Source organism: Triturus cristatus, chromosome 7, assembly GCF_964204655.1.
Source record: "Triturus cristatus chromosome 7, aTriCri1.1, whole genome shotgun sequence".
Taxonomy (NCBI): domain Eukaryota; kingdom Metazoa; phylum Chordata; class Amphibia; order Caudata; family Salamandridae; genus Triturus; species Triturus cristatus.
The window spans coordinates 397,372,038-397,660,395 of record NC_140590.1 but is presented as its reverse complement, the minus strand read 5'-3'; the positions used below and the strand labels follow the sequence as shown (position 1 = coordinate 397,660,395).

General features: G+C 43.8%; 1 protein-coding gene and 1 long non-coding RNA gene across 2 annotated transcripts; one reads left to right on the top strand and one right to left on the bottom strand.

Annotated features, from left to right (window-relative positions):
• The first annotated feature begins 35,625 nt into the window (after positions 1 to 35,625).
• LOC146809779 (uncharacterized) lies at positions 35,626 to 45,272 on the top strand. The gene is made up of 3 exons (XR_014965587.1): positions 35,626 to 35,703; positions 40,307 to 40,371; positions 44,680 to 45,272. It is a non-coding gene; the product is annotated as an uncharacterized LOC146809779 (long non-coding RNA).
• Positions 45,273 to 100,334: 55,062 nt separating this feature from the next.
• Positions 100,335 to 191,698, bottom strand: LOC146809778 (extracellular calcium-sensing receptor-like). The gene is made up of 4 exons (XM_085614891.1): positions 190,847 to 191,698; positions 114,381 to 114,608; positions 104,554 to 104,677; positions 100,335 to 101,257 (listed from the first exon to the last, which is right to left on the bottom strand). The coding sequence occupies exons 1-4, from the start codon at positions 191,696 to 191,698 to the stop codon at positions 100,335 to 100,337; spliced, it is 2,127 nt and encodes a 708-aa protein (XP_085471017.1).
• Between the last annotated feature and the right edge of the window lie 96,660 nt (positions 191,699 to 288,358).

Here is a 288,358-nt window from a genome sequence, read left to right as displayed (position 1 = left end):
AAACTTATTGAGCGCACAAATCATCAAAAAGGTCTTGTGGCGCTTGCGGAGACTCTGTTATGGGCAGACGATATAATGTAACAGCATCATTTAATGGTTAAATAACCAGGTCATTAATTCCTTGCGGAAGTGCTTGTGGTTAGAGATGGATAGAAGCTGGGGCGGGAGCTTATTCCAGAGGGCGGGTGCAAGAAAACAGAAAGATCGACCACCATTTCTAGCCGTGTGGATTAGTCGCGGGGTAAAGAGCTGTTTAGTGCTAGATCTTAGTAGTCTGCTTGGATGATATCAATTCAATTGCTTTGCTTAATAGCTGGGTCCGGTTCCATGTAGGCTCTTATGGGCAAGACATAGAATTTTGAAGTGACCTCTGTTTTTTACTGGAAGCCAATGAAGTGTCCTCAGGCTTGGAGCCAAAGGGGATCTAGAAGGAGGATTTAAAATAAGTCAAGCAGCGGTATTTTGCAAGATCTGAAGTTTTGAGTGGAGTCTACAACCACAAACCTTTCTGCAGCACGAACAAGAATATCCTATGTTTAATGAAATAATGCCTCTAGAACGCTATGAATACGTAATTTATACTGATGGTTCTGCCTAGCCTGCCATAGAGAGAAAGCATCAATACTGAGCAGCGTGCGCTATTGTGAAAGACCGCATGCACGGTGGAGAATTCCACCCTGAGAAAACCTACACACAGTCACTTGGTGACTTCATGGCACAGCTGGCCAAACTTAAGGCTCTAATACTGGTTACTGGCACTAGAAAATACAGATCCAGGATTCCCCACACTTATTGTATGTGATTAGTTTTACTGTGTTCAGCCTTATAATGAATGTCTACATTATTGGAGCCAGAATGGAATCGGAGGCTCAAAGAGTTGCACAAACAAGCACAAGCTGCTTTGGGAACCAGTGGAAAAGCTGAAAGATTGCTTTCCACAGACTCATGTAATACTCACATTGAGTCACCAATGTGCTGGCGTATGGGTCGCAGGGAATTACGTGGCTGATGAAACCACAAAAGCAACAGTTAGCTTTGCTGTGATTGCTGTAATAATTTGTTCCTGTTTGAGGACAGACAGAGACATAATGGTGGCTATCAACGCTGTTTGCAATGACACCCACTTGCCGAGCGCCTTTCCACTCGAGTAATTCTACAAGTTAGATGCATAAAACTTTCCATGTGGTCACGTTCCTGGAGTGGGGGATAGAGTAATACCAAACACAGATCGCAGGATGGGTTGAATCCTAACTGATCACATGGGTCTGGCATCTGCACACGCAAGGGTGGCTGCTACAATATAATTATTGCAGCAATGTTATTGGTGGCCCTGTCTCTACAAACAGAACAAGGACTTTGTCCTTTTTTTAAAACTTGTTTTTATTGCAATTTTTCAAAAGAATATACAACAATTCACTGCACATACAATGCGACAGGGAAAAGTCATATATGACGGCAGTCATTTTGTAGACATCAACATCAAAAAAACAATACAGGCTCATACAGTAATGATATTTGTGATAAATCTGATCCATAGGACCAGCCGGCCAACCCAACAATTATGTTACCATGAGTGAAATTTCAGTCAGTGAGTTCAGCATGAAGTATCAAATAAGAACAAAGTGGTTGCCAAATATTTTTAGGGCGGGAAGTGAGAGGTAACAGAGATGCATATACATCACTAATGGTGTCACAATATATTAAATCCCTCAGCCAGGACTTCACCAATGGCGGTGCGGCTCCACCCCAGTTTAGGGAAATCTGCCTCTTGGCTAGTAGTAATGCAATTGCAGTAAAACGCCTGATCCCAGGACCCACAGGGAGTATGTACCCTAGCAATGCTAGTAAGGGTGTATGAGACAGCGCAGTTTCGACCATTAGCTCCAAATGTCTCCCAGAATGCCAGAGCAGAGGGGCAGTTCCATGCCAAGTGAATGAATTCAGCATGCCCCATCGCAAACCTCTGACAGCTATCCGGCCTCGCACGGTCCATTTTTGCAAGCATCATGGGGTGATATAGATTCTAAACCAAGGACTTTGTCCTTAAATGCAACATTTACCAGCAGATGAAGGGGCCTGCTCTAGTGTGTCCACCAGACACTGCTACTGATTTTAAGCAAGCCTTTGGCTTGTGTTTACCTGAACCACTGTGACCCTTGTTCATCAGATTGGGTCTATAAGTGCATCTTGGTAGCATTGAACTCCGTCTCTCTATCCCTATGGGTATGGTCACAGCGGTCGGGTGATGCCAAACTCTTATAAAGGACCTGCAATTCTTCATCAGCACATAGGCACATTACATTCCAACCAGGGTCTGGCGTTTAGTTCTGGTGTTTACAAAGAGGCCATGGGAAGTTTGGGTGTAACCCTGCATTTCTTATCTCTATACCATCCTGAGGAAAATGCAATTGGGAGAGGAAAAACCATGACTTAAAGCAGTCTTTATCAGCGAGGGTACTAGGATCAGGCGGAGGAGGGTCCGACATCCGAATAGGGTCAAGAGGACACTTTATAACCTACATAGAACATCCCTGGGTGGTTGAACTCCCAATAAAGTCCTGTTTGAGGTAAAGATGTGGGTCCCAGACCTCGACAATCACAGCACAGTGGCTGTGAAAATACCATTTGACATCATTGAATGTTTGGCTGTTTTACAGGAACTGAATGATTTCTGGAATGAACATAACAAGGCCAAATAAAATGCGCCTCCACTGGGGAAGTGAAGGAAGTGCTGGCAAGCCCTGCCTGTATCCCAACATTTGGGGACCTGGTCAGGAAAATATTCTAGATAAGAAAGAATTTGGACCCTTTACAGAGTGCCTGTTCCTGTCCTGGCTGTTAAAGATACCAGAACTGTGATTCTTCCGCCCCTTGCTGTCCGCAAAGACAAGAGATTTGTCTCCATTGATCTGATCAAACCTCACTATGTGGTTGATTCTCAACAGTAAGCCACATGGGCTCCTGGGTAGCTACCTGCCTCCTTTCACTATTGTGCAGGAAGATCAGATAGAAGATTTAATAACTAATTAAGTGACCTCTCTCCAATGATAGACAACAATCAACAACAATGAAGTATGTCTTCTACCTGTTGCAGCTTCAACAACAACTGTACAGTCAACTAGTACAGAAACACATATTTCAATTCAGAAACCTGAAAAGAATACGGTCTACATCAATGTATCACAGATTGAGTCTTATCCCACTTCCAAAAAAACGACGGAGGTGCCAAAAATAGATCGCACAGCCTCAGGCTACTTCATTGAGTTTGATAAGTTCTCTTTCAGCACATCAGATTCACCATCTCCACTACCATTCAGGCTGAAGGTGTGCGTTTTCTATCTTCGGCTGACAAAGAAAAGTTTGTTTCTCCTTGGTTGCATCTTTTGATTACAATGGCGTTACTTTTCCTGATCCTTTAGATTGGTTTGGTGACTGTCTTTTTCTTGCTCCTAAATTTACACTATCTCCCAGAACACTCTGCAGTTTAGCTGGTGAACTTGGTTCTCAAACCACATGCATCATCAGACCCTGAACGAAGAGACCTTTTCCGGGTGAACATTTCAGCTGTTCCAGTTCTCGATGGGATTGTCTGGGATAGGGTATTGTATGATGTATATGGCCCCACTAAACGTTTTCAAATTCTATATCTGTTCAAAATAGCTTTGAATGAGGTCATTACCCTTAGTAATGTTTCTGATGATTGAGACTTTGACCCCTTGTAAAGCCCACGCCTTGTATCCCAATGAATGAAGGAAATGCCCTTTTGATTTATGTACCCAACCTGATTGCTTCTTAAGAAATAGCGATGATTTACCCCTAATGAGGGCCACCTGGGTTGGTTTCTAAAGAAACTATGCTGATTATGCATATGTCACATTATGATGTGATCCATCACAAAATGCAAATGTATGATGTTACTGAAATGGGTGCGAAGAAAACTCCGTACTCTGTCGAAGCACACAGCTGAAAGACCCTAAGATTTCAACATAATAATAACTCGCTTGCCCAAAAATTAAACAATGCATATATGACAAGAATCAAATTAGTAAGTTGACATCTCAATATATTTTCAATTGAATCTTGCAAAAACAAATCAGTACATCATTGAAAAATCAAATCAAATTGTTCAATGTTACAAAAATCCAAACATAGTTGAACAAATCAATCATTTTGGGTTACTTGAACCCTTCTTCGGGGGATGACATTAATACAAGCGAATGTTCATAAATTATTTTTGTTAGGATCGTGGCAATCAATTGCATGTTGGTTCTCTTATTTTTAACAGAGGGAGATTGCCCGTCAGGACTGTGGTAGTTCATTTCACGTTGGCTTTTACATTATCACACATAATAGTGAACTTGAAAGCATGTAGCATGGTTTGTCACCCGCTACTTGTGGTACCGTACATCTCTGCAGCAGGATAACAGAGCAGTATTGAACACTGTCTGCAAGTGAGGAACAATAAAGTTTTTCTGGTAGCTCTGGCAGAATGGGCGTAACCCGCAGGTTTATAAGTAAGGCACCATCAGTATGCCGTCTTGATGACGGTATCACGCTAACGCAGAAATACGAGTGGAGAACGGGTGAGTTCACACAGAGAGATTGCTAGTATAGAGCTGGCACTAGGGTCTGTTTAAGTCTAAAAGCAATTTTCCCATTTATTTAACATTTTGAAATGAGGATTTGACCGATACCAACAGAGCACGGGACAGCGGTAAGGCACATAGCCTCTTTGGCACTGTTTATGTTGTAGTTGTGATAGGCTAATGGCAGATCGGGTAGTAACGGTTAATTTCCAACATAACAGGAGCAAGCATTGGAAGGCTTGGAGATTCGGCAGCTTGGCCTGATGCCATATGTGACATAAAAGTTTAAACTAAAATGCTTGAAATTGTAATAAGGAGGTACGTGTTCTGGACATATTGATTAGAGCATCAAATGATTTGGTTCCCTTACAGAAAGGTGAACGCACAGGTGTTGTTTGTTGCATGTACCTTCACAACGTATTGTATCACTAAATGGCTTACTTACAGACATTCGAACATATGGGTGGTGTTGATTTAACGCGCTTTTGTTAATGAAATAAGGCATTATTGTACAGGAAGTGTTCTGTGGGGGTATTATACTCAGGAGAACGGCACACGCAAGCTGTCAGAAGGGTCTTTAAATGCTGGTAATTCCACAGGAGCAGATGCCAGCTTCCCAGATCCTCCCCGCAAGTGCCAACGCAGATTAGAAATTGATAACCTGTCTCTAGCACCCACCAGGGAGAAAGTAGAATGGGATAAAGAGAGACCGCCTCCAGCTTCAGCAACTAGCCTCGGACTTCCCTCAACACCTATTGATGGTCAGGTATCCTGGGAATATGCGGTGGTAGTCTGCAGTTTAAAAACGACAAGAACAGAAGGTTAATACAACCTACCTAACTAACCTATGTCTATTAAACTCTAATATATATAGCTCTCTTCTCTACCTGAAAACCTGGAAAACCTGAATAGGCTAGCCCCTCTCTGGAGATAGTTGAAAACTGTGTAAATATTAATCTCTGTTATCTTCTTAAGGTCAAGTAGATATGGAAGCATGACATGTCTTCACAGGAACAATGAAAAATTCACCATCTGAGAAAATGTCTTAATAAATAATTGGGGGTCAACAAATACTCTTTTGTCTCTTAAACACTATTCTTACTGTCCTTCACAGAGGTGTGAAGTGTCTTCTTCATAGTTTCCTCGGAATGCCACAAAAACGACTTTCTAGGCAACGAACTTCGAGATGCTAGTCTCTTCCGGCAGGCAAAAAACTGGTGTGCACACCACTCCGAATAACGGAGCCTAAAGGGAAGTAAACGCCGCCAATACTGGGCAGGCGCAGCAAAAATACGCCAGGAATTCTCCTCAGAGGAGACGCGCAACTGGATCACTGCTCTCTTTTCAGGATTTCTGTTGAAGTGCAAGGACTTTAACCGCTCGCGCTCAACATAAGCGCTGTCAGGCAAAAACGGATCCAAAGACTAGAGGGCTAACCGCTCTCTACATGGCAGCCACCATGATGAGTGAGTGTTCTTCTCTACAGGGGCCAAATGATGCATAAACCTTTGCAGCAGGAACCAAGCATGAGGGCGTTGCCTTAACTAGTGAGGGTATAGAGCCAGATAGCGCCTTTTCTGTGGGTTTACAATTAAGCATGAAATTGATTTCCTGACACAAGCTTAATATGTTTGGCACATCTCACCCACAGTACTGCATGAGTTTTTTTATCTTGTGTTCCGGCAGGAGGCCTTTGAAAATTAGCTTATGTTAATGTCATCCCCCGAAGAAGGGTTCAAGTAACCCGAAATGCATTGGGAGCGTCTAAAGATGCATGACTGAAAATATCGATTGATTCGTTCAACTATGTTTGGATTTTTCTAACATTGTACAATGTGATATGATTTTTCAGCCATGTACTGATTTGTTTTTGCAAGATTCAATTGCGTCAACTTACCAATTTGATTCTTGTCATATATGTATTGTTTAATTTTTGGCCAAGCGAGTTATTATTATGTTGAAACCTTAGGGGCTTTCAGCTGTGCGCCTCGACAGAGTACGGAGTTTTCTTCACACCCATTTCAGTAACATTTTCTTGAGGGACAGAGGCAGATCCCATACACGTAGCAGCACGCACTGTTTCATTATAACAGTAGATTCATTTGGATATAAGAACAGCATCAAGGTGTGCAGGTTGAGACAATTCATTGACATGTATTATGTTGCCAATCACATGGTGAGGCCCAAAAGTGAAGGAGGAAATGAAATCTTATGCATTTCTAATGTCTTTGAGATGGTTTTCTATTCCCTTCCTTTAGGATTACTGTCTTTTAAATCTACTTCTATCAGCAAAATTCCTTCTGGTAACTGTTTTTACTGTTTTTATATGTCTTATGTTTTATATGTATTAATTGTGTTCTCTACTGCTGTTATGGCTTTGTGTCAAAATAAAGCTTACATGACTTGACTTGATACAGTGCATGAAATGCTAGAAGATCCAGAGCATTCTACTGTTTTTTCATCTGATGAATTGTATGATGGTACATCTAATTATGGTGAAATGTTTTGTTTTCAACATTATGGTAATCATTTTCAGCATAAAGCAAGTAGTCCACGTGCTGTGTACAATTACACTCAATGGGAATATTGCCTGATGCCATCAAGGAGTTGTTAACCCCTTCAGTGCCACGCCCTTTCCCCCTCCTGTGCCGGGCGTTGCACTAGTGGGTGGGGTTCATGACGACATAGTCTCGTCATGGGCACAGCGCAACCGTGCTCCATGACGAGACTATCTCGTCATGGGCACTGAAGAGGTTAAAAAACATTTGCACAGATGTTTGCTTATTTTTCTGGGTATGTTATATCTGACCCTGCCTCATATTATTATAGGCTTGCACCATCGCCTGCAAAGAAAATTATGCTAACTGACACCAAGGTGATATTTTTGCATCTTTTCTTTCACAGCTGTCTGTACAAGGTTTCGACTTTTGAAGGGATATGATAGATGTAAAATCAATTTGGGGGACAAAAGACTGGCAGGTTCAGGGAACTGAGGCCTTGTCTAGAGCAAGCCCAATACCACAATAAATTATTTTCCTTAACAAAACTGTGCAACACACTTGGACTAGCCAAGATAAAAGATTTGAACACACCACTGACAGTTTACAAAATACAGTGTTCATACATCGGAAACAATTCTGTATAATTGTACATACAATTCATCAGACCCAATTGGAGGGCACGGTTAATTTGGCCATCAGACACGAACGGATGTTAGGCACGATTTCTAGATAACATTGAGAGATTCAAAGCCAACAGACCTGACATGCCGTACATGCAGTCTGACCGCTCGGGAGTGGTGACAACTTACAGTGTTTTGAAGTTGTACCTTGATTGGCTAAAAACCTTAACACTGTCCCTGGTAAAACAACACTTGGTCCTTTTATCTGATGCTGTTATCCAACATAGGGATTCTACCATGTATTATGTGAATATATATGCACCCATGTGTGTGCTGCTATTTTTATTTTTATTTGAAGTGTTTAGTCTGATGTGAAAAATGGTGCAAAAGGATCAGAGCTCCTTCTCTCAATTTGTGGGAAGGACAATGTTTCAAAAAATTGTAAAATACCCCTCACACACTGAAACCTGATTCAGTGTCATGCTTCATCATTGGGGTCTTCCCACCCCTCTAAGGGACGGGGCGTGCTACGACTTACGTAGATGCAGGAGCACTTTATTCAGTGATTGGTGAGTATGTGTAGTGCGTGGGATCGTGAAAAGAAAATGTGAGATGGTTAAAAATTCTCTGCCTAGTGGAACGAAAATACTTTATTGTCTTCCCTGGCTGAGAATAGTAAAAGTGGGGAGGTGTAGATGGTGTACTATAATGAGTCATCTCCTACAATGTCGACATGTTTCAGAAGCCATCCCCTTGGCTTTCTTCCTCAGGACCAAAAAAACGATCCCTGTTACACCTCAATGGGTGATAGAATAATTGTACATATGCCTGATAGTCACAAACACTGTCCTTTGTTCCCTGTTATGGGAGTAGAAAAATATACAGAGAAGTTATCTTTCACCATTAAGGAAGTGCCATCCTTGGATTGGATAATTAATGGGTACATCACCCTGCCAGTTCATTTTCAGTACAGTCTGCAAAACCATCAGGTAGGCAGATATGAAGCATTGGAGGAAGGGTTTGTACAGACGTTTTAAGAACTGTCTTTCAAATTTTGTTGTGGAAATAGGAAAACTGATGTTTTTCTCAGCGGTTTAGACTGAGAGAATACTTTGAGTGGGTCCTTATGGTGCAAGGATGTTTCGCTTCAAAGCTCCTGTAACACTTCCGTGGCAAATCTTTCTTGCTACTTGAAAGGTTCCCCAGTGGCCGTGATATGTCCGGCTTTCAGATTGCTATCTAGTGATGGCTTCTTTCATTGTTACTTGTTGACAGAAGTACTGTTTCCACCTGCCCGGACAGTTAGGAAAGATATACTTTGGCCTTCGATTAATCTTACCAATGTGCATTTTGATGCCTTGAGCAAACTGAAAGCCTTACTGTTTCAAAAAGATGTGGCCTTAATTTCTTTTGATCATCGGGACTGTGATTTACATTTTTCCACTCTGCAATGGATGTCCCATTTCGAGAACAAACGGAGCTTGCACTACCACATGTGCTGTGTCCTGAGTGCATGGTGCATTGCTTTGGCATACCCTTGCTTCGAGAACTGAATGAGCATGGTTCTTACAATTTCGGCCTGTGTGTCTTCACTGCATACAGCCCCTGTTCCGCTGTCTGTTGTGCACTTTCAAATGTGCCTTAGATTTATGCCTGGGATCGCAACTGGTTGAGGCTTCAGATATAAATGTACTGATAGATCCCTTAAAGGCTCATACGTATAGCTATGCTTTGCATATCCGTTGCTCCTAGCTGCATTCTACGGGCAATCCTGGGATGCATCTGCTCCTAGTGAATTGAGGGGGTAAAGTAGGATCTTTCCCAAGTGTGCATATTACTGATGTCATTTAAACACGATTGGGCCTAGTACTGCTAGTGATATTTCCAAATGTGATTCTTGCCCAGAAATACATGTTCATGTTGTGTTAATTATTATGTGTGTTGAATCCAAACTTTATTTACATGCACTACATGTGAAGTCTCTTTTGTGACGCTCAGTGTATTTATTGTGTGAGAATGCTGTGTCAATGCTTTACACATAGCCTCTGTGATAAGCCTGGATGCTCTGTGCCAGGCTACCCAAGGGTGAGTGCATGTAATAAAGTGAGTGTAATCACCCACCCCTGACGGGAGTGGTAGGGTGTGTCTGCATGGGCTTCGCCTCAGCCAAACAGAAGGTATCCTTTCGAACAGGTGGTTGCCACTGTGTAGTTCTAGAAATGTCAGAGTTGCCATAGGAAGAACATTGGTGCTTTTTGACAAATTGCAGGAATCTTTTCAAAATAAAGCTAATCCACCACGCACTGATCAGTCCAGCGAATGCCAAGGAAAAAGCCGGTATCAAAAGTTTGATTTCCCATGTAAATTCCCATGAGAAACTTTGCTCTCCAGTTAAAAAAAACGGAATTACCCAGATTTAGCAAAACGTTTGAACTTTATTCAGAAAGTGTGCTTTTTGTGATCTAGTGTAAAACAGTGCAGCTGTTTTCCATAAATTATAGTTTAAAGAGAGGCTCAGGTTGACATTAGGAGGATAACACTCAGAAACAGGTGGATAGATCGGGACAGTTCGTCTTACAGGATTCCCAAGGTACCGAAAAATACATTTGCCATATTTCCAGATTAGAATGAAATTATAAATCTTAACTTATTTTAGAGTTACCTAATGTTAATTATTTTTTAAGAATGTGCATTTTTCAAACAGTATTAATTTAAACTTAAGCCTATAACAAACTTCAGATAAAACACAGCTTGCTTTTTCAAGGCTTAATTTCCGTGACTGTTTATAAAGTCACCACAAATTTACAATATTTCTACAAACAATGGTGGCTTGGTTCCTTGATCTTCATGGTTTTGTTTTTTAGAAAACCAAACTGATATTTTAAGTAAATGATACAATGATCCATGATTATTTCACTATATGGTCCTAATAACGGTTTCCTCCCATGCATTGAACGGACTTAAGGGAAACTCTTGTTAGGAACAGATCATGCATATTTTTTAATATAGGTGAAGCAATGTAGAAGTGCAATTGTTTGGAAGAATTAACATGTCTGGAAAAGGCTTCTAGCCACATTTTCTTTACCTTAGAATATTCTCCAGTGGTCAGTCTGGATCTGTAAAATCTTGAGCAGCCCCTCTGCATGACGGTAGGTGGCACCGACTACACCACTTTGAAGTTATCCGCACTAGCTGTGACGTGCTCAGGTTCTATAGGTGCCCCCCAAGTGCACTAAAGTTAGTTTCTTTCTTAAGGCGCTGTCAGTCGCAGAGCCAGAGAGCTACCTCGGTCCCTTTTTTGGACAACTTTTGTCGAGGTGCTTTTTTTTCTTGTTTTCAGTGTGCTAGGGACATGTTCCTCCGTGCTGCGATACCTCATTGGAGCTGACACTTTGATGGGCACCGTTTTTCTAGGCAGTGACCTTCATGCCGGCCATCGATTCGCAGTTGCCATCAACTGACTGCAATTGGAATGACAGGACAGGTCGGAGGTCACTGCTTAAATAAAGCTTCAGGATTACTGGAGATCCAATGAAAATGGAAATCTGTAGAAGCGTTTTTGAGAATGTCCTGCGGCAAATGCGACGCAGAGAGGCACTGACTACTCCAGAACGCGCTGAAACAGGGACCGGCCGCACTGCCCAGCGGATTGCCGTGAGGGAAACGGCTTCATCCATCAGCTGTCTGCCGTGAGGAGAACGGCCTCGTTGTCCAGCCGCCACTGTGAGGGAAACAGCTCACCTGCTGACCACAACTCCCAGACTGCCTTGGACGGTGCAGTCTGGTGACTCACTGCCCCACTGCACCGCAGCCACATAAGCGTGCCCGCCCTCTTGCAATGCGGGACGCGCTGAAACATTGGAGGGACCGGCCGCACTGCTCAGCGGATTGCCGTGAGGGAAACGGCTTCATCCATCAGCTGTCTGCCGTGAGGGGAACGGCCTCGTTGTCAAGCCGCCACCGTGAGGGAAACGGCTCACCAGCTGACCACAACTCCCAGACTGCCTTGGACGGCGCAGTCTGGTGGCTCACTGCCCCACTGCCCCGCAGCCACATAAGCGCGCCCGCCCTCTCGCAACGCGGGACGCGCGCGGGCCAAGTTCGGGGAAAGGGCAGGCCATCTGTGGCCATCAGGGGCCAGAAGAGGCCGGGCTGGGCCATCCCGCTAACAATGTAGTTTCGCGTTACCTTGGAGCAGTCATCATCTCTAAGTGAGTAGAATCTTGGACTTGGACTCTGCTTATCATTAGGATATTAGGATATTATCTTCAGTATTTGGATTGTAAACTGGTATTGAAGTGGTGTATTAATTTACCCTGAATCAGGGTATCCTTGTGTCAAAAGTAATTTGTAATTTGTATTGGGTTATTTAGAAGTGTCGATATTGTACAATGCCCAGAAGGAAGGATAGAGGAGGCTCGGGGATGCTTGGGACCTTGGATGCTTACTTGACCAGGGCGGAGTTAGCTATTAATAAAGAGATCTCAATGACGGAGCGTAGACCGTCGCTGGACCCTAGTTTGGGTAGGTTACCTACTACCCCAGTACTAATGGATATCACAAATCAAACCACCTTGCCCTTAGCTTCAGAAAGGGTCCCTCAGGCTGAGGGTGATACATATATACCAAACCATAGTAGGCTCTCCGGGACTCCAGAATTGATATCTAGCCCTGTGAAGTACAAATTAAGGGGAAGAGAGCAGAAACAAAAAACTGTATCTACCCGTTCAAAAAAACTAAGTGTCATTTCACAAAAAACCCGAGCAACTAAATTTCAGGGATACGCAGTTGCAGGAAAAAAGTGTTGACAGTGGCAGAAATACATGACACGGAACAGGAGTCTCTAAGAGATTTAACTAACAATGCCCAGAATGATGGAGGAATATCTATTACTGGGCATGTTGAGGAAGATTTCTGGGAAATTAGAGGTTATGGTAAAAACTTTGTTGGAACCAATCTTATTAAAACTGTGTGGGGTGGAATCCAGGTTATTGCACCTGGAGTCCTCTATGTCCAATCTATCGAATATCGTAACTATAGTGGATTCACAGAATGCTGATATTCAGCCAACAAATTTGATTGACAGAGGAGGCGGCAGCAATGATAGGGAGGTCGATCCAGCGCAGACTAATACAGGATCTAGTATTACTAGTGCCTTAAGTAACGCTAGGAGTGCCCCGAAAGAAAAGACACCCGTGGTACAATCCTTAGGTTCTAAAAGGAATCCCCTTATCCCTGTAGTAAATCAGAGGTTAGAGGAGGGAACCAGTGTGCCACGAAGACAAGCGGTCATTGATTTCCCCCCAGAAGCCACCCCTTATGTAACCATATTGGGACAAGTGCCTGCCCTTTCAGCAGGAGAGCATGAAAGCTATGAGCAACTGCTGAATAAAACAGTGTATTGGCTTAGTCAGAATACCTCTGGGGGAGCTAACCTTATTAACAACATAATCATGGTACGCAGGGTCAGCTGGATTGGCAGATCTAATAAAACAGTGTGCGGCGACTGTATTATTATTAATTTCAACAGCCCCTATATTGCGGGTCGCCTTTTATCAAGGGGCGTATGCCCACAGTCAACAGAGGATACCGTAATTAAACTATTACCCTTGGGTTTTTTTTATAGGCCAATACCCTGGAGGGATAGGGCAGGATTTAATCGGGAGGACAATCTTTCTGGGGGTGGCTGGTCTATGGTGGGACCTCATTTACATTCTGCTCCTCCTTTGTTGCCCCAGCCAATATTTAGCAGACTAAATTATATCTGTCATAGACTCCCAATTCAGAATAGATATGAAACCCTGTCTGGTCTGGAAGCCTGTGATTGACTTGGGGAATCTGATATCTCAGGAAGTGAGAGTAAGACTGACTCAGGAGTGGCAGAGGATAGACCACATAGGAAGAGTCGAAATAACTTAATCTCCTGGAATATTGCAGGGTTAGCTGCCAAGATAGTGAACCCCCTATGGATTACTTTTGTCAGACAATTTATGATAATTTGTCTGCAGAAAACTTGGTTGACTGAATGTAATTTTCTTCTAGAGAGATATAAGGCATATTTTGTACCAGCAATTGTATCTAACAGAGAGAGACCAAAGGGGGTATTGGTCATTTACGTTTCTGTAGCGCTGACATGCAAAGTTCGTGTTGTATCTTCCGCCGATTTGGGTATTCTTGCATTAACTCTGCAAAGTGGGAATTGTATGGTTGGTCTGATTAATTTTTATAATTCAGTTTCTACATGCTCCGATCAAAATCACATAACTGCTCTGAATAGTTTTATTAATAACTCTATGAGACATACTCTACATAATCTCATGGTTGTAGGTGATTTTAATGTTCATCCCTGCGGCAATCCCTTAGCCACAAGTATTTCTGAGTTGTGCTGTCCAAGAACTCAAGGCTTCCATTATGAGCATTCAATTGAAGGGGAGTTGTTAAATGATATGATTAATGACCTCGACATGACATCAACCATGGCTCTGACGGACCCAAATATACGTTTTGTGGTGCCTACTTTTAAGGACCATGGGAAGGGGACTTTTATTGACTTTGTGCTGATTACATCTTTTATGCAAAACTTTGTACACTGCTTCCAAATTGTCGAGAGTGAACATAGTGATCATAACCCACTCTTACTTTACTTAACCAGTCCCTGGGTAACGAAGCTAGGATCAAACCCCAAACGGGGGATTCTCAGCATGGCTGATGGGAAGCGAAGACTTAGATGGTCTCAAGTAATCCCGGAACTGTTCTACAATGATATAAAATCTGTATGTGCAGATGAAATAGTCATCTGCACACAGGGGGGACATCAACATACGAAGGTTCTAGTGGCTTTCCAGACTGTTATAGATAAGGTTACTGACTTGTTGACAGTACCAGCCAAGAAACAGATACAAGTGGGCCCAAAATGGTTTGATCAGCAGTGTTTAAAAACAGTAAGAAGTTTGAGGGTTGCTCTTGCTTCTAGACCCAGAGTGCAAGCTGATGTAACAACTTGTCGTAGGGATTATACAATAGCATTAGCTACACGTAAGGAAGTTTTAAGGGCTGAGGCTTGGAATGAGTTATTGGACCCTGAAACACTCAAGGACAGCTCAAAGTTCTGGGGTATATTAAAAAAAACATTTCTTGCCCAGGAGATAGGAGCAGGTCTTGAATGTTATATAACGAAGGAGGAATGGGAGGCCCATTTTGAGCAGATGTAGGCCTGCCCCTATGAAGAGGATGATAGATTTGTATTTGGTTTTAACATTAAGAAGCTCAGGTTTGGGAGGGGTGAAATAATGGAAGGTATTGTAGGCTTAATAGCCGGTAAAGCTCCTGGTCCCGATGGGATCCCTCCCGATCTATTCAAGACTGACCCCTCTTTCTGGGCACCAATTTTGGAATCGGTCTTTAACGCCGCGGTTCAACTAGGTTGCCCTCAGTTTTGGGGGACTTCAACTATAATATCTGTCTTTAAAAAAGGGGATAAAAGCAGTCCACACTGCTACAGACCTAATTCACTTCTAGACTCCATGGTCAAAGTAATGGGTAGGGTCCTCCTGCAAAGGCTCACCTCTTGGGTAGAGGACAATAATATCATGTCCGACTCACAGTATGGGTTTTGTAGAGGCCGATCCACGACCACTCAATGTCTGAACTTATACTTGATTTTAAGTAAATATACAGTGGTTTATAAGGGGAATGTCCACCTAGCCTTCATGGACTTGTCCTCAGCTTTTGACTGTGTGAACAGGAAGAAGCTCTGGCAGTCCATGACGGCAAAGGGGGTTGATGGAGGCATTGTTGATTTTTTAGAAGATCTACATAGATCCACCAGAGCAAATGTTAGATTTTCTCAGGATCTGAGCGTAACAAAGGACTTTAAAATCAAAAGGGGAGTCCGACAAGGTTGTATACTGGCCCCCTTTTTGTTTAATTTTTATATTAATGACTTAGATAGTTTTTTGCAGGAAGAAGGGGCCGATTGTCCCAGAGTGGGGCACCGGGGTATCCCGGTCCTACTATATGCGGACGATGCGGTCCTTATATATAGGACTGAAAGAGGTCTCCAAGCACTCTTAACTGCTTTTTAAATCTTTTATGTCAGACAGGGATCTCACAATAAATAACTCCAAATCATTCATTATGCAGGTAGGCCAAACCCCAAAAAAGAGTTTTCAATTTAATGTGGGCAATGAAAAGATTCCCATTTCTAGCACGTTCTCCTATCTCAGTGTCCTTTTTGACAACAAACTGAATTGGGGCCCGTACATTCTGAAAAAGAAAGGGGACTTTACTAGGGTGAACGCAGCTATCTTTAATTTTGCCTCGAAACTGGGGAAAAAGCCTACTGGTGCAATGTTGCAATTATATAATGCCAAATCAGTGGCTGTGACATCTTTTGGAAGTGAAATTTGGGGGTATAGCTCGAGTGAGCGGTTACAGATTGTGGAGAATACTTTCCTGAAACGCTTACTGTGTCTCCCACAAGGTACATCTAATTTAGCTGTTCATGAGGAGTTGGGGGTACAGTATATCAATGATATTTTTTCCCTGCGACCACTGATTTGCTGGTTAAAACTATGGTTAAACCCAGATATCCCCCTAACGCACATGATCTTAAAAGATTGCTTCTCTATGGATAACTTATCTGCTGTACCCCGGCTGAAATATATCAGGAAAGGTTTTTTAAGCTTAGGGCGAGGTGAGCTATTCGAAACTACCGAATGTATTATTAAGGGGGATGTGGAGGCAACAAAAACAGCCTTCATGATGCTAATCAGCAGAGATGCGCCAGAAGAGTTGCAACGCATCTGCCCACCCATGCGCCACCATTGATGCGCCGCATTTACAATGCGGCGCACCGTGGCACTCGGATGGGCAGATGCGTGACGCATCTCCTGTCGGAAAAGCGCGACGCAGCTCCAGCAAGGCTCGGGGGTGCCCTATCATTACAATGCTGCGTCAATCCTTATGCCTGCTTCAAGCAGGCGCAGGGTTTTGACACAGCATGGGCTCAAAAGTGACTGAGTGAAATCTTGTAGATTTCACTCAGCCACTTTTAGGAGGCGTTCCTGCGATGGAACGCCCCCCCCTGCACAGGTACGCCTACTGCTGGCGCAGGGCTTTACAACGTGACGCATCTCCCAGATGCGTCACGTTGTAAATACCCCGCAGCATGGCGCAGGATTTGCGCCGCCGCTGCGTCACAAAAGTGACGCAACTGCGGCGTAAATGAGGCGCCAGGGGCTCATAAATCTGCCCCATAGTACCTTGCAGTGTGGAAACAGAAGATCCCACATTGCGCCTGGTCTCTAGGGCATTCTTGGTCTCGCAGATTATCTCGAGCCCACTCCCGGAGCTGTTCCTGCGATCAGTCGTCCTCAAGCCAAAGAAGAAGTAGTCAAAGTGTCTATTCACTTTGCCACTCCCCTCCAAGTCCCCAGAAGGGGCGCCGGTACACCTCCATGCCTCTAGGCTTCCGCACTTCACCTGAATCCCTGGCACCAACCACTAATCCACACCTCTCAAAGTTTCCTGGAGCCAGAGCGACTCTTGCCCAACTGAAGGAGCTTTACGACATCATGGCCCACATCTTTGGGAAGCCGACTCCCTCTGGTACATCTCCTGGCCCCAAGAATCAGAGAGGAGCCCCCCTGTGTTATCGTTGGTGGATCCTACCCCAAAGCCATTTGGACCCTCTGGATCCGTTCCTGCACGAAGTTGGTGAACATTTGTCTTGTCCGACTTAGAGATGGTATTGCAATGGCCCTGCTTGAAGTATAGACTTGTGAGGACCGGACCCTGGTAGCCTCCAGGCTCTCATACCATTCCCCTTTCCTTTGGTGGGCCAGAATGTAAAAAGAAAGCAGAGTATGTGGTTCTTTGACCCCACTGATGATATAGCTCTGTCCTCCCTGAGGTGAACTGGTATGAGGAGTTGGGTTACGCCAGGCTATACACCTCTCCAGACTCTGGTTTGGTCTCTCCTCCTGGTCCAGCCACTGAGGAGAGTATGTCCTTTACAATGGTCATGAGGAGGGCAGGTGAGATCCTTGATCTCCAGCTCCGGCCAGTGGAGGTTAAGACAATTTTTTTTAACAGAGATGCTTCAGCCGGAGCAAAGTAATGTGGATCCCCCTGCTCATATTTAATGAAGCCTTCATGTATATCCTCCTGGTGGCCAGTCCCAGACCTTGTTCTGGGGTCCCAGTCAACTGCCAGCACCCCACCCCAAGAGTTTAGTGGTGCAGTCTTCAGCAGCCAAAATCAAACCTAGCGCCTTTCCTACTTTTCCTCCAGATAGGGAGTCCAAAAGTTTAGCGACTTTTGGTAAGAATATCTTCTCTTCCACTATTAATACCGCTTGGTTTTGCACTGTTACTTACATGGTCTGTGGGATTCGGTGACACGGGTGCTGCCCATGGTCCTGGCGGAGGCTGTGATTTTCACACAAGCCATGATTGATGGCTGGGATGCTATGAAGTTCATTATCAGGTGTGGGCTGGATACCTCGGACTCACTCATCAGAGCAATAGGCTCCACGAACACTCTTCGGCATCACGCTTGGTTGCAGTTAGCACCCTTAACTGGGGATGGCCTGGCAAGTCTCATGAGCATGTCCTTTGATGCCTCTCGCCTATTTGGTGACAAGGCTGATACAGCGCTAGAGCACTTTGAAGACAGCAGGATCATGGCTTGCTCTTTGGGCTTATATGCCCGCCAGCTGCATTCATACTTTCTCCATGGTATAGGGCTTCAGTCCCTTCTCCAGTATCAACCATTCCCACAAGCCCAGCAAGTTTCCCAGCCTTTTCATGGCCATGACAGACGTTCCCTCAGACAGCCTGGTCACCATGGACACCATGCCACCCAGTTCTCCACCCCTGTGGCTGCTGCCCTGCCGCAAACTCTTTAGTGCACCCTCCTCGGTGACCTACCATCCAGTGGGAGGCAGAATCCGACACTTTTAACTGGAGTTGCAGGCTTTCACCACAGATGAGTGGGTGTTACAGATTGTTCAGTGGGACTATGCCATTCCATTCCAGGAAAGTTCGCCGCCCATGCCACCATTGGTACAGCAGCTGTTCTGTGGGGCCACTGGTCCTTTTTGCATCAGGAAGTGAAAGCTCTTTTGGCCAAAGGAGTCATCAAGATGGTGCCAAAATCATAAGTAGGTTGTGGTTGCTACGTTTGGTACTTTCTGTTGCCAAAAAAGGACAGGGGCCTCCTCTCTATTCTAGACCGTTGCCCTTTCAATAGCTTACTGAGAAAAGACAGCCTCAAGGTGCTCACTCTTGCCCAGGTCCTTTCTGCCCTAGACCCTGGAAACTGGATGGTAGTGTTGGACCTGCAGGATGCTTACTTTCATATCCTGTCCTGCAGGTCCACACACATCACCTGCGGTTCACTGTGGGCTCGTAGCATTTTCAGTTTGCTGTGCTCCGCTTTGATTTCAACAGTGTACCTCTAGTGTTCACGAAAGAGATGGAAGTGGTTGCTGCTTATCTTCGGAAGTCGGTGTCCTAGCCTTTCCCTACCATGATGACTGGCTGTTAAAGGTATGCTCACCCTAAGCAGTCATCACCCACCTCCAGTGGCAAACCTTCTACATTTGTTGGGGTTCACTATCAACTTGCCGAAGTCCCACCTGACTTATTCTCAAATGCTCCCTTTCATTGAAAAAATTCTGGAAACTGTGATATTTTGCAGCTACCACCCGGCGTGAAGAGTCCAGAACATTCCTCCTGCATTCTGCTGATGAGGCACACCAGATGGCAATGTGGGTTGTGCAGGGGGATCTAAAGTCCCAGTGAGCACATCAGGGGGAATGTCTCTTATTGTGCCAAGATTTCTTAGGAGACTGCAAGAGTTTTGCAGTGGTGGTTACTGAATCTAGATTTGGTCAGCGGCAGACACCTCTCACATTTCTTCCCAGAATTGGTAGTTGTGACTGATGCATCATTTTGTGGCTGCTGTGGCCACCTGGGGGAGGTGGAGGTCAGAGTTATCTGGTCTCTGGCAGAGACCTGGCTCCACATCAACCTGCTGGATCTACGGGGTATCTGCTTGGTTTTTAAAGCCTTCCTACCACCCTTAAAGGGGACACTGGTTCAGGTGTTCATAGACAAAACCACCGCTATGGGGACCTCTGGACATGGTAGGAATTTCAGGTCATCTTCCTGGCCATAGAACACCTGGCAGGATCTCTAAACACCAGGGCAAACAAACTCAGCTGTTGAAGCCTTGTGGACCACGAATGGCATCTACACCTGGAGGTGGTGCAAGGTCTCTTCCGTGAAGTGGGCCAACCTTGGCTCGATCTATGCACCACTAAGGAGAACTCACAGTGTCAGCTCTTCTGCGTTTTGGAGTTTTCAAAGCAGCTCTTTTTCTAAGACTCATTCCGCTTTCATTGGAACTCGGGACTTCTGTAAGCATGATACTGCTCCTGCTCGAGTCCTCAAGAAGATCATGACCAACTAGGTCCAAGTCTCCTAGTGGCTCCGAACTGAGCACCGAAAGTATGGTTTCTTGAGCTCCTGGGCAGGAGCATCCGTCCTTTGATCAGGTTGCCTGTTCAGGAGGATCTTCTGTCACAGCAGCAGGGCAGGATCCTGCACCCGAATCTACCCACGCTCCATATTCCTGCTTGGAGATTGAGCAGCAACAACTTTGTGTTTGATATGTATTCCTATCATTGTTAATCTGACACCCAGACTTCTCTCTGCAAAATCTGTATACGCCTACCACTGGGACAAATTTGTGGCTTGGTGTTCCACCCAGCATGTTAACCTACATCATTCCAAACTGTATGCGGTGGTGGTGGTGTTTGCAGAGTTTTTGGCCCGGCAAGGCCTAGCACTGGGCAGTGTTAAGGGGTATTTCTCTGCTTTTTTTTATGATTACCAGATCAGCTGTCCTTGTTCAAGCCACCTGTCATGATTTGTTTCTTAAAAGATTTTCTGCACGTTTCCACCTCCCCCTTTCATTATATCCTAGTAGGATTTGAATTTGGTCTTGCCCTACTTGATGTTTTCTGTCTTGGAACTCATGCATAGCTGTCCTATTAGACTTCTGTGACCTTTAGGATGGTCTTTTTGGTTGCCATTACATCAGCTTGGAGGGTCAGCGAGCTTCATGCCCTCTATGTTCCCCCACCTTATACTACCTTCCACAGGACAAACTGGTTCTTCCAACGCATACCTCCTTTCTACCTAAGATAGCATCATTTGGATCCAAAGAGAGGACTTCGTTATTATATCAACTGTACCAAAGAATACTGACTGAAAGATCAGCTTTTCATTGCATTCACTCGGGCAAAGTAGGGCAAGAAAGTGCAGAAAAACACCATCTCTCGATGGATTATACTCTGCATAAAAATTTGCCAAGCATTGGTGAGAAAGCAGCCTCCAGAAGGCTTGAGTGTCCACTCCATCAGAGCAAAGGCTGCAACTACTATGTTGGCACGCGAGATGCCTGTCCTTTGCCAGGCGACAGTGTAGGCGTCCCTCCATATATTCACAAAGCACTATTGGTTGGATAGTCAGGTCCATCAAGATGGGCATTTTGCCTACACTGTCCTGCTGGATTTTTTGGTTTCAGCCAGTTTGCAGTCCCTCCTGCGGGGACATTATTACTGTGGTATCTATCCTATGGTTGGAATCTTCTTCCAGAAAAAAAGGTTATTTACCTTTGATAATGGCTTTTTTCTGGTTGAGATGCCATCTAACTGGAGATTGCTTACAGACCCTCCCTCCCTCCCTACTCTGTAAACTTGAGTCCTCCTCCTGAAGGTATTTTAAAGATTCAGCACATTGGTCACAACTATTCTGATGTGGCTCTGCATTTGTGGACGTGGAATATGTCACAAAAGAAACTGGCTTCAGCATGCTGGGGTGGTGCTATAGCAGTCGCTGCCACCTACAAGCTTGCAGAGGTACTGCTCAAGATTTTCAGGATCCAGTCTAATACGTGGGGAATATTTAAGGTAAGGAATCCTCAGAGTCTCTACTAGAAAATACATCACAGAAGGTAATTAACTTGAACATCATTTTTTTCCTAAAAATCAAAACCATGAATATCTAGGTACTAAGCCCTTATTTGTTTTTTAGAAATGTTGTGGCTATTAACTTTGAGGTGAGTTTCTACTGAGCTAAGAAAAATAGGCCTAGCTGAAGCGTGTTCTTTGTTTAAAAAGAATTATGAACTCACATAACATTGTGAAACTCCGCAATAAACGAGTGATAAATTCATTCTAATACACAAATAATTGTAAATCAATTTTTTGTGGAGCCTCATATTTTCTATAAACTATAATATTCAATACTGGCTATTAACACCCTCAAGACTGTCAGAATTAACCATATGTTCTGTACTACTTGGAAACATTGAGGTTTTGCCCTACAACCCACCAATGTTCATTCTTTCATTATATTGCAAGGAATGTGAGATTTTCATGTAACTCTAACATTGCATTAATTTGGAAGTGTCAAGATGAATCTGTCCATGTAATGATTAGGCGAATACTCATGAATACATTTTTTTATGGTGTTATGGCTTATGTTTTTGAGCTGTAATTTATTGGAGAGAATGCTTGTTTGTCAGCATGAAAGCTATCTTAGTAACTGATTTATGTTTTCTGATTTTCATCCAGGAAGAATTGTCCGGCTTTCAAGTTGAAATTGGGTCGACAGAAAGACAGGCTTGTGGTTGCTGAAAGAGCTTCCAGCACAGCCATGATTCTTTAAATACAATTGATTCTCCCTCCCCAAAGAGGAGCAGGCTATCTGCTCATGTTGGCCTGCCAGCATATATTGCAAACAACATCTCCAGGAAGTTTTGGGAGCACGCAGATTTAGAGCAGCTTTTGCGTTTTTGTTCCAGCACTTTTGAGGACCCCACACAAGTCCTCTCTGAATTATAGTCCCTTTTCAATTCAGACCCGAAGGCACGGATCAAGCTAGTGTTTGTGGAAGACAAGTTTCTGGTGAAGAGCATCTTCATAATGACATCTGGCATGTAGGACGTTGCCTGTATCTTTTCTGGTCATCTCTACGTAGACTTTTTCCCTGATTTTAGCCCTGGCTTTGATCTGTACACTGTCTTTTGTGATGGAGACAATTCTGGGTGGAATGTATGCGGCCACTGCATTGCAAAGAAAAACAATTTGGATTTTTTAGGATTTATTATGGTGTCAGTTTTTCAGATAATGCCGTGCATGAGTAGCATGGTGGAACGTGTAACTGTGCATCCAGGGATTCAGGTGCCAGGGTGTCTGGAGGCTCTTCTGCCCCGTGCTGTAATCCATTACTGTGTGCCTTCACTCGTGCAATGTCTTCAACTCAAAATCACCCCTTCCGATGTCACCGTAGAAGACCGGGTTAAAAGCTGCCTTACTGTTCTCACTCACGCAAAGTTGACAGAAGTCTATGAGAAATGCTTGAGTGACCTAAAGGTCCTTTGTCCAGCAGAGTTGATCCAGTATTACACAGACTAAATAAGTGAAGCACACCTTTTTAAGTTTACAATATGTTGGAAAATTAGACTTCCTTTTATACTTTATCCGTGAGCGTGCTACGGTGGGATACGTGCTGCCTGACACGTCTGAATAGTACACCCTACTTCAAGTCTGTTCAACCTGACCACTGTGCACTTTAGCTAATGCTAATGCAGTGTCACATTAGAAAAATACACAATATTCAACAATATTTTCACTTCATTTAAACAAAATTATTCAAAAGATTTCTAAATCATGGCTCAAAAAATCCATTTATTGTTCAGATATTCACATATTCATACTGAACAAACAACATATTAGTAGTCAATTTTTCAATGAATTGTACATTGCCCAATGCGTTTCGGGCTGTTGGCCCTTCTTCGGGGGCTTCAATCTAAAACATACCAAACAAAGATCTTCTGAATCTTCCTCTAAGACCAATCGTTACAGGATGTGGTACAATTTTTGAGCCTTTGGGCCAATATCTTGATTACTTTCTCCAACCATTTGTACAAAACTGGACATCATACGTGAAGGATACTACAGATTTCTTGTTAAAACTACAGCAAGTTAAACTAGATCGCAAGACCTTATTATGTACTTTTGATGTAAAATCATTGTATGCTTCGATTCCTCATTTAGGAGGTGTGGAAGAGGTGTAGTGGGCACTTTTGAGCCAACCCACTGTTAAGGCAGAAAAAGTTTTTCTGTTAGAACTCCTGCACTTTTGTCTACACCACAGCTACTTCCAACGGGAAGAAGGCTTTTACCTTCAACAGATGGGGACTTCGATGGGCTTTGCGGGGACCCCTGCATACGCGAATACTTTTATGGGCAAATTCGAAGCGGATTTTTTGCTGAATAATCAAGATTGCAAAGAACATCTTCTACTGTATTGTAGATTCATCTGTGACATCTTCAGAATGTGGACCAGCAGTCAAGAAGCTTTGGAGAATAGACTAATTCAACTGAACACCTAAAATGATCATATCCAGTTTACGCACAACATCAGTGAAACCTCGATCACATTTCTTGATGTTCAAATTTCAATCAATGGTTCTGATATTCAAACAGAAATTTTTAGGAAAGAAACAGATAGAAACAACGCTTTAATGTTTCACAGTTTTCACCCACAAAACCTCAGACAAAACTTACCATATTCACAATCTTTGCACATCAAATGGATCTGTTCTGACACAGACACAACTAATAAACATTTATTGATCCAACGGCAAAAATATATAACCAGAGGCTACCCAGAGGAGATTTTGGAACAGGCAGATGAAAAAGTGTCCCATAAAACAAGAAGTGAATTATTGAAGAAACAACCTAAAATTTCAGAGACCCGACAAGTATTTGTCTCAAAATTTTCAACTAGCTCCAAAAAAATTAAAACCATCATCAATCGCCATTGGGAACTTCTACAATGTGAACCAGATTTCAATGGAATATTTCAATACAAACCCCTACATGCTTATCAATGATCTAAGAATTTGAAAGAATTATTAATGATGAGTCCCAGAACATCTAATCTCCAGGAATTTCGAGGTACAAGGAAGTGTGCTAACTGTGTACATTGTAATAGTGTCATCCTTGGAAATACGTTGCAACACCCACATACTGGTGAATCCATTAAGCTATTCCACAATTCGGATTGCAACTCTTATAACATCATTTATTGCATTAAATGTCCTTGTGGACTCCTATACATAGGAAAGACTGAAAGAAAGGTCAAAACACGCATGTCTGAGCACAAAAGTACAATAAGAACTCAAAACAAATCAAGTAGTCTTGCTGTTCATTGGGTAGAAGCCAGACACAGCATAGCCCAATTCACACAAGACCCCAGGGGTCTCAATGAAAGAATAGACTATGGATGTTTTCTATGATCAGCATTTTGAGGTTCTAGCCTACGACTTTTCATATATAAAACCGACATGTTGGTTTAACTTTTAATACCATGCCTCCTTAACTCCTCTTTTTGTATATTACAAATTTTTCATTTTTCTTCTTTTTGATATATACTACACATTCTTCATTATTTTTGGTTTGAGTCTTTTATGTGCACGTTTTTTATGATTGAATATTTTTGGACGTGAGTTGATTTTGTCCTTTTGGGATCGCGGAGGTTAAGTTGAAATTGGTTGAACAATCATTTAGGTGTTTTTAGTTTCAGATAGTAAGTGAGACTCTGATCAGCGTAGTGTATTTATTTTGGTTGCTTCAACCCGAAGTTGTACCAGTATTGAAGTCTGTTGTTTATTTTAATGATCACCATGTATACGGCGTTTCATCCACCCGGAAGCTAGTGTCATCAGAGTCGTCCTCTTTTGATGTTTATGACTTCACGCGATTGCGTGATCGAGTTACGTAACACGTGTGTAGATATACAGAGTGTAGTGTGGGAACTTTCAACAGCTTACCGGCAAGGCTCGGATACGCGTTTAAATCCAAGGTGTAGGTAAGCGGATATGCTTCAGATAGGTTGGAGGGTCTTTATTTGATAGCATTCGGAGGTAGTCATACGATTGTTTTTCTTGACTTTTAACAGTTTGTAACCAGTATCCTGGGGTTCTGAGAGGCAGCACTTCATCACAGATTGCAGATTCTGATACAGCAATAGGTGTGTTTATCGTGACGGTTTTCACCTAAAGTTCAATGGCGATAGCTTTTTTTACAACAATGGTCAGTTTTTCTCTACTAATGGTCATGTTTTTACCTACAGTATTCATTGAGAGTCTAAGACATAAGTGAGTAGTAGTTTCTCGTGTTTGGGATGTGGCGAATTGGGCACAAGGGTGCCATGGAAAATATATTGATGGTACTTACAGTGTGTTCACACGGTGGCTGGAAGTGGTTTCTTTCTTTCTCTTTACACATTTTTTTTCTTCTGTTATATGTCTTTCTGCTTCATTTATCATCGTAAAAGACAAAATGATTTGGCTTGGGGAAGTTCAAATCTGGGAGTAGAGCCCTTGATGATTTTCAAGTCATATTGAATTTAATTTCATTTGACAATTATTTAAACAATTTTCTTCTTTTTACAGATAGTGTTTGGTACATTATTCATGTAAAAAATGTTTTTGGGTATGTTTCAGATTGAAGCCCACGAAGAAGGGCCAACAGCCCGAAATGCATTGGGCAATGCACAAATCATTGACAAATTGACTACTAATATGTTGTTTGTTCAGTATGAATATGTGAATATCTGAACATTAAATGGATTTTTTGAGCCATGATTTAGAAATCTTTTGAATAATTTTGGTTAAATGAAGTGAATATATTGTTTTAAATCATTGTTGAATATTGTGTATTTTTCTAATGTGACACTGCATTAGCATTAGCTAAAGTGCACAGTGGTCAGGTCGAACAGACTTGAAGTAGGGTGTGCCAGTATTACACAGAGACATGGCACCGACTCAGAAACCAGTGGCTCCAGCGAGGTGAGATTACTGAGAAGGCAGAGAAATACATCTGTGCCTTTGTGAAGTGCAATCACCAAGCGTTCATAGCACAGATGGGCCCTGTACCCTCACTACGCCAGTGCCTTCACGTTGTCCTGAACTATGAACATAAAATGCAAATGAGCATAAATGACTTTCCCCAGCCAGAGAAGGTGTATACTGTGGATTCTTACTACAGCAAAGCGATGGATACAACTGAGCATGTTGAACATCAAAAGGTGAACATGCATGGTCCTCCTTAGCTTCTTTCTCCCAAGAAACTGTTGAGCCATTTTCCCCAGGTTACCTTCTATCTATGAGTAAATACATATGAATGGAAATCTTGGGATTCCACTGGTACTTGGGCAAAGTAGAACTTAAAATTGGATGGCATGCTATGCACCCGGAGGACTTTGGGCTTTTTTAGAACTACCATTGAGATTGTAGCACTGTTATTATGAATCACGATGGTGCAGTTAGAGATTGGTAGCGCTGTAAAGGATATGTTTTTTAAATTTATTTTAGAGGCCCCTGAGAAAGGGGCGTTGTGTCCCGAAATACATAGGGCTACAAGGATAAAAACAGAGTCACGTTAAAACAATTTTTTTATGTGTACAACTATTCTGTTTTTGTATTTTTATTGTACAGTTTCAAAAATAATGTTAATGGAACGATTTCATGAGGTTTTTCATGTTTTCACAATGTAAATTGAAAAGAATGTAAAAAGTAAGAAATACAAAGTAAGAGCGAATACTTGTTTGTGATTTATGTTATAGAAGTGAAAAGGTTTTATGTAAAATTTGATATATATATATACACAGCTGTGCACACAGTCAATCAGGTACACGGTTACTTGAACATACTCTACCTTATATCTATGCCATTCCTCATTTATTGAATACAGTACAGTGGTTGCAGGTGATATAATGTCTTGCTACAACAGTGCATTTTGAACTGTATTGGACTTTTTTGTAATGCTGAGTGTTAGATCTGGGGGTCTCTAGTTGGCAGAGGTAGGTACCACTGTCCAAATAGGGACCCTTGCTTCTAGTCAGGGTAAGGGGGATACACTCTTTGGATAACCTCTGCTCACCTCCTTGGTAGCTTGGCACGAGCAGACAGGCTTATCAAAGGTAATGTGTAAAGTATTTGTACCAACACTCACAGTAACACAGTGAAAACACCACAAATTTAGAAAAAAAAAGTATTTTTATCTAGACTACACAAGACCAAAATGGCAAAAATCCAACTTACTCTGTTCCAAAATAAAATTTTAAAAAGAGTTCATGGGTTTGCCCCAAAATAATCCACAGTGCGTCACTCTTGGCCCAAATTACCTGTAGATGCGACAAAAGTTCCCAAACAGCAGCTGCAGCGTCAGAAAACAAGCTTATGCGTCACTCCTGAGACCATGGGGAGGCGATGCGACAGCCCCACTGCACGCAGCGGGCGGGTTGCGTCGAATCTGGTCTGTAGGGGGAGCGATGCGATACCTTGTATGGAGTCCGGTTTGCAGGTTCTCCGGTGGGAAGCGGTTTGCACAGGTACGATGCGATGATCTTTGGGGTGGCTGCGATCTTCGGTGCAGCGTCAATGCGCGGCGCACCGTTGATCCTCTTCAGACGCGGCCCCTCAATGCGTCGGCGATGGGCTCTGCACCAATGTTCGCAGCGACGGGTTTCTTCTCTCGCTGTCGATGATGCGTTCCACAGGCAAGCGGTGCGTCGGTTCTCGCAGCGGCGACAGGTTCTGTGACGATGTTCGCAGTGACAGGAATCTTCTCACACCGGGGCGATGTGCTCCGCAAGCGAGCGACGCGTTGGTTTTTGCAGCAGCAACAGGCGCTGCGACGATCTTCGCGGTGACAGGAATCTTCTTGCACTGTCGACGATGCGCTCCGCAAGCAAGTGATGCGTGCCAATTGTAGATTTTCTTCTCTTCTCCTTTACCAGCTCCCCAAACAGCAGGAAACAACCTCCAGAGGCCCCACAACTGGATCAAGCACTCTAGGCAGGTCAGAACCCACACCGCAGAGTTCAGGGGTAAGCTGGGGGTGAAGTTCTTTTGTTCCTGGGATTTCTTAACAGGAGGCCAGCTCTCCTGAGGCCCTTGGAGATCTTTTCAAGCAGGGGACACAGCAACTGCAAAGTCCTTCCCATCTCCTTGGCAGAATAGCAACTGCAGGTCAGTCCACAAACACACAGCAGGTCAGTCCTTCCTCTTCAGTCTTCAAGCTTTTCTCCTTGGCAGAGGTTCCTTCTTGATTCCAGGATGATCTAAAGTTCAGGGGTTTGGGGTCCTATAGTTATACCCCAAAAAGTATTTGATCCCTTTGTGCAGGAGGGCTCTGAGCCCGGTCAAAACCAGTTCTGGGTGTCTCCTGCCAGTGGACACCTTCTTCTTTTGAGAGAGAGGGGCAGGTCATCAGCCGCCCAGCAGGAGGTGGAGCCAGCATTGTGGAAGGCAGGCACAGCCCTATTCAGGCCCAGGTGATATCCTCTCCCACCACTCAAGATGCAGATGGAGCTATTCAGCCCAGTGCTGACTCACCCAGCCTCCTGGAGCCACCCCAGCCCGTCACTCACAAACCAGACAGTCAATTCACAAACAGGCAGAGGCACACAGAAAGATTAGACAAGAAAACAGTCACTTTCTAAATGTGCTGTTTTCAAACACAGGATTTAAAAACCATCCTTCCTAAAAGATGGGTTGTTAAATTCTGAGTTCAGGGATACCAGACTTTAATTTTCCATCATCCTCCTATGGGGAGATATGCAGGTACACATGGGACACAGCATCCCCCATTCTGTCCTATGGGCAAGATGGCCATTCAATAGTGAAAAATGAAATTGGCAGTATTTCGCTATCAGAGCATGTCACCCACACTAGTACATGCTCTACCTTTCACATACACTGCACCCTGCCCAGGGGGTACCTTGGGCCTTCCAGCGGGGTGTCCAATGTGTACAGAAAGGGAAGGGTTAGGCCTGGCCAGTGGGGACACTGGCCAGGTCAGCATGGCAGTTAGCGACTGCGCACAGGCACTGCGGTGGTCAGCCTGAGATACCATTTTAGAGCTACTCATGTGGGTGGCACAATCAGTGCTCCAGGCCCACTAGTAACATTTGAATCACCAGCCCTGGCACACTCAGTGCACTTTACTAGGGACCTATTGATGAAAGAAATCTGCCAATCATGGATAACCAATCACAATAACAATTTACCCAGGGAGCACTTGCACTTTGACACTGGTCAGCAGTGGCAAAGTGCCCAAAGCATCTAAACCAGCAAAAACAAAATCCAGCACAGCGTTAAAAAAATACAGGAGGTGTTGCAGGTATTCTGCTCATGCACAGAACTATGCACAAGAAACCAGGACCTGTGGTGTACCAAAAAACTCACCTCAGTACCCAGAACCCCTATCCGACTAGCATCAGTGTCTCATTCGTTCTCTGTATCATTTCGAAGCTACCAATGATTAGACAACCCAGAACATGAGACTTAGAGTACTTTCAGGAATGGTGGGAATCAGAAACACCTTTTTGTTGTTATTCTCATATCAGTCCACAACAGGAGTAATCAGAGACACGGAAAAGTTTAAAATGTTTATTTTTAACTACGTGCTCTAAGGTGCAGTACTTTGGCTAATACAAGCAGGCAAATGATTAAAAATAAAACCATCAGCATTGTTACAATACCATAGACAATGAAGGGAGAAATCATATTAGAAATGATAGTGGAAAACAAGTCCTATAATACTTTGTGAACCACCCTCCCTTCATTAGTAAACTAGTTTTATAAACTAGTAGAATGTCTCTAGGTTTGAATGGGGAACCCCATACCTCAAAGATCAGCTTAGGTGAATCACATCACAGGATCAGCTCTGCTCTCTGTGTCTGGAAAGGTTTTCTCCAAGTGCCTGAATCATTCATGCAAATGCAGTATTAAAGGCGCACGAGTTTCAGATATTTGCAGCTGTGTGCGTGTTGTGTCTAGAGCGTGGGCCGATCAACCTGAATTCAACAGCATACATTGTTATTTGACTTTGACGGCTTCTGCACACAGAGTTCAGACTAAGGTCGCGGTGCACGTCTAGGGATGTGAACAACAGACCGGTCTCATGTGAAGAAAAAGCAAGCAAGCAGTTTTACTTGTAATAACAGCTACCTGTAGTGTCGTGTGCAAAAGCAGCAAAGTGGCAAGATAGCGTTTAGTTTCTAAAACGCTTATGTTAACATAGCAATGTGTGTACATAAAAACCCATCTCCACTACAGAGGCAAGGGCAAAAAGTCAGGGGAAACCACGCCAAAGATGCCACATCTAACACTGAGGTTGTTTTCATGTTCTGTCCTTCAATTCAAGAATGTGGGAATATTGTGAAACCGTTAACTATTCTAATAATAGTGACCATGTGTGATATGTAGCACAGACTGATTATTTGCAGGCGCCTCACTTATAACTGTCTTATTTACATTTCCTATTAGTACTTCTGCCATTGTTCTCTGTTCAGTGGATGCTTAAGGTATTTCTACCGGGAGTCCATATTGTGACCCATAAGTCTAGATTCAGCGATTAGTCCACAGAGTATTGCTCCTAAAATCTAATTCCATCTGTTGCTAACACTAGGTTGTATTTCATTGTCCATATGCTTAATGAGCAGAGGCATAAGCAAAGACCAAATGTTTTCATTTCATCAAGATTTGATTACTCAAAAACTCAGATTATGATCTGATTAGATGCGCAGCATCTGCACTATATGGTGGTTTTAGTAATTTGAATACATATTTGAAAAGAACATCTCAATTTAAATGCTTTGCCCAATGTTTGTGGATGTTTTAATTGTTGAAATAGTGTGCTGAACTTCAGGTAGGTCAGGATTGGCGTTTGTTGTCAAAATGGCTAGAAACTGGAAAGGGTTTTAGTGAGTGAGGACTCAAATGAAGTATACCATCAGTAATGTTTTAAACTATAATTGCCTTCCGATCACGTTTGCTGCTTCTGAGGTAGTTGTTATCAAGACTTACTTTGTTAGAGTAGGGTTCAGGGGCAGAGATTTGTTATTGAATGTGGAAAAATCGTGACAAATCACTTTTGAACGGGAAGTTAATGTGGTGGTATTTGTGACACTTCTACGGTCCAGGTAAAATGAACTCTGGACCTGTTTGTGAATTGGTTTAGCAGTTAACTGCCTAATCCTGACCCTACTTCAGAAACAGTCAAAGTTATCTTTTCTTTAATCCCAATTCTACCATGCAGGGAGTATATATGACATTTCAGTGATGTACTTTTCTTGCGGAGCCTAACAGAGAAACAGCCATTCTGTTCAGCTCAAAAACCTTTTTCAGAAATATAGGGCCATATGTATCATTCCAAATTGTGATCGCAAACGTCGAAAAATGCAGAAATTCGCAGAGAAATCAAGGAGTTCAAAGATACACAATGTTCCTTATTGTTGAGGGCACTGGTCTATACAAGAACCAGTTTTCATAGGCCTGTCCACAGTCTTTTGTAACCTATTTACATTACTCTTGAGTGCATAGATGCAACATCCAATTTTAGTGGGGAGATAAATTATGGAGCAGGCCTTCGCTGGGGAGATGCGTCGACGTTTCGACCTGTCTTAGGTGAAGAGGGCGATTTTAAGCCTACGAGTGCCGGACAAGGAGGGGAGAGGGGCAACCTAATTTAGATGCCCAGGACGATGTCACCATTGATAGTCCAAAAACAAGGGCATTCCCATAAGTGGAAGGGTCCACAATGAGCGATATGAGTGCGCTAGGGGGACCACTGCTACTGAAGTCCTCGTACATGAATAATTTCGATCTGCTTCACAGGACCTGTTCTGTCAGATGCCTCGGACAGGGGTGTGTATTGCACCTTGAAATTCTGGGATAACAGGGGTATGATATGTAATGTGTAATATGAGAAAATATGGACTATGATATTTCACACTTACAAAAGTAGTATGATTGAGAGCAAGAGAATCAGATCATAGTTTGATCCAGTAGTCACACCTTTACTATTTATCAGTTTTGAATGCCAATCTGTCTCATTATAGTGCAACTTACACCAGACCAAGGAGGCAAATTCAGTATTATTTAAGGGATCAACGAAATGATGCAGGGGCTTTTATAATATGTTCTTCAACTTATATTGCTAAAAAAGCTTTCTTTCATTTCAGTGTATTGTCTCGTATTTCGATTTACTTACTACCCCTGACAAAACGTTGCATTTTACGCAGTAAAAACTAAGGGGCATAATATCAAGCCAGGTGATAAAATTATCGCCGCTTTAGCGGCAGAAAACTGTCGCTAAAACGGCGATAATGGGCTTGATAATATGCTCTATGGAATTCCAATTGAAGCCCATGTTAGATGTCCTTCACATTTAACATGGGCTTCAATTGGAATTCCATAGAGCATATTATCAAGCCCATTATCGCCGTTTTAGCGGCACTTTTCTGCCGCTAAAGCGGCGATAATTGTATCGTCTGTCTTGATAATATGCCCCAAAGATGGTTGCCGTATTTAGGCTTAAAGTGGCTTACCCTGTGAAAACATTTTAAATTGTTTTCAAAACTAGTGAACTCGAAAGGACTTTAAGAGCTGGGAAATCCATATTTCCCCATATCACCATCCTCAGGCCTTGTCTTGGACTGAGAATCTGCCTCTGATTAACCCATCGAGCATGTCCTTAATTTTAGAGTAACTTCTAATTTTCAAAAACAAATGTAGGGAGTTTGAACTTGGTGAGGTAGTCATTAGGTTCATTAGGCATGATAAAGGCCCCCACCAAACAAAATGTGTGGAATTGACACCTGTCAGTACAGATGACTTGTTTTAGATGTAATCTAACAGCCCAAAAGTATTGCTAAAATCTCTGACCGGAAAGTTCTGCAAACACCAGCCAGCTTACTTTTTGATACATGGGTAATTTGCCCCACTAGATAAGATTTAATTTTAGCTTCTAATCACATAAAGAATTCTGAGGGGCGTGGTGTATACTGGAAGTTATTGAAATAAGAAAAACACCTATGGTAAAACAACCTTTTTAATGTAATGATTTCTTTTTTATGTTGGTGCATTATACATTTTGCTAAAGCTAGCTTGCTCACCTTGTTACGTAATTTAATGTAAAGATATCAAAATTTGATATGTTTTCATCTTATAAAATACCACCGTCACCTTTGTTCTGGTTTCTGTGTATTTCAGTGGGTTTCAATATTATGAATCCTGTATCTAAAAGGCCCAAAAGCTCTGCAGTTGTGTAAAACGTGTGTAAGATTCAACCGAATCTGTTACAGTTTGTAGTGATCGTGACAGAGCTGAACCTTTACCATTCCTAGTCCAAGCAGCAGCCATGTTATCCTATTATCCTCCTGCAGGGGTATCAAAGGGCTCCGTCATTAGAGCAAATGATAGAGGAGAGATCCGGCAACCTACTGAAAACATTGATACTGAACAAAGAAAGAAATAGAATTCAGGCTTTCCCATCTTTTTTTACACAGGGGGAATCTCACCCCTATATCTCTCTATCTTCAGCCACCCTCTTCCACCTAATCCCCTTTTTTATCTTCCTGTCTGATTCACTTCTTCCAACCCCATGAAAAGAAATACTCACCGGAGGGTGTAATTCTCTACTCATAAAATATGTCAATGGAAGATTATGCAATAAGAGCAGTCGCAGACATCTGCACAATGACTACCTTCCATCTCCTGAATCTTTCACAAGCCTAATCAATTTTTGTATTGTTCTATAATCCTCTGGAATGTCTGTTTTCACATCCAGCACCATGAAAGCAGGTAGCAAAACACCTTTGCTGTTAAAACCACCATAAGAAAGTGGTGCAGTCGCAATCACCTCTTTGAAACATGGAAACACATTCTATTCCAACATTAAAAAATCTATTTTTTTAGGTGATGTGCGACATCTACTGGCAATTGTAATATATTTTTACTTATTTTACATTTTTGAGGTCTTGTTTAGGCTTACACCCCGAATTCGGGACATTGATATACATTTGATCGTTTTCATTATTATTGTTTTACTTTCAAATCATAATGATTTTTAAGCTTTAAAATATTGGCTGATTACTTAATGGGTTGCATTAAAGTCTTTTGTAGTCTCTTTAACGATTTTTACGGTACCTCCTGTCCTTCTTCATCTCACCATTTCTTATTCATCCATCTTTTTCAAGCGTCACATTTCACACATCTCTATTCCAGTACTTTTCTTACGTGTGCTCTTTTTCTGTGTTCTCTCCCCCTCTGTGTCTCTCTCGTTTCTCTATTTGCATGTATCAGGAGGTGATGACCAGCACGGGGCCAATAAGGGAAATCGTTCTTTTTTTACATCGAGCTGCTGCTGTGGAAATACTCATATCCATGCTTTAATTTCTTGCTGAGGCAGTGTAAAGCAGATGATTTGTGCCTTCCAATTCTATACCTGGAGATGTAGTACTAGTCTTTTATTGTACAAACCCTGCCTTTAGGACAACCATTTCAACCCCTGCACTGCTGGAAAGAAACCTTGGCTTGCAGAACTTATTTTTAGGTCGAGCTAGACAGCCCGTGCGCTGTCTCTGCGAGGCCTGCTGGAATCAGCCTGTGGTCATCAAGTCAATCCCCTTTCTTGGCACTGCTTTTCATTTGTCTATGTCAGTGTACTTAAAAGCCCTTGCCTGCTAGTGGTCAGTTCTGCCTCTCTGTCCCTACTTTTTTAGGTCTCGCATAGGGCAGCGCATGCGCTGCCTCTACGAGGCATCAAATAGTCAGTATTAGGGGTGAAACTCCACCCATTGTGTTTTTATTTGTGTTTTAGCTTGCCATTGGTTAAATCTGGCATTGCTCTTTTTATGTAGCTCAATGATTGGCTGATGGTCCCAAACGTCACTTCCGTTCTGCTTCCGTTTTGCAGGAAGCAGCACCGACCAACTACAGTTTAGTTCCACAGCTGGCTGTTAGCTATTCATTTAGGGACTACTTGTTTTTTAATCCGCTTTCACTTTCAAACCAGGGACAATGGCGGCCGTCGTCATGACTGTGCACTCGCCCTCGCCTACGGTAACTCCCCTTCCTCCATCTGAAACTGCGTTGCTTCATGTGTAGCTTCTCCCCTTCACGCGCTCAGCATGCCATGCCCGCTTTCACTTTCAAACCAGGGACAATGGCGGCCGTCGTCATGACCGTGCACTCGCCCTCGCCTACGGTAACTCCCCTTCCTCCATCTGAAACTGCTTTGCTTCATGTGTAGCTTCTCCCCTTCACGCGCTCAGCATGCCATGCCCGCTTTCACTTTCAAAGCAGAGACAATGGCGGCCGTCGTCATGACTGTGCACTCACCCTCGCCCACGGTAACTCCCCTTCTTCCTTCTGAAACTGCTTCCCGCCCCATTCCGTGCCTTTCATTTGCATTTCTTAACTGCACCACAGTAGCTATAAAGGTTGCTTTTCGTGCGCGCAGTTACTTTCCGTCGTTACTGCTTCTGCCCTCCCAGGTCAAAGGAAGCGTTTCCCTTGTGTATGTTTGTACACTCACTGAACACAGAACATCTGTCATCACAAAACTTATTACAATAGCACTGTTTATACTAATGGTAAATAGCCGCGGTTAATGTACAGCTTGCGGAATCTCTTGTTACAACTTTTGAACAAAATGACTCCCTCGTGCAGGTTCGTGCATGCAATGAACACTGAACTTGTCAAGTGAAAGCAGTTTTGGCATTAATCACTTAACGTGCTATTGGTTTTGTTTTGTTTTAACAAATTATCCTCCTTTTTCATTGACCCTGAAACTAAAATTAATTCCGATCAGACGTTCCGGTACATTTTAATGAAATCCTGACACACGCACTCCCCAGTACGATACACAAAATACACTGTATTTAACAGAGTGCCAACTCAATTACCGTACGCTGCATCAGTTTGGATTCTGGAGTTTGCTTACAGTACATAACCCTCCCCCGGTCTTTGTCCTTGTTTAACGTAACTGGCACTCATGTAAAGCACTTCGAAACCTTCGGGTCGTGTTCGCGCTATATAAAACTGGTTAAAAAAATACCAATACCACCTGCCTATTCCCAGCGCATATCACCAGACACCACATAGCTCCGCCCCTTCCATGCACGCTTTTATAGTACTTACTATAATAGCTCTCTTGATGTCAGTCTTATCTCCTCCCTAATCGTTTCAAAACTTAGCAATGCTGTGTGTGTAAGTAGACTGTTGCCCTGTGTTAACAGAAATGTCAGAGGGGAAGACAATTTTTTGCTTCTGTCAGTGGAGTTTATGGCACTTTCTCGGAGTGTGTAGCTGGCTGCTATACTGATAAACTTTTAATCACAATAACCACAACTGTGAACTACGTAATACTGACCCCCTTCCCTCTTCATGGCGTGCCTTTTATTTGCATTTATTAACCGGGCCGCAGTGATTTTAGGCTTGAGGGTGTCTTTTTCTGTGCTGCTTTAAACCTGCCCTTCCATTTCCTATTTTAGCCAAACCATCCCTTAGTCCGTCCCCGCCTCTGCAGCACACATGGCGTTGCGTCTCCTCCGGTTGCACTCTCCCTTCCACCACCACCATCTCCTGCCTCAGCTCAGATTGGTTGCACCAACAGGGCAGAGTTAAATGGCGCCCCACCCCTCCCTTGGTCGCTTGTACATTGTTTGGGGTGTGTGCTGAATATACTGACCTCAGTCACAATACCTTTTTAGCAGGGCTGCTGGTGTGTGGCAGTCACGGGTGACCATGGCCCCGCAGTGAGGGGAGGTGGGCTGGGTTTGTATTAGATGGCGCCGCAGGCCATGAGTCAGTGTGGAGTGCACGATATACCAAACACTATCTAACTACTGTACGGGGCACTACTTCCTGAACGCTGCTCCCGGGCCTCCGATTTTGCTGCCTGGCTCAGGGTGCGGTGGCACAGCTGTGGAGCTGCAGTCTGTGCTGGCAGCAGCTGGTCTGTTATGTTTTGTTCTTTGTATTCTGCACTGATAGACTGCACAAAAACTTCATAGTTTGGGGAGACTTTTTCATTTAAATTCTCTCTGTTGAAAACTCCATTGTTTTAAATGGTTAGCAGGTTCTACTAGGTTTAGATCATAAGCGTTATCTTCTAGCTTAGCAAAGTCCTGCATTTTAGAGTTACCTACTTATACAAACGTCTGTGTTGCTGTGGCTACTGAGCTCTGCTTCCATGTGCCCATGTTGGAACCATAAATTAAAATGTTGTCAAATGCGTCATTGTGCTTATGTGCATTAGAATATATATGTCACAATCCTTCCCATCCGTCACAACTCCTATGCATCCGTCATCATTCCTTCAATTCCATATGCACACACAGCAGCAATCTTGGAAAGTTGAGAAGGGGCAGTGGGGCGCTCATGTGTGCCTGGTTGTCATGATACGATTTATGGTAAACGAAAGGCATGGGAAAAATAAATATGGAATTTACCAGGTTGCCACTGTTTTCGTGGCAATTGCGCAATAAGTTCCAAACAGCTTGCAAGGGAAAACATTTTTATATTTACAGCAGTGTTTTAACAGATTTATTTCTCTACAGCTTGTGTGAAATGTGTTCAGCGGCATACTTACTGTACTATGCTATAATGTGCACATTTGTTTCGGGAAATCATATTACTTTCTACTAATTTATGGAAACTTTACACATGTTTGTAAACCCTGAGTTCCTACTCTTTTCTCATATGTAGCTACGCTAACAGCGAACGTGTCCCAGTCTTGCACCTTTGAGGACCATAATAAAAGGCCCTAAAACCCAAAGGAATTACCCAAAAAATGCCTACATTAGTTGCCACGAGTCACACATTTACACAACTTTAATGAGCACATTACAAAACTATTAGCTTAGACTACATATATTTATAACATGTTCATATTTTGTTAACTGTGCCACTGCTTGCATGCTGTTATTCATTGCCACAAAACACATCTGTGCAGTGACATTTAAATGTGCTTGAGAAAAAAACACAGTTGTATATTCCAGCACTTTCCCTCACTATGGTGCAGTCAGTCTTTAAAGCGCAGGGTCTAAGCGTGGCCTGATAGACGGGAGGGTGTGATATCACAACGACCATGTTCATCACCGGTGCAGGATCCCCTCTCTTCTTTTTCTTTTCGGGGGCGGGGGGAGAGAGGCGGATCTGTCTTTTCCTTCATGTGTTGCCACTGTTTTGTTCCTTTTGTAGGTAGATGTACCTATGCAATCCAGACATCTCTGCCAGCCTCCGGGTTTAGACATTCAATCTGTGTAACTTTCATTCGTAAATAAATCCCATGCTGACGGCCAGTTTAGTTGTAGGCACACAGCTGTGTCCTGTCGCAGAATTGTCTTTCAAAACAAATAAAAGATTTGTTCCATAAAGTACAGGGGGGCATATTATCAAGCCAGGCGATAAAATTATCGCTGCTTTAGCGGCAGAAAACTGCCGCTAAAACGGCGATAATGGGCTTGATAATATGCTCTATGGAATTCCAGTTGAAGCCCATGTTAGAAGTGAAGGACATCTAACATGGGCTTCAATTGGAATTCCATAGAGCATATTATCAAGCCCATTCTCGCCGTTTTAGCGGCAGTTTTCTGCCGCTAAAACGGCGACAATTTTATCGCCTGGCTTGATAATATGCCCCAGGGTCTCTCACTGGCTTTTGCTCTTTTGCGCACACACACTTTTTTCTATAATGCACATTCTATTATGTCTCCTCTCTCTCATGCACACTTATCTCTCTGTTTATGGCTGTCTCACACACATACAAACAAAATTCATTCCGTACAAACTGCAATACTAAGTTCTTTCTGTCTAGCAAATACAAAACACAATTAAGATCAAGATTAAACAGGCATTTGCAATTCATTAGGTCTCACAATACTGAAAGTTTGACCTATTTTGCATTGCAAATTATGATGCAACCCCAATAGCTCAAACTTTCAGTAATGCGAGGTCTCGCATTTGCGAATGTTTGAGCTATTGGCATTGTAAATGACAATGCCTTTTATTTATGTGTTTTCAAAACCTGTAATATGATGCGTAAACACAAATTCTTTACAGGAAGCAAGGCTGGCAGTATCTGCGTCTCTTTTACCGCCAGCCTTTCTTCTGGTAAGCATAGACTACAAGTACAAAGAGGCACAGTTACTGCCAGCCTTGCTTGTTGTAAGAAACACCTATAAGTACAAAGTGCGTGTTTACACAATACTTGCAGGTTTTCAAAACACATAAACAAAAGGCATCGTCATTTACAATGCCAAAGGCTCAAACACTCGCAAATGCGAGACCTATTGCATTGCAAATGCTTGTCTATTCTGTTCCTCCCACAGAGCAGGGACTAAGTACTGTCTCATTCCGCCATGGTTCTCTATCTGTTCTTTAGGGGCCTATGTTTTTCTGGGTTTCCTGCTCTGATACTGTTTGCCTGTGTGCAGCTTCAGCGCTCTAGCTGCTTACATTCAAATCACGCATTCTTCCTCCCGCCTCCTCCTAATGCCACAGTTGTGTTACTGCTGCCGTCCCCACCGTGGCTCCCGCTCTGTTGCTTGTTTATAATTGCGGACATACTTTATCAGCGATGCAGCCCTTTCATGAGCGCTGCTTTGGTTTTACTTTCATTGTATCTTTTTTGCGCTTCTCCCTCCCAATGAATGAGCAGGTTCCAGCCGAGCCAGATGGTGTTCCACCTCCTCGTGCTGCCAATGACACTAGCCATCTGCCAGGGTAAGTTTGCACTGTGGATTTAGCCTGATATTCCCCGGAAACTTTGTTGTTTGTGAGCTAACACATTTGTATTGCTTTTCCTGTTGGCTAAAAGCAAAGAATGGGTGAACATGGCGCACAGCGACTTGGACCACTTAGCAGACCTGCAGTCTCAAACTCCTCAATGAAACGCACAAGTAAACTCTGTGGCAATAAGGGAGGACACTGAAGTATGCCTCCAGTTACCGAGGGACATATTATTATTATGTCTGAGACATGCAAAGTAGCTTTGACAAAACCCTTCATGGATCTCCCTATCCGTATGCCTGAGGCGGGGTTTCAAATGCACACAGTGCAGGATTCTCAAACACCGTTGCCTCGGAACATTTTAGCCCACATAACACTTAGTAGAGCGAAGCTCTGCTGTGCTTGCAACCAGCAGAAAACCATTGGATACCTTTACCCTATGCGCTCGAACTGCTGCAACAGGGAAGCACTGAGCGCTTGCACCGCTGTGTGTGTGTTGTAATATCTTGCGCCACACTCCGAGCTGAAGCTGGCTCTATCTTTGTAATGTGTCAGTCGTTGTCCCATGACAAACCATTTTTCACGGCCCCGTCTGTAAACATACCTCCCTCTTTCGCCTCCTCCAGTTCAGCCTTGATGGGGCCTGCCACGCTTTGTCAAACTCCTCCCCAGCATGTGTGCGTCCTGTGCCCTCCCCTCTCCTTTCACGGTTTAGGGGAAGAACTCCTAAATACCAACATCAAGCATTTGCACTGCAATAGGTCTCGCATTACTTAAAGTTTGAGCTCTTGGCGTTGCTAATAATAATGCAACACCAATAGCTTAAACTTTTACAAATGCTTGGTTTTAAATAGCTCTCCACAGTAATGCTTTCTACCCACATTGCAGCATGTATGATATCTGACTCCTTGGCTCCCGACTCTCCCAGCTTAATACAGTGAGGAATTTAAGGAGGGAGCTCCCTTGCCAGAAGCCATCTGCTCACACAACATGCTGGCTTGATTCTGATCTAACTAAAAGGAATTGCTCAAGCACTGCATTTCTTTTCTTCTTTTCAGATCGTGTTTTGTGGTGCCCAGCAGGTAAAACAGGAAAATGTCAATGTCTTGTTATGACATCCAGGGCAATGAAGCTGAGGCACCATAACGAGAACCGGCCCCGGGCGCCAATGAAAAACAAGCCATGCTCAGCCGGTCATATTTATCCCCGTTCCCACCTCTCTTTCTCAGGCCCCTGCTGTCCTTGCTGAAGAACTTCTGGAAGAAGGGTCACGAGAAGAGCAGGACTGGCTCTGTTTACTCTTTATGTTTATCAAAACATTCCTTCACTTCCCCAGCTCTGACACATCAAGTTAACATTAATGGTGAATGCCCGCTGCTGAGGTAACATCATTTATTTTCCCACCCACATTGTGCGAGTTGTAGTTCTCCACGTCCTGGCACTAAGCAGGCTGGACAAAAAACAAGGAGACCTGTCCGAGCCCAGACTGCACGTTCTCCAGCGTACACACTGTAGTCTCTCCTACGGGACCCCTGCCCTCCATTGGGGCTCGCTTCAGTCCTTTTCCTGTGGCTGCCTCAGCCTTGTCTACAGACAGCACTTGCCCACTTGGATTCTGGTTACCAGATGACTTTGTGTCGCAAGTGCTCATTGCTTAGAAACGTGTACTTCCAATTAACTAATGCATTATGGGAGTTGTAATCTTGGAACTGTTTAGTTGGACTAGCACATGAGAAAGAGGTGTTTGTTAAAGAAAATAGCTTGAAAGACTGGGCTGTGTTCTGGCGACATGAGCAATGGTAAATCTCCAGCTGAGTACAAAAAAGAACCTTGTCGGCCATGCTGCCACCACAAAAACAAGCATTTGCAATGCAATAGGTCTCGCATTTATGAGAGTTTGAGCTATTGGCATTGTAAATGGCAATGCCTGACAGTATGTCTGCCCAATTGACTTCAACAATCTCTTGGAGTGACATCCTAATCTTTATACCCAAATATCTCGCTTCTGGTGTAACACGAGCTTTGCCAGGACAGAATCCCTCAGTGCATACAACCTGGGTTTTAGAGATGTTTAACTTATACCCGGCAACTGCCCCAAAATGTTGTGTCTGGTTCTCAATCTCCCTTAACACTTGCTCGGGATCAGATGTTATTACCGCTATATCATCAGCGTAAGCAAGGACACGCACTTGGTACTCCCCCACTACCATTGACTGTATGCCATTTGTTGTTTCCAGCAATTGCAGCAGTGGGTTTATATAAATAGCGAAAAGTAAAGGCGCTAGCTATATATACAAAAGATGACTACTTCCCCATTGCACAGATTTTAGCCCGTGGACGTTTATACATAGTTTGTAGCGCTTTCAAAAAATGAGGTCCATACCTCATCTTTTGCATTGTAGCTCAAAGAAACGACCACGATACGCGATCAAACGCTTTCTCAGCGTCTAAGATAATTAGGCCTATGTGCTTTTGCTGTACGGTAGCATAATCTAACAGCGCTGTCACCCTATATAAATGATTAACAGTACTCCTGCCGGGCAAAAAGTCATGCTGATATCTAGATATCTACGGGGGTATAACTTGCACCAGCCGAGTTGCAAGGATTTTTTAATACACCTTGCCATCAGCGTTTATTAGTGATATTGGTCTATACGACCCCGGTAGCCTAGGAGGCTTATCCTTCTTTTTAAAGATCACAATATTGGCATCATCCCAAGATGGTGGATGGTTCCCATGCTGAGCCTCTATAAAAGTAGCCAGCATATCTTCCTTTATAATAGAAAAAATTATGCAATATATCTCCAATGGAAGTTTATCCGGCCCTGCCGCTTTCCCTGGCGCTAGACCATCCAATGCTGTCTGAAGTTCTAACATAGTGATGGGGGCTTCTAGTGCTTCTTGTTCTACTAGCCCAAGCTCAGTTAAGTCAAAATTCTGTAAAAACCGCACTATATTATCGTGCTCGACTGGATCTTGAGTATATAACTCGTTATAATAGGAATGGAATACATCCAGTATTCCTACCGTAGTCTCAACTGTGCCTCCTTTACCATCTTCGAGAATTTCAATTCGCTGGGCAGCTTCTCTACCATGCATTCTCTGAGCTAAACATCTGCCAGTTGCTTCCCCATATTCATACCTTTCTTCCTTGTATGTTTTAAACTGAGCGGCAATTTCCTGACTCCAAACCCCATTGATCTTGGCCTTACAGCATGCAGTCTTAGTTTGTGCTGCTTGGCTATCAGCTTTTGCACTAACCGCTTGTATGAGTTCCTGCTCAGCTTTCTTTAGCTCCTCAAGCAAACCAAGCATTCGTGCCTTCTGTCGTCTCTGCTTAGCCCACCCATAACTGAGTGTTTCCCCCCTTAGACCAGCTTTCAGTGAATCCCAGACCATTGGTAGGGTAGCTGACCCTCGGTTACTCTCCATAAACAGTGTAACCCAAGTTCGAATATGTCGAATAAATTCCTCATCTCATAGAAGTTTTTTATTGAATGTAAAGGAACGCTGTTCCCTTGAGAGGCTAAAGCTAACAAGATCCAATATCACAGGTCCATGATCCGATGTAATACGGGGCCATATCTGCATCTTTGCACCAACGGTCATCGACCAAGGTAAAAAGATATAGTCTAACCGTTCAAATTTATTGTGTGGGGATGAATAATATGTATACCCTTGATCCCTGTGATTCACAGCAGTCCATCCATCAACAAGACCATGATTCTGCAACAGCTGTTGTAGAGCCTTAAATACCTTGGGCTTACGCCCAGTATACTTTACAAAGTAAGGATCCCAAATCTGCCCATCCCCATGTATATTAAAATCCCCAGATAATATCAATGGGGTCCCCCACAGTGACAGCTCAACATTCAAGAATTCCAGATGCTCAGCCTCATCCAGATTTGAGCCATTGCTGGAGCAGAGTTTTCATTTAGAAAATTCAGGGGCTTTTGAAGCTCTAGTATGTCTATGCGTTTTATTAATTATTAATAAATAACAATTAATTATTTGTCTTGTGCAAGTGTGTTTTAATTAATCAATTCGTTTGTCTTAACATAAGAGAAAGTTACACGAGGGTTAGCATGTGTGTGCTGTTTCTGTTTTCTAAAAAATAACGTGCAAGTTTTCATGTTTAAACGTTGCTGTGTGCTGGCTATTTTGAGCACAAAACGCTGTCCGAATTAATGCTTTTTTATGTCGCGAGAGCTAGATAAATGCATACACATAAGGGTATTAGTGGGGTTAACACTGTTTAATCATTATGCTGTAGTAACGTTGTTTTTATTTCTTTTAATTGAGATGGTCTATTGTGGCCTATGGAGGCCTAGTCCATGATGGCTGATTTTGTGAGCCTGGCCTCGAGTGAATATGTGAAAGACGTGACGAGGGAGACCCCTGCTGGAAATGGTCCTGAAGTTGACTGACCATGGTCCTCGAATGAAAATTTTCCATGAGGACGCAGCAGTTTTGGAGGATCTCCAAAAAGAAATGGAACATCATGGGTAGCCTTGGGAGACAAAGAAGTTTTAGAAATGAACAATGAACTGTGGTTCGGCTGCCGAGGGAAGTTAAACAAATCGGATACTTTAATAGTATCTTGGTTCCTGTTCCGTAGTTCCGTCTTGTGACTTTTCCTGAGCGGAGATTTTCAGATGTAGCAATGTTACATTTCTTCCTTCTCGCTCTGCTCAGTGATTCAGTGTATTTTGCAAACTTTATGTGTGTTTCCATTGTAATTTTTACTATAAAAATTGTTAGCCTAGGGAGGGCTTTGCCACTTGCCATTTTGCCTTTGCCGCGTGAATCTGCGTTGCTGAGGATCGATGCTGAGGACTTCGTCTTGAGAGACTTTACTGAGAGACTTGTCCTGACCCGTTCTGACACTTAGTTAGAATAGGTAACTATGAGAAATGATTTATTCTGATTGATTTACTTTGACTAATTTTAGATAAAGCAATATAATTTTAAACATGGTGTTGAATTTTCTTTCTTGTCAATTATTGGGTTTATATTTTTGATCATTATTGTATATGCTGTGTAGATTATGTTATTGATTAGGACAGTCACAAAACCAGATCTGATCGACCTGATATTGATGCAGGGTGTTTAGGTGTTTCCTTCCCACAGGTTTATTGCTGGTAGAGTTTTTGCTGTGTGATAGTGAAATGGGCCCTAGCGTATGATGAATGTATGTGCGTGTAACTGTGTGAATACTCTATCCGTGGTAGTGGGCATATTTTAGATACCCTGATCTCTATCAATTTCCTGGTAGCAGAGGATGGTTAGCTGTGGGTTTACCAGGCTGTCTGAAATCTGTGGCTGCAACATGCAGGAGCCTGGAACAGAGTGAGGGAATCATAATGGGATATCCTGTAAGGGTATTTGTACCTCACAATGTGGCGATTCTTTTGACAAGAAGCAGAACTCAGTACATGTCACATAGTCGATTGACCTAATATGAAAAAGTGATTCTGGGAGCATCAAATGTGACTCTCGAGAGATGTGTGAATGTGAATCCAGCGACACTCTTGCCGGATATTGAAAATGTGGGTATAAAGATGGAAGATGATCATGACTGTTTGGATGTGCTTGAGTACTGTACGAAACCGAGACCAGACATAAGGGATATTCCCTTACCTGAGAATGACCATGTGTTGTTTGTGGATGGATCATGCTTGAGAAATGATGATGGTGTGCTATGTGCAGCATATGCGGTGTGCAAAGTTTCAGAGGTCATGGAAGCATCACCATTGAAAGGAGTGAAATCTGCGCAAGTTGCTGAATTAATAGCATTGACAAAAGCTTGCGAAATTGGGAAAGATTTGAGGACGACTGTGTTGACTGATAGTCAGTATGGATTTGGAGTGGTGCATGATTTTGGCCAACTTTGGCTACAAAGAGGTTTCTTGACATCGAGTGGAACTCCGATAAAGAATGCTGAAATGATTGGAAAATTGCTTGAGGCGATACAGCTGCCTAAGGAGTTAGCAGTTGTAAAGTGTGCTGCCCATGGACAGGGGGAGGATTTCATAACGATTGGAAACAGGTACGCCAATGATGTTGCGCAATATTGCGCCAAGACAAATCAGTCCATTAATAGGGACAGAGAAGGGGAAATGTCTTTTCTTTCTGTGATGTTTACTAATGTCCTAGAGACCTGGGATGAAGTGAAGCAGTTACAAGATGAGGCAGGAGATGAAGAGAAACAAGATTGGATTAAGGCAGGATGTGCTCCAAGAGAAACAGACCATGTTTGGGTCTACAGAGATGGCAGACCAGTGATGCCTAACTCAATCTTGTCGTCAATGGCAAGGATGTATCATGGCCAGGGACATTTGGGGAGAGACGCGATGGTTAGGTCGTTTAAACAAACCTGGTACAATGCAAAATTCAGGACAATTGCAGAGAGCATCTGTCAAAGGTGTTTAGTTTGTCAGCAATTTAACACTGGGAAAAAGACAGTGGTGAGTCTGGGAACAATAGGCAGAGAAGGAGGTCCTTTTACGAGAATGCAGATTGATTTCATTGAGATGCCCCAAGTGAACAGACTGAGGTATGTTCTAGTGGTAGTCTGTTTGTTTTCAAGGTGGGTGGAAGCTTACCCGACTAGAAGAAATGATGGATTGACAGTGGCAAAGTTACTGTTGAGGGAGTTGATTCCTAGGTACGGGTTTCCAGTTACAGTTGAGTCTGATAGAGGTAGACATTTCCAAAATGAACTCATGGGTTTGATTTGTGAGGCATTGAAAATACAGCAGAAGCTACATTGTGCATACCGACCAGAGGCTTCTGGTGTGGTTGAGCAGATTAATGGCACGATCAAGAATAGGATTGGAAAGATGTGCTTAGCCACTGGCATGAAATGGCCAGATGTTTTGCCTCTAGTTCTGATGACAATGAGATCTACTCCAGATAGAACTACTGGTTTGAGCCCGCACGAGATAATCATGGGACGTGCTATGCGCCATGCATTCGTGCCTGTCAATAAGTTGGTGACAATAACTGATGACATGATTTTGGATTACTGTAAAGGCCTGGCTGACGCAGTTCATTCTGTGTTTCACCAGGTTGGAGAAGAAGCTACCACACTTGAGAAGAAGCAAGCCCATGATCTGAGTCCAGGAGACTGGGTGAGGATTAAGGTGCACAGAAGAAGAAATTGCTTGATTCCAAGGTGGGGAAGGCCGAGACAAGTTATTCTGACTACGACGACTGCAGTAAAGTGTGCTGGAGTGAAGCACTGGGTACATGCAAGTCATACTCTGAGAGTTCCAAACCCGAAAGAAGGGACTGGTAAAGAGTATTTTGAAGAGTCAGATTCCAGTGATGGTGAAGATACTGATGATACGGAATCAGTGAGAAAAGAAGCAGAGAGAGCTTCAAGAGAATCACTGCGAGTATCAGAGAGAAGATCAGATTCTGTAAGAGAGCCTGAAGTTTCAAACAGCAGTGAAGGAAAAAGAAAAGAAAAAAGAAATCACACAGAGACTACTCCTGAATCAGAAGAGGAGGAGATTGAAGAACCACTTGAGATTATACTTGAAGAAGTAGGGTCAGAAGAAGATAGAGAGGGACAGTTTGCGGAAGACCCCCGAGGAGGTGTAGGGAACATTCTTGATGAGTCAGGTGAAGGGACAAGTAGACAGCAAGAAGATTGCGTGTCGGAGACCCGAGGAGGGACAGGAGTAGGGAAGTCTCAAACAGTGGTGAAAAAATCTGTGGAGAAGAAGAAAGCTGCTGGAAAACGGAAACAAGAGGCACTTGAAACAGATGATGAGGATGAACAAACAGAGGGTCGAGTTCTGAGAAAGAGAACTTGGATTGGAGAAAGAAGTAATAAAGAAATAAAGCCAAAAAAGGTGTTAAGAGGAGATCGTTGGCCTAACAACAGAGTTAAGAGGCTGAGATACAGAGTAATAAGAGCAAATTCATCGAAAGCTGAACAAGTGAATGAAGTTTCGAGTCAAAGTTCAAAAGCTGAAGGAGAAGAATCAAAGGAATCAAACGAACCAGTGGAAATAAAGAGAGTAAGAAGACCCAACCAAAAGTACAGATCACCGGAATGGTCTTATGTGGCACTGTCTGAAGGAGGAAAAGAAGAAGCAGTGACTCGAGATAATCCGGAAGTGGTCTTGAGAGAAGTGGTTGAGGAAGATACTGGTGAAATTCTGAAAGTACTCTTGACTGACATTGGAGAAGAGTCGAGTACTGAGGATCTTGATGTTGGAGATCTAATACAATTTGATGTTGAAGAAATTGAAGTAAAGGATGACAAGTATCCAAACTGAGTGAAAGAAGGATTCACTTGGATCAAGTGAACGGAGAGATCATTTGGATAAACTGAAAGCTGAAGAATTACAGAAGAATTGAAGAAGTTCAAACAGTAGTGGAGTAGTAGAGGCTAAACTAAAATGGCTAACATAGAGGATAATAGAAATAGATGTGCCTTCTTTAAGAGGTGGTGTAGAATGTGCTGCTGTTGTACTGGATTATTAATGCTTCTATGGGGTGTTTTAGTTTTATTAGTTACTTTTAGAGTAGAGTTTGGAATGCATATAGAGAATGTGACAAATGTAGAGAAGAATTCACAAAAGGTAGTTCCAATTAGAAGTAGTAGTTACATACACAAAGATAGGTCAATTAATAATTTTTCTAGTAATGTTTTTTCGAAACTGTTATATGAATATGTGAAGACAATGGAAGTGAGGGATTGCTACGTCTGTATGCAATTACCTGCATCCGTTTCAGAGGGTGTTACTTATCACCATTTACCAGCTACATATGGTATTTCTTGTAGTATTTTAAGTAGTGTTTTTTATTTGTTAGGGAAAGTAGATTATAAGATGTCTAACAGAGATAGTATTTTTGGGCACTTGCCAATGAACAAAGAGCTGAATCCAGCTAAAGAAGCTAACACGTTTGGTGAGATTTTTATTGAAGAAAAAGGATTAACATTAGATTACATTTTTAAGAATAATTTAACTTGCAGTTTGAAAGAAGAGGAGAGAGCTTTCCTGGATATGGTAGAGGAAAGGAGAGTGAACATGCATGAGAAAGGGGGAAAATATGAAGTGAGTGAGACAATTTGGGACATTGAGATGGGAAAAGAGTTGAAGAATGGGGCTAGTCCAACTTTAGCTCTAGATGCACCGCAGAAGGGTAAACTTTGTATTACCAGAAGGAAATCCCAATATGATACATATTTTGTGGGAACTAGTGAGTGCCATGATACATACTTCATTGCGACAGGTTGGGGTTTCAGAGGTGGAGAAGATACAATTTTTCCAGGAGTGTACTATGTTTGTGGGAACAAGGATTATTACAAGTTGCCTGACCATTGGTATGGCACATGTTATGTGGGCCTGGTTTTTCCTAAGATTTTTCATACAGATAAAATAAGAGATGTAGAAGATATTAACTTATTAACACGTTTTAAGAGAGAAACTTGGTCTGAAATTGTGGGTGATATTTTTGGGGTTTTGATTCCAGCAGTGGGAATTTCTTTAAATGCTTATGGAATTCGGAAGCTGTCCACAGTGGTTGATCGCTTATCGACAAATACCGCAGGAGGGTTTCTTTTGGTAAATACGGAATTAAGTGCCGTACGTGCCATGTCTATGCAAAATCGACTTGCCCTTGATATTCTATTGGCCAAGGAGGGTGGAGATTGTGGAATATTGAAAGTTCAACATTGTTGCACTTACATTCCTGATGAAAGTAAAGACCTAAAGGTCTATATCAGAAATATTACTGATTTGCATGAAGAATTAGTACCACTTGAAGCTGGGAGTTTGTGGACTAAAATAGCTAATAAAATGATAGCTGTTAAGGATTTTATTGCAAAAATAGGTAGTACAATTATAGGTTGAATATTGTTTCCTTTGTCTTGTATAATTGTGGCTTTATTAATAATAAGATTGGTGTGTGTGTGTTGTAAAAACAGGGGAGGGAAAAAGAAATTGAATAAGGAAAAGAAAAATAAGAAGTTGAAAAGAGAACCTCAAGAAATTGAACTAGAAGAATTGAGGGAGAGTGTTTATTTAGAGACAAAGAGAGATGATGAAAGAGTGACTGGTGTTTAATGTTGTGTAAGGGGAAAAGACATTTCTGATTTCTCCTAAGATGGGACTAAATTTTCACTAATTTTTTTTTTTTTTTTTGGGTTTATTTGGTGATAAAATCACCAAAGGGGGGATTGCTGGAGCAGAGTTTTCATTTAGAAAATTCAGGGGCTTTTGAAGCTCTAGTATGTCTATGCGTTTTATTAATTATTAATAAATAACAATTAATTATTTGTCTTGTGCAAGTGTGTTTTAATTAATCAATTCGTTTGTCTTAACATAAGAGAAAGTTACACGAGGGTTAGCATGTGTGTGCTGTTTCTGTTTTCTAAAAAATAACGTGCAAGTTTTCATGTTTAAACGTTGCTGTGTGCTGTTTATTTTGAGCACAAAACGCTGTCCGAATTAATGCTTTTTTATGTCGCGAGAGCTAGATAAATGCATACACATAAGGGTATTAGTGGGGTTAACACTGTTTAATCATTATGCTGTAGTAACGTTGTTTTTATTTCTTTTAATTGAGATGGTCTATTGTGGCCTATGGAGGCCTAGTCCATGATGGCTGATTTTGTGAGCCTGGCCTCGAGTGAATATGTGAAAGACGTGACGAGGGAGACCCCTGCTGGAAATGGTCCTGAAGTTGACTGACCATGGTCCTCGAATGAAAATTTTCCATGAGGACGCAGCAGTTTTGGAGGATCTCCAAAAAGAAATGGAACATCATGGGTAGCCTTGGGAGACAAAGAAGTTTTAGAAATGAACAATGAACTGTGGTTCGGCTGCCGAGGGAAGTTAAACAAATCGGATACTTTAATAGTATCTTGGTTCCTGTTCCGTAGTTCCGTCTTGTGACTTTTCCTGAGCGGAGATTTTCAGATGTAGCAATGTTACATTTCTTCCTTCTCGCTCTGCTCAGTGATTCAGTGTATTTTGCAAACTTTATGTGTGTTTCCATTGTAATTTTTACTATAAAAATTGTTAGCCTAGGGAGGGCTTTGCCACTTGCCATTTTGCCTTTGCCGCGTGAATTTGCGTTGCTGAGGATCGATGCTGAGGACTTCGTCTTGAGAGACTTTACTGAGAGACTTGTCCTGACCCGTTCTGACACTTAGTTAGAATAGGTAACTATGAGAAATGATTTATTCTGATTGATTTACTTTGACTAATTTTAGATAAAGCAATATAATTTTAAACATGGTGTTGAATTTTCTTTCTTGTCAATTATTGGGTTTATATTTTTGATCATTATTGTATATGTTGTGTAGATTATGTTATTGATTAGGACAGTCACAAAACCAGATCTGATCGACCTGATATTGATGCAGGGTGTTTAGGTGTTTCCTTCCCACAGGTTTATTGCTGGTAGAGTTTTTGCTGTGTGATAGTGAAATGGGCCCTAGCGTATGATGAATGTATGTGCGTGTAACTGTGTGAATACTCTATCCGTGGTAGTGGGCATATTTTAGATACCCTGATCTCTATCACCATATTCTGTGCAGAGCACGATCTTAGTCCCCTCTAGAAAGCACTCTGTAATGGCCCACCTCCCCAGATCATCAACCTTCTCTCTAACCAGTACCTACCATCTCACGGGCCAGGATTGCCCAACTCAGATAATATCCTTCGAATAGACCAGGGGACATACGTCTCTTGCAAACAAAGAATATCTGGATTTATGAGCCGCAGGTCGGCTATAACATGTTTCCTCTTGAGGACATTATTCAACCCGCAAACATTAAATGTGCATATACGCAGCCTCCTATCTGCCATTACTATGTAAAAATCTCATAGCCATCAATATATAAGGATATGCCCTATCATTCCTACAACACATATTATGTACTGAGTTTTTCCCCTTTGACAAAAGCCCACCCAACCCCTTACTCCCCAGGAGACCCTCTACACCCCCCCACCACTGCCCCAAAGGTCCCCCCCACCCCCAAAACCCTCCCTCATCATAGAGGCCTTAGGGCCAATCGCCCTTGTGATGCTCGGTGAATTGCCCACCGGTGCTTGCCCTTCCCGTATCCTTTTTGAAATATGCAACAAAGGAAAAAAAGAAATAATTAATGCCACATTAATACATAGTACACCCTGTACATATATATATTTTTCCCCCTTTCTTAAATCACCACAATCTGACTTTGGCTGCCTAGTCAACCGAAATGATGTTCCTCATCACAGGGATTGGAGATATTCTTTAGCCAGGATTTCAGAAGTGAAAAAGCGTATCTGGCCCTTATTGACAGTCTTTAAAGTGGCTGGCTGCAATAGAAACACTTGAAAGCCCTTTACTTGAAAAGGAGTAATCAACTGCTGCAGCTGCCATCTATTTTCCACTGTAAAGTGGCAATAATCAGGTCGCACAAAAAATTGAGTCCCCTTACCAGTTCTCTTCTTATCCGGACTAGCCAAATCGTACAATGCCTGCCGGGCCAAGAAATTATTAAGAGAAATCAAAATAGCCCGCGGCTGCTGCGCTGCTTGCCCATTTCTTGCTGGCCGTTGCCGAAACGGAAATCGATTCGCCCGTTGGATTTCGTGTGCCCATTTACATTCTTTCAACTCAGGGAGCACTTCCTCAAAAATTCAACAAAAATGTTTCAGGCATCTTGCCCCTCAAGTCCTTCCGGCACACCTAAAATGCGCAGATTATTGCGGAGCAAGCAAATTTCCAAATCGTCTAACTTATCCTGCACATCATCCTTATTGGCTTTTATGTCTGCCACAGCATCCCTTTGTGTAGCCTTCTGGTCTTCTAGCAATGATATACGAGTCTCTGCTTCCGCCATAAAATCGTTGCATGTTTTTGCCAACCGTCTCACTGTATTTTGCAACTTCCTACAGGCGGTGTGTGTTTTTAGATTTTCTGCCCGTGTTTCTAGCCTATGCTCAGATATAGATCTATATATCGCTTCCAGTGATACTTGGCCTTGTATTTCTTCCACCGGACCCCCAGTTGACCCTAAATCCAGTCCTTCAAACATCTGCTCCCCACCAACAGACTCGCAATCAGACATCTCTGTTATCGTTGGTCCAGCCCCTCTAGCCTGTGTTTTCTTCCGAACAGTAAGGGTTTCTGTAGGTGCACCCCCCAAGGAAAGTTCCATGCCATGGCTATTATCGATATTTATAGGGGAGGTGCTAGAGACCCCTCTTCCTGCAGTTGGAAATCCTCATCTACATCTGACTCCTCTGAATGTTCGGGTAGTGAGTAAAACTCGCTTTCCTTACTGATGGGCTCATTCCTATCCTCCCTAACAGCGTCATTGCCATCCATTAGAGCAGGTTCAGCAACATTAACATTAACAAAAGGCGACTCAGCATCTTCCACAGACACGTAGCCCTCTCCGCGAGGTGATAAGGTCAGCTCACCCCCTCCTTGCTGAACCTCAGGTATACAAGACTTTGGAGGGGCTAACGAAGGTGTTGTCACCTTTTTACCAGCAGTCTTTTGAAAGATCTGAGGTATCTTGGGTGTCCCGTATACAAGGCCTTTGCCCTGTATGGAAGCATCCTGTTGCTCACTTCCAAGCATTTCTTTGGCGCTCTTAGCTGCTAGTGCTGCTCGCGTTCCAACTACAGCCTCCCCGATAGCTCTTGTCTTCCTGCCACAAGCAACTTTTGGAGCCATACCAGATTGCTACTGTGTCCAAAACGATAAATAATAAGTGAGTGCCAGGGTATTTTAATCTGAAAAAGCCAAATTTTTATAAAAAGTGAATTTTTCCAAACGAGCCAGCCCCTAACCCACACCCCGGGCACTCTGGAAAGAAATGATACAAAACAGTACTCTAACAGTTTTCGCAGCCTCAGTCCAGCTCGGAAACATTGTAGCAAAGGGATGAAAACTAACAAGAAAGTCTCCATTCCATAGCCTCTCCGCAGCCGTAGGGATCAAACAAACCACCTCCTTACACGGTTCGAGCCCTGGCTGTGAGCCTGGATGCGCGGTAACACACACACCGCCCGCACCATGGGGGTCTAACAAGCCGCCTCCTCCGCACACGAAACCAAGAGTCCGAGTACCGCTCATGCGATACGCCGCTTGTAAGCCAAAACTTCGGCGGTTTCGCTAGTTTTGCCAGCCTACACTGTCCAGGTTGGTCTCAGCCCGAAAAAGCTCTGCTGCCACCATTATGGCTAAGTGGTGCACCGTCAAACCACTGGGAAGGACGAGCAAACTGGGAGCTCCTCACACACAAGTCCGTGGCACGGTCTCCATCTTGCCTCTCTCCAGGTTGAGTGTCTTCATTTATCAATGGTTGGGCGCTGTAATGTTCTAAAAATGTGTATTCTCCCTAGGGTAATGTATTATTTTAGGACGGTACCTCTAGAGCTGACACGTTCGCAATTATTACAGCTACAGTCTGGGGCTCGTGGGGGGTGCCGAATTTTACATTTTATTGTTTGGTTTGTTTTTTACAGAATATGCAGTATTTGGTGACCGGGATGGAAGTGCGACCATTTGAAGCTCCCAATATATATCAAATGCTGATGGGGACTCAGGCGAGTGAGGCTTTATTCAAGTTTTATGAACCAGGCTACTTTAAAAGAACGCGATTGAAAATAACCTATGCTGCATGCAAGGCTTGGAAGGCAATACGTAAAATTATATCTATAAGTCGTATAGGTTATTATACGCCTTTCAACTCTATGGAAATATTCCCTTCGGTTTTTTGGGACATAAAGATGGCTACCTGAAGGGATAAGGGGATACGACGCCTAGGGGACATCTATAGTGCAGGGATAATTGTTTCTTTCTCAGATTTAGCAGAACAATATAACCTACCTAAGAATGATTTCTTAAAATTTTTGCAAATTCGCGATTTTATTGTTATACATTGTAGATACATGCCTATGATACCTAACGATTTAATAGAGGCTTTGATCAAACGAGTTAAGATTGGGGTACTCTATGATATATTGTTGGAGACTCAACGGGACGATATTGAGATGCATGAAGCAAAGTGGCGCGAGCGATTTGGGAATACTGGGTCTTATGTGCAACAATCAATAGATATGGCCACTAAAGTCATTTTGATTGCAAATTTACGTACTCAACATTATAAAACTTTGTTTAATTTATATTACACCCCTGTGAAAATGATGAAGTGGGGTGGGCTCCATGATGGGAAATGTTTTAGGTGCTCGGCGGAGAATGCTGATATTGTACATATATTTTTCGATTGTATAGTCTTAAAACAGTTCATAAGGAGCATCTCGGAATTCCTATCACAAATTAAAGGGGTTAACCTGTGCCTCTCTAGAGAGGTAATGTTAGTCGGTGTGGGTGAGGATTCTGAACCCACTCAGAGTTGTTATCCTTTTCGTTATCTTTTATTTATGGCTTCTGCTGTTGCTCGACTATGTGTCGCTTCTATATGGCTCAACATACGAAATGTGGCGTGCAAAGTTTTCCAACGTATTTAATTTGGAATTCAGCTTGTATCGTATAAAATCGTTGAGGAAGAAACAATTTGGGATGAAAATGTGGCAGCCTATGCTGCAACATATGGAGATGTCGATTTAAAATGTCATTGTTTTTTTTTGTTGTCTCTTTGTGTTCCCCCTTTCCGTTTGCTGTTTTTTGCTATCTATGTTTTGGTGTTATCACTTGCAATTGTGTGATATTCCTACATTATTGATTTAAAGGATTGATGTATAAATCTTATATGCTATGTACTGAATAATAAAGTATAACAAAAAAAAAGTAAATGGCAATTCCTTTTAGTGATGTGTAGTTTTTAAAACAGATAATTAACAAGCATTTGCAATGCAAATAGGTATCGCATTTGTGAGTTAGAGCTATTGCTGTTGTAAATGACAATGTTTTTAACTATACATTTTATTTTTGGAGTGAATGGATGTAGTGTGCAAAATCCCTTGTCAAGGTCCTGCACTTTGTAATAAATATATTGAAAGACGCAAAGTGTGCATTGTGTCAATAAGTGCTTGGCACGTATCTCACGGGTGAAGTGTTACCACAAATGCACACCATAGGAGCTTTACTAATGCGAAACTCATTAATAAAAGTAGAGCTTACAGACTAAACAAGGCCTATCGTGTAACAACCGAAGTAAAGGGTCAAGTAGCCATGGGAGGTTACAAATGACGACATGGCCGTACTAAGGAGGGGCTACCAAGCCTATTAAGAAATCAGACGCCAGCATTTACGAAGGACAAAGACACAAGTCAATGAAAAAAATGGGTGGGGCTTCTCCTCCGTACTCCACCTACAACAGATCGCCAGAGCAGCGCTTGCGCGCTGGCTCAGGCTCGACCTAAAAAGGGAGATGCGTGTGGTAGTGGAGTAAAGCATTCCAGGAGTGTAAACATTGCTTCTAAAATCAAAATCTTCACATTGTAGGGAACCTGGTTTCGCTACTGATTATTAAAGAAAATTCCTTTAATGTAAACACTCCTCCCAGTCAATGCACAGCATTAGTACTGCTGGAGGTGTAATAAAATGAACCATTTAAATATTGTGCATATTAACTGTGTCAGCATATCTTGTACATACTTAAAGTAGTTTTTAACACCCTCTAAACAGAACAAAAAAATCAATCACAGGACATACTGCATTTATGGCTGTTAGACTTGGCATGTTTGGCGTGGTTTCCCCTGACTTTTTGCCTCTATCTCCTGTATTTGTGATGCTGTGCTGGGTTTCATTTTTGCCTTCTTAGATGCTTTGGGCACTTTGCCACTGCTGATCAGTGTCAAAGTGCAAGTACTCCCTGTGTAAGTTTGTTATTAGGATTGGTTCTCCCTGATTTGAATATTTGATTTACTGGTCAGTCCCTAGTCAAGTGCACTGAGTGTGCCGGGGCTGGTAAATCAAAAACTACTAGTGGGCCTGCAGCACTGATTGTGCCACCCACATGAGTAGTTCTGAAACGGTAACTCAGACCTGCCACTGCAGTGTCTGTGCGCAGTTGTTAACTGCCGTGTCGACTTGGCAAGTGCACCCAGTTGCCAGGACCCAACCTTCCCTTTTCTTACATATCAGTCACCCCTAAGGTAGACCCAAGGTACCCCTGTGGGCAGGATGCAATGTATGTGAAAGGTAGACCATGCTCTGATGTGTGTGGCATGTCATGATAATGAATTACTGCCAATTTTGTTTTTTACTATTGCAATGCTACCTGTTCCCATAGGACAGAATGGGGAGTTTGATTATAACATATTATAAACATAACTGCCCCAGGGAACGAGGTAGGAAAATAAAGTTTAGTATGCCTGGACTCAGAATGTCAAAATGCATATTTTCATGTTTAGCCATCCACTGTGCCTCTGCTAGGATGTGAATTGACTGTCTGGGTTTGGAGTGTCAGGGGCTGGGGGGGAGCAGTGGCTCTAGAGAGCATGATGAGTCAGGGCTGGGCTGGATAGACCTGGGCTGCATTTAGAGTAGGGGGAGGAGATTTCCTTTCAGCTGAATGGGCCTGGTCTGCTTTCAACAATGCTGTCTCCACCCCCTGCCAGGAAGCTGCACCAGAGAGGACAGAACTGGTTTTGACTAGGCACAGGGCTTCTCTGGACAAGGAGACCAAAGACATTCTGGGGGATAAATATTAGACCTAAACCCCTGAACTTTAGACTACTTCTGGAATCAAGCGGAACCTTTGCCAAGGAGAAGACCTGGAGAAACTGATGAGAAGTACTGCCCTTGCTGTGTGTTTGGGGTTGGCCTGAAGTCGCTGTTTATGCCAAGGAAAGGAGAAGGACTTTGCTGTGTGCTGTGTCCCCTGCTTGAGGAAAGTCTCCGAGGGCCTGAGTAGAGCTTGCCTCCTGTTTTGAAGTCTCAGGAACACAAAGACTTCACCCCCAGCTCCCCTGAACTTCCTTGCTGGGAGTTCTGACCTGCCAGGAGTGTCTGTACCGCGCGAGGCCTCTGGAGGTTGTTTCTGCTGCTGGGAGCTGGAAAGCAACACAACAACAAGAATATTGACGCATCGCTCTTCTTGCGACAGTTTTTCCAACGCAACCCCATGGTGCGAGAAGAATCTCCCCGCACCGCCGCTGCTAAAACCGACGCAGCACCTGTTGCCGCTGCAAGAATTGACGCATCGTGGCTGAAGAAACTGATGCAGTGCAGCTCGATGCCGCCGCATCGTTCACCGCCGCATCCCGGATTTCCACACATCGTTCCCCAACGCATCACCCGCGGATTGGAGTCGTCTCAGAATCGACACATCACTTCCCCTTACAGACCGTACCCGATGCACCGCTCCCCTTTGTCCAGCATCCACGAAGGTCTCAGGAATCTATGCATCTCTTGGTTTTTTGACGCTGCTCATCGCTGCGGCTGTTTTGCTTGGTGAATTTTGTCGCAACGACAGGTACTTTGCAATAAATCATGCATCCATAGTTTTCTATGGACTCAGTTGCTAAAACCTTTTGAAAGTCATTTTTCTTAATACTTGTTTTTTTATTTTTTTATTTTTTATTGTCAAAAAGAAGTACAGTCATAAAGAAAACACAATAAAATAGAAGTTGGGAATTCTACTAAGGTGTAACAACCAAATATACATATACAAGTCAGTAAAATATATACATACATTTAGAAATGGCTATAAGCGAACAAATATCTAAGGGATCACAAAGAGACAACAGCTACAGCTCTTCTAAGCAGGCCCATATGGACCTGTATTTTTGCAGGGATTGGCCTCCCCTTGCTTTAGCTAGCGCTTTCTCCCTTTCCCCCGTTTCCTTAACAATTAGCCACCATTCCATCACAGTGGGGGATTTGGGAGAGATCCAAGCTCTAGCAACCGCCAGCCGGGCAGCAACTAACATGATTGCCGTTATATGCCTATACCGACCACAATCTTCCTTATGTCCTAACATCTTTTCAGTTTGATTTTTGCTGATATCTTATCCCAAAAAAGACTTACAGCAGGACATGTTACAAACATGTGGGTAATAATGGCTGCATATAACCCACATTTGGGACAATTACAGCGCTTCACTCCATAACCCCTCCCTGTCCAGCCCTCCCTTGAGACCATTTGACAATCCTCTCCGGGGTATAATACAGTATACAGAGTGTCCGGAATTGCTGCAGTCGTAAATTAACTGAATGTACAGAACGGGCAATAGTGTCAAAGGCTATCTTCACATCTTCAATAGCAATATTTTCCCTTAAGATCTCGCTCCAACTGGAAGCTACTTTCTCATAACCCTCTGCTCTAGACTGGCAGAGAGTTTGATACGCATTACTAATGATAGCCCGCCGGTTCTGGGCATACAAACACTCCCACATATCTGAACCAAAAACACTCCGAATAGCTAAATTTCTAACAAAATAGTCCCAAACCTGAATATGTATAAAAAACAACGGTTGAGGAATATCAAATATTAACGGGAGATTCTCAAATGACTGAAAGCCATTTCAATCATATAATTGCCCGAGGCAGTATACCCCATACCTAGCCCATTGACGGGCCATAGCATCCTGAAATATTCCGGGCAACATTGGATTACCCCAAAGAGGAAGTTTCTTGTGTATAAGAGATAAAGAAGATCTGGTTTTAATGCCCTGACAAAATATGCACAGTCTCTAATGATCTTAAACCGTACGCGTTTAAAATAATTAGGATCATTGATTTGGTAAAAAAACATCTGGCTCTCTGAACCAAGAACCAGCCAATGCCAGAAATCCGTTTGCTCTGGATTCAAGAGGCTGCGCAGATGGCCAACAAAAGCGGCCCAAAAATAAAGTTTGAAGTCAGGGAGTTCTAAACCACCCTGATTATATGGAAGCTTCATTAGTCCAATGGCACGTCGTGATTTTTTATAGCCCCTGATAAAGCTGCTCAAGACCCCATCCAGTCTACTAAAAAATGAGTTAGGAATTCGTAGCGGGATCGACCTAAATAGATATAAAAACTTAGGAAGTATCTTCAGCTTTATGATGTTGCATCTACCCAAGATGCTTATTGGGAGCTTGTGCCACAACTTCAGTTGCTTAGCAATAGCAGCTAGTAGAGAATCGTAGTTTAATGAATGGATGAGTTCGATTTTAGGCGAAATACGTACCCCAAATAGGTAGCAGTCGGGCAAGGCCCTTCAAGCGGAAGGTCCGGCTGGAAATTAAGAATATCTTGGGTTTTATTACTATTCAATTTATAGCCAGAGAAGAGGCCAAACCTCTTAGCCTCCTTATTAATGCTCTCTATAGCCTCTTTTGGCTCCTCAGAAAAAATAGCAATGTCGTCGGCATATGCCGTGAGTTTCAAGGGGCGCTGCCCGATATTCAGCGGGCAAATCTTATTGTTAGCCAGTAATGCCAGAATGAATGGCTCTATATAGAGAGCAAAAAGAAGGGGGGAAAGGGGACAGCCCTGTCTTTTGTCACAATGAATAGAAAAGGGAGTTGTTTGAATATTAGAGTATCGTAATCTAGCCATAGGATTGTAATACATAGCCTGTACCAGCTTCTGGAATTTTTCCTTGACCCCAAATGCAGTAAGTGTTACCCAAAGATATTCCCAGGCCACCTGGTCGAATGCTATTTCTGCATCCAATAAGACCATGCCCATGTTAGTTTTTAACTTCCCCGCAGCATCGAAAGCCGCCACTGCCGTTTTGACACGGGTAGTCGTGTCCCTCCCATGAGTAAACCCATGTTGCTGGGGAGAAACATGGCTGGCCATCATTGGAGCTAACCGGGTGGCCAATATCTTAGCAAACACCTTAGCATCTGCGTTTATTAAAGAAATTGGGTGACACGATGCCCGTTCCTCTGGAGCTTTATCCTTTTTTTGTTTTTTTCATTATATTGGCCATATTCCATGAATTTGGGACCCGACCAGTAATCCCCACTTGAGCAATTACATCTCTGAGCACTGGAGCCAGGAGGCTTTTACAGCACTTATAAAACTCAGCCGGGATAGCATCCTCGCCAGCCGCCTTCCCTAACAGAAGCCCCCCGATTGCTTCCATAATTTCCTCCACAGTGATCTCCTGCTCTAATAAAGAAGAATCCTCTTCTGTCAGAGTCGGTAACTTACTCGCTTGCAAGTAGCTCTGCATACCAGTCAAGTCTTGTGTTGGATCGGGAGAATATAGTTGCTGGTAGAAGATGGAAAACTGATCCGCAATCTCCTGGGGGCATGTGTATAAAATTCCACCCTCGCCTTTAATAGTTTTAATCTTAGTTTTAAGGCGGCAGTCCATGAGCTGATGTGCTAAGACCTTCCCTATTCTATCACCATACTCATATTGCAGTGTCTTATGCTTAGTAAAGCAAGCCGCTACTTTCTCTTTTAGCACCGTATTGATCGTTGCTCTGTGTTCCACAAGGGAGACATACAGAGAATCTTGATCTGCCCTTCGCAGTCAGACATCCTCAGCATGTTGAAGCTCGCAAGTAGTAAGGCTTCCTTAGTTAATTTCTCCCGTTCTCTATTTTGTTGCCAAACAAACTGTTGAGTGACTCCCCGAATATATGTTTTCATAGCAACCCATACCACACATGGCGAGGCAGACCCAATATTATCTGTAAGACATTCTGATATTTGTTTAGAGATAAAGGCCAAGTATTCAGGGTCTGTAACCAAATAGCGTGGAAAAGAAAAGGAACGGGCTATTTTGGGAATAGGGTTGGCCAGAAGAGATAATATTATGGGGTTATGGTCGGATGTAATCCTAGGACAAATCTCCATGTCTGACCCCAGCAAGATGCTATCTGAAATCTAAGCCTTGTCAATCCTGGAGTATTGCCGATACGGCAAAGAGTAGTACGTGTGCCCTGGTGTTGTTGGAAATAGAAAGCGCCACGCATCTTGCAGCGAGAGCAATTGCCCTAGTTCTAGAATGGAAGCCCTCACCTTCGTCATTCTGGAAGTAAGTGGCCGGCTAGTAGAATCCATACCATAGTTGATAACGCAAATAAAATCTCCCATTACAACAATCACACCCTGCCACCCCACTAATTCTAAGCAAATATCATCAAATAATGTTGGATCGTCAATATTAGGGCCGTATAATACACAGAACACATATTTCAGACTATTGATCTGAATTTGAGCTATGGCCCACCTCCCTCTTTGATCCGCTAATACCTTATGGATTTGGCAATCCAGTGTTTTAGACACTAAGACAGCAGTCCCCCTGATTGACGCATTTTGTGAAGTGCATATTATATTCAGAAAGCCCAGTTGATTAAGAAGGCCACGATCTTTGTCCGCTAAGTGCGTTTCCGTTAAAAGTACTATGTGAGGTTTATAAGTCCTGAGCTCTTCCCGTACTAATTGTCTTTTAGATGCTCTATTCAGTGCAGACACATTCCAAGATAGACACCTAATCATTGCCAGAGCCATTGATATAATCGCCAAACCTCAAAGCAAAAAAAAGGTAATAGTCCCCAAATTCCCACCACCAAAACAAAAGAACTGTAAACCTTCTTTTCGACTTTTTTTTTTTTAATGCCCCTCTCCCTCCCAGGAGTGCCCATCCGCACCCCTCTCAAAAACTACTTGCCCCCCTCCCAGTTTCCTAAAGAAGGAATCACCCTCCCCAAACAGCTGCAGCTGAAAATGGCAGCTTAAGTCTCAGCGCACCGCAAAGCCAGCCCCATCTAGCCCCCCGCAGCCGCAAAGAGAAAAAAAAGAGTGAAATATGAACAAACAGCACCCATAGCCGCCACAGAGGCCACCCAAACCCCATCTCTATCCTTCTGGACCGCTCCTCCCTATCCCCCTTGCCAAAACACAAAATATAAAGCATTGTCAGCTTTATCAATTCTTATTAGATTAATCAGTCCTGACAAGTATTCATGCCGTTTAACATTTACTTATTGCTTGCCATTTTTCTTAATACTTGTATGTTGGATTTTTGTTGTTTTTGGTCTTGTTAAGTTTAGATAAAGATACTCTATTTTTCTAAACTGGTGTGGTGTCCCTTTTTGGTGCTATCACTGTGTTACTGTGAGTTTTGGTACAAATACTTTACACATTGCCTTTGGGATAAGCCTATCTGCTCGTGCCAAGCTACCAAGAGGGTGAGCAGGGGTTATCTAGAGTGTGTATCCTCCTTACCTGACTAGAAGCAAGGGTCCCTATTTCGACATAGGTACCTACCTCTGCCAACTAGAGACCTCCATTTCTAACAATGGCTAACTGGCTTTTACAAACCTTTAAAACAACACTATCTGAATTTAAGTAACAGGCACTTTTGAGCTTTTATAACATGTAGTGTAGTTCAATCAAGCCCCGGTCCATGAATCCATTATCGAAGCTATATTTAGTTGTATTGTTTCATTGATTGAGCAGCAAACACGCTCGCTCCCCTATTACCAAATAAATATACACTATTAAACAGTTAGTGCCACACAACAATGCTAGTATAACAGCAGTGCAGAAAAAACTTTTATAGAGCTTACACGTTGCCTTTATCCTACTGTCCTAGAGATGCTGTACACAGAGTGTATCTGCTATAGCGACTCGGTGGGTTAAGCAGCTAAGTTTGTAACATAAACTAAAGTGCGAGCAAGTAAAAGATGTTTTACGAAAAGCATGTGCACTACACTGGCTCGGCGGGTTGACCACGTTGCCTTTATCCTACTGTCCTAGAGATGCTGTACACAGAGTGTATCTGCTATAGCGACTCGGTGGGTTAAGCAGCTAAGTTTGTAACATAAACTAAAGTGCGAGCAAGTAAAAGATGTTTTACGAAACGTATGTGCACTACACTGGCTCGGCGGGTTGAGCGACTGCTGTGCAAGTCCGTGTGCAACTGTTAAAGCACAGAATGATGGTCCAGCAGAGCAGGACTACCTCCTTCATTCATCGTTCTAATAGTTAAAACAACAAAGAAATAACACAACCAATTGTTTCTTTAAAAAACTAATAAACATAAAAACACGCATAACTGCGCACACATCACCACTTGTGAACAATTAGCAAGTGTCTGCTACAGCAGATTAGTGGGTTGAGCGCCGGCTGCACAGCTCTCTGTGCAACGTGCGCCAAACTGGAAATGGAAGCACATTCAAGGTGCTTTACGAAGAGTTTGTCTTCTAAGGCAGATTAGTGGGTTGAGCGCCTGCTGCACAGCTCTCTGTGCAACGTGAGCCAAACTGGAAGCAAGTGCAAGGTGGTTTACGAAGAGTTTGTCTGCTAAGGCAGGTTGGTGGGTTGAGCACCTGTGCAATGTGAACCAGCGGACTGGCACAGTCACTCTTCTTAGTTGGAAGGCAATGCTTGTTAGCCTAAAACAGATTTCAGAGATTAAAGGACCAAAAAGAAGACCAGCGAAAACAACACACTTTGCTGCCTGCAGGTTCTACCTAAAAACGGACCTCAATTTTGGGGAGAAACAAACTGGTTAGCCCGCTGTTAGTCGGGAGGGTTAGTTTAAGAGGCCTCTATCTTTCCTCATTAGGAGCAAAATATTTCCTGACAGCTTGCAGATTCTAAGCTCTCTTTCACTCCAAGTAGAGGAAGTGGTGAGAAAACAGCGACCAGTTTTCCTCTTCTCCGCATAGGTTGCAGTTCCCTTTGGGGACTAGGGGGGAAATCTACCCAGTGTGCCCCACTCCGAGAAATGTGGGTTATTGATGACATGATGTCCAAGGCAGGAGACCCTAAGGACTCCGGACCCGAAGGTTCTAGGTAAATCTACGCTGAGTGCCCCACCCCCGAGGAATGTGGGTTATTCATGACCCTAAGGACTCAGGCCCCGGAGGTTCTAGGTAAATCTACCCTGAGTGCCTCACCCCCGAGGAATGTGGGTTATTCATGACATGATGTCCAAGGCAGGAGACCCTAAGGACTCAGGACCCGAAGGTTCTAGGTAAATCTACCCTGAGTGCCCCACCCCCGAGGAATGTGGGTTATTCATGACCCTAAGACCCTAAGGACTCAGGCCCCGGAGGTTCTAGTTAAATCTACCCTGAGTACCCCACCCCCGAGGAATGTGGGTTATTCATGACATGATGTCCAAGGCAGGAGACCCTAAGGACTCAGGACCCGAAGGTTCTTCGGACTCTTCTATGTGAGAAACACTGCTTGATGCCAATGTTTTGAAACGCAAGTGTTACAGCAGGGGTGGGCGCCATCGTGCTAGGAGTGCACATAGTATGTGCATCATTATGCAAGCACAATCTTTATGCACAAATGAGCACCAAGGTGTCACGAATGTCCACAAGATTTCAAGAATTATCACCATTTGGCATGTTCAGATTTGCCCCATCATTAAGTGATCTGCAGAATAGGAGTGATTTACAAATGGACAGACTGGGGCAGGAGAGCTCACACCGATCACATATAGTGAATTTAGTTACACTGATGTGTGCTCTGATCAGGAAGAAAAGTCTCCTAATTTTCCTTACAGGGGTATTCTCATTAATGGAATTAAACAAGAGTGACCAACACACACAATTGTTCTTCCATGTCCATATAGTATAACATGTATTACAACGTGGGCTGAACAAAATTCATCTCCAAACTCCTTGTTTCATTAGAACACTTCTTTATTAAAATCTTCATAGAATTAAAATTATCAAAATAATTGACATTTTATGAAGATTTGAATAAATAAATATTTTATATGTAAATGTCAAATAGTGTATTTCATTAACATGCAGAACTGTTTCAACTTAGTACATCAGATTAAATCAGTGCATTGAGGGAGAAGGCACGGACAACAGGAGTGCGGGTGGGGGGAGAAGGCACGGACAACGGGAGTGTGGCAGGCATGGGGGGAAGGCATGGGCAACGGGAGTGCGGGCGGGGGAGGGGGTAAGGCGGTGAGAAGGCATCGACAACGGAAGTGCGGACGGGGGTGAGGAGGCACAGTAAAAAATAATGTTCACAGTATAAATAACACATACCGTACTGTGTAACACTCGGAGTAAAGGTGCCAGTAGCCATTGGAGGGTACAAATGACAACATGGCCATAATAGGGAGGGAGTAACGAGCCTCATAATCAATCAGACACAGCATTTACGAAGGACAAAGACACAAGCCAATGAAAAAATGGGCGGGACTTCCCTCACGTAGTAGTGAACCACCACAGATCTTCCCTAGAGCAGCGCTTGCGCGCTGGCTCTAGGCTCAACCTAAAAAGCATTACAATGCCAATAGCTTAAACTCTCACAAATGCAAGACCTATTGCATTGCATGCATGCTATAAAAAAAAGTTAAAAGCGTTAGGCGAGAGCGTGTCCGCCCATTCCAACCCATCTTTTCAATTGGCTCCTGCTACTGTCCTTTCGAAATCATTGCTTTTGATTGAGGAGCAGGCTTAGTAGTCCCTCCTTGGTACCACCTTGCCTGCATTTGGACTGGACTTTTCACTTGTGTTGTTACACGGTCTGCTTTATGTGCTCTGTGAGTATTATTTTCTTTAATGATCTTCCACTATTCCACCCACGATGTGCTTTTATATTTTTAATAGTAAGGTCTGCTTTAACCCCTTCTATGCTCATTACGGAGAGGTTCCGTCTTTAGCCAATGTGGGTTTGTGCTCATGACTGAACCGCACCATCATGGCACCCACCCATGGATCTAGCCCCCACAAACACGGATGGCAACGGAAGAGTTTCCGCTGCCACCCTGGACCCCTTATGGGAATCCCATGACGTCAGCGCACACAACGTGCATCGACGTCATCAGGAAGCCCAGGACGCCTTGGAAGCCATTTGCTTCCATGCATCCGACGGAGAAGTTAGGTTTCCTTGCTCCTTGGGGGGGGGGGGGGTTCCTACATGCATCGAGGCATCGGGGGAGAGGAAAGAGTTTTCCCTCTCCCCTGATGTCTCTTTGCAGGGCATTTCTGCACAGGGTCGCGATCGTGCAGTAGAAATGCCCCCACAAGGCACCAGGGATTCATTTTTTAAAATGGAGGTGACCCCTTGGGGAAGGGTTGCTTCCAAAAAGGGCTCATATGTTTGGCATGTCTTTTCTGTCCACCCTGGGGACAGATAGGGCCGTTTATTTTGGCATTTCTGCTGCCAGGGGTACAGAAAACCCCACTTGGCACCAGGGATTGTATTTTTTTTAAATGGAAGCGACCATTTGGGCAAGGGTCGCTTCCAAAGGGGGTCATAATTTGTGGATATATTTTCGGCCCCACCCCTCAGGGGCAGATCGGCCAGTTTTTTTGGTTTTTCTGCCCGGGCGGGGGAGGGGGAGGGAAAGCAGGCAGAAAACCCCACTAGACCCCAGGAATTGTGTTTTTTAGTGTATGGAAGTGACCCCTTGGGCAGGAGTCTCTTCCAAGGGGGATACATTTACTGGATGTTTTTTCTGGCCTCCTCAACCCCCTGGGGGCAGATCAGCCCTTTTTTTGGCTTTTCTGCCCCAAGGGGAGAGGGCAGAAAACCCCACTAGACACCAGGGACTTTATTTATTATGTAATGGAAGTGACCCCTTGGTCATGGGTCTCTTCCAAGGGGGATAAATTATGTTTATGTATTTTCTGCCCCCCTGGGGACAGATCTGCCCCTTTTTTTTGCCTTTCTGCCCTAGGCAGGAAGGGGGAGGTAGAAAACCCTACTAGGCACCAGGGATCTATTTCTTTTGCAACGGGGCACATTTCTGACTGCTATTTTCTGCCCCACCTGGGGAACAGATCGGCCTGGCAGAAAACCCCACTGATCCCTTGGGCAAGATCACCCCCCATTTTTCTTGGCCCTATTTGAAGGCCCATCTGGCAGATTGACCATTTGGGTAGTGACATAGCATATTATAATGTTAATTGTTTTATTTCTTGTGAATTGCAATTGTAATGTTTTATTTCTTCTTTTTATTTTCTTACTCTTTAGACTGTTCCAGGTTGTGGATTTGTTACTGGTGGTTCTGCAGTTTGTGTAGTTGCATGTGTTTGGTAAGAGAATTTTTTTGTACTATTTACTCTAACTGAGTTTTATTTCCCTGCATGAATGTGTTTTTTACAAATGGTGTAATAATTGCAGTATGTTTGGCTTCTGTTTTTTGAGTGTCAAAATCTTTTTGCATTAGTGCTCGATGTGTATTTTGTTTTCTTGTGAGTAATTGGTTTTGTTTTTTCTTTCTAGTGGGATATCATTTCTTTTTGCTGTGTCTCTGCAGAGTAGGTGCTGGTGAGTGTAGCTATCTTTGGCAAGTAAATCATATTGTTTTTGAGTATATAGATCTTTGTGTTAAAGCCACACTTTGTTCATTACTTATTTTGCACAGTGTTTGTTTTATTTTTTTATTGATTTTATTTCGAGATATTGCATTATAAAAATACAGAGGCAAGCATCTCACTTGCAATCAACAATGACATAGCATACATTTGACTAAAGTCTTGCCATCATATTCCAGCAAATATGTCCCGCACCCACCCACCATATCCCAAAAATAACGAAAACGAAGAGAAGAACTATTCTCCCCAACTCACTTAGTTATGTAAGAGTTACATTACATTTTAGGATGTATTTCAAAGGCAGCTTGCCAATGATTTCGTACATATTTCTGTTGCTCTTTATCAGGTGTTTTTGCTTAGTTTATAACATATCAGGGTTTACCAGGAGATAAGCAGTTAGCTGTCCCGTCTGAAACTCCAACAGAGAGACGAACGCCCCATTCTGATATAAATCTCCCATAGTGGTAATGCAAGCGTCTTGCATAATACCTAGCGTCCCACTCTCCTGCACCGCTGAAATGGCTGGGTGCGCAGCAATAGGCATACTAGGTGAATACATCCATTCCCGGCCCACACGGTGTGCAAATGTACGCCACACTCAGGCCGCACAGTTAACATAATTTGATCTCCTTCCAAAAGCAGCCTTCCTCTTTATGAAGTATCCTAGCTGTCAGCGGCACAGGGTGCGCAGCATCTGTCCCCACCACCAGATGCCTGGTCCAATGTGCAATTTGATCTGTAATCTTAGTTATAGGACAACCATAATTCATACTCACAACAGTATCGAAATCTCTATGTATCCATATCCCAAGATACTTCGCAGGGTCAGCTGACCATGCAAGCGGATACCCAAGGTCCATCTCCTGTGTACAGTCCATCAGCTGGAACACTGTAGACTTTTCCCAGTTTATCCCCAACCATGAATGCCTTGCAAACTGCACATATTCACACAATATAGGTTCCAGATACCTGTCCGGCTCACGCACATATAACATCATATCGTCCGCGTGTAGTGAGACTACTAACGGCCGTTGTTGGAACCTCAAGGCCACCTCAGCATGTTTCTGCCGCAGTTTACAGGCCAATGGCTCCAGTGCCGGAGAAAATAACACTTGCAGCCGAAACCCATCCATTGACACGCAGCTGAGCCACAGGGTTAGTATACAGGAGACACACCCATTTCAGGTTAAATGGAGGCATACCCATCCTTTGCAAGACGACAAACATATACCCCCATTGTAGGGAATCAAAGACTTTCGCCGCGTCCAAGAGCACAGCAACAGCAGGCAACGTAGGTTCCAAATAGTGTAGCACTGCAAAAATAGCGCGCAGATTATGCATGGTTGATCTTTTTCAGACGAATCCTGACTGGTCAGGCAAAATCAGATTGGGTATCAGGGGCTGCATTCGGGTGTCAATTAGCTTCTCTAAGGGAGAGAAGTCTATAAGATTTGCCTTGTCGGGCTTTAATAATGTGACAATCAACGCCTCCCTGAGCAAGGGGGGCAGGACGCCCTTTTCATACGCTTCGGCAAAAACCTTAAGTAATTGCGGAGCTAGGGCATCGCAGTACGCCTTGTAAAATTCACTAGGCAGGCCGTCCAGCCCAGCCGCCTTACAGGTCGGGAGTGCCACAATAGCTTCCTTGACATCCTCAACATCAAAGGGCTGAGTCAGATATTAGCGCTGACCTTGAGAAAGCCAACCCAGAGATATATCCTCCATATACCCATCTATTTCGTCATCACTAGCACCCGGCTTTGCACCATAGAGTTTGGTATAGAAGTCCTCTAACATCCCGCTAATCTCTGGTGGAATGATGCACATTAGACTACTCATCCAGCAACTCGCCTATTTACTCCTGCCCCTTGTGGGCCAGCGAGTGACCAGACCTTCCTCCCTCCCTGTAATAGCGCGCTTTGCACCTCCGAGATTTATGTAGAATCTCCTGATCTGCTGTACTATTGTACTCGGATACCAGGTCCCTGATTTGCTCTAGAATTGGAGCAAAGGGGCTATATTCATACTAACACTCTAATTGGCTAATCTTAGTCGCTAAGCCACTTAATCTGTTCCTAACATCCTTCAAAACACCAGCCTGGACTCCAATGCATTCCCCCCAATTGTTACTTTAAAAGCCTCCCAAGGTGTGCCAGCACTTTCAACTGAGCCCTCATTCTCTGGGAAAAAATGTGTAATGGCAGTACCAATTTTAACATGAAACACTTGATCCATGAGTGATGACTGCTGTAGCCGCCATTGGAAAGGGGGACGTGCACAAGTCAGCAGCGCTGGCTCAGGAGGACTGGACAGTGATTAGAAGGTGTCTTGGCGAGATGTCGTACAGACACAATCCATGCGCTCACTTCCCTGAAGACCAGCCAATAGTCCAACCTGGACCACGAACTGTGCACAGTGGACACAAATGTGCCCTCTGTACCTACTGGATTTCTGACTCTCCAAATATCAATGAAATCTTCAACTTTCATTAGCTCTAATATTACGTGCCCAGCCTGCTTTCCACGCACCACTACCTCAGACAATCGGTCCAGACCAGGGTCCAGACATACATTAAAGCACCCCCAAATAATCATAGCTGGAAGGAAAAGAGAAATGCGCCTCCATACATCATTAAAAAGGCCCTGGTCATCAACGTTTGGCCCATAGATATTCACAAACAAAATCAATTGTTCACCTAGTTTTCCCTGCGCAAGCAGCACTCTACCCTGCTCATCTATGTCGGACTTAATCAATAAAAATGGCGTCCCCCTTTTTAACCAGAAACATGACCCCATGAGAATAAGAGAATAATGCTGTAGCCCGGACACTAGCCCACTTAGTTCCCACATTAGTTTCCTTATGTTTAGTGAAGTGCGTCTCCTGGAGCATCGCAATTTGCACATCCTACTTGTCGAGGTAGGCCAACACACTCCTGATTTTCTTAGGCTTGTTCAGCCCCCTAACATTCTAGGTAATTAATTTTATGGTACCACCCATACTTTCAGAGCAATATGCACATGAACATTCATGTAACTAGGGCTGCCTGCCTTAAAACACCCCGCCAAATCCTACATTGCAACTACATTCGACCACACCTGCCTGTTAACAACCCCCCAGCCCTTCCCCCCACCCACTTCAGCACCCCCAACTCGCTAAAGACAACCCCAATAAACAGTTAACCCCACCCCAACCCCCATTTCCCCCAAGAATTCGACGGGGTATACCCATTGGTGGCACAAGAGTGCAGGACAGCCTCCCATCAAGTCAGGGAGGTGGCCAACTCACATATGTTCAGACGTGATTAGTTTATCATACCATTCCATGTCTTTGACTCACCCAGGTCATCATTATCAAGGCCAGTTATGTTGCGTGTGCTCTGGAAATCAATACTGATATCAACTTAGAGTCATCACAAACAGCGTTCCAGAGGTGGAACGAGGCCCCCGCCACAGGGACCTGCAGCTCACAGCCCCCACCTCACCGCCAGCAGCTACAGCGGGCAGCAATTCGGACACAGTTCCGCCACAGCCCTGCACACCAGTCGAGCCTCCGCAGCAGGCTACAATGCTCCGGCCCTCATGGCCCCAGGCGTGCAGCCACAGCTCAGCCCTACAACTCCGTGGCCGCGGCAGAATCAGCACAGGGCAGCACCGTCACCGTGCCCACATCTTGTATATCCTCCAGCTGCCAGATGCCCCAGTGCAGACCAAGCAATGCGGCTGACACAATCGGCGAGCGCCGGCGCGGACCTCAGTGACAGGCCCTGCCCACCATTTTGTTCTCCAGGGCGCTCCTACGCTACTCACTCCGCAGCCCAGCCAGGTCGGCAGTCTTTCCCTGGCTCAGTATTCTTCCTGCACGGTCCCTCCACCTGCGATGCTCAGATCCGCCGGCAGCCACACCACACAATGCTGTCTGGGAGATGCGGCCAGATCGAACAGTGGATATTGGTGCGATCCTCAGCGATAGGCCCGGCCTGCCATCTTGTTCATAAGGCCGCTCCTTCCTCGCTCCCTCTGCTGTCCTGCGAGGTCAATCGCTGGCCCCAAGACCCACACAGGTGTTCCCCGGGGTATTACCAAGCCGATGCCTGTCAGAGGCTTCTCTCTGACACGTCGATGCACAGGATATTAGACGGATATTAGAGTGGCCGGTGGAGTTGCACTAAAATGCAGCCATCTTGCCATGCACCCTCTAGTGCCCCCTTGCACAGAGTTTGTTGTTGTTGACTTGTTTGTGAAGCCTCCTTTCTTTGTAAGGACTATGGCTAGCTGCAGACTTACTGCTCAGCAGGTTGTTGGTATGCTTTTTGAGTCTTCCTGTGACCATGGTTCAGAGTAACCCTGGGCGGACAACTACGCTACACTCGCGTAGTTTGCGTAGTTTGTGCTACTTCGCGCTACGCGAATTGCACGTAGCACAGTGCAAAAACGCGTAGCGTAGTTGGCATTTTTTGCTCGCTCGCGGTCCTCAACGTCAAGTTGGCGACCGCGAGCGAGCAAAATGACAACCCGGCGAGACTTTTTCATCGTTCGCGATCAGCAACATCAAGTAGCCAATTGCGAGCGTGGAAAATAAACCTCTTGGCGAGATTGTCAACGCGGGGAGGTCAGGTTTCTAATTGAGAGTGGTCGCGTATGCTCGCGACCGTTCGCGATGAGAAACTACCAGTCTGCGTTGAGAAAGCTGCCGCTCGAGTAAAAATCTACTCGAGCGGCAGAAAACGACAGCTCGCACTGTGAAAGATGCCGTTTTCAATGATTGCACAGTGCGGGCAAGCATCCGGCACTGTGCAATCATCGCAAACAGTGCACTACGCAGTTCGCGTAGTGCTATGGGTATTTCGCGAAGTACATTTTGCGTAGCTATGCGTAGCACTACTACGCGAACTACGCCCAGGTTTAGTTCAGAGACTGACTGCATCTAAGGCAGAGGAGGCAGTGGAAGATTCTGGCAGTGAGTTTTCTGTCCACGAGGAATCATCAGATGATGAAGTCACTCTTAGTGCAGATGAAGTTCCTGTCTTATAGGAGGACATTGTACCAATAGTGCAGCAAGAGGCATCTGGGTTGCACCCTGGACTGCAAGGCCACCCATTGGAGGTGCTGACCGCTGAGTTGCCCCAGGCATGGAGCAGCTGACACTGCCAGACTTTACGGGTGTTCCAGGGTGTAAAGTGGATACTGAAAACTTTTTGCCTATACATTTTATTCAGTTGTTTATGGACGATGTATTTTTGTTAGAGATTGTTGAGCAGACTAATTTGTATGCTGAACAGTTTTTGAGGGACAACAGTGCCAGCCTTAGGCCCCACCTGAGAGCTACCCGGTGTACTCACACAAATCAGGAAGAGAAAAAGTCGTTCTTGGGTTTAACTTTTTTGATGGGCTTGCTAAGAAAGCCAACAATGTCTTCATATTGGTCTACTAGTCCCTGATGGCAATGGCTATAATTCCGGCAGTCATGAGTCGTGATAGGTATCTGCTTCTGCTTCAGGTGCTGCATTTTGTCTATAATGGTTTAGCGTTGCCATAAGATCACCCTGATTTTGACCGTCTTTTTAAGATTCGGCCTGTCATTGATCACTTTGTAGATTGATTTTCTGAGAACTACACTCCAGGGAAACAAATAGCTGTGGATGAGTCTTTGGTCTTGTTCAAGGGCTGCTTGGTTTCTAGTTAATACATTCCTAGCAAGAGGGCACACTATGGATTTAAGATGTATATGCTGTGTGACAGTAGGACTGGATATTTCTCTAATTTCAGGGTGTACACCGGTAGGGATTCCAGGATTGACCCCCCCTGGTTGTCCGTCCACTTTTGGAGTGACTAAAAAAATTGTGTGGGAACTTGGTACAGGACTTTTTAACAAAGGTCACCATTTATATGTAGATAGCGTTTACACTGGTGTGCAGTTTTTCAGGGAATTGGCCAAAGTGGACACTGTTGCTTGTGGCACAATCCACTCTAACGGTAAAGGTTTCCCAAAAGAACTTGAATGTGAAAAGCTTGTGCAGGGACTGTGCAGTGTGTTGCTTAACGAGGGACTTCTAGCTGTGAAGTTTGCAGACAGGAGAGATGTCTGCATGCTGACTACCATCCATGTTGAAAGCCCTTCACCTGTGACTGTTTGGGGTCAGGTTGCTGAAGTGCACAAACCTGGGTGCATTTTAGACTATAAGAGGCACATGGGTGGTGTTGATAGAGTAGATCAGAGGTTGGAACCTTACACTGCTCTTCGTATGGCTTACATTTGGTATAAGAAGTTGGCTATCTTTCTTTTCAACTTGGCAACCTTTAATGCTTTTGTTGTATTTAAGGATTGTTGTCCTGAGTCACAGATGACATTTGCTAAGTTTCAAGAGTCTGTAATAGGCAGCCTAGTTGGAGTGGAACAGGCAAGTGTTCCTAGAGTTGGAATGGTGGAGGATGTGGCTAGAGTGAAAGATCGCCACTTTCCTGATCACATTCTTCCCACGCCCTCAAAAGACTTTCCCAGTAGGAGATGTAGAGTGTGTTGGCAAAGAGGTACGTGGAAGTATACTCATATGTACTGCCCTAAGCGTCCTTCTAACCCTGTGCTGTGTGTGCCTGCATGTTTTAGAATGTACCACATGCACAATTATTTTTGGGAGCATCCATCAGTGGTAAAGTGAACTGCCTGGTCTGTATTGTTTAACATTTGTGGTTCAGTTTCAAGGTTGGCATTAGTGCACTGTATTTAGTTTCAGATTTTGTGTTAGTAGATTTGTATCTATTTACAATTTGTTTGTGTTCTCTTTTTTGTATAAAAAACCCTAAATGTGATGGCGGTGTGTGTAGGCTTGTGCTTGGCTGGCAGTGTGCGTAGGCTGGTGCTTAGCTGGTGGTGTGCGTGGACTGGCGCTTAGCTGGCAGTGTGCGTGTGCTGGTGCTTGGCTGGCGGTGTGCATGGACTGATGCTTAGCAGGCAGTGTGCTTGGACTGGCTCTTGGCTGGGTGTGTGCATGTACTGGCGCTCGGCTGGCAGTGTGCATAGACTGATGCTTGGCAGGTGGTGTGCGTGGACTGGCGCTTGGCAGGCAGTGTGCATGGACTGGTGCTTATCTGGCAGTGTGCGTGGACTGGCACTTGACTGGGTGTGTATGTGGACTGGTGCTTGGCAGGTGGCGTGCGTGGACTGGTGTTTGGTTGGTGGTGCGCGTGGGCTGGTGCTTGACAGGCGGTGTGCGTGGGCTGGCGCTTGGCTGGGGGTGTGTGAGTAGTGACTTGCTGCTGGTCACTACACACAGTGGTAGCCAAACACCAGTCCATGCAATCTGTCAGCTGGTGTGTTTGCTGTGTCAGGCATGTGGGCATGTGAAGTGATGGACCCTTGAATGGCGCTGTCTGCTGATGTGAGTGTTGTAATGTGATGGGCCTGTGGCTGGCAGTGTGAATGGTTTTGTATGTGTCACACAAATGAAAGGTGTATGAATGGCCTCTAAAGAGGTTGGTGCCTTGTCGTTGCTTTACAGCTCACCAGCTGTGAGTCACTGGTTCAGTTTTTTGTCCTTTCAATTATTGACAGTGCATTTTATTTTTGTGAAATCTCTTTTTAATAACATTTTATACACTGAACCATCACTCACCCTTGTGCCAAATCCAACCAGTATGTGTGTGTGCTTGAGGAAAAGATGGTTGTGCAGTAATATTTGTGTTTTCTGTCTTTCTCTGCCCAGGTGTACATTCCATCTAAGATAAACCTACCAACTCTACATATTCTCATAAACTAAACACCCAGGGGAGTACATGGTGATGTCTCTCTTGTGGATTCCAACATGTTATCTTACCCACAATGTCCTGCAAACCTCAATGTGATTGTCACATTTTCCTTTCATTACTGGGCCATAATTTTCACGTTTCAGAGAGAAACAACAAATGTCCTACCACCCAGAATTTGCCCAAGTCTCACGATAAAAATGGTACCTCACTTGTGTGGGTGGGCCAAGTATCCGCGGCAGAGAAGGGCCCATAACGTATTGTGGAGACAAAATTACCTATCATAAATCAACTTGTTTTTGCGTGGGGGGGGGGGGGGGGTGCTCAGCGGCCATTTAGGGAAACCTACCAAACCCATACATTTCTGAAAACTAGACACCCTGGGGAGTCCAGTGAGGTATGGCTTGCGTGGATCCCCCAACGTTTTCCTACCCAGAATCCTCTGCAAACCTCAAATTTATCTGAAAGAATCAATTTTTCCACATATTTCTGTGTGGGGTCACCGTGCTGGCACAAATTTCCTACCACCCAGCGTTCCCCTTGTTCTCCCGAGTAAAATGATACCTCACTTGCGTGGGTGGGCTAAAGGCCTGTGACTGGGAAGGGCAAAAAACATAGGAATTAAGGGTATAGCAGCGCAAATTCTAAGCGCTAAATTTTTTATACGTTTTTAGCTGATTCTGCATTGGACAGTCACACAAGTGAGGTATCATTTTACTTGGGAGACCAAGGGGATTGATAGGTGGAAGGACATTTGTGCCAGCACAGTGATCCCACACAAAAATGTGTGGAAAAAGTGTTTTTTAAATGTAAGATTTGCAGGCGTTTCTGGGTAGGCAAACGTTTGGAGATCCACACAAGCCATACCTCACTGGACTCCCCTGAGTGTCTAGTTTTCAGAAATGTGTGGGTTTGCTAGGTTTCTCTAGATGGCTGCAAGCCTGGGCCCAAAAAACCAGTTGCCCCCCTGCAAAACCAGGTCCTTTCATGATAGGTAATTTTGGAGTCTCCACAGTATGATTTGGTCCATTTCCTGTTACGGCCACTATGCCTACTCACACGAGTGAGGTACCATTTTTATAGAGAGCCCTGGGTGAATTCTGGGTGGTAGGAAATGTGTGTAACCCCTTGTCATCCTACAACTTTCCTACACAAAAATGTGCAAAACATTTGATTTTTTCAGCAAAATGTAAGGTTTGCAGGGGATTCTGGGTTGGGAAACGTTGGGGGAGCCACGCAAGCCATACGTCACTGGACTCCCCGGGGTGTCTAGTGTTCTGAAATGTGTGAGTTTTGTAGGTTTCCCTAGATGGTCGCTGAGCCCGGGGCCAAAAACCCATGTCCCCCCCCTGCAAAACCAGGTCGTTTTATGATAGGCCATTTTGAAGTCTACACAATACGTTTAGGGCCCTTGCCTGCTGGGGCAAACTTGACCCACCCACATGAGTAAGGTAACATTTGTCTCGGAAGACTTTGGGAAATGTGGGTTGGGTGGAATTTTGTGACTCCACGCTGATTCCAGAACTTTTCATCACGGAAATGTTAGGAAAATGTGCTTTTTTTGACTAAGTTTGAGGTTTGCAAGAAATTCTGGGTAACAGAACCTTGTGAGAGACAGACAAGTCACCCCATCCTGAATTCCCCTGGGTGTCTAGTTTTTAAAAAGTAGAGGTTTTCTAGGTTGCCTTAGGTGCCGGCAGAACTAAGGTTCAAAATCTACAGCTAGGCACTTTGCAAAAAAGAGTCCACATTGCCTTTTGGGCCATTTCCTGTTGTGGGCACTAGACCTACCCACACAAGTGAGGTACCATTTACTTGGAAGACTTTGGGGAATGCGGGATGAGTGGAATTTTGTGGATCCATGCAGATTCCAAAACTTTCCATCACAGAAATGTGTGTAGAAAAGAAGTCACTTTGAAAAATTTCCTATAATTCACAAGCTAGTATGGGTACCCTCAATTTTGGAGATGTGCAAATAGCTTCTGTTTCTAAATCTATATTTTGTTCCCATTTCGGTAATACATAGGTGCCTTTCATACCGATTTTTCTTGGAAGACTTTTGGGAATGCGGGGTTGGTAGATTTTTGTGTGTTCACGCAGATTCCAGAACTTTCCATCAAAGAAATGTGAGGAAAATGTGTTTTTTAAAAACAATTGTTGAGGTTTGCAAGGGATTCTGGGTAACATAACCCGGTGGGAGCCAGACAAGTCACTCCATCCCGCATTCCCCTAGGTGTCTAGTGCTAAAACATTTATAGGTTTACTTGGTTTCCCTAGGTGCCGGCAGAGCTAAGATTCATAATCTACAGCAAGGCACTTTGCAAAAAAAGGGTCATTTTTCACTGTAAAAATGTGGTGTGTTCACAATGCGGTTTGGGTCGTTTCCTGTTGCGGGCATTTGACCTAAACACACAAGTGAGGTTCCATTTTTCTTGGAAGACTTTGGGAAATGTGGGATGGGTGTAATTTTGTGGATCAACGCAAATTCCAGAACTTTCCATCACTGAAGTGTGAAGAAAATGTGTTTTTTTGACAAAATTTGAGGTCTGCAGGGGATTCTGGGTAACAGAACCTGGTGAAAGCCAGACAAGTGACCCCCATCCTGGATTTCCCTGGGTGTCTAGTTTTAAAAAATGTATAGGTTTGCTAGGTTTCCCTTGGTGCTGGTAGAGCTAGGGTTTAAAATCTACAGCTAGACACTTTGCAAAAAAGGGTCAGTTTTCACTGTAAACATGTGGTGTGTCTACGTTGCGTTTTGGGACGTTTCCTGTTGTGGGCACCAGACCTACCCACACAAGTGAGGTACCATTTTTCTCGGTAGACTTAGGGGAACACAGAATTGTAGAGCAACGTTTATTACCTATTGACTTTTTATGCATTTATGCCTTCTAAATGTAACACAATGTGTAAAAAGGAAATCACTTTGAAAAATTTCCTATAATTCACATGCTAGTATGGGTCCCCACAATTTTGGAGATGTGCAAATAGCTACTAAACTCTATATTTTGTTCCCATTTCAGAAATACATAAGTGTCTTTCATTCCGAATTTTCTCGGAAGACTTTGGGGAAAGTGGGGTGGGTGGAATTTTGTGGATCCATGCAGATTCCAGAACTTTCCATCACAGAAATGTGAGGAAAATGTGTTTTTGTGTTACACAGTTTGAGGTTTGCAAGAGTGTCTGGGTAACATAACCTGGTGAGAGCCAGACAAGTCACCCCATCCTGGATTACCCTGGGTGTCTAGTTTTCAAAAATGTACAAGTTTGCTAGGTTTCCGCTGGTGTCGGTAGAGCTAGGGTTCAAAATCGACAGCAAGGTACTTTGCAAAAAAGGGCCAGTATTCACTGTAAAAATGTGATGTGCCCATGTTGCGTTTTGGGTCATTTCCTGTTGTGGGCACTAGACCTACTCTCACAAGTGAGGTACAATTTTTCTCGGTGGACTTAGGGGAACACAGAATTGTAGAGCAACTGTTATTACCTATTGACTTTTTATGCATTTCTGCCTTCTAAATGTAAGACAGTGAGTAAAGAGGAAGTCACTTTGAAAAATGTCCTATAATTCACATGCTAGTATGGGTACCCACAATTTTGAAGTTGTGCAAACATCTACTGTTTCTAAACTCATTATTTTGTTTCCATTTCAGAAATACATAACTGTCTTTCATTCCGATTTTTCTCAGAAGACTTTGGGGGAATGCGGGGTGGGTGGAATTTTGTGGACCCACGCAGATTCCAGAGCTTTCCATCACAGAAATGTGAGGAAAATGTATTTTTGTTTTACAAAGTTTGAGGTTTGCAAGGGATTCTGGTTAACATAACCTGGTGAGAGCGAGACAAGTCACCCCATCCTGGATTACCCTGGGTATCTAGTTTTCAAAAATGGATAGGTTTGCTAGGGTTCCCTAGGTGCTGGCAGAGCTAGGGTTTAAAATCTACAGCTAGGCACTTTGCAAAAAAAGGGTCAGTTTTCACTGTAAAAATGTGCTGTGTCCACGTTGCGTTTTGGGCCGTTTCCTGTTGCAGGCACTAGACCTACCCACACAAGTGAGGTACCATTTTTATCTGAAGACTTTATGGAATGCGGTTTGGGTGGAACTTTGTGGATCCACACAGATTCCAGAACTTTCCATCACAGAAATGTGAGGAAAATGTTTTTTTTTTACAATGTCTGATGTTTGCAGGGATTTCTGGGTCACAGAACCTGTTGAGAGCCAGACAAGTCACCCCATCCTGGATTCCCCAGGGTGTCTAGATTTAAAAAATGTCTAGGTTTGCTAGGTTTCTTTAGGTGCTGGCAGAGCTAGGGTTCAAAATTTTCAGCTAGGCACTTTGCAAAAAAAGGGTCAGTTTTCACTGTAAAAATGTGCTGTGTCCACGTTGTGTTTTGGTCCGTTTCCTGTCGCGGGCACTAGACCTACCCACACAAGTAAGGTACCATTTTTCTCTGTAGACTTAGGGGAACACAGAATTGTAGAGCAACTGTTATTACCTATTGACTTTTTATGCATTTCTGCCTTCTAAATGTAAGACAATGTGTAAAAAAGAAGTCACTTTGAAAAACTTCCTATAATTCAAATGCTAGTATGGGTCCCCACAATGTTGGAGATATGCAAATAGCTACTGTTACTAAACTCTATATTTTGTTCCCATTTCAGAACAACATAAGTGTCTTTAATTCTGATTTTTCTCGGAAGACTTTGGGGAAAGTGGGGTGGGTGGAATTTTGTGGATCAATGCAGATTCAAGTACTTTCTATCACAGAAATGTGAGGACATTTTTGTTTTTTTTACAAAGTCTGAGGTTTGCAAGGGAGTCTGGGTAACATAACCTGGTGAGAGCCAGACAAGTCGCCCCATCCTGGATTTCCATGGGTGTCTAGTTTTCAAAAGTGGATAGGTTTGCTAGGTTTCCTTAGGTGCCGGCAGAGCTAGGGTTCAAAATCTTCAGCTAGGCACTTTGCAAAAATAGGGTCAGTTTTCACTGTAAAAATGTGCTGTGTCCACGTTGCGTTTTGGCCATTTCCTGTCACGCGTACTAGACCTACCCACACAAGTGAGGAATCCTTTTTTTTGGTAAACTTAGGGGAACACAGAATTGTAGAGTAACTGTTATTACTTGTTGACTTTTTATGCATTTCTGCCTTCTAAATGTAAGACAGTGAGTAAAGAGGAAGTCACTTTGAAAAATGTCCTATAATTCACATGCTAGTATGGGTACCCACAATTTTGAAGTTGTGCAAACATCTACTGTTTCTAAACTCATTATTTTGTTTCCATTTCAGAAATACATAACTGTCTTTCATTCCGATTTTTCTCAGAAGACTTTGGGGGAATGCGGGGTGGGTGGAATTTTGTGGACCCACGCAGATTCCAGAGCTTTCCATCACAGAAATGTGAGGAAAATGTATTTTTGTTTTACAAAGTTTGAGGTTTGCAAGGGATTCTGGTTAACATAACCTGGTGAGAGCGAGACAAGTCACCCCATCCTGGATTACCCTGGGTATCTAGTTTTCAAAAATGGATAGGTTTGCTAGGGTTCCCTAGGTGCTGGCAGAGCTAGGGTTTAAAATCTACAGCTAGGCACTTTGCAAAAAAAGGGTCAGTTTTCACTGTAAAAATGTGCTGTGTCCACGTTGCGTTTTGGGCCGTTTCCTGTTGCAGGCACTAGACCTACCCACACAAGTGAGGTACCATTTTTATCTGAAGACTTTATGGAATGCGGTTTGGGTGGAACTTTGTGGATCCACACAGATTCCAGAACTTTCCATCACAGAAATGTGAGGAAAATGTTTTTTTTTTACAATGTCTGATGTTTGCAGGGATTTCTGGGTCACAGAACCTGTTGAGAGCCAGACAAGTCACCCCATCCTGGATTCCCCAGGGTGTCTAGATTTAAAAAATGTCTAGGTTTGCTAGGTTTCTTTAGGTGCTGGCAGAGCTAGGGTTCAAAATTTTCAGCTAGGCACTTTGCAAAAAAAGGGTCAGTTTTCACTGTAAAAATGTGCTGTGTCCACGTTGTGTTTTGGTCCGTTTCCTGTCGCGGGCACTAGACCTACCCACACAAGTAAGGTACCATTTTTCTCTGTAGACTTAGGGGAACACAGAATTGTAGAGCAACTGTTATTACCTATTGACTTTTTATGCATTTCTGCCTTCTAAATGTAAGACAATGTGTAAAAAAGAAGTCACTTTGAAAAACTTCCTATAATTCAAATGCTAGTATGGGTCCCCACAATGTTGGAGATATGCAAATAGCTACTGTTACTAAACTCTATATTTTGTTCCCATTTCAGAACAACATAAGTGTCTTTAATTCTGATTTTTCTCGGAAGACTTTGGGGAAAGTGGGGTGGGTGGAATTTTGTGGATCAATGCAGATTCAAGTACTTTCTATCACAGAAATGTGAGGACATTTTTGTTTTTTTTACAAAGTCTGAGGTTTGCAAGGGAGTCTGGGTAACATAACCTGGTGAGAGCCAGACAAGTCGCCCCATCCTGGATTTCCATGGGTGTCTAGTTTTCAAAAGTGGATAGGTTTGCTAGGTTTCCTTAGGTGCCGGCAGAGCTAGGGTTCAAAATCTTCAGCTAGGCACTTTGCAAAAATAGGGTCAGTTTTCACTGTAAAAATGTGCTGTGTCCACGTTGCGTTTTGGCCATTTCCTGTCACGCGTACTAGACCTACCCACACAAGTGAGGAATCCTTTTTTTTGGTAAACTTAGGGGAACACAGAATTGTAGAGTAACTGTTATTACTTGTTGACTTTTTATGCATTTCTGCCTTCTAAATGTAAGACAGTGAGTAAAGAGGAAGTCACTTTGAAAAATGTCCTATAATTCACATGCTAGTATGGGTACCCACAATTTTGAAGTTGTGCAAACATCTACTGTTTCTAAACTCATTATTTTGTTTCCATTTCAGAAATACATAACTGTCTTTCATTCCGATTTTTCTCAGAAGACTTTGGGGGAATGCGGGGTGGGTGGAATTTTGTGGACCCACGCAGATTCCAGAGCTTTCCATCACAGAAATGTGAGGAAAATGTATTTTTGTTTTACAAAGTTTGAGGTTTGCAAGGGATTCTGGTTAACATAACCTGGTGAGAGCGAGACAAGTCACCCCATCCTGGATTACCCTGGGTATCTAGTTTTCAAAAATGGATAGGTTTGCTAGGGTTCCCTAGGTGCTGGCAGAGCTAGGGTTTAAAATCTACAGCTAGGCACTTTGCAAAAAAAGGGTCAGTTTTCACTGTAAAAATGTGCTGTGTCCACGTTGCGTTTTGGGCCGTTTCCTGTTGCAGGCACTAGACCTACCCACACAAGTGAGGTACCATTTTTATCTGAAGACTTTATGGAATGCGGTTTGGGTGGAACTTTGTGGATCCACACAGATTCCAGAACTTTCCATCACAGAAATGTGAGGAAAATGTTTTTTTTTACAATGTCTGATGTTTGCAGGGATTTCTGGGTCACAGAACCTGTTGAGAGCCAGACAAGTCACCCCATCCTGGATTCCCCAGGGTGTCTAGATTTAAAAAATGTCTAGGTTTGCTAGGTTTCCTTAGGTGCTGGCAGAGCTAGGGTTCAAAATTTTCAGCTAGGCACTTTGCAAAAAAAGGGTCAGTTTTCACTGTAAAAATGTGCTGTGTCCACGTTGTGTTTTGGTCCGTTTCCTGTCGCGGGCACTAGACCTACCCACACAAGTAAGGTACCATTTTTCTCTGTAGACTTAGGGGAACACAGAATTGTAGAGCAACTGTTATTACCTATTGACTTTTTATGCATTTCTGCCTTCTAAATGTAAGACAATGTGTAAAAAAGAAGTCACTTTGAAAAACTTCCTATAATTCAAATGCTAGTATGGGTCCCCACAATGTTGGAGATATGCAAATAGCTACTGTTACTAAACTCTATATTTTGTTCCCATTTCAGAACAACATAAGTGTCTTTAATTCTGATTTTTCTCGGAAGACTTTGGGGAAAGTGGGGTGGGTGGAATTTTGTGGATCAATGCAGATTCAAGTACTTTCTATCACAGAAATGTGAGGACATTTTTTTTTTTTACAAAGTCTGAGGTTTGCAAGGGAGTCTGGGTAACATAACCTGGTGAGAGCCAGACAAGTCGCCCCATCCTGGATTTCCATGGGTGTCTAGTTTTCAAAAGTGGATAGGTTTGCTAGGTTTCCTTAGGTGCCGGCAGAGCTAGGGTTCAAAATCTTCAGCTAGGCACTTTGCAAAAATAGGGTCAGTTTTCACTGTAAAAATGTGCTGTGTCCACGTTGCGTTTTGGCCATTTCCTGTCACGCGTACTAGACCTACCCACACAAGTGAGGAATCCTTTTTTTGGGTAAACTTAGGGGAACACAGAATTGTAGAGTAACTGTTATTACTTGTTGACTTTTTATGCATTTCTGCCTTCTAAATGTAAGACAATGTGTAAAAACGAAGTCACTTTGAACAATGTCCTATAGTTCACATGCTAGTATGGGTCCCCACAATTTTGGAGATGTGCCAATAGCTACTGTTTCTAAACTCTATATTTTGTTCCCATTTCAGAAATACATAAGTGTCTTTCATTCTGATTTTTCTCGGATGACTTTGGGGAATGCGGGGAGGGTGGAATTTTGTGGATCCACGCAGATTCTAGAACCTTCCATCACAGAAATGTGAGGAAAATGTGTTTTTGTTTTACAAAGTTTGAGGTTTGCAAGAGATTCTGGGTAACATAACCTGGTGAGAGCCAGATAAGTCACCCCATCCTGGATTCCCCTGGGTGCCTAGCTTTAAAAAATGTATAGGTTTGCTAGGTTTCCCCTGGTGCCGGTAGAGCAAGGGTTCAAAATCTACAGCAAGGCACTTTAAAAAAAAGGGTCAGTATTCACTGTAAAAATGTGGTGTGTCCATGTTGCATTTTGGGTCAGTTCCTGTTGTGGGCACTAGACCTACTCACACAAGTGAGGTACAATTTTTCTCGGTAGACTTAGGGGAACACAGAACTGTAGAGCAACTGTTATTACCTATTGACCTTTTATGCATTTCTGCCTTCTAAAAGTAAGACATTGTGTAAAGAAGAAGTCACTTTGATAAATGTCCTATAATTCACATGCTAGTATGTGTACCCACGATTTTGGAGATGTGCAAACATCTACTGTTTCTAAACTCTATATTTTGTTTCCATTTCAGAAATACATAACTGTCTTTCATTCTGATTTTTCTCAGAAGACTTTGGGGGATGCAGGGTGGGTGGAATTTTGTGGATCCACGCAGATTCCAGAATTTTCCATCACAGAAATGTGAGGAAAATGTGTTTTTGTTTTACAAAGTTTGAGGTTTGCAAAGGATTCTGGTTAACATAACCTAGTGAGAGCCAGACAAGTCACCCCATCCTGGATTGCCCTGAGTGTCTAAGTTTAAAAAAAGGATAGGTTTGCTAGGGCACCCTAGGTGCTGGCAGAGCTAGAGTTTAAAATCTACAGCTAGGCACTTTGCAAAAAAAGGGTCAGTTTTCACTGTAAAAATGTGCTGTGTCCACGTTGCGTTTTAGGCCGTTTCCTGTTGGAGGCACTAGACCTACCCACATAAGTGAGGTACCATTTTTTATCTGAAGACTTTAGGGAATGCGGTGTTGGTGGAATTTTGTGGATCCACACAGATTCCAGAACTTTCAATCACAGAAAAGTGAGGAAAATGTTTTTTTTTACAATGTTTTAATGTTTGCAGGGAAATCTGGGTCACAGAACCTGTTGAGAGCCAGACAAGTCATCCCATCCTGGATTCCCCTGGGTGACTAGATTTAAAAAATGTCTAGGTTTGCTAGGTTTCCTTAGGTGCCGGCAGAATTAGGGTTCAAAATCTTCAGTGTGGCACTTTGCAAAAATAGGTTCAGTTTTCACTGTAAAAATGTACTGTGTCCATGTTGCGTTTTGGGTCGTTTCCACTCGCAGGCACTAGACCTACCCACACAAGTGAGATACCATTTTTCTCGGTAGACTTAGGGGAACACAGAATTGTAGAGCAACTGTTATTACCTATTGACTTTTTATGCATTTCTGCCTTCTAAATGTATGACAACGTGTAAAAAAGAAGTCACTTTGAAAAATGTCCTATAATTCACATGCTAGTATGGGTCCCCACAATTTTGGAGATGTCCAAATAGCTACTGTTACTAAACTCTATATTTTGTTCCCATTTCAGAAATACATAAGTGTCTTTCATTCCGAATTTTCTCTGAAGACTTTGGGGAAAGTGGGGTGGGTGTAAGTTTGTGGATCTATGCAGATTCCAGAACTTTCCATCACAGAAATGTGAGGAAAATGTGTTTTTGTTTTACAAAGTTTGAGGTTTGCAAGGTAGTCTGGGTCACATAACCTGGTGAGAGCCAGAGAAGTCACCCCATCCTTGATTCCCCAGGGTGTCTAGTTTTCAAAAGTGGATAGGTTTGCTAGGTTTCCCTAGGCGCCGGTAGAACTAGGGTTCAAAATCCACAGCTAGGCACTTAGCAAAAAAAGGGTCAGTTTTCACTGTAAAAATCGGGTGTGTCCTCGTTGCGTTTTGGGCCGTTTCCTGTTGCGGGCACTAGAACTACCCACACAAGTGAGGTACCATTTTTCTTGGAAGACTTTGTGGAATGTAGGGTGGGTGGAATTTTGTGGATCCACGCAGGTTCCAGAACTTTCCATCCCAGAACTGTGAGTAAATTGTGTGTTTTTTACAAGGTTTGTGGTTTGCAAGGGATTCTGGGTCACAGAACCTGGTGAGAGCCAGACAAGTCACCCCATCTTGGATTTCCCTGGGTGTCTAGTTTTCAAAAATGTATATTTTTGCTAGGTTTCCCTAGGTGACGGCAGAGTTAGGCTTCAAAATCTACAGCTAGGCACTTTGCAAAAAAAGGATCAGTTTTCATTGTAAAGTGTGGTATGTCCACGTTGCGTTTTGGGCCGTTTCCTGTTGCGGGCACTAGACACACCCACACAAGTGAGGTACCATTTTTATTGGTAGACTTAGGGGAACACAGAATTGTAGAGCAACTATTACCTATTGACTTCGATGCATTTCTGCCTTCCAAATGTAAGACAATGTGTAAAAAAGGAGTCACTTTGAAAAATGTCATATAATTCAAATGCTAGTATGGGTACCCACAATTTTGGAGATGTGCAAATAGCTACTGTTTCTAAACTCTATGTTTTGTTCCCATTTCAGAAATACATAGGTGTCTTTCATTCCGATTTTTCACTATTTATATTTTCCCAAATCAATTGTTATATACCCGGTACACAATAGAAAAAACATTGCAAGACTCTGCTCAGTTATTGTCTTTTGGTTCCTCGTTTCTTGGTGAACCTACAAGTCCTATATATACCCACAACCAGAAGGGTCCTGCGGATGTAAGGGTACATTGCTTTAATAATCTGTCATACTTAGAAGAAGTTACAGGTGAAAACGTTGGCACAAATGGCTGTTTGTTTCACCTCATTTTCAATTTTTCCTATTTTCAACTGTTAGTTTCTATAAGAAAACCATGAATAATCTACACAAATGACCTCTTGCTGAATTCAAAATTGTGTCTACTTTTCAGAAATGTATAGCTTCCCAGGATCCATTATTGCTTTCATACCCATTTTTACCATTAACTGGAAGAAGGTTGAAAGCACAACAAATAGCAAAAATAGGCTATGTCCCAGTAAAATGCCAAAACGGTGCAAAACGTTTTGGTTTTCTGACAAAAGTTTGTCAGTCCCTGAAAGCTGGGAAGATGGTGATTTCAGCACCAGAAACCCTTTGTTGATACCATTTGCAGGGAGAAAACCAGATACTTTCATCTGCTGCACTTTTTTCCTATTTTTCCCAAAACCCCCAAATTTAGCTGTATTTTGGCTAATTTCAGGGTCCCCTCCAGGAGAATCAACAAACCCAGGGTACTTTTAAAATCCCCATGATGTTGGAAGAAAAGGACGCAAATTTGGCGCGGATACCTTATGTGGTCAAAAAGTTACAGGGGCCTAAGCGTGAACTACTCCACATAGCCAAAAAAAGGTTTAGCACGGGGGATGGGGGAAAGCCTAACAGCAAAGGGGTTATCTATAGGGCCGCTCTTATTTATTTATTTATTTTGCAGCACCGGCCGCTTTAAGTGGCCACGCTATTTTTTTAAATTTAATTTGGAGCGTGGACCGCTTTAAGTCCAGCGGCCGCGCTTTTTAAAATGTATTTATTTAATTTTCTAGCCTGCTGGGCTTTCACTTTAGAGGCCATGCTACAGAACCTTTATTTATTTATTTATTTTGGGTACTTTATTTATAAATTTATTTTGACTGAAAGCGCCCCATACCGCGCTTTTACTTTAATGTTGGTGACGTCCCTTTCTTTAGAAGCTGCTCACTGTAAGCTGAATACGGCTGCTCACTGTAACCTGAATATGGTGAGCAGTATCTAAAGAAAGGGGCACGGCCACCATTAAAGTGGTCTCACGTCTGCGAGAGTTTGAGCTATTGGCATTATAAATAACAATGCATTTTATATGTGTGTTGGTTTTAAAGAAACATAAATAAAAGGCAATGTCATTTACAATGCCAATAGTTTAAACTCTCGCAAATTCGAGACCAATTGCATTGATAATGCTTGTTTGACTGTTGTCATGCTGTAGCTGTAATCAGAGGGCATGAACGATGGTAAACCCACTTTATTGATGATCATTCCCTTCCTTCAGTAAGTTCCAAGATCTGGTGATCCGCTCATAAGTCTGGTTTAGTTTCAGCTTCAACCACTTTTGTTCTCCAAATGACCATCTCAGTTGAGCGCTCCGGCTGAGAGCTACAGCCACAGAAACCCTAAGGAAAGTTCTCTATTTACTAAAGATGCTTTTATAAATGCTTTGGGATGAATTTATCAGGAAGCCTAGACATATAACATCTAAAGCAGCAAAACATACTTTGGCTTTCCATATCGATCATCATAGCCTATAGATGTGACAACGTCTACGTCCTGTCATCAGGTCGGGGGCATACAAGAAGGAAGAGAAGCCTTCGAGCAGTCTACCACAGCCCTGTGAGGAGCCTTAGACCCTGAGACTAAAGCTGTACCCAAAATCATTCTTAGTTGTCCTTAGAATCCTTATAAATGGCTCTTAGAAAGTCCTAAAGCGGACCAATGGGGGCAATCTATAAGAAACCGGTGTGCTTGAGCCACTACCCCAGCTGGATGGGAACTTCTTTGCAAAAGTATTGCTGAAACCGGGGAGGCTGGAGCTTGGTTGTCAGTAGCGGTATGCTAATCAACATGCAGTCCAATGTTCTAAAGTACCATCCCCAGGCGAGACCTTTGGAGGGTCAGTGAGCCGTACCTTTTTGAAGGTGAGGAGTGACCTAGGATTACAATCATGGTAAGATCACACCCATCCACCTCCCCTGTTGACCCACAACTCATGGATGTTGATAAATTTACCGAAAATATGAGTGTTAAGATACTCCTGAAATCACTTTTTTTCATCACGTAGCTTGCACTTGAAAACAGTTGTCTGTTGTAAGACAGCGCTCTTGTGTGCCATGTGAGTAACCACGGGGTCGCTACAATTAAAATGCAAGATGGCTGCGTTTGTGCCTTATAGCCTTACATGTATTTATAGAATTTTGCAATCCGAATCGATAAAAGGTGAGGAGTCCCCAAAGATGCATGCATAACTAGCACAAAATATATCTTTGCCCCCTCAAACATAAAAAATAGAATAACTTAATAATTTAACAAAAGGCATTCTTTTTCTGTTTACCAGTACTTTGACATCAAAGATCATTCAAGAATCTCTATCAATGGTAAACCAATATGAGATGTGTTCAATATAGGACTGCAACCTTTCTAAGTGTCTTTTCTTGGGAAAATGTACCTTTAGTTATCCGGGCAGTTACCCTGGTTTCTTCGAAGCCAGCTAGTAAAGAACCTGCGACTGACTAAGCTATACAGTAGATTTTAGTAGATTTTAGAATCACATCATAATATTACAACTATTGCAGAATACAGGTGGCAAATTAATCCTGGAAGCAAAACAAACACCTCTGTTTCCAAGGCATAATAAGCATTAGAGCCTATTGACCTTTAAAAACCTTTCATCGACCGCAATGCAAAAGAAGTAGTCCTGTAACCTATGACATTTCAAAGCTCAGTTGACAAATGCAAATACATATTAGCTCAAACATGACTCCATTGTAAGGGAACTGAAGTATTCTGCCCTCTATGCACTTATTTTTTAGTTACATGTACACATAATGCTGCACAATGAAATGACCAGGAAAAATGTCTTATAAATCATCAAATAAAATCCACTGTATAAATTTACTCACTTCTAAGACCTCTGAAATCCAGTAAGAGTTGGTGCAAAGCCTGAATCAAACGATTACCTGGCTTTAGTATAATGGTATCCCTTTCTTCTTCTAATTAGGCAAAAGATAAGGTTGATGGTATGAGCCGGGTTTTTCTGGTTCATGGCCAAAATTTGAGAGCATTGTTGTGTTTTAATTGTCTGGTGTGTTGACATTGGCTTGATTGTGTTGCTCTCATTGACACCACTAGGCCCTGCAGTGGTGAAATGCTTCAGAATAAAAACAAGCATTAGAAATGCAATAGGTCTCGCATTTTTTTGAGTTAGAGCTATTGGCATAGCTGAATAGCTACCGAACAGAAATTGCCACTTTGCAGGTGCCGAACAGAGCATTGCTCCCTGAAACGGCCTGAAAGCCTAAAACGATGTTGATAGCCTACAACGGCCATATGAAAATGGTCCCAAGGTGCTTGTTTCCAGTCCAGGGAAGACCTGGCTTGGCAGTTCGGGCTGGGCTGTTCCCATGAGGCACAGGGTCAAAACTGATTTGCATATAGCTGGGTCTGAACTGAGGTGGCGAAGTGAGCTTAAGAACGAAGATAGATTCAACCCAGATCTGTGACTGGGGGTGAGTGTCTGAAAAGTTTCAGCGCTCTGTCCATCATTGCCTTGTGATTGCCTTAACAGTAACTCTTGTCATTTCCCTATGAAAAGGGCATAAAAAAGTGCAGAGAAAGTGCAGAGAAACTGCAGCCAAAAAACATGCCAAAAAAGCATAACGGGCAATACAAAGGACAAAATTGGATAGAAAATAAAATACACGTTATTGGCAGAGCTTCTATCTTAGTGTTTTACGTTTATTGACAAAGCACTTGCAGAATCATGGGCACGGCAACCATTTTGCATAATGCTCTAAGTCTCTTCAATGTCACTGCAGGCTGACCACTGTTCTGGCCACTATTTCAGCTCTAGGACTTTCCCCTGCAGTACACGAGTCTTGTGCTGATCTCATTTACAATATTTTCAATTTCAGCAGGTCAGCTTATTTTGCTCCTGGTAAAAAGTTTACAAGTTGTTTTAAAAATAGATGTGAAATGAATGCAACACGAAATCTAAAGGCAACTAACTGAAAATTCAAGAGCAAGGGTTTATAGCTTAAAACGGGTGGGGCCAATAATAAATAGTTAGTGTTGGGAATATCCTTAATTCTCAGCTATTACTTATGTGACGTGTAATGCAATTTGGTAAATTTACATAAAGAGAAAAAGGACCACCACATACTCTTGATCGAGGGTTTCTGTGTCTCCTAAGAGTATTCCCAACAAAATAAAAAAAGTGGCGGAAGCCATTTTAGGATGTACTGAATTGACATTCTCTGGCCACCGGAGAGCAAAGTCTTTCCTTCCTAGCATCTGAGATTGTCTATGTATCACCAAGTTTTCGAATGGAGGTCTTGTGAATTCCCACTTGACACGTCATGGCCCTGTTGCACCAGGCTGGCACGGGACTAAAATCGAACTTTTAGCCTAGCACAAAGTCAACTTCAGAGGACCCAAAAAGAATTCATGCTTAGCATATCTGTGCAACTAGGTTTCAATGAAGTGGCCACACCACCCCAACCCATTACTCTCTTCTGTGGGTTTGTAGAGGACTGGAAACAAATGATGGTCTGCAGTGCGGGTTTGAGGGATTCAGGGTACAGTATGATACAGGATGGGGAAAAAAATAGACCAACGGGCATATTAAAGCACAATCAATCCAGGGTTGGAGGAAATCCAGCAAAATACCCAGATTTGTGTGACATACCTCAACGTTTGTCACTAATATACAGTCAATGTTCAACAACCTTACACTCTTTGCCAAAGACCCAGAAATTGCTTCGCCTTGGCCTTTTGTGCCAACTCACTTCCTATCTCTGCATCCAACCAAGTGCCGTGGACCTAGCGGCATATGGTGGGTGGGGGTGGGGTTGAGGGCACATGGGGGGCAAAATGTGCAGCCTATGATGGTTGATGGTGTTTCTCTAAGTGGAATTAGCAACAGTGTATGATATAAAGTGAATGGTGAAGTGCTTTGCCGCAGTAAATGCTAACCTACCAGCCTGACATAGATACAGTACAGCATATCAGTCTCAACGCTGAACAATGAACACAATCCTTTACTCCGAGGCACATCGTTTTCTAGGGCTGGTATCCTCAGCACAATCACCACATCCTCTGCGTGGCTGGAAGCCCATAGCCATGTGACCTACCAAACGGCACCAGAGCCGGCCTCCCCTGAAATAAGTGGAAATGGTTATGGGGAAGGTGTGAGGGCACTTTATTGCCCTCTCCATACCAATAAGCATTCTGTAAGCTTTCTTTTTAAGTCTTTAATTTGAACGAAAACTGATCAAAAGAAAAATTGTAGAACCAGGCAAGAAGACCACTGCACGCGATCATTCAGAAACAATGACTGAGGAAAAAAGACTGTAGCGCAATAGAAAGGCGAGGTCGGAGTGTAGTTAGGCAGTGCATGTGCACGAAGCTTCTGTTTTTTTTTTAACCAACATGATTTTTGGTGTCCATTACGGATCCCCACTCCAGCTGCCTTGTGTGAGACCACAACTCCCGTTCCTTTGACTCCTGCCAAAGCATGCACCCGAAGGTCATCAAAGAGCGGGAGGCAAAACTCTTTATGGCCCGACCCGGAGATTAGAATTATAGTTGATGGCGTTCAAGACCTTGCTCCAGGTCGCCATCCTCGCAGTATTCAGCTGGGAAGAAAAAGAGGTGCAAGAAACATAAAAATGTATGAAAGGGAGGTCATTGACGCCCACAGACTCCCAAAGGATCTTCGTCTTCAGAACCAGAGTTGGTTGTTATGTAGCTAGCTAATGCTTCTCAGAACTGTCCGTTCTAGGGCCTCCACTCCATCCTTTCCTGATTTTCTGACTCCAAGCTCTGATCTGGCTGCATTTCTGAATGGCATGTATTCATTGTTCTTGAGAGCAGAATGCCTTCTGGCCCCAAGAAGCCAAAGGACATTCAGATGTTTATTCCTATGTCTCGGATGCCACTCAGCACTGTCCTCCCAGTTCTATTGCAACTCAAAACCCATTTGATCCACTGCCTACAGTTTGGACGGCTCCACCAGCACCACTTCCAGTGCCAACTCAGGTCCTTGAAGTCGTGCCACAAAAAAGATCCCTTAGGGTGGATTAAAGGCTAATAGAAGAGGAAGAGTATAGCAACAGGATACATGACCTATTTAGAACCAATTCACATGCTCTTAATCTGTGAGGGTGAGGATAGTGATCAAAGGTAGGAACTGAAAGACCTGCCGTCAGCTAGTGGCCTCAGCACTTTTTCGGAATTAGACATGAAATTTCTCACTGGACAACCCAAACCGGAAGTGGTAATTTCATACGGTGGTGAAAAAAGGCTGTTTAGGTGCTAGAATTACAACTGCCAATGGTTGGGGTCAAATTCTCACTGAGTTCCTCCTGCTGACAGCATCTATTGCGCGACCCCTGCTGCCCTTCAATTATGCCCTTTTGAACCCAGTCCTTGCAGCCTGAGGGAAAAAAAATTCCACTCCTGAAGCTCACCGGTGTTGTCCTGCTCTAGGTGGCCTCCCCTTTTCTATCAACCCACCCTTCACCTGAGAGCCTAGCCATCTTGTTTATCGGGGCAATCAACAGGAACCTTCCCAAACTGCCCTGTCAGATCAAAACGCTTGGAGGCCTTGGAAAAGAAGACGCTCTTGTTAGAAAGTATGGCTTTGAAGTCCATCAATGGCAACTGTCGTCTTGTCCGCTACACCCACACCTTATAGTATATGGAGCAGATGGTGGTGCCTCATACGCTCAACAACATAATGGGCAAGTTCCAAGAGGTGAACCAGGATGGGAAGAATATCTCACGCCATATTCAAGACAGGACACTGCTGACTTGGTGGCCCCTGCTAAGGGCACTTCAGTCACCATCCAGAGGCATGCCTGGCTCCATTTTCCCCTGATGTCCATGCAAATGTGATAGTCTTTCTGTTTAACGAAACGCACTTGTTCGGCTGACTCTGCGTGGGAGTGGTTAGGCCTAGCAAGACTACAGTCTTCTCCTTGGGACTTCATCTGTCATTCCCTTTGCGAGATGATCACCAGTTTCTGCATTTTGTTTGTTTCTTAAGGAGATTCTCCTTAAATAAATAAAACGAATTACATTGCGTGCGCTGCATTGCCACATGCAATGCAGAGCGCGCAACAAAATTTTTTTATTTATTTATTTAGTTACTTAACGCTGTTCAGCCGTATGCCGTAGTTTACTACCCCCACCCTGCCCCTCCCCCACCTCACCCCACCGCCCCACAGCACTCCCTCCACGAGCCGCTACTATTACTTCCTGGTGCCCAAGAAGGATGGTGGTCGGGGTCTGATCCTGGGCCTCAGAAATCTGGACTTCAGGATGCTGACCCTTGCTCAAGTGTTGCTGCCATTTGAAATTGGAGACTGGATGTTGTCACTTGACCTGCAGAATGCATCCTTCAACATTCTGCAGTTGTACCGGAAGTATTTAAATTTTGTAGTGGTTCCTACGCACTTCCAATTTGTGATGCTCCCTTTTGGCTAAACATCAGCACCTTGAGTCTTAACGAAGGTAGTGGGATGGTTGCAGTACACCTCAGAAGGTCATGCATCCCAATTTACCAATACCTGGACAACTAGTTGTTCAAAGCTGAGTCGCAATAGATGGTATCACGCCATCTTCAGTCAGCAGTGTCCCTGCTGTTCAACTTGGACTTTTTGATAAACAAGCTCAAGTTTCACCTGTGACCTTCCCAATGAATCCATTTCATAGAGTCGGTACTGAACACCACTGTGCTCCGTGACTTTTCTACCTCTCAGAGGAGTGCCACCAATAAGGAGAGGTTCTATCCTTCCAACAAGGCGTGTGAGTTCTAGTTCTGAAGGTCCTGAAGCTTCTAGGTCTGCTTGCTTCCTGTATTCTCCTAGTCACGCATGAATGATAGCACATGACCGCCGGCAGTGTCTACAGCATAGGAGGAGACCTGTTGGACTCCATTGTGATCTCACCCACTGCTGTAGCGGAAGTGGTTTGGTGGAGGAACAAGGCAAATCTAAGAAGCAGAATGACCTTCACTTCCCCTCCAACTGCAGCTGCTGTAGTGACGGATGCCTCCACCTTAGGCTCTGGAGCTCACTTGGACGATCTGGAGATCAGGGGTGTCTGGTCTCAGGAGGAAGAACAGGTTCTTCACATAAACCTGCTGGCTATCCAGCCATTCCTCTCCTCCATCCAAGGCCATTCCTTCCATATCGTAATGACATGACGACAGCAATGTGGTACGTCAACAAAGAAGGGGGGAGTAGGTTCTCACCTCCTTTGTCTAGAGGCTTTGAAACTGTGGTCTTGGGCACAGTGCCAAGCCAGTTAACTGTCATCACCTAGCGGGGTCCTTTGAATGTGCGGGGGTACTTATGCTGATCCTGAGTGCCATCTTCTAGTGGAAACAACTTTGCCCATGGAGGCATTCCTCAGGTGGACTTGTTCGCTTCCTCAGAGAATGCTCAGTGCCAGCAGTTCTGTGCCCTCCAGTATCATTTGAAGGGAGTCTTGGGGGACATGTTTCAGTTGAGGTGAAACTTTCAGCTGCATTATGATCTATTGCCCCATACCCATGATTCCATGGGTTCTGAGGAAGATTTGCCAGACCAGGGCCAAGTCATTCTCCTAGCCCTGGATTGGCCAAGGAGGGTGTGGTATGCAGAACCTCTACCCTTTCCACTTGTCCCATGCTCAAGCTGCCATTCAGGCCTACCTTCTTTCTCAGTCAGGGGGCTGTTTCTACACCCCAATCTCTGCAGCCTCCACCTACATGCCTGGAGATTGAGCAGGGACATTTAAGTTTTTTTCAGCTTCCACTATAGGTGGTTGAAGTCATTCTACCTGCGCGTTGACCCTCCACCAAAATAGCTCACTTAGGCAGATGGAGCATCTTTGATGGTGCACGGACAACAATGTAGAACCCTTGCAGGCCAAATTGCCACAGGTCCTTCAATGTGTGCTTTCCTTTGCCCAGAGCGGTTTTGTGATTGGCACTGTCAAGGGGTATTTGGGTGATTTATCAGCATTCCTCTGTCTGCCAGACAAGCCGACCCTTTTAAATTCCCCATTGTAATATATGTCTTGAAAGAATTTACGAACATGCATCTTGCAACCCACTTTGTTGTACCCCAATGGGATCTTAATGTAGTTTTAACTTTTCTAATGGGGACTGTGTTTGAGCCCATGTCCCTTAAGGGTACTAACCCCAAAAGCAGTATTTTTAATGGCTAACAATTCTGCAAGATGGGTCGGCAAATTGCAAGCCCCTTGGTTCCTGTCCACCCTTTACTTCCTTTTTCCCTGACAAGCTGGTGTTGCGAACTATGGATGTTTTCCTGCCAAACGTTGTTGACATCCTTCCACTTCGGGCAGTCCATAACCCTTTTAACTTTTAACCCGCATCCGCATCCCAGCAAGGAGGAGGAGCAGTTGTATAGGTTGGATCCTAGGTGGGTGGTCAGTTACTACCTGGACCACACTAAGAACATACAACTAGATGGCTAACTTCATTAGATGCTGTGGTGTCAAGGAGTCCCAAATATGCCACTTCAGCGCTAGCCAGAGGCTTCCCCTTAGCAAATGGGAAATGTCACTTTTGACGAAGGCTTACCAACGAAAAGCCTTTCTAAAGAAAGCGACACCAGGACTAGTGCACTACCACTCCAGGCATTACAACGACAGTGGTTATGCCAATTGGCATCACCGCGCCAGGCGTTACAGCGACGATGTTGCAATGCCAGGCAGTACCACTCCAGACATTACGACGACGTCGTTGTAACGACAGTGGTTATGCCGATTGACGTTACAGCAAATTGTATTTAAAGCACCTGCGGCAATTAAAAAGCATCAATAAAAATATGAAGAAAACTCCGGTGATTCATTTTTTTCTTGGAGAGAGTCCAGAGCTTTGTATACTCGTGGAAGTTTCGAATTATCATAGTGTAGAGGGTTAATATGCCTGCTGCAATGAAGTGCATATACTGTAATAGGTCAATATGTTATCACTTTTGTCAGAGAGATCATTTTGCTGTTTGTAGTTAATAAACTAAAATCTTTATACAGAGCAGTGAGCTATTACCGGTCTCAAAGAGCTGCATGCTAACTGCAAGGAATATTTTAGAGATGTGTATATTTTTTGAATAGTCCTTACTTAATCTAATTTTGCAAAAAGGGTTCATTTGGGTTTAAATCCATTTGTTTTAATAAAGAAAACCGATTACAATGGTATTGCATTTTAAAATTCTGAATTTGTGCTTTTCAGGACCAAGGACCCTTCAACTATACTACCTACCAGTACGGATGACATGTGACTCATACACATTTTAGGCCTCTGTCTTATTTGACGTTTCTAATATACTGTTTTACACACGTATGATGGTCTCCATGCAATATATGTGTCATGTAAAGTGTTCTGGCACCTTAAACTGGTATGAGTGGTGCTATAAAACTAAGGGGCATATTATCAAGAAACGGCGTTAAAAATAATTGCCGCTTTAGCGGCTGAAAACTGCCGCTAAAGCGGCGATAATGGGCTTGATAATATGCCCTTGAGAATTCCCATAGAAGCCCATGTTTTGGTGTCAACATGGGCTTCTATTGGAATTCTCAAGGGCATATTATCAAGCCCATTATCGCCGCTTTAGCGGCAGTTTTCTGCGCTAAAGCGGAGATAATTTTAACGCCGTGCTTGATAATATGCCCCTAAATGAATCTAAGAGACAGTGGTTTTGAGACTAGGGGCCTTTGTCAAATGTGGGTAGTTAGGGAATCAAAGGCGAGGTGGTCATTGGGGGGGGGGGGTGCCTATAAACATTGTCACTCAGTGTGCCACCAGTACTGAAGCAGGCCCTGTTAATGCATATAGCTTTAACTAACTTTTCGGAGATCACCAATTAGTGTAGATATTCTTGTGGAGGGGGAGATTCTAGACCTTTAGTGATTGTGAAACTTATTTAGCCCAAAGTAAAAGTGCCCTTACAGTCCCTCTGGAGTGCTACCAATTTGTTTGTGAAAATACTCTTGAAAAATGCCCCGTTTTTTCCAGGTTTTCAAATATTCTCATAGCAGAACTGTCCCTGCCTCAACCGTTTACAATTAGTTCATGTTCACTCACTCCACTTGCTTACTTGTCAAAGAAGGGGGGTTTATGACTCACCACTTTGAAAGTTCACCAGCCACCACTGCACGCAGACCCTAGCATACTCAGGAAATTCTACGAAAGTTATCTTGTTTTCCCAGCAGCCCAGCCTGTCTCGTAGACCCCATCCCTCATGGACCCACCCTTCCGGTCTCACTGCACATCAGTGGCGGCTCCTCCGCTAAGGCGATTAATGTTAGAGACACTTTGTGAGATGGTTAAGTGTTTGGGGGGTTTATTGATTCTTTGCTAGTAATATGAATACCTGTTTCTGACTCAGATTTTTGAAGAAAAAAAATGTAGGTGATAATTATTTTATAAGTATTAAAGAGGGACACTTACGTTTGGGGTGGGATGTCTGAGGTAAAGGAAGTTTTGACTAGGGAGGAGCATGAATACTCAGGTAGTAGTTTTAATACCTGAGTATTAATCTTTACATATTTATTTTTAAAGGTGGCAGTAGAGCTAATGGAAGCAGTGAGAAGTCAGCCTACCTGAGGTAGCTGTGCTGTTCAAGTTGAGGATAAATCCATTGAATCTGGCCTGCACTGTCAGTTAAGGTGTGAAGCAGAAGGGATTATGTCTTCATAAGGTTTAGCATCATGTTATCTAAATGACAGCAGTTTTTAGTTAGGTAATAAATAACATGCCTAGAAAGTTTGCAAAGTCTAGGCTTACAAATAAGTAACTTTTCAACATATTACATGCTGTTGTGATTCAGCCCTCCCAGATTCCCTGCACATTTCTGGGGTCATTCCCTTTGTGTTGTCTTCTTGTCTTCATGTGGGGTTTAGAACACCTGCGATTATTCTCTTCATAGGCCTGTTCATGGATTTGATAATCGCGCAGTGCAGCCACAAGCTACATTTTAGCAACTTGTATAAATCATTAGTCGACTCCTGATCTTGAGATGAAGTGACTTGCTTTGGAATAAGCACTACCTGGAACCAGATGTGTGGGCCCAATGGACTGATGCATCCACTATATGGATCTTTATTTACCCCCTGTTCACATGTATGAACCCAGGTAGTTCCTCTCAGCCATTATCCTTCCCACATCTATAAAATGAGTCTCACTGATTTGAGTAAAGTTCTATTATTTGGCAATAGTTCAAAGAACCCACTTTGGGGGTAAACGTGTGCTCTGCAGATACTCCTGCCTTGTTTCTGTTACTTCACCCAGATAAAGACACCCAATAATTGTATATTAAGTGCAATAGTCTCTAAATACTGTTTACACCTCCAAAAGACCTAATGATCCTTCAATTTAATACACCCTATTGGTCGTCATAAACATCCTGCTGTGCATAAGTTAATAAGGGATGTGTTATGTGCAGTTATACAGCTTCAAACAACACCTCAGTTGGGTAAACCAGAGCTGTGAGCTTGTAGCCTTTATTTTCATCTGATCTGTTTTACAATCGATGCAATTTTCTATGAGAAATTATATCAGCCTGAAGGGCCACTTTATCCATCTGTCATTAACTTATTTCAGCTTTTTGGTGTTAAATTTTCCTCGTCCCAAAAGAAAATCTTTAGTATTCATATCTGGCCTCAGGAGAATGATGTAACACTTGGGGATAAAGATACAGGACATTAGGCCACAGCTGGAAGACAAAATGGCAAAAATCTCCACGGCCACCATGTATTTCCCTCGCGTGCTGAGGTAGGTCGGGATGAAGGACAGCCAAACACTGATAAAGACCAACATGCTGAAGGTGATAAACCTGGCCTCGTTGAAGCAGTCGGGAAGTTTCCTGGATATGAAAGCAACGACAAAGCTTACCATTGCTAGTAGACCCATGTATCCCAGCATGCACCAGAAAGCAACAGGGGAGCCTTTGTTGCATTCCACAATGATAGTCCCTATCTTGTAGGACGTGATCCTTTCGACAGAAGGAGGCGATAAAATAAGCCACAGTGCACAAAGAATTGCCTGGAATGACATTGCCATGATGACGATGGATTTGGCGAGTTGAGGTCCAACCCATCGCTTTATTTTGCTGTCTGAATTGGTGGCTTTGAAGGCTATGACTACTATGACTGTCTTGGCCAAAATACAAGATAAGCAAAGAGCAAAGGTGATTCCAAAAGCTACTTGTCTGACAATGCAGGAGGCAGTCACAGGGCGCCCAATAAAGACCAGCGAACAGAGGGCACAGAGGCAGAGGGAGACCAGCAGCACATAACTGAGCTCTCGGTTGTTAGCTTTGACAAGAGGAGTATTTTGACGCTGAATAAAGATGATCAGAATGGCAGCTGGAAGGACAGCTACACCCAGGGATGCTGCTGCCAACACTTTGCCTAAAGGCTCTTCATAGGACAGGAACTCCATGGGTTTCTTAACACATTCGTCCTTCTGTTGATTGGGCCAGTCATCGTCAAAGCACTTCATGCATTCTGTCGAATCTGTAATCAATGAAAAATGGATGTAATAATAAGGCATATCTGGATTAGAATATTTATTTTACTTGTTTCCCAAAAACAAGAGGACACTGTTATTATTAATTACATATTTGTATTGTTTTAGAGGGCGTACCGTTTCAACAGATGGGATGGTTAGTATAGCAAAATGTAAGCACTTATGTGTGAATAGTAGTCTTGGTTGTGAAAAAAGGTAACACCAAAAACGGTAACCTGGAGCTGGTTATTAGGCTAAATGGGCAAATGAAGTGTGGAAGCTCCAGGCCCCTGCCTGGCCCTATTCTGTTTAAGAACTGCATGCATGTAAAAGCGGTCTTCCCATCAGTGTGCCAATGATAATCCACTGATCTTGTGAGTGGACTGCTATCTTCCCTGCACAGCTCGGCCTGGAAGCTGCTCCCTGCGTATCTGCTGGGGCTGACCCTATGGTCAGTGGTTTGAGGCACCCACCTGCGCCTCATCCCTGGTGGTCCCATGGGAAGCTTCTCTGCTCTGCTGCTCCTCTGCCATCTGTCTGCCTTCTGCCTTTCTTTTTCCTTCCTTCCTTTCTCTGGCTTTCTTTTTTCTCACTGTTTTTACTTTCTCCTCTCTCCTTTTTGCGCCTTTTCCCTGCCACTGCTAGTCCCCCGTAGCCCCGCCCCCCGCAATGATTCCCACTTTCCGTTTTCATGCTTCACAGCTGCCAAGCCTCCCCCTCACACTACTTATGGCGGCCGCTGTGTGGCCACGCCGCTGGCACGCAAAAGGCATGCCCTCCGCGCCCGTCAGATGGACATCCAAGGCCAGTTTTACTGGCGGAACTGCAGCTGCACCTTCGCCTTCCACTGAACACCAGTCCCTCCCACCGCATGACCGACAAACACCGAACCTGACTACCTCATCTGCTTCTTGCTCACCTGTAGTGAAAGAGGCGCTCTTGTAGTTTGGCACCCTATGATGACCTTCAACTACCACTATTTTAACTGACTTTAGTGTGTTATTTTACCCTAGCCTTAATGTAGGACAGTCCTGGATATGCCTGCTTCTCTTCATTCTTGTAATCTTGCTGTCTTTCAGTGGGAGCTGTCACAGAGTAGAAATAGTCTTACCAAGAATAGAAGGTGTGGGATGTGCATTTGAAAGCAGGAGAGGGAGAGAGAGGTGTGGAAGGTACTCTTTGGCTTCGAAGTGCAGTGTTGTGGGCAGTGATGCACACTTGACATGGCCTCATGTCAATTTGTTTACTGACTTTGACTATTGGCTTTGACATGGCCTCATGTCATCTTGTTTTCTGACTTTGAGTATTGGCTTTGGCATGGCCTCATGTCTGACTTTGCCTTACTCCTGCATGCACAGCAGTGCTTGCAAGTTGTTTGGGTTATGAGAATTATGAGCCCTTACTACTGGCTTTGACATGGCCTCATGTCATCTTGTTTTCTGACTTTGCCTTGCTTTTGAGTGCACAGAATTATAAGTGCTTACTATTTGCTTTGACATGGCCTCATGTCTGGCTTTGCCTTGCTGCCCGCACGTAGCTGCAAAGTGGGGAGGGCAGGTATTTGCTCTTCACTTGTTTTTTGCTCCTCACTGACCAGAGTGAACTGGATATTATTGTGGAATGGCCAACTCTGCCTCGAAGTCAAAATACGGGAGCTTGGCCAGCCTCCGTCTTGGCCTTGACGCAGACTGGTACAGCCAGCTCGGTTCTTTCTCATGAGAAGGGGGCGAGGTTTTCTAGAAGCTTCGCCTCACGTTGAGTAATGGTATTAAAGCTGGGAGCCTTCGGGGGCCAGTTGGAAGTTCACCATAGAATAGATGTATTGCTGTGGAGGTGAGAGAACTTGAGTCCTGACTGAACTCCTTCCTGGGCTATTGAAGGGCTTCCCTAGCTTGAGTTGGCAAGGATGATGCAAATTCAGTCAGTGAGGTGTTCCTAACCATTATACATATATATATATATATTCTAATCTTTGCTATTTGTATATATACTACATGGTATTCTAATTGTTTATTGTAGTTAATTGGCATTTGGGAATCTGTATTTACTGATATATTTGGCCTACCTTTTAAAATATTGCATGAATAAACTTGTGTTAAATGCACCTGAATTTGTTTTCTTGCCTCGCCTAAAGGGAGTGATGCCTCCTTTCCTCGTCTTTAGGGGGGCTGCTTAAAGTGTATTATTTAAATGTGCAGTGATATGTTTGCCTCCAAAGTGGGAGTGCAGGGTTTGGGTGTGTCCTTTTAGTGAAAAGCACATTCATTACATCACCACACGCTCCCTCCACAAGCACGCCGTGGAGATCTTAGACTTGCTCAACTCCATCGGCCAGACACACCTTCCTCACGGTAACCTGGATGAACTCCACCTCAGCCACAGACATCGCCACCACCATCCTGGACAGCTACAAGAGCATCCACAAGGACTGCGTCAACAAACCAAGGATAAAAACATGCCCAACAGGCTTGTCTGCTATTCCTGCACTACGTACTTTATAGGATCTGTACATTCCTGTGGTCAGTAAAAACGTTGAAGAGTTCCATTAAAAACATCAGAAGATGTCATTATTCAAAGCAAGCAAGTTTTAGGTCAAAAGGTTTTGTTCCAGGGCTGAATACTTGATCTCACAGGAATTCCGGGCAAACCCAACAAGTGAGTCAATTTGTCTCCCTCCACTCGTAATCTTTGGTTTGACCACCTCAACCCTTCCTGAGTGGAATTGATGTCTTGCTTGTCCTAGAAGTTTCCTACACCTAGGGCCCCCTTATGAATTTTCTAGAGGAGAGGATGTTACTTATCACACCTGATCCGACACAAGGCTGGTTCAGGTGTAATATTTATCACCTGCTACAAGTTGGCCTATGAAACACAGCATAAGATTCACTTTTTGTAGCATACAACAATAAAATCTGCATAGTTATTAACTGGCAGTGTCCTCTGTTAAATTCAGGAAGGATTGACCCTCTTAAATTCATCTGGGGGATGCAATTATCATACCCAGTAATTAACACCTCTGTACTATTTACTAAATTTCTGGATGTGATAACGACTGCATATTATAATTCTGACCCCTTCGCAAACAGAGGTTTGGGCAGGGATTGGTATTTTCAGGCCCATTCTTAAAGCAATTCCTAGTCTTGGTAGTTACATGCAAACGTTGAAAACACCTCCTAGGTGATCTCATGAAGTTGGAAAGACAGCAGGTACTTATGTCAGAGGTGAGTATTCTGGGCCTGCACAATTCAATGCCACTCCCAAATAAGGAAAGTAAAAATAATATTATAACTGTACCAGAATTTACCAGTTTTGTTGGAGATTTCACCTTCAGAGCAGAAAATACAGTCAAAGCAGCAGGCAGGTTTCCCTGGTTGGGCTATCTTCCTGTATCCAAGAGGGCAACTTTCACTGCACACAGAACGAGGAATCTTGGATGCAAGAACAAAGATAAAAGAAAGACCGTAAAGTTATGGTTTTACTTTCTGTAAATTTAAAACTGTTTCCAACATGAAAGAGAAATATACATATCTAACTAAATATTTTACATGATTTAGGATAGCTCCGAGGAAATTACCCTAAAGTCAGGTAGGTGATTGTCAGTTTTCTGAAGCTCTGTATAATGCGTTATACATAGGCGCCTAAAGATTTTTCTGAGGAATGATTGGTTAAGAAGTTGAAAGCCTTTGGTATTCAGAATTGATCTTCCTCCAAACCTTTTGCCTTACTCCTTCTGCTGTTGCTGAGTTCGTTTTGTTGGCCTTAGAACTCTGCACACTTTACCATTGCTCACCACTGCTAAAGTGCTTGTGCTCTCCTTTACACATGGTGAAATTAGTTTTCAACCAATTGGCTCATTTATTGTACCTGTAAGTACCTAGTAAAGTGGTACTACATGATCCTAGGGCCTGTAAATTAAATGCTACTAGTGGACCGGCAGCACTGATTGTACCACCCACTTAAGTGGAACACTAAACATGTCTCAGGTCTGCCATTGCAGCCTACGTGTGCAGTTTTAGATTGCTATTTCGACCTGGCAAAAAAACCTTTTGCCAGGCCTAAACCTTCCCTTTTAATACATACAAGTCAGCCCGTGGGTAGACCCAAAACAGCCCATAGGGTAGGGTGCTGTATATCTAAATAGTTGAAAATATACTCTTAACCGTTACATGTCATGGTAGTAAAAAACACTCTTAAATTAATTTTTCACTACTGCAAAGCCTACAGTATTCTGAAAGAATATTGGAAAAAAATATTGTCCTACAAAGATATAGAATATCGTGATATAGAAATATTGTACGCAAGAATATCTTTATTGATTTTAGGTAAGTAATACTGATGTTAAAAATATTGCAGTCATTATTATACTCTATAGAAATATTGAAAACATTAATATTTTTTAATAAAACATAGTTGTTAATATCGTTTTTGATTATTTTGATGTATTTTACTATACATTTTATTTGTATATAATTTAAAGTGTATTTATAAGTATTAATGTGTTTTAAAATATTGATATTTAATTATTAGTAGTTTGGAAATTAAATGTTATACTTTATTTTTCATTTTTATTACTGTAGTGGGTTGTGGGGTTTATAGGGGTACAGGGTCGGAAGCAATTTAATTATACTTAATTAATAGCTTATTTGTAATTAATATTTTGTAGTTAATTGATTATTAGTTATGTTAATTGTATAATGATTTTTTTAAATTAAGTTATAGTTTTGGGTTGTTTGTTTTTTAGGGGTACAGAGTGGGAAGTTAATTAACTAAAATTAATGAATAATTATTTTTTCATTACTATTATTGAATTGGCAATTAATTATTTTAATTGTATGAGTATTTTTTTCCAATTAAGTTTCAGGGGTCGGTAATGTGTTTTGTAGGGGTTTATGGTGGGGGTAAATTAATTATAAATCATTATTATATAAAGTTTAATAACTTTTCATTATTTAAATGATAATTATTTGTTTATTTTGATTAAGTTTAAGTGCATGTTGTGTGTATTGTAGGGGTTGACGGTGGAAAGGAAATTAATTAATTATTAATTGTTAATAATTCTTTTCTTGATAATGAATTATGTTAATTGTATAATTGTTATTTTTTATTTAGTTTAGCTTTGAGTTGTGTGTTTTGTAAGGGAATAGGTTGGGAAGTAAATCATTTTTAATTAATTAAGAATTATTATTCATTGTTCAATATATAATTAATTATGGTAATTGTATAATTATTTTTTTGAAATTAGGTTTCAGGTGTGAATAGTGTGTTTTGTTGGGATGCAGAGTGGGTAGTAAGTAAATTAGATTTATTTTATAATTGTTGTGTAGTTAATAATTTAGGGGCGATTACGATGTCGGTCGGAAAGAGTCTGACTGCTAGTCGGAAGCTTTCCGACCGCGGTCGGAGGCTTTCCGACCCACTTGGTCGGTTTGCGGTCTGACTGCCCGATTACAATGTCAGCAGTCAGGTTACCCGGCCATTCATTCTGACACATTTCTGACCGGTTCTCGGAGTATTCCTGTCAGTTGGAACCACACCGCAATCCCCTAAGGACGGTGTTTCTGTGGTCGGGATTACGATGTCGGTTTCTGACAGCCTTTCCGTGCCGGCTTTTCCAACATGGAAAGCAACTTTTGAGGTCCCTAGCAGGGCCCCATGCCTCCGCGGCCCACGGTTGGTGGTCGAGGGAGTACCTAGGGTACCCCCTTGTAGAACCCTGCATTGTGTGGCAGGCAGTGGGTGCAGGGTTTTACACACACCCCATGGTGCGTGTCACACAGTGCATAGATTTACAGGGGGCACCATAGGTGCGCCCTCTGACACCATCCATAGGCCAAAGTCATTTTCCGACAGCCTTTCCATGTCGAAAAGTCCAGCACGGAAAGGCTGTGGGAAACCGACATCATAATCCCAACGGCAGAAATTCCATCCATAGGGTTTACAGTGCAGTTCCAACCGGCTGGAAGACTCCAGGACCGGTCGGCACCATGTCGGAATGACCAGCCTGTTCACGTTCTGACCACCGACATTGTAATTCGGCAGTCAGACCGCAAACCAACTGTGTCGGTCGGAAAGCCTCTAACGGTGGTCGGAAAGCTTCTGACTAGCGGTTGCTGCTTTCCGACCGATATCATAATCGGCCCCTTTATGTTATTGGGTATTTGTATATGTATATATATATATATATATTTTTATATTTTGAAAATAGTAAAAAAGTTATTATAATAGAAATTAAAATGAATAGTTTCTTAATAGTTTTTTAACTAGATATATGTATATATATATATATATATATATATATATATAGTATATGTGTTGAACCTTTTTTAAATTAATTTAATGTTACATTTTTTAACTAAATATTAAATATATTTTATTTGTATTATAATAATATTATTTAATATATTTTAGATTTACTATTTACATTTATATATATTTGAAAAATAATATTTTATACTACATATTAGTGACAATATTTTTTTCAATATTTTTGTATTTACCATTATAAGTATAGGGTACAATATTTTTGACATTGTTATCTATGTCACAATATTTTTGTATCTCAATATTTCCAGAGGCAATATTTTGTCAGTGAACCAAGGCCTACCATAGGATAACATTAGATTACCTTATTACATTTAATAACTGATAGCTTTTGATTGGAGCAGGTTAGAATGTCATGTTTGGTGTCTGAAGAATTGTCATTAAATTAAATGGTAAAGTCGCATTAAGTCACAATATGAATGCCACTTTTAGAAAGTTGACATTCCTTGTCCTAACCATTTGGTGCTTGCAGCCTGTTCCTGGGTCACATGACTAGGTGTAACTGCCAGTTGGCCTTTGTATATTCCTCCCAGTCAACATCACAATAGAGGGTCTGGCTGTTGGCAGGATGGACCATCTATGGCAGGATCAGGGGCTGGAGCTGTCACCTACCATACTTGAAACTCAAAGGCAGTACTCCAGCACACTCACAAAGTATTTCACTCTAGTCTATTGTGACACCAGATAATCTGGGGTCAGGGAATGGAGGAAGGAAATTCCAGGCACCTCTCTAGGGGGAGGGCTCTATAAATTGTGCCCTCTTCAAAGTGGGCTCCCAGTATAAATAGTGGACCGTGAGACCCCAGTCTTCAGATCACTTCTGGACCTGTGGACTCTGCCAAGAAGAATGACAGTTTTGCTGACACTTCTGCTGCTATGACATGCCCTGCTGGATCCAGCCTGCCTGTGTGGACCCAGGACTCCAGGTAATCCTCATGGGTCAATTGACTGGCCCCCTGTTCAAGCCATAGGGACATAACAGGCTTCTTTGACTCCACCACTGCGCAACACATTTTGATGCCTGACTTTGCCTAGCAGCTCCTCCTCGATGACTCCTTGACCCCAGCCTTCGTAGCTCTACACAATTACTCTGCATCATGATAGTCGGACCAAAAGATACTTTGTCAAGCGAACTGAACTTGTACCTGTACCCGGCCTGCGTTCTATCGCAACCAGCCTGAACTTATGACCTGGACCCGGTCCACCGTGACCAGATAACCGCGGTTGGAGCTTTTTGCTTTTTTCTGCTTGATTTTTTCAAAACCTTCAAAATTGCATATCTCCATTTTTTTCTTTGTTTTGGTGTCAAATAATTTATTAAAATATACTTTATGCTTTCTAAATTTGTGTGGAATTTTTTTGAGTTGTCGTCTCACTTTATTACTGTTTGCGTGCTGCAAAAATACTTTACACATTGTCTCTAAGTTAAGCCTGACTGCTTTTGCGCCAAGCTACTAGAGGGTTAAACACAGGTTAATTTTATGACTTTTTGTGGTTCACCCTGATAAGGATTGTTGACTGTTGCTTGAGTAGCCTTTCACCCACTCAACCAACAACCCAATTTACCACAGTGGTATTCAGTGGTGGGATTCAGTACTTCTATTTGTGCATTGCCATGAATTGGTCTTCTGTAACACTAAAATCCCATATCAATAATTTGATACAAATTTGAGTTTTCAAAATTCTCCTTGATTGGATCTTTTTGATTTCTCCAAATTCACTCTCATTCTACCTGATTGTCTGTGCCTCTGACCATACCTTCATGAATGGAATTAGAACTCATCAAACAGGAGAGGGGCACTGTGGCTGAGCTCAAGGAGTTCTGTAGGTAAAAGGACTTTCAACCAAGAAGAGCACCAGGAAGCTAGAGCTCCAGAAGGCTCTGGGGGCATGGGTGGAGACTCATCAGTTGTTGGTAATAACAGAGGACCAGGATGAGGAGGAGGGTATTGAGAAGTAAGAGGAGGACCTGGGCACGGGCCCTGAGCTGCAGTACTTGGGGGTGAGGAGGACAACTCAACCCCAGGAAGGGAGCCCATTGTCAGGGCAGAGAGTAGTGTGTCTTCCTGTGGTTTTTCCCTAGAGGAGCTAGATGGCAGAAAGGCTGAGAGGGAGCTCAAACTGCAGCTGCTCACATTAAACGTAGAAGCAGAGGAGAGAAAGACTGAGGCTGAGAGGGCTTTGGCTGCAAAGAAACTGGACTTTGCGGAAAGGAGAATGGCCCATGAGCTAAGTCTCAAAGAGCTGGACATCAGAACCAAACAAGTGGAGTCCAGCAACAATGGTGACAGCATAACTACAGTGTCCACTGAAGACAAAATGGTCCACAGTTCACAAGGATCTGGTGCCTATTTTTATTCGTTGGGGATGACATAAATATGTGGTTTGAAGCTTATGAGCTTGCCCCAGAGATTCATAGGATCCCTGAAGAGGATTTGGGGGCCAGTCTCTGGACACACATTCTTAATGAGGGAGGGATGCCTTGCTGGCCTTAGGAAAGGGGGACAGATGACGTTCCCCCTCCCTCTACAGAAGGACACCCTTATCCGAAAGTACAGGCACAATGTAGGGACAGCCATCAGCTACCCTAGCAGTTCTGGGTGGATTTTGTGGATTACTTTTGCAAGGCACTGAATGGTTGGGTGAAGGCCAGTGATGTGAATGACTACAATGGGCTGTACAATCTGCAAGACAGCACATGTTCAGTAATTGTTTCTCATAGTTACACCAACACCTTGTAGCTAGTAAGCTTACTGACCCCAGGAAGCTTGCTAAGGAGGCCGACTGCTGGCTCAGCACCAGGGTCACAAGAAGGTATCTGGGAGGACTCCCTAAATGGTGGTCAGGGTTCCCACCAGAGAAAGAGGGGGAGAAAAACGTAAAAATAAGAAGTTCTCTAAAGGCCCCCCAAATAATTCCCAAGGGAACAGTAACCAGCCCCAATCTGAACAAATAAAAGAGTGTCTATGACAAGCAGACCTTTGTTCATATGTGAAATGAGTGTTACAAATAGGGGCACAACAAGAGAGACACCAAATAGCTGAATAGGGCACAGCCCCCCACTAGTGGACAGATACCAGGGTTGGCCAGTGTAGCACTTGTGGAGGAGATGGTCCCAGTTAGCTTGGGGGGGAAAGCAGAGGTTATTTTAGTGTCCCTGGGAGATAGAGAGATGATGCCAAAAGTCCACATGCCTTCAAGTACTTTCAAATATAGGCAGTGTGTCACCATCAATGAGGAATTAGGGGCTCTTAGAGACACAGGAGCCAATATGACTTCTGCGAGGTGTCATTTGGTGTCCTCAGAGCAGGTAATCATTAATAGATTCCACCAGGTAATGATCACAGACAACCGTGACAGCCACTACCCAGTGGCTCTGGTTGCCTTTGAATGGGGGGTCTCAGATTCCCTAAAGGTAGCTGTGAGCCCTGACATGCCTGTAGATTGTCTGTTGGTCAGTGACATGGAGATCACTGTCTAGAAGGTAGTGGAGCTCAAGTCACACCTGGAGATATTAGGATTGCCTGAGTGGGTCTGTATGACCACACGGTCCAAGGCTGCCCAACAGGGGAGTCAAGGAAGCCTGGAGGAATGGCCCAGGCAGCTGCCAAGAAGGGGAAGGGCAGGGAGTTTGAAAAATCAGCCCCTGCCCCTCCCACAGTACTGGTTAATGGGGCGTCTGACGAAGCTGCCCCAGATCCTACTGGGGTACATTGTGACCTCAGACCTCTCAAAGTGTGGCTTTAGATGATTGATATGGAGCACCCTTAGTTGTTATGTGTTTGAAATATACCAGGTTGGTGTCTCCCCCTTCTTTCACCTCATTGGGCCGTGACCCATGGTCTTGAAGGACTCTGAGATCGACCGACTCCATCACCCACAATTTCTGGCCAGGTTGAAACTCTACCAAGTGACCTTCTGGTCATACCAGAGTTTCATCACCTCCAAATTCTCATATGACTTCTTACAGAATCTCTAAGTCTAGTGTCTAAGGGCCAGAATGCAGCTAACCAAATCCTGGCATGGTTTCTTGGGAGCTTGCTCCCACCCCTCCTTTATCTGACTGAGACACCTACTCACTGGGTGACCATAGAGGAGTTCAAATAGTCTAAGCCTTGCTCCTTTCTGTGGTATTTCCCTGTAGGCAAAGAATAGGCATGGCAAAATGATGTTGCACATCCCCTTATGGGCTCAGGTAGGCCCATAATCATGCCTTTGAGGGTTATGTTGAAACACTTAAGCTCATTTGTTATGGGGTGATAGGGTGTGGAGAACTTATAGGTTACCCAACATTCATTCCACATGGACTTCATGTATGCAGACATAAAATTGGTGCCTCTGTCAGATACCACTTCTTTGGGAACACCACTCGGATAAAAATCCCCATTAGAGCCTTGGCCACTGCAGGTGCAGTCACAGACCTCAGAGGTATGGCCTCGGGGTACCTAGTGTCATGGTCAACCAAAACCAAGATAAACCTATTGCCCAGGGCAGGTTTGGCATCCAGGGCCCCTACAATGGCGATGTCCATGCTTTCAAAGGGGGAGCCAATGACATGCAAAGAAACCAGGTGAGCCTTTAGCTTTTTCCCTGCTTTCCCGCTGGCCTGGCAGGTGGGACAAGACCTACAACATGTATCTGAGGTTGTCCTCATCCAAGACCACTAGAAGTAGGGGAGAAGCCTGGCAAAGTTCTGGTCCTGTCCGAAATGTCCTTCCAGGGATATATCATGAGCCAGTCTCAGTAAGTAGGACTTATAACTACTCACACACTGTTTGTCCCCTGTCCAGGAACCTCAGGCTCACAATACAGGAGGTCATTCCCATTAGATAAGGTGATCACCAGAGGTGTCACCTGCTTCCTGGGCTTCAGCATGCCGCCTCTAGCCCTCTAAGGTGGGGCACTCCTTCAGTGCCATACAGAATTCCTCCTTGGTGGGCCCACCCTCAACTTGCCATCTAGCAAGCTCAGGCAGGCCTCCTATGAGGTGAAGGAAAGGAAGGGGAAGACCACCTATCTGGTGGATTTCAAAACACCTATAAACCCCTTAAGGGTACTCCAGGTTCTTGGTAGAATGCAGTGAAAAAGTAGAGCAGTGAGGAAACAATTAATCATTAATAATGTAGGGCTTTGCTATTTACCACCTCATGGACACTGGTCAGTGTTTGGAAGATTATTTTGGAATAGATAGTAGCCATAGGATGGACCTCAAGACAGCAGTTATGTGGGCAGATCTTCGGGTGTCACTGAAAACCAGACTGCTGCCTTTGGGACCAGTTTGAGGCAGCAGAGATATGTTTCTGGAGCGGATAGATAAATTGAGTTTGCATAGTGCAGGAGCAATGCCTGCTCCTGCACTATGTGAGGAGCCGACTGGGAATGTGAGGGCCCTGGGGCTCCCCCTGCTGCTCCCAAATTGAGGTTTGTTGATGCCACTTCTGGGCACTGGAACATCGACCTATGGCCCCTGGTGATGGGGTTTCCAGGGTCCAGGAAGTGTCAGGGAGGGTGGTGCCACATGCTCCCCCCCTTAATTATAGAATGTGACCCAGGGGATGCTTTCCTCAGTTACTAACTAGGCTCGGGGTGCGTGCCCCAGGGAGTACTCAGATGTAGCGAGAGACATGCAGATTTTGGCAAGAAGCTTTTAAATGTCAAGCTGAGTAACAGTAACCTGCACACACAGGCCCCACCATGGCAAACCTGTGGTACATTTGAAGAGGTACCTTCGTGGGAGGCATAACCAGTGCTGCATGCCCACGGAGTAGCATTAGTTACATGCCCTAGGTACGTGTCTTACCACTCGACAAGGGACTTACAGCTAACTCAAGTCAGCAAATCACGTGTACACCAATCACCAGCATATATATAACAAGCACAGTGCTTTGACACTGAATGGCAGTGTCAAAGCGCTCAAAGTTCCAAGGCTAGCACAAAGATCAGCAGAAAACCAGAAAGGACAAAAGGTCGAGGGAAAGCACCCTTAAAAGGGCCATTTCCAACAATCTTCACTAAGGAGATCTCATGCATATTAGGAAGGAAGAATTCTCATTGTTAATCCTAACAGATTTCTGTGACTTAATTTGAATTCACAAAATGCCAAAATTACAGCACTTGCCTCTTAAAGAGATAGGGGCTGCAATTGAAATTCATGATTACCCAAATGACATTGGGGGAACATTCAGCAATCATCTGTCCTGCTGAGTACTCCTCACAATGTCCAGATAGCCCACATTCACAAAGACAAAGCTTTTCTTCAGGGACAGCTTTCACTTTGCAAAAGGATACTACAGTCTTTCCGGTATTGATATTAAATCAATGGTTTGCCACTACAAACAAGATCTCAAACCTTTGATATATCTCACTGCGAATCACTGGGAAGGATGGAGGACTTGCTGGCTTTGATACAGTAAAACTCTTTACCAAATCAGTCCATGATTTAACACACCAGCCCTTGCGTTTTTACACATTTGGTCACTCTGGAAATGCGAAATGTACTATTCTGCGGCTTGACTGGACCAGAACTTATTAAGACAAATCCTGTCAGTTAAAAAGGTGGGACTCTTTTCTGTCAAATTATTTTATTCTATTTTAGCTGAATAGACCACGCCTTTTACCTTTTATCTTTTATCATTGTGTCAAAAGAAACCAACATTGTCAGCCATCTGAGATAATGATTCTGTGCCGAACCATAAAAGATAAATCCAAACCAGTTGAGGCAAGACTTTAAAAATTAACATCAAGATAGAATAGTCCACGCTTTCCTATAGGTTCACTTACTGTGGAATAGTTTGACATGGCAATAACTACCTGTTTCCCAACTCCATTCCACACAATTGTGCTCTGATTGATTGTGAGCTCCAGCCCTGAGGAAGCTCTAGAGTCGAAACGACCAACTGTTACAAACTTGAAGGTTTGTTTGGGTGTGACTTGCCAATTAAGAATGTCATAAACTCCTGGCGGATTTCCATTGACATCAAAAAACACCTCCTCTCCATTGGAATTTGTGAAATGAACATTCCGAATGTAATATAGGAGCTGGAGACAGATAAAAAGAGAAGTTAAAAATGTAGAGTTTTCACAACACAAATAACAATTGTTTTTTTGTATTATTTATTAAAAGCTTTATTGCAGTGTAATACAGATGTACAAAATGTATATTTGTATAAAATGAAAATCCAAGGTTATGCAATAGAATTATTACAAGAAATAATATTAAATTAAAAGATGTGCTAAAGTGTACAATTAACTTATTAAGATCATAATTCTGCACTGAAAGAAATGCATTTTTATGTTTTATAATGTATTAAAAAGGAAAAAGGAAAAGGAAGAGAAACAAAAGAAAAAGAGAAGAAACAAAAAAGGAAGAGAAAGAAAGAAAGAAAGAAAAGAATGTAAAAAATATGTGATACATGTCCTATAAATGTATCATAAAAATACATTTATGTCATAAAATAACTCATTTCATATAATAACATTGGTTGAATAAACTATGTATGCTAATAAAAAGGAAAGGGAAAAACAGTCTTGGGGGCTGGAAAATCATAGTAGAATCCTTGGAAAGTTTATGACTTTTGTTTAAGTAACCACTGAGTGGAAACTAAAAAGGGTCCTTCATTAATCATCTGTAGTGTAGATGTAGCCGATGTTGTATCAAGTCTATGGTGAGAACATAGAAGATTCCACCAACTAGTTCCATTGACATTATTGGCACATTGCCAGTTGGATGTAATAACTTGAAAAGCAATGGCAAGTGACAGGTCCACAAATGTACCTAATTTATAATGAACTGGCCAAAGGGGAAACAATAATTGTTTTCATCTTGATTTTACCTGCTTCAAGCGTTTATGGAATCACTTTGACCAAAGCAATATACAGAAAGTTCTTAGGTATATGTCTCACATGAAATAAAGAAAGCAAATGAAGAACAAACTGTGCATCAGAAAAGAGTTAAGTGGAGGAGTAAGAGCAGGCAAGATGGAAGATCTGGGAAAAACAGGACTTTACCAGGGCATAAAGTAAGGAAAATGTTTCAGTAAATACGTGGAGAGGTAAGGTAAATATATTCAATGTAAGTGGAAGCAGACCTGCCTCAGCCTTATCCTTCCTGCTGAACTAATTCTTTGCCTCTGGACTGGCAAAACACTCTTTCAAGACTCATCTTTTCTTGTTTCTATGGTATCTCTCATATTTTAACCCCTTTACTACATGATCACATTTTCATCCTAACTTTTCTGCTTGTATGTCTCACATATGTTATGTTAAGGCAGATAAAGTGTTTTTGTTAGAACTCTGCACTTTTGTCTTCACCATATCTAATTTCAATGGGAAGAACATTTTTACTTCAACAGATGGGGACTTCCATGGGTTTTGCGGGGGCCCCCGTGTACGCAAATACATTCATGGCCAAATTAGAAGCTGGTTTTCTATTGAACAACCAAGATTGGAAAGAACATCTTCTACTGTTTGTAGATTCATTGATGATATATTGGTATTATGGACCAGCAGTCAAGAAAATTTGGAAAACAGAATAATTCAACTGAACACCTACAATGACCAGATACAGTTTACACACAACATCAGTGAAACTTCAATTACATTTCTCGATGTTCAGATTTCTATAAATGGTCTGGATATTGTCACAGAGATCTTCAGGAAAGAAACAGATAGAAACAACGCTTTACAGTTTCATAGTTTCCATCCACAAAATCTGATTCGAAACTTACCATATTCGCAATTTCTGCGTATAAAACGGATTTGTTCTGAGAATGCTTCAACCAAAAAACACTTAGCAGTTCAATGACAAAAATATATTGCCAGAGGTTATCCAGAGGAGATTTTGGATCAGGCAATTGGAAAAGTGTCTCGTAAAACAAGAAATGAACTACTGATGAAACAATCAAAAAATTTAGAGGCATCAACAAGTTTTTGTGTCGAAATTTTCCACAAGCTCTAAAAAAATCAAAACCATCATTAATCGCCTTTGGGATCTTCTGCAATGTGAAATTGAGTTTAATGGAATATTCAAGCATAAACCTTTACATGCCTATTAAAGATCCAAGAGCCGGAAAGAACTACTTATGATGAGACCACGGGCATCTAGCGCCAGTGAATTTCGAGGTACCAGGAAATGTACCAATTGTGTACATTGCAACAAGGTCATCCTAGGGAATATGTTGCAACATCCACATACTGGTAAATCGATAAAATTATTTAACAACTTGGATAGTAATTCCAATAATATTATCTACAGTATCAAATGTCCATGTGGACTTTTATACATAGGTAAAACTGAACGGAAGATAAAAATACGCATGTCTGAACATAAAAGCACAATAAGGACTCAAAATAAATCAAGCAGTCTAGCTATCCATTAGGCAGAAGCCAAACACAGTATAGCTCAATTTAAATTTCAAATAATCGAGAAAGTCGAACAACATTCAGGGAAGGATCTGACCAGATCCTTATTACAAAGAGAAGTGTACTGGATCAGGTGTCTGGATACGCAGGACCCCAGGGGTCTCAATGAGAGAGTAGACTATGGATGTTTTCTATAGTCAGTTTTTGGGTGTTAAAAAAAAGTTGTTTGTGATTTTTTTCAGGCTTATTATGCATGTAGATAGTATTCCTTGGAATGCCACGCCTCCTTAAACTACTGCATAGTTTGTCTTTTTCCTTATTCTTTACACTTTCTTTCACTTTGATCACTTCATGAGGAATATTTAAAAGGTACACTGTTTAAAAGTTGAATCTCTGTAATTAATGATTATTGTTTCATGTTCTGGTTCGGGAAGATGAGATGTTTTTATGTTAGACCACTGCGTTGCGGTTTAAAAGCATGACTTAAGTCAGTAGAGGCGAGTAAATAATTTTTTGGTTGTTCTAATTAACAGGTTTTTTTGGCAGGTCACTTTTGTTTGGGTACTCTGAGCTTTATTTACTAGATAGTTTTTACCATTAAGGTATCCACTTTTTATGTTCATGATCTCGTGATAGAATGACGTAAGCGTGCGTGCACTTATGGAGTAGACGTGAGGAAGATTATCGGGTTGCACATTTTTAATTCTAACCGAAGGTAAGAACCAGGGTCGCTGAGAGCGTGGCATGATTCAAAAGTGAGACACTTCAGAATTGATAGATTGCATATTTTTTATTCATAGTTTGACACCGGCATCTTGGGGTGCGTGAGGAGGAGTGAAACACAGTGCATGTATGGACCACAGTGCATTGGCGCGACTCGTTGATGCTTACTGAACACGGGTTCTAAAAACTGATGTGGAGGTAAGCCTCCATGTAGAGACAGGCTGGTAGTTTTTCTCATTGCTTGTAGATTTTAAAGGTAGTTCGTGTGAACGATTATCCTTTGATTTCAACACTTTGCAATCGGTTTCCTGGTATATTGAGAGACAGCACCTTTACACAGCGTGTGGAGTTTACAACAGCAACAAGGTGTGTTTATAATGATAATACTTGACACCTTAATTTATACGGTGACAGTTCTTCGCAGTACGTCTTTTTACTGAGTGATGTGTTTTATCATTTACAGTATTCATTGAGTGTTCTAATATTTCAGTGAGTACAAGTTACAGTGCATTTTGGACTCAGTGTATCTGGCACTAGGGTGCTGTAGTGAAAAATGAGTAGCAATAATTCACAGATTGTTCTCACGGTGGTTGGAACTTCTTTTTCTGTTTCACATTTTTTTCTTTTAGTTTTATTTCGTTTTTGGAAAAGACAATAGACTTCAAAATTGGGTATAATCAATGTGGGAGTATATTCGTTGATGATTTAGCAATTGACAATGAATTGGATTTTTTTCTGACAAATCATGTAATTGTATTTCTTCTTTGTCTGAAAAAGTGTTTTACTGAAACTTCTTTGGTATGTTTCAGATTGAAGCCCCCGAAGAAGGGTGAATAGCCCAAAATGCATTGGGCAATGTATAACTCAATGCAGTATTGTGTATTAAGTTGTGAATTGTTCAGTACGAACCAGTGAATCTCTGAACAATAAATAAATCATTGAGTTATGATTTACATGTTTTTTGAATGATTTTGGTCGAAATGAAGTAATATATTGTTTCAAAATTCTGAAGAAAATTGTATATATATTTTTGCAGCAGCTATAGCAAAAAGTGCACAGTGGTCAGGTCGAACAGACTTGAAGTAGAGTGTTTCAGTTCAGGCGTGTCCAGGCAGCAAGTAACCCACTGTAGCACGCTTCAGAGAGAAAGGACTTAAAAGTGTAGTAATCTAATATTTTATTAAGTTGGTGTGCTTCACTTATCAAACAGTGTATAGTCAGCCCTAACAAGGCAATATTATGGAACAAGGTCTACAATATCTTCAGGCCCTGCCAGCTCTTTGTGTCCTGATGGTACCACCAGGGCCACAGGCCTGGTGACCAAAGCTGGGCATGTATCTGTTCATGTCTATATACCCGGCGCAGCGGTGTGACCCCCCTCCCTTGCAAAGATTACACTGAGAAAAATACAACAAGTAATCAGGTCCAGCCTGTGGGGGAAACCTTTAGGACATTGTGTGGGCCTGCCCACAGCTGAAGGATGAAGGTCAGGGTATTGCTATTGCTCGAGGAATTGTAGGTACTACATGGTTGGGTAAGGACAAGTTGCCACGCCTTAGCCTTCCTCCTGACTTTGGTCCTTACGTGGCAGTAATGACAAAGGTGCATGCCCTGCCTTTGGACACAGAGGAAACATTTACTCAACTTCAGAACAAGGTATGACACTGGCTTGGTAAAAACTCAAATTTTAACATCAAAGAGTATAACTACATTATCTTCATCAGCAGGATAGGGTGGATCAGCCCCACACCAAAGAAACTGTAACAAGACTGCATTGTTATTAACTGTAAACATTTGAACCTAGCTCGCCGTCTAATCCCAAGTCAGAATTGCAATCATTTGGGGCCTGATGTCCTCCCGTTAGGGTACTTTAATAGATTTTTATAACCTAGGTCACAGCTTGGTCCCTTGTGTCCCCCTTCGGTAGCTGGCAGGCTTGTGAGATCTCCAATACTAACTTCCAAATTATAGATTTTAATTATAGACGTGATTTAGATTTTATTTTACCTAAGGAGCCCTCTAAGCCACCAAGGGTTGGTTGTAATGCTGTTAGCTCCTCCTTTGAGGACTGGGTTTCACCTGAAGGGCCAGTTACTAAGCAGATCTGTTGGAACATTGCTGGTATCTGTGTCAAACAGCAGGACCCATCTTGGTTGGACTTTGTTACAAAATTTGATATTAATATATTACAAGAGACCTAGGCCGCAGATTAAACTGTGTGAATGGTTGAGGTGTGGTGCAGCGGCCAGGGCAGCTGACTTCGGAGCACAGGGTTCACGGTTCAATCCCCGGCTCCGGGGGCAGCTCAGCACCATATGACTCTGGGCAATAGCTCACTTAATTTCCACAACGGCCCCCAGCTCCTTGAGACCCGTAAGGGTGAGTAGTTTGCGCTTTACAAATACAGATTTTACATTGTTACAATGGTTTTGAGAGATTCTCAGTTTCTGCTGTTGCTTTTACAGGTCAGAGAGCATGGGGTGGTTTAATTACTCTGATCAGAATAGAATTGTTTCAATTGTATGTAAACATGGGGATACAGATCTTGTGTCTTGTTCTGACCAACAAGTTTAACTTTTTCCTCATGAATTTTTACAACACAGTCATATAGCAAGACAAATTGTTTAAGAAACTCTTATTTTTAAAGTCGAGGTCACTAAGTCTTTATACATTTTGTATCTATTTATAGGGCCAGGGCTGATCGAGGGGTTTGAAGCTGCACAATAACCTACACAACTTTGGGCTACTTAACATGGCAAAAATTATGGGAGATCTCCAAAATCAGCCCCCTATGTTTGTTGGCTGCTGAAAAAGGCTCGGCTCAGTTATCGATTACATCTTTATCTCTAAGAACATGGAACCATATGCCAGCTAAGGGAGGGTTATTGAGAACACCTTCAGTGACCATAACCCAGTAAATATATCCTCAACATGCCTGCCTGCACCCAGCCTTCAGACCCTTTAGGTGTAACTGGTTTGTCCCAAACGAATGATGGCCCAAGGTTAAGCTGAAGAGATATTTACATCCCTACACTGCTGAGCTCGCTGTTTTGGTCTAATCCTGTGCTACTCAACTGTCTGTTAACCTCGACCCCACCACTACTCAATTTTTTGGATGCATTTAGTTCCCTAAACCAGCCTACAAGAAATCTTTTTCAGGGGAAATCAAAGAATAAAGGGGCACCAAAACAAGGGTGGTTTGATAACGATTGTAGAACCGCTAACCGCAGCCTGCATAAAGCCCTAACTACTAAGCCCAGGAATTAACAGCGCATTGCTGAGGCTCGGACACTCTATAAACTTGCTATCAATAAAAGGAGACCATACTCAAAGAGGGAACCTGGTAACAATTAATTTATACATTTAAAGTCAGGGGCTCCAAGGGATTTTGGGAATTAGCTAATAGTACAAAACCCCATCAGCATTGTCAGAGAGATTTGGATCTAATATTAACCCTGAGAAATGGTTAGAGAATTTCATATTGATTTATTCATATGGGGATGTCAAATACTTGGGGACACAGTTGGCGTTCCACAGTTCCCATTGGAAATCAGTTTCAGCATGGATGAGACCACTGTTAATATTTCGGACAGCCGGTCAAATAAAGCCCCTGATCTAGTTGATGTAATCATGGACTTTTAAAAGGATAACATACAGATGTGGGACCTTATAACTACTAATGTTATAAATGATGCTGCTTCCTCTGGTATCCCTTCTTCTTGGTAGATGGATACTATTGTGCCTGTTTAAAAAAAAAAGGCAATTGGCAGGATCCCAGCTGCTATAGGCGTATCTAGCTTCTGGATTCTGTGGTAAAGATTAGTTGATGTAATCATGGACTTTTAAAAGGATAACATACAGTTGTGGGCCCCCATAACTGCTAATGTTATAAATGATGCTGCTTCCTCTGGTATCCCTTTTTCTTGGTAGACGCATACTATTGTGCCCGTTTAAAAAAAATAGGCAATTGGCAGGATCCCAGCTGCTAAAGGAGTATCTAGCTTCTGGATTCTGTGGTAAAGATTGTGGGGCCTGTTATCCTCCATAGAATTGAGGACTGGGGGGTACAAAGTCTCTCGCTTTGTGCTGTACAATAGGGTTTTAGGGAAGGAATTGAGACCGTAGAACAGAATTGGAATCTGCATCTCATTGCATGTTAATATGTAACTGCTAAGAAGGGCACTATTTATTTAGCTTTTATGGACCTCAGGAGTGCTTTTGATTGTGTTAATCGGTCCAAGCTGTGGGATATCTTATTCAATATAGCCTCTACCCTTCGTGATCTTCCTCCATGCTTAATATAATGTGGTCAGTGCCTCCGTAAGATATGAAATGGAGGGTGAATGTACAGAACCCTTGAACCTTTCCCGGGAAGTTTGCCTGGGTTGTTTCCTGGCCCCTATTTTATTTCCTTCACATATTTATGGGTTACGTTTGTTTTTAGTATCACGGGGAGTAGAAATACCTAAGGTAAACTCAACTTTATCCCAGTCTTACTATATGCCAATGATGCAGTTCTGCTTTACCGCACACCAAATGGTCTTTGGAGTCTCATCGATGAGTTTGTCCTCTTCACGGGCAATCTTGATCTAGAAACCAACATAGCTAATGATAGGATCATAGGGAAGCAAAATGCCAAAATGAAGTAAATTTCAATTAAGGGCAAAACTGTCACGAGGTTCAGCGAGTTTCCATTACTAGGTATAACCTTTGATTCTAGGATTTGCTGGTTGCCATATCTTTCAACCCACTGCCTACATTTTAACCAATCTGTAGGGATCTTTTTCGGGCAAGCGGCAAGAGTGGGAAGTAAACCCATACTGCTTTTTTTGGAAGTTCACAGAATCAATAATGTGATAACGGGGTAAAGATCCCTTGGTTGGGTTATATAAAGAGAACCACCGAAGCCCTGGTTAGGCCTGATTTATTTTCCGCCCCCCCACAGGTTGGGCCAGAATGAGAGGGGTAAGATAAAGGAATTGTATATGATCTCTGCCTCAGATGTGAGGGAGCTCAGTGTTTTGGCCAGACTGGCGATGAGAGAACACTTAGCCATCAAAGTCTGTGACGGCCCTGAGCTTTGCCCGAACAGATGATTTTAATGTGTATGGTTAATTAAAACCTTTACAGTTTTACCTTAAAATCGTCAGTTTAACGAAACATTCATACTTACATTCCCAATAACAAAAAAGGGTAAAAGACATAAAACATCTAAAATCCCAGAGGCATATAAGCTATTATACTAATTGATGCCAAATACTAGACCTCCACCAATTCATGTTTTGAATTTAAGTGCAAAAGTTGCAAATTTGCGTACCGCTGTAAACATAGGACTATCTAAAATCAGCCTAACACTAACAAAATTTTGACATTGAGAGAAATGCACTGCAAGCTTGTTAATACCAAGTGCAAAGTTATTTTTCTACGCTGAGGCCTTTATGGTGGCCGCAGGAATAAAGATTTGTGCAAAATCTACAGGCATTGTGGTGGCCATATAATAGTACACACTAAAATGAGCATTATGTGATTGTTTTTTGTAATATTGTCCTGACTAGTTGCAAAACTTTAGCTGCCCAACAGGAAAACTGCAAAGTCTGGCTGTTTAGTAATGCCATAACGGCTGGTCGGCATGATCTCACTTGAAGTAAACGGAAAGCATGGAGTAAAAGGTGCAGTCTCAAATTGCTCACAGCTGGGAAATACACAAAAGGTGTACTAGTGTCTCTTCCGCTTGTTCACAAAGTCTACACTGAGTGGTCGGCCATGTTTGTTTCCACGCTGGAACCAGATCTTTTGAGTAAAAGGCTCTCAGCCGGGTCAGAAGTAGACAGTGCTGAACGGATGAGCTATGTGTTGGACGAGATATGGCTGTGGGGTGCCCATCTTATATGAGGATAAAACCATCCAGCCATGTTTTTTCTTTGCTAGTTCAGCTTTATCCATTAACCAAGCTTTTTGTTTTGCTGCCTTGTTAGCTATTTTTTGAAAGCAGAGAAGCTGTAGTTTGTTTCCAAAGCTTCATGCAAATTTAACATAGATCATGTTCCAGTGCTGTTGGCCAGTCTTTCTTGCCTTTTGGCTGGTTCTTCAGTTCTATCCAACAATGCCCGAGCAAACACTCTTCGTGGGCAGCTCTTAGTTTCCAGCACAGTTTTGTTATCGCAGCTTGCCTTACTTGGACTTGATTAGACAACCCAAATTCCAAGCGCACTTGTGCTTCTGATGTAAATTGCGGAATTCGAAAGACTGATTTAAAAAGGCTTGATTGTAGGAGATTCAGCTGCTTTTCGTCTTGTCCTTGAAGTAACTCGGAGCCGTAAGTGAGAGATGGAAGGAACTTGGCTGCGATTACTTTTAATAAGTGGGAGTTTGAAGGACACTTTAGTTTCTACTTTAGAGTGTTTAGTCCGAAACATATTTTATTTGCCTGCGATCTTCTTTTGATTAGGTGTTCTTTTAATGTGAATCTTGAATCAACCACTACTCCCTGGTATTTGTAGGTGCCGCATTGCTCTATGCTATTCCCTGCTGCATACCACTTGTATTTTCTTCTGTTTGGCGGGTGTTTGCTGAACAACAGATGACCTTGGTTTTGTTGTAATTTAGTAGCAGACCGTGCTCCTCTGTGTATTTCAATAGCTTTGTGATCAGGCATTGTAGCCCTGCTGGGGTCTGGCTACATAAAACAATATCATCTGCGTACTGCAGACTTCTGACTTGGCGGTGTGCTAGCTTAGGTGGATCGCTTTGGACTTCTGTAATCCTTTTGTCTAGGTCTGCGGTGAATATGTTGAAGAGGCTGGGTGCTAGCACGCATCCTTGTTTTAAACCGATGTATGTTGGTATCCTCGCTGTGTTTCTTTTGCCATTTCTTAACTTTATCTGGACCCAAGTCGCTGAATACAGGTTAACTATGGCCCATAGTAGATGTGGTGGGATACCCTATGTTAGACCTGTCAGCCCTTTGGGTGGTCCCTCCTCATCATTATTTATTTTGTCCCACTTTTGCCTCAAACCCTGTTAGTATTTTTCCTTTTTGGGAACCACCAGACTTTTTAGTATTGATGCAGATTCAGGGAGCCATTTTATCTACCCCTGGAACTTCTGTCTGAGGGCCTGAAGCACAAAATGGTGGCCACCTGTGACATCATCAGAACCCACTGGAACCTACTAGAACCTTCTGCAACATTCTGGGACCCTGTGACAGTTGGAGGCGGTTTGGAATGTTGAGAAGCTAAGCCAGAGTTGACAGTTGGAGTTGGCAGTTGGCACCTGACTGGTGAAGAGAGAGCAGCAGAAACCTGAAGGAGGAAGGAATGAGGCAGCAGGGGTGGAAACTTGTGCCTGGAGTGGGGTCCATAAACCCACCCTTGATACTAGTCCCTACTGACTGAGCCCAGCCTGGAGCCCTGTGTGGGAGAAAGCAAGAAAAACCATCTTAAGGACCTGGACAGCAGGAACAGGCCTTAAAAGTAAAGAACAGCAAGTACCTGACCTAGTTACTGGTAACTACCTGAAGTCCGACGTCGAGAAGCCTAGAGACCTGGAGCCCGAGGTGGAGAAGCGGCGCTGACTGGAAATCAGACGTCGTACCCGGAGCCGCCAGAGGTCGAGAGGGGGTGCCGACGGAGGTCGTGGAGAGTACCAGAGGTCGTGGAGGAAGTCACCCGAGGTCGAGTGAGCGGCGTCGACGGGGGAGTGAAGTCCGCCCTCCGGTTTCGCCGGAGACCGAGGTGAAGCGTGCCGGAGGTCGGGAGTGGAGATCGCACTCCGGAGTCGCCGGAACCTGTAGAGAATCGTGCCGGAGGTCGGGAGTGGAGGACGCACTCCGGAGTCGCCGGAACCTGAGGAAAGGAGCACCGGAGGTCGGGAGTGGAGATCGCACTCCGGAGCCGTCGGAAGTCGACATCGAGCCAAGATTGCCCGACGTCATCGAACCGGAGGTCGACATCGAGCCGAGGCCTCCGACACCGAACCGGAACCGCCTATCGACGTCGTCAAGAACTGACATAGCGCCGAGGCCGCCGACATCGAACCGGAACCGCCTCACGGCGTCGACACGACTCCAGCGGCGTCGGAGCTTCATAAAAAGGGCAGTAAGTGGAATAGAGGGCGCCTAAGGCCCTGTGGAGCCCTGAGGGACTATCCTAGGGGCTAGAGAGGTGCTGGAACCAGCTTGATTGTGCCAGGGGTGAGCTGAGACTAATACAGAGGGGTTGTGTAGTGTGGGAGAGCCAGATCTCTAGATTCCCCCTTGACCTACCTCAGTTTAGGCCTCAGCCTTGTCCAAGCCAGGGAGTATACCCCTCAGGCCATCCACCTAACCACAAGCTGTGACTGGGCCAAATCAGCCCATAGTATTTTAAATGTAATCTGATTTTACAAATGTCATTGTTGGCTGATATTATTTATTGAGGGTACTGTATTTATTGTATTTATCTAAGTTATTCCGGTGATGTATTTATTGTCCTGAGCTAACTTATTCCTGCACAGTATTTATTGCCTCACAGTATTTATTTGACCTGATCCTATTCATTGCACCTGTAAAGTGTTACTATTTATTTGACCTGCACTTTTTAAGAAAAAGCCTTGTGTACTGTGATTGTATTATTATTTATTTAATCAGCAACTAAGAAAAAAAGAAGATAAAGAGATATATTTTCAGTATAATTTTTAAGGTGTAGTGTCGTTTTTGGAACGGATGCACACATGGTTATTGTGTGGGCATGACGTATGCTTAGCACGGTGCCTGACCCCTGACCACTCGAGCCAAGCTACCACAGTGTATGTCTGGGAAGACCCCATTACCACCCTTCCGGAGTGGGAGTGGGGTTTTTCTAACATAATTGGTGTTCAGTGGTGGGATTGAGCTGCGCCTACGTATACTCGACAATAACTGTGGGTAGTCCATAGGCCTACACCTGGAGTTTTCTCAAAGCGGCCTTCCTAATTGTGAGTTTTTGTTTTTCCAAATTTACTCTGGTGGTGGGAGGAGGTATTATAAAAGGTACCCCCCTGCATTGCTTCTGTAAAAACCTGTCTTCTGTTCTGAGTGGGCAAAATGGAATTTGTTTTAGAAGACCTGGAAACCTATACTGTGGCCCAACTCAGGGAGTTTTGTCAGCGGGAGGGGGTGTATTGTCCCCCAGGAGCAAAGAAGGGTGCACTCCAAACCAGCTTAAGGGCTTGGGGGGAGGCACGACGAGAAAGCAAGGCTGAGGAGGAGGACAGGGATAGAGAGCCCGACAGTGAGGGAGCTGGTTTGTACCAACCTGAGGTGGGGAACCTAGTAGCGGGGCCCAGAACCATTTCCAGGAAGGGCAGCAGTGCCTCTAGCGGTGGCTTGTCTGAAGTGGAGTTAACAGACCGGAGGGAGAAAAGACAGCTCACATGGGACTTAGCAAGGCTGGAGAAAGAGAAGGAGGAACAGAGGATGGCTCACGAGTTAAGGCTGAAAGAGATAGATCTTCAGATCCTAAGAGCTAGGGCACACCCTGTTCCTAATGGTGGCAGCAAAGACCAAGAGTTCACTAGGGAACCCAAACCCTACTTGCCAAAGGACATAGTAGCTAGCTATGGAGCGGGTGACGATATCGCCAAGTGGCTAGCGGCCTATGAGGTCTCGTTAAGGGCCCATGGGGATCCAGAGAAGTACTGGGGAGGGGGATTGTACAAGTAAATGCCTCCAGCTGGTAGGGATGCATTATTGGCCCTAGAGGAGGATGAGCAGACCCACTACCCCACCATGAAGGTGGCGCTCATAAGAAAGTTTGGACTAACACCCGAAAAGTACAGACAGAAGTTCTGGGGTAGTCACAAACTGGGCACACAGAATTGGGTGGACTTCCTGGACTATGCAAAGAAGGCACTAGAGGGTTGGATTCAGGGCAGTGAAGTGAGGAACTACGAGGGGTTGTTTGATTTAGTACTGAAGGAACACCTGCTCGAAAAATGTTTCCCTGAACTGCGTCAACACCTGGTGGATAGCAAGCTGACCAATCCCCGGAAGCTTGCTGAGGAGGCGGACATTTGGGCTAGTACCCGGGTGTCCACAAGGGGGACTGGAGGGGATACTCAAAAGGCCGGACAGGGCGCCCCCCAGAAGAAAGAGGGAGGGGAAAAGAAAAAGGAGTTCTCCAAAGGCCCCCAAAATAACTTCCAAGGAAAGGGAACAGGATTCACCCCTAGGGCTAACCCACCCAGAAACCCTAATCCTGGCCAGAGTCAGCAGCCAAGGGTTGTCCATTGCTACGAGTGCGGTGGCGTTGGACACTACAAGGGAGATGCGAAGTGCCCGAAACGACCACCCCCTCCTATTGGAGGAAAGACCCCCGGAGTAGCTAGTGCAGTGCTCGGGGAGGAGATGCCCTTAACTAAGGGAAGGGAGTGGGCGGGTGTCACTTTAGTGTCCCTGGGAGAACGGGAGATGGTTCCTAAGATCCAGGTGCCCGCAAATACCGTAAAGTATGGGCAGTGGGTCACCATCAACGGCCAAAGAGGGGAGGCTCTGAGAGACACAGGAGCCAGTATGACTATGGTACGTAGCCAACTGGTGTCTCCAGAACAGGTAATTCCCGATGTACTCCACCCAGCCGCGATGGCTGACGGCAGAACAGGCCACTATCTGGTGGCCGAGGTTCCCTTTGAATGGGAGGGGGTTGCAGGTTCACTTCGAGTTGCCGTAAGCCCTGCCGTGCCAGTCGATTGTCTGCTGGGGAATGACATGGAGCACAATGCTTGGAAGGAGGTGGAATACCGGACTCATACTGAGATGCTGGGTACACCTGACTGGGCCTGTGTGAGCACAAGGTCCGCGACTCCCCGGAGAGGGAGTTCGTTCAGGCTGGAGCCTGGAACAAAGGCCCAGCCAGCTGCCAGTCAAGGGAAGAACCGAGGACAGGAGGAGCCTGCCTCGGCGTCCACACCCCGTAGGACAGATAGGCCACCGGAGGTGGTGGACCAGGAGTCTTCGGTGGGGGATGTCACCGAACTGGAGGACCTACCCATCCCGGCCGAGTGGCACGTGGAGGGAGGCCCGTCCAGGGAGGAATTCTGCCAGGGCAAGAAGGAGTGCCCTACCCTTGAGGGACTGAGGCGACAGGCCGAAGCCCAGGCAGCAGGGAACGTTGAAGGGAACTACAGTGTTTACTGGGAGGATGGCCTCCTCTACAGTGAACCCAAGGCACCCCTACATGGATCGTCACGAGCCTTGGTAGTCCCTCAACGTTATCGAGCCTTCCTTCTGGAGTTGGCTCACGAGATCCCCTTGGCAGGACACCTGGGGCAAGACAAGACCTTCGCCCGTCTTGTCCCACACTTTTATTGTCCTCAAATGAAAGTGTCGTCCGATACCTACTGCCGGACATGTGTGTCTTGCCAAGCCAGTGGGAAAACAGGGGTGAAGCTTAAAGCTCCCCTGGAACCACTTCCTGTCGTTAGCACCCCCTTTGAAAGGGTGGGCATCGACATTGTGGGTCCGTTAGATCCACCTACTACAGCTGGTCACAGGTTTATCCTGGTTCTGGTGGATCATGCCACACGGTACCCGGAGGCAATACCTCTGAGGACCATAACAGCACCTGTTGTGGCTAGGGCCCTGATGGGAATCTTTACCCGAGTGGGTTTTCCCAAGGAAGTTGTGTCCGACAGGGGGACCAACTTCATGTCAGCGTACATGCGGGCCATGTGGAAGGAGTGTGGAGTGACCTACCGGTTCACAACTCCTTACCACCCCCAGACCAATGGTCTGGTGGAGAGGTTTAACAAAACCTTGAAAGGCATGATCAGAAGTCTGCCTGAAAGCCTGCGGAGGAAATGGGACGTCCTCCTACCCTGTCTATTGTTTTCCTACAGGGAAGTGCCACAGAAGGGAGTGGGCTTCAGCCCCTTCGAGCTTTTGTATGGGCACCCTGTGCGTGGACCTCTCAACCTGGTGAGAGATGGATGGGAAAGAACTCCCAGGAAGCTTCCCCAGGACGTGGTGAGCTACATGCTGGCCTTCCGAAGTCAAATGGCTAAGTTGTGGAAGCAAGCTTCTGACAACTTGGAGGCCAGCCAAGCAGTAATGAAGGCGTGGTATGACCACAACGCTCACCCGGTGGAGTTGGAGCCTGGCCAGAAGGTGTGGGTGATCGAACCGGGAGAGCTTAGCGCCCTCCAGGATCGCTGGTCAGGACCCTTTGAGGTGTTGGAGAAGAAGGGTAAGGCTACCTACTTGGTGGATCTTAAAACCCCTCGTCAGCCCCTACGGGTGCTGCATGCCAACCGCCTCAAACCCCACCACGAGAGGCCCGAAGTCATTTTGATGATGGTGACTGACGGAGCAGAGGACGCGGAAAGCGAGCCTCTCCCCGATATGTTTGCGTCTCAAGAGAAGGATGGGTCGGTGGAGGGAGTGATTCTCTCCCCATCTCTAACTCCTGAACAGCAGGAGGACTGCCGCCAGGTCCTGGGACAGTACTCTTCGTTGTTCTCCCTTGTTCCGGGTAGGACTCACCTGTGCGTCCATGATGTGGACACAGGAGACAGCCCACCTGTGAAGTCCAAGATCTACCGGATGTCAGACAAGGTGAAGGCCAGCATTCACAGTGAAGTCACTAAGATGCTGGAGCTAGGAGTGATCGAACCTTCTAGCAGCCCCTGGTCCAGTCCGGTGGTACTAGTACCAAAAGCTGCACCACCGGGTGCCCAACCGGAACTGAGGTTCTGTGTGGACTACCGGGGACTGAATTCAGTAACCAAAACTGATGCTCATCCGATCCCTAGGGCGGATGAATTGATTGACCGGCTGGGAGCTGCCCAATATCTAAGTACCTTTGACCTTACTTCTGGGTACTGGCAGATCTCTTTGACTGATGGAGCAAGGGAAAGGTCAGCCTTCTCCATGCCCAATGGCCACTACCAGTTCTGTGTGATGCCCTTTGGGCTCAAGAACGCACCTGCCACGTTTCAGCGCCTGGTAAACCAGATCCTCACCGGAATGGAGAGTTTCTCTGCTGCTTATCTGGATGACATAGCCGTCTTCAGTAACAGCTGGGAGGATCACTTGCGTCACCTGCAAGCTGTTCTCCAGGCCCTGAGACAAGCTGGATTGACGATCAAGGCCAGCAAGTGCCAGATCGGGCAGGGGTCGGTAGTGTACCTTGGACACTTGGTGGGTAGGGGAGCGGTGCAACCCCTCCAGGCAAAGATCGAGGCCATCATGGCCTGGGAACCCCCCAAGACACAGACTGAGGTCCGAGCTTTTCTGGGCCTCACGGGATACTACCGCCGCTTCGTGAAGGGGTACGGAACCATTGTAGCCCCCCTCACGGAGCTCACGTCCAAGAAACAACCTCGACGGGTAGTCTGGACGGAGGCTTGTCAGCAGGCCTTTGTGAAGCTGAAGGAAGCCATGTGCGAGGCCCCGGTCTTAAGGGCCCCAGACTTTTCCAAGAAGTTCATTGTCCAGACAGATGCATCGGAACATGGCATTGGGGCAGTGTTATCGCAACTCAATGAAGAGGGTCTGGATCAACCCGTGGTCTTCCTATCCCGGAGACTACTTCCCAGGGAACAGAAGTGGAGTGCAATAGAGCGTGAAGCCTTTGCAGTGGTATGGGCTCTGAAGAAGTTGTGGCCATACCTGTTTGGCTCGCACTTCCTAGTTCAGACCGACCACAGACCCCTTCGTTGGCTGATGCAGATGAAGGGGGAGAATCCCAAGTTGTTGAGGTGGTCTATTTCCCTACAGGGAATGGACTTTCAGGTGGAACATCGGCCTGGAGTGGACCACGCCAATGCAGGCGGTCTCTCAAGGTATTTCCGCCTTAGTGATGAGAACTCCCAAGGGGTGGGTAGCTCTCCCCACTTTCAGCTGGGGGGGACGCGTGTTAGACCTGTCAGCCCTTTGGGTGGTCCCTCCTCATCATTATTTATTTTGTCCCACTTTTGCCTCAAACCCTGTTAGTATTTTTCCTTTTTGGGAACCACCAGACTTTTTAGTATTGATGCAGATTCAGGGAGCCATTTTATCTACCCCTGGAACTTCTGTCTGAGGGCCTGAAAAACAAAATGGTGGCCACCTGTGACATCATCAGAACCCACTGGAACCTACTAGAACCTTCTGCAACATTCTGGGACCCTGTGACAGTTGGAGGCGGTTTGGAATGTTGAGAAGCTAAGCCAGAGTTGACAGTTGGAGTTGGCAGTTGGCACCTGACTGGTGAAGAGAGAGCAGCAGAAACCTGAAGGAGGAAGGAGTGAGGCAGCAGGGGTGGAAACTTGTGCCTGGAGTGGGGTCCATAAACCCACCCTTGATACTAGTCCCTACTGACTGAGCCCAGGCCTGGAGCCCTGTGTGGGAGAAAGCAAGAAAAACCATCTTAAGGACCTGGACAGCAGGAACAGGCCTTAAAAGTAAAGAACAGCAAGTACCTGACCTGGTTACTGGTAACTACCTGAAGTCCGACGTCGAGAAGCCTAGAGACCTGGAGCCCGAGGTGGAGAAGCGGCGCTGACTGGAAAGCAGACGTCGTACCCGGAGCCGCCAGAGGTCGAGAGGGGGCGCCGACGGAGATCGTGGAGAGTACCAGAGGTCGTGGAGGAAGTCACCCGAGGTCGAGTGAGCGGCGTCGACGGGGGAGTGAAGTCCGCCCTCCGGAGTCGCCGGAGACCGAGGTGAAGCGTGCCGGAGGTCGGGAGTGGAGATCGCACTCCGGAGTGTGGAAATATGGATTTTTCTGATCAGTTATGTCCCCTATCTTGGACCCCAACGGTTTCATGTATGAATCACAAGTACATGTATGTTCCCTCCAGTTCCAGTTATGAAGACGCAAACACATGTGCGTCCACCGTCAACATGTCCTCTTTCAGATCCGCCATGAATAGGCCGGATATTCCATTCCTAAGTATGAAAGGCCACCGGCTTTGTATGGTTCACTTATGCCATTTTACAGTCCAGGCAAGTAGGCCCTGATTCTGTCATCAAACTTTTCTTGTCTTCTGCCTCTGAAAGCTCCAGTCTGAGCCTGCATCTGTGACCATGAACTTTGTCTCATTCCCTGCGCGGCTCACGAAGCCTGACATCAGCCTGTTGCCTGCCAAAAACTGTATTTCACCTTCGAAATTATCTGCTCCGTTCCCTGCCCAATGCATTCCTGTCTAGTAGTTTAAGTAAACATTCTTCCAGCTACCGAGCAAAGGCCCGGCTTCTCTGTCTTTATGCAAGTAATTCATAGCCCTATTACTATGGAAGATTCCCGCCCTCGCATCTAGTGTAGACACTTAGACGCTTGTACACGCACTAACAGTCAGTATAGTCAGTATAGAATAAGATTCTACTCTAAGAAGACCTCTCTTTTGGATAACATAGTTCTTTAAACATAGGATGTTAGATATGATTTGGGATTAGGTTGACTTGACCCTCCAGACTTCTGTCGCCACATGTAGAGCTAAATGTCAAGTCCCCTTCACCCCCTAGTTGCACGTCAATCACACGTCATGCTGCTGCGCACGCATTTCTGCCAAGTATTTCTGCTGACATTGCGAAATTCTTTCATGGAACCACCCTATTATGACATCACATCTGATGACGTTCTTTAATCACACCCAGTTACGCCTATTTTTTTCTACGCATGAATATATTATCCACACTATCAATTGTTACGCCTCTTGTATTTGCTTCACTGTAATGCCTATTGTATAAAAGTGATTGATTATCAATAATGTGTGTACTTCACTTCCTGAACCTTCGTGGTGATGGAACTTGGAGCAACCGATTCGAATCGACCATTGGAATAAAGCCCATTCCGAACCTCTAATACCACGGATTCTGCCTCTTATTTACTGAGCTATTTTTTATTATGTTTCTGTATCAAATTAAGTCCCGGTAATTAAATTATTTACCACATGAATGGCGCCCGAACAGGGACACTTTCTCATCTCACGCGCCGGCGGTGCGTTGCAGGCCCGGTCTCCTGCCACAGCTGGACGGACAACAACGCGTACCAGCAGGATTTCCTGTATCTCCCTCCGGTCAAGCGGGGGCGACTGAGGCTGCGATCAACACCCAGACGAGGCGGTGAGAAGTGCGAAGTATCCCGACCAGAGCCTAGCTGAGAGAGCAAGATCCGAGGTATACAGAGGCCCACCAAGTGTCCCGAAGTGTCCGAAGTTTTCGAGTCGAGTCCAGTCCAGTCCGGTCCAGTTCAGTTCCGTTCCGAGGCCTTCCGTTTCCGAGCTACCCGGTGAGTACCATTACTGGGGAGGCGTTCTGACGTGCACATAGGTTGTGCCGGTCAAGACGGGTTTGGGTACACAAATCCGGTCTGCACTGTTTCAGCAGTGTATCTGTACTGTTTAGCAGTATATCTAGTATATCAAGTAATAAATTCAGAATAATTCAGATAATGCCGAGTATTATGTTTAGTGATTAAGTTTTCCTTAGATCGTCATCATCATTGTTGCTCAGTTAAATGTTAGATGTTAAATGTTTTAAATACGTTCTGCATATTGTTGTATGAATGATTGTTCATTATTGTGTTTATTTGTATTAAGTTTGTTCAAGATCAAGTATCAGATCAGTTCTCAAATATGCCGCTCTTTTCGAAATTAAGACAGATCACAACAAGAAAAGGGGTACTCGAAGAAGCTGTTCCTATTCCTCCTAGGGACACTCCAGGGTACTTCATGTATCATAAACATGGCTTAGACGCTATATTATTTCTTGATTTATGGGTAGACTACACCAAGGAATTACCAGAAAGTCAGAGGTGGCCCGCAGCTGGGACCTGGGATGCAGAGTGCATCATGAAAGTAGAGGAAGAGTTATGGAAAAGGAAAGTCAGACAGTCACAGAAAGACGCCGTTGAGTTATGGCGTAAAGAATCTCATAGACGTACAGAAAAAGCACTCCGACAGGAAGAGAAAAATAAAGAGAGTTCAAATAAAGTCCGAGAAAATTTATTAATTGAAGAAGGTACACGAGTGAAGTCAGAACAAATAGACAGACAAAGAAATGCCCTTATGAATGGTATGTATCCCCTCCTGGCCGAGGGATTACCTAAGGCTACTCCGGAAATACAAAAAGACTTGCCACCCCCATTATTTCCAATAAAAGTACATCCTAAGGGGCATCCTAGAACCGCAGAAGATGTTTTTCTTTCCTCATATTTAGATGACGCAGCTCCCGAGTATGCTAACCCCGCCCCACATAGACCGCCCGCCAGGGAGGTGCAACGCCAAGATCCAGTATCTGTATCTCTACAGCAACAAATCCTGACACAAGTTCCGGCAAGCACATCTGTTTCTACATCTGTTCCTACAGCTACTTCTATAGCTGTGTCCACACCTATAGTTGCTGTGTCGCGTTCAACGAATCCTTTCACGCCCGATACCCCAGATGGGGCTACGGGAGGTGCTACCAACATTTTTTCTACGCCACCCAGAGTAAATAAACTTACTTTTCAAGAATCAGCACATTCACGTACCCCCAAACTTATCAATGCCCGCACGCTTAAGGAACTTCTTATAGATTGTAGATATGACCCTGTGCCCGGCAAAGAGGATGAAATGATCATGGCATCATTACGTATCAGGCGAGCCGCGGTGTATCTAGGGAAGTTACCCGGAATGACTGCGCATCTAGATAATATATATCATTTTGTCCAAACAGGGCGAGATTCTGAATGTATTAACAGAGCTATGGAATACCAGAAAGTGGAGATACAGGGGGAACTGTTACGTTTCCTTATAAATTGTGTGATCAGAAATCAAGACCGACCGGGGGTAGACCCGGAAGCAATGCAAACTCTTACCAGATGGAGCCAGAATATATCAGAAGGGAGACATGATAAGCAAAATTGTATAATAGCCATGTGCCGAAAGATCCGTAAAGAAATAGAACGCCTACACGAAGAGAGATTAGTGGTAGACCAGTTCGAACAAAGCGAGGAGGAAGGATCAGGACTGCCCACAGGACAGTCAGAAACCATAGCATATGTAGGTAGAGGAAGATCTTGTAATAGTACTAGATGTTTTATTGACCCGATACGTCCGATATGTCCAGATAATAACAGGAATTTCCAAACACCTATAATAAATATAAGGTCTCACGAACATTCGTTCCAAGCCGCTGACAAATTACTCCGAGAACGAAGGGGTTATCATTTTCTCGATTCTATGGATGAACAAGAATTAGCCAGGTCAGCCGTTCATTGGGTTGACAGTCCCGGAAAATATGGTGATGATACAGTAGCACACACATTTTTGAATCTCACCCCAGATGAACAGCGTTTAGCTGGGATTTATATGATTCAACAACTCCTTATATTATATCAGAATCAGCATTCAGATCCTGGTCCTTTACCTGAAATACTGACTGAATTACTCACGAATAGATGGAGAGGTTCAGGTACTAAGTTAATTAAAGAAATACTAGAATCAAGAAAGCAGTACATTCTCTTTGTATGCCCAGAACATGTCTCACTGCCTATTAAGGAAAGAACCACGTATTACATGGACAGACAGAATCCCTTACGAGAAGTACACCCAATAAAAGGCGAGGACAATGAGTTTAAACATGTATTTGTATATACGCCTATATCAAAAATAGAACTGTTACAAATGAAGAAAGTGGTACCCAGTCATGACAAAGACCCAGCGGGTTTCCACCGAGAAATTAAAGACATGTTACTCATGGGAGAGTATACCTATCCCGACATTATGACAATATTAAAGGTATTAATGCCTGCTGGCATTTATGAAAAACTCAAGGAAAAAGAGTGGGAGGTGGGAGACCAAAAGATAGAATGGTCAGCATTAGAAGCAGAAGAAAAGGCCCGAACTGCAGGAGCAGGACTTGGGGATAAAACTAAAGCACTACCAGGTTTACTAGTACAGGTACTGCCACGTTTATTAACTACGAAAAAGGAAGACTGGGGTACAATTTCAGCCTGTAAACAAAAGCAAGATGAAGACACAAGTGATTTCTATGCCCGATTTGAAAAATGTTTTGGTATAAATAGTGGCATAAAAGCAAGTAGCGAATCATACCCACATCTGTTTGTGACAAAATTAGTAGAAAATTCCTTGCCTCAAGTGAAGAATAGAGTATTAAAATTCGAGAGTACCTGGCAAGGTAACACTCCATCACAAATGTTACAAATGTTACAGTATCATCACAATAGAATTAGAGAGGAACAAGAACATGAACAAAGACGCATGAAAGACACGAAAATGAAAATGCTAGTCTCCCAGACAGTTCCAGCTGAAGGACATAAAAAGGGTACAACACATTCCGGTGATTCAGCAGGTCCTGTAAAAGGGACATGCAACTATTGTAAACAGCCAGGACATTACATACACGATTGCCCAGTCCTGAAGCGTAATATCGCCACAGGTAAAACACAGGAAAGACCACGGCCACTTAGACAGGATCAGAATGAACAAGGAGCCCCGCAGCATGCACAGTCCATGCCAGCTCCACCACAGTCTATACAGTTTGTGCCAGCTGCACCAGCGCTGCCTGTTGCTGCCACACAAACCACGACACGACAGCTGTACCAGACCGCACAGTACGACTATCCTGATTATCAGCGATACGCATGAACCAGCCTAGAGAGGGAAGTTGACTTACCCCTTATCGAGGTCCCTGTAGACCAAGAAGGACCTTATGTACATAGTGAACTATTAGGCCAAGACAGAAAATTTTTACTCGATACAGGGGCAAGTCGAACAACCATAAAACGTAGTGAAGTTCCAGGGGCACCCCTCTCAGGCTCACAGAATATTTCCCTTGGTTTTTCAGGAAAACCTATTGTTAATGAAGTGTCACAGCCTCTTCCACTTACGATAGGACCTTTGACCCGAACTACAGATTTATTGCTTACTAAATCATGTCCAGAAAACTTGTTAGGTATAAAAACACTGAAAGCTCTAGGAGCTATAATATGTTGTTCTCCGGAAGGAGTAAGATTGTTTTTACGTGATTTTAAAGGTCACTATGTGTCTAGAGACATGGATCCCCGACTGCAGACTTTACCTACACATCTATGGGCGCAAGGCCCTACTGATGTCGGTTGCATGAATATTACACCATATCGAGTTACACTAAAGGCAGGAGTAGTACTACCACGAATGCGACAATACAAGTTACCACCAGATGCTGTAGTGGCTTTACTGCAAATCATTGACGAGCTCATTGCCCAAGGAGTGGTTGTGGAAACAGACTCCAATGTATGTAATTCACCGATAATTCCGATTCTTAAACGAACAGATCCAAAGGCCCCGCCAGTATATCGATTGGTTATTGATCTGCGCGAATTGAACAAATGCATTGTGCCACAATTCCCTGTGGTCCCAGATATCTCGTCATTACTGACAGCTATTGATTCCGAAGCAACATTCTTTACTGTAATTGATCTCAAGAATGCCTTTTTCAGCGTCCCAATAGATCCGGAAAGCCAATACTTGTTTGGATTTAGTTTAAATGGACGTAGCTTTAAATTCTCACGCGCACCTCAAGGATTTACAGAAAGCCCCAGCATCTATAGCCAAGCACTGAAACGAGAACTCGACAGTATCCACATGCCAGTTAACACTGCCTTGCTTCAATATGTCGATGATCTGCTGATCACCGCGAGAAGCGAACCAGAATGTGAGAAAGCATCACTGACAGTTTTACAATTTCTAGCCGAAAAGGGGCACAAGGTGTCCCCTTCTAAGCTGCAATTATGTGTCCAGCGAGTTGTTTATCTTGGACACTCGCTGTCCAAGGAGGGAAGGCAGCTTACACCCGACCGCATTCAGTTAATAGCTAACATGCCAATACCCAAGACACAAAAGGAGGTACGGGCTTTCATAGGCCTCACTTCATATTGTAGGCAGTGGATCCCTCAGTATGCATTTCTAGCAAAACCACTCATTCAGTTGACAACGCAGGAGGCAGCCACATCGACTGTTCTCCCTTGGACTCAGGAACATACACAAGCTTTTGAAAGCTTAAAGACAGCCTTATGTCAAGCACCTGTTTTAGCAACACCATGTTACCATAAGCAGTTTACACTCTTTGTTACAGAACGCGAAGGTACTGCCTTGTCAGTACTCACACAGGAACAAGCAGGAGCACACAAACCGTGTGCTTATTTTTCTAGTACATTAGATCCCGTAGCTCAGGCTTTGCCTGCATGCCTAAAATCAGTGGCAGCAACAGCTTTAGCAATCAGACAAAGCGATGCCATAGTGTTAGGACATCCATTGACAGTTCAAGTACCACATGCAGTAGAGGTTCTTGTGAATCGAACGCAAACACAACACTTGACTATAGCGCGACTTACAGGGTATGAATTAACATTGTTTCAGCCACATATAGAAATCAGACGTTGTAACACATTGAATTCTGCCACACTTTTACCTGTGATCGGAACAGACCCACTAGCCCATGACTGTATTGAAGTTATTACAATCACGACGAAACCCAGACAAGACTTAACCGATGTCCCATTGTCAGACCCAGACCTGACGTTGTATGTAGATGGTTCATGTATGAGAACAAGTACAGGAGAGTTAGTGGCCGCTTACGCAGTCACAACAGATACTGAAATCATTGAAACAAATTGCATAAATACCTTGTCAGCTCAAGCCGCAGAGCTCATCGCTCTGACACAAGCCTGTATTCAAGCCACAAATAAAAAAGTCAACATATACACTGATTCACGTTATGCATTCGGAGTTGTACATGACTTCGGCGTGCTGTGGCGAGAGAGAGGTTATTTAACTTCTCACGGTGCCCACATTCAGCACGGACCCCTCATTCATGCCTTATTAGATGCAATACATCTACCCACTGCAATATCAATTATGAAATGTAAAGCTCATACGAAAGTTACTGATATCATTTCTCAAGGCAATGATCTAGCTGACAGAACAGCTAAACAGACTGCTCAAACTCAAACATCCGACATGACAAAGACAATAGTCCCGACGCCAACACATTGTATGACGATTAAAGATCCTACTCTTGACGTAATTGATATACAGACACATGCTACACCAGACGAAATAAAGAAATGGACTGAATTAGGAGGGATCCAAACGGATCAAGGATGGATGATGAAGGAAAAGTCTGTGTGGTTCCTTCCTGATTCAATGGTCCAAGTCGTTATTAACACTGTACATAGTCCAGCACATCTAGGAGAAAAAGCTATGCTAGATAGCATTCAACACATTTGGTTCAATAAACATTTACGAGCAGCAGCTAAACAAAAAGTTCGTACCTGTGTGATCTGTTGTCAGTTCAACCCAGGAAAAAGCGTTCCCGTAGAACAGGGTGGATTTCAGCCTCCTGATCACCCTTTTGAAGTCCTCCAGACGGATTATATCCAGATGGAACGATGTAGAGGATTCAAATATGTTCTCGTAGTTGTCTGTGCTCTTTCCCGTTGGACGGAGGCATACCCGGTTTCAGATTACACTGCCCCGACTACTGCCAAACAGTTGGTTCGAGAATTCTTCCCACGATACGGTTTGCCACGTGTTGTCTACTCAGATAACGGCCAGCCGTTCTCATCCGAATTAATGAAACACGTTTCACTTTTGTTAGGCTATCAGTGGAAATTCCACTGTGTCCGACACCCCGAGGCAGCAGGTCTCGTAGAAAGACATAATCAGATCCTGAAAATTAGATTGTCCAAAATATGCAGAGAGAAAGGTGTCGACTGGGTAGTAGCGTTACCAGTTGCACTCTTTTACATGAGAATGGTAGCACACTCTCGAACAGGGCTATCCCCGTATGAGGTGATCTTTGGCAGACCACCAAATATGTGGGGGACGCCAATACCACGCAAAATAACTGATATTGACTGTAATATGCTGACAGATTACTTGGCTTCCTTGATGTCTGCACTACAATCTTGTCGTTCACAGGTAGCTGCAGCTTTTCCTGACAACACTGAGGTGAAACCCCATGACGTAGTTCCGGGAGACCTGGTCCTGGTGAGGAACTTTGATCGAAAGACTCAGCTGGAACCTAGGTGGAAGTCACCGCAGCTGGTCTTGCTCACCACAAGGACAGCCGTGAAGACCGAGGGCAGGAAAGGCTGGGTACATTCAAGTCATATCAAGAAATTTCATGGACTACCATCGGATGTGAATACCACACCTCGTGTGTCTTCACCCATTGACTCAAAACTTCCTTTGGTTGAACCAAGTGATTACGAACTTTATAAACTAAAACTCAGGTCTAATCAGTCAAGCAATTTGATTGTTTAAGTCCTCTCCAAGGTGAAGCGGTTGAATTGTCTCTGACATGTATCCCTTAGACCTGAATAGAGGAAAAACCCGAAAAATGTTGAAACGACATGCGTACTGTAAATCACTGCGTAGTCATTGCGCAGTGACGTTATTAAGTTTGTTTTTCTTAAGTCTTTTAATAATTACTGCAAGTATATTGTTGCATATATATTATCCTATTTCTAGACACGTTTATAATGTTACTGCTGAACATTCTTTTAGTGAATTACCTCCGCTTGAGTTGTCTTATAGATTTGCGCTGCGCAATAACACGTTTATTAGTATGTTACATCATTCCCATCAGGTTAGCAATGCTACAAATTGTTGGATATGTGGCCGACTCCCTCCCTATCAGAATTATAAAGGAATTCTATCTCTCTTTCCATACCCGTTCACACACAACGGCTCCTGTGGAGCATGGTTTAGTTTAATTAATTCCCTAGATTCGAATTCTGCAGTTTATCAAGATAATTGGGTATGGGGAAATTTGAACTTAGTTTTACTTAAGGTCTGCTACCCTAACAAGGAGGGACTTCCCCAGAGAACAGGAACTGATCTAGAAAATGAAGTGTATGGATTAGGTAATTTTACGCTTAATCTTATGATCCTAAATGTCGAATCCGAAGCTACTCCAATTTTGCCCGCTATGCCAATATTTCCAGTAAAAGGTGAATTATGTGTAAGAAAGAATGGTTCCATACATATGGGCCATAGTAGATGCACCACTGTAGTAGAATTTAGTGATCAAGGCAAGTCTACATTTAGAGCTTCCCGCCATTCCTATTTCATATGTGGTCAGACGGCCTATGTACGTTTGCCTCTAGATTGGGATGGTACTTGCTACATTGGATTCCTTTTGCCACCCGTTTTCCTAGCTCCTCCTGATTATCACAGAAATACTCATTTAGTATATAATAGAGTAAGGAGAGATCTCCCAATAGTCGATTACACTGAAACAGCATGGGAAAAATACACAGATTTCAATAAAGGTCTCTTTCCCTATATAGGTACAGTTACTAATAGTAAGCTGATACGTAGATTAACTAGAACCCTTGAAGCAGTAGTGAACGAAACTATTTCCGCCTTAGGCAATTTAACAGAAGAGCAGTCTGCTATGCGGATTGTTGTGCTTCAAAATCGTCTTGTCCTTGACGTCATCCTGGCCGATAGGGGCGGAGCTTGTAGGGTCATCGGATCAAGCTGTTGCATTTTCATACCAGAAAATTCGCCATCTGTATATAAAGCCATAACTCGCCTTCATAAGATTGTAAGCCAGATACACCAGAACCCAGGCACCTGGACTTGGTCCGGTTGGTTTTGGAGTGTATTATCTACCTTTGGATGGAAGGTCCTATCCTTCCTAGGTATTGGCCTTCTCATACTATTCAGTTGCTGTCTATGTCTACAATGTGGACCAGCGATCTGTGGTCTGTGTGCCACATCGTGTATTCCACCACCAAGATTTCATTCATCCCGGAAGAAGAAAGAAGAACAAATGATGCTATATGAACAGATCAACGGATTGATGAAGATTGATATCTCTTAACGGGCAAGTAGGGGACAAGGAGGGAATGTGGAAATATGGATTTTTCTGATCAGTTATGTCCCCTATCTTGGACCCCAACGGTTTCATGTATGAATCACAAGTACATGTATGTTCCCTCCAGTTCCAGTTATGAAGACGCAAACACATGTGCGTCCACCGTCAACATGTCCTCTTTCAGATCCGCCATGAATAGGCCGGATATTCCATTACTAAGTATGAAAGGCCACCGGCTTTGTATGGTTCACTTATGCCATTTTACAGTCCAGGCAAGTAGGCCCTGATTCTGTCATCAAACTTTTCTTGTCTTCTGCCTCTGAAAGCTCCAGTCTGAGCCTGCATCTGTGACCATGAACTTTGTCTCATTCCCTGCGCGGCTCACGAAGCCTGACATCAGCCTGTTGCCTGCCAAAAACTGTATTTCACCTTCGAAATTATCTGCTCCGTTCCCTGCCCAATACATTCCTGTCTAGTAGTTTAAGTAAACATTCTTCCAGCTACCGAGCAAAGGCCCGGCTTCTCTGTCTTTATGCAAGTAATTCATAGCCCTATTACTATGGAAGATTCCCGCCCTCGCATCTAGTGTAGACACTTAGACGCTTGTACACGCACTAACAGTCAGTATAGTCAGTATAGAATAAGATTCTACTCTAAGAAGACCTCTCTTTTGGATAACATAGTTCTTTAAACATAGGATGTTAGATATGATTTGGGATTAGGTTGACTTGACCCTCCAGACTTCTGTCGCCACATGTAGAGCTAAATGTCAAGTCCCCTTCACCCCCTAGTTGCACGTCAATCACACGTCATGCTGCTGCGCACGCATTTCTGCCAAGTATTTCTGCTGACATTGCGAAATTCTTTCATGGAACCACCCTATTATGACATCACATCTGATGACGTTCTTTAATCACACCCAGTTACGCCTATTTTTTTCTACGCATGAATATATTATCCACACTATCAATTGTTACGCCTCTTGTATTTGCTTCACTGTAATGCCTATTGTATAAAAGTGATTGATTATCAATAATGTGTGTACTTCACTTCCTGAACCTTCGTGGTGATGGAACTTGGAGCAACCGATTCGAATCGACCATTGGAATAAAGCCCATTCCGAACCTCTAATACCACGGATTCTGCCTCTTATTTACTGAGCTATTTTTTATTATGTTTCTGTATCAAATTAAGTCCCGGTAATTAAATTATTTACCACAGGAGTCGCCGGAACCTGAAGAGAATCGTGCCGTAGGTCGGGAGTGGAGGTCGCACTCCGGAGTCGCCGGAACCTGAGGAAAGGAGCACCGGAGGTCGGGAGTGGAGATCGCACTCCGGAGCCGTCGGAAGTCGACATCGAGCCAAGATTGCCCGACGTCATCGAACCGGAGGTCGACATCGAGCCGAGGCCGCCGACACCGAACCGGAACCGCCTATCGACGTCGTCAAGAACTGACATAGCGCCGAGGCCGCCGACATCGAACCGGAACCGCCTCACGGCGTCGACACGACTCCAGCGGCGTCGGAGCTTCATAAAAAGGGCAGTAAGTGGAATAGAGGGCGCCTAAGGCCCTGTGGAGCCCTGAGGGACTATCCTAGGGGCTAGAGAGGTGCTGGAACCAGCTTGATTGTGCCAGGGGTGAGCTGAGACTAATACAGAGGGGTTGTGTAGTGTGGGAGAGCCAGATCTCTAGATTCCCCCTTGACCTACCTCAGGTTAGGCCTCAGCCTTGTCCAAGCCAGGGAGTATACCCCTCAGGCCATCCACCTAACCACAAGCTGTGACTGGGCCAAATCAGCCCATAGTATTTTAAATGTAATCTGATTTTACAAATGTCATTGTTGGCTGATATTATTTATTGAGGGTACTGTATTTATTGTATTTATCTAAGTTATTCCGGTGATGTATTTATTGTCCTGAGCTAACTTATTCCTGCACAGTATTTATTGCCTCACAGTATTTATTTGGCCTGATCCTATTCATTGCACCTGTAAAGTGTTACTATTTATTTGACCTGCACTTTTTAAGAAAAAGCCTTGTGTACTGTGATTGTATTATTATTTATTTAATCAGCAACTAAGAAAAAAAGAAGATAAAGAGATATATTTTCAGTATAATTTTTAAGGTGTAGTGTCATTTTTGGAACGGATGCACGCATGGTTATTGTGTGGGTATGACGTATGCTTAGCACGGTGCCTGACCCCTGACCACTCGAGCCAAGCTACCACAGTGTATGTCTGGGAAGACCCCATTACCACCCTTCCGGAGTGGGAGTGGGGTTTTTCTAACACCCCATTTTACCATCTTTTGCCACAGGAGATCCCTGAGCTGTTCCTTTCACAGGTTAGAAATGTTTGGAGTGTTCTTTGCTAAGCATATTTGGGGTTGACTAAAAAAAAGATTAAACAGGGTAGGGGACAGGGAGGAACCCTGAGGAACCCGGCAAGGCAAGGAGTATAGATCACAATTAAATAAACCAAGAGACCACTTGTCGGCCCCCCGAAGGCTGAGTCTCCAATCCCCACGTCCAGCAAGCGGTCAACAGTATCTTGTGTTTGACGGTATCGAAAGCCGCTGTAGGGTCCAGCAGGATCAGAATTGCATTACCCCCTTCCATCAAGGGAGGTCTCTTTCGTGGCTGTGACCAGTGCGGTTTCAGTACTATGATTTTCTCTAAAACCGAACTGCGTATCATTTTGAAGATCATTAGCCTCAATAAAAGTGGAAATTTGGAGATTCATGTTTTTTTTCTACTAACTTATTTGGGTAGAGAAGTCGAGCTGTGGGTTGATAATTGTTGGGATCTAGTATGCTAAGATTAGGTTTCTTTAAGACAGAAAGCACTGAGGCTGCTTTCCATGTGGTAATAAAAATCCCCATGTTGAACATGGTGGAGAAGATAGCAGATAGATGACATGCTATGATTTTTGGACAATATGAACAATCTTAGGAGGACATGGGTCATGGGGAGATCCTGCTGTAATCTTTGGGATAAGTTCAGCAATCTGTGCCACTAGGGGAATTGTAAAATGTCAGAAGCTAACTGACTTGGAGCTTGATTTTATAGATGTGTTTGTGGAGCAATTGCTGATGAAAGTTTTAGAAATATTCAAGACTTTTTCCTGAAAAGGAACAGGCTAGGGAATCACAGAATTCTTGATTATTGATTGGTAAATCAGAACCCTTTGGAGTAATCAATTTTTCTTATAGTTTGGAAAAGAGTTTTTGGAACATCAGTAGCTGTTTTTATTTGTAATGTGTAATATTAAGATTTAGCAGCAAAAATTAATTTCCTATAGTTACCTAGACAGGAATTATACTTATCACTCTCCTGTCTCTTATAATCTGAGCGCCATTTGCGCTCTTGTCTTTGACATTCCAGTTTGATGGTTTTAAGAGAGTCATCAAACCAGGGTTGAGACATCTTTGTATTATTCATTTTCGGACCACTGGAAGGAGCAACCTCATTAAGGATTGAGTAAATCCAGTTATGGTAACCCTCTGTCATCTGATCGAGATTGGTCTCATAAATAACAAGTGTTTGTGATAACCGAGTGTCCAGGTCAGAAGTCTGAATTTTGTGCCATGCACGTTCCGCCTGATGTAGTTTATAAACCCTAGAAAGAGAGATACTTTGGGATTTTAAATTCCACATTACTGCATAGTGATCTGTCCAAATTAAAGGCAGAGCATAGGTGACTTTGATGTTGTGGTTATTAGTGAAAATCCCATCTAGCAGGTGGCCCGCAAGATGAGTGGGTCCTTCCACAATCTGGGCTACACGAAGACCGGACAGTGTTTCTAAAAGGTGTTCTGTTTCTGTATCTGAGCAAATTTCCAGGTGGAAATTAAAGTCCCCAATGACCATAAAGTTAGTATTTAAAAGTAGGACTTACTGTAGTTGGCTGATTTTTCCTACAAATGTTGCTTTTGGCCCAGGAGGGCGATATGCTATTAAGTGATTGGATCTTTGTAACTTCAACATTAAAAATTGCTGCCTCGATGCTTTCAACAGAGACAGGGTTAAACACAGCTTGTAAGTGTTCTTTATAAAAAACTGCCACCCTCCCTCCCGTTTTAAAGGCTCTTTCAAGACGAAACACCATATATCCGTCAGATGTCACCACTGTGATCTCAGGGCCTGAATAATCATCTGCCCACGTTTCTGTCACAAATACCAAATCTAAATGCTGGTTAAGGATTGAACCAGAGACCTCCATATGGTGTTTTACCAGCGATCTAGATCTGATAAGGGCACAAAGGATGGCTGGATGATTAGCTGAAGGCTCTAGACTATTAGCCAGGGTTTTACAGATAGAGTACTTGGCAAATGGGTGCAACTTTAAAATGGTTCTGTTGCAGGTAGTGCAGGAATTAGATAAGGATCATGTCATATCTGTTAGACTCAATGGAGGACATGGAACTGACATACTCTGGTATTTAAGTTGATCAAGGTTTCTCACATATAACTGAGCTGTCAAAGAGAGTCTGAAAGTGGACAGCCAGGGGGAGCAGCACTGGGCACGTTCCAGGCGCGGATGGGCGGAGACAGGCTTGCCTTTGCCACGCCTGCTGCACGCCCTCTGCACATCAGCGCCATCCTCTGGTTTTTCACCTGGAGGAAGTGGGTCAGGCGAGCTACTAGAATACCGCCCTCGCAAAATGGTGTCTATGGGCGGGAGTACAGAAGAAAGCAAGGCTAGTGCCCCTCTGAGGAATTGGACATCCAGAAACAAGGTAAGACCAATGAAGAAAAGATTGCAGGTTCTTTATTGTAGAAGGTATCCAAGAGACCCCATCCTTCAACTCCCAAGAGCAACTGACACAGTGTTCAAGGAGTAACATTCTCACAAGTACATTCCATACTAGAATACAATAACCCAGCATGACATAGCCAGGTGACATATACCCACTCTAGAATGTTACATCACCTCCCTCTTTTAACCTAGAACACTACATCACCTCCCTCTTTACCAACACAACAAACCCAAAACACAAAATAAAAAATGCACAGCAACAAATAATAAGCCTTAATCCTGAAATCTTTGAGGAACACTCCTCAACCTGACTGGCCTTGACGACACAGGAGGCGAAGGAAGAGAAGGAACTGGTAAAGCATAAGACAAGCTTTCCTCCACACATTTAGAAGAACATTTTGCAACCCTGTTAAGATTCCAAACTCTATGATCTTGGGTTCTGACAGCATTACCTAGAAGTCTGATTACTTTAATTGGTTGACCGAATTTTGACCTACCAAATTTCCTTTCAGGCAGCTTTACCCTGACCCAATCACCAACCTGAATAACCGTTTTTTTAACACCCTTTCTAGCGTCATACAACTCCTTTCTCTTTATCATTTTATCCATTTCACGATCCTTCCAACCTTCAGTTTTGTCAATAGCACCACCCACTTCCAACCTTCTGGATGTCACCCAAAGAGGATTCACCTGCGTGCTAGGCATCCTTCCTCTAAACAGAGTAAAAGGAGATACACCAGTAGAGGAATGAGGCGTGACCCTATACTCATATACTTTTTTATTGACTGCTTCCTCCCAGTCATATTCAGATATTAATGCCAACTGCATGGCCTCTTTGAGCACCCTCACAAACCTCTCAACAACACCATTACACTCGGGATGGTACAAAGCAGCCCGTTTATGTGTAATCCCTCTTTCACTGAAAAATTCCTCCACAATCCTGGACACAAACTGCACACCATTGTCTGTCAACACAGATGCTGGCAAACCCTCACCAGCAAATAGATCATCAAGAAACTTAATAACTGCAGCCGAATCAACACTGTTTACTATTTTAATGACTGGCCACCTCGAGAACATGTCCACACAGACCAAAACATACTGATCACGAGACTTCACCTTAACCGGCCCAAGAATATCAACGGCTATATCTGTCCAAGGACCATTTGCTTGCTTCCTGATAACCATGGGTTGAGTCCTACATTTAAGAACCTTGTCACTCACCGCACACTGAGGACACGAGCGCACCAATCTTTCAACCATAGTGTCCATTGCAGGCCACCAATAAACTTCCCTCAATCTTTCCTTCGTCTTCGCAATGCCCATATGACTGGAGTGTGCATTCTCAACTAACTTTTGGCGCACAGCACCAGGAACTACCAGTCTACTACCTCTAAAGAGAAGCCCATTAGAAAAAGACAACTCTTCTCTAACATTCCAAAAACCCTTAATCTCCTCATCACACAAACGTTTCTCACACCACCCATCACGGACAAAACTTACAACACGTTGAAGAACAGCATCAACCCTCATTTCAGCACTCCATTCTTCCTCACTAACCACCCCCTGGGTGACTAAACACACACTCCATTCTTCTCCAGAATATTCACCAAGAAAATAATCTTCCTCATCATCACCTTCATCAGAAACTGTGGAGCCACCAAGCCTTGACAAACAATCTGCGAGAATATTGTTAGCCCCTGGCAAATAATGAACATCAAATTCAAAATCCTGCAACGCTACAACCCATCTCCTTATCCTATGTGACACACGGTCAATACCTTTATTACCGAAAACCTCCTTCAATGGTTTGTGGTCAGAGACTACAACAAACTCTTTACCCCACAAAAATTTCCTCAGTTTACGAACCGCCCAATACACAGCTAGGGCCTCTTTCTCAACCACCGAGTAGTTACACTCTGCCCCTCTAAGAGGCCTAGATATAAACAAAATGGTATTGTCCCCTACTTCACCAGGCTGTAGCAACACCGCACCCAGTCCTTTGGAGCTAGCATCAGTCATAACATAGGAATCTTTAGTAGGATCAAAACTGGAAAGATTAGGAGCTCTATTCAGACAACCCTTAATCAAGTCAAATTCTTCACTACAAGATTCATCCCATATGAATTCACAACCTTTCTTTAGTAACGCCCTGATCTTTTCAGTATTTTGAGCAAAACCAGGGACAAATTTGTTATAGAACTCTGCCATCCCTAAGAATTTTGTGAGTTCATCTCTACTTGTAGGATAATTCAACTTACAAATGGCCTCTACCAGAGAGGGCTTTGGCTTGATCCCTGATCCAGAAATTACATGCCCCAGATACTCAATCTGTTTTACATCAAATTTGCACTTATCCAACCTGAGGGTGAGACCAGAATCTTCCAACCTAGAGAGAACTTGATTTACCCTTTCATTATGTTCTCCCAAACTTGACCCATAAACAAGGATATCATCCTGATAGATTTTGACTCCAGCAACATCCCGTAAAGTATTCTCCATCACCCTTTGAAACACTGATGCAGCCGATATTAAACCAAAGGGCATTCTAAGAAATTTGAAAGTGCCAAACGGCGTGATGAAGGCCGTCAAATCTTGGCACGAGGGATGGAGTCTGACCTGATGGTAGGCCGAAGATAGGTCTAGTGTAGAAAAGTGTGTGGCACCACCTAACGAGGATAACATTTCCGTAATGTTTGGAAGAGGATAATGATCTACAACCACAGCTTTATTTAGTTCTCTCAAATCAATACATAGCCTGGCCTCTCCGTTGGCCTTCTGGGCCATAACAACCGGAGAAACCCACTCCGTAGCTTCAATTTCTTCAATGACCCCACTATCCAGCAATTTTTTTAGCTCGTCCTTCATTTTGCCTCTTACTAATAAAGGAACATTCCTGACCTTAGCCACCACAGGATTAGAATCCTTTTTTAGTTTAATGAGATGTACATACTTTCCAAGGCACCCCAGTTTCTTTTCAAAGACTTTAGGAAACTTACTTATCCATACACTGTTATCAGAAATGGAAGCAACAGTGGATAGATCCCTCAAACACACCGAAGGAGATTCATTGGGATCTAAATAAACCCCAAGATCACGTTGGTGTAACCAACTGATTAAAGAGTCCCCTTTCATTGAGACATAAATCTTCCCTGCTGTGATCCTCCCTTTAAAATCTATTGTTCCCATAAAATATCCCAAAAGATTTATAACTTGACCACCATAACCTCTAGGGATAATATCTGGTTTAAACAGTTTCACTTTGGTGGTTAGATATTTTTCATAGAAAGTTTTTGGCACCAAAGTGATCTTGGCCCCAGAATCGAACAACATATCTACAGGATTGTCATTAATCAACACCTTCTCTATAGGTCCATCTGTTGCCTGATCGCATACTTGAGATACGATCAGATCACCCTCATCTTGCTCATAGATGTCTACCTCTCTCACATTTTTTGTATTTTTGCTAGACCTACAGCACTTAGAAAAATGACCCTTTCTTTTACAAATGGAACATGTTGCTTTCCATCCAGGACAGTCTTTGAAATTAGCTACATGTCCTGCATTTCCACACCGAAAGCACTTCACTGAAAATTTAGGATTCCAGTTTTGAGGTACGACTTTAGAGGAACCTGAACCAGATTGTAAAGATGACTTGACCAATTTGTCGGAATTCTCAGAAGACTTTGTTTTGATCTCTTTGACATCAGTGTTAGCATTTTTGTCAGTGTCCGAACCCTTTTTTATGGCTTCCGAACATGCTTTAGAATGTTCGTGCATTTTCAATGTGGTGATAACTTCTTCCAAAGGTGGATTATCTTTCTGCCAAAGAGCATCTTTCGCCTTCTCAATCGAAGAACCCAACATAAGTTGATCTCTAAGTCTTTCCTCCAAACTACCAGCGAACGAGCAAGTGGAAGCCAACTTGCGCAATGATGTAACATACTGCTCAACAGTTTCATCATGCCTTTGAACTCTCTTGCCAAAATGATATCTTTCTAAAACCATGCTCATTTTTGGTAGATAATGTAAGTCCATTTTCTTAATACAAATTTCATACTCATTGAGGGAGTCTCCATCAGGTAGGTCTGGAAGGTGTTCAAAGACTTCTTGGCCCTCTGAGCCTAGGCAATGTAAGAAAAGAGCTGACTTTCTCTCTGCACTCAGAGATGTACCACAAACCCTGGCATAATTGGCAAAAACCTTTTTCCATTTTATCCATGGTATGGTCGGATCACCAGGAGAAGATAGAAAGAAAGGAGGAGCAGTGACGTTTTGCATGGTCGCAAGAAGAAATGAAAAGCAAATAACCAAAACAAAATATAAAATGGGTAGTCACACAACACTACCTCTCTTTCATACACCACAAGCAATAGTGAATGTCTCCATCCATGTATAATAAGGTAATTGTAAAAAAACACCTCGTGACCTGAGCCACTAATAAGGAAAAGACCCAACACACATACAACAGAAAATGATCTGCAAATGAAGAAGTAAAAACAATCAGCTGAGCAGATCAGCGTTGGGAAAGACAACCATGCTGTGCAGATCAGCGTTGCTGACAAATATCACGAAACAGATCTGCAGTGAAAGACTGTAAAGCTGTGCAGATCAGCGTCACCAAAGCAAATAAAAGGCTCAACAGTACCTTGAGATTATTCCTGGCATCATAGGAAGGTGAGCACAATGCAAGAAGTTGTGGAGAATGCTCACTCGGTTGTCAGGAAACCGGAAGAAGCGAAGACACCACGCTGGACTTTAGGCGAAATGGGTTGCCAGGCAACCATGTAGAAGGCCGTGGAGACTGCGCACTCACTTGAAAATGACGTTGCAGCAGAGCGTAAAGGAACGTGAGTAGCTCGTTGGTTGCTAGGCAACAGTGCAAAGGCCGTGGAGACTGCGCACTCGCTTGAAAATGACGTTGCAGGAGAGCGTAGAGGAACGTGAGCAGCTCGTTGGTTGCTAGGCAACAGTGCGAAGGCTTCAGAAGAAACGAAAAAAAAAATAAAAAAAATAAAACTTTACTCGTGCCTTCGGTCGTCGGGAAAGCCAGGCGCCACCAGAAGAAAAGCGTTGAATGGCTGTAACACACGCAGCGGTGATGAGAAGCGATCCAAGCTTGAACAGGATCAGACACTTTGAAAAGATCGTCTGGGTACTGGAAACACAGCGGAAGCGAGTTGGGGTCACTTGTTGATTTCCACTCGTCGCCAAAATGAGGAATTGGACATCCAGAAACAAGGTAAGACCAATGAAGAAAAGATTGCAGGTTCTTTATTGTAGAAGGTATCCAAGAGACCCCATCCTTCAACTCCCAAGAGCAACTGACACAGTGTTCAAGGAGTAACATTCTCACAAGTACATTCCATACTAGAATACAATAACCCAGCATGACATAGCCAGGTGACATATACCCACTCTAGAATGTTACATCACCTCCCTCTTTTAACCTAGAACACTACACCCTCCCTCCACTCAAACAGTGAGAAAGTGCTGCGGTGGACCGGGGAGGAGCGAAGAAAGACTGATTGCCCTAAACAGCCGGAAAAACAGCAAACAAAGCCATAAAATATTAATAGCATCATTATTGAATACAATTGAGATTAAAACAATTGCTAAACATTAAATTGATTAGGGCCATTTAATAATTAAATACATTCATCAATCAATTAACAATTAATTGAGAATCAATAAATAATTAGAATAACAGTTACATCGATTAATTAACATAATTAACTACCAATTAGAAAAGTAAATCAATAATTCTAAATTTAAATAAATAATTAACATTTTGAAAAATATCTCACCATAATCCCCTACAAAGATAATAACCTACTTCTTAATTAACAATTTCTAATTGATTTTAAAAACATTCAAACTATGCTAAAAATACATGCATGTGTAGGTATGTGATGGGGAAGTGGTGGGTGAGGAGAACGTATTTTTTCCGATGATACATTCAAGCACCATAGGGTTGGGGCGGAGGTGGTAAACTTGCAGAGTTCAAAAGTGATCTCATGTGAGGTGACAGTGATTCATCCATTAAATCCTTCTTTTATCTTTGGACTGGCCCCTCTTTGCATTATGAATATAGAATTCCAAGTATAAGGCTGCAAAGTATATGGCACTAGCCCAGTCACACTTCTAATATTATGGCCCTGTGCTGAAGACCTACAGCAGGGTGCTATTATTGGGGAAGTGTAAGAAATTGTATTATTATTTGGGGTGGGAGACTGCCTACCTCAAGGGATAAATACAGCTCCTATCAGAGTGAACCCTAAAGTCACTAAATTAACCTGTGCTGAGCTACCCTGTAGCTGTGGCTCAGAGCAGACAAAATTATTATACAGCAATGTGTAAAGTATTTATGAAGTACCAAAACAGTAATAAAGTCACACACTAAGCAATCGAAAATCCCTAATCCAGTTAATAGAATTTAATAAACAAAATATGATACCAAAACAACAAAAATTCAAGAAAGGGAACAGACGATATGAGCTTTTAAAGTTTTAAGTAGCAATAGAACCAAAAAAGCACAAAGTGCCAATGTTAGTCAATGGTCATTGTAGACTGGAACTTAGGCGTGATTTGAGGCCAACCGTGATGGAGCCCTGGTTGGATACAAAAAGTGGATTGGCTCAGTTGAAAAGTATGGAAGTGCAGGTTTGAAAAAAAATCCTGCTTCAAAAAGGAACTTAGTCAATTTTTTTGAGTCATAAATCTTCTCCGTACGGGTTGAAGCTGAAAGTGTAGCAGCTGCCATGGAACCTCATGCCAGTTACTGGAAGCCAGTTGGTCCTGCTACCTCTCTGGAGCTTTTAAATGTTTGGTTGAGAAATCTTCAAAGTCCCAGTGCAGAAAGGGACTTTGGGCCCGATTCACAGAACTAATTTAGGACAAAATCCTAAACTTACTACCATTTTGGTATTCACAGAAGGCCCTTACTCATTTTGGTATTCACAGAAGGCACTTAGGGGCATATGTATCAACATCACCATTTGCGATTCTCAAATAGCGATTTTTAAAGAATCGCTATTTGAGAATTGCAAAACGGGATGTATTTAAAAAATTGCAAACTTTTTGCGATTTCTTAAAATTCCTTAATTGCGATTAGCAAATTGCGAAATCGCAATTAAGGAATACCTGCCCATTCATTTCTATGGGCCAGGAGACCCATAGGAATGAATGGGAAGTAATTCTCAAATAGCGAATCGCAATTTGCTAATCGCTATTTGAGAATAATTTCTAAGGTGCAAGGGTGTCATGATGACACCCTGATGCACCCCTGAAATGAGCATGTGTGTGCATATGGCGCACATACATGCCCTAAGGGCATGTATGAGCGTCACGTGGCACTTTGCAAAATTCAAAAAAGTGCATTTTGAAAGGAAATTGCAAATTACCACCAACTGGAAGTTGGTGGTAATTTGCGATTTCTTAAGGATAATTCGCACAACTTGGGTGCTTTTTACATATCATTTAAGAAATCGCAATTTGCGATTTCTTAAATGCTTACGCAAAATTAAGAAATCGCTAAATTAGCAATTCCTTAATTTTGCGATGGGATTTGGCTCATACATCCCGATTACCGATTTTTTAATCGCAAACGCTGTTATTTTGTGAATCGCAGCGTTTGCGATTAAGAAATCGTTTGATACATATGCCCCTTACTCATTTCGGTATTCACAGAAGTTAGGACTCCTAACTTTAGGACTCCTAAATGCCTTCTGTGAATACCGAAAGTCTTAAGGTTCCTATCCATATCTGTATATTTTGTACACGTCTCACATGTGCACAATTTTAGTCTGTCTTCCTTCTTGGAGCTAAGCAAGGGTTTGAGTCCTTTTCGCATTATCTTATGGGTCCCTACCCATATCTGATTTTATCATATGGTTCCTACCCATATCTGTTTTTTGACATCACTCAACCTCTCTTAGTTTTCAAGATGTCAACATTTCAAGGACTATTGTTTCTATGGATCTTAGTCCCATCTGTTACTTCTATAATCCCTTGTCTTTTTAAGGGTTGCTGTTGGGCTACAGTCCTCCCAATCTTATGTTATTATTATATTGAATATTATATCTACATTGTTGTCTTTACATTATATTTTTCATTTTGTATTGATGATAGTGTTCCTCTTGGGTGAGGATTATCCCTATACTTTTCCTCATCTTTCTTGTTTTCTTTTCTCATTTCTGTTCTATTGGTGATGTTTTCTCATGGCGTCTCGTGTGGATTCTGAGCTTTCCTCTGCTTTTCTGTCGTGTTTTCTTGCTCTGTTGGTTTTTCATTTTTCAGCCTCCTTACATTCCTGTTCTGGCCAGTGGGTGTGTTCTGGGGCAGTCATTTGTGCTGTTTCTCCTCTTCTCTGACTATGTTGTTTTCTTGTCTTTTCTTTTGTGTATAGAAGGGAGGATGGTTCTTATGTTTCCGTTTTCCTCTCTTCTTTACTTTACTCATCCTTTTCGGTTGCTCTTCTTTCTTTGGTTCGTGGTTCTTATTTCCTTGCTGTTTCTCCTCTTAATCTTTCTTTTTCTCTCATTGTTGTTCTTTTGTATATTTGGGAGAAAGGGGGATATGTTATATCCTTAGTTGTTGTTCTTTTGTATATTTGGGAGAAAGGGGGGATATGTTACAACCTGAGTTGTTGTTCTTTTGTATATTTGGGAGAAAGGGGGATATGTTATATCCTGAGTTAGTTCAATGCTATTCATGCCCTGCCTGTAGAATCTTACTGTGATGGCATGTTATAGAATGTTTTGGATCAAATAGTCTCAGTTAGCTGGGCTGGGCAGAGCAGCATGGTGGCTGCTCCTGGTGGGGTCTTGATCTGGTCTATTTTACCATCTTGAATAAAGCTACCTGAAACTCATCACTTGTACCTGACTCAATCACTACAAGTGCAGAGATCTGAAATTCAATACAACGGTGTGGAACTGCCAGCTAGATATTTTGCACTGCCGATTACTCTGATGGTCGGGAACAAATATTTTTCAAAATTTCCAAACTTTGCTCTGGTTCCCAAACAACCACTTAAGTACATGCTAAAGGCCTCCTGGACCTCAGGAGATAACACTTAGAGACTGTCAGGCTAATCAGCCAAATATAGTTGCCACAGGTCAGCTTAGGTAAAAACCTCTTGAAACTTGTTGTATCAATGTAGCCACACAAGAGGCCAACCACCTGATGCTTGCAGTCCACTTCCTTCTCCTGGGCACAAGGCGGAGCAGGTCAAGTCCTTCACAGTTCTTCTCAGGTCCCTGTCGTGACAAATTTATTGCATGTCAGTAGCTAGTTGGTGGGCATGATTCCTGGGCACTTCCTAACCAATGGGGTAAGAGTTCTTGGGGCACTCGTATCCTCTTTTCAGAAGTTAATGTTTGCCTTATTTAACACTAAACTTAGGCTCTTAAGGTTGTGGGTGTGTAGCGGGTGCACTATGGTAATCACTAGTGTCCTCTCATGTCATGTAGTTCCTATAAACCTATATAGGATCTGCATGTTTAGACAACATACAATGTAGGAATGGTGTCCAGACTGATTCAAGAAACCCCCACCGGGTATGTTAGCCTGTATGCCAGCTAGCTCACAGTGTCACTAGAAGCTCCTCTTACTAAGGAGAGAATAGTTCTTGGCAACTATTGAACATGACAACCCTAATCTCTCAGGATCATGGAAACAGTGTGATACTTTTCGCTCAGTCAGTCGTGCTCACTTTGTCTCAGAGAGATACACAGAATAAACGGGGGATGTTTTTCAATAAGCATTTATCTGAACCAGCGTCATTCTAGTGTAAAAGGTGTGCTGAAAAAACCATTAGACAGTAACAGATATAAATGATTATAAGCACTAACAGAGTAAAAGGATGGTAGATTTCTACCATCGTGCTAAAACAATGAATACAGGCAAGTATATAAAATACATGACAGTAGTAAATGCGTACTCCTACGATGCGACCCTAACTACATGTCACGTCCCGGCGCAGTTAGGGGCGGGAACCACACTGGAGGTGAGCGTGTGCGAGTGAATGCCGGGGCATTGGTGTGAGGGACTACATCTCCCAGAATCCTGTGAGGGGCGTCACCTGCCTTCCCTCGGACTTCCTTCATAAGCTCCGCCCTGGGACTGCTCGGGGGTTGTCAATCCCGTTACTTTTGCAACTGCGTTTGACCTGCCGTCCTCGTGTCAAGCTCCTCTTGTCCCGCTGGCACCCTGCAGAAACCGATCACATCCCGGAGCAGCCCCGCTGAGATCAGAACCAGAGTACTTCTCACACGCGCTGAGCCGCGCGTCCAGAGACCGTTACGGGGATCGGGTCCTCGCGACTCCAACTACGTTGCTGCCAAAGGTCTACCTCGGTATTACCCGAAGGGGCGTGCTGATTTCGAACCCCCCCCGCGCATTGGCGCGCAACCTTGTATCTTTGCATCCTGATTCGACAGGGTGTTCCTCGGCGAGCCGTTTGAAAGGCTCGGATCCCGTTTTTGTTGTTTGCTCGCCAAACCCCCAGAGGGGGACTCCAAGAGCCGTTTTTTCAGGCTCGTTTTTGATTTATAAATACTTTCACTCGCCACAGTAACAGGAACTTCTCCAATGGGAATCGCTATTGGGTGAGACGGCTGTCTCTATCACTTCTGGGTTCCTGTCTAATTCGACACGTAAGCGGACCTCTATCCTTGATGTTCCTGCTCTAGCGAACCACAGTCCATCAGAGCTAAGTACTTTTTCTTAAATGTATTTCAGAAGGAGTTTAGTTCGCATGCCATGAGAAGGGTGACACGCTTCTTGAGGTGGTTAGATAAACCCTGGACTAAGAGAAACCTGTATCCGGCATTGTAAGTGTGTGGTTGTTGTCAGTACCCTTATACCCCATCCTTCCTGACTGCTGGTGGTTCATAGAGTGTGTTCTGCTTATTTCTCACTGCAGGGAACACGGGGTGTATACAGTTGGAGTCCCAGAGCCTGACAGAAGTCTGTTACCTGTCCACTGCGAGTGAATTGCTGCTTTGCCTTTCTTGTTTCTTTTGTCCCTTTTTTCCCTTTCCCCTGATGGGGAGTGGTCCGGCGAGGGTACTATATATATACTCCCGGGCGGCTCCGCAGTGGGGGCAGGGTTCCCTGTCATCTTTCATCGCTCCCGCTGTATCCGGCTTGAAGGTTAGTGGTAATCTGCTTACAGTCTGACAGATTGACAAGCCCACGGTTACTTACAGCCTGAGCGATGGAGACCTCTACCATCCTTACTTCAGTTTTAGAAACTATGACCGCCTTACGTCTAGAAGTAGACGCATTCAGGGGCGAGAACCTTCTGTTACGGAACGAGTTGGGTTCCCTAAGACAGGAGGTAACAGGGCTTTCGAGAGCTCAACCTACGGGGGGAAGGGGGGGAGGTTCCTATATTAGAGATTGGACACTGCCCCCACCTGCTGCTTCTCACACTTCTACCAGGGTTAACCCCCCAGCCCAGAATAGGGGAGTCCTGGGGGCAGATTCCCCTACAGTACATGTTCTTCAACCAAGCCATCTACCCCTTGCTCCACCAGAGCGATTCACGGGAGACCCTAAGAAATTCGGCATCTTCCTGGGCCAATGTAAGTTGCACTTTATGTGCAAACCCGCAGTGTTCCCCTCTGACCAGGCCAAAACTGCATTTATAATGTCCTACCTGGGAGGTAATGCTGCCAGCTGGTCTCTGCCCTTGATAGAGAGAGATGACCCGGTCCTGTACAATTACAATGAATTTTGCTCGGAGATGAGTAAGTTGTTCGACAGGAAGGCGCATCACTTATCTCTGGATCGAGAGTTCCTCACTCTTATGCAAGGGCTCAGGACCTCCTCACCTATATCACTAGCTTCAACAGACTCCTCGTTGAGACCAATTGGCCAGTGGAAAAAAGGACCTCCATGTCTTACCAAGGACTCAAGGGAGAACTTAAAGACGTCCTAGCACAAGTTGTGCACATGCCAGACACCGGTGAAGAACTATTCGACCTTACCGTTCAATTAGACCATCGACTCCAAGAACGCAAAGGAGACCGGTACCGACCTGAGACACGGGCTTATTTACCTCGTCCTAGGCCTGTGGTAGAAGACCGCTCGTCTGCCCCAGATGGACCAGAACCCATGTAAGTGGGGGGAATAAGAGGACCTCTTAGCCTAGAAGAGCGAGACAAACGAAGAAAACAGCGGTTGTGCATGTACTGCGGTAAACCTGGACATTTCATTAAGGAATGCAAGACCCGGGCTCGACTTGTGACCAAAGGCACTCCGGGGAGCCAAGCCCTACCGGTTGTCGACTACACGGCAGGGGATGCGGGAAACTAAACCTCTCAAACAAGACCGAGACCCCTTGTTTGAGACCCTGGGAGGAAGCGGTCTCTTCGACTGTGGCTAATACCACTCTCACCGTGGTGGCTCACATAAACCTGTGTGTATCACTGGAATTGCCCTCTGGAGAGGCTGTTATGGTACATGCCTTGTTGGATTGTGGGGCTACCGGCAATTTCATTGACCAACAGTTCGCCCACAGCATTGGTATCCCGTGTGAAAAGAAACAGAATCCGGAACACGTTAAGGCTGTGGATGGTTCTGCTCTAACATCTGGGTTGATACGGTTCCATACGCAGAAGGTCCTGATGCAAGTAGGGAGTCATCACTATGAGTTCATCCAATTTGATCTGATTGATGCCCCCCACTTCAATCTCATTCTAGGGATGCCATGGCTAACTTATCATGATCCCTTAGTACAGTGGGCGGCTCGTACAGTATCCATGAATTCCGTTTTCTGCAAACAGCATTGTACCAAGGACCTGATTAAACCAACGGAAGATGTCCGAACTCCTGCGGGGTTACTCATTAAGGGAGTGAGCAGTAAGACTGTATGCTGTGCCTCTACATTGCCGGAAGAGTACCGACAATTCCAGTCCGTTTTCAGCCAGAAAGAGGCAGGGAAGCTACCCCCGCATAGAAGCTACGACTGCGTGATAGACCTCGAACCAGGAGCCCTTATACCATGCAGTCGAGTGTATGCCCTGACAGAAGCAGAAACCCAGTATTTGCGACAATATCTTGACGACTTGTTGGCCTCTGGTTTCATTCGCCCTTCTACCTCCCCAGCCTCATCACCGCTTTTTTTATCCCTAAAAAGGAAGGAGGATTAAGGGCTTGTATAGACTATAGAGCCCTCAACAGAGTAACCATCAAAAACAGGTACCCCTTACCCCTGATACCTGTCCTATTGGATCAACTGAAAGGAGCCAAATTCTACACGAAACTAGACTTAAGGGGGGCATACCATCTCGTACGGGTGCGTAGCGGGGATGAATGGAAGACGGCCTTCCGGACAAAGTTTGGGCTTTATGAGTACCAGGTCATGCCCTTCGGTCTCTGCAACGCACCCGCCGCCTTCCAGTACTTCATGGACGAGGTACTACGAGGACTATTGGACGTCTCCTGTATCGTCTACATAGATGATATTCTCATTTACTCCTCATCTATGGAAGAACACATACGCCACGTTTCGGAGGTGTTGAATCGTCTACAACGCTTTGCCCTATACGCCAAGTTGGAGAAATGTCTCTTTCATGCCACTGAGGTGGAATTTTTAGGATACATTATAGGCCCCAACGGGTTGTGTATGGACAGCAAAAAGATCCAAGCTATAGTCCAGTGGGAATCTCCTCCCAACGTAAAAGCCCTCCAGAGCTTTCTAGGGTTTGCTAACTTTTACCGGAGGTTCATTAAGGAGTTTTCCCGTGTCATCCAGCCATTAACTCACTTACTGAAGAAGGGAGTTAAATTTCTGTGGACCGAAGCAACAGAACAAGCCTTCCAGACCCTCAAGAAAAGCTTTACTCAGGCTCCTGTACTAAGGCATCCTGACACATCGTTGCCTTTCGTTCTAGAGACGGATGCCTCCCATTATGCCATCGGGGGTATTCTCTCCCAACGCCATCCTAGCACAGGACAATTGCATCCTGTAGCGTATTTTTCAAAAAAGCTAACCTCATGCGAGGTCAACTACAGTATCATGGACAAAGAACTTTTGGCTATAAAAAGAGCATGCGAAGAGTGGAGACACTATCTCCTGGGAGCCAAGCATACCGTAGAAATATTTACAGACCATCGTAATTTACTATTTCTGAAAACGGCAAGGGCGCTAACACCTAGACAACTCCGTTGGTCGCTGTTCTTTTCAGATTTTGACTTCATCATCAAATACCGTCCAGGACCTCAAAACGGCAAGGCTGATGCCTTATCGAGACCTGCCTCTGTACCTGAAACCAATCTTATAGATCGAGACCCGCCTGCGATCCTGCAAGGAGCCTCTTTCCCTGATTCTCTCTTGGCCTCCGTCACCACCCTCGAGTTTTTGGACAAGGTGAAGGAGCAACTAGAAGATATGGACATCCAAGCATGGATCAAAGAAGACCCCGAACACCGTAAAAGCAGTAACGACCTTCTGTATCATGATGATCAGTTGTACATACCAAATAGCCCTTTGCAACTGCAAACCCTCCAATGGATTCATGATTCCACACTGGGAGGACATCTAGGTATACAAAAAACTATACAAGCCATGAAAAGATATTTCTGGTGGGAAACCTTGCCCGCAGATACAACCACCTATGTCTCTGAGTGCGCCATTTGTACACAAGGGAAAGCACAACATCAAAAACCAAGTGGGTTGCTACAAATCATTCCCGTACCTCCAACACCCTGGCATACGCTGTCCATGGACTTCATAGTGGACATGCCTACCAGTATGGGACATAACACTATACTGGTCGTGATAGATCACTTGACCAAAATGGGACATTTTATAGCACTATCTAAATTACCCTCCTCCGCAGAACTGGCCCAGGTATTTTTGCAACACATCGTTCGTGCTCATGGAATCCCGGCGGTGCTCATTACGGACAGAGGGACCCAGTTCACTTCAAGATTCTGGAAGGCTTTATGTGACATCATGAAGGTAGACGCTCGCCACTCGTCTAGCTACCATCCGCAGACAGACGGAAAAACAGAGAGACTGAATCAAACACTCGAGCAATATCTTAGATGTTTTACATTACAACATGAAGAAGAGTGGACCAGGCTTCTGTGGATGGCCGAATTCGCTTACAATAATGCCGAACACTCCTTCCTAGGGTGTTCCCCTTTCTTTTGCCTAAATGGTTACCACCCTAATATGTTGCCCTTTGAGGGACCTGCACAGTCCAAACACCCTACCATACACGAGCACCATGCACATCTCCGTAGCGTGTTACAGGAGGCAAAAACACAGCTTAGTAAGGCCCAACTCCGAGACAAGCAATATGCTGACAAAAGACGCACCCCAGAACCTTCTTATGTGGTGGGAGACAAGGTATGGCTTAACACCAGGCACTTGAGAATGAAAGGGAATTCGAGACTAAAACCAAAGTTCGTAGGACCATATGTGGTAGATAGATTAATAAACCCTGTGGCTGTTAAGTTGCGACTCCCTTCTTCCTGGCATATCCATCCAGTCTTTCATGTGTCCTTGCTGTGACCCTGTCTTCCTCAAACCAGATTGCTACAAAAACCCCAACCACTAACCATTGAAGGGGAGGAGGAATAAGAAGTGAAGCGTATCCTTGACTCCAAGGTCATTCGGGGAAGGGTTCATTACTTGATTGATTGGAAGGGATACGGACCTGAAGATCGGTCCAGGGAACCCAAGACCAATCTTCACTGTCCAGACCTGCTCACACGCTTTCACAGGCGATTTCCGTCTAAACCTGGTGGCCCATCGAGACGCCGGTCATTGAGAGGGGGTCCTGTCACGTCCCGGCGCAGTTAGGGGCGGGAACCACACTGGAGGTGAGCGTGTGCGAGTGAATGCCGGGGCATTGGTGTGAGGGACTACATCTCCCAGAATCCTGTGAGGGGCGTCACCTGCCTTCCCTCGGACTTCCTTCATAAGCTCCGCCCTGGGACTGCTCGGGGCTTGTCAATCCCGTTACTTTTGCAACTGCGTTTGACCTGCCGTCCTCGTGTCAAGCTCCTCTTGTCCCGCTGGCACCCTGCAGAAACCGATCACATCCCGGAGCAGCCCCGCTGAGATCAGAACCAGAGTACTTCTCACACGCGCTGAGCCGCGCGTCCAGAGACCGTTACGGGGATCGGGTCCTCGCGACTCCAACTACGTTGCTGCCAAAGGTCTACCTCGGTACTTACCCGAAGGGGCGTGCTGATTTCGAACCCCCCCGCGCATTGGCGCGCAACCTTGTATCTTTGCATCCTGATTCGACAGAGTGTTCCTCGGCGAGCCGTTTGAAAGGCTCGGATCCCGTTTTTGTTGTTTGCTCGCCAAACCCCCAGAGGGGGACTCCAAGAGCCGTTTTTTCAGGCTCGTTTTTGATTTATAAATACTTTCACTCGCCACAGTAACAGGAACTTCTCCAATGGGAATCGCTATTGGGTGAGACGGCTGTCTCTATCACTTCTGGGTTCCTGTCTAATTCGACACGTAAGCGGACCTCTATCCTTGATGTTCCTGCTCTAGCGAACCACAGTCCATCAGAGCTAAGTACTTTTTCTTAAATGTATTTCAGAAGGAGTTTAGTTCGCATGCCATGAGAAGGGTGACACGCTTCTTGAGGTGGTTAGATAATCCCTGGACTAAGAGAAACCTGTATCCGGCATTGTAAGTGTGTGGTTGTTGTCAGTACCCTTATACCCCATCCTTCCTGACTGCTGGTGGTTCATAGAGTGTGTTCTGCTTATTTCTCACTGCAGGGAACACGGGGTGTATACAGTTGGAGTCCCAGAGCCTGACAGAAGTCTGTTACCTGTCCACTGCGAGTGAATTGCTGCTTTGCCTTTCTTGTTTCTTTTGTCCCTTTTTTCCCTTTCCCCTGATGGGGAGTGGTCCGGCGAGGGTACTATATATATACTCCCGGGCGGCTCCGCAGTGGGGGCAGGGTTCCCTGTCATCTTTCATCGCTCCCGCTGTATCCGGCTTGAAGGTTAGTGGTAATCTGCTTACAGTCTGACACTACATGTACCTAGTGTACCTAGCATGTATGTGGGTGTAAAGCCAAGAATCCCTCTAGGATGAAATCAAACCGATTACCTGAAGTGAGAGACTGTGGGACTCCGTCTTGGTCTCGAGATGGACACCCCGCAAGGGATGTCAGACGACTGCCAGCTGGAGTGTCTGCGTGCAGGAACCTCAGTGTCTCGCGTCAGTTTGTCAGCATGTAAGTCCTTTTCTCCTCTGACTACCTCAGCAAGATTTGGTGCATATATACCCAAAGTGGTACCCTCAGGGGATATACCTTGCTGTGCATGTCGGACTAGGATGACGGAAGGAATGACCCTTGTACATAGTTATTATGCAGGAGAAGGTAGTCCTGCTGAGTTTCCAAGAATCCCCATGCATAATGGATGAGGCTAGTTCTCAGGAAAAACACTACTTCCTCTAAGCAGTGCTGTAACTGGGTAAAAGGTCAGTCCCAAGAACCGTTATGTAGTGTGATGGTAGGGGAGAATATAGGTGAAAGGTTTGGTGACTACCTGAGCTTATATTGGGGTACCTACATGGCACATAACACCCACTCCTCATCCGACTCGACGACATACAAAAAATTATAACATACAGCGAGGTGTTGTATGCAAACACTTTATAAGTCCATAAAAATAGTACTTGTACTGTAAAAGTCTAAAAAACGCTAAAAAAACATATATTGCAGCCGATAGAAGTCTGTTCTAAACTATGTTCGTATATGTAGTGTGAACAATGAGTGACTGAAAGCCATGCAGCCTAAAAAAAGTGACTATTGTTTAAAATTCCAAATTTGGTTGTTTTTGAAAAAGCTGAATTTTCCCAGCACAGGATGAGCCAAATGTTTATGTGTCCTAACTGGGAGACGCAACATCACTGTTGCCTGCAATCGCAGATGACGGTCCCTGCAACACCTCGCAGATCAGGTAAGTCGAGCACAGATGTTCATCCAAATTCTCCACAGATGCTGCTGGGGATGCCTGTATGACAACCAAGGCCTGAGTGTTTGTTAAGGAGCCGGTATACTTACTGACAGGAGCTGAAGCATCCTGTGATGGCTCTAAGAATGCAGATATCAACACTGGAATACGCTGGAACACTGCAGAATATGGGCTGTTATCAGGCACAGTTAAGCATCAACATCCAGTGGCACAATTGATGGAAGTGTTAGAAGAGGTCCAACACGCATTCTTGTCCTCAGAACAGGCATCGGAGGACAGGCAGAATACAGTTGATCCAGACTGGTCTAAATGACAAGAACAAAGACTCGCTCAGGTCTCGAAGACGAGGTGTGCCCAGATGGATTACCATGCGATCACTGTATCGGCGCTCCAAGAATATTTTTTCCATCTCCTTTGTGACTGGGACATCCATTGCATAGCAGAAAAATGACAATCAGGATAACTGCTATTAGGAACAGGATCAGTGGAAGCCCTCCAAAAATGCTCCTGAATATAGAGTGTATGAAGTAGGGAATAACTCCGAGGATTGTCCGAAAGGTGCTTAACAGCCCTGAACCTATGGTCTTAAATAGGTGTACTATACCTGTCATATAAGACATGTTAAAGATATGTTGTACCATTTCTGTGAAATGGAAAGGGCAATTTGTCCGTACTAGTGCCTGTATCTCAGCCGAAGACCCTTGCAACCTGGAGATCATAAGTTTCTCGGGTGGAGGTTAAGGGCATGGTTTGCTGTAAAAGCATGGTTTTCATTCGGCTCAGAGTATCAAACCGTATAAAGGACACATTCAACGAAGGCCTAACGGCACCTCCCTGACTGTATGAGTTGGTGGAAACAATACTTGCATACAGCAAGTAACCCTGGAGCTTACAGTAACAAGATACGTGATGCCCGGGAGCATCCCACAACACCCTTGATCATTCAGCATCAAGTATCTCCCATTTGAAAGCAAATTGAATACCGCTTTAATCACGGTAGCTGGAGACCCTTTCAAGTGACAGGATAAGTTAGCACTTAGACTTCCATGTCCCCATTAGTGTATCGAAATCTGTAAGGTAATTCCCAAGATTCCTTGATGAATTCCCTACCCATCGCTTCACATGTGCCCACCTGTTGTTGTTCTAGCCAATACTGAAACTGGAAAGTTGTGACTAGTAGTAGTATATGGCCATGGATTAACCATTCTGTGGATGGTGACTCTGCCACTGTAAAAGGTAATTTGTCTAGTTTTTCAATAAGCAGCATTATATATTTTGCTCCCCTTTGTGCCATTGTTATCTGCTTTTCAGTTAGATTGTATGCAGAAAATAGGGACGTGCTGCTAATAAATCGGCACATAACCAGCGCACAATGATTGCAGCGTCCAGCTTAATAACATAATAGAACGTAGCTCAGATTGTCCATGTTCTAGTATGAACACGTCCGGTTCTAGTATATCTATAGCCGAAGATACGATGTTGCGCAGTGAATAAATCCTGGATGTTAATGTAGTCATACCATTGTCAACTACAGCTAACGCCTGTTCTTGGTTAATTCTATCTATTTGACTAAATCTCCCTGCAGCTTCTTGTTGAGAGATTTTCCAGGTTTCATTATAGACAGCATAATAGAAACGTTTCTGATGTGGCTTTCAGGGACCTAATAAAAAATACTCTAGATTCACCTCATTTGAGAGTAAGGATGCGTGCTGTTTCACCTGGGACGGTGTTGAGGTTTTCATCCAATGGAGGCACAACTTCCCAACACTGTATGATGTCATTACCCCCGGATGTTCTCTTCGTACATAGCGTTGGGCTGGCCTATGGATATGGAACTAACTATCCCTTCCAATTGGGGTCTGATGTATTGTACTGCATGATGTCATGTATTGTATCCTCTCCATGTGATGTACAATTGTTGTGAGAAGGTGTGGGAACACGAGGTGAGTTCAAATCCTTGTTCTTATCTAGTCCAAGAAAGGAAGTCTGTTGCACAATTTCATTCAGAACTGTTATCTGCTGTGGAAAGAGGCATGCTCTAAATAGTGCTTCTGTTCCCTGAACTTGCCATTCCTTAGAACCCCAGACTGATTTTGTGTCTATAGTGTCCTTCCATAAGTCAATACCCTGTTCAGACAGTTGTGAAATAAAGGATGCAGAATAAATCTGTTTGGTGTTAGTCGCAATTAAGGAAAGCCGTCCCATTCATTCCTATAGGCCTCCAGGCCCATAGGAATGAATTGGAGATTGCATGAGCAATTTGCGAGTACCAGTAGGTACTCGTAAATTGCTCATGCAAATTCAAGGGTGCAAGGTTGTCAAAATGACACCCTATTGCACCCCTGAAATTGATCTGTGCACATATGTTGCACACACACATGCCCTGAGGGCATGTGTGTGCGCAACATGAAACTTTTGAAAAATGCACAAAAGTGCATTTTTCAAAGTATTTGCAAATTACCATGAAGTTCAACTTCATGGTAATTTGCTCCCCCTATTAGCGAAATCGCTAATTTTTTTACTTTAATGTATTGCATTTAAGGAATCTCAATTTGGGATTCCTTAAATGCAATCGCAATTTAAGTAATCACAATTTAGAGATTCCATAAATTGCGATTTTTGCATTTGGGATGATGCATTCCAAATGCAAAAATACCGGTTGCAAAGGGGCAGTTTCTGAGAAACTGCCCGTTTGCGACCGTTTTTTCCTTTGATGCATGTGCTTGTTTATTCTTTATTGTGCTGCCTTTAGAGTCCCGAAAATCATTCTGAGAACAAAGGCATAAGTTGTCATTAAAAGACTGGACACAGTAGTAAGAATCGCACACAATAAGAGTATTCACATTAGGATCTGCAAACTCGAGAGCTAGAGCAAGAGCACGCTGCTCCACCAATTGTGCCGTACCTGTGTATGCACAATGGAAGACTTAAATTCGCCACTTACAATTGAACTAGCCACAATAGTGCAAGCTGCTGAATAAGCATTTTTGGACTGTAAAAACTCCTGTGTATGAAGAGCAGGATCAAAAATAAACGTGACATCAGCCAATGTCACAGAAGTATCCCATTGAATCCAACGGGGATGTAAAGCTTTAGAGTTCGGCACACTCGCCTTAGTCACTGCTTCTAAAGCAGAGATAGGCGAAACCATAAGAATGTGTTTCCCCTGTGCCATCAAGTGTTCTTTCAGAATCGCCATTTGGACATTGCATTTCCGCTGCTGTGCACAAATGTGGGTCGTTTGGAGTAACAAAACGTATAATTTTACATCTCCGCAGGAAGTAGACACATTTTTGTCTGATATTAGGAAGACTCCACACTAATATAAAAAAATAAAAAAAATAAAAATTTAAACGAGAGAAGTAAGAGATGTGACTGCTTCCTTTTCTCCATCCTCTCTTCTCTTTACTTTTCTATTAGGTTTACCCGAATTTTGTGATCCCCTATAATATCTCCCCAAAAAAAAAATTTAAGAGAGGGGTGTAGTGTAAAGGAGAAAAATTAGAGGAAAAAAAAAAGGAAAATAATAAAGAGTAAAGGGAAAACGGCATGCCACTCGATTATGATCTTACTATCCCGAGTTGGGTTCATCGACTGCCGATAGGCGACAGGATCACCAAAGACCATAAGGGGGGGTTCCTCAAGGGGGGAGGGGAGATGTAGGGGGAAGGGGGAGTAGAGGGAGTAAAAAAGAAAAATTTGTTCCTCACATAATCTTGGAAATGAAAGTAGGGAATGAAATTGGGGCGAGAATAGATTTAGGAGGAAAAATGATCCACCTTAGGAGAAACTTAGAAAAAACCCCTGATGAATAATATGCCCAATAGAATTAAAATTATTAGCTGGAATGTCAATGGACTGAGAGATAATAGGAAAATGGCTAGAGTCTGTGAATTTTTAAATAAATGAGAGGCCCATATCTGTTTACTGGAAGAGACCCACCTGGAGGCATATGAATGTGAGGCAGCGTTTGGTAAGCATAGGTGGATTCAAGAGCTTTGCTGTTTCAAACAGATAGGAAACACAAGGGGAGTGGCAATTATAATTCGATCTAATGAGGGGATTAGAGTAGAAAAGTTTGAGACGGACCATTCAGGGAGATGGCTAGTTGCATCTCTTCTAATTGAAAGCTCTCCATTAGCATGTGCAGTATATTATGGGCCCAATCAGGATACACCCGGAGCTCTATCATGTTTAAAAACCAGCCTCTCAGCTTTGACAATACCAGTTGTAATGGGAGGAGATTTTAATCTGGTTTTGAATGAGAATCTAGATCGTACATCTAGGGTTAAATATACCCCCCCGTAAGTCGTTAGTAGAGCTGTAAAATATTATTAAAGACTTAAACCTAATAGACATCTGGAGGGTGAAAAACGGCAACAGGAGGGATTTTTCCTACTATACCCGTAAGTATAGGCACCACTCGAGGATTGATTACTTCCTGTTGGACCAAGTCTTTTACCCTGAGGTAGATTCCATAGCATATATTCCAGCTATACTCTCTGATCACTCTATGGTGGAATTGACCATAAACCTGAAGAAAGAAAATCAGCAGAGAAGGTGGACATTAGATAGGTCTATACTATCGCAGGAGGAGGTTATAGGAAATTTAAAATCGAGTATAGAGGAATACTTCAGGCTCAACTCTGGAACAGCAAATGATCAGACTATATGGGAAGCATTTAAGGCGTACATTAGAGGAACCAAAGGCGCATGGACGATCAGGAGAAATAAGGTTAGGAGGCGGATTGAAAAAGAGAGCCTTGTGAAGATCAAGAAAAAAGAAGAGCAGCTTCAGCAGGCCTCTGTAGATCCTCAAAAAAATATACTATCTATCCAAAGTGAATTAGATGATTTGTGGACAGAATACCAGGCAAGTCTAGATAAAATTTTAAAAGATAGGTGGGATTCAAGTAAGCTTCAGAATTTCTCCTATGGGGAAAAATGTGGCCGACTTCTTGCCTGGAAAGCCAGAACGGATAGAGTTCGAAACCAGATTAAATGTATTCTGCTTCAAAATACAGGAGTCATCACTCATGATGACGTCCTAATTCGAGAGGAAGCCAGATCATTCATGCAAAACCTATACAAAGAAGATATATATCCTTCTACCCGGAATATAGAAGAGTGGTTAAACCAGATAGAGATCCCTCGGCTAACGGAAACAGATTGCACCTTTTTGGCTTCGCATATAAGAGAAGAGGAAGTCCTCGCCCAGATAAAAAAAATGGCCAGGGGCAAGGCAGCTGGCCCAGACGGACTCCCAATTGAACTTTATCAGATAGAGTCAGGGGAAGTTGTCTCCGCCTTGACGATTTTGTTCAATAGAATATACCTATTGGGTGATATTACTCCAGATACTTGGTCTGAAGCCACAGTCACTCTGATCCTGAAGCCTAATAAAGATCCCCTAAAAATTGAGTCTTACAGACCAATTTCATTGTTGAACACTAATTCTAAAATCTTCGCAGTGGTCCTAGCAACAAGGTTGGCCAAAGTCATTAAAACGATTGTGCATCAGGATCAGAGAGGTTTTATTCCTGATAGACAGTTAAATGAGCTAACCTTTCAAGCAATTGCAGCAGTAGATGTTGCAGTGGCAAAGAAGCTCCCGCTGACCCTTCTGGCCATCGACGCCGCTAAGGCTTTTGATCAAGTAAACTGGTCCTATTTGTGGTCGGCTCTGTCTAGGTTTGGACTTCCTCATAATTTTGTTTCAGCTGTTCGGTCCTTATATAAGAGCCCTCGAGCAAAAGTCTTGGTAAACGGAGTCCTCTCAGACTGGTTCATAATCTCAGGGGTGTCCTTTATCACCTCTGTTGTTTAATCTCTATATTGAACCTTTTGTCTGTCAGCTTAGGTCTGATCCTATGATTCATCCTTTTAGAATTGCAGACCTAGAGCTAAAATTTGCTCTATATGCCGACGATCTCCTTATGTTTACCTCCAATCCAGCTGAGGCTACCCCAAGATTGTTTGAGCAAGCAGAATTGTTTGGAGTCATCGAGGGGTATAAGGTAAATAAGGAAAAAACTGAGACTATGCACTGGAACCAAGCAGGAGGGGCAGTTGGAGCTAAGACACATATGAGGTATTTGGGTATAATTTTGGCCCAAAATATTTCGGAAATAGCTCAAATAAACCTGATGAGAGTTTATAAGGACGTTTGTGGCCTATTGCAACGATGGTCTGGCCTCTCCTTGAGTTTTTTTGGCAGAGTAAATTTAATTAAAATGATTATTCTGCCGAAGATTACTTTTTTATTTGGCTCTATTCCATTGACATTTCCAGCATCTGACATTGCTAAAATACAGGGGAAAATAGGCTCCTTTATTTGGAACACTAAGACATCAAGGATCTCCTGGAAACAATTAAGGAGAAGCCTTAAAATGGGAGGGTTGACTCTACCAGACTTATTTGCCTACTGTCACTCGTTTCATTTTAAAAATTTCAGAATGTTAGCTGGAAAGACAGATGCCTCCTCTCTGGGTTTATTGTTTCAAGCCTTATTACATGGAATACCTCAGGGGCAAGAATACTTTTTATTTAAGTATGGTGACCCAAGGTTTTTTAAGAGGGTCAGACTAAAGATTCTGGATACTGCTCTTAAGAACTGGCTGTACGTTAGAAAGAGTCTAAAAATCCCATATTATGCGCCTCAGGCTCCGATTTGGGACTCCCCAGGTATACCAGACTGCCTTAATGACCAACTATCTCGTCCTCTTAAAGTGGCAGGCTTGTTTTACTGGCAGGATCTGCAGAAAGACTCGCAGCTTTTGAATTGGCAGTCCCTATCCTGCCTGACAGGTGGAACCCTATCAAGATACAAGTACTATCAGCTGTCAGGATGGTGGGCAACTAAATCTTGGGAATTTGATTCATTGAACCCTAAGTTTGACTATGTATCAAGGAGGGGTGGACGGAAGCAAGAGGTATCTTTTTGGTACTGGGCCATCCTAGAGGCAGAAGCTATAACAGAACCCGAACTTCACAAACTTTGGGGCAATGTTATTAGCTCAGATTCCAATAACCTCATGGAATTATGGGGAGATTCTTTTACCATGCTACATGCTGTGGTTAAATCAGCTCCACTCAAAAGAAACCATCTATATACCGCATACAGAGCATATATATCTCCAAAAAAGCTAACAAAGATAACAGGCTTAGATCCTCATTGTCCAAGATGTAAACTGCCTGCAGCCGTTGATTATCATATGTTTATAGATTGTCCTGAGATAGTAAGTTATTGGGTCACGGTGCAAGACTTTTTAGTTGAGGTGTTACATAAACAAATCGAAGTCACTCCAAGAATGATTATGTTCGGATTGCATACAGACTATCATCTTAATGAACCGGCATCCAAATTTATTTTTTATGTGATTATTCTGGCAAGACGAGAGATATGTAGAGCCTGGAAAAACATAAATGCTCCAACTTTTATAGAGTGCCTGAAATATATATTTATACTAGTGAATCCGATATGGCATGTGACAGTAACAGTTATAGAAAAGTCTGGGCAGCCCTGGTTGCATGGCGGAATAGATAAAGTATATTCCAATGACTTCACCTGGGCACTGCTTGTTTGGTCCCTTCAAAATAGCGATGGGTTATCTGGTAGCGCGAAAAGGAGTGAAAGCAGTGGTTGCTTGAGGGTTTGAGCCTCTCTCTCTCCGCACCGGTCTTGAATATCAGGGCTGGGTTAGGTCGATCGGTGAGGAGAGGTTGTGGCCTCCCATCAGGAATGCCCATCTCGGTATATGAGGAATAAAAAAATAAAAATAAAAAAAAAGAATGTGTTTCCCCTGTGCCATCAAGTGTTCTTTCAGAATCGCCATTTGGACAGCAGTAAAAAAAAAATCAACATTCGAAAATTGCATTTCCGCTGCTGTGCACAAATGTGATTTGTATGCAGTAAGTACTGTGTCACCTTCATTGAACGTCAAGTAAGTCAAACTCACCGTCCCCGGTACAATACGTATGACCAAGTTCGTAGAATTATCCCGCGTCACCAAGTAGTTAGTCGCAAGCAGATCCGACTGCAAATATTATAGAATAGAGGTATATTCCGAAAGCCAGCAGGCAGAAGAATATGTAGGTTGTATTAACGCATAGAGCGTTTTGATATGCTAGTCATAATCGGGGATGTATGTCCTCTCGAAATTTAAGAATCCCAGCAAATACTGAAGCTTCTTCAGTGTAGACGGAGGTTGCAATTGTGCACATTTCTCAAAAAAGTGGGGGGCTAACACCCTACCTTCATTATTGAGCGCGTAGCCTAAAAAGAGCACCCCAAAACAAGTGATGTGGGTTTTAGCAAAATTACATTTGTATCCATAGTCAGCAAACTACAGAATAATTGGGTCGACTCGGACGAGATGGGGTGTCAGTTCGACGTCTGTCAGATAAATGTCATCAACGTACAATTAGGCATCTGGGTCTATGTTGTGTAACAAAGACACAACACATGCAGCAAAAGGCCCTAGGCTGTTCTTACACCCCATAGGCAAACGTGTAAACGTTTTCTGGTTGCTGACCGCAGTAAATGTGGTCAAGTCAGGGCTCTCAGGAGACAAGTTGTGACTGTAGAAACCATTGGATATATCCAGTGTCATTTTGTATTTTTTACGAACAATGCTGTTCAATAGTGCAGAGCTGTGTGTGTTCTGTACCGCAAATGTACAACAATGACTATTCAAATTTTGATAATCGAATACTATGCGATATAAACCGTCCGGTTTCGACACCGGAAAAAGATTTCCCCTTGATATTCCAATTGAGTCAGAATGTCACAACGGGAGTTTTAGCCTCTCGTTGGATTGGATATTGTGGTTGTGGCTGTGGTATAGACCGCAATGGAATCCCGTGTGCCGGTGATTCTCTATCCCAGCCCGGCTGATTACGGTACACTGCCGGGCCAAAGGCCAATGTCCACTCCGATGCGTAAGCCAGTTTTGCTTCCTCAGGGACATAACGTGAAAATCTCTGAAGTATAAAATGTAAATGTAAATGTAAAAAAAAGTATCACGACCTCCCCTCTAGAAGGAGCCAGAACAAATGGTGGAGGCCTATATGCTTCCACCAACAAAATGTCATGAGGAAGTAAGATTTTCCCAGAAAACCGCCGTAATTGTACGCTGTATATCACCCTCAATTTGGAAGACTATTTCATAGACCCTATTCGGGGGAGCAACTCGAGTATCTGCTGTTTCTACTGTAATAAATGTATCAGTTGCTCTCACCTCCATACAGGGACGCAGTGCTTCCCGCACTATGGTAATCTCCGCCGCCCTGTCAAGCAAAGTCACTGCCCATGTCCAGTCTAGGAGTAGCGTTCTCATCGTCTGAAGCATACTTTGCTGTTAAAGTGGCAACTTTCTTCTTTTGATACGGGGGTTAAAAACGAGGCAGTCCCTCTTGTTTGGCTTTTACGTCAAACTGCCGATGTTGATTCCGTCCCTGTTAAGTGGTCGCACCTTTGCGGCAATCCTGGCACTCCCCACCACTGACTTGAGAGTCCAATGTGTTCTGTAAAGAACGAGGAGAATGTTGATCAGGGACTTGAAATCTATCTGTCGCGCAAATCATAAGGTTGCTCAGAAGAATCAGGTGTCGGTGAACCAGCACGTGAACCTTGCTTCTGTTGTTGCTGCCCCTGTTTTTTATTTCTCCAGTTTTTTATAGGAAAGAACGGACACACATCCTTATCAGTCTAGGCTTTTTGTTGAGTTTGAGTAAAAGGCTTAATTCCCAGACTATTGCACCCAAAGGTTTTATAAGCTTTAGCAATAATCTTTGGCAATGTGCGCTGTTTGTCTGCATCAGCAACAGCCTCCAAGCGTTGTGCCACTTGCAAGCTAACAGCTTCACCCTTCACATTAGCAAGGATCATATCGCAAACAATATCGAACACCCCAACCAGTCTCATTCCCAGCTCCAGGGCCGCTTTGGCCCCATGTTCATTCTGAACACATTTTATCACTGAAGGGAGAACGGTCATTGAGGGAGTGCCAAAACACATCGAATATACAGCTGCAAACACTCTACCCCATGTATTACAACAGGTAACTCGGGCCTTTGGGTAGGCTCATGGTCAGAATCCTGTGCTTCTCCACAGGTGTGGTAATAGGAAAAACCGCTTCGAGTTGCCCACATTTTTCAGCAAGCCAATAAAGAAGCTCATTCCTATTATCTGGGCACTTGCCCATCACTGAATTAATCATGACTTGACTAATACAGAGACTACCGTGTTCCGGTGGTTGTGCAGCAACTCCAAGTGATCCCACCTGTATGTTGCGCAACATGAACTGTATAACAGCCCTATGCACACATATTAATGATGTATGTAATACAATTAACCACCCTCCCCTTGGTAAGCAGAAGTTTTATTATATAAAGGAAGATCTCTAGGCTTTGTCAGCAGACCGCATACCTTAGTGTCTAGATGGTATTTTTACATCATAGGAACAGCATAGCTCTTCTTCCTGGAAAGGTTCCTCTCCAAGTGTGTGTTAGAACAACATGCATTCCCATAATCTCAACGCACGTGTTTCCAGCAGTAGCAGCTGTGTTAGCATGTTTTGTCTAGGTGCTTGGGACTGACCAGAACAGAATAACAAGGGGCATTGTTTATCGACCTTGCACACCGTGTTCAGACTAAACTCCTGGAACAGGCAAAGAATGGAGAAAGCAGACGGTTCTCAGGTGAAAGGCACAAATCGAGTCTTGCAAAATAAAGTCATGTAGTAACGTGTTCAAAAGCAGCATCATGGCAGCAGAGCTCATGGTAACTTAGCAATATCGACAATGACCCTGACGGCCACATGACAGTATGAATTGTCAGGTTTCATTACGGGAAACAAAGGATTATTCATTGAGAGTTGCAAGTTTCAACCACACCCTGATATTCAAGTTGATCTAAGATCTCCCTGACCTGTTTTTTCGCTTCTTGTTTTATTGGGTACTGTCTCTGTGGGGTTGGAGTAGTTTTTACTGGGATTACATGGTGTTGTGACTCAGCATCCGACCCATCCTGGTTGCGATAAAGTGCTGGAGCAAGGGCTACCACCCACACCTGCGCGTGTGGTCTTTAGGTCCTTGCATGGACTGGGGCTGGTCTATCTCACTGATAAACTTAAATGGTATCAACCTACACGTCAGTTTAGATCTAGCAATCGTAAGATGCTGTGTGGCCATAGAATTAGGAAGGTAAAGGTGGGGGGCCTCTCCTTTTCTTATCTGGCCCCCAAGTTGTGGAACAGCCTTCCTGAACAAATCCGCCATTGCCCAAATCTGGCCCAATTTAAAAAGCTGCTCAAAACGTGGCTCTTCTAAATGCTTTCCCTCACTGACCGCTAGCCTTTGTTTTTCCAGCGCTGAGAGATCCCCTTGGGGATGATTTGTGGGCGATACAAGTGACTTAAATATGTTTTAAATAAATTGGAACGAGTTCGGAAAAGGACGGTAAGATTACCATTTCTCCCTTTGGGCAATCCATAACAACTTCAGGCGGCCAATCTTTGTCAGCTGAAAGGATGTCATAGCCAAAAGTCAGATTCTCCCAAAAGAGACCTTTTATTTTTCTGGGTTTGTCCCCCTCCATTTGGAATGTTATCTCATGTAACCTATGTGGGACACTTACCCTCGTATCAGGTGTTTCCACTGTGATATGCTCATTCAACTCTGCTGTCACCAGAAATTCCATCAGGTACTGGCAAGTTATTGTTACTTCTGCTACGCTGTCTAGCATTGTCAGAGCCCGTTCCCCTTTCAGAAGTTGAGTCCTCAGAATTCTGGGCATGTCTAACTTTAAGACCTGCTACTTCCTTCTTTTTAAATTGAGGTTATTATTTTGGCTTGTCTTCTTTCTTGGAAGTATATTCTGAAGTGCGTGGCTTGTCTCTGGACTTTATACGCTCTGCTTGTCTGTGTTCTGACCGCCCTTCCCTGTAGGAGTTTCTTCCCTGAAAGGAACGAGTGGAACGTGTATCAGTCTCCTGATACCTGTCAGGTTTTTTAATGTTATCCTAAGGTTGTATCTCCTTTCAGAGGGCTCCTGTTGAGGAGACCTGTCCCTGGACTGAGATCTATTATTTTGTTTTTTATTGTTATTATCCCATTTCTTCTTGGAAGAATAGGGTGCTTGCTTGGTGTTATCCTTTTTAGGACCACCCATGAGTTGAGGTTTAATTGCTCTAGCTCCTAAACTATCTCTACCTAATTCTGCATAGGTGTCTTCAATAATTTTAGGTAATTCACGTCCCTGTTGTAAAGGAGTGAAATCCCTCAGGCGTTGGCATATAGCCACTGCTGCTGCCTCCCCTTTTATATTTGCTAATATTATAGCTGATACTTGGGCAAAATTACTAATAATTTCATCCCTAAGTTCAGAGCAGGTTGTGCTCCATACACAGTTTGTATTTTTCTCAATGGTATTACTGCTAATGACGGGATACCATGAGTTCTGGTATATATGGCAGCGAAAACTGTACCCCAAGTGGTACAATCCTCTATCTTGGGAGCTAGCCCCATTGGCAAGCAGATTGTTAACATTCTGTGTTTTTCTTGAGGACTTGTGTATGGAAATACTACCTCTAGCTGTGTTATTTTATGGCCTATCTGGAATGGCATTTTCTCACGTTTAGTGGACATTTTACCCATGACATTTTAACTGTGTGTAGCGTTTGTAGTGTTATTTTAGTTGTTGATCCCTGAATTTGTCCTGTTTGGTTAACTCTTGTTGGCTGGAGTGTGTGTTCTCATCACAAACTGTGTCAGGTTTCTGCAAAGTTGTATTATTTCTTTATGTAGTGGACGTAAGTCTGCTACTGGCATTGAGTCAATGTCTTAATGGGGTGTGTAAGCCGCAAGGACTGGCTCCATCTCCTCCGAGCGGACCTAGTCTTACTTTGTCTTTTGTGTGGGGTAGGGCACCTTTCGACCAGTTTGTGTTCCTGGTAGGTGAGCGGAACCTCAATGTCCTCATATAGACAGTATTCATCTGGTGTCTCATCCTCTGTAAGAATGAAATATCTTTGATATTGCATCTGCTGGTGGGAATTTAATCCATGAATAGAATACCTCTGTTCTATATGATTTGTGTGCCTCAATCACAAATGTGACTGTCCCATCTCTAGCTGAGACTCCATAGTCTGCTAGTTTTAAGGTAAGGGCAATTCTAAAATTTTCTGAAATGCTGATTTCCCCTTCTGGTTCTTCCTCAACTACCGCATGTTGTGCTCGCACAGCGGCGTCTTCTTCAGCCATTGTTGAAAAAGTTTCAAGGAAGAGTTGCAAGGAAACTGAGATAAGGTTTTATGTACATTAGGAACTGTTTGTACTTCAGACTTGATAAACCTACAGTCAATACATAGGATATACCTACTCAGCTGTGGCAGATAGTTCCCTTCCCACTCCAGACATCTCTCGGGAAATGTGAGTAGGGGTCTCTGAGAACAGCACAACTTAACTACTCAGATTTGACCGTTAAATAAGTACCAAATCAACGTTGACGGCGCCATGTCATGTAGTTCCTATAAACCTATATAGGATCTGCACGTTTAGACAACATACACTGTAGGACTGGTGTCCAGACTGACTAGACACCCCCACGGGGTATGTTAGCCTGTATGCCAGCTAGCTCACAGTGCCACTTGAAACCCCTCTTACCAAGGAGAGAATAGTTCTTGGCAACTATCGAACATGACAACCCTAATCTCTCAGGACCGTCGAAACAGTGCAATACTTTTCGCTCAGTCACTTGTGCTCACTTTATCTCAGAGAGATACACAGAATAAACGGTGGGGACCTTCTTCAATAAGCATTTATTGAAGCAGCGTCATTCTAGTGTTAAATAGGTGTGCTGAAACAACCATTAGACAGTAACAGATATACATGATTATAAGCACTAACAGAGTAAAAGGATGGTAGATTTCTACCATTGTGCTAAAACAATGATTACAGGCAAGTATATAAAATACCTGACAGTAGTAAATGCACACTCCTACGATGTGCCCCTAACTAGATGTACTAGATGGTCTCGAGATGGACGCTCCGTAAGGGATGTCAGACCACTGCGAGCTGGAGTGTCTACAAGTAGGAACCATAGCGTCTCGCGAAAGTGTGTTGACAACTTGACATGGAAGTCCTTTTCTCCTCTGACTACCTCAGCAAGATATGGTGTATATATACCCAAAGTGGTACTCTCAAGGGATATACCTTGCTGGGTCATGTCGGACTTGGATGACGGAAGGAATGACCCTTGTACATAGTTATTATGCAGGTGATGGTAGTCCTGCTGAGTTTCCAAGAATCCTCATGCATAATGGAAGAGGCTAGTTTTCAGGGAAAACCTTTCGTCCTGTAAGCAGTAGCGTAACTGGGTAAAAGGTCAGTCCCAAAACCGTTAGGTAGTGTATTGGTAGGGGATAATATAGGTGAAAGGTTAGGTGACTACCTGAGCCTATATTGGGGTAACTATATGGAACATAGCACTCACATCCAACACTAAAATTCAGCTTGAAGCAGGCTCTGGACCCCTAAACATCTAGAAGAGGAAGACTGACAGGATAAAGGCAGTGCCCAAAATCACCTAGACTTGGGATACAGACAAATTGTCTTGCCATCCTTTTCTCTCCTTTTCAAGTGTGCCAAGTGTTGCATTTGGCTCCAACAGACCCAACAGGTAGAAGATAACACTGTGGTGTCAATAGGATGTCCACTGCCCACACCCTGAATATTCTGCTGAGCTCAGAGGAGTCCTCCCTGCCTATTCAGGTCAACTTATTGTGTAGCTCCTGGGAGGAATTTCACACCTTGTTTATATCTCAGTCAGGGCTGTGGACACGCTGGGAGTTGGCAGAGGTAAATGTTAATCAGCCTTCTAAAAGTTCAGGAAAGTAAAGGGTATTTTCCTAAACTTTCTTTACCTTAATATTAATTACAAATCCGACTTCCCATTGAATTGGATTTTTAAGAACTATAAAAAATAGTAGTTTCATTACTTTTCTAGCTGGTCTCATTTCAGAGTAAGCACTATTAGTATTTTAATCTTTACTCTGATTTTCTATATTGGACGGCTAGGCCTGCCACAGTGAAACTAGCTTTTTGGACATTGCTACTGTAGGGACATGGTAATATTAATTTTCTGTTATATAAGCAATGTTATGTTGAATGATATTTTTCAGAGTCCAGAGCAGTGGTTTGATTGTCATATTACTTATTTTATAGAAAATTGTTTGATATATTAGTTTTGCATGTAACGAGCAGGCACGGCCCGAGTTTTTGTTGAGATATGGAGTTCACGCACCGGTTCTCTTTATGAAGAATACACAGTGAGTTTTGTGTTAGTTTACTAATGTCAAAGTTTCTTTTTCACTTGAGTTTTTGGTTTAGTGCACATATTGGTCTCTATATATGCACACTCATGGGGCACATTTTCCTTTTTTATGATACATAATTTTTTAGGTTTCTTTGCATAATGATAACATTAGCTTTCACCGTTCTTAAGGTTATTATGCTTACTGAATGTTTTGGTGGAGAATGCACTTATTGACATTTTGTGATGGACGTTACACATGTGACACTCATAGGAGTATTATTGAGCAACATTAACAGTAAAAGTAGTTTATTGCTGGTTTTGATGTGTCCTTTTTCAAACTTTTATTACAGTTACCCCTAACGAAGGGAGCAATCCTGAAATGTAGTGGGTTTATGTCATCATGGATACTTGAAATAAATTATTAACTGCTGCATGCTGCAACAACAATTGTGGAGAGGTATTTTATATGACCATCGAACATTGGAATCATCATGTCTCCAAAAAAGTATCAGTTAAAATATCGAAGAAAAATAAATGAAAATGGACAAAATCCTAAGAAAAAAACTGGATTAACATTATTGACTTTACTGGCTCACGTCAGGTGGTAGTGCATCTTGGGTCTGGTACACAGTGTGGGCACCAGTTAGCGACATATTATTCATTTTCTGTCTGTCCCATTTATCAATACCGTGCACTCTGCCTTTGGGCTACAAGGCCTGAATAAGGCTGACTTTCTTAAATTTGAAAGGGAGGTCTTCACCAGTTGAAAAGAGTTATTTTGACAGGCCCTACTGAAGATTTTACAGTGCAGCAGCTAGGCTAACCAGGATAGGCATGTAGGCATGTCAGCACTGCCACAGTAGTGGATGGCACAATAGGTGCTTCAGTTCACAAATAGCTTTAACTTTCCAGTCCCAGGGTGCACTTCCTACACCACAAACAAGGGACTTACATGCACGAAACATGGGCTGATCGAGCATAAGCCTATTTAATTATATTTAGATGGGGCAAAGGCACTTTACTCATAGTTAGAAGGGATAAAGCGCACAGAGTTCTAAAGCCAGCAAAACAGATAGGGCAAACAATGTGTAGGGGGATGTCACACAAAAGATGCTAATTTCCTACAGCAAGTGTTTATCCAGAGGGGCAAATAAGGAGACTAACGAGTTAGTCGATAGTTGATGTGACGGGGTCAGTGGTGCCAGACCTTGGTGCCAGACCTTGGTGCTATAGTATCCCTCATCATGTGAATGTTGGGATTGTGAATATAATATTATGCCATGTACACATAATATTGTGAATACAAATTTTACACCCTAGAGGTAAAGGAAGGAGTTTTCAAGATTTGGGAATGAAAATGGTGAACAGCTCCTCCAAAATGAGTGTTGCAAGTAAAAAAGGTCTCACCTTTTGGACTTTTGGCTTTGACTATTGCTTTTGGTGGTACGGAATGTATCAGGGTGCTATGCAGTATTGTCAAAATAAAAAATAAAAATAAGGTAAGCTTTGGCATAGCCAATAGGTCTTGCCTTTGGGACCTTATAAGTGTTAAGCCAGAGCTATTGGTTTTGGCAATATTTTTTATGCTATATTACCCAAGCGGACAGATGTGCCTAAGTTGAAAAGAGAGCGTTTGATGTACCCAACGATTGAAAATCTTGTTAGAGGGGGCGTGGCCGAACCGCCCGCAAGATGGCCACAGGTTAGTGAGGCCCTGCAAGGCATCGGAGACTTTTCCCCAATACTGGCAGTGGTGTATGCAAGAAATTCCATTGTACTGAAGGAACCAGTGCGCAAACGCAGGGAGAGATAATACTTTTCTCTTTTGGCTATATTTAATCAATTTACCACGTCGTTGCTCTCCCACATCATGCACCTCAGCATTAGCATTAACAGCTGCCATCTTGTGAGTTGAAGAGCGCGTCTGTGCCGGCTTCCTTTGTTCAGTCACGCTAGTTTGTATATGGCTCCAAATACATATAAAAAACAGAGAAGCTTATGGTAATTGCTTCTAAATGACTATTTGCACGTTTAAGAGTGCCATTCAATGGGAATGCTAACATGCTAGATTCATAATGCACTAATGTCATGGATTTCAAATCCTGTCAGCCATAACTAGGTGTGGCGATACAGAGTGTCAGCAGCCTAACTGATAATTTACTTCATATGAATTCTTTCTTTACTTTTTATTTTTGAGCAGTGGGCCGATATGCTGGGCCATTTTTGTCACTTACTCCTTCCACAATAATTTAGCCTCCTACTATTTGGTGTCACACTTGATAATTTTGAACAACAGACTACCTTCAGATATTTTTCTCTGTTTGGCATCAAGTCTTTTTCACGGCCTCTATTGCAGTATTCTTCTTATGCTTATAGCGTCCTCTTCCCCTTATAGTCTGAAGGCAGTCACCCCATCTACAATCATGCCCACTGCTCACAAAGCCTCAAATGCTTCTACCAAGTGACAGAAAAAAGATCCTGGATCCCCTACACAGCCTCCTTTTCCTTTGACTTTGGAGGACCTTATGAAGGAGATTAAGCATTTGAAACCTTTTGCCATGGAGACTAACGTCACACTTCAATGTTTTGAGGAAAAGTGAGCTACACTGGAATTCAGAGTGTAAGATGTTCAACAATGGATTAGTGAAGTGCCAGGTGCGGCTGCCAAAATTGACGGTATGACTAAGGAGGTAGCACTCTTGATACAACAAACAGAACATTTAGAAAATTGGAATAGGCACAATAATCTCTGAATTTATGGCATTCTTGAAGGAGCGTAGGGGTTAGAAATGCTTGCCTTTCTTGGAGTACACATTCCTGATCTGGTGGGCCTTAAAGAAGCAAAAACCAAAGGAAATGATGGACGGAGTGTTGAACATTGCAAGCACTCACCCCCAGTCAACTGATCTGGGTTTAATCCATCACCGTCCTTTAGCCCACTGTGCCACCCCAGTTCAGACATGGCCATATGCAAATCAGTCTGACCCTGTGCCTCATGGGAACAGTCCAGCCCGAACTGCCAAGCCATGTCTTCCCTGGACCGGAAACAAGCTTCCTAGGACCGGTTTCTGACATTTCAGCCGTCTTCAGCCAGGCTTGCTTGAATCCAGTGACAAAGTGAGCAAGGGACTCACGTCTGAGCATACCCAGCCAACTTATGGCGAACAAAGCAAAAACCAAAGGAAATGATGGACGGAGTGTTGAACATTGCAAGCACTCACCCCCAGTCAACTGATCTGGGTTTAATCCATCACCGTTCTTTAGCCCACTCTGCCACCCCAGTTCAGACATGGCCATATGCAAATCAGTCTGACCCTGTGCCTCATGGGAACAGTCCAGCCCGATCTGCCAAGCCATGTCTTCCCTGGACCGGAAACAAGCTTCCTAGGACCGGTTTCTGGCATTTCAGCCGTCTTCAGCCAGGCTTGCTTGAATCCAGTGGCAAAGTGAGCAAGGGACTCACGTCTGAGCATACCCTGCCAACTTATGGCGAACAAAGAAAAAACCAAAGGAAATGATGGACGGAGTGTTGAACATTGCAAGCACTCGCCCCCAGTCAACTGATCTGGGTTTAATCCATCACCATTCTTTAGCCCACTCTGCCACCCCAGTTCAGACATGGCCATATGCAAATCAGTCTGACCCTGTGCCTCATGGGAACAGTCCAGCCCGAACTGCCAAGCCATGTCTTCTCTGGACCGGAAACAAGCTTCCTAGGACCGGTTTCTGGCATTTCAGCCGTCTTCAGCCAGGCTTGCTTGAATCCAGTGGCAAAGTGAGCAAGGGACTCACGTCTGAGCATACCCTGCCAACTTATGGCGAACAAAGCAAAAACCAAAGGAAATGATGGACGGAGTGTTGAACATTGCAAGCACTCACCCCCAGTCAACTGATCTGGGTTTAATCCATCACCGTTCTTTAGCCCACTCTGCCACCCCAGTTCAGACATGGGTGCCTCATGGAAACAGTCCAGCCCGAACTGCCAAGCCATGTCTTCCCTGGACCGGAAACCAGCTTCCTAGGACCGTTTTCTGGCATTTCAGCCGTCTTCAGCCAGGCTTGCTTGAATCCAGTGGCAAAGTGAGCAAGGGACTCACGTCTGAGCATACCCTGCCAACTTATGTAAAGGAGGAACATATCTCAACCTACAATGCGTTCACCGTGTTGGCCCCAAATCTATCAATACCTCAAGCTTTGGGAGCCCCAGAGGAATAATTGCTCTCTTTTTAGAGTATACTGAGCTGCTTATGGTGTTATTTGCGGCTAGAGCAAAGGAAACAAATGCTATGGTCCGGTTGGAGTGTCTTAATTTCCCAGGATGTAACACTTGCAACTGGCACTCGTCAGACGTAGTTCTTATCCTTTCGTCCAACTCTACGATCTATGAATGCGAGATATGGACTTGTGCACCCATTCTTTTTTAAGGTCACATATAAGGAACAAACTTTCTCATTCAACTGTCTAGAAGACCTGAGGAAATTATTTCTCCAACACAAGGGTGAAGACATGAATCTTGGGAAAGTCTGATCTCTTTATTTAGTGTCGCTTAACCTGTTATAGGTTTATGCTTTTTGACCCTTGTCCTTGAATTGAATATTTTTATTATTTCAAGGAGTTAAATATATCATTATTATTGGTAGCATGTTCATTGTTAATGGTGTTTGTGAAATTGTTGTTGCTTTTAGCTAATTTTCCACTTATTTAACATTGCTATTTATTTATTTATTCCTCTTTGCAGTTGTCTGTTGTCTAGTCCGGATTCCCTCCGCTGATGTATTGTCCCCCAAATACCTCCCTTCCTACACCTACTGTTTCTATATTATCCTCGTGTCTTGGTAAGTTGTATTTATTGGTAATTTATGTGCTATGCACTCCCATTGTTGACTTGTGGTCTGGACAGGTGTGTCTACGTCTATAGACCTAAATCGGGAAGTGATTTTAGATTGTTTGAAACTTATATTAAAACATTTTTTGGTGACCTTGACCACATTGAGTTGTTTGACAATCCTGACTCCATGCTTCATATCTCGAGGTTGGACCTAAAAACATTATGTTTAAATCACCTGGAGATGATCAGGCTGTCTTCTAACATTATGAAACAGACAGTCAGAGCCAATCAATTACTCTTGATTCAAACAGGGATACAACCGTATTTATTATGTACCCCAAGTAATTATGATAGTTTCTTACTGACGTGCCTATGCTTAGGCAACTTTCACAACCTGGTTACATTTCCCCAATTAAATGACTGGTCATGCTCTCTCTGCCCCTGTCCTTGTGACAATGTATCTAATCAGTCGACAATCCACATTATATTTTTTTGTAAATTTTATAATGTACTTAGGAGAAGATGGATTGTGCCTTATTTGAAGATGCTAGGCTTGAGGCAATGTCGACCCACATTTATAAGGCTTCAATCTCTAGCTTATGAAAATGTCACTAGTCACATTGCAAAATATCTGAAAGGGGTGGTCAGAACAAGGTCATCGATGCAAGGTCCAATTCTTGTTGAAACTAACTGATTCACATGATGATTTTTTTACTACCTGAGCATGCGGCTAACACTTTGTAATCTGTCTGTTATTTCATATCTGTGGTAATTGTAGTGGATTTTAATCAGTTTTTAGTTTGATAAATTCTTAAATTATGAATGCTTATTTTTAAATATTGAATGATACTTCTTGTGCTTTTATGATTTAATACTTGAATTGAATAAAGCAAATATAGATTGATTGACTTATTTGTATTGTTGTCTTATTGGCCCTAGTCACATGATTAGCTGATATGCTTTTATTTCTTTTCCCTCTTCTTATTCTCTGTTTCTTTTCTATTATAATGATTGTCTCCGTCGCTATTGTTATCCAATCTAATTCGACTTTTAGCCTGTTGTCCATCTTCAGTTTTGTGCTTCTCTACCCCTCCATCATATTCTTTTCACAATGGATCTGTCTTACTTTCTTCATGACTGAAGCTTCTTGGCTTTTTGTCATTTCTAGTTGTCTTTAGCAGAGTCATTGTTCCTTTCTTTACTTTCATTTCTTCTTTTTCTTTCGTCTCTTGTTTCTTTTCTTTCTTCCTTTTCTTTGGTCTCAATATGCATTATAGATCTTCATGGAATATCATTGTTAGATCATTTCTCAAGTTATATGTATTCAGATGGTTTGTTGCTCTGGTTTCTTTTTATAGATACAAAGGTTTAATATGTATGTTAATGTACTACAATGGTAAATTCCCTTAAGGTTATTTCTTGGAATGTCAAGTGCTTGCATAATCCTATTAAAAACAGCGAGTTCTCGCCCACTTAGCACGGCTTGAATGTAATATTGCTCAATTACAGGAGATGCATTTACTTGACAAAGATTTAAACTCATTGCATAAAAATTGGTTTGGTCAGGTTTTTTGTTCTCCATCCCTTGACCACGAAAACAGGGTCATTATATTGGTTCACAAATCCCTTCCCTTGGTAATAGAAAAAGAAGAAAGAGATATGGAGGGTCGATGGGTTCTAATACAGGCCACCATTCATAACACGCCTATTTCCATTCTCAATATTTATGGTCCTACCAGTATTGATGAGCAATTTTGGGAACAAATTTCAGTTGTGTTTAGCTCATGTTCAAATGCAAATTTAACTGTAAGTGTCGATTTTAATCAGATTGTAGATAATTTTTTAGATAGAAAATATCAAGTTAAATATGCGCAAAACATTTACACGATCTATTCACTCCAGAGGATTAGTTGCTTCCTGGAGGCTATACTCTCCGGATACATTGGAATACACCTTTTATTCACCAACTCATAAATCTCAATCCAGAATCGATTATATATTTATTTCAGCCCCCCACCAGTGGTTACACTTACACATGCTGAAATTGGGTCAATATTAATTTCAGATCATGCACCGGTTATAATAGATTTCGATTTATTACCTGAGACCTCTAAATTTAACAGATGGTGCTTCAACAATAGCTTATATTGTTTGGGATGCCCGAGGACATATAATTAATTATGTCATGGCCAAAAAGAAAAAAGCTAATAAAGAAGCCTAATTACTGCTTCAATCTACTAAGCAATTGGAACATTAATTTTTCACAACCAAGAATGATAGTGTGCTACAACGTTTAATGAATGCTAAATCTGAGTTCAATTAAAGGTCAACAGGGGAAGCTCCTGGATCACTGTTACAAATAAGGCTGGCAAATTACTTGCCAATTACCTGAAGGTTAAATCTTAAAAGTCTAAAAATGTAAAGATTATAGACAAAAGTGGTATTCCTCATGTTACATTTTTTACTGATTATTATACAAATCTTTACACACCAGATCACTTTCCCACAGATGAGGTATTAGATTCCCATTTTCACTTCCCTCCCACCAAGACAGCAACAGACACAGGATCTTTCTCTTCTAGAAGTGCCTATTTCAATTTCTGAAATAAAATCCATGCTTAATGCACTACCCAAAGATAAAGCACCGGGTCCAGACGTGTTTTCTGTTGAGCTTTATTCCTGTTTTTCACATCTTTTTCTCCTGCACCTACTTACCTTGTAGCAGTGATTTCTCTCCACAAAACAATACTAACTTGACTTTTTTAGAAGCTATGATTTGTTTGATTCCTAAAAAGGATAAGGATCTTTCCTCATGTGCCAATTATAGACCCATCTCCCTTATCAACTTAGATTGCAAACTTTTCGCAAAGATCTTATCTATTAGGATTTCCCCTCTAATTCCAGATATGGTTGGATTTGAGTAAACTGGATTTGTGAAAGGAAGACACATGACTGGCAATTCTATGGTGTTTCTGGATATTTTACATATGGCTTCTGTTAACAATACGCCTATGGCTGCTGTAACTTTGGATGCCGAAAAGGCTTCTGACTGTATCAATTGGAAATTTATGATGCGGGCTCTTAAATGGCATGGTTTAAGTCCAACCTTTCTCAAATTTATAGCTATAATATATTCCTCTCCGATGATGTCTGTTTTTTAAATGGCACTCAGTCTTCATATTTTCCTCTTTTACGGGGTACCAGACAGGGATGTCCTTTATCTTCTTTGCTCTTTATTTTATCCCTAGAACCCTTTTTGCACACACTATGAAATTCCTCATCATTTCATGGCTTTCGACATAAAGATACTGGCATTAAGTTCTCTGTGTACGCTGACGATGTGATTCTTTATGTTTCAGAACCGGAATTATCAATGCCAGCTTTTACTAATCTTTTATCTTCCTATTCTAAGTTATCTGGATATAAAATTAACTTTTCAAAATCTGTGGTACTCCCCCTTTTTTTATTTTTTTTATTTCCTTATTGGGTTTTTCCATGGATTTCAACAGTTGCCAATAATGAACATACGTATATATAGATCGCACAATGAATCATGCATCAAGCAATACATGACATTTCAACATATTAGACAGTACTTTGGTGAGGTGCATGTGCGTTATCTAGTATATCAGCATTTATACACATTAGACAGTACTTTTGCGAAATGTATGTGCGTTATCAAGTATTTCAGCATGTTAACTCTTGGGGAATTAACTGAGGTACTCCCCCTCAATAAGTATTGTCGGAAGGATATGTTTGATGGCACAGGGTGTAACTGGTCTCCACACTTTTTCAAGTGTTTTGGAATTAAATTTCTGCTTCCATGACAAAGATAATTCAGATAAATTTAGATGATGTCCATCATAAGATTCTTCAAATGAAGGAGACAAGGTTTACTTTATATTTGTCTTGGTGAGGAAGGTTGGCCACTATAAATATAATGTTTTTACCTGTCATCAACTTTTACTTGTCCATGTTGCCTATTAAATTTCCTTTAACATTTTTTAAGTTATTAAATAAATCGCTTGCTGCATTTTTTTAGAATGGGAAAATATCGGGCATTTCTTTAGCATCTCTCTGTAAACCCAAAGAATTGGGTGGCATAAGTTTTTCAGACTTTCAGCAATACCATAATGCTTTTGTTCTAAAACTAGTTCTACCATATATTAGGGACACTGATTTTCCACCTAATAATATTTGGAGCAGATTGGAGGATTCACTTTGTCACCTTTTCCTTTCCATTCTTTACCATATTTTCCAAAACCTCCTTGAGCCTTTTCCGCTCCATCTATTAAATTATAGTATCATCCCGTATCTGTACACAGCCCAGTACAAGAATTCCTGGAATCCTCTACTTGGCATAATAAACCTCTGAAAATTTCAAATCGTACTATTTTTTGGAAGCAATGGGTTTTTAAAGGCATAAGTCAAGTCAAACAATTACTGTGTGATATGACTCCTCTTCCTTTTTTGGACATTCAAACCACATTTGATCTTCCCTCTGCTTATGCCATCAAATAAGAGTCTATCAGAGGCGCTCTTTTACAGGCTATTTCCATACTCAATCAATCACAATCCCATATACGTTCTTCACCTTATAACCCAATTTCACTTTCGTCATCACATAAAGTATCATATATATATATAAATATTTAAATTACACTACCCCTTCCCGTCCCAAGTCTAAACTGAATTAATGTGTGAGTCTTATCCTCAGCATTTCTTCTCTTTAAGGGTTTGTGGTTCAATTTGGAGGAAGATGCACAAAGACCTCTTCCAATGCCAGCACGACACAAGCCCTTTATTATTTTTATAATAGGTTGTATATTGCTCCACTTTCTTTGCAGGAATATAACCCAAATCTATCATATGTGTGTTGATCTTGTAAAACCCTCCCTGGCATATATCTACATATGTTTTTCCACTGTCTGCCGGCCACTGCTTTTTGCTGCAGGTCTGTAGAACTATTTCCACTATTTGTTCCATTAACTTCCCTTTTGATACCCATTGTATTTTCTGGGAAGTTCCTCACGCTCTTGGCCAGTACGCTCTCAATTAGGTACATTTCTGGACCTGTCACTTGCCATTGCTGTTCAAGTTATTACATCCAACTGGAAGAATTCCAAGAATAATAATGTTACTAGTTGGTGGACCGACTGCATCACAATTGGCATCTCACAACTCAGCCAAGTACTGTGATGCCACAACAACTGCACATTAAGATGGGGATTTACTTCGATCCTTAAGTAACTTAAAGTTACTCAAACTTTGTTGAACTCAAGAGCTTACATGTTTTGACTATTGTCTTCTTTATTGCCCAAAATATCTTTCCAGGTTGATGTAGCTAACATTAATTGAACTGTTTAAATATATTTCTCCATATAATCAATGTGCAGCGTTTTTGGTCAAAACAGTCACAAATCCAACACAGAAAAATGCAAATAAATACAATTGCATGCCATGAGTAGAATCAAGACACTATGCATTCCCTTATCAAAACTAAATAGTGTTACCTGCCATGGTTGAAAGTCTCGCACATCTGCACATGTTCGGTTCACAAAGGGTCCGTCTCCTGGTTGGCAGAGTTTCAGGTTGTGGAGCGCATGAGCCACACTGAACACTGCATTATAGGCATTGTAGCTAGTGCTTAAGTCACTCATATCCAGGAAAGGTAGGTCAAGGGCCTGAAGAGCCTCACTTCCTGTGCACAATGTGGGTACCTCATTTACTATGCCACTTACTGTGTGATTTTGGACTTGGATGGGCCATTTGCATTTAAACGTGTTTTCCCAAAAGGTCGTCAAGAAGATGTCTTCTGGAGTCCTGGAAGGATGGAGACTCTCCAAAAACTCCTTGAACCCAGGCATGTAGCCTCTTCGGACAGAGAAGCCCAGGGTCCCTTCACAGATATTAAGCGACTCAGCAGTGGATAGTGTGGACAATGTTGACCAGCCATCACTGGCTACCCAGATCTTTCCTGTTATCTTTCTGCTGGCGACCCTCTGCATAACTTGGTACACACTATTGCCTGTTGAGAAAACCACAATGACCTTGGCTGTCGATCTTCCCAACACCTCTATCACGTTCTCAGCTATTTTTCCAGAAAACGCCCTGGGAATGGCAAGCAGGAATGCCACACACACACCAGCTTTTTCCAGTTCCTCCTTTAGCAGTTGGCTCCCTTGTTGCCCATAGTCATTGTCTTCAGCCAGAATGCCAATCCAGGTCCAATTAAAGTAGATCACCAACTTTGCAAGGCCGTAGGCCTGGAAGTTGTCACTGGCGGTGGTCCTCAGGAACGAGGGAAACTGTGTCTTGTCACTAAGATCCTGAACAGATGAGGCATAACTGATCTGTAAACACATGTTAATCAATATTATGTTCTGATTTACCTGCGGAGTTTTTAGATTTATGAACTCAAGATGACGATATAAAACGAAAGCAGCTGTCACATTAGGTCCACTGAGGGGTTAAAAGGTGTTAGTCTGTTACATACATAACATTTAGATGCAGAGGCGAACCCCACAATAACATTCTATAATATCTTTATGAGCCAAATGTTCTTATATCAACAATGTACACTTTCTGTGGGTATCTGTACTCTATAAGAGGGTCTGGTGCACAATAAACTTTGCATTCTCAAGGCCAGTGCAAAATGTCAATTTATATGTATTGTGAACTATTGAGAATTACTTGGGGAAAGCGGGAATACTCCGTCGTGTCAGTAGAAGTGAAATGGAAGAGCAGTCAGTTGTGCCGAAGACCTCAGTGCATGCACCCCCTCAGGTTGCGTTCACAATGTTCCACATTTCGTGGAATTGTGCGGGCAGACATGATTTGAACACTGGCATGGAGAGGTCTGCTGTTCATTGGAGGCCTCTATGCCAGCCTGTGTTACATTTAGCAAGATGTTTCAATCTGATTTCTTCCACATTATTATTACTGAGGCAGGAGGATTGTGACTTTGAAACAAGCACTGGCAAAGCCAACAGGCTGTGCTAACATTTGTTAGCTGTGCTGTACAACATCTTGGCTGCTATGCAGCATAGGTAAAAAAGAAGGTGCCATGATGTGGTCACGGTGTCATTTTGTAGGCTCGCGCAGTCATTCAAAACTCATGCACATGCCTACAAAATGTACAGATCGGCGATGGATTGAAGCATAAAAGAACTCTTTTAAAACGTAATGTGAAAGTCCTTTTGAAAAAAAATAAATGGGGCGTGAGATTGGGTTGAGGAGGAGGCGAGGTGGAAGCTACAGGACTGGTGGGTGCAGAAGCAAAACGCAGGGCGGGCGGGGAAATAACAAGAGGGAGACGAAACAGGTGAAAGAGAAAGGGGGCAGAAGCACACATGTGAGAAAGAGAACATGGGCATAGAGAGTGAGTGAGGGGGAGAAATGCCAGGAGCAAGACAGCTGGAAAACAAATGCACTCCCCTTGATTGCTTAAACAAACAGAAGAAAGTAGTTTCCTAAAAGTGAGCACCGGAAGCTTAGAAGGCAGCCTGTAAAATAGGTGTTAAGTATGCTGTGCTCAATGGGAGGGACAAACATAAGATTGAACAAAATAGCTATCAAATAAGAAGCAGCCAAATAAGAGTGACAGAAAGGCCAATCAATGATAAGCAGTCAGAGGACTCTAAGCCCCAGTATGTTCATGATAAGCTTACAGTACCTTTCAGAACTAGACAGTGTTCCCTGTCTGGTAGGTTCAACCTTAAAAGACGAATTAATGTTCAAGAGATTTGAGCATCTCTCACGCTCCAAACGGAAGTCAGGCAGCAGTGCATTGCAACAACCGCACTGCGGTTAGCCTCTTTTCTGTATCAGGCCCAGTTGAGTAAAGTAAGACTCCGGCTTAGCTCTACAAGGTTTGCTTTAACACCCACGGAAGCTTGAACTTAGTTCAGTCCATCAGAGCTTGAATGTAAAAGAACAGGTTATTGTAGTCCCACTCAACACATAATTGATGTGGTGTCCATGCTCTTTGGGTTACTTACAGTACCTTACCAAGAGTTCAGGGATGCAGTGATGATTCAAATCCAATTTTGTACTTTATAATGTCACACACAAACACTGCACTAAAAGAAAGACACTTTATGTCTAAACATGTTTTATTTCAATAGTCTCATCTTGTTGCCTAGCACATGTAAAATAATCACACCAAATATTATTAAAACAGCACTAACACATGTTGGTAACAGTGAAAATAATGTGAACATTACTACCTTGGTGGAAACATCATTTGGCAATCCTAACTCCCTAAAGCCTACTTCTATGCTCTATACTATGAGAGCATGGAGTATCTTGCATCTAGAGTTTCTAAGGTCAAATCAGTGCACTGCGTACCTGGGCACACCAAGAAGTGTTCACTCAAAGGGAAAACAAATTGCCAGGTAGGTTCAGCTCCTCTCGGTTCTGCTCCTCTCCTGTCCAACGTGGCTCTGTGTCAACTCTCCATGTAGGACAGGATGTTGTGGCAGTACGGCAGACTGGCAGTCTCTGTCAGGATCTTCTGGCAGTATCTTGCGTGATAATCTGAGGTGAAGGACCTCTCTCCCTAAGTGGCCACTTGATGATACTTTTATACTTTTCATCACTGACATAACTTGTATGCATCAATATGCTAGTCTTAGATGCATTAGTATAAACAAACAGGGTAAATATACATCAACTCAGACTACATTGTTTATGTTATTGCTGTTAGCTGACCTCTAAGAATAGATAATAAGACGTTTGTCCCACTGATGTTGCATTGGATGTCTTATTAATGTTACTGTTTGGATGACCTGACACCTTCACAGTTCTTGGATTGGTAAGGACAGATGGCATTTATGTCAAAGGTAGACAGCCTGCTCAAAATGGAGTCAGAATTTAGAATCTTTACATCATTTGGTTCATGTATGTCTGAATCTGGCGTAGTTGGGGTGTATATATGCCTAAGAAGTTTTATTTGATTTTATTCAAAAATCTGTACTCTCAGATAAGAAAAATATAAAACTCTATATCTAAAACACTGCCATAAAATTCAGAAAAAAATAGAAAGTAGTGACAAATGCCTTCCTCAGCATTGTCTCTGGTGTGAGTTCAAGGGTTGAAGAACCACTTCCATGTTTAGGAAAGCCACTGGCGCTGCTTCAGATGAAGATCCACAATAATTTTAGTTGGACAGTTCATGTAACAGAAGATAGGTTGAACTGGCATAGTGCCCATTTTACTAAAAGACAACATCTAGTTTTACTGAGTTCAAAAAGCCAAGCATGTCCCAGTTAGGGAGCTAGAGTTTCTTGCACTTTTGCTCAGCTGGATAGGTGTACTCCATGTTGTTGGTTTCTTTGGTGGATCAGGAGAAAGACGACAATACCACAACAGATGGGTGGTGGGAAATCCTCTAAAACAAACTAGAGAATAAGGAATGATGGTATCAGTCCGAACACATCTTTAAATCCAGTCACCGAAACCAGATTCAATGTGTTTAAAAAAGCGTACAATGCCAGTTGTTGTAGATGCATTAAAGATTGTATCAGAGATATCAGCAAAGTGAGTTAGGTATTGTGTCTGTAACAGGCTCTGAATCTCTGAGGCCATTCTATCTGTGTCTATATGACATATAACTATATGTCTCTGTCACAGAAGTCAAATAGACTTCTTTTTGTAATAACACTGCAACTAATTTACTAAGTTAGTCAAAACGCATGACACTCATATCAATACTGAATCAAGGGACACCTTTGATTACATGTTAAGGCAGTGGGTACAGGGTTCTTCCACAACACTGCATTGTTTTAAAAAGCGTAATCACATAAAGTACGCCAGGTTCCAAACCGCAACAACTGATGCTGGGTAACTTTAAATAAGAACTATTACTCAACAGTTTATGGTGTGTGGGAATGGAGGAAATGATAGTAGCAGATAGGACACAATTCAATACAGGCATCAAAACAGCACACATTTCATGCAATTGAATTGAATCACACAGTAGTATACATGTAAGAAAAGGGAAATTTTAATTAATGGATCAGATGTGAATTGTGCATTTCTTCATACCAGCTTAAGGAGGTGAAATTCAATTATTAATTATAATACGAGAGCTTCCAGGAAAAATGCATTTCAGGCCTACAAAATTCAGCTAACATGAGAGAAATGGACCATGAACTTTGCGAAGTTATATAGAAATTGAGTCATATACAGTAATAATTTCACCTACATGTAAAATGACACAATTCATAAGCACATTCAATGGTGAAAAGATTGTCTGTTGCGCAACACAAGCATTTCAGTTAATATTTTATGCTAGTTACATTAATTTTTCCACATTATTTCTTCAGGTATTCTACATTTTGGCTTAAACACATCACGTTCATGTTATCATGCTACAAGATTCTAACACAACAAAAAATTCTATGCAGATGCAGGCTACACATGTGAATATAATGCACCCCTACAATAAAAATTGATTTTTGTGCTACATCAGTCCCCCCTCTGATGACGTGTCATCACAACATCACAATTCCCTGTAGAATAGACTGATCTAAACAGATGTCTTAGCTAGTCTCTCTTATATGAACTCCTCCAAGTGCTTAAGATTCTCACAGTGACTGTCCTGCAGTCTCTTCATTCTTCTATCTCTCTCTCTGGTGGGATTCTAAAATCGTCTAGACTTATGCCACAAGTATGCCCTCACTATGCCCAACAAAACAATGACCCAAACCACAACAAACACTATTGGTTTCAAGATGTATCCAAGAATTGCTCTTCCAAGATTCGCAAACTAACTTTCAACCCTTAGAAAACCTTTCCTAACCTTGTCCCAAATACCTTCAGTTGCCAGATCATGTATTTAATGTTGTATATCAGTGATGTTACTTATATACTTCCTAAGGTCCGTACTATTGTCCAGTATGTGGGTGCAACACTGTTGAACCTTAAACATTTTACAGACTCCAGCCTCCTTTGCTAGTAACACATCTGAAGCAAGACAGTTTTGCGTCACCATAGTTCTTATCGAAACCATCTCTCCATCAACAAGCAGCAACAGCTAAGCTGTATTAACTGACAACTTATCTACTATAGTTGACAACCTCCTAATCTTGACATCATTCAAAACCACTCCCAAACTAGGCATCATCGTTCCTAATATATCTCCCACTATTTCCCCTGCACTTGTTCCTCTTTTCTCTCTATGTCATGACTTCCCATCCACATTCTTCAAATCTTCTACGTGGTATATCTTTGGAAACACAAAAGCCACATAACAGGTACTATACCATTTGTTCGGAAGTCGAACATATACATTTCTCCCACATACAAAGTAAAAACTTGACACCACTTAAAAACCCTCTTGCAAGAATTTCTACGAAGAAGCATCAATCAGAAATGCGTGATCGCATGCACTCTGTCCTACAAAAATGGTGTCAAAACGTTTCTGTACTTGTTGAATGCAAAGCTTGCCTCGTTGTTCCCAGTCTAGAGCTATTGGACCATAACTTCCCTTAGCCGTGTGAGCTAATTCTTCCTTGCTCCGTTGAAAAACGTCCTCCCTACTATCAAGTTTAACCGTTTGTCCCTTATGTCTATCTTCTACTTGGTCTACAAACTTTTTCTCTATCTCTGTTAGTGTAAAAGTTAAGTTGTGTCTATGTGCACAATTCGAAATGCTGCAATCTCCTGAGGCGGTTGCTGGTTTCTGAAGGTTGGAAATTCGAGATCTTACAAGATCAAACTCCGTAAGCCACTCAATCTCGGTGGATATGGCACAGTCAATGACGAAACACCATTAGCCTCGATTCCAGGAACTCTCAAATCGATATCAATTATCAGTATCAACATCCCGAACCTCACTCTCCCTGGCATTTGTAGCAAGGTAAGCCCACTCCATAAAGGCATATTTCTGGCACGGCACTTTGCCCTCCTTAATGTCCTCACGCCCCCCTTAGCTTTTTCTGGCTCACTTTTGATTGGATTCTGATGATTCTGTTATTGGAGCAAGATCCTTCTCAGTTGCAAGTCTCAGGTTTTGCCTTCTCTGTCTCACTGGCCATGATTCCTTTGCAATCAATTTCTTTCTTGGCAGCACATGGCCACTTTCCACACCAGTCTCTTCGGCTGAGTCAAACTCTATACCACGTGCAACGTTACCATCTCCCTCTGGGTCTATACCTGGACCTTGAGTAGCTTGACCCCCCACAGCTTGGCTTGTCCTCACCGGTGATCTTGTGACCACGGCTGGGGTCACTTCTGGGAGAGGAGCTGTTTCTTCTGAGTGTCCTGAGACTCTACAGGTGTGCGAGGCATGTATCTAGTTCGGGAGACCTTCACACTTCACAGCAGTGTTTGTCACTCAGATCACCTGGTACGGACCACGCCACCGTTAATCAAGACAGTTCTTCCAGACATGCTTTCGAACCAGGACCAAATCTCCCAAGCCTAGGTCATGGCAGATGTCTTTCGAGGTCGGTGCAGTCACAGCTCCAACCTGGTGACTCACAGAACGAACCACATCAGCCAATCCTTTGCAGTAATCAAGGACCAAATCATTGGCGATGTTAATTAATATTGTGGATGGCACTGTAGGTAAGCGCATCGCTCTTCCCATGATGATCTCGAGTGGAGATAACCCAGTCCTCCTGTCTGGAATTCTATGCAAACTCAACAAGACCAAAGGCAATGCATCAGGCCATTTCAAAGATGTTGAAGCACACACCTTTGCTATTCTCATCTTTAAAGTTCCATTAATTTCCCCCACAATTCCTGATGCTTGTGGCCTGTAACTACAATGCAGTCTCCGATCAACATTTAAGGCAGTAAACAGCAGCTTCATGATCTCATTATGGAAGTGAGTTCCTCTATCTGACTCCAATGCAGTTGGAAACCCGAAGTGTGGGATAAGCTCTCCCAGCAATAACTTTGCTACTGTGAGGCTATCACACCTTCTACTTGGATAAGCTTCCACCAACAGTGAAAAGATGCACACAACAACCAGAATGCCGCTCAATCCATTGCACACAGGCAATTCAAAAAAGTCCAACTGTATTCGGTTCAAAGGAACTCCCGACCTCCCAATGTGACTCAAAGCAACCACTTTTTTCTTTCCATTCCATTTTAATTTGTCGGCACTTTGACACACTGATGACACACTGCGTCAGCAATCACACATATGTGAGCTGCTCCATGAATCTGTCTCACCATAATACTCATCAAACAATCAGGTAACACTGCTCTACCATCAGTTGAAACACAAATGTCATTTTCCCTCTTTTCACATCCTACTCTGAGCCAACCAGCTTGTTCCTGGTCTGATGCTTCCCCTTATAGGTACTTGACCTCAGCCGATGTTTCTGCAATAGCTAGCATCATGCTGAGTTCAGTCCTCTCTATGCTCTAGCCAGAGTATTCCCCATTAAATATGCATGCATGTGTGGCACAAAAGCGGGCAACTTTGTCTGTTTATCAGTTACCCACTGTTACAAAATCCTACCCCCTCCCATGTGCAGCACATTTCACAACTGTCTTTTGGCAGTTGTCTCACATATTCCCCGTTTCTTATAGGAGATCCTGATGATGTTAGGAAACCTCTCTGTGACCATAGCTGTCCAAAGTAATGAACTACATCAAAATCGTACTGGCTATCAGTATAGATGGTGACTCTGGATTTGTCAGAGACAAGGCATGCACGGGTCAAAGCAATGATTTCGTCCACTTGTGCGGAGTATGCTCCCTGCAGACAAACAGCTTCCACAGCTCCAGAAATGGTGCAGATAGTGAATGCTGCTCTCAAATAACCTTAATTGTCTCTTAAGCATGAACCATCAACAAAAAGGACTTGGTTAGGAGCAGACAATGGTTCATGGACAATGTCGGGTCTCGGTTTGGTAAAAAGTTCAGTAGCATCCAGACAATCATGGTCCTCACAATCTTCCCCATCAACATTTGGAACAGGCATCAAGGTAGAAGGGTTCAACACAGAACATGCGCTTCAATGTAACATTCTCTGCTGCCAGCAAGATTTGTTTGTACCTTGTCAACCTGTTATTTGTCAAATGCTGTGTTTTCGTTCCTGTCATCAGAAGCTCAACTTAGTGTGGAACATATACAATAAGAGGATGAACCATTACGATGCTTACAAACCTGTTGCAGCAACGGATTTGAGACATCTGGGCAGCGCTGAAGCTACAGGATCTAATGCAGCTGAGAAATAGGCCACTGGTCTACGGACACCCCCATGTGTCTGGATGAGTGCAGAAAGAGCACACCCCTACAGCTCACAACAGAATAGCGAAAAAGCTTTGTTGTAATCAGGCATTCCTAAAGCTGGAGCATGACAAAGGCACTCTCTCGGCTCCAAGAAGGCGACCAAGCAATCGTTATCCCAGGGTACCGGATCACTCACATCCTTGTGAGTCAGCTTCTGTAAGGGCTTCGCCTTCAAGGAGAAATTTGGGATACATTGCCGGCAGTAGCCAACCATTCCCAAAAACATCCTGACTTCCTTTTGTGTGGTAGGTGTATTCATTTTCAAGATCGCCTCTATTCGCTCTGGTGACACCTTTCTCTTGCCTTTCTCAATGCGATGACCCAAGTACTGAACTTCAGTTAGGCAGTTCTAAAGCTTGTTCGGTGATGCCTTCTGTCCAGTTTCAGCTAAGTGATTCAGTAGGGCAATGGTATCGTCCTTGCAAGCCTCATGTGTCTCCAATGCATTTAGGAGATCATCTATGTACTGGACTAGTACTGAGGCCATCAAGCTTTCAAAGTTCTTTTTCAAGACTTGATTAAAGATTGATGCACTTTCAGTACACCCTGGAGGGATATGACACCATGTTAAGACACGATTCTCATAAACAGAAAGCAAAACAAAATTGGCTTTCCTCATGCAATGGGATGGAGAAAAATGCTTGGCACAAATCAATTACAGTAAATCAAACAGCTTAGCAAGGGATCTGAAACAGGAGCACATTTATCTTCCTAAGATCCTGAACTATGCAATATTTTCCACTTAGCTTCTGCAATCCCATGATCGGTGAATTGCCCGATTTTGTTTGCAAAGATGTCAATCAGTAGTTTTCTTTAGTGTGGCAATGTCTATTCCTCTCTATCAAGACACCCTTACCTCTTCCCTGCCCAGCTGTTCTCAGAATGTTCTGAACCCCTCCTTGAGCATTCCACTGATTTCAACCCATTGTTTCTCCATTTGTTTGTGTCAGATCTGCTCTCTGCACATTCCTCATTTGGACCAGCATCAACTTGTCCTTTATCCTCCTATGCTTGGAATCCACCTCATAACTGCAATACCTGGCATGCCGTAGAATTTCATCCACTGACATATTTTGCAAGCAGATCAAATGCTGCTGAATCAAGAGGCTACTCTCTGGTCTCAGTAACAAATTTGGAAATAAATTGGTCCATGTGTTTGGGGTCGGATGTGTCTAACCCACTGTATTGCTTGTTGGCCTGCAAAAGCTGTTTGTAAGAGGCATTTACTGATTCTTTTGGTTCCTGGGTTGTTCGGTCTATTTTAACCCCAATCGGTGTCTTGTTGGGCTATATTGGACTGCAACCATGTAATCAATCGTTTGTACTTTTTCATAACCAAGGGTGAAGGACTGTGAGTTACAAGATCCCTCTTTGGCTCAGCAGCAGGCCAATCAATAGCAATTTTGCATGCAGACCATAAGTCCCTAGGAACCACAATTTCAAACAACGTATTCAGATCGATCCACATCACCTTCGACAAAACGATCCACTTGATTGTACCATTCGGCAGGCTTCTCCCTTAATCTAGGAAAATAATTTGTGAATGCTGCTAAATCGCCTCTACTCCACGGAACATGCGCATACCCTCGAATAGGCACCTCTAGCTATGGATAAGCCTCAACTCCTGATGTTCCCCATCCTGGAGGTGGTGTTTCTGCCGTCACCTTCCCAATGCTCTTCTTCTTCGACCACCTTTCCTCCCATTTGTCAAGCATACTCCAAGCGCGTATTGCTATGATCAGCTCTCGAATGTGTGTTTTCAGGCCTGTTACTCTCTTCTCTTCCAGTTCCCGGTCACTGTAGTTCAACCTATGGTTTCCCTGCAGCATCTTCATTCTAGACAGATGTACATCATATTTCTGAGCCAATCCCAGCAATTTCTTATGTGCTTGTGTTGCCTTGCGGGTGACATCCTTTGCTACGAACAATAACTCATCTGGCTCATAGGTCTTTATCCTCTCCACAGCCAAATTCCCTCTGATGATTTCATCCACCTCAGCCTTTAACCTCACCACATCCAACAGCTTTGCCTTTACCGCAGCCTTGCTCGTGCCCTGACTCGACGTGTTCTTCTGTCCTTCCCTATTGTTAGTATCGTCTCTCAGCCAATTCTCTAAATCTGTAGTATCTAGAACATGTTGGTTTCCATATGTTCCCTGACTTGCACTTGCTTCTGGTGTCACACCCATTGGTCCCCTCACTGGGGCTTCCCATATCCTCAAATCTGTGTTCGAGTTTGCTAAGTGTACAGATCACATGGTATTAGAACCAATAAGTATTCTCGAAGGATTTGCAGTCACTGCCAAAGGGGTACTAGATTCCACAGGCATTAAGTCTGGACCATTTCCGTTTGAGATCCTACTTCCCACTAAACTGATTCTCTCCTCCAACCTTGACTGTTGCTCTCTAGGGCTTGCCACTGAGTTCAGGCAGGCTGTACACAGAGACAACAGGTCCGATGGTGACTGGTACTTTAAGGGCTTCCGGTAACCAAGAAGCAGATTTGACTCCACTTGATTCTGCACCTCCTAAAACAGATATTCCTGTCCCTCCTATTCCAGTTGAGATCCTTTCCACTGTCCCTGCACTAGAGCCTGTCTGGGATGTTGACACTCTTTTCATATTCTCTGCATTCACCAATCCTCACCTACTCTCTTCTGAATGTGGGTTGTAAGGTGGAGGATGCCCGGATAACAACCTATCCAACAAGCTGTCGTCTGTATCACTCCCATCATTTCCATTTTCTCCTCCATTCCTATCCTGAGAATTTCCATCTCTCACCAGCATCGGATACACTCTCTCTCCTTCAATGTTTGTCTACCATTCATCTCTCAGTTATGTGCCCCATCGTGCATCCTGATATGCCTTCATTGCCTTCTTCGTCTTCCCTTGAAATATCTCCCTGTTCTTTGAATATGCTGTTCACATCCTAGGGTCTAATGCCTCAAACTCCGTTGGTCTAGGCAAGGCTGCAGCACATACATCACTCCTCTCAACTGATATAACACCTCCAGTTGAAATGAACCATAGCATGGAAATGCCAAATCCCCTTCCTTTTTAGGTCGAGCGTGAGCCAGTGCGCAAGCGCTGCTCTACGAAGAGCTGTGGTTGTTCAGTACGGAGAGAAGCTTCACCCACTTCCCAGCCCTTATTTTTCATTGGCTTGTGTGTTTGTCCTCTGTAAATGCGGTCTTCTGATTCATTATGAGGCTTGTTAGTCTCTCCTTAGTACAACCATGTTGTCATTAGTATCCTCCCATGGCTACTGGCCCCTTTACTTGGTTGTTACATGGGGTGTGCACTATTTTCTTTATTTAGTTTCTCCATTAGGCGAAAAACATTATTTGCTTACATTTAGCGGCCACGCCCGCTTTCACTATTGAAACAGCCTGGATTCTCGTTGTCGTGCCTTCTCCCCCCTCCCTCCCGTTGTCTGTCCCTTCTTTTCACCTCTCCTCTTGTCCGTGCCTTCTCATCTCCTCCACCGTCCCCCTGCCTGCCCTCTCGTTGTCCATGCCTTTTCCCCCCCGGCCCTCCCTCCCTCCATACCGATGTCCATGCCTTCTCCCCCGCCCTCCCTCCCATTGTCTGTGATGCCAAGTTGCCAACCATTTGCAATGCAATAGGTCTCGCGTAAATTGGAGACCTATTGCATTGCAAATGCTTGTTTATCTAGAAGAGACTGTGCCAGGAATGCATGCAGTGAGTTCGGTGCGATTGGCAAGACATTATTTTTTTTTTATGTGTTGACGCCACCTGGAGGTCTCCAAAAACTCCTTGTGCTCTAAGGCTGCGCGGATTTCTAGAGGGGACTCTTTGTGGTGCTGGCAGCCGACCCATGGCATCTTTTTGGTTCGTTGTCGCTCTTCCTGTCGCATAAACGTTTTTGTCACATAAAACGGTAATACTTAATGTACAGAACTCACAGGTGAAAAAAAATGGTATCCCGGTTTGTGTGCATTTTGAAGTTTTTTTTTTATTCCCCAGACCACTTTCAAAGTAACTTATACAGGTGTCTAAAGTAATAAGGCTGAAAGTAGAATTTTTTTTACCGACTGGGAGCCATTACCTAAGTCAAGTGCTTCAAGTAAAAAAGAGAGACTCAAAGAATGACGTTAAAATGATTTAGTATGCTGTAGCTTTACCTCATGCCTCTGCTGTTAGTAACCACTGTAAATATCTTGTTGTCGCAGTACCCAATTCAATGGTACTCATTTTACAGACCTCATGAGGATGCGTGCTGAGTTGGGCTTGTTGGAATTCCTGTCAGATAACAGCAGTTGTCTGTGGTGAGTTTTTAAAGCCCTGGCCCATCCTGCTTCTTAAGGTTTCCCATAAATGTATGTTACATGTTCACATCTTCAGTGGAGGGAGATTTAATTCATCATCTCAAAGTGCGGACTTCTTTTTCACGGAGGTTCCCCACAGTGCGACCAGCCTACACCGGCAGGTTGCGTTCCTTAAGAGCCACACCTTCTTTTAGGTCATGGCCTACTTAAATTACCGGCCTGATAGACGTGTAGCTTGGTGAGCTATACCTTCTGAAGATATGGTGGGACAAAAGAAACCACTTGTAATGCATTTGAAAGACGGGCCCTAAAGTCTTTACATGTGATGGTGAGCACACACTTCCTATGCTTAGGGTTTTGGTTCTGTGGTGAGAGGCAGTCCCTTTCTATGATGCAGCGTGGCTGCTGAGGAGCCCATGGAATCATTCACTCTGAAGGTTTTAAGCAACGCCACAGGGTGGATCGATGACGATTGGGTCTACAGACCAAAAGGAGGCGGACAGTGCCCTCTCTGTGTCAACTGCCACATTCCAGATTATGTGATATATTTGGGAGAGAGAGGGTAAATGTAGATGATGAAGGGGTGGGTGGCAGGAGGCCGTGTATCTTGTTTTCATTTTGGTCAGGTGAGGGGAGGCCGTATTCTATATGGCTAACTCATTACCCCTCTACTTTGCTATGGAATGCAGGTAGATATAATTTGGGGGCGGGTAGTGGGGCATACATAAGATAATATTCTCTCCAGTTGTCTATTTGATGTCACTGAGAGCCAATTGGTGAAAAACATGCCCATTATTCACGGTTACCTAACTATAATTCTACATGTCTTCCACAGAATGCAATTCTCCTGATGTTGTGTCATAGAGTATAATCTAGAGCCTATATCTACGTACTGTAGATTCAAGATTCCATGGCTTGGCATTCCAATGAATGTTCCAAAAAGTGGAATTGAGACACTAGTTTTGAGTGAGTTAGAAGGCATGTCATAGGATTTACCAAAAAAAGCATTTGTCAACTTGACAAACAAATGCTTTTTTGGGTAAAAGCGCTCCATACCGCACTTTCACTTTAATAGCAGCCACGGACCTTTCTTTAAACACGGCTTGTGGCCTCTATTAATGTGGAAGCACGGCATGGGGCGCTTGTAAACCAAAAATATTTGCAGTGCAATAGGTCTCGCATTTGCGAGAATTTAAGTTATTGTCATTTACAATGCCAATAGCTTAAACTCTCGTAAATGCGAGACCTATTTCATTGCAAATGCTTGTTAGTGATCTTATGCCAATTTTGAAGCCAAATTATAGTATGGAGTCCTACTTTCATTGCCATATAATGTGCTGCAGAGCGTGGCCAAGCAGGCTACAATGGCGGTTGTGGTTTGCTGAGGCTCCGCGATCGGACCTGCAAATTACCCGTTTCCAGGCGCTGCTCGCAGCAGCAAAACCGGCTCTGGACACCGGAACCAGCCCTGTGTCCATTGGTGCGCTTACCTGGTGGCCACGAAGGAGACGGACAGCGGCGGCAGTGCGGGTGTCGGACCGTGGCTCCCGGCCGCAAGATGGCGGATGTTCATCCTGAGCGGGGGGACTAGACGGCCTGGGTGAATTCCTCGGAACCAGCACCGACCTCCACCCACAGCAGACCACCCACGAGGGAGGCGCACATGCCGGAACGCAGTCTTGGGGAGATAGAGACCGCCTTGATCCTCGAACGCGCGCTCGCTGCCAGATCCAGGACGACGCGAGGGGAGCAGCCAGCCATCTTGGGTCAGACGCGGACCTTCTCCGGCAGCCGGGGATAGGAGCGGACACCACGCCGGAGTGCCAGCCGAGGACGGCACCCCCCTTTCTGGGGGCCTGAGATCCGAGAGGCAACTTGCCGCCCTCAAATCGGCGGTGAGTCCCAGATGAGCCCCTCTCAGTAGCCGATGCGCCTGACCCCAAGATGGCGCCCGGCATCCGGCAAGACCGATGGGGCACGACATCGGGGACCCGGTAGGTGCATACTGGCAACAACGAGGTGAGCTGCGCCCCATATCTCCACGCAAGCAAAAGCCCCCACAGCTGATCGGCTTGCCGAACAGAGTGCACAGGAATCGACGGCTGCCTGACCTTGATATGGCGGCATAATCCCCGGCACCGCAATAGACAGTGCATTCTTACAAAAGGGGGGCACGTAGCAACGACCCCGCAACCGCCCCTGATCCTTGGACAATACGCGGGGAGAACTGAGGCCATTCTAGAGGTGCCCGACGCCGGCGGTGACGAGTACTTCGACGGAGGGGTCCCCCTCTCACTGGACAGCTGCACCCAGATCTTTGGTGGGCGTGGGCCCGCGTATTGTCGGTCCCAGCAGGGAGCCCCGTATCGGCAGACCACATACCCCGCTCTACACGCCAGCGCTCTCATTGTGCGCCATCGCCCTAGCTGCCACCAGGGGGAAATCGAGGGTGATCCAACACACGTCGGTGCCCGAGACAGCTCCGGAGAACATGCCAAAGACCCGGACGTGGGCAAACACTGAAACGCCACAGGCCGATCCTACAATCTTGGACAAACTGGATCAAGTCCAGGCGGCCATCGAGCTCTCCAGGGTCTCCATGGAGGAGAGGCTCGGGACCCTGGCAACAGATATCAGCCTCATCCGCAATGACCACCGCAAACTAGCGGACAGAGTGAAAGATGGGGAAAAGACAGTGGCCGACCTACAACCCATAATCAAGACGCACCGGAAGACGCTACAAGAGGTCGTACATCACCTAACCATTAAGGAGGAACGCACGGATGACTTAGTAGGACATTTGAGACGCTGTAACATTCGCGTGTTGGGTTTACCAGAAGGAATTGAGGGCTCGAACCCCCTGAACTACATGGAGGCATGGGTGAAATCCTTCACCCCGGAGACGGATCGGTCGGCATTCTTCTCTATGGAACGCGCCCACAGGGTCCCGGCCCGCAAGCCACCGCCAGGAGCTGCTACGAGGCCGATGCTAGCGAAGTACCTACACTTTCGGGACAGGGACGCGGTGCTGCGAGCGGCAAGAGTGGCAGGCCCCCTGCAGGTTGAAAATAAGCGGATCATGGTATTCCCGGATTATGCTCGAGCAGTGCAGCAACGACGGTCTTCATTCTTGGACGTGAAACTTCGACTCCGAGAGAACAATATTCAGTACTCCCTGCTCTTTCCAGCTCGCCTCAAGGTCATCCATAACGGCTCCACTGTCTTTTTTACAACCGCTGAGGAAGCACAGGATTGGGCGGATCATCAAGCCCACAGCAATCCAGAGCCGAAACCACACGGGATCCTAGTCCTAAAATGTCACGACCCAGGAGACGCACCCAGAAGCATCCGCGGGGCGGTGCAAGCAGTATGACCAGAATACGCACCCAAGACTCTCCAGACCTGGAACAAATCGTGAAAGAGCGAAGGGAGGCCCTGCAGGCAGTGATTGATCTTCATGCGTACGACACGACATGAGCAGCGCCCACTGATCCTAAAAAGGCCTGACGCGCGACCAGCCTCGCACATCCACACCGCCACCCCCACTACATATTGTTGCACCCTCCTCACTAGGGAGAGTAGGTTTGGACGCATCGTTCCTGACGATGGGTCCCTGGTATTGGGACTGTTTCCCGACGCCAGTTATACAGTTAGTTCTCCCCGTTCAGCGATGTCCCAGTCCCATTCATGAAATGACATACACCTGGGTGCCTGAAACACATAGACGACCAGTGTCGTGGGTTGCGTGTACCCTCACTCGATCAGGAAGGTCTCGATTAGTATATCCCACCAGACACAGATTCCTGTGGTCACACGCTGATACTGAACCATGGCAATAACTGCACTACACACTGATATCAGCATCCTCACCCTCAACGTCAGAGGGCTCCACACTCCGAGCAAATGGTATGCAGCGTACTCATATGCAAGGCGCCACAATGTTCGGATAGCTTTCTTACAGGAGACACATCTCATCGCGACGGAGGTGGGAAAGCTACAGGCTAAATGGCGTGGTACCATTTGCGCCACGACCTACTCCGCGTTCGCACGCGGGGCATTGATCTGGGTTCGGCCGGGAACCCCTTTTCAGGAACTCCGGAGGGTAGTGGATAAAGACGGCAGATACACGCTGCTAGAGGGACTCCTCGATGGACAAGCAGTACTCCTGGGCAGCATATATGCCCCCAATGTAGAACAAGACAAATTTTGGGATCACCTCACTGGGATCCTGGCCCCTTTTGCCACTATCCCCTGGATTTTAGGTGGAGACTATAATTGCACGCTAGGCTTGGCCCTAGACCGCTCCCACCCCCCACCAGTGCCTTCTACAGCCCCTAGACAAACCGAAAGATTTCGGGCCTGGATCACACAATGGGCGCTCATTGACGCGTGGCGAATGCGACACCCACAGACCCGGCTGTACTCATTCCATTCCATCCCACATAACCTGCGTGTCCGCCTACATGGGCAGGGTCATTTCAGATCATGATGCCCATATCCTACGACTCAACTGGAGGCCCCCACACCCCCAGTCCCCACCTGGCGGCTACCACGGGATTGTCTCTCAGACCAAGTCTTTAGACACGAACAGGAGCGTAGCATCCAAGACTATTTTGCACACAATGCAGGCACGGCTTCCTCCACATTAGTAGAGTGGGACACATTCAAACTAGTGGTCCGAGGAGAATGCAATAAACAAATTACAGGGGTCAAACGTACGCTGGAACAAGCACTCACCAAGGCTGAGCAACAACTTGCCGCAATCCCTAAACGGGACGCCACATCCGCGGAGGGGACGCAGCGATTAGCCAAAGCAAAAACAGACTATCAAGCCGCCTGCGCAGATCTCCGCCGATACAACTTTAGATCGTACGGAACCCGGATGCATAAAGAAAGGGATAAAACAGGCACATTATTGGCGTGGCTGGCCAAACAAGACGCCGACATAAAGCCCATCACAGAAATACTGGACTCCCAGGGCAAACTGGTGCGTTCCCAGGCCGAGATTCTTGTAGCATTTCACTGCTATTATGCGGAGGTCTACAACAACTCGGCCTCAACTACACAGGCCATAGTTGATCGTTTTCTCGATCCCTTGACAATACCTAAAATCAAAGGGACAGATAGGACGGCCCTAGATACGACGATAACATCGACGGACGTTACCCGCGCCCTACACGCCCTAGCCCGCAACAAGGCGCCGGTATTAGATGGGCTCCCACTAGAATATTACACAACTTTCTCCCCACAATTGATCCCTCGATTAGTAGAGATGTTCGCGACCACGTTAGAAAAGGGAGAGCTGCCGAGATCTCTGAGAGAATCCATAATTGTTACCTTTTTAAAGCCACACCGAGACCCGAGGCAAATGGCCTCCTACCGCCCTATCACGCTCCACTCCGCTGACTGTAAACTCCTCGGGAAGATATTAGCGGACAGCTACGCACAAATCATACGTCCCCTGGTCCATCCGGACCAATGTGGATTCATCCCCGGTAGACGCACATCCCAGAACATACGCCGAATAGTTCACGTCCAGGACCAGGTGAGAGGGATATATCCCCGTTCTGCCTGTCTCATCCTCGACCTCGAGAAGGCATTTGATACCCTCACTTGGCAGTACCCTTTCACAGTTCTACAGCGAGCGGACCTTGGTCCCACCCTCATCGCTTACACACAACTTTTATACACCAAACTCACTTCACGTGTCCGCTTGGGACGATATATCTCGGCAGAGTTCGCGGTCTGGAGGGGCACGAGGCAGGGCTGTCCGCTGTCACCCTTACTCTTTGCCCTAGCAGTCGAGCCCCTAGCTATACGATTGCGACAAGAAGGAATACACTGGGGCATTCCCATAGCGGACACCATACATAGTGTCTCCATGTATACCAACGACCTATTAATATACGTGCGAGACATCACAGAAGATTTAACTCCTCTTTGGGTGACACTAACAGAATTTGCAGCAGACTCTGGGTTAAGGGTGAATTGGGATAAATCCACGGTATGCCCACTACATCCGAGCCTGCCCCCTCAGGACATTAGACTGGGCAGCCAGCGGGTAGCTTGGACCGCGGAAGCACCCCGGTACCTCGGAATCCATCTTTATCATTCCCCAACTAATATCTTTGAGAGTAATCATCATAGGGCATTGGCGGGTGTCAGAGCCGCAATCGGATTCTGGAAGAGCCTCCCACTGGCCCCGATCGGCCGGGTGGCTTTAGCCAAAATTATAATGGTTCCGCGATTATTATACTACTTCACCAACTTACCAGTGATTCTACCTAGAACCTTCTTTCGTGACCTAGACTCGCTTCTCAGTACGTTAATCTGGGGTTCTACCAGACATAGAATAGCACTGAAGAAACTACAATTACCCACCACACAAGGTGGACTAGGCGCTCCCTCCTTTGAATCCTACTTCTTAGCGGCACAACTGCAATGGCTCTCCTACTGGACGGCAGATAGGTACACAGTTGAAAAGCATACCATAACGGATCGGGTGCCCATTTCGGAGCTCCGTCGCCTGTTGCTACCTGGCACCAAACCAAAACGTACATATCCCCTACAGGTAGCAGTGGCACGCAAGTGCATGCAAAGAATACATCGCATGTCATCAAAGACACCACTGTATTCCCCTCTATTCTCATTAATCGGGTGGCCCAAGCGCGAACACTATTACACAACCAATATGCTCACCATATGGACGACCTGCGGTATCACCGAGATGGAGTCCCTTTTCGAGGACAGACAGCTGAGACCACTCCAAAGCCTTATGGATGACTACGGTCTCCCCCAGGCCAGTTCCTGCTTCACCGCCAACTTCTTGAAAGCTACCGACCGTACCATGACCTCTCGTTAGGGGAACCTAGTACACATCCAGTCATCCACACGATTTTACATATGGGAATGGGGCGGCACCTAACCACATGGCTCTATAAAGCCATACGAGAGCTTACTAATAAACCATTAGTGACCCTACGAACCACCTGGGAGGATGAAATTGGACGCCCACATCATGAGAAGGAATGGGAGAGGGCCCTGGAATACCCCAAGAAGGTATCTAGAAATGCACGTTTTAAAAATATACAATTTTACATACTCCATAGAGCGTATCTGACACCAGCACGCCTCCAGCGAGTCTACCCAGACACGCAGTTTCTTTGCCCCAGATGCCAATCACAGGACGCAGATTTCCACCACATGTTTTGGAGTTGCCCCACAATCCGATCATTTTGGCAGCACATTCATGCCACTCTAGGGGACCTCACCGGGCTCACATAGATGAATACATGGGAAGCCAGCGCACTAGGTATATTCCGAAAACAAAAACAATACAGGATGCAGACCCGATTTATTTCACTAACCGTGTTGCTGGCCAAACGTAGTGTCGCCATGCACTGGCGTTCCCCCACTGGTCCCCCACTCACGGCTTGGGTGGGAGCTACACACAAATGGGCGGCAGCGGAGGAGGAAACGTTGCGGGAGGAGGAGGTGAGAGGGTTATGCAAGCATCCCATTTCAATGGAATGGGCCCTACTACTACATCGCTTTAAGCAATTGACTCCCGGTGAGGACCCAAGCGGTGACATCCATACACCAACGATCCCGCAATCACAGATTTAGACCCTGACTGACCAGGCTAGTCCCTCCCCGTTGGCACGATCAAACCATCGGCAGCTCTATCGCACACAACGCCACTCTCGGCGATCGAACTTGAGAGTCAGACCGACCGCAATCCACCGACACGTCACACCCACATACCTATTCTGGCGTCCGACAGGGAGGCCCGGGCGTAAAATTCCATGACCATCCCCCAGTTCTTCTTGTGTTATATCCCAGTTCACACGACATAACCACAACAAGAGACTATAGGGTTCACAAATTATCTGTTGATCAACCCTTCTTTCTACGACTAGTGATGTACAGTGACATGAGCTATAATATGCAATTCAATGGATTATAATCTGTATCTGTTGTTCATCACGATAACCTATAAATGTCAATAAAAATATGTTACAAAAAAACAATAATGTGCTGGAGTATCCTCGGGCGGTGCTTTTTTACCCACTCAAGTAACAACTCTCCGAACAAATCCTGCAACTCCCTAAAACATTGCATTATTAGATCAAAACTTACCCTCAATAGACAAGATTTTTCTCAATCACAACTACCTGATGACTACCAACCAATCCCACTGTGCCGCAACACCAACCAACCTGTCGCAGCGCGGCTCACTTTGATGTCACCTACACTCCTCGCAGCGGTTCACCCTTCCTCATAATTTCTCCATCCCCGTTCACTCACACAATCACAACTCTGTAATTGTCTGCCTTTTACAAGATTGATAGAATTCAATCATCCAAGAACATTCATGTACGGCGACCCTCGACCTGCGCTGGTCACCCGAATCTGTATAGTCCAACCCTGTACACAAGGTTTGCCACACGATTCCCACATGTCCCATTCAGACAAAGTTCCCTAACATAGGTGGAACTGCAGATGAAGTCTCACAAAAACTCCTCAAATCTGCGGTCAGACAATCACAATAACTCGATGTCTTCTACACCATTTAATAAATCCGGGGATTTTAGGCCACTTTGGGACCTGAAACTCAAATCTCAATCCTTTGACCACGTCCGGCCCAAAACGACATTCACACGACTCTCACACAAACTCCGCCAGACATCGCACAATCACATCACTCCCACAATCTACCACACAACGCATCCTTATTGATACTTACTCCTCCGCTTGCCGCTGTTCTTGCCACACCGTCAAACTCCGTAGGTCTCCGCCAAAGTCTGTCGCTCTCTGTTCTCGATCATTGGGCTTTATTTCGAGGCTCTAGGGTTCTAGGAATTTTTTCTCCAGATTTTGTGGATTATCCCCCGCTATATGTGGGAACCATCCTACTTTGCTACCAACTGAAGGAGCCGGGTTTCTACATTCTAGATCTGCTCTAGAACCTCAAGTCAATGGTACTTTTTCTCAGCATGAAAGTGTGGGGGGAGAGAGAATTCATTGGTGGGTCAATCATTTCAATTTCAATTAACTATGACTCTTAAGAATCACAGTCTACCAAATGAGGTTAGTTGATTTGTTACAAAGCCAAAAATAACAGAACGTACAGGCACCTCAAGATGAGGGTGTAGAAATACATTGGGACTAATACAGATCCAAATCTACGGATCAGGGTACAAAAGATTAGGGAGCAAATGTCCAAGTACCCCTGCATCGAAGGTTGGTGGGAATAAAGCATTATCTGTGCCTACACGAGCACTAACATGACATCCCTAAATCACATTTTATGGGGCAGGATCAGTTAAGGTGTCAGCGTGTGAAGTCTTCTTTTGAAGTCTCCCTACATCAGTTGGGTCAAGCAGCATGAAGCTACAGAGCTCATTCTAAAATGGTCAAACTCTTAGCGGGTTTTCTGCAGAAACAGCATGTAAGATGAGATGGTCCCAACTTCCCCTTATCCACCTATTGTGCCCAACGTTTTCAAAGCAACAATGGTGGATCGGGGGGAAGAGGAGAAGGGTATATGAGCGAAAGAACAGGTCCAACATTGTCTTCCTAATCAAATGGTGGTTCAGGTAGGCAGGAGTGCTCCTAAAGAAGACAGCAGGGTCGGGGTAAGATATGTGCAAAACAGGTCTCAGTGAGCTCATATAGTGACACTAATCTATAGAGAGAGACATATATTATTGGTTTGTTCTCTACTCCAAGCCAAATGTGATAAAAGACCAAGATAAAGTAGTTACACCCACATGATTAGTGTAAAAGAAATCTGAAAAAAAGGAAAGAAATAACTGAAGAGAAATGCTAACTGGCTGCTAGTATAGGCCTGTACTATGCCTTGAGTATACCTTACTTCAGGAATTTTTAACCAACACAACTTCTTTGTTTTTTTCAAGAACTCAGTGAATTAACTGGATTAGGCAGATATCCAGAAGCGCAGGAAATAGCTCAGGTAAGTATATAGAAATAACTATATTGTCAAGCACTAAACATATGTAAGGACATTACCAAATTAAGAGACCTTATATCTTTTACAGGATTACCAGATACAACATGCCGCAAGGAAGAAAACCACCAACCCACAACCAACAAGGAGTACAGGAAAGCAAGGAAGTAACCTGTACTGCAGTTGCCGAGGAGAACCGGGGCCCTGGAGAATCTCTGTAAACCTACCTCTGCACCGCAACCACAGGGAAACAGGAAGGAAGCCTGGGGAAGTGGAGACCATCAAAGAAGCAGGGATCTGGCCACTGAACAAATCCTGAATGGGAGGGGCCCGGAAGATCGAAGTCACACCAAGGAGGATGCCGATGCCTGGAACAACGAAGTCGCACCAAGTAGGACACCGCCATATGAAGCAGGTGAGTGACCCGGAAGTGGAGCAGGAACTTTGGAAACCCACAAAGCGTTCTAGTGTAGAGTCACCGGATATTTATACTCTCCTGCTGCGGCTCATAGTGAACCGTGACAGGCCTGACAAAGATGCTCTCTCTCTCAAGGCAGAGAAGAAGTGCCAGGGGCAGCACAGGTGGCTTCCCAGGATCCTTCACAGTTCACGCCATCTGGTCAGGCCACATCCTTCTAGGTACTTTTCCATTGGGCAGTGATTTTCCCGAGTGGTAGTTAGATGACCTTGATTTCCAGGTTGTCAACCCTCAATGTATCCCCTTCTCTCCTTGCGTAACTCCTAAATCAAAGACATTATTCTAACTAACAAGCATGATTCTTCCACCTGCAACAGAAACATGAGAAAGAACAGAATCCAACGTGCACATGAAATTCAATAATTAATTCTAACGCGATGACTTCCAGGAAAAATGCATTTCAGGCCAACTAAATTCAGCTAACATAAGAGAAATAGAGGATGCCCTGTGGTGTCTGCTTCCAGCCTGCTGCTCAGCCAGTGATGTGTGCGGAATGTTAGTATTAGTATCAGTGATGATGTCATAGAGTGTTGGATGCGTGGGTGAGAGAGTCAGTTGAGTGTAGGGCTGAGCACCAAAGAGGCTGCTCAAGTTGGGGTTTGTTACTTCATCAACTAATAAACTACTTGAAAATATCACTTGTAGCAGACCTTCTTCAATAACTTCATGCCCTTTGCCAAGTTATATAGAAATTGACACATACACAGTAATAATTTTACCAACATATAAAATGACATGATTAATAAGCACATTCAAAAGTGAAAAGATTGTCTGTTGTTCAACACAAGCTTTTCAGTTAATATTTTCTGCTTGTTACATTCATTTTTCCACGTTATTTCTTCACGTATTCTGCATTTTGGCCTAAACACATCACGTTCATGTTATCATGTTACAAGATTCCAACACTTCGGTTAACAAAACAAAAGAATATATGTGGATGAAGTCTACATATGTGATTATAATGCACCCCTGCAATAAAAAGTGATTTTTGTGCCACATCAGGAGCTATCTAGGGTTGTTTTGTACTAGGTTTGTCATTAAACCTGTGATGTGTGCATTTTGCACTGCATATGTTCCTGTATGATTGTTTAGATTTCTAGAATCTAAAACTATTCTACACAATCCGTCTCGTTTTGAGATGGGACAAAGAGGAGTGATCATTGGGGAAAGATAAGGTGCTATTTTGCCCTGGTAAAGCAATTGATTAAATATTTCTTATATGTTGCTCTTTGGTTCTGTCTTCAAGGGAGGGAATTGAGTCTGTGCTTGGGGCTCACTGCATAAGGGATTTTTTAAAAATTGTATGTATTGCATTTTCAAAACAAAAATATATATAGAACATGTTGAGTCCAAACAAACATAAACATGCAGGGATATGTTGTCCATAGATCGCTGGTAGCATTGGTATGAGCACACAATATTCGATACAGATAGATCATTATTAATAGAGGCACAATTCATTTGTGTTCCAAAGAGGTCATTATCAACTTCAAATATCCATTGGAGGACGTTAATGTACCACACTGATTTAACATTCATTCCGTCTCCTCAGGATGGAAAAGCAGGTAGGATCGGAGTGGCTGTCAAATGTTTTTGGGCCTGGAAGTAGGTGTTTGCATGGAGGCGTATATATCACTAGTGGTGTCACAGTATATTAGGTCCTTCATCCAGGCCATAACCGAAGGAGTCCCAGGACCACACCAGTGTCTAGAGACCTGTAGTTTGGCTAGAAGTAGGGCAATGGCTGAAAAGTGGTGCACGCTAGGTTGGAGCGGCTTCACATCGCCCAGCAGTGCCATTAAAGGGGATGGGGTTAGCGTGGCGTCAGCCATCATAGCAATGCGACAAAATACTTTGTTCCAATATGCCACACTGCATAAGGAAATGACAAGTGAAATAGACTGTTTGTCCCACCCGCTTGGTTTCTGTATGAACCTGGAACCTGTCTAACAGCCCACTCACTGATGTACATTTCCCTGATATTCCCCTAACACGATGGGAGAAGAAGCTACTTGTATTCCTTTCTTTCCTCAGGGTGCTTCTCTAATGAAGACTGGAGGGAATCATCTTCAGCTAGCATGATGCCATATTCTTAAGGTAAATGTTGTCAGAAGACTGATTTAATGGTGCACAATATATCCCCTTCAATCTGTATATCTAGATTATAAATGAGGATTTAAATGTTTATCTGGAGTTTCAACTTTTATGAACTCATCAGTTGGACTCGCCTCCAGAAACCACTGGCGAGCCTGATGCACAATTGTTACTTCTGTTGCACTGTCTAGAAGTGCTCTCGCCCAACTCCTGTTTCTTAGAAATATCTGTAGCTGAAATGGCATGCTTCTTTGAAAGTCCTGCCACTTTCTTCTTTTTGAATTGAGTTTTATAGTCCAAACCTCTTTCTTCCCTCTGATCTGAACCTCTTGTCCTGCTTCACCTTTTTGCTAGCTGTATTCTTATTTTCATCAGTACTTGGTCTGACCCGCTCCCTCTGTACGTTTTTTTTTTTTTTTTTTTTTTTTTTATATAAAGACCTTTATTGTGCAAAAGAATGGTCACACTGCGTCACGCCAACAACCCGGAGGCAGGCCGCAATATCAACAAAGGTTTACAATTGAGGTGTACCAGATTAGGAGACGTAAACAATGTAATATCCTAACATTAATGGCGATACACACCCTCAACCCTGGTGAGGAGTACCAAGGTGTAACCAGTGTAGAGTGGATTGGTCTTACATTTTTGGGTTTCGTGTACTAGAAACGAATCCTAGGCTCACGGTCTCATCCAGGCACTCCGGCGAGTACTAGGACCGCAGCACATGAAAGAGGTACTGAACAGGTAAATCGTCCACTACCACCTTTTCACCCAACCCCCCCGCAACAATCGGAGGGAAACAGCAAACTTCGGTGCAGAGCTATTACAAAAAGACAAAAAAACCAACAGACATCTCATCTCGCATACGCAGGGGCTCACGTACAAGGGCCCGTCCGTCATAGAGGGACGACTACAAGCAGTATCGGTGGCTGCAGGAGGATCGCAAGGCGGCGGCCATGGGGCGGGGGCGGGGGAGGGGGGGGGAGGGAACGCAGCAGGACAAAACGGCAGGGCGCCTGGACGGGAAGGGGGGCAACACGTCAAACCCGATAGGATGCAGCAGGCAGGGGATCCGGCAAGAGCAAGACATTCCACAGCCCTCAAACACATCCACCAAGCATGTATCCATCCATCCCAACACAATGCTCACAGGGCACAAAGGTTCACCCCATGTCGTCCGAAACACCCGTCCCAGGGGAGTCCACAGAGGTATCCGAACCCGCCCGCTCTCTAGTCCACTGCAGGAACGGTTCCCAGATGTCATTGGGCCTAGACGCGGTGGGCATCGTCTCCCAGTAGGTCGTGAGTTGTGTCTGACCATATGTAACGTCTCGAACCCATGCGGCGAACGTGGGCAAGGCTCCACGGCCCCAGTGTATCGCCACCTGGCGTTTAGCGTAAAGCAGCAGCATCGCGTGCAGTTTCCTGTCAACGGGTTCGGTGTCTTTAACGTATCCCAGGAGCCCCAAAAGCGGAGTGGGTTCATCTGACCTGTGTAAAATGTGATTGATGGCCTCAAAGATGCTCGACCAGTACTCATCCAGCCTTGGGCAGCTCCACGCCACATGGAGAAAGGACGCGTCAGCACCACCACACTTCCAGCATGAAGCGTCAGTGCGGATTCCCATGCGGTGTAGCAACACTGGTGTGCGATAGTACCGGTGCAAGAATTTGAAGTGGACCAGCCGTAGCCTATAGTTCGGTGACAGCGCCGTGAGCTGCTTACAGCAGTATTCCCACATGTCATCTGACAGGGCACCGTCCAGGTCTGCGGCCCAGGCCTGTTTGGCCACAGGCACAGTGAGCGGGGCCTGCTCCTGCATGCAGTTGTACAGTCTTGATACCAGTTTCGCGGGGGAGGGTCGTGACAGCAAGTTCTGCAGGGCATCCAGTTGTGGGGGTTCCTCGGGGAATTGAGGCCACATCTTCTTGCAGGACTCCCGGAGAGAGTGATACAGAAGCGCGTCCGAGAACGAGGTAGGCTGACCGTCCTCCCGGACACCCAACGCTCCAAACGTCCCATCAGGGTAGATGTCTGCGAAAGTAGCCACCCGTTTCCCCTGGAGCGTGATGGTATCTCCCCTGGCGCAAAGGCAGGGCAGCATCGGGTTGCTTCGCAGCGGAATGGCCGGCGCATAGAGCAAGGGAAGGCCCGCCCTCCGGCGCAACTCCTTCCATGACCAGCGGATCATTGCAACGGTGTCCACCTCCTTCGAGGGGCGGGAAACCCTGCCATACAACGTCACCCGAAGTGGCAGCGGGGCAACCGCGGCCAATTCCACCGCTACATGCGGCTGGTAGGGGGTGGGGAATACCCAGAAGTGCAAAAATTGAGCCTGAGCGCACAGCGAGTAGAGCTTCAGGTCAGGCGCCCCGAGGCCCCCCTGTCGCAGCGGGAGTGTGAGCAAAGCCCAAGAGGTCCTTGCCTGCCGCCCAGCCCACACCAGAGATACAAGTAAGGAGCGGACTCGTGCATGGAAGCATGCTGTCATGGGCAGCGGAAGATTAACGAACAGATATAGGAATTTCGGGAGAACTACCATTTTCGCCAGTGCAACCCTCGCAACCAGGGACAGGGGAAGTTTGTTCCAGGCCTCCACTCTCCGCTCCAGCCAGTCGACCGCTCTGCCGAAGTTAAGAGACCATAGTTCCTGCGTGTCCCGACTAATCCAAATACCTAAGTATTTGACCGCGTCGGTCTCCCAACGTAGGGGGTAGTCCGAAGGAGGTTGAGCTGTCTCGCCAGTTAGAGGGAACGCGACTGACTTGGACCAATTTATAGACACGCCCGCCAGACCCTCGAAACGTACAAATTCTCGGAGCAGTGGATTCAAATTCTCTGCGGGGCTTGAGACATACAGAGTGACGTCATCTGCATAAAGAGAGATCAGCAGACTACGAGAGCTGAAGCTTATCCCTCTCGCCGTGTGGTGTTGGCGTATTCTGGCCGCCAGTGGCTCCATCGCAATAGCAAAGAGGAGGGGCGACAGTGGGCACCCCTGTCTCGTCCCCCTGGAGATGGGAAAGGGCTCGGACACCAGGCCATTTACTCGCACTCGAGCCCGAGGTCTGTCATATAGCAATTGGATGAGAGTAATAAAGTTACGACTGAAGCCCATCCTGCTCAAGACACGAAACAGGTACGGCCACTCCAACGAATCGAAGGCCTTAGTCGCGTCTAAAAACACGACTGCAGCCTGGACAGAGGGGTGGAGATAATGTAGGATGGAGAAAAGTGTTCTGAGGTTGTGCGAGGTGGCACGGCCAGGAATGAATCCTGACTGGTCCGGGAGATCGATGATCGGCAGCAGCGGCTGCAACTTGTCTGCAATGACTTTGGCGAAAATTTTAGCGTCCACATTTATGAGAGAAAGGGGACGATAGGAGTCCAAGTATGATTCGTCTTTGTCGGGTTTTAATAGGGTGACTATGAGCGCCTCGCGCATGGAGTCTGGGAGGGCACCCAGCTCCAGCGCCTCCACGAATACGGAGTGCAGTTTCGGGGCCAGTTCTTCAGCGTATGTCTTGTAAAACATTGTGGTTAGGCCATCTGGGCCGGGAGCTTTATTAGCTGGCATGCTCTTGATAACCTGAGCTATGTCTTGGGCCGAGACAGGCAGGTCCATGTATTGTCTATGGTTGTCATTGAACCAGACAAGGGCGATAGAGTCAAGAAAACCGTCCAGGGAAGGCGGAGCAGCAGAGTGCTTGGACGTGTAAAGGGAAGCATAAAAATCGGCAAAGGCCTTCAGCACCGCCTCTTGGCCCATGACCTGTGTCCCCTCACTATTCCTGATGGTGTGTATATAATGCGCCTGAGCCTGGGGAGCGATCAGTCTAGCTAGTGTCCTGCTCGGCCTGTCGCCTTCCCCATATCTGCGGGCTTCGGCCTGTTTCCCTAAAAACTTCACCTCCCTCTGTGCCTCCTCGTTGAAGTCCAACAGTTTTGCTTTAATACTTCCTGCAATAGCTAACGTCGGGTCTCGGCAGAAAGCCAAGTCCAGCTCCTTGAGTTCTTGCTCTAGCTTAGCCAGTGTCCGACGTATGGTATGTAGCACCCCTGCCTGCCGAGCTATGCACTGGCCCCGTATCACCGCCTTAAAAGCGTCCCACACCACGGCCTCAGAGGAGGCCGAACACTCGTTTTCGGCAAAGTACTTGACAATGTCATCTCTGATTTCTTCCGTGAACACCTGATCCGTAAGGGCGTGGGCCGGCAACCGCCATGAAAACGCCCTAGGGGCCACGTTGGGCACACGCAGCTCTAGCATGCAGGGGGCGTGGTCCGAGAGCGACCTGGCCTGAATGTCAACCTCCCCCACCCATGTAGCCACCTCAGGAGACAGCAGCCAAAAGTCTAGGCGGGACCAAGCGTCATGATGACACGTAATACAGGTCCCCATTCTCTCCCCAGGGTGACGAAGTCTCCACACATCAGTCAGTCTCCCCTCCTCCATCACATCTAGCAACGCCTGTCTCGCCTTCGCATGCGTAGGTCTACTAGCACCCCTTCTGTCCCAATCATCGTCCAACACAACATTGAAATTCCCCCCCACCACTATCAGGCTACAATCGAGCAACACTATTTGCGCCCAAACATTGCGAAAAAAATCAGGGTCGTCTACATTTGGGCCATAGATAGCGGCCAGAACCAGCGGCCTGCCCTGCAAGGAGCCATGCACCAGTACATAACGACCCTCCTTATCCAGTACACAATGATGCTCTCTCCAGTCCAACCCTTTCCGTATGAGGACAGCCACCCCCCGGGCATAGTTAGAGTAGATAGCTGAATATACATGCGACCACCTGTGGTGTTTCAGCCTGGGCGATGGGATCGAGTTGATGTGAGATTCCTGCAGCAAGCAAATGTCTACATTGTGTCTGGTCAACATGTTATGCATCAATCTGGCTTTTTTATAGTCCCCAAGGCCACGAATGTTCCAAGTCCACAGTTTAACTCCCCCCATGTCTATAGCACATCCAGGGCGACCAGGCCGCCACCCCGCTCCCCCCCCCACACTGACAGGCCCAGGCCGCCGCACACCCCCGCGCAGCACAGTCATGAGAATATAGATTGCAACTCGCTCCACCAGCACCGGTAACCGAACATTCAACATCCCCCCCCACCCCCCACCCACGCCAACCCCCCAATCAGGTTGCGCTAGAATCCCATATGTGCTCTGAATCGCACTTGAGTCAAACAAGAACAAAAACAACGGGAGATTCCCCATGGGGCGAGGTGCTCCTAGCTGACACCCCTGAATACACAGGGTGGCTGCACACTGAAGGTAATACGCGACACCCGAGGGGGCCCAGCAGCATGGAACAAACGGTACCTTAGTTGTTTGCCGTCCAGTACGCCTCAGACCTGTGACACCGTCAACAACCAAGACCCTCCCAACATGAATAGGCCAGCTCCAGCAGTTCCAGTAGTGCCCTCCATTTCACCTCTTGAGGGAACCAAACAAGCCAGCGAGTGTCAGCTTTAGCTGAAAGGGGCAACACAGACCCCATTACCCTCAGTCCCTCAATCGTTGTCGCTTGTGCGGGCCGCTTCCTCCTCCAACCTCGGCGATTTGCGTCTGGTGCCAGGGCCACTGACATGTTTAGCAAACTTCAAGGCTGACTTAGCGTCGGTGAAGAAGTGGGCAGTTTGTTCATGGAAGATCTTCAATTTGGCTGGGTATAGCAAGGAGTATTGGACTCCGGCCTGCATCAAGAGTTTCTTCGCAGGTATGAACTCCTTTCTGGCAGCCTGGACGAGGGGGGTGAAATCAGGGTAAAATGAGATATGATTCCCTTTATGGATGATCTTGCCTTTTTCACGGGCCATCTGCAGGATGCGGTCCCTGTCCTGGAAATTGAGCAGCTTGGCTAATATAGGGCGTGGGGTGGCGCCTGGTGGCGGTCTCTTGCCCAGTGTCCTGTGCGCCCTCTCCACCGTAAATACCTGGGACAGGTCCGGGTCAAACAGCTCGTGTAGGAGATCAGTCACGAAGACCTCCATCTTTCCGGTGTTGTCCGTCTCCGGAATGCCCGTGATTCTAACGTTGGACCTCCGGGAGCGCGCTTCTAGATCGTCCGCCTTAGCCCGCATGGATTCCAGTTCGCGCTCAATATTGGTTATGTGATTTTTCGCCTGCTGCTGAAACTCGGCACATTCAGTATGCCTGTTTTCTAGGCAGTCTAGCCTCGTTTCGTGTACGTCCACTTTGGACTTGACCGCCTCTAGCTGTGTGGCCATAGCATCCAACTTTGCGTCGATACTCTTCAGGCTAGATCTAACCTCCATCATTAAAGCGCCAAAATCAATCTCAGCGGCAGGGCTCTTGGGAGGAGACGACGCGGCTCCCGTTTCCGCTGTGTGTTGCTTGGCCTTCTGCTTATGGTCAAAAGTCAGTTTGGGCTGCTTTGCATCCTTCGTGCCCCCCATCTCTGACACGCGTGGAGCACGGGGTGCAGGCTGTGGTAGGGAGCGCTCCCCGGCGCACCGCGTATGTTTTTAGGGCCGACAGGCACAGTGTGAGTCGTTGCAGGAGGGAACTGGGGGGTCAGCAGCCCCAATCCACGGTGGGCTGCTCAGTGTCCTTCTGTGACCCTACCAAGGTCCCCCCACGATCTCCGGGCGGGGGATAGAGCACGGGAAAGGCTCCGGCAGGATCAGGCTGAGGTAGTTAATACGGTTCCGTGCCCGGGAGCGGAGCTCCTGGTAGCAGGGCAAGATCGACACCCGTACGCCAAACGGCGATCCGCAGGGGCTCAGGGGTACGCCAAGCAGGGGGTTCACGCAGGGTGGGCTGTAGTGCGCCACGGGTCCACAGCTTCTCCTCTATCGACCCAGTAGCCCCGCAAAATGGCGGCGTCACGCTTCCGCCCAAGCCCCGACCTTCCCCCGAGCCGTTACCTCCGTCTAATGGTCGCTCCGCTCCCCTCCTCCGTTCACAGTGGTCTCCGCGTGGTGGCCGCTGGCAGCTCCCAGCCCCGCGCCAAGAGCGCCAGAGTGGTCTCACCTCCGCCGATCTCCGTAGGCCCAGTAATCCCCGAGGCTCGGGCAGGTGTCACCGCCGTCTCGGGCTCCTCAGCGGCAGGCGGGCCTTGGTGCACGGGCCGGCGTCACCCGCGGCCGCCAGATCTCGGCGCCCAGCCGCTCGCGAGCTGCAAGGATTCAGTTGATCGTGCCTCCGGACTTCCGCAACAATTACACACGGAAGCCGGGCCCCTCGGTAGCGTTGTGTAGGGTATTGAAGGATTTATTCATGTGCAGCCGGCGGAGCTCACTCAAAGAGCGGCCATCTCGCTGCTCGGTTAGCCACGCCCCCCCTCCCTCTGTACGTTTAGTGTCAGAGTCATGGAATGAAGAGTGGGAGGTGTGATTATCAGAATACTGATACCATTCTGACCTTATCATGTTAGCTTGGTCCCATAAATTATAACCACAGCAACTAGATTCCCAAGATTTAGAAGACCCAGTACGTCTTTGCTCTCTCCCCCTTTTTTCTTCTTGTCTTCTGTTACAGGCAATTCCTCTACATGCCCATCAATATCACTTTTAGGTTTTCACTGTGGTTTAAGGGCTTATATACCTGAGCGCTCACGACCCAGAGAGGTCTAAACTTCAAAAATTATTCTAGGTAGCTTCCGTTCACAATCTTGAACTGGAATTGCTAGAAGCATCTGGTTTATGTCCAAAATAGGCGCTTCTCCCTCAATGTTGCTTAGGATGATCGAGGAAACTGTAGAAAAGTTTCCCATTAATTGCATACGTAAGCCCAGAGCTGGTACAGCCCCTTGCTCATTTTGTACTTGGTTTAATACTTCAGATAGAACTGCCAATGAAGGTGTGCCATGCATGTTAGTGTAAATACATGCAAATATACTTCACCAGGTGTTGTACTCCTCTTTGGGCGGTACAGTTCCAAAACAAACACATGTAAGGACAGATGTGCAAAGCATTTTTGCGGTCACAAATGGCCTGATTCACAGAATTGGGCAGTATGTAACCACAAAAATGTTTTTTTCAAATGTACAAAAGATATAAAATATGATTCCGTAACTAATGACTGAATTTCAATTTGCCTTTTTGATTCAGTGTTTGGAAGGGGGTGTATAGGGCGTCTCTTCCAAATACCAAATCGGTATGGTATACATTACTGTTTTGCAACCGAATTCTGGTAAAACAGCAATACTTTACAATCATTTTAAAAGTGGTAGTAGCCCATTCACAAATGGGAGGGGTCTTCTCAGGTACCGGTCCCCTTTGAGAATGTAAAAAAAAAATTAAGAGCAGACAGTGGTCTAAGCCTTGTACTCCACTCATGAGCAAAATATGTTAAAGACATACGGTGCTTGTGCAGCTATTAAAACTGCAACCCTCACCCCCACATAGGGCGCAGCTCTATACTTGAGATTTTGTGTGACTGCCTCGTGGTTACTCCTATTGCGATAGAAGCCTCCATTTTACCCAAATGGATTCAAAACAAATCCGATTCAGAGACACAGAAAACCCACAGATGGGGAACAAACCTGTGTCAATAGGTGCTTCCTTATTCCCTGTAGGAGGTAACCATGATTACTACTGATGTCTCCGTAATGATGTAATGATGGTTCTCTTGTGTGTGGTCAAAGGTAGAAAACACCTGAATGCCAGGTGTTGGGTGCCATACTAATACTCTGACTTAGTTCTAGAAGACTTGTTTTCACACCCATTATTATAATAGCACCAACACATGTTGTTAGCAATGAAAATAATATGAACATTTCTACCATAGTGGAAGTATCTTTTGGCACCCTAACAAACTAAAGTCTACTGAGAGCATGGAGTAGCTTAACTAGCACCTAGAGTTTCTAAGGAGGAATCAGAGCACTGCATACCTGTGTACAGCAAGCAGTGGTAGTTATTAGTAGTCGTGAGAGTGTTCCCCAAAAAGGAAAAGAAATCATCAGCTAGGCTCAGCTCCTCATCTCTGACTAGGCTTGGTGTCAGTTCTCCATGTATGACGGGATGCTGCTGCAGAACGACTGTCTGGCAGTCTCTGTCAGGATCCTCTGGCAATATCTTGCAAGATAATCTGGGGCGAGGGACCTCTCTATCTAAGTGACCATTTGATGAGCCTTTTATACTGTTGACCACTGATCTATTTTGTAAGTCTTGGGCTCATCGCCGTTTTAGCGGCAGTTTCCTGCCGCTAAAGCAGCAATAATTTTAACACCGTTCCTTGATAATATGGCCCTCAGTATGTAATGTTAGAATGTAGGGCTGTCATGAGGGGAATCTTGCGGAGTTTGTACACAGTGCTGGATTAGACGGTTGCTTTGCTGTCTGCTTCTGTTGGTGGTTGTTTCAGGTGTCTTGTTTTCTTGTAATAAATCTACTTATTGGACTCACTGCTGTCTGCCTCTTCACTACATAAATTTGGCGACGAGTGGGAGGAGGCCAAAAGAAGGCACCACTCAGCAATATTTCAAAATTGCTTGTGTTGTGCTGAAGACCCGTTTTGCTCGTGTAGCTGTTTCTACTCATGCCAGGGTAATTGGCTCATTGAACTATGTCATCCGACTTCTGGTAGGATTTATATTTTTAGATTTTGCACTTCTTCACTACATTCTGGTCGCTGTACTACACGTGTGTAAGTAGTGTTAGTATGCGTTTATACTAACAAATGCATCATGGTAGTAGGGAGGGCGACCTCTCAGGCGCAGCTCATACAATGTCCCGGGGTGTGCATTTGCTGGACATTTGTGTTTGCTATTAGAGGGTGGTGCATGGCTTCCACCCTGTGATAGCAAATACTTGTTCGACTACTTGAAGCGAGAGGAGGAAAACCTCATATTGCTGTAATAGAGGGGATGCGGATGGTAAAAATGGAGAGAAAAGAGCAAAACAAAAAAAAGCGGGTGGTCTCACCCGTTCTTTTAAATGAGGCCCCTGGTGGGTGGTTAATGTTCCGTGGTCGATCCAATTATTATATTGCGGGGTCTCTGTAGGACTGGGGATCTTAATGTCACATGTGAATTAGGTGCGGAAGGGCACAGAGACATTTTGCAGCCTAGGGGAGCGGCACCTTCCCGGGTATTGTTTACTAATTGTTCGAGGGGTTCGAGGCCAACTGAAGTCCGGGGATCGCAACACTCCGGGTCTTTATTTTAATATGCAGGGTGGGCCTCGGCAGTCCCTGAAGCTTCGGTGGTCCTAGGCAGTGCCTGTTTTGTTCTGTAATCACACGGGCAGTACTTATGGTGTTATAAAGTGATACACTCATAGAACTCTTGCAGGCTTCATTTGTCTAATAGTCAGTTAGATTATGTTTGGTAGGTGCACTCTAATATTAAATAAGGTTGTCCTTAAAATCTCCTATAAACAGATGATTTTCACAATAAACAATAGACAAGTGTCGTCAGAAAAAGAAGACCTATACACTCAGTTAGTTATTTGAAAAAATAAGTAATCTTTATTAAAACAGAAATAAATAGAAATGATGTAACTTTCATAGAACAGTATAATAAAAAAAACATGGGTTGGACTCCAGGGGAAGCAGCGTAGGAAACCTGCAAGACAAAAATGAAACATAAGCATGTGTGCTATGTGGAAGAGGTAAAGAAAGGTAGTCCGAAGGAAAGGACCATAGTGAGAATGGAAGGGAGGGGGAGTGGGTGGAAGGGAGAAGGGGAGGGAGAGTCAAAAGAAGAGAGGGAGGAGGAAACAGAGTGTTGGCCTATTGCACCCAGCCCTTAGTGTTTACCCTCCGTCACCCGTTTGTCTAGGATGCTGGGGTCTGCGAGAAAGTGTGTGCGCAAGACCTTAAAATTAAATACATGAGGCCAGAGATTATGGGCCATATTATGAAGGAATGGCGATAACATTATCACCGCTAAAGCGGCGATAAGGGGTTGATAATATGCCCTTGTGAATTCCCTTAGAAGCCCAGGTTCTGAGGTGAACCTGGGCTTCTATGGGAATTTACAAGGGCATATTATCAACCCCTTATCGTCGCTTTAGCGGCAGTTTTCTGTCGCTAAAGTGGTGATAATGTTATCGCAGTTGTTTGATAATATAGTCTTACATTATTAGCTACGGGAAAATCGCTTGCATGCACCTGTGCACCCAGGGTGCTGCACCCCAACCCCTTTCCCCGCACTGTGCTCAATTGTAGGTCTTGCACACCGAGGCTTCACTGCTCACCTGCCACCACTGGTGTGTACCACGACGTGTTGGTGCAAGCTCCTAGTCCGGGGTATGTTTGTCCGATAGACCAGGTCTCCGGTCGGGGACGGTGTCTTGATACCACAATGGAAGGTGTCAGAATGCCAGGGCATCATTGCGGGGTCAGCTCCTGCTCCGCCCTTCTTGTGGCAATCAATGGAATGTCTGAAAAGGGAGAAATTATTTAATGGTGGAAACGTCTGGAGGTAAATGAAGGTTTATTTCAAGCTTGATAGAAAATAGGAGTTGAGTGCATCCTTCATTTTTGAAGTACGATCTACCAACTGTTAGTGGTAATCGTAGTTCAAAGAGGAGTTGGAGCGCACGAGCATACACAAGGTTAAATAATATTATGTTATGCCAATGTTCACATACGAAGGAACAGAGCACATGCTAGAAGCATAATGTGCGCGTGTAATGCAGTGGCAGGAGCCCGTGTGCATGTACACTTAGTGAGGAGCTCACTACAGTGTCCTAAAAGCCAACGCCACGTGTCTGCAGGGCAGCGCTGGCCGCTGGCTCATGCCTACAGTACGGTCCAGCAGGTCCTTAAAATTACACCGATGTGACTGAATGAGGTCAGAGATCACATCATTACGCACGGCAACATTGCTTTTTCGCATGTGCGCACTCAGGGTGATGCACCCCACCCCTCCAGCAGAATCGCCCTCAACAGCTGTCTGTAGGGCAGCGCTGCCCGTAGGTTCAGGCCTACCTTATGGTATAGCAGGTCTTTAAAATGAGACAGAGATGTGACTGAATGAGGTCAAAGATCACATCATAACACATGGCAATATCGCTTATCCGCACATGCGTGGTCTGGCTGATGCATCCCATCCCTCCCACAGCACTGCGCTGAAGTGGTGTCTGTAGGGCAGCGCTGCCCGCTGGCACAGGCCTACAGTACAGTCCAGCAGGTCTTTAAAATGAGACAGAGATGTGACTGAATGAGGTCAAAGATCACATCATAACACATGGCAATATCGTTTGTTCGGACCTGCGCAGCTAGGCTGAAGCACCCCACCCCTCTTGCCGCAGCGCGCTCAATTGGAGGCCCTGTGCACCCAGGCCGCTCTGCTTACCTGCTGTCATTGTTGTGTGAGCAAACACTACGGGCAGCAGTGCTCACAATTCAGATGGAGTGTTGATTGCAGTAGAGTGTACACCTCATGGATCCCTTTCATAGACGACGGGCAATAGGGCTCACAATTTAGAGCCCGTGTTGATTGCCAGAATGAAGTACACCTCATGGATCCATTTCTTTTTTTATTGCGCATTGTGATATGCGAGGTGGATGCGGCAATTCATTTGAGGTAGTGTGGAAGAAGAGGGACGTGGGGCGTCGTGGTTATCCTATTTAAATGTAGGCAAAGTGGGCTGGGCTTGCGTACGCCAGGCCAGCATAGTGGTGTGAATAATTATTCTGAGGACTTGGGTGTTGTTCAGTTCCTGCCTGGCCAGTAAGTCTACTTATGTGTGTTTCTTTTGTAGTTTTGACCTCGCAGAGTGTGCAATTTAGATTAGTGTAGCATGTGTCGGGAGGGCGGAAAGTATCGTTAATGAGATGGTATGTGATCTAGGATGTGCAGTCTGCCCGTGGCTGATGATGCTCCTTAGAGCCAGCAATACCCAGGCCGAAAGGCAACACAATAATGTGCAGACACACACACCAGGGGCATTGTGTAACACATATTTGTTTTTTGATTGAATGTTTGAGATGCATGGCAAGCACACGTGGAAGGCTGATGTACAGAGCATGAATATTGATCAAGATGATCGTTGCATGTTGTGTGTAGTATAAGATATGTGTATACAGGAAAACACTTTTCAAAAAAGCTTTCTAAGCAGAAGAGGTGCCTCTCATCAAATGCTGTAGAGAGAATGAGTTAAATGGGTTGGGTCGTACAACTGTTACAATGGGAAATGTTATGAACCAATCAAATGCTTTTTTTTAATGTCACATGGCAATCGCGCACAAGAGTGCGCAAGGAGGCCGCACCCGACACGACTTTGACAAAATATATTTATCATAATATAAGTTTATTACAGTTAGAAATATATAAATGTTTAAAATAATTTAGATTTCGCGTGCTCTCATATACTGTTTAAAGTTATTTAGATATACTTTTGAGACCAAAAAAAAAAAGGGAATGGTGTACCCGGCGCGATACTATACGTCTGTGATGTAACACAGGGCCTGGCAGTGTGTACTCGTCGAATACGCAACGTGCAGCTGGCGCGACCCCATGTGTTCATGACGTAATGCGTGGCTTGGTACTGCGTACCCGTCGGATACCAAAGTAGTACCTCAGATGACTTCATGCATATATGATGTTACGCAGGACGCGGTGCCATGAACTCGTCGGATGCGAAATGTGCATCATTTACGAGTTTAGCAATATGGCGGATAGGATTCGTGTGGTGATGGAGCTTGGTACGCTTTGGAGTGCAGCTTCCTCCCCCCCTAAAAAAAAATATACATATTTTTGGGGGAAGATATAAAACATTACACGATTTTTAAAGTTAAAAACAAGAAGTAAAATAGAGTTTTCAAAATATTTAAAAATATAATAGAAAAAATATAGGTTTTATAAATATTAAAATATGAAATTAATATTTAAAAATCTTTGAAATTCACAAAAAAAACGTAGGTTTTACAGATGTTATAGTTAGAAATTAGCATTTAAAAAACCTTTGAAATTCACTAAAAAAACATAGGTTTCAGGGACTTTATAGTTAGTTGAACATGTGACTCATATAAAACCAGAGAAAATCACCTGTTATAGTTAGTTGAGCTAACTATAACTCGCGCACCCGCAATGCACTGCTGATGATGTCACATATTACATCACTCATGACATGGTCAGTGACATCACTGATGACATCACTGATGACATCTCAAATGACATCACTGATGACATCATTCATGACATCATCCACGTGACAACCTGATGCACATACTGATGCTCTAATATGAACTTTGATACACCCATTCTAAAATGCTGATTACTGTTTTTGAAACCATACATAGAAGAATGCCATATACTACAGATGTATGACGTAACAACGCGTGTCATTACAACGCGTGCTGTTACATCGCTGTCATTACAACGACTGCGATGTTACTACGCTATGCCATTACAACGCAAGTCTTTACATCGACTTGCGCTAGATGGCGTGCTAACATTAGAAAAGCGTAATTTACTATTCCAACTCCAGTCCACTTAACAGTAGGGAAGGTGTTGGGATAGTAAACTACACTATTTGTAATGTTAGCACGCCATCTAGCGCAAGTCGATGTAAATACTTGCGTTGTAATGGCATCGCGTGGTTACATGCGTTCGTTATTACGACCGCGTTGTAACAGCATCGCGTTGTACTGAATGCGATGTAAACGATGTTTCCCATATACTACTTAGCACTCACTATTTCCCAGGTCTATACACACATCCAGTCACTTATACATGTAGTTACTCATCAATAGAGGACTATAATATGCACTCATACATCTATACATGCAGTCATACACTGCCACTCATCCATAGAGTTACTCCCACGCCTAGTCAGTAATACAAAGAATGAATCACATACACATTTAATCATGTATACAGTTATACATACCAACTTTGTTATTTTTAGACATACCACATCACTTATTTATACAGATACTAATGCATATTTACTGTCTTATACAATCACTGATAGCAGACACTTATTTATACACCCACTCTTGAAATAACTTAGTCTCACGTATACTTTTACACAGTTTAGTCAGTAACCCATGCATTCAGTAAGACACGCTCAATCACTCACTTATACAGTCAGGCACAAACATATGAAATAATTCCTTTAGGCACTTATAAATGCATTCATTCTTCAATACACCTTGGCATATATATGTCGGCTCCAACTGTATTTGCAGTCGCAAAATTTCTAACAGCTATGTGGTTCAGCCGCAATCGATGTATTAAGTCAACACCTATTGAATGAACTTGTCTGTAAATTTAAGGCCATTTGTTTTACACTCAATTTGTTTTGAATTATGTGTGAATTATTACATTGTGTAATTCTTTTATGGTGCCTGTGACCGAAATAAAGATGATAAATGAAAAAATATAAAACATATTTACATTTTATAGAAACACACATTCACTGGATGATGTCATGAGTGATGTCATCACTGATGTCATTTGAGATGTCATCAGTGATGCACTGACCATGTCATGAGTGATGTAATATGTGACATCATCAGCAGTGCATTGCAGGTGCGCGAGTTATAGTTAGCTCAACTAACTATAACAGGCGAATTTCTCTGGTTTTATATGAGTCAAATGTTCAACTAACTATAACGTCCCTGAAACCTATGTTTTTTTAGTGAATATATATATATACATATAAATATTTAAAAAAATATTGGTGAGGCTAAATTTGGGGTTTAGAGGTGGGTTGTGGTAGAGGGAGGTAAGGGTTATTTTAGTTGCATGACTAAGACATTTTTGTGCAACTGCCTAACATTAGTGATGTCTTTTCAAAATATGCTGACTATAACTTCATGTTCATCTAGCTCCTCACCCCATGTTAGACCATTTTATGAAGAATACAATAAGCATACTAAAACTGCTTACATTCAATGATGACTTAGAAATCTTTATGAATGCTGCATCTGCATAACATTGATAGTTGTTTCATGTTCTGACTAGCTATTGTCCACACATCAAGTTCATAGTGCATCTTTTAGTTTGGGTAAGAGAGTTCTCATGAGAAATTTCCCTCATGTAACAAATATTGTAGCAAATGCATCGAACATGATGACTCAAGTGCAGACTGTGGTAATCGGAATAGAAGACATCGCATGACCGACTACACTACCCTGTGAACTATTCTCATTGGACAACGAGAGAAGAAGCGGCCAAGAATTGTTACCATCGCACAAAACTATATTAATGAGTGTTCCTAGCTAGTTAGTGAGAATCTCCTCTTTTATTCTCTTGCGTTTCCCAGTGGTCCTGTGGCTGGATTTTTCCCTGACCTAAGACTCTTCTTTATGGAGAGAAAATTCCTTAACTTTACCCTAAGGTGACTGATTCTGTCTTAGCCCTGTTTATTTGGATTATTGTGATCATTGCTACTGCAAGATTCACACTTTAGTCACAGTTGGCTACAACTGTAGGAAACTCGGCTGAGTTTCCAGAACTACTCTTTATGAGAAGTTCATCTCTTCTATGCTCTTTTCCAAGGGAACTCTTTATGGGTGTCCATTTAGATTAGGTCCCTTAGTTAGCTTATTGGGTTTCTTTATAGAACACTGTGTATTTTTCTAATGCTGACTTCTAACCAATCTATTTTTATTCTTCTGTAAACTTACTGAATGAAGTACAGATAAGAGATTATAACCTTAAAAAAGGTTTTGAAATCTTCACCAACCTCTCATCATTGACTAATCGATAACTCAGAATGTCTGTGACATAATAATTATTTTTAAAGAGCTCTAAAGTGCAAAAGGTCAGTCAACCTCCCTGGAGACACAAGGATTCTCCATGGTGAGATTTGTAAGTGGATGAATTTAGAAAAGATCGAACCATCTTGGAGAGTTCTTGGTCTCATGCACACCATACCAGCAGCTCTTCTACCCACTCAGTAGGAATTGGGGGCAATGTATCAACCCACTTCGGCCATTGGCAGACTTTACTTTTTTTATTTTTTTTATTTTTATTAGCTCAATCCATGTCACAAATACATATCATATCAATTGTGGTCAATACATACAAATTATTTCAATGGAATTTCCAGTGGCGAAGTTAATAAAAAAGTTTTTTTTTAAATTTAAAAAAAGAAGGAACACATTTAAATCATAATATCATTATAAAACCAGAGTCGGACAATTATTTCACATACTGTATCATAGATTCCCCATATCTGCATCCCAAGTTTTTGCCGTCTGGCTGACTTCAGAGAATATAAACTATATTCCAAATTAAAAATGTTATAAAATTTAGCTCTCCACATCTCGAATGTGGGAGCGGCGCTTTGAAGCCAACATGAGGCAATACATAAACACACCACTGCTACGGCAAAAAATGTTATGTATCTAAATTTATAGACTGGCTGCTCACTTGAGACATTTACCCATATCCCTAATAACATCATTTCTTTCGTTATTGATATAGAGATACCTGTACCCTCTTGCAAAAACAGCTCTATTTGTTTCTTTAATTGTGTCAGTGCCATACAATCAAAGAAAACATGCACGATATCAACTCTATCGGCGCTGCACCTAAAGCATTTGCCATCGTTAATTCCACCCCACTTCATCATGCGCTCTGGTGTATGATATAGATTAAAGATGATCTTGTAGTGTTGTGTTTGCCGATTCGATGATAACAATATATTCCCTGCAATATCAATAGAAATCTGCATTACCTCTCCATCATAACCTAATCGTACAGACCATTTAAGATCATGAGCATCCAAATCATCCTTTTGTGAGTCGATTATCATAGAATATAGTACCCCTATCTTAGGCCTCTTCCTGATTGCCTCCACTATAGGTAATACCATAATACCTTCATGTGGATGATGTCTAACAAGGTTGTCACGTAATTGCAAATACTTGAAAAATTCCTGATGTTGAAGTTCATAGCTTTCAGCTAATTCCAGAAATGAGGATAGCAGCCCCCCTTAAATAAATCCCCTTCATCTTCCAACACAGCATCTTATAGTCCCAAAATATTTCTGGCAACCTGACAGCTGAGTTGAGAGGAGTATAATAATTCAGCTGTGGAATACAAATCCTTTTCCATACCTTACAAGCTGTAATCATGACCTTAAACCTTGTTTTTTATAATAACTTGGCTCAGAGAATTTGACTAGCACATTTATAGCTTCCTTCCCTAGCAACAATTGATATATCGATGGAGCTTCTGCATCTATCACATCTTCCCCTGTCAGCAGGATATGCATGTTTTGTAACAAACAAACGTAATAGTAAAAACAAAAATTCGGGACAGACCATCCTCCCCTACCCAACGGTAACATCATAAATTTAAAAGCTCTTCTCGCTTTTCGTTGTCCCAACATAAATCTATCGCATATAGATTGAATCCCTTGCAGCTGTTTTTTTGTTAACTCCAGTGGTACTGCTCTAAAGTAATAAAGTACTTTGGGAAGGACAATAATTTTTAGCACATTTCGTCTCCTCACTAGAGTCAGATGGAGACACTCAAGCCGATCCAGCTGCTGCTTCACCCCTAAGACTACATTACCCCAATTATCCTGGATTAATTCTTGTAGAGACATTCTAATCTTTATTCCAAGATATCGAGCTTCATCCGTTACCCGACACTCCCCTGGACATGCCTGATCAGTACATACTATCTGGGTTTTGGCCGCATTAAGTCTATATTCGGACACCACCCCAAATTCTTCAGCGAGCTTTTCTATCTCCCGTATTGCCTGTGCTGGATCTGCAGAAACAACAACAATATCATCCGCATATGCTAGAACATGTACGTGATAGAGCCCACATTCCATTGACCTTATACTAGCACTTTGTTCTAGCATATTGCACAAATGGGGCAATATATAGCGCAAACAGTAATGGGGTGCAGGAACATCCCTGTCTTGTTCCCCTGTTAATACATACTTGCTGAGATTCCCTGCCCATAACGCAAATTCTAGCTCATGGTGACTTATACATACTCTGAATCGCCTTTATAAATTGCGGCCCAAACCCCATCGCCCACATGATGCCCCACATAAAATCCCAAGATACGCGATCAAACGCGTTTTCGGTGTCGAAAAATATTAAACCAAACTTTTTATGATAAACTTTAGTGTAGTCTATAAGAGTGATCACCCTATGAATATGATTAATGGTACTTCTACCTGGAATAAATCCATGTTGGGACATAGAAACTAAAGGCGTAATAACTTGCACTAACCTATTAGCTAGAATCTTAGCATCAATTTTCCAATCGGTGTTCAACAAAGATATTGGTCTATATGAGCCTGGTATATTATGAGGTTTATCCTTATTTTTTAAACACGACTATGTTAGCCTCATCCCAAGATGGAGGCGCATTCCCCAGCTGGGCTTCCTGAAAAACACCCAGCATATCAATTTTCAACACCTGAAAAAGCAGCTGATAAATCTCTAATGGTAATTTATCTGGTCCTGCAGCTTTCCTACGTGCAAACTGTCCTAATGCTGCCTCCAATTCCTCCATTGTTATCAATTCGTCTAATGATATTTGTTCCTCGGCACTTATCTTGTTCAGGTCAGTTTTATGACAGAAATTCTCTATATCTAATTCATCTAAGTCATGTTGCTTGTATAACTCTTGATAAAACTCATAGAAAACCCCCATAATACCCTCATCTGTTTCCACCATTTTACCCGCCGCGTCAGTCATAGCCGAAATTCTCTAAAACGATTGTCTAACTCTAAGTCTCTGTGCAAAACACCGCCCAGTCAACTCTACATATTCATATCTATTTTGTTTATAGGTATTGTATTGAAGGGCAATTTCCTTGCACCAAATCGCGTTTATTTTAGCTTTGGCACATGCTATCTTGCTGTGTATGGCTTTACAGTCTGATCCCTGTCTGAAAATCGTTATCAATTCTAATTCCGCACCCCGAAGCTCATCCAATGATTGTTGCATTACTGTTTGGCTTTGTTTTTGTTTAGCTAACCCAAAACGTAATACCTCTCACCGTATTCCTGCTTTAAAAGTGTCCCATGTAATAGGACTGGAGGCTGACCCTCTATTAATCTCAATAAAATGACCCGCCCACCTAAGCTTATGATCTCTAAATGCCTTGTCATTCAATAATTTCCTATTAAAATTAAATGTCCTGCCTTTGTCTGATCGCATACAGATCTAGCAGTAAAGGACCATGATCAGCCGTAATCAGGGGCCAAACCTGCATTTTTGCTCTAACTATAAATGCCCTGGACATAAATATATAATCTAATCGTACCAATTTTTGGTGTGGATGTGAATAGAACATGTATCCGGGGTCTGGCTGATTTATAGTCCTCCATGTATCCACTAACCCATGATACCTCAACACTTGAACTAAAGCCTTAAAGACTTTGGGCTTTTGGCCCACATATTTATATTTTGGACTTAAAATGTGCCCCTCCAAGTGAATGGTAAAATCTCCACATAGAATCAAAGGGGTAGGCCATAATGCCAATTCAGCATTTAGCACTTCTACTATACCAGCTTCGTCTGCATTTGACCCATAGACTGAACAAATAGTGCACTTGGTCATTCCAATAAAACATTCTACAATCGCCCATCTTCCATAATTATCCACCGACCCTTGATCTTGCCTGGTAGTTCGCTCCCCCCTCGCTGCAGCTCCGCCTGCACCCCCGCTGATGACTACTGCCGGCGCTGAAGTCGAGGCCCTCCACCACCCGCAGGCTTCCACCTGTGCCTCATCCCTGGTGGCCAGTGGTGGCCTTAGGTTCACTTCCGCTCTGTTGTGCCTGTAACTCTGTCTGCCCACTCCACTTCTGTGCCCCCCTGCCCCCCGCTCAGCGCTTTGCTTCTGTGCCCCCTTCTTGATTCTGTACCCCTTTGCTGACTTCTGTGCCCCCTTCTTGATTCTGTACCCCTTTGCTGACTTCTGTGCCCCCTCTTGATTCTGTACCCCTTTGCTGACTTCTGTGCCCCCTCTTGATTCTGTTCCCCTTTTGCTGACATCTGTGCCCCCTCTTTGATTCTGTGCCCCCTTTGCTGACTTTTGTGCCTCCTTTTTTTATTTAGTGTCCCTTTGCCTGTCTTCTTCCCTCTGCCGCTCCGCTTCCCTGCCCCGTCCCCGCCGCTGCTTCCCCTGTGGTCCCGCACCCTCCATGCCCATTCGCTGCCCAGACACACGCCTCCCGCCTCCCAGCTGCTCCTCCCTACCCACCTCCCCATATATGGTGGCCGCTGTGCGGTGAGGAGAGCGACCCTTGACCTTGCCTGGTAGGTCACTCCCCCCGCTGCAGTTCTGCCTCCCCCCCCGCTGACGACTACTGCCGCCGCTGAAGTCGAGGCCCTCCACCACCCGCAGGCTTCCACCTGCGCCTCATCCCTGGTGGCCAGTGGTGGCCTTAGGTTTGCTTCCGCACTGTTGCTCCTGTAACTCTGTCTGCCCGCTCCTCTTCTGTGCCCCCCTGCCCCCCGCTCGCCGCTTTGCTTCTGTGCCCCCTTCTTGATTCTGTAAACCTTTGCTGGCTTCTGTGCTCCCTTCTTGATTCTGTACCCCTTTGCTGACTTCTGTGCCCCCTTCTTGATTCTGTACCCCTTTGCTGACTTCTGTGCCCCCTCTTGATTCTGTGCCCCTTTTGCTGACTTCTGTGCCCCTCTTTGATTCTGTGCCCCCTTTGCTGACTTCTGTGCCTCCTTTTTCAATTATGTGTCCCTTTGCCTGTCTCCTTCCCGCTGCCGCTCTGCTTCTCTGCCCCCGTCCCCGCCACTGCTTCCCCTGCGGCCCGCCCCCTCCGCGCCCATTCGCTGCCCCCGACACATGCCTCCCGCCTCCCAGCTGCTCCTCCCTCCCCTCCTCCCCATATATGGCGGCCGCTGAGCGGCCGCGCCGCTAGCGCGCTGAAGGCGCGCCTAAGGCAAGCCCGTCTGCGCCCGTCCGTGGCTGGACCGCGCCCAGCGCCAGAACCCATGCCCCCCGCACCAGCCAGGAAGACAGCCTCCGCTACGACGCCAACACCCTCATCGCTGTCAACCCAGGAAGAACCCACACCTGCTGCAAAGCCGCCCAAAGCGCACCCATGGTCCCTTCGCCTGCCGGAACTGCAGCTTCTCCTGCCTCGAAGGTGCCGAGACACCCACAACGACGGAACCCAACCAGCTCAGATGCATCCTGATCAACATCCGCTCCGCACGCAAACACGCTGTCGAGCTCTGGGACCTACTCGACACCGCATCCCCAGACGTCGCCTTCCTGACCGAGACCTGGATTAACGAAGCCTCCTTCCCAGACATCGCCATAGCCATCCCCGATGGGTACAATATCACCCGCAGAGACCACACCAACGGAGCCGGAGGAGGAATCGCCATCGTCCACAAAAACACCATCAGGGTCTCAACAAACACCAACGACACTCAGCACCGCTGAACACATGCACTTCCAGATCCACACGGACCCCAAAACCACCCTAAGAGGCACCCTCATCTACAGACCACCAGGACCCCGGCCTCAATTCTGCGACTCCATCGCCGACCTCATCAGCATGCACTGACCTCCACCAACTACATCCTCCTCGGAGACCTGAACTATCATCTGGAGAACAACAACGACAACAACTCCTCCACCCTGATCGACAACCTCGCCAACCTTGGACTAAAACAGATCGTCACGACGCCGACCCACATCGCCGGTCACACGCTTGATGCCATCTTCTCCTCAAGCCCCCACGTCACCTTCAGCCACGCCTCCGAACTCACCTGGACAGACCACCACTGCATCCACTTCTCCTTCTGAAAACCACTCACACACCACCGCACCCTACATATCCCCCGCCGCTGCTGGGGCAAAGTCACTGAAGAACAACTACAGACAAGCCTCGCATTCAACCCACCGGCCAACCCCACCAACCCCGACGATGGTGCACTCACCCTCGGACGTTGGATGGACGACTGTGCCAACATCTTAGCCCCGCTGAAAAAGCCCACCAACAGAGACACCAGCAAAAGAGCCAGCTGGTTCATCCCGAAACTCCTCGCTTCAAAGCGCACCTGCCGGAAATTGGAGAACATATGGCACAGCGACAAGACGCCAGACAACCGCGCTGCCCACAAAGACGCCATCCGCAACCACCATCACCTCATCAAGACCGCCAAAAGGACCTCCTTCACAGACTGCCTTGACAACAACGCACACAACAGCAAGGAGCTCTTCAACATCGTGAAGGAACTCTCCAATCCCAACTCCAGCTCCAACGACATCCCGAGATCGCAAGCCCTGTGCGACTCCCTCGCCACCTTCTTTCACCGAAAAATCACCGACATCCATGACAGTTTCAACCCCTGGACAACCCCTACAAGCCTCGACACGCCGGACCCCCCGCTCCCCACCGACCACGACTCCCTGACAACCTGGGCCAACATGAGCATCGAGGACACAATCAAGACCATGGGCACAATCCACTCCGGATCCCCGTCCGACCCCCTCCCACACCACATCTTCAACAAAGCCAGCAGTTCCATCGCACCCCACCTGCGCAACATCATCAACCTCTCCTTCGAGACTGCTATCTTCCCTGAGAACTGGAAGCATGCAGAGATCAACGCCCTACTGAAGAAACCCAAGGCGGATCCGAGCGACCTCAAGAACTTCCGGCCCATCTCCCTGCTACCGTTCCCAGCGAAGGTCATCGAGAAGATAGTTAACATCCAGCTCACCCGTCACCTCGAAGACAACAAAATCCTCGATCCCTCCCAATCAGGATTCCGCAGCAACCACAGCACCGAGACCGCCCTCATCGCTGCCACAGATGACATCAGGATCCTGCTAGACAATGGTGAGACGGTGGCCCTCATCCTCCTGGATCACTCTGCCGCCTTCGACACCGTCTGCCACCGCACACTACGCACGTGCCTCCACGATGCAGGGATCCGAGAGAAGGCCTTGGACTGGACCCCCTCCTTCCTCACCAGCAGAACTCAGAGAGTCCGCTTCCCCCCATTCCGATCCGAAGCCTCCGAGATCATCTGCGGCGTCCAACAGCGTCGGGCTGAGGGAGGCCTCAGCCCGACGCTGTTCAACGTCTACATGGCACCACTAGCACACATCGCCCGACAGCACGACCTCAACATAATCTCCTACGCCGACGACACGCAGCTGATCCTCTCTCTCACCAAGGACCCTCTCACCGCCAAATCCAACCTCCACCAGGGAATGAAGGCCGTCGCCGACAGGATGAAGGAAAGCCGACTTAAGCTGAACTCAGACAAGATGGAACTCCTCATCCTCGGGCCCAACCCCTCAGCATGGGACGACTCCTCGTGGCCCCATCACTGGGGACACCCCCGGCTCCTACCAACCACGCACGCAACCTGTGAGTCATCCTCAACTCAAAACTCACCATGACCAAACAAGTCAACGCAGTCTCCTCCACCTGCTTCAACACCCTCCGCATGCTCCGCAAGATCTACAGATGGATCCCGACAAACATGAGGAAAACAGTCAACCAGGCCCTAGTCAGCAGTAGACTCGACTACGGAAACGCCCTCTACGCCGGAGCCTCTTCCAAGCTCATCAACAGACTGCAAAGAATCCAGAACGCCTCTGCATGCATAATCCTCGACGTCCCGCGCCGTGACCACATCACCCCCCACCTAAGGAACCTGCACTGGCTCCCCGTCGACAGAAGAATCTCCTTCAAGCTCCTGGTCCACGCACACAAGGCACTCCACAAAACTGGCCCAGCCTATCTCAACAGTTGACTCTCCTTTCTACGTACCCAACAGGAAACTACGCTCCGCTGACCACGCCCTGGCCACGGTCCCGCGCATCCGTAGAACCCCTTCCGGAGGCAGGTCCTTCTCCCACCGCGCCGCCAAGACCTGGAACACCCTCCCTCTCAACCTACGACAAACCGAAGACCTGTTGACCTTCAGGAGACGACTCAAGACCTGGCTCCTCGACCAGTAGCAGCAGCACCCCCAAACCTCCACCCGCAGCGCCTTGAAACCCTCACGGGTATGTAGTGTGCTCTACAAATGATTTGATTGATTGATTGATTGATTGATCCCCTAATACCACCACGTACCAAAATAGCTATGCCCCTATTAGTGCTAGTCTGCCGACTGCAGCAAGAAGTGTATATCCTAATTCTTCAATCAGTTTCCATTTAGACCAAGGTATGTGTGTTTCCTGAATACACAGGATGTCAGGTTTCATAATACGTAATTCTGCTGCTATCCTAAGCCTTTTATTACTGTTATTAAGGCCACAGATATTAAATGAACATATACGAATTCCATTATCAGCCATTGCCAACATTATTATCCAATGTTGCCTGCCTGATTCCTAATCTTTGTCCAATACTTATTGACCATATTAAAAAAGAACAAAAATACCTGCACATGGATTGATTTTTGTGAATTATAACCCCCCACGATCCCCTTACACCTTAACCACAAACCCCCTTGTGCCCCAACCCCTTAGCCCACCCTGACAGCCCCCCTCCCCACTCCCTCTCCCTTGTTTGCAGGCAAATGGGCCCATGGCCCAGTTGATGCAGAGTAAATTCCCCCCCCGTGTTCCCCCATCCTTTCCAACCCTCTCTGGCTGCCAAAAAACTAAATTAAATACATTACACGGGTACTTGACTTGCTACCATACTCTTAATTCAAAAACATAACATGTACCCCCTACATAGTAATAACACAGCCAGATTACAACAACTGTCAAATAGAATCCCAATTATACACTGCCAAGAGTACGTTTGTATACATCAATACTTATATAAACATTTATATTGAGGCCAAATAATCTTTTATTGACACCTCTGAGGTAAAAAAGTGTGTTTGACCCTTTAGAATCACTTTAAGAGGGTCAGGATTTAACAGAAATACTTGCGCCCCTTTCCCCTGAAGGGGAGTTATCAACTGACATAGCTGCCACCTTTTCTCCATGGTTTGGTGACAAAAGTCAGGTCTCACAAAGAATTGTGTTCCTTTTGCAGCCTGCTTTTTCTCTGGCCGCGCAAGATTGTATATCGCCTGGCGTGCCAAGAAATTATTCAGACAGATCAAAATTGCTCTAGGTCTGACATCCTTATCACCAGGTTTCGTAGGCCTCTGTTTAAATGGGAACCTGTGTGCCCTCTGCACTTCATTAGACCAATTCCAATCTGTAAGTTCAGGAAAGGCCTCTGTGAATAATTCCACCACAAATTTGTGGATATCCTGTCCCTCGATACCCTCAGGAATTCCTAGAATCTGCAGATTATTCCTCCGAATATGATTTTCCAAGTGGACGAGCTTGGCTTGCACATCTTCCCTGCATTGCCGCGAGTCTTCTACCACTGCCTTTTGTGTCACCATGTCGTCTTCTAATGTGGAGATTCTTGCTTCCGCCTCATTCGCCTTTCCGTAAATTCAGTGCACGTTTTCGCTATCCGCCTAACAACGTTCTGCAATTTTCAACAGGAGGCATGTGTTTTTCCGCTTTCCATACGTGTCTCAGCCCTGTGCTCTGAGATACATTGATATATTGACTCCAATGAAATCTCGCCGGTCAGATTCACTATTTGAGCTCCATCCGCACTTGCATCAGACTTCGCCATCTCTGAAACTGACTCAGTTACAGTAGAGCTAGGAGGACCACACATCATATTCTGCGCTGCCTGAGCTGCCTCTTCAGCCTCCTTGTCTGCCCTTTGTTTGTGTATCATAGTGGTTTCGAGGTTGTCTTCTTCAGAGTTTGAAGTATTTAATTCACTGCCAGAGCTAATTACAGATCTCTCCCCCAAAAATGATTTAAGCCCTACTTCTCCGTCCTCGTCATCGTTTGATGATTCTGAATGATCTGACATGGAAAAGAAGTTTCCTTCCCCTGAATCGCTCTCCCTATTAACACCTTCGATACACAAATCAGTTACTATATGCAACGTAGTCGCCCCCTCTTGTATCCCTGTTAATGCCATAGCAGGTTCAGCCAATGTTGTTGCCACTCCTATATCTGTAATTACTACCTCCAAATCCACACCTTTTTGACTTATTTGGACTTTCTTATGCTCCTTTCGCTAGGCGCAATCAGAGTACTCAGTTATTGGCGTGGCTTCATCGTCATTTATTTACTTAGCCACACTCCCAGTTGACAGCGTTGGTTGTTGTTTTTTTTTGGCCAAAAATAACTGAGGTATCTGGGGTGTCTTCTCACTACCCGACTCTTGTATCACCGTCTCTGAGCAAGCTCCCTCCGCCCCAGCTTTTACATTGCTAGCCCACAGGGCAGCCCTGCTCACTGCAACGCTGACTGTCTTGGTTTTCCATCCACGACCAGTTTTAGGAGGCATGACTAAGCCGTTTCTGTAGATAGATGGCCAGCAATAATTATGGTTGTAATTTATATACAATGTAACAAGAGCGTAACAAGAGCGCACTTGTGCAAAAGTCTCTAAAGTCTCTGGCAGTCCGGGCATAACAATATAGCAATCACCTCACTTGCAACCTCGTATACAGCGTGCAGAGCGGGCCCCAATGCTTTCACTCCTGTACCAAACTCCCCTCGCTTTATCAATTTCTCACTTTTAGCCATTCTTACCGGGAGTTTTTTTTCTGCTCTTTCGCAATTGGACGGAATCTCTCCTGCCCGTAATCTCGCACTCCAAGCTGCTGCCGCCGTTACGACCAGCTCGCTCACCATGCTCACCGACACGGGTTCTCCTTAGCCTCCACAGGTGTATATCGGCAATGACAAACACAGCAAACCGCCAAACCGCCCGAACGACATGTAAATGAAGCCTCGTAAATATTTGGTTTATTCTTGCGTGTTGCCGGTTCTATGCTCAAGTCTGCGTGCACAATTAATATTCCTTAATTGCCCGCTTTCCTCTGCCAAGTCTCCACATCCTCTCTGCCACGATTGCGTTGGATGGGGGAACAACTACGGAGCTCCTCACTCACACGTCCAGCACGGACGCCATCTTGCCAAATAGTTCTAACTACATTGGCAGACTTTACTATGAGGTATGACTTGTTGCCCTTTCACATAGAGCACATCAACACATAAAGTAGTTCACTTGAGTGCTAGGGGGTACTATGGCAATATGTGTTTAGAGCACAAAATGTGTGTCTTTGGCCTGTGTTATTGTTTAGAGTGATGAGGGCCCAGCAGCTTCCCAAACACTAAAGCTATGCAAAAACCATGACAAAACAAGAATTGCAAAAAAGGCTGGCAGCCAACGCCAGACCTATTGACTTTGCCAATGCCTTTTTTATTACTGCTATTGTGAGACGGATTGTGCTGCACAGAGTCACCCGGCCTGTACTGGCGCCAGCATATTGCTTTATGAATTCCACATGCAAGCATCAGAACCCTGGTTATGACCCTAATCTGTTTTGAGGATCCAAATCATAAATTCAATGGTCAAAGTGAGGGGGATCAGAGGGGCACGATGTGCCCTTACTTTTTTAATTTTAGAAAATCATTACCCCTAATTTTTGTCAAGTCAACCATATTATTTTTCATATCTGGGGCTTTGGGAGGAAGTTAAGTGGGGCGACTCTCCTCCACTCCAACGGAGGAGTCGCCTTCTAAACATAAACAAGTCACTATTCTCTACTGCATCAACCAGGATTTGGTGAGGTGCATTAACTAATAGAGGTTTCATAATGTACGATAGTGTATTTCCCACTGATTAACATATTAATTTTCATTTAAGCTGCATGCTATTTATATGTATTTACCGGAAGGTGAACGACTGCAAAAGCTACAGAATATTTTTGATCCAAATCTCGAAGACACAAAGGTAAGTTTAGCAGTTTATTCCAGTCTCCTCTCTCTGCCACAGAAGCTCTTCACAGAATCTCAACCATCTTAACATTCTAAAGCAAGCTCAAAGGAACAAGGGAGAAACCAAGAGAGGAAGTAGGGGGAAGAATTGGGAAGGGAGATGAAACTTGTACAAGCTTGCAATTAACAAGATAGATTATAACACATCTCCCCTGATCAAGTGCTCTGCTCTGTGATAAAATGGCCACCTTCTTTTAGTCAAAGGTTCAAATAATATTTCAGGAATTGGAACGCCTGCGCTCTGGCCTTTCCTCCCCTTAGGCCACTCTCATGGAAGACGTGACATCTATCACCTGCCACTTGACCCGCTTCTCCCCATTGAAAATAAACATGGTAAATGACCTATTATTGGCGATCAAGTCTGGCTCTCCAATGGACCCATGCCCTCCGGACATAATTCATTTTGTCTCAAACAAAGTCAGCGTCCTACTCGCCCCCCCCTACTGAACAATGTATCAATACTGGTGTCTTTCCGATCTCCTGGAAGAAAGCTTGTATCAGACCCATTTTAAAGAAACACTCCCTGGATCCTCTCGAAGTAACAACCTTCCACCCAATCTCGTGTCTGCCCCTAGCAGCCAAAATCCTGGAAAAAGCCATTAGCTCAGAGCTAACTGAATACCTAGATACCAACAGCCTCTTAGACTCAACACAACATGGCTTTCAATTGGGCCACTCTACGGAGTCTGCATTAGTCATGGCCACTGAGAATATACGCTGGCAAATTGACAGGGGTGGCAGGGCTATCCTGATCCTACTTCACCTATCAGCCACGTTCGATATGGTTAATCATACTGTACTTATGCGATGGCTGGAGGGAGTAGGAATTGGAGACACCGCACTCACCCTTCTCACCTATTTCCTCTCAGGTAGAAAACAGAGGGTATGCTGGGACACCCTAGAATCAGGCAATTTTACCTTCCAGGGGGAGTGCCACAAGTGTCAGCACTCTCTCCAACGCTGTTTAACATTTATGTAACCCCACTGGCCAAACTAATCAAGGGCCATGGCTTCTCGCTTGTATTGTATGCTGACGATACTCAAATTATTATCTCCATTTCATCAATGGCAGATTCGGTGGCAGACAGATTCCATAGTTGTCTTGGACACATCATGAAATGGATGCATAAGAACAAACTAAAGCTAAACACAAACAAGACTGAGGTCATGGAATTAGCAAATGGTCCTCCAATCAGGACCTAATCATGGAGGCCAGCAGCGGCTGAAGTCTGTCCTGTCGCTGCTACCAAAGTGAGAAACCTTGGCTTTTTATGTGATGCCTCGCTCAACTTCTCAGGGCAGATCAATCAGCTGACATCAGCCTGTTACTTCCTTTTTAAAATGCTATGTAAAATCCTACCTTTTCTACCTATGGAACTGAGGAAAACGGTTGTGGTGGCTCATATTCTTTCCTGCCTAGACTACTGTAACGCCCTGTACCTAGGTGTTGACAAATGCCAGCTGTCTAAACTTCAATCCATACAGAATGTGGCTGCAAGTACCCTGTTAAACATTCCAAAATATAGTCAAATTTCTGGTGCCATTAGAAATCTACATTGGCTTCCAGTTAAGTACCCTACTAACTTTAAGGCACTATGCCTGGTTCATAAAGCCCTATATGAGGGGGGCCTAATGACTTCAACAAATTATTCCAATGGCATGCCCCTGCCGGATGTTAAGATCGGCCAATAAAGCTCTGGTCCATGTTCCTAGAGTTAAGAAGACCAGATTGGGGGGCAGATATGTCTCCTTTAAGGCATCTAAGCTCTGGAATGAACTTCCACTCAATATTAGGCTTTCACGATCCAGGTCCCAATTTAGGAGACAGGTTAAAACCTGGCTCCCCCCCAATAGCGACCAAGAGCCTCGCCATTCACGCGCTTTATGAGCCCTTTCCTCACTTACTTACTTACTTACTTACTTAACCTCCCCCAGAACCTATCAACAATAAATATAATGTACCCAGGAAGTGGGAAATAGGATAAAGAAAACCAATACAAAGTGAAAATAAACTGAAAATTCCATAGAATTTACCTATTCATGTTGTAGTCCCGATGCCAAATAGGAGCCCTACGGAATCTTTGGTTATCAAAGCATCTGGTGTAGAGTTAAAGTGTGAAAGGGAGGGAATCCTTTGGGCTCCTGTATTGGTAACCAGATGGGCTTTGGCTAACCTAGCCATGCTCCATGTTTGGCCATTGTCCATAATGGCTATATTTCATTTAACTGCCACAATGTGCATGGGTTTGGAGAATTTAGAGTCACTAACTCCTATTCTAGGGTTCCTGACACAAACCCAGTCACCAACCACCAACTGCAGAATTTTAGTGCCATGTTTGTTATCATAATATGACTTGTCTTTAGCTTGATGTGCAGTGACCTTTGAAATGGTGCCCTTGGTGTTGACATATACTCCGACAACCCTTGCCAACCAGTTAGATAAAAATTGTGCACAGTTTCCTTCCCTTAAGAGCAGAGAAAGGTGATACACCTGTGATCTGGTTGGGAGAGGTATAGTATGCCCATAGCATTTCTTGGATGGCCTGTTCTACTGGTGCATGCTAACTGAATACATCGCTTGATCATTCTATTCATTCTCTCTACTAGTCCATTAGCCCTAGGACAATAAAGAGAAGTTTTAAGATATGTAATGTCCAGGTTCGTAAAAAACTCTGACATGGCAGAAGATGTGAATTGTACCCCATTGTCAGTGACAATAGCTGATGGAATACCTTCTGTTACGAAGGTATCCCTTAGGAACCGTATTAAAGAATGAGTGTTAATTTGATTCACCATCTTCATGACAGTCCAGTGGGAGTGGGAGTCTATTAAAATGAATGCAAAGCGCTTTGATACATTTTTCTGGTTTTTGGGAACATTGATGTCTAAGGCAAGCTTCTGAATTCAAGGTTTATCGCGCACACCTATTTTGATGTTTGAATGATTATCCCAACTACTCTGACAATTTAAAAATGTTTAGCGTGCTGGTCAGGAATGAGGTAGACTGCATCATATATCCAACTATTGATTCATTGCAAGTGTAATGATGCACTTGCCCCTTTCCGCACTGCTTTTGTCATGTTGTATTCATAATGTTTTTACAGATTCTGGCAATAATGCTATGTACAGATTTAATACATTAAACACAGAACCACAACTTCATCCTATCTTTTTTATTCACTATATTTTGCAGATTCCTCTCCACTATGGTTGCATCTTTCTATACAGTCAAACACAAATAAAATAAAAAAATGTACACAATCTTATAGACCTGTGTCTACAATTTGCACATTTCAAAATTAGATGAGTCTTTTGAAGTTTTCCCAGTGCCTTTCAGGATCTGAAAATCCCTTCTTCATGGGACCTGAAATTGAAAGTTAATTTTGCCATTTATCAAATGGGGAAGAACTGAACATGCTCATAAAATCTAGCGTGTTAACAACAGCCTTGCATCATTGTGTATCAAACCCACATTGTATTAATCTCCTGTAACCTTGTTACACAGGCATAAAAGAAATTATCTTATGAAATCAATTTCATAAATTTGCTCAAGTGTGTAGTGACTACCTATATATGTCCCATAATCATTGCGCTTAACACCCAGTGTGCATAAACGCAATGCTCTGTGAGTAATAGTTACAGTACTGGAAGACCCCATTCAACTCATTTGGTGGCATTCACCTTGTGCGAACCAATACACTCACTAAAAATGTCCTGTGTTCCTCTTCAATGCTTGATAGTAAATGCCACAGCATCCTTGGTATCTGCAAAGTCCGAACATGAAAGCAACAACTTAGCCACTCTGAAATGAAATCATCGATGAGATTATTGCAACCAGCAGCCTACTTGTATGTTACCTGGAAACTTGTTAAAACACCCGTGATGTTTCCAAACTTTCTCTTCTCGTCGCCGTGTACTCACAAAAAATTGGTCAATTCTATAACCAAACGGTGCAATAAAGATGTAACTATTGCCTGATACACTACGCGGCAATTTTCACTAATTCACGATTTTTAGCATGGTCGTCTCACCTGCTTCGTGGTGCAAATATCGTCCCGCATCTATCGCGTTCAGACAAAACGATATTAGTTTCCGCAACTCAGGTTCCCTCTAAAAAGAGCTCACTGTTACTAAACATCGTGAAAGAACCGGCAACAAACCGTACTCAAAACACTGTCCTGTGGCGGCCATCTTAGAGTGTGCATCCAAGTGTTAATTCCTATTGAGCTTCAGCTTCCTGCGTCCCATCAGTAGTCCGCGTCAAAATGTACTGGTGATGGGACGTACTTTTGAGTTATCTTGGATTTATCTCTGTTTGCGCAGATGCTACAATCTTTGACCTTGTTTTCTACCATGGAATCCATGTTAGGAAACCAATAATATTCCCTGAGACTGGCTGTTGTTAAACTCCTACCTAAGTGACCTTCGTGGACAAGGTCTACAATTTTGTTGCGCAAAAGTTCAGGTGGAACAATTTTGTCATTTCTTAGTAAAAAATCTTGGTTTCTATTAATTTCGTGGCAAACTTCCCATTTTTTTTATATCGTCAGTAATTGATGCGTTAGAAGTGGGCCACCCTTGTAAAGTGTAAATTCAGAGTTGTTGCATGGTCTTATCCTTGCTCATGCATTCCCTCCACTCTTGTGACAAAATAGTTAAGTAATTAACTTGTAGGATGGGGTACTCCGTAGTATCAAATTGCTCTTCCTTGTTTAATGGTGCTCTGGAAAGGAAATCTGCCGCAGAATTTAAGTTGCCTGGACCCTACTCCAACTTGAAGCAAACGCCTTCTAACCCCAACACCCACCTGGCAATACGAGGAAGTGCCTTTGGGGTTGAACATGAATGTGAGGGGTTTATGATCAGTACGTATGCAGAACTGTATGCCCCATAAAAAAACTTGAAGTGCTTGACAGCCAAAAAACAGGCAGGGCTTCTCTTTCCACTACAGAGTAATTTTCTTCAGTCTTGGTGAGGTTGCGCAAGGCATTGGCCACAATTTTCTCTTTACCCTCAATAATTTGGGGGAAGGTGGCTCCCAATCCTTTGTTACTTGCATCCGTTGTTAGAAAGGTTTTACGACTAAGTTCGAAGTTGCACAAGTAAGGAGCGGCAAGAATGTCGTCTTTTATTTTCATGAAAGATGTTTGATGATGATCAGTCCATTGATATCGTACATGGTTCTTTACAAGTTCTCTAATATTGGAAGTCATATCAGCGAAATTCCTCACGTACTAAGCCATGTACTCAGCTAGTCCTAAGAAAGACTTCAGCTCCTCTCATTTTCTGGAGCAGGAGCATCTTTAATAGCTTCTAGAAGGCAAATTTGGGGTTTAAAACCAACTTTTGAAATATTATGCCCAAGATATTCTACCGCATTTACTCCTAACTGGCATTTCTCTCTTTTGAGGGTTAAGCCTGCATTTTTTAATCTAGAGAGCACTTCCCTTAGAATTTCGTTGTGTTCATCAGTAGTTGCACCATAGATGCGGACATCATCTTGGAAACAAAGGGCCTGATTCTGATGCGGTTAGGAAGGCCTCCTAATGGCATTTGCTCTGTCCCAATTGGTCCGGGAATGTGTCTTTCCAACCTACTCGGAAACGTTTCCAACCGACCGAGTGTGATGCGAGTTAGGCGTTAGGAATATCCCAATCCAAACCCGACGGCATTTGGAATAACCAAGTCATACGGAGCAGAATTGTATGTCTCTACGGGCCGTGTTTCCAAATGACCGAGTATGATGCTAGATTTGGACAGCCCTTCCAAATCATGCCATTCCGACTCAAATCTGCAGTCGGAATCAGACTTTGGGGGTCCGTAGTGGGCCCCCCTGCACCTGGATCCTTCCCAATCAGACCCATGGGTCTTCCCTTACCAGCCATGCACAGTGTGGCAGACACCAGTGGGGGCCCGCCACTGGGTGCCTGATTTTCCCCAGCCACCCCTTTCTTCAATAGGAGCCGATGCATTCGGTCGGAACAAAGGCTCCCATTGAAGTCAATGGGAGTCCAACCAAATCGTATCTGGAAGCATCGGGATGCATCGTACTGGGTCGGTTGGACTCTCCCAATCCGATTTGGTCAGAAATCATTCCCAAACGCATTCGGTTGGGAAGCTTTCCAAACCGCATCAGAATAGGGCCCAGAATGTTTTTTGTACCCCTTCTAATATTTGTTGCATGATTTTTTTAAAGACCTCTGCCGCTGAGGCGAGCCCAAATGGCATGCGGCGAAACATAAAAGAGCCCATAGGTGTGGTAAAAGCTGTTAGATGTCTAGAGTCTGGGTGCAATTCAACTTGGTGATATGCCATAGAGAGGTCTAAGACACTAAAACATGTGGCCTCACCCATCGTGTTCATCATCTCGTGGATGCGAGGTAAGGGATGTCTCCCCACCCATATGCTGGCATTTAAATCACACAAGTCAATACACAGCCTAATATCCTCACACTCATTTTTCTTAGCAATTACAATAGGTGCTACCCAATCTGAGCAATCTTTTGGTTGAATAATACCTAAGTTCTTTAGCTTAGTGAGTTCTTTCTTTAAAGGATCGCACATCAGATGAGGTATTGGGCTGGTTTTATGTATAGCAGGTTTGGCATTGGGTTTTAGTTGGATTTTATGTTGGAAGTATTTTAGTAATCTCAACTGACTGGAGAAAACTTCAGGAAATGCATCAATTATGTGTTCACTAGCATTATACTGGTTCAAAGCAAGGACATGCTCAGGATTGTTGGGATCAAGGTTCATCCCCAATTCCCTTTGGTGTTGCCACCTGAGGAGATTTGATCCCTCTTCTATTATGTAAACCTTGCCTACTGTTGTGCGGCCCTTGAAGGATATGAGGGTTTTAATCATACCTTTCATAGAAATGGGGTCCCTTATGTATCCACTGGGTGAAACATCAGCTTGAAATAACTCAATCTTGTTAACATCTCTCTTAGACATATAATCAAAGTAATTCAGTAAAGAGAATGTTGAACATGAATCAGCAAACATTTTAACTAGCCTGCCTTCCAAACGAACCTCACATACAGGATATTTTAATTGATTATCTGTATTATTCTTAACATGTAATATTATTTTTTTAACTTGGAATTTCTCTTCTGGTAGAATTGTTCCACTCCCAAATCCTTTCTTGGAGAAACTTTTGCACACTCTTGCCAGATGACCCTTTTTTGTTACACTTTCTACAAACAACTGTTTTTGATTGACAATTAGGGCTATTGGCTAAGTGGTTGCTACTTGCAGAGCGGGAGCACTTAAGCTTGAAATTTTCTGTATCGCCCAATTTAGAAAGCCCTTCAACATTTTTAGGTCTCGACCTTGCTATCGCGTAAGCGATCGCAAAGCGAGACTATTGAAAGTGGGTTTGAAAAGTGCTCCCAAAAGCGGATTGCATGGCTAGCACGCGCACAATCACGCGCATCGTGCCGTCATGCACTCCGCTTTTGGGAGCACTTCAAAGGGTCCGCTCCCCCGCCTGGAATGCGCTCCCCCGCCCCCAAGCGCGCGCGCGCCACGCTCCGCCGGGCTTATTTATCATCTCCTGTTTTACTTTCTCTTTCGTCTTTCTTGTTTTGCTATCCCCTCTGTGATCATCTTCGGAAGCATTAATTTCTCAACGCTTAGCTGAATCTGTCCCGTAAAGTTACAAAATGCCTTCCTGAGCTATTCTAGGCTTTGTGCCCCGAACAAAGTCCAACAGGTGGTTTGTGTCAGTTGTACTTGTGCGCTATAAAGTCTGTTCCTAAATAGTACTAAGAGTGCATCGTGAAAAGGGTCGAAACGTAAGACATGTTTTAAACAATTAAGCAGATTCCCGTTTCAAACCGCATCCATTAAAACTAGTGGAGCGAAGAGCTATTTTTTGTTTGGCCTTTCTGAAAAAGCAGCAGACACACAAACCCCCAGCCCTCTTTGCACCCACCCGCACTCCTCGAGTTGGTATGATACATTGCTCTCGCCTTGTGTCTTTGCTTGGGGGACATGCATGTTGGGCTGCTAAGGGAAGGCGCCCCTGCTACCCCCACTTGGCCTGTGGCTGAACAAAGAAGGCCTGGTGCCAAACTATTTTAACTTTCCATATGGGGTTGATAGGGAAAAAAACAGTTACAGAAATCCACAGTCAGGTGCGGCTTAAACATAGGGAGAAAGAAAGCCGCAGCATCAATCACGGGATGTCCCAGCAAGCCGCAGCCCCCAAGCTAAAGCTGGGCCAATAATTAGCCACGTTGGCTCACTCAGGCTACAATCCAAATGTGCGCTGAGAATGCTTACAGACAAATCTGCAGTAGTCATGTACAGAGGCGTGTTTATTGTCCGTCCTGACAAAGTACTTTTATGCCGAGTATTTAAATTTAGCATTGCGTCATTCTTCGTTGTCAAGCTACTTCACGTGTCATAAGTCGTACGGGCCACAGAAATTGCTTTTAGATTCATGTATTTATATGTCTAGGGCCTAATTAAAGAGGGCTTGCAGCCTCGAGGTAGGTTCAGTGGCTCCTGCGCCAGTTGTGGATGGCGCGCCGCTGAGTTGAGAGGTGTCCAATTCGTGAACGAGCAGATTCCTTTGTTTACTTCAAAAACATTTCTCATAATTAAGACCACTTATCTCAGAACCTCTCTTGTTCGACTTCTTATTGCAGAATGTAGACATATTAACACTTTATTGCAATTCTGTGTAAATTCTGCATAAAAGTTGAGAAGTAGAATATGTGGCGTGGGCAAGAGTTGGTATGCATGTGAGAAAGTGTGTGTGTGCTTGAGTTGAATCAGATGAGTCTGTGTGTGAGCGGAGGTGTTTTTTGCCTTCACGTGTGTATGCTTAGCATGTGTGCCATGGTTTATGAAGTGCATGTATTGGGGTGTGGGGACAAAAAGAGATGCGAGCTTCAGTATGAGAGTGCGCGTGAAGGGCAGAAGAGTTTGTGTGTCAGCATGTCTGTTTTGCATCTCTGCACTGCTGAAGTAAACAACATCTCCTGTTAACGGCCTCCATTAATCAACCTTTTAAAAACGCTGATCCTTAGGTCAATGCAGCCTGTACAAAAAAGCTGGTGTCTATCATGTTTAATCTGCTATCAAATACTCTCCAGCGCCCAAATTAGCAGAACAAAAACACGGGTTGTGAGTGACCTTTGAACTCTCTCTTCACAGGCCAGGGGGGCACCGCGGGGCTGCTCTCACAGCAGGGAGGCTCCCTTCAGCGTCCCTTGGAATCCATATTCAGCCTGTGACCACCAGGGTGAGACCCGGGGCGCCTGGACCCCCCTCCCCCCACCCCAAGGCAACAGATTGTAGTTCACGTCGACCCTCGCTGTGAGGAAGGAACCCCTTGGCATCGTGAATATTTTTGAAGTCCGCTTTCCCTGCCCTGTTCGCTTTTCCTGTTTTTTTCAGGATAGCAAAATCAATCCTTTATAGTGAACATCTGTTCTGTAGCAGAGAACTGTACAAGCAACAAGCATTTACAATGCAATAGGTCTCGCCTTTGTGAGAGTTTGAGCTATTGTTATTGTAAATGACAATGCTTTTCATTTATGTGTTTTGAAAACCTGTAAGCGGTCCGTAAACACGCAGTTTGTACTAATAGCTGGCAGTAAAAGAGGCACAGTTACTGCCAGCCTTGCTTCTTGTATGCAACGACTATAAGTACAAAGTGTGTGTTTACTCACCGCTTGCAGGTTTTCAAAACACATAAATAAAAGGCATTGTCACTTACAATGCCAATAGCTCAAACTCTTGCAAAGGCGAGACCTATTGCATTGCAAATGCTTGTTTATTTTGCACACAGCAAGTTCAGCTACCAAATCCATTATTTCTGAAATGTGTTCATTAGAGCTTGGGGATCTGATCTCTTTCAAACAATGGCAGTGTCCTCAATAGATTTCGTAATCTCAATAGCTTCTTGAAGATTGGGTTGTTTCTGTAAAAGTTCCTCTTGAATTTTATTATTAGTGCATCGCACTGGTTAGTCTCTAAGAGGAGAATCGTTTAGTTCTCCAAATTCGCAATACTTTGCTCAATGCTCTAAGCACTGCAATATATGTAAAACTGTTCCTTGTTTGCCCTGAACTCTGCTGAAGTATTTATACGTTCAAGTACGATTTTAACCTTATCTCCAAAGTGAATCCGTAGTTTTAATAGAGTAGACTTGTAAGCATCCTGTTCATCCTCATCAGTGTCTCTATCTCCTGAAATGGATTCTAGCTCAGTTAATGACTCAAAGATCTTCCTGCCATGTGGACCTAAACTGTGGAGTAATATATGTTGTTTTCTTGTAGAGCTAAACTGCTCTCCTCCAATCGCAATTAAGTGGGACTAAATAATTATTTCCCACTGCTTCCATGGAATGTTAGGCTCCCCAAATTCATTTAGAAAGGGTGTTGGTTGAGACATACTAGCTGCTGCCATCATAATACAAGAACACCACCAGGAATAAGATTAAACAGGAAATGGTTGAAAGATACTTTTACAAGGAAAAATATAATCCAATAGTTGATAGAAAGGATGCCCTCCTATAGAAAAGCCCCAATATACATGTTTGATTACAATATGAGATGAGGTGTGCGTGCCACCATGGGTTAAGTGGAGCACGCTAAATGATTAAATAACAGGATGGCCCACAATGAAACCAGTGGAGTGCGTGTCACCGAAAATGCCTCACAATTATATTCTGAAGAGAATCGGTGTGCATGTCACCGTTAAGTGGCATGCAATGAAATTCCTACAGGAAATTAATGTGGTGTGCATATCACTGAAAATGACACGCAAAGTGTGCCTCCAAGGAACAAAAGATAGCTGATGAAAATTATGCTGATGAAAATAGGTGTGCGCCTCACTGTGAAGTGGCACGCTTGAGACTTCACAAGCGAATTGTGGTGTGTGTGTCACTGAAAAAAACACACAGACAGATGAGGAAACTAATGTAGAAGTAAATTGGTGTGTGCATCACCGTGAAGAGGCACACTTTGAAATTTCAAAAGCAAATTATGGTGTGCGTGTCAGCGAAGGTAACATGCAAACTGTGCCTCCAAAGCACAAATGATAGCTGATGAAATTATTCTGAAGAAAATAGGTGCACGCGTCACCGTCAAGTGGCACGCTTGGGACTTCACAAGCAAAATTATGGTGTGCGTGTCACCGTGAAGTGGCACATTTAGAAATTTCATAAGCAAATTTCAGTGTGTGTGTCCCATCACCGTGAAGAGGCACGCTAGGATTACATATGCAATATGGAGTGAGTGTCTCTGAAAACAGCACGCAGAATGCCTCAAATAACCGAGGAAAGGAGGAAAGGGGCGGAGAACACAACCCCGCCCCAAGGCGGTTCCCAATTCTTGAATGCTGAGATGGCAGGCAGAAGAGGAGGCGGTCTGAGGAAACCGCACCTCAAGGACACTCAGTCAGATAGGGAAGCTGGAAAGAGACGCAGGAGGAAACCCATTCAACTGTCAACAAGGAAGCAAACAGCACCTTCATCGAAGCAGTGAAAAGGACGGATGACCGCAGCCTTGAATAACACAATCCGGCACAAAGCAACTGTATTCAGTCCGGGGACCCCCAAGGCAGTGGTCAGTCAGAAAGGAGGTCCACAAGGTACAAATGACAGAGCAGGAAAAGTCTCAGGAAGTACGAGCAATTAGATTATAACAGTACCTTAAACGCGTTGTAAATGATTAGGGAAGTCCATTCGCAGTAGTTGTAATTGTAGGTAGCAGTAGGCAGAGTGGAGTTCAAACGGGGAGGAGACTAGTCATCTGTCCCCTCACACAGATCGTCGCCAGTAATACAAATCTCGAAGACACAAAGGTAAGTTTAGCAGGTTATTCCAGTCTCCTCTCTCCCCCACAGAAGCTCTTCACAGAATCTCAACCGTCTTAACATTCTAAGGCAAGCTCACAGAACAAGGGAGAAACCAAGGGAGGAAGGAGGGGGGATAATTGGGAAGGGAGCTGAAACATGTATAAGCTTTCAATGAACTCCTTAGTCAAATTTGTGCTTACAGGAATATAAAAAACAGCAAGATAGATTATAACAATTTTGGTTTCAGCCACACTCACACCCTCATTTACCCCACCCCAATGCGTGTAGCATCACAGTTCCCATACTTTTTTAATGCACATCGATGACTGCTTAAATTGGATTTTGTTTTTAATGAACCTTGTTGCCTGTTGACACACAGACCCTCATCATGCCATGGGTGTACATAACCTCAAGTCCAGGTTAGTATGTTTGTTGTGAACGACTTCTGTGTCCAAGTGCCTTGCCCAGACCTCATCCATTTTTTCATCAACTAATTACCTACAGCTTCATTCACATGGAATGAAAATGCTCAGTTTTCCTACAATTTTCTAATACCCTCATTGAGAACGCAGAATTCACACTGTGGACTGATTATAGTAGCACTTGTTACAGGATGGACCACACCTTGGTGCTTCAAAATCAGCACACCATTATTTCTGGCTTAGAGGGCTCCTTTGTTGTTCCAGATCCTAGATGATGCAAATACAAGCTAAAAACATGAAGCAAAAAATGTTCTGCTGTGCATGTATGTATAGGAATGTACAAATAGCTGACTGCACAGTGCACACCCATCCTCTGTTCCTCCCAGTTTGTAACATGCTGAACACAATTACTCCATGGTGCACATAAGATGAAATGGGAACAATGACTTCCTTCAACCCACCTTTCAATATGTTGACTGACCGTCCTTCGGTTTCAGTTACCTCGCCTCACAGCCAACAACATCTCTTGATTACAGATGATTTTAAAATTGTTTTATTCAATAATATATATAATAATTTCATGCAAATAGCGTGTGACTGTTAATTTGTTTACATAAAACTTCATACAATTCTTCAGCTTCTAACCACTAAATGTTTATATAGGGCTCATCAGCAAATGTGTAGCAATATATATTGCTACAAAGAGTGTCACTCATCAGGCATCTTTACGATAATTTACAATATGCAAGTCAGGAATGAGTGCAGCTGTCATAGCATAGCTACTTGTTGGAAATCTGTATGTGTGGCAAAAAGCATGCATTACCATTCACACTATACTTAAACCCTACTATTTATATTTCTAACAAATGCTTTTACAAAGTTTGACACTGGAATATCCACGCACAAGGAAATAAACTATTTATGAGAAGGCCACTGTGGCTTCTTTTTGGGTCTCGTAATAGCAAAGACCTTTTGAGATCAAGAAAAGTATATGTATAATACACATTCTTATGTGGGCTTTCCAGCCGGCCCTCTTCATCCGTATGCCAGGTGGTTTGTCATTTACATTTTCTTCCCCCCATAGCAGCAATGGGGCAATGGCTTAGCCTATTTCAGCCATTGGCTAACTTGACTGTGAGTGACAGCATTCCGCCATTCCACAAGTAGCACGTACAAAGCCAAAGCAATACCCTTCAATGCTAAGGACTTGTGAGCCAGTGTTTTTGCATTTTTATTTGCCAGAAACCAAACATCATCTGGCGTCCCAGCATTATCATGGACATTTGGATTCAAGGTGCCTATTTTGTAATTTTTCCCTGGGCTTAGCGACGGAAATGCATATGAGGCACACTCTTCTGCCATGTGCCATCATTCCTGCAATTCTGTCACTGTAGATTTGTTCCACATAGTTGCCGGGACAAAACGCTTTGTTAACTTTAGCCTTTATAAAGTTGTTTTGTAGCCCCATTCCTTGTTTTTGTTAGTGCTCCTGTGAGGAACTTTGTACTCCAATGAGCCACTCTGCCTGTAAATATCTCAGCACATGCCATATTTGTTTTACAGCCCTAAAGCTTCTTTGAACCTATGCTCATTTTCAGTTAGGTCTGGTGTTTGCCAAGTCCTTTTGATTTTACTAAGGTGATATGCGTAATGAACTTATTTATCTTGTCTTTCAGCCAGCTTTCGTTGTGCATTGGTCTGTTCTGCCATTCACATTTTCTCAATCCTGTACAGCATGGGGCAGTTCATTAGCCCTCTTCAGCCATTGACTGATGTCACTGTGAGTGAGTGCATCTTACTCTTTCACAAGAAGCACACTCATGCACAAAGTAGTCACATTCACGCCAGCTGCTACTATTACAATGTGTGCTATTGATATATATTGGTGGGGGCCGGCAGCTCCCCAACATTAAAATTTTAGAAAAACAAGTTCTGGTAATGCTAAAAGACAATACTTGTTGTTTCTGTTCCTAATTTAATAATCAATTGCGTTGTGACTGTAATTGTGTCTAATCTATCCCGTCACTTAAACTGTTTTGAGACAAGTTTTATAGATTGGCTCAGAAACAATGTTGCAATCCATACTCAGTATTCTAGTTAGACATTGTAGACTTTTCCACATTCCATTGCCGTCAATTTTACATCTCAATATTACGTAGAGAACACCAATGTAATCATTTTCATTGTGGGTCAGGACAGTCCTCTGTGGCCTCTCCTTCCAACAGGGTATACTATCAAAATATTTCTGAGAAAAATGCCGCCCCACACAAATACTGTGATCAAAATATTAACTTCAAAATAACTTGATGGTAAGCATTAGTAGATAGGTAGAGGCTTCGTATATTGTGCCATTACAATATATTTTTAGGTCTCGCCTGCGCCAGCTTGAAAACTTGAAAAGTGGGTTTTCAAAGTGCTACCACACGCTTTTGCTGGCCTCACGCTTGCGGTTATGCGCGCGTGCGCAGCCGCCATTTGTCTTTCTTCCGTCATGGGTCATTAAGTGCATCGCTCGCGGGCACCCTTACAGCCCGCGATCGCGATCACTTTCACGGCCACGTGGCCAATGCTTGTTCTTCAAGGTTCATGGATGCAGGGTTAAGAATAATAAATTTATAGTTGAATGTATATATTTTCACAATATTGGGGTTCTTGATATTTATGACATAAAACCTCTGCAGGATGATACTTCTGTCCTTGGTATTCTGGCCTACAGACTGAAACAAAGCAACCAAGTAGGGACCCTTTCTTCTAGTCAGGGTTAGGGTGTTACACACTTTAGATAACCCCTGCTCACCCCCTTGGTAGCTTGGCACGAGCAGACAGGCTGATCCCAAAGGCAATCTGTAAATTATTTGTACTCCAAACACACAGTAACACAGTGAAAACACCACAAAAGGACACTACATCAGTTTAAATGTAAATGCCAGAATTCGTAAATTGCACAGGTGTCCCGGTGCTGGGAGCCGTCGGGAAGATTAAGCAAGCTATTGCCCAGAGTCACATGGTGCTGGGCTAACCACCGCCAGAGCCGGGGATCAAACAGTGAACTCTGTGGTCCGGAGTCAGGCACCCCGGCTGCTGCGCCACACCTCTTCCACCTCTTTTAGAAAAAAAAATATCTTTATCTAATCCAAACAAGACCAAAATGACAAAAAACCAACATGCATGTATTAAGAGTTACTTTTAGAAACAAATAGCTTCACATGGGACTATTACGACAAAATCCAAAGTACGGTGCCAACCGAAAAGTGTGCAGGTCATGCATGGAGTCACATGGACCCCTAAACAACAGTACCTTGGAAACAAAGTCAACAGGCGATGCACGGTGGAAGTCTGGCATCGGAAAAACGAAATTGGCAGTATTTCACTATCAGGACATGTAAAACACACCAGCACATGTTCTACCTTTTACATACATGCTCCCTGCCCATGGGGGTACCGTGGGCCTACCTGAGGAGTACCTTGCATGTACAAAAAGGGAAGGTGGGGGTCTGGTAAGTGGGTGCACTTAAACGGTCAACATGGCAGTTTAAAACTGTGCATGCAGACACTGCAGTGATAGGTCTGAGATACATTTACAGGGCTACTCATGTGGGTTGCACAATCAGGGCTGAAGGCCCACTAGTAGCATTTGATTTATTTACAGGTCCTGGGCACACACAGTGCACTTTACTAGAGACTTACCAGTGAATCAAATATGCCAATCATGGATAACCAATCATAATCACAATTTACACACACAGCATTTGCGCTTCAGCACTGATCAGCAGTGGTAAAGTGCGCAGAGTCCTAAGGCCAACAAAAAAAGGTCAGGAAAAATAGGAGGAGGAAACAAAACTTTTGGGGATAACCCTGTAAAAAGGGCCATTTCCAACACTCTGGTAGTCTGGCCCAGTCAGGCAGGATTAATTTAAGAAGCAATGTGTAAAGTATTTGTGCAACACTATAAACAGTAACATAGTGAAAACACTACAAAAAGACCCCACACCAGTTTAGAAAAATAGATTCGCTAATACCATTTCCAACAAAAGCCCTGGATGTAAAAATACATCCAGAACCGAGGATAATCGATCCATCTAATCTATGGTACTCAGATAAATGCAAAGAAGCTAAGAAACTACTCCTTTATAGTCTAAAGAGTGGGAAGGCTTTCTTTGTAAGTGAAGCAAGGGTTAATTATAAGAAATTATTACTGAATGCACAAAAAAACGGGCAGGACTTAAACTGGCCTGACCTATACCAAGCAGCTAAATCAAGGGATTTCACTTTATTCTGGAAAACAAGACACCATGAAAATAAAGACCTTGTCTCCCACATGGAGCACTATGTGGATCCAGCCACTTGGACCAGCCACTCTCTAATCCTAATGCAGCCCCCACTCTCATGGAGCAAGATGAACAGTCACTACAGGACTCCACAATTGACTGAAATGATGGACAGGTGCTTCATTTTAGTTTAAAAGAACGAGAATGAGCAATAGAGGCCATTACACCAGGAAAAGCGCCAAGGCTAGACAAAATTCCGGGGGAATCTGCTGAAGCATGAAAAGGAAGTATGTGTGCCTTCTGTAAATATGCTATGCAACACAGTTTCATCTGGGGCACTCACCCCTCCCTTGTGGAATGGGGCTTAGATAGAATCAATCCACAAGAAAGGCAATAAGTGTGATCCTGGTAATTATGGTCCAATAAGCCTTATTGATGTAATGCAAAAAATCTATGCCCGCCAAATACTTGTACTAGTACTTTTGATCAGACGTTTAGATTAATGTGCTTGCTATGGAGGTAAATAAAACTTAAGGAGGGACACATTTACATAACATTCGTAGACCTAAAGGTGGCATTTGACTACGTCCCAAGAGAACTACAGTGGAAAACAGTAAATACCCAGGGTGTCCCAGAAGAAATTCTAATCCAGATAACCAGGTTACACCAAAATAAGTTTGCTAGGGTGCATTGGGGCCAACAAGGCAATCTTACAGAACAGATCTCTATAAGAAGAGGAGTAAGGCAGGGCTGTGTGATGGCACCCACCCTGATCTCACTCTATATCAACAATGTTGTGGATCACTTGAAAAAATGTGCCGACGATTCACCCAAGATCTGTGGAAATCTAGTTCCTGCTTTACTTTTTGCAGATGATACCATTGTGATTTCCCAGACACCAAAAGGACTTCAAAATCTACTTGATATTTTCCACAATAATTGCAGGAAAAAGGGATTGGAAATCAACACAAGTAAGACAAAATACATGACTGTGAAACCACACAGGTCTTTCAAGAAAAATTTTACAGATTGGGGGGGGGGGGGGGGGGTGTGGGGGGGACAAAAGATATTGGAACTAGACGGGAATCATACTCTCACATGGTTGCGATATGTAAAAGCGCAGTTTATAAAACTTGCTCTAACTTCATACTGGAAAGAGCCTCAAACACTACAAACTAGCTCAAAGAAAAATCTTAAATCAGTGTACTGGGACTATGTTGCAAACTCCCAACATCGCAACCCAAATTTAGGTCAACTTACAACTCAATTTCTCATTATAAAACCAGTCTCTGTATTCAAAGACTTCCTAGATGAAATCCAGCCCTTTTTGGCAAAGATACTATATATGAAATGTTACTATGGAATTCTCTAAATCAGATCTTATATTTCAAAATGGAAGATGAATGCTACCCATGAGACTGAGACTTGCACCCTATGCACTTTTGATCAGGCAGAAAACATAGCACATGCCTTATTTTTCTGTACAGCCTACAATAGGCAAAGGAGTACATGGATTCGCCTGTTATGTAATAATTTGGGCTACAGGAATGTTGAAGACGCCCTGATGGTACTTAAATTGACACATCACCCTACATAATTTTGCCCTTTGTAGATACTTACTTGCAGTCAGTTTTATACATAAGAAAGCAGGTCTGAAATTCTACTCTGTTTTTTCTTAAAGAGTGGTTTTAGATATGTTGTGGGCCAGGATGATTGGGGAGGCACACTCAAGCTTAACAGGCATACCTTTTTTGCTTATATGGCCACAAGTTTACATTGATGGGCCCAAAACAATGTTTATTACAATCATTAGAGTCCTAGGCTGAATCAATCTGTAAATATAATTGCCTAGGGATAACTGATTCCACTTACTGCACTTTAGCACTTGCGCTTTATTTATTGGGCTTTCATGGGACTTTTGTAGGGTATAGATATGTACTTGTGTTATGAGAGATGAGCTATTGCTATTCCCAGCTAGATAATCTATTAATACAGCTATAATTGGACAATCAATGCCAAAGTATTTATGATGTAGGTGCCAAGTTTAACTGTTTTAATCTAAGTAGCCTTGTTATATGATTTGTGATAATGTATAATCCAAATTCTAGCCAAATGTTTATGTATGAATTTCACCCTCGGGCATGGCGGACCGTTTTAGGTTTTTGTATCTGGTAGTGTTTTTGCACTAATTTTGTGCAATTGGACTCAGAGGTGTATTTATGCAAATCGATGTATGCTCACTGTTTGCCCACAAAATAAAGTATAGTATTTCTAAAAAAAAATTGTTATACTACTTTAATGGCATAAGGCCGAAAAAAGTATTTATAACAACACGGTCTCAATGATGAAGTCTATGCAGGCTCTATTGCCTGATCTTTGGCTATCATTCACTTTAAAATAAAAAATAAAAAAATAGATTGGATTATATAAATAAAACAAGACCAAAGCAACAAAAATCCAATAAGTATAAGTCGAGATATGAATTTTTAAAGATTGAACGTGAAAAAAAATGCTTAGAAGGAATAAGCACCTATGGGCTTACTGGTCATGTTGGACCGGAGCAAAGTCAAGAGTTCAGGCTGACCATGATAGAGTGTGGGCCAGATACAGGAGCCACACAAGTACTGATGAACAAAAGTACCTTGATCCTGGTCACAACAGCGAGATGCGAGGTGTAGCCGAGTTATGCGCCAGTGTCAATTCCTCAGTCGAGGTGATGCGTCAATTTTCTCCACACAATAATGGCGATGCGCCAGTTCCGAAGATGAAGCGACAGATTCGAGATGCGCTGGTTCCGAAGCTGATGCACCGGGTTTTCTACATGCAGTTGAGGAGATAAGTTGATTCTCTATTCTGCAGCAGCAGTGATGAGGTGGTTTCGGTGCGTTGGTTCCGATGCCAATGCCCTGATTCCAAGTGAGAAGATGTTGTACTCTTTGTGTATTCTATTTTGTGATGTCACCATATTGTTCCTAGCAACTGCATCCTAGCAACTTCTGCTTCCACTACGAAAATCCAGTCTGTTGGAGTCGTGGAGACGGAGACAGAGGTGCTCTGGATGACAGCTGTTGGGGGTTGCTGTAAAGATACTTAATAAAGCGATTCTTCTAAATTAACGCTATCCCTCTCTTCAAAAATGGTGACGAGGATGGGATAACTCATTATTGAGGAAAATTGGACGTCACTGAAGAAAGAGGAATTATCGTGCAGCATATTTCTTTGAAGTACCGTGCAGCATACTTCTTTGAAGTACCGAAGACCCTCAACAGGAACAAAATTACGGTGTTGTCAGCCTTAAATTCTCCCTGTCAGCATGCAACCTTGTAAAGATAGTTTGTTCCGTTTAAACAAAGTGCGGAGTAAGACAAGGGAATCCGTTGCCAGGAGAAGGGATAGACCGAAAGACGCATTGGAAAATCATTTGATCAATAGTCAGCTGTTTACGTGTGCCTGCGTGACATCGAAGTCACATCAGTCAAATTTCAACATTTGTGAGTATAAATGTACTTACATGTAACGGTTTTGTTAATGTGCAGCAGCGGCATTGAAGACATTTGAATCATTACAAGGAGAGGACACTTGATCACAGTTTCTCGCTCCTGCATTGTGTTCGTGATTCCAGAACCTTGTGTTGTGCGTCTGTCAGAACCTCTGGTGCGGACGGACGTGACCTCATTGTTTTTAAGGTCACGTCGTGCGCGCCGCCATTTTAATTACCAAAAATTCTTACGTAGGATTTTGTTTTCATTACACCAGTCATTGAGACTTCGTCATTGGAAGAACATCTACGATGAACAAACCACTTTCACCTTAAATAGATTCAGTGCGACGATGTGACACAGTTCAAGGTGAGGAAATGCATCTGTGAAAAATGCACCGCTTGTTATTTTGGGAGATTCCTTTCTGTGAAAAAACACACCGCTTGTATTTGGGGAGATTCCTTTCAGACTCTGTCAGTGTTTCTGACATTATACTATAGTGATAAATACTCCACCTGTTATTTTTGAGAGATTTCTTCCAACGTCTGCCAATGTTTGTGTCTATACACGAATTCAGCGTGTTGACTGTATACAATTCAAACAACAAAGTCCAATCAAGTTATTACTCCTCCTTCCACATTTTTACAAGAACCTGGTGCCCCTTGCATGACCTGGGAAGATTGGAAAGAGTCATTCATCACGTATTTGGAGGCGATTGGTGGAGCGGTTTATATTGCCAGTAGAAAATTAGCAATTTTGAAACACCATTTAGGCGTAGAAGGCAGAAATGTATTAAAAACGCTTCCTAAACCTTTACCAGCAGTAAGGAGTGGTGGAAATAACAATTCTAATTCTGATGATGACGATGAGGATGTATATGAAGTTGCCATGGTTATGTAAGAGGAAAACTATGGAAAAAAACGCAAGGAGAAAAAATAGAGCAATATGTTGCGGCGCTAAGAAGATTAGCTACCACATGTAAATTTAAAGTCTTACAAGACTAAATTATCAGGGATCAGTTAATTAATGCCACTAGTAACAAGAAAGTTCAAGAAAAATTATTAGATTTGATGGATCCCACCTTAGATAAAGCTATACAGATAGCCAAATGCATTGAGAATACTACACAATATGTTAAGGAGTTAACATGTACTGGAACTTCTTTAGAATCAAACACATCTAAGGTTTGGGAAGTAAGCACTAGTGATAAGCAAAGTAACAAAATTGTAGAAAACAAAGCCGAAAAAAAGAAACATTCCTTTAATGTTAATAAGGTATGTTACAGATGTGGGAGTAACAGACATTCTTCTGACGCCATTCACTGTCCAGCAGCTAAAAGTAGATGCTACAAATGCAAAATAATTGGGCATTTTTCGAGGGTTTGCAAAGCATCTGGTGCATCTCATTCCAAACCAATTGTAAATGTGATTAGAGACGAGTCCACTGCTAATTCCAATGAAAGTGATATTGAAATATATGTAATTGATGATGTCAATGATGTGGGTGCAAAATCTAGTGATAATTACAACCCTCCTAAATGTGACATTTTTATAGAAGACAAAATTGTTCCAATGTGGGCAGATTCTTGTTCTCCGTTTACGCTTATCGATAAACAAATCTGGATAAATTTGGGTTCCAAAATATTACAGTCTGCTGATGCTAATCCAGTAAGGTACTGTGGGCAGAAGTTACCTGTTTTAGGATATTTCTCATCCAAGATTAAATTTCAAGATAGGGAAACCAATGCTAAAATATATGTTGTAGAAAAGGTAAAGTCGTTACTGGGATGGAAGGAGCAGAAAAATGTAAACATTATACTCAATCCTAATCATCCTGCTCAAGTACTTTTGACTGAGTCACAAGATAGTGATGTATGGATAACTAACTTTCCTAATCTATTTAAAAAAGATTTGGGTTGTCTGAAAAAATGTACACATCGTATAATTTTAAAGGAAGGAATAGTTCCTAAAGTACATCAAGTGAGGTATGTGCAACATTTCCGCAATTTTGTGTGGGGAACAAATGTCGAATTACACACGGATCACAAACTGTTGATTGACATATTTTCCTCTTCGGGTGCAGGCAGAGCCACTCCACATATCGCAAAATGGATATATCGCTTACAAGAATTTAATTTTAGTTTGAAGTATGTTCCAGGTGTGAGAAATATTAATGCTGATAGTTTATCACGTCTTCCGGTAGCCAAGTCTGACAATAATGAGGCGTATTCAGAAATGGATGATTGGATTGTAGCTAATTTGTCTGATGTTTGTCAAGCTATTGAAGAAGTTGACTGGAAACAGGCCATGTCAGATGATATTGTTATGAAAAAGGTAATAGGGAGTTTGCCTATCAGTGAAGGGTGGAGACTTCAGGAGAGCATGTTACAATACAAGGAAGTTTGGAGTGAATTATCTGTTGTGAATGGTATTTTGAGGAGGAATGACAGGTTAGTGGTTCACATTTCTTTAAGACCAAGGTTAATTGAACTTTTACATGAGGGCCATGGTGGGATGACTGCTATGAAGAGAAAAGCAAGAGGGGATTTCTGGTGGCCAGGAATGGATAGACAGATTGAGAGGTGCATAAGGGATTGTGTAGCGTGTTCACGTTGTGACAAGGCTCATGTGTATCAAGAAAGTCCCATTCACCATGTAAAATGGCCGAAACAAGCTTGGGAAAGAGCAGCTATGGATATTTGTGGTCCGTTTGAGATATTAGGAGTTGGCAGCAAGTATGCAGTTGTTTTAATGGATTATTTTTCCAAATGGCCAGAGATAACATTTGTCCGCGAGGTTAAATCCAGCAATGTGATAGAACTTTGTGAAGAGATATTCCGTAGGGAAGGTTGTCCAGCTGAGATTTTGACTGACAATGGTTCTCAAATTTTATCTAAGGAATTTGGTGAGTTTCTCAAAAAGTGGGGAATCAAGCATTGTAAGACACCAGTATGTCATCCCAAGGAAAACGGTTTAATAGAACGCTTTAACCGTGTGATAGGTGAATGCATTCAGATGGCTGTACAAAACAAGGGGTGTTGGAGGAGTGAAGTGAAAAACGTGTTATGGAATTACAGAATAACTCCACATTCTGTTACTGGTGAAACTCCCTTTTGTTTGTTGAAGGATGTTATATTGCTGTGCCCGCTTGGATGGGAAGAAGTGGAAGGAGGGCAATCAATGAAAGTGCCATGAGAACTAAAGTAGAGAAATATCAAAACTTGTATGAGCAGAAACATAATGATAGGTTGGTCTGGAAACCAAGGCTGTTTCAGTTAGGTATGTATGTAAGAGTAAAAACTAATTCTATTCATTGCAAAGGAAGTTCCAAGTTGTCTGAACCCAAGAAGATACAACAGTCAATGGTGACTTCCTGAAGCTTTCTGATGGAAAATGGTGGAATAGTAATCGAGTGGCAAAGTGCAATGAAACTGAGATGCAGGAATGGTTGAAATCCAATCCTGCTGAGGGAGATAAGCCTGTGGTGGTTCCCAACAAAATAGTGGTTCCCAACAATGATATTTCCAATAAAGATTTCAGGTGCAGCACAGGCATAAAAACACCACCAAGGAAATTACAAGATTACATTTGTAATTAAATATTTTATTAGTTCTTATTTATTAGTAAAGAGGATATGTTGTATTCTTTATGTATTCTATTTCGTGATGTCACCATATTGTTCCTAGCAACTGCATCCTAGCAAATTCTGCTTCCACTATGAGAATCCAGTCTGTTGGAGTCGCGGAGACGGAGGCAGAGGTCCTCTGGATGACAGCTGTTGGAGGTTGCTGTAAAGATACTTAATAAAGCGATTTTTCTAAATTAACTATATCTCTCTCTTCAAAAAAAGAGCTGGTTCTGTTCCAGCAAGAGCGTTGATGGGTCAATTCTTCCAATGGAGAAACATCCAGATCCACCTGGATCCATTTCCCAATTAAGTAAAGTGTTTTTTGTGAAACAGTGCTGAATGTTGACAGCTAAAACCCTTGGAATAATAATACTTTAAATAGAAAATTCTTTCAAATACAATATATTAAAAAGAACGTGGATTGGAATGCAAGCTTGGGTTGGGCAGCTATGTTTATTAGTAAAGGGTAGACACTGTGTCACAGATGGTTAACCTCAACATGTCACATCAGATTACAGTTATTAATCAGCCTACCTTAAAAAGCGACTCCAGCACAAATCTGTTTAGTAAGAGGAATAATATAAATGGGGAGAACATTGCTGTTGTACGGGTAGATGAGCTGTGCAAATATCTCCCGAGGCTATAGCTGTTTTCTATTGAAGGCAAGCACTGTTGAACTAATATATCGAAGGGTAAATAGGTCTTAAAAAGGCTCGGTTAATGGCGACGGTACTGCTTTAATGTTCCAAATATTTATAACCATCTTGTCGTTGTTGTGTCTTTCGTTGATGTTACTTTGATCTAGGGCGCTTTGGTGCTTTTGTTAGCAAGTAGAATCCAAGGGAAAAAGAAATTAGGCCCCGATGGCAACATTTCAATATGGAAATTGCGGTGGTTCCCCAACATGCGTTCTTTAATCCATTAAAGAGAGCCCTGGGTAGAGGTAATGACACGTATTGCATCTGCCTTAGAGAATTGATGATGTGCTTTTTCAAGGACACTTTTATTTTGGTAACAGGGCGGGACGGATTAGGTTTGGCAAAGACAATGTGTGAAAGCCATATTTTGACAATTCCTTTAAGCTTGCATCCTAGGAGACAAGGTAGTATCCATTGTTATTATTACATCAGCATGCTCGTCTGGCGGTGGCTCACAATTTGTTCTTGAAACTGGCTGTATGGTGTCTCTAATATATACATAAACATTTTAAAGACGCTGTTACTACCATATACCAGGATTACTAATTTCCTTATTGTAAACTTATCACATTGGGCCCCAAAGTCAGTCAGTGATGACATGACCTATGTCTCTGTGCAATGTGAAAACTTACAACAAAACCCAGCTTATTATTAATCACAAAGGTGAAACCTATTGCATTTACCAATGCCTGTTTCCAAAGCTGCCAAGTAGCGTCATGTCATGTGGGCAAAAGCAGCCTCATGACGTAAGGTCAGTTTTCAGCTACAGTTAAATCAGGGGAAAACTCCAGCAACGTTTCCCATTTGGGCCTCTCCAGAACCCACCTCTTCACTGGTGATGGAAGACTGGAGCCTGAGACCCTGCATAGAAGAGCAGGAGGTCTTCCTCTACTGACTATCACCCTCTCCCACTTGTTCACTCCAGGGAGAGCTGCAGGTGAAAGATTTCCACAAATGGTCATACCTAAGTAATGAAGCTGTATGCCCTTAAGCTAGGAAGTGGAGCTACACTGTCTTCTTGAAGGGCCTGGAGAATGGGCAGCCAAGCCTTCGCATGGGCTGAGTCAGTGGGTTGGGGTGTGGCTCAGGGGGTCTCTCACCCTCGGCTGGGGTACACTCAGACTTGGGCAGTGGAAGCAGGCAAGCAAATAACGCAGGCCTGGGCAGAAGAAAAAGTAGCTGGTGAATGTATTTTGGCAGGGTCCACTCTGTTGAGGCCTGAAGCCAGTCATTTAGCTCTATGGCCTGTGGGCAACAATGTCAAAGGCCTTCGACATGGTACCCCACTCCACTCTCCTTGCCCATCTTTAAGCCATTGGAATTAGGGGGTTTGTGTGGAGCTGGTTAGCATCATTACTAGAGGGTAGAGGTCAGGAGGTATGGTGCCCCCCTTGTTCATCTAGGTCTTGTGAGATGCAAGTGAGAGTGCCACAGGGCTCGGTTCTGAGCCCAACTCTCTTTAATATCTATCACCCACACTCTTGCTCTTCTGACAGAGACCCTGAGAGCAAACGTAATTTCCTATGCCGATGACACCCAGCTACTATTTTATTGGGGCAGGGATGAGATGTTTCAGGGTGATAAAATCAGAATCTGATTAATATCGGTCTTTCAATGGCTGACACACCATCAGCTTAAATGTAATGCAGAATGAAGGGGACCCAATTATGATCGGTCAGGGACCTTGGGAACTAACTTTTTTCTAAGAGACAGTGGTCCCTGAGACAAATAAGGGATGTGAGTGCAATAAATATAGCCCCAGTCAGTACTATATTTCTGCCAGAATCCAGCCGGATAAAGACATTTTTAATATGCAAAATATTTAGAATTGTTTTCGAATAAAAAATTTTTAAACCAAACAATTGTGAGTCAGATAACAGTGGGATACAAGCCTGTATTCATAGACCCACACAGAACAGGCAAACAAAGTAATAAAGCTCAGGCAATTGGTGGTTGTTTCTATACAGTCATACATGAATTGCGAAACAACAAAATTATGGAAGCAACCTTTACACAATATTTAAATGTTATAATCAATGTGTATAAGATGATTAATAAATTGCAAGTGGTCCAAAACGCAGCGGTCCGATTCTTCTCTGTCTACCTTAGAGAACACACGTTTCCCCTTATTTAAGGGAACTACACTGGCTTCCCATAAGAAAGCAGATTCTTTTTAAGACCATACTGCTAGCACATAGAGCTCTCCATCAGTCTGGTGCTGCTTATCTTAGAGCAAGGATAGGCCTGCATGTTCCATTCAGACGCTTGTGCTCAGCCATGCGTCTCATTCAGAGGATGTGGTCCTAAACTGCCGACTTTGGTGCTGGAAACCAGAGTTCGAGCCTCGAGGTCGCGTCCACATCCTGTGATTCTGGGCAAATCACTTAATCTCCCCGTGCCTGAATGTGTAATGTAAATACGGTGCTCATGTAAAGCGCTCCAATACCTTTGGGTCGAGTTCGCACTATATAAATATGCAACAAACAAAAAAGCCAACCTCTTTTTGTCCAAAATCCAGTAGATCCGGTGGTCCAGGGGGGGAGGCAGGTTTTTTTAGTTTCTAGGACCTTCATTATGGAACAAACTCCCTTTGGAGTTTCGTAACATTTCAGCCACCCCCAGAAATTGAAACTTGACTTTATAATCAAAACTAATAGTGGGGTCCCTCAGTTATTTTCACATCTCGGATGCATAGCACAAGGACACTCCCTGGAGTTACAGAGCACTTTATAAATGCTTGTTACATTACATAACGTTACTCCAGTCCATCCCTGCTGCATGTCCCAGTCCTGGCTGTCCAGTCTGTGTGACAGGCTGTGGTCTCAGCAATGCTGCTGTCCCGGGTAGGGTGAGAGGCAAGCTAGGTGACGGGCGCTTCAGGAGGCTGAACTCAGTGGCAAATGGTATCTCCCCACCCTAACTGTCAGGCAGTGGCAGCCTGAGGTCATTTGTACTGTTGTGAGGAGTAGGGCCTGGCCAATAGGAAAGTGCGCAGCCCTGTGGTTGGCATCTTGAGCTAGATCGATGGTCGCCAGTCCAATCAGGTTCCTCACTGCTGGTCACTCCTCATGCCACGCAACGCTAATGCCCAGCAGTCATGCTTGGCTGGGTTAAGAAGAGTCAGGGAGGCCCTGCCACAGCAGTAATACTGTAAGAAGCGACAGTTCCAGTTAACAAGGCGGCACCTTTTGAAGTTAGACGAGAGAAAGAAACGGACCGCTGCTCCTTATCAGCATCAGATGCAACATCAGTCTCTAGCAAACCAAGTGCACAAACTTTTATAACCGGGACTGCGCTCCATGCACCAAGACAGAAGTAGCTGTGCGCCTGTCAGACTGCATCCCAGCCTGTCTGAGAAACACATTTCAACTGGGTGCTGTCCACATAGCCAAATGCTTCCTTTTCCTTCCCTATGCCCTTAATTAAAGAAGGATGTCCGGACTCCACCCTAGCCACCTAATTCAGAGCAGTGGGCAGAAGATTACTGTGGCACTGAAATACAGCCACACCCACTAATGACGCAGCTGTCCCAGCTCGAGCCTCGAAGGCAGATACGACGGCGCCCGCCAAATGCACAGTTTTACTCATCTCGCCAAAAAGGCTTTCTTTATTTTTAATATCATGTCCCGATGCAGTCAGCAGTGCTGCAGTGCCAATGGGGGCTTGGGGGTGGCATTCGAAGAATGTCCACCCCCGGGCAGCTTCGGGCTTTGGTATCGCCCAGGGCTGAGCTCGTGCAGGCAGGGAGCCTGCTTTGGAACGTTGGCGTTCAAACGCAGAGTGCTAATTAGTGGCAGTTGGGGGTCCAGAGCAGGTAGGCAGGAGGCGCGCTCGCTTTTTGTGCCTCTTGTGTTATTTATTGGGGCTCTGGCAGGCTGCTAATTGATTTTTTATGATGGCTGAAGCTGCGGAGAGAGTCAGGGAAGCCCTTAGAACATTGTGCCAAGCAGGGAGGGAGGATTTATTGGCCCCTGGTGTCCTGACACAGGCTTGGACTGGGTTAACCCCTAAGAAGAGGGCTTCCTCTGAGGGTGTGTCTGCTGCAGTTATTGCCTGCACATTATCGGACAGTTCCCCTGAAGTTCTCTCTGTGGAGAATTCAAAGTCTTTGAAGAGATTATCTAGGGAGGCTCCCCTTCTTACCTCTTGTCAGCAGTCAGCTCCTACTGTTGTGGCTAAAAGCAGGGGGAGGGCTCGCACACGCTCAGTGAGGGGTAGAGGGGCTAAGAAACCTGCCTTTCTTAGAGGGATATCCAAGGTCTCTGAAGTTGCAGAAACTGTTCGTAATGAGGCATTGGCGCCATCTAGCGGCAAAGTACATTTTCGTGATTCTGGCAATGGTGAACACATGCTTTCTGGTAAATCGCCTATAAAGCGCGATATTCCTAATTCCTAAAATGTTATTTTCAGTGGTTGGCAATTCTGTTTCTGGTGACCGGTTTCTGGCTCCTGTTAGGTCTTCAGATACCACTAATTTGTTAGCGGAATTTTCAAGTTTGCCAACTGTTCCCAGCGTAAGGGCTGACGAGAGTGTGCCTTCTGGTGTATCTTCGGTTTTGCCTTCTTTGGACTTTCCTGTCAGGGAATTGAATAAAGATTTTTTGTCCGTTTCTGTTGTTGGCGGAGAAAATGTTAGCCGTTCTAGGTCAGAGCGTGAGCCTCCTGCCACAGGGGATGGGTGTGGGTGGGGGGGGGAATAAAGGCAGTCCTGCGGTGCCTGAACATCAACGGTCTGCGAGTAATAGCGACTCGCAGGCCAACTCTGCGTCTAGATTGCAGAAGGGCATCAGGTGTGGCGAGTTTCCAGCGTCTTGCTCACCTTTGCACGCGGTGCCTGAAAATTTTCAAGGACCCCCTCAGTCTGCAAGTACTAGCGGCTTGCAGGCCGACATTCCTACAAGCCTGAGCAAGGGCGGCGGGTGCAGCGAACGACCATTGAGTGAGTTTCAGGCGTCTTGCTCGCCATTTTTCACGCAAGAAACAGCTGTTAAAGAAATTTTTCCAAATTCATTACCTGAGTATAGGCTTCCACAGCTTAAAAAAGCAGTGAATTGGAGGGTTTTCGACGGTGGTGTTGGGGATGGGGCTAGGCCTTCCGGTAGTGGCGTCGAGCAGAATTATTATGACAATGGAGATAACGACTTATCTGACCTGGAGGAGGGTGAAATCCCCCATCAAGAGAACCTTTCTAATGATGTTTTTTCTTCCAAACAGGGGGGGGGCTTGTTAATCAGTTTTCTTGAGCTGATCTTTTACAGACACAAGAATCCGAGAGGAACTGGAAGCGGCTAGAGCGTTTTTCCAAGGCCTCGGAAGGAATACAGACGAGGAAGAGCGCAGCTTTGGACAAGCCCCTTCAAACAGGTGGGCAAGTTGGTGATGCTTGTTCTTTATTTAATGTGAAAAAACGTAGGGAAGTAGCAGTTCCGGAGTCAGTCACAGGTGATAAGGTTTGTTGTCATTGTAAATTTGCAAGTTCACAGGGTCAGGTATCTCCAAAAACAGATGCAATTGCAGCTAAGGTACCTGTTTCAGTTTCGCAAGAAGAAAAGAATACCAAAGACAAAGGTACAGGTTTACAGAGGTTGCCTTATATGGGGTTGTCCATGCCCCTGGGGTCACATTTAACTAAACATACTAAAGAAAAGATTTGGAGCGGGGAGTTTGTAGACGTTTTTAAACTACTACATCGGGAGCTTCAATCTAAAGAGGGTTCAAGGGAGGAGGCATGGGAGCTAGCGAGAAGACCCAGGGTTCCCACTAATATTGATTCCTGGACCTCTGCCCTTTTGATTTTCGCAAGCGTTTACTGTGAAAAGTTTCCGGACCGTTCGGTCTCTCTTTTAAAATATTTGGATACAATTAGAAAGGCGCATGCAGAATTTGGGGGCTTCGCATGGTTACACTATGATGAGGAATTTCGTGCTCGTTTAGTGTTAATTCCAGATAAACCCTGGGGTGAGGTAGACAGCGAATTGTGGGTCCAGTGGATGTATCCCCAAAGGCCTCCTCCTACATTACATACAGCAAGCGGCTTGGCGATTACCCCACGGCCCTTTCTTAATAGACCCACTCTGGGAGGGGTGGGGTCATGGGCTAAAGACCCAGCTTTCACCTCAGGGGTGTGCTGGAATTTCAACAGGGGTTTCTGTCAAAAGTATCCATGCAAATATAGGCACGAATGTTCAAAGTGCGGCGGTAAGCATGCCTTGTTGCAATGTTTTGCTGGACAAAACCCCAGCTTCTATACAGGTCAGGGCAGAGGGAGAGGCGTCCCTGTCCAGCCTCCTTTCAAAGGCGGTTACACCAATTGAAATTCCCAACTTATGTAAGTGGCTTAAATTTTACCCTCTCAGGTAGAAAGCTTTAAAGTTAGAGTGGGGGTTTAAGGAAGGTTTCAAACTCGGTTATCAAGGTCCTAGGCAACGTAGGTTTGCGCAAAATTTAAAATCTGCAAAGCAGTTTCCTCAAGTCATTGCTAACAAATTAGACTCTGAAATTGCTGAAGGTAGAATAGCCGGCCCCTTCCTTTCCTGGCCTCTTCCCAATCTTATTGTTTTTCCTTTAGGAGTGGTTCCCAAGAAAACGGAGGGAGAATTCCGTATGATTCAACATTTGTCTTGGCCTCAAGGGCAGTCAGTAAATGATTTTATAGCTAAGGAGGATACTGTAGTGCAGTTTTCTTCTGTGGACGTAGCTCTGGATTTAGTTGAAAAGGCCGGTTCAGGAGCGGAGTTGGCAAAGTGTGACATTAAGTCAGCTTTCAGACTGCTTCCAGTGCATCCTCAGGATTTCGAGTTGCTAGGGATTCATATTCAAGGTCAATTCTTTGTTGACAAAGTGTTACCTATGGGATGTGCAGTTTCCTGCCAACTTTTTGAAGATTTCAGTTCTTTCCTACAATGGCTTTTTTCATTCAGGTCCGGCGACATGCAAGTGTCGCATTATTTGGATGATTTTCTTTTTGTGGGTAGGAAGGGCTCTCGTTCATGTGGCAAGGCCCTCCAATTTTTCCAATCTTTGATGCAGGAATTAGGTGTTCCCTTAGCGGCAGAAAAAACTGAGGGACCGGAGACTTGTCTTATATTTCTAGGCATAGAAATTGATACTGAAAAGATGGAAGCTAGGTTACCACAAGGCAAGGTGCAAGAAATTGTACAGTTGCTCAATTATGCTAAGGCGGCGAAAAAACTGACTCTATTTGAGATGCAACGGTTGTTGGGTCATTTGAATTTTGCCTGCAGAGTAGTGAAGGCCGGGAGATCATTCTGTAGGAGGTTGATATGGGGGAAATTTTATTTGGGGGATCAATATGGGGGGAATTTCATTGGGGAATCGGTTTGGGGACTTTTCTTGGGGGATCATTGAGGGGTGGCAGGGGCGGGGTAATTTTGCATTGAAAGTCATTGTTTGGCATTATGATTATTTTGCTATGTTGCTAAATAAAAGCGACCTTTTAACCCCCATCGGCCTGCGATGTGATTCATTGCCCGATGGGAGCTTGTGGGTGGCATTCGAAGAATGTCCACCCCCGGGCAGCTTCGGGCTTTGGTATCGCCCAGGGCTGAGCTCGTGCAGGCAGGGAGCCTGCTTTGGAACGTTGGCGTTCAAACGCCGAGTGCTAATTAGTGGCAGTTGGGGGTCCAGGAGCAGGTAGGCAGGAGGCGCGCTCGCTTTTTGTGCCCCACCCACCCTCCCTATTTTTGTTGCAGGTTTTATATTTTGCGGTTAAGGTAACGTTCCGATTCCTTGGTCTCTTTTTTGGGTCTCTCTCTCCCCCCCTCTCTCCTTCTTTTTCCATTGGGGGCAGATTGGGACGGGATTGAGGCAGGTAGGAAGGGTTGGGTCAGGCAGAATAGCTTAGGACAGAAGGGAAACAGAGATAAGGGGCTGGGGTAGAGGTTCCAGGTGGGGGAGAATTGGGGATCTATGTGGGGGAAAAATTCATGGGGAAAATCTCTTGGGGGATCGATATGGGGGAAATTTCATTGGAGGATCGATATGGGGGAAATTTTATTTGGGGGATCGATATGGGGAAATTTCATTGGGGAATCGGTTTGGGGACTTTTCTTGGGGGATCATTGAGGGGTGGCGGGGGCGGGGTCATTTTGCATTGAAAGTCATTGTTTGGCATTATGATTATTTTGCTATGTTGCTAAATAAAAGCGACCTTTTAACCCCCATCAGCCTGCGATGTGATTCATTGCCCGAAGTGACCCTGCCATTCTCCTCCTCCTTTCAGCTGCCATGCTTGGTAGGGCACCATCCCTTACGCCCATGCATGCCTGGTGCCCCTGTGACAGACACTCGGGTGGATCTACCATGGATTGATTTCAGAATACCAACCTCAAAAATATCACGCTACAATTTCAATTCAATTTTATTTAAATATGATTTTGGAACTCCTTGGAGATCCACATATTACAAAATAACAGCCAAAATATAATAAAATGAGTCCACATATAATCGACTTACAAGAATATCATAATAAGAATAACGAAAAACAATATATTGTGAAGGTCAGTATATATTGGAAAGCACAACTTTACAATTCTCATCTTCACATATATGTGTGTTGAAGATATATATATATATATTTGAGGTGCATATTATGGAGTAAAACAATTTTTACTCATATATACTTTCCTTGTTGGTAGTTTGGTGGTGGGTCATTTTGCTATGGTATTCTTGTAATACAATTCTAAATATCGACAGGCCAATACCATATGCTCTTGTGGGTAAAAGAAGGGTTAAAATACTTGTGAGTCTTCATAATCAGAGATATAGAAATGCTATACAAAGGCAACGATCTTAAGTTACCGAGTTACATAGGGTTAGACATATATAGGTAGAAGTGACACTAGGGTTTGATGATGGTTCTACCTTGCATCCTCTTCTATTTTAGGACACTAACAGTGGATATCCCGAAAACCGACATGCCTGCAGCAACAAATATTCAATGTATGGGTGGGTAAAAAAACTAGTGTGTAGGCAAATACTTATGGAGCCTAGAGAATGGGAAGGACTTGTCTGTCCAGACAAAGATAGTCACTTCAAGGCCAAACAAATGAGGAAATTGAGAGACTGAATAACCGCTGAGATCAAAAAAGTTAGAGCTTATGGACCAAGCAATTGCAAGATGCCCACTCTGGGGTATATTGTGGCTTCCAAAACAGCACAGACCTAGATCCGTTTATAGTTACCTGGTTACTGGAATCTTCTAAGCCACTAGGAACTGTGTAATTACCCACATTGTTTTTCCCAATCACTTGAATCTAGACTTCTTACCTGCATGAGAAAGGATACATGTTACCAGGTGGAGTAATATATTAAAAGGCCTGTTGAAAACGATGAGCTAATAAACAGAGCTATAATGATCTTTTGATAAAAGAAAAAAGAGAATCAGTGGAATGCTTAAATAAATCTCGGCCACGGAAAATTACTAGGCTTCACAAGAGTGCATTGTTTAGCTCACTGTGCCACCACAGGAACAGACCAACTTTATCCAAAACAACCTCGGGTCGGCAGCACTAGAGCAAACCAGTCGGAACTTCCAGGCCTTGTCCCCTCTGCAAAAGGACACGAGGCCCAACACTAGGCATATTCATTCCACTTCGAGAGCATCATGGAGAAAAACTGAAAGAGATGGATGGAATACTTGAATGAACAAGTCTTTCTAAGCATGAGAGTGCTCCATGGGACTGAAGCCACATAATTTGATTTGATTTAAAACTTATGAAGGGCACGTATGCCCAAGGGCGTCTTGGCGCTATGACCAATGGGTATGATGCCTCTACCAATTAACTGAGCCTCTAACTTTTAATTCTTAAATAGCCATGTTTTCAGCAGCCCTCTGAATGACATTAATGTCTTACTGTTTTTTATAGACAGCGGCAAGGAATTCCACATTTTTACTGTTCCCAACAAAAAGCTCCTGCCCCCCAGCGAGCTTTCTTATATCCTGAGGTTGACAGTAGATGTGCTTGCACTGACCTTAAATTCCTAACTGGCATGTATTTCTTAAGATGTGTTCTCAGGTACAGTGGCCCCTTCCCCTGTAGTGCCTTAAATGCCAGGCATTGTGAATTAAAAATAATTCTTTTACCCACTGGCAGCCAATGTAGGTCTTTCAATCGAAGGGAGACAGACTCATACTTGGGGATATCCAGAATCATTCTAGCCGCTGCTTTTTGCATCCTTTGATGTCTAATTAAAAGCTGTGTTTGAAGTCCCACATATAGGGCATTACCATAGTCCAATCGTGATAGAGCTAGTGCCGTGACCACTGTTTTTAAAGCGTCCGATGGAATGGAGGCCAGTTTTTTAATTTGACATTCAAACGTTAGTCTTTCATCAAATATTACACCTAAGTTCCTCACCTTCGTGACCGGAACTGGGCATTCACCTAGGTCAGCCAGCCACCATCTTGGGGACCAGAAGGAGGTCTTGGATCCTAATAACAACACCTCTGTTTTTCCCCCATTAAGTTTGAGGCAATTTTTCTGCATCCAAATGTTGATCTGTGTCATGCAGGTATTAAAACAGTCTGCTGTCTCCTCTATGCTATTTGACACCGAAACCACCACCTGCATGTCATCGGCGTAGGAGACCACCGAGAAACCACATTTCCTAATAATGGCCGCCAAAGGGGCCACATAGATATTAGAAAGGATGGGTCTGAGGGAGGAACCCTGCGGCACTCCACATGGCAGTTTAAAGGATTTAGAGACTGATCCGTCCATTTCTACAACAAACAATCTGTTAGTTAGATATGATGATAGTAGAGTAATGGCGGTATCTTGGAATCCCAACTCTTCTAATCTTCCAATTAGGATTCCATGGTTGACTGTGTCCAAGGCCGCCAACAGATCTAACAAAATCAAGGCGGCCTTCCTTCCCTCGTCCAATGTTCTTCTAAGTTCTTCTACTGCCATTACCAGAGCTGTCTCTGTTCCATGACCCTCTCTGAATCCATATTGTGAATGATCTAGAAGATCTTCCTCCATGATGAAGGTTGTAATCTGCCTGTTGAGTAGTTTCTCCAACACTTTGGAATAGAAGGGGATCCTTGAAATCGGCCGATAGCGGCCTGGTTCGGTGGGGTCGAGATTATTCTTTTTCAGTAAAGGCCGAACTGAGGCTATTTCCCAGGCTCCTGGGAACAGCCCTGACAGTATTATTTCTGAAAATACTGTTGTAAGTTGCTCACTAATCATTTCTGTGAACATATGAAAGATTTTGGGAGGACAAGGATCAGAGGGGGCTCCAGACTTGGTAGTCATTACTACTTGTCTAATCTGTTCCTCCGTGGGCGGGAGGAAGGAAAAACCGATGCTAGATCCTGTTGTATGTAGCCCTGGCTTGATAGAGTTGGAGGACAAATTAGGAGTCTCACTGAGAGATTTATATACCGTCTCTACTTTATCAGTAAAAAATTCTCCCAGAATATTGCAAAACTCTGGATTATTCATCTTCTGAGAGTTCCCTGGAAGATTAGCAAGTCTTTTCACTGTGTCAAACAGCTCTTTACTGATGTTTTTAGCTTCTAGGATTGTATGTGTGAAATATTTACTCTTTTCCTCATTAATAATTTTCTTATATTCTAGCAAGGTCTGTGCATACTCTCTTTTCCTCCCTTCATCATAGCTCACTCTCCACTTTCTTTCGGACCTCCTACAAGCTTTTTTCTGTTCTCTGAGTTTCTCAGAGAACCACGGTTCGGAAGGTCGTTTCCTTTTGGACAAGGAGGTTTTCTTTTGAATTACTGTATCTATGGCCGCCTTAACCCAGGAGTTTACTCTATTGACCATATCATTCAAATCAGTCTCTAGATTTGGCTTTGATGCTCCTAGTGGAGATATCAGTTTTAGCCCAATCCTGATAAACGGTTCTAGCCTGGATATCAATTGGTGTTATTAGATGCCAGTTATCCTGTATGGTAAATATTATGGCTTTATGATCTGACCATATAACAGGTATAACTTCCGCCACTTCTATCCTAGAATTGGACGTAAAAATTCCATCCAGGGTATGACCTGCAATGTGAGTCTCTTGCTTAACTATCTGTTTCAAAGAAAAACTTGCCATTGAGTCAGTAAGTGCAGCAGTATTATTATCATCTCCTTTTTCTAGATGAAAATTAAAATCTCCTAATATTGTAAAATCTGAGTAATTTATACTCGACTCCAAAAAGGGACTTATGTTTTCCATCAATGGAGTACGAGCTTTCGGCAGACGGTATATGAGAAGACCTTTTAACGTATAATTATTATTGAGTGTTATCTGGAAAGCTAATGTTTCACAGTCTGGTGAGCACCCTTTCACACAACCATTCACTCTAAGTCCTTCTATAAAGATGATAGCAAGCCCCCCCGCTTATGCTCTCTGTCTGCTCTAATCATAGAGTAACCCGCAGGGAGTGCTGATGTCAGCTCTGGATTTGATGCGGCATCTGCCCAAGTTTCAGTTATGAATGCCAAGTCTAATTTTTGGCTTTCTAGCAGATCCGCCAATTCAGTGTTATGTCTTATCAGTGAGCACGCATTAATTAGCACTGCTCTCCACGCTTTCAAATTTAACATATTTTTAGGTGCATCTTGAATAGTGTTTCCTTCACCTTAATGTAGCTAAAGTGCAGCTCACAATGTTTACACCTCCTTGGCTCGAACCTGAGGTCTAATGGCACGCCACAGAAGACGTTGATGTTAGAGTTCAGCGTTATGAGTTACTCTCTTGAATATGTTAAGGGCCTCTGAGCTTTAGGAGATCATGCAGGGGTTGTGGCGCTAGACGCGGGCCAGACACTTACGTGCGCAGACGGGCTTGCCTTAGGTGCGCCTTCGGCGTGTCTGCGGCACGCCCGCTGCGCGTGTCGCTGCGCGCACATGCCATTCCCCCTCTTATCTCCCCCCGGGCCGTAAAGACTAGCCCGCTAACCACACTTCTCCCAAGATGGTGGTACCGTGTTCTGCGGGCGGACCCAGGGAATCAAACACGCTAAAGTGCAAGTGCCAGTTTTGAGTTTAAAAGGTATGTGCAAAATGATATTTCTAAAAGCAGTATGTTTTAAAATCACAATTAGCAGAGAATCTTACCGTTAGTCTCTCCCGGCTCAAGCCTCAGGAGGACAACAGGAAGCCCGCTCGTGCCATTCCCCCTCTTATCTCCCCCCGGGCCGTAAAGACTAGCCCGCTAACCACACTTCTGCCAAGATGGTGGTACCGCGTTCTGCGAGCGGACACCGGGAGTCAAACACGCTAAAGTGCAAGTGCCAGTATTGAGTTTAAAAGGTATGTGCAAAATTATTTTTCTAAAAGCAGTATGTTTTAAAATCGCAATTAGCAGAGAATCTTACCGTTGGTCTCTCCCTGCTCAAGCCTCAGGGGGACAACAGGCCAGTAACCATGCCGAATAAAGCCTAAATCTGTCCGGGGTGTTCCTTGTATATTCATTCCTCGACTACATCTCAGGACTCTGCATCGCTGCCTTGCAGCTGCTCGGAACCACCGCTGTGCGATGCATCCTTGATGCAGGATCTCGCGATTGTACCCAAACCAGGATTTTAGATAGTTTGTTCAGCTGACCTAACTTGGTCCACGCTCCATCGTGGTCAATCTGAACTTGTGGCTATGTCCCAGTCCACCACGACTAGATAACCAGAGTTCGTGCTTTGTGCTTCTAGGCACTATTTTCACTTACATCTTAAAAATTGCATATCTCTGGTTCTACCAAGTGGATTGTTATTATTTTTGTGTCAAATAATTTATTTAAATTTTACTCTATTTGTCTAAAGTGAGGTGGGAGTTGTCTTGTGTTGTGGTTTCACTTTATTAATCTTTGAAGTGGTGCATAAATACTTTAACCATTAACGATAATGGGGCAACCCAGTAACCCTCAGAACCTGGGTAAGATAGTGTGTGCAAGAAACAATGGTTCTGTCGGAAAATGAACGGACTGATTTAATAGGTACTGAATACACTTTAGACTCTCAAGGACACACACAGACGTTACATGTCCTATGCGTCACATGCAAATCCACTTAGATAACGAGGAAACTTTGAACCCTTAAGTGGCTTATGTATTGTAAATAGGACCTTGTTTGTTGATTATTTTTATGTATTGTTCATTGTACATATTCGTTATATGTGATGTGTTTTGTGCTAAGTATCACCGTTTCACTAATTGTTTCACTACATCTTGTGTGTTTTTTGGTTGGATTACCCTGTAAATATTTTTGGTGTTTTTGATACATTAATTAACATCATTCTATCAAGTGACCTGGATTCTGTCCTGTTTCTTTTGGTCTGTGTGTGTCCTTGAGAGTCTAAAGTGTATTCAGTACCTATTAAATCAGTCCGTTCATTTTCCGACAGAACCATTGTTTCTTGCACACGCATAAATACTTTACACATTACCTCTAAATTAAGATTGACAGCTTTGCACCAAGCTATCAGAAGGTAAAGCACAGAATAATTACAAGTTGCTTGTGACTTCCACTTGACAGAAATTGTGGCTGCTGCTTGAGTAGAGTTTCACCCACTTCAACCAGTAACCCAATTTCCAACAATTATTATTAGTACTACTGTACTACTACTACTACTACTACTACTACTACTAGTGGTAATAGTAGTCATAGTAGACTTAATATATATATGAATTTACATTTTAAAATAACATCTAGGAAAATGTACAATATAAAAATATATATATATCTTTATTTAAATATAAATATAAATAAATATATATATATATATCTATATATTCAACACAAACAAATCTGAGATAGTTTCATAGTACAAGCAAAGAAACAATATATGAGTCTTCTTATGTGTTCATCTTCTTTGTAGAAATTTACATATAAGAATCACAGTGATGCCTTCTTTTTCCTTTATGGTCAGATTTACATACAAGTATCACAGTAAAGCCAACACGTGTTTCGCGCACACTGCGCTTCTTCAGGGCTGTCATACAAACAACATAAAAAAAATTGTAAAAAACAAAAAAGAAGAACAACTTACAATAGAGCACGTTCCTAGTACATTAATAGACCGTTTAACACTTATTTAAAGTTAGAACATAATTATTAATTTATAAACTCAAAAGCAATATCAAAATTATAACCGATTGTTCAATCAGTCAAACGTGTACAGAAATTCGGGTTGTCATAATAATGTACACATTTTCTATGGTAAGTATACCCATTCTAATGATCCATAGGGGTGTATCAATTTTTAAAAATGTTTATCCTCCCAGTTCTCATAATGGCTGGAGCATTTCTTTACCTCAGTTAAGTAGCTAATCTCACTTCTTGCCTTGTATTTTGGAAAAAGTTCTCCCATTAGTAGAATCACCATTTTCTAAGTATAGGTTCCTAAAATAATATATATTGATGTTACATTATTGCTTTGTTTATTTACAAATAATCATTTTTAATAATGAAACTTAACTTTCACCTTAATTATTCATGTATACTTGTTGCACAGCTAAAATATATCTTCATAGTCAGAGTGTATTCTTCATCAATCCCCAGTCTACTGATCCTTGATAAGATCTGTAATAGTCCAAAAAACAAACATATAACTTACATAGTGTCACCTAGTCTAAAAAAGATTTTTTTTTTATTATTAAAGAGTTTATTTTAATTAATTATTAGTTGGACCTTATACCAGGATCGAACCCGCGAAGTTTATTTTTTGTTGATGCCATGATCTAATGCGCTACGCTATCCTTCTTGTCAAAGCGAATCCAGTTTCAACTAGCTATCTGTTTGGTTTTTTAGGTTAGTTGTATGTTCAAAAAGACTTCTAATGAGTTATACCCAAAATTAAAGAACACTTACTACTATTTCACATTTGAATATACACTATAGGTACACTCTACTCTTTCTGATGACTAAAAAGCTTCATTCTGTCAATATCAGTAAAAAAATATCTATGACAATTGACTCTGAGAATAGCTGTGAAAAGTATTTACAAGATAGGACAGGACCTGTCAGTATTGTAAAGTCAAATTGACAGAGAAATGACTACACTTTTTGTCTAAGTTCAACAAGATTAGAGTCCCTATGCTAGAGAATTCTTCTTACCTCTCAACCTTTCGACGATCGTCTAGCTTTTTCCTCAGCCCGTACCGCAGACAAAACATTAGTGTCAACTGCCACTTTATATACTCCCCCTTAGTTAATCAATTAGCGTAATTTGGCAGGAAAGTTTGTTTAAATGTTGACAGACTCAAGATGCGCCGTTACCAAATCAACATTAGTTCTTCTCCTTAATAATGTTCAACATTTATTTAGAACAAAATCTGAATTTATATTAAAGAATAAAAAATATATATATCTATATATAAAAATAGAGTACTACATGTGGCAAAATTAAGGCATTTATAAAAAGAAAAAATGTATTTAGTTGAATTCTTTTCTCATCACAAACTCGAACCTCCAATGTTAACTCTATTGGGATTCCGTGTTTTACTGCTCTGAGCTATCTTGTAAGTCAGTGTGGTCAGTCTTTTAATAGATATCTGTTTCTACCCTTGAGCTAGTGTTATAATAATGGTGATGAACTAGAATTATATATAATTCAACTTAAAAAGGTTACAATAAATAAAGCCTAAGGCATAAATTCATGGTATTTTGATAATTATCCAAACCCATGCATCTTTTAAGTATCTCAGCCGAGAATCAGACCCTGGATAGCTAGCATTGGAACTTGACCGTTCTTATATGTTGTGCTATCGAGAGCTATATAAAAGTAGCATCTTATAATAGTTTTCCTACCACACAGTTCTAGGATAATACACAATTTCTTCATAAGTCCTTAGTCATAATCTAAAAGTTAGGACAACAAAACTAACCAAAGAAAAAAACAAATATACATACAATCTATTATAAATAACCTCTTGATCAACTAGTATTTTAATGAAAGAACGTACCCAAAATTAGAATACTCAATCATTGTTGTTTACTAGAATCAACATCAAAGCTGCCTGCTCAGGTCCCTGTACCTATTCTCAACTTCTTAATTGTATTGTAGCAGGAGGTCGTGATCAATGGGCAGTAACTTAATGTCCCAATTATGATCATCTTACATATCAATGAGTATAAACATATATTTCTATTGTTTCATTCCTACATGAGACATACAGAGTTGCAAAACATTTTTAATTAAGATATTGAGAAATTACCTACATGCTGTATATATATCCTACTTATTGAGGAGCGAGTTAACTTAATAACGTATATATTTCACGATCCATATTCAACCCATATTGTACTGCTCGTAATTTATTAATCCAATAGGTTTCTTTCGATCTTAATTTTGCTTCTAAGTCTCCACCTCTTCTATCAATATTAACTTGTTCAATACCCATGAATTGGATATCTTTTAATTCAATCAGTTTATGTTTATCTTTGAAATGTACTGCCATTGGATATTTAGGATCGCAGTTTTTGATGGCTCTAAGATGTTCCATCCATCTAATCTTCAGTTTTCTCATAGACGAACCCACAAATATTTTTTTACAAATACAAGTCATTGTGTATACACAGTGGCTCGTATTACAGTTAATGAAAGAGTTGATTCTGTACGTGTTCTTATAAGTGTGATCACAAAAAGTTTGAGTTTTGTCTACAACATATTTACAACAAATACATTGATTACATCTATAACATCCAGGTGTTAAGATAGTTTTTGTTAATAGTTGTTGTTCATTCTGCACTTCATATTGGCATGTATCACTAGGACTCTTTTCTAAGTGTTGGTGCTTTTTTATACACCATTTTAGGCTTGTTGTCTAGAAATTGGGCAATTTCTTTATCGAAAGTCAATATGTCCCAATATTTACGAAGTGAATGGAAGACCCTATCGTTTCCTTCACTGTACGTAGTGATATATCTAATCACATCTTTTTTATTCTCTCTGGGTCATGGTCTGTCATTCAAAAGTTCATCTCTTGTCACTTTCTGTGCTCTGAGTCTAGCTTTTTCTACAGTTCTACTGTCATAACCTCTTCTCAAAAATATTTCAGTTATATCTTTAGATACAGTTTGATATTCCATTCCTCACTACAGTTTCTTTTAGCTCTAAGAAATTCCCCGTATGGAATGTTATCAATCTGCATTCTTAGGTGAACTGATTTAGCATGTAATATTGAGTTTGTTGATGTTAACCCCTTCGCCGCGGCAGGAATTCCGCCATGGCACTGGGGGGGGTTTGGGGGCAGCGCGGTGGCGCTGTGCTCGTGACAGAACCACTCCGTCACGAGCCACGGTTGAGCTGTGCTCATGACGGAGTGGTTCCGTCACGTCTCCGCCCACTGCGCTAATCGCCCGCACAGGCGGGGAATTAGCGCCGCGTGGGCGGAGCGGCCGCCAACGGCCACAGCATGATGGAACCACTCCGTCATGAGCACAGCGCAACCGTGGCTCATGACGGAGTGGTTCCGTCATGAGCGGGGAAGGGGTTAATTTCCGAAAAAGTCTCGACTCTATGTGCCCATGTGAAACGTACATTTCTACATCTAAGAAAACAATGCTTTCTAGACTATATTCAAGAGAAAGAGTTATATTATAGTTGTTAGTATTTAAATAATTGTGAAATAATTTTAGCTTTACTTCACTACCTTTCCAAATCATAAACACATCATCTATAAATCTACCCGAGTAGATAATATTTTCCTCAAATTCACTTCGCCTCCAAGCATGTTCTCTTCCATAATGTCCCATAAATAAATTTGCATATGAAGGTGCAAATTTCGCACCCATTGCTGTACCTGTTATTTGATGAAACAAATCACCTCTAAAAAAAGAAGTTGTTTGTAAGAACCAAGTGTAGAAGCTCTAGTATCATATTAGAGTGTTGAAGATAGCTTGCTGATTTGGTATACAGAAAGTATT

What these genes read in the sequence shown, in the direction of transcription:
- LOC146809778 (XM_085614891.1), bottom strand. Translation starts at nt 191,698, where the DNA reads ATGTGTTTACAGATCAGTTATGCCTCATCTGTTCAGGATCTTAGTGAC. An exon ending in GAGACTTTCAACCATGGCAG is followed by an intron (nt 114,609 to 190,846) that starts GTAACACTATTT and finishes ATCTGTCTCCAG; the next exon opens with CTCCTATATTACATTCGGAA. An exon ending in TGAAATCTCCAACAAAACTG is followed by an intron (nt 101,258 to 104,553) that starts GTAAATTCTGGT and finishes CATTGATTACAG; the next exon opens with ATTCGACAGAATGCATGAAG.